A 288,358-nucleotide genomic window follows, 5' to 3' on the forward strand; every position below is an offset into this window, starting at 1 on the left:
TCCAAAGTCGATTTGCTCAGTCCTATTGCTGATGTGGTGGGCCTGGTGCCTATAGTATTAACTATAAAACCAAGATTATATTACAAGAAGGGGTCTAGAACGGACAGTGGTGCTAAGTGCAAATAGGAAATCTAATTAGCCCATGGCCAGCTCTGTGATAGATTCAATGGAGAAACTTAAAGTAGTACAACAGCTGAACCCAGTACTGAACTCTGAGACACCACCATGTAGTGATCCCCAAATAACCCCAGAGCCTGTGGTATTATGTCCAGAAATTGTCCATTGTAACGAAAGAAAAAGTATACATGGACGTGCCAGGTTTTAACTACCACTGCAAGTAGCTGGTGCCTACAAAAATGCCAGACTGATCATGGTAATGTAAATGGCTTGTAACTGATAGTTTTCATATTATTATTTTTTTCTTTATACAAATTCTTGAGTCGGTTTATTTTTCCACTGCGATTAAATCTACAGAAAAACGGTGCTCTGTATTTACATTAGCATTCTCAACCTGCAGATCAAACCCACGGTACCTTATCCACAACCATACACGCTATCCATCATTAAATTACACGCAGTCGACATGCCAAGCTGCTTTGGTTTCTTTGGGTTGTAAATTTCAGGAAAGAAACTGGAAAGTATGTTTTTTGGCCCAAGGATTAAAATGAGAAGGGATTGGTTTTCACATAGCACCTTTCATATAAACAATATCCAAAGGAAGGTCCCTTGCCATGACAACCCACAGAAGCAAGAGGAGAAATGAAATCCATATAGATTTCTGTCGAGTTATGTATATTTATATATGGCTGACATAAGGTTTCCTTCACATCCATTATGAAATGTAAAGATGTCCATGGTGATGTTAGGCAGCACAGCTCTGTGAAAAGCTAAACACGTTAGGAGAGATTTACATATTTTATCACACGTGTCTATATTGTTTCAGCTTACGGAAAGCTTTCTTTTGCAATAACTTTGCCAAAAGTTATTCAATATGATAATTATAAAGATGAATTTTATTTATTTGTGCTTAGGAAATGAACAAATGAAATGTCACAGTGAGGTTGAAAAAAGATAAGTCCATGTAATTTAACCTATTATGCTGCCATGTTGATCCAGAGGAAGGCAAAAATGCCAGGAAAAAGATGCCAATTTTCTTTATTTGAAGGCATTGTCCTGGGGATAGGTCATCAATATTTATTACCGAATAACCCCTTTAAGGAGAAACATTTCTTCCCAACATCACACACTAACGAGCAAAGGAGTAACAATGTTTTAAACTTTTGACTTTCAGGCTCCATATCTCACCATCCAATACAGCTTAAAATGTGAGGCTAGCATCATTTTATAGACATCATCTTGGCTATCTCATCCAAAAATTGGACTTGAAGCTATTTAGCATATTATTATTTATGCAGATTCTTGTCATGTAACTGCATTGTTACTGTTTTTCTCCTGGTGGTGGAACAATCTTTTTATTCTAGTATACTAGAAATTACAACCTGTTCTCACATTCACTAATAGATCAGTGTGTTATTAGGTCACTGGTTTGAATCCATAAGCAGCCATGAAGAAGATTTCCAAAGAAAAAACACATTTCATCATCTAGCTCATCGATAGCGGTATCTCGGCCAAGGAAATTGCCATACTGCATCATGGTAGTGCCATGACAGTTGGAAGAATATGAAATGAAGTCTATCCATCCATTCCAAAGCCAAGAGGCGGACGTCCAGTCAAAATATTGGCGTCGACAAGTCGGCTCATCACAAGGTCTATTAGTTCTGGCGCAACAAACACGACAGTGGAGGTGGCTCGTATGCTTCATAATAGTGAGATCACACAGATGTTTTCCATAGCAACTAATGAGAGGTCAGCTTTCATTTTCCAGAGTTCCTGTAGGAACTGAAAGCTGAGCTCTGATTGGTTGATATGGACAAACTAATACAGAGTTATTATTCAGTTTGATAAAAGTGGCCGATTGTGTCAGAAAGATGGTGTTCTCCCTGGAACAGCAAATAGTGATTGTGGAAGGCTATATGCGAAGCAGATTGATTAAGGAAACACAAAAGACCTTTGCCGACAAGTACCCAGGAACAAAACCACCAACCAAACGTTGTATTCAGAGTCTGATTCAGAAATGGCATCAAGCTGGCTCTGCTGCAAACGTGAAGAAACCGACGCCTCCAGCCATCAGGACGGCTGAAGTTGTGCATGAAATTCAGCAGCGGATTGCAAGTAGCCCCCAAAAATCAACTCGAAGACTGTCTCAGCAAGTTGGTGTATCCCAAACGATGTGTCAGCGTGTGCTGACATCTCTAAACCTGAAACCATACCGATCACCATGTGTGCAGGAACCAAAAGTGCCTGACAAATCTAATTGTTGGACTTGGTTGCTGATTATGATTCCTGACAGACATTTGGACTAGAGATTGCCTTGCGGTTTGCCCGGCGGTCGATTCGCAGCAAACTTTGCTTGTTTGCGATTCGCCGAACATATGGCGATATTCGCACGCGCCATATTTTTTTGCATAGTGCCAAACTTTTACCGATGACACATCCATCAGGTGGGACAGGCAGGCCAATTGAGACAGTTCAGCATATAGACACACCCCCAACCCTATAACAGAACCCGGCCTGGCAGCCATTTTACATTATGTGTTTTGCCAGTGTAGGGAGAGGTTGCATTTTGGAGCAGGGACAGTTAGGGACAGCAAACGCTAGCTAATAAGGCCACAAAAGTTCTTTTAAGGACTGGTATAGGTGTGCCATCGATAGGTGTGATATAGAGGGGGGTGAAATACTTATAATATTCTTTCTAACATAGAAATTATATTATAGTGTATTTGTATTGTGCAGCAGTTGTGTGCGTTTCTGCGATACCGCAGCTAGATAGAGGGACAAATGCTATTGGAGTGCGATATACCTGTTTCCCCCAAAAAAACTGCTTGAGGGCTGCGATATACCTTCTTCCACAAAATCCTGATTAAGGGGTGCTATATACCTGTTTCCGCCAAATACTGATTAAGGGGTGCTATATACCATCTTCCACTAAATACTGATTGAGGGGTGCTATTGCTATAAACCTTATTCCACTAAATACTGATTGAGGGCTGTGATACACCTGCTTCCACAAAATACTGATTGGGGGGTGCCATATACCTGTTTCTGCCAAATACTGATTGAGGGGTGCCATACACTTTCTTCCACTAAATACTGATTGAGGGGTGCTATTGCTATATACCTTCTTCCACTAAATACTGATTGAGGGTGGCGATACACCTGCTTTCACAAAATACTGATTGGGGTGCCATATACCTGTTTCCGCTAAATACTGATTGAGGGGTGCTATATACCTGTTTCCGCCAATTACTGATTGAGGGGTGCCATATACCTTTTTCCACAAAATACTGATTGAGGGGTGCTAATGCTATATACCTTCTTCCACCAAATACTGATTGAGGGCTGCGATACACCTGCTTCCACAAAATACTAATTGAGGGGTGCCATATACCTGTTTCCACCAAATACTAATTGAGGCGTGCTATATACCTGTTTCCGCCAAATACAGATTGAGGGGTGCCATATATACCTTCTTCCACAAAATACTGATTGAGGGGTGCTATTGCTATATATGTTTTTCCATCAAATACTGATTGAGGACTGCAATATACCTTCTTCCACAAATACTGCTCTTCTCTACGGACTTAGGCAGAGGGTCATTTAGAAAATGACAGGTAGAGGAAGAGGCAGACCATTCCGCAGGGATGGTAGGGGCCGGGCAGGTGCACCAGGCCAGAGCCTAAGTGGGAAGTTGGAGAAGGCACGTGCGATAACTTCAAAGGGCGCACCAGAGTTGGTTGAGTGGCTCACTCAGCCTTCCGCTTCTGCTCCCTCCTTATCCTCTGTATCTGCACCCTCCTCACTCTTTGCTGTGTGCACCCTCAAAGACACCACCACCACTATAGCCCCTCCACTCGAGTCAGAGGAATTATTTTTCCATCCATTCCCAGACCTTACCGATGCACAGCCATTCTTGGCATCGGATGAGGAAGAGGAGGTAGCAACGGCCGCCACCCAGCGGTCTGACGACAGTACCCAGATAAGCCCAAGGAGGGTAGTCCCAACTGTTGCTGCCTACTGCGAGATCTCTAATGTCAGTGGTGGTGAAGGTGACGATGATGATGGATGTCACGTGGGTGCCCACAAGAGAGGAAGAGGAGGGGAGTTCAAAAGGAGAGATGGAGCAGCAGATAGGGAGAAGGAGGAGAAGCAGGCAGAACTCACAGGGCACAGGAGGCAAAAAGCAGACTGCAAATGTATCTGGAGCGAGCCATCCACCATGCATGGTCACATCGTGCGCTCCCAGGACGCCGGCACATAGCTCCGCATCCGCAGTGTGGGCTTTTTTTAACGTGTCAGCTGCTGATAATAGTGTTGCTATCTGCAGCCTGTGCTCTCAACGCATAATTTACGGTAGGCCCAACACTCACCTAGGGATGACCGCCTTAAGAAGGCACCTGGCCTCCCATCACCGAGCCCAGTGGGAGCAACGCCGTCAGAACTGACAAAGCCACACTCCCGCCGCTCCACGTCCTGCCTCTTCTCCTCTCTCCTCCCATTTGTCCTCCACTCCACCTTCCACCGTGCTGTTGTCACGTTCATCTGGCACAAGGCAGGCTTCCGTGGCCCAAATGTTCGAGCTTAAAAAAATTTATGAAGCCGGATAATTCTCTTGCCCAACGGCTGACCGCTGGCTTGTCAGAACTGCTAGCCCGCCAACTACTGCCATCTAAATTAGTGGACTCGGAAGCCTTTAGAAAATTTGTGACCATTGGCACACAACAAAGGAAGGTCCTCAGAAGGAAATATTTCTCCCAGAAGGGCATCCCTGAACTATATGGCCACGTTCAGCGGCAAGTTGATATATCTCTGGCACACAGTGTCGGTGCCAAGATACATCTGACCACAGACACGTGGTCTAGCAAACACGGGTAGGGAAGGTACATAACTTTTACTGCCCACTGGGTGAACCTTCTGACAGCCGTCAAGCATGTAACCCGTGGCACCCGTGTGGATTTGGTGTTACCGCCACGGATTGCATGCAGGCCTGCCTCTTCTTCTCCTCCTCCTACTCCATCCTCCGTGTCCTCCTCGGCAGACTCCTCCTTTTCCACTGCTACCGCCTCTTCCGCTGCACCGCTCAAGCTCCCTAGAAACTACTCGACATGCCAGGTGAGACCTTGCCATGCTGTGCTGCGGCTGTTGTGCCTGTAAGCCAAGAGCCACACCAGTCCTGCACTCCTTTCACCTCTGCAGTCACAGGCCGATCAGTGGCTAACCCCGCTCAATTTGACAGTTGGTAAAGTGGTGTGCGACAATGGTGCCAATCTACTGAGCGCGCTGAAACAGGGAAAAATGACACACATGCCTTGCATGGCACACGTCCTGAACTTAGTCGTGCAGTGATTTGTTGCCAAATACCCAGGGGTCCAGGACATTTTGCGGCAGGCTAGGAAAATCTCTGTCCATTTTAGAAGATCATACACGGCCATGGCTTGCCTTGCTGACGTCCAGTGGCAACACCACTTGCCCGTCAGACGTCTGATTTGTGACTGACCGACACGCTGGGCCTCCACCTTGTATATGCTTGATAGGCTGCTCCAGCAGAAAAGTGCCGTTAACGACTACCTGTACAAACTCTGCGGCAGGACAGGTTCTGGGGAGCTTAGTTTCTTTTCGCCGATCCAGTGGCTGCTGATGTGCGACGCATGCAGACTTCTGCGGCCATTTGATGAGATTACCAAACTAGTCAATCGCAGCCAGGGCACCATCAGTGACATGGTAAATTACGTCTTCTTTCTGGAGTGTACATTGCATTGTGTCATTGATCAAGCCGTCGAGGAGCAGGAGCTGGAGGATGAGGAAATCGCAATGCTGAATGAATTCCCGGGGGGCTACTCCTGTCACGACCATGTTCATGGTCGTGACTCCTTAGGAGCCGCATGCAGTTGCCCGCGGTCTGGTGTTGTGTCAACCGCAGCTTGGGGCACTTAGTTGTTTGCCTCAAGTGCAGTTGCCGCGGACAACAGGTATGCGTGCGGTTGCCTTTGCTTATGTGGGTGTCTTTGTATGCACTTTGAATGTCTGGTGTGCACTGTGTTTTATGTTATGTGTGCACCCTGACATTTTCCCTTCGCCTGTGGCTGCCCGTGGCAACGTGTGGTGTTTTGTACATGTTGTGGCAGTGTCTCGGCCTTCTGCTCGGCTCCCAGGACACGTTTGCCATGCATGTCGTTGTCGACAGTAACAGCTGCAGTGAGAGTTTGTTTGTGTATTTCCCTTAATGTGGTTTCACTACCCTCCCTGGTTTAGGAAGGGTTAACTCCCTCAGTGTGTGTGCACTGGGTGTGTCTGAGTGTGGGTGTGCCTACTTTGGGCTATGAAGCCTCTGCTGGTTTCAGTTAGCTGAGGGGTTCTTCAGCCATGGTTGCTGGAGACAGCCTCCTGTTATTTACCATCTGCCAGTGGGGGCCACCCTTGTGGTCATAGATTTATGTCACATGATGTTATGAAGATGTTTGTTTGGTCTTTATTCTTTGCAGCTTATGGTCCTGTGTTCCTGTGTGATTGTGTGGTGTGTTCTGTGTCCGTTTGTGGTGTTGTGGTCAGCAGCACTTGCACATGGGTTCCAGGCTTTTTGTCTGTGACAGGTAGGTGTTGTATTTGTTACATTTACCTGCCATTGCCATAAGTTGTTCATGTCTCCCTTTTCTTTGTAGCTTGGCCACTTTAGACTCCTGTTTCTCCGCGTCCAGGAGGAACAGGTTGTCTACCCATCTCCTAGTCCACGGCCACCCTGAGGGCTAGCAGGGACTATTAGGTTCCGGCATATGAGCCCTCCTACCATCAGGGTTGGCTCATACGGTTAGGGTCAGATTAGGGACGCAATAGGAGGTGACCTGCTCCCTATTTCTGTTGTTCTGGCTGAGTACACATTAACATCTTCCGGCATCGCACGGCTGAGGGTTTTCCACATCCTCAGCCGTGATAACTCCATCTGAGACAAGTCAGTAGGAGTTTGAGGAGGATTCAGAGGATGGTCGCTGGGGGTGGTGGAGGAGGAGCAAGAAGAGCAGGGTTTCAACTTTTCTGGGATCCCTGGTGTTGTCCGTTGCTGGGGGGAGAAGACCGAGGATGACATTCTCCTGGGCGATGAGCAGGAGCCAGGGCGTCCAGTGTTTGAAGAGGGGCCCCCGTATAAAAAGCATAAAGGTCAAGGACCTGTACTGGGTGGCAACTTACTTAGACCCCAGGTACAAACACAAAATGGCGGACACGTTACCAGCATCACAGAGGGCTGTCAGAATGCAGCATTTCCAGGCCTTGCTGCGAGAGATGCTGCATTCTGCTGTTGTGGGCACTGGCAGAGGAATTTCCACCCACAGCAAAACAGGTGCGGGTACCAATCCAACAGCGCATGGAAGAAGAGGGCGGTTTGAAGATGTGTTAGTCACTTCGGATATGAGATCATTCTTGCAGCCTCCCTCCAGATCCAGCCTCAGGGAACGCCTAGACCGACAGGTGTCCGACTACATCGGGTTAACGGCCGATGTGGACGCTCTGAGAAGCGAGGAACCCCTTGACTACTGGCTTGATCTGTGGTCAGAGATGGCACAGTTTGCCACGGAACTTATTGCTTGCCCCTATGTTCAGCGCAGCAGGGGGGGTCGTGACCGATAAGCGCACTCGTCTAAAAATGAATGAGGCATGGATCTTGGAGGAATTCAACACCTGTGATGACCACATGTATTTGAATTTCCTCATGCCAGCCCACACATATCTGCCACCACCCAGAATAAAGAATGGTCCTTGCATTATGAATATACAGCGGCATAAAAGGCCTTTTATGTCAGATGAATGCCTAATTTTTGGGGCCTGTACTGGCCGACAGTTATATATTTATCCAGTGACCGCCTAATGCACCTTCAACCACAGAATCCAAAGTTCTGTGCTGTCAGGTGAATGCCTATTGGCAAATTTTTGGGGCTTGTACTGGCCGACAGTTACATTTTTATCCTGTGACCGCCTAATGTACCTCCAGCCACAGAATCCAAAGTTCTTTGCTGTCAGGTGAATGAACAGAAGCTAAAAATAACGGAGCTATATAGTCAGTTTTGATATGTGGCCCAGAGGAAAGGCAAAGAGCCCCCCCCCTCTCTACTCGTCCCCTCATCCAGTCCCACACTCTTCCTACCCCCTCCCGCCTGTCTCATTATTCCTTAATACTGTTCTATACATTCAACATTTCAGTATAACTGTACTGTTATATGTAATAAAGATATGGCACTTCATACGGGAATAATAACACCTGGAAACTGTATAATATAATATGTGCTGTACATGTTTGTCTTGCATTATGTTACTTTATACACCGAACCCTGATACTGCTTACTGCTTATCTAATAAAAAGAAATTTGAAAGAAAAAACAATCCGCTTTCTCATTTATCTTGTCATACTATAGCTGGAGGCAGGCTACTTTTTTGTAGGCCACCCTGTAGTAAAGGCCCCATTGTATCAGAATGAGGGTGAATGAGGTTAACCACGATGATTGGCCTGGATGTCCTTAGGGGCAACTTATCAATGATTGTCTGAACCAACAATTGGTACCCAAACTTATGGAAAGACACCTGCACAAAATGCAGCTACATTCCCTAGTTCATTGATTGGGTAGTGTTATTTTAGGCATTGTATATATATAGTAGTATCTATAGTAGAAAAATATAAGATCCATGATCTTGAAGGCATGGGGTATCAAGCATACACAGCTAGTGGTAGGGCTTTGCATAAAAAGCACTGAATTACAAGCCAGGCAGTACAGATCCAAACAAAAGATGCAGCTTGGGCATCATGTATAGGTATATGGCTGCTTTCACATCATTGCTTTTTATTTCCATTTTTCTGCTCCGTTATAGTAGCAGAAGAACAAAAATAACGGAAGTGCAGAATTTGCCACATAACTGTAGCAAACAGAGCCTAACAGCCCTCTTTGACTATAATGGGATCCGTTAGGTTTCCGTTCAGGAGAACGTTTTTTTTAGAGGAGAAAAAAGCCCTGCATGCTGGACTTTTCTCTCCGCTATTATTGACTAATTCTGTGACTGAAGCCCCGAACAAAGCTCCGACGCAGAAGTGAAAGCAGCCTTACTTGTGCTCTATATCATTGTATCATGAGGACACTATTACATTACACTATAACAGAGGGCATAAATAGATGATGCAGCACAGGGCACCATCCAACCTAACTCCAGTCCTGGTGTTTGTTATACTTAAAAGGGTATTGCTAGCCCAACCATTCATGGTTGATATTGAAATACCCGTCATATGTGTCAGTCAGAGGTGGGCAGGGTTATGGAAACAGCAGGCTGTGCTATATGGTATCAGTAATGCCCAAAGAGGGGAATGCAGCTCCAGAGCTTCTATTAAGTCCTATGGGAATTACGGTAGCAGAGAAGTCCAGCTTGCTCAGGTAACTCCGGCCACTTCTGGAAGCCACACAGGGCAGGTATTCTGATCTCAGCCTTGAATGGCTAAAATGGAAATGCAGTACCCCTATGATAATGGGAAAGGCCACATGTTCAGGCTTCCTGATGTGGTTTTGGAAGCCAATATATGGAGTGGACCATAAAAGAGAAAGTATAAAGGACGGTTACTTCTCCTTTTTTTTTTTTATTCACTCCCTATTTTGGCTTCCAAAACTGCATCAGGAAACTGACTATTTGGCCGTACTCTTAGAGGAATACCATTTTGAGCTGAATAATTAGCATTGTAAATACCCTGATCGCCTAATCACTCCCTAAGTAAACCAAGTATAAAAAAAAGGGCACCATAGCGCATTTCCAGAGTTTCATGGACTAAGTTCATGTACAGGAATTCGGCATTGTAGAGTATAATATATTGTACTTATGAGAGAACTCGGCTTGTAATACATATAAACACTTTTTGGCAATTTGTAAATGATTGTGGTTTGCACAATGAAAATGAAAAGGAAACAATAATTTCAAAATGAGGTGATTTTACAATAAAGATGTTTCTTCTCTTCCTATAAGCGTTGTTCCTTTTAATATACCAAACCACAAAATCAGTGGAGATATATTTGACGACTGCCAATTAATCTCCTCTGGTGCATTCCTGTGAATTGTCAAGTCTCAGTGCAGAGTTAATGACTCAGCTAAGCAAGAGGTGTCAAAAATGTTGTGGAGCCAAGGCAGAAAAATTGTCACTGGGAATATTTATTTTAATCAGTCTTTTAATTTTTAATTTGCTGCAGGGAGCACAAAAATAATTTTTACATCCTACTGGGACAGCCGACAACCAAAAGTAAGAAAGATATTTTTAGACAGGACAGAACAAGCAGGTTTATGCCGGAAGAATGGATGAGCTATGTAGTTTCCATAAGTTGTTCTTACAAATTGAGGAGGAAGAAATACACAGGAAGATTCAAGCAAATGAAACCACAGTAAACAGAATGTAATAATAATGTGTTCCCTTACCCAACTGACCAATAGCACATACAAGGGTACATACTGTACAGCTAGCAGATGGCAATTGTTTCACATCTAATCACATAAACTTAAATAGGTTTTGCGGTACATTACTATCGATGGCCTATCCTTAGGGTAGACCATCAATATGTGATCAGCAGGGGTTTGACACCACTGATGATCAGCTTTTATGTAGTAGTTGCAGTGTTTGAAGTCGGCTTTCAAACTAAACAGCTCCATCCATTATGTAGGCCACAGAGCTGGTAACTGCAGCACTGTTTCCATTCAATTCAGTGGGAGCAGTACTTCAGTAACTAGGTCCAGTCTAGTTACAGGGCTGGCTTCTGGTGATGACTGGTGCAGAACAGCTGATTGGCAGAGCTGAGCCAATCAGATGGACCATCAATATGACTGGGTGTGGTGTGCATGCACGGGTCTTCTACTGCAAAGTGTCTTCATCGCTAAGTGTCATGCAGGTAAACATAACGATAGCTGATCTTAGGGAGACAAGCTACAGAAAACACTGTGGATCCTCATTTAAGAGTCTCTACACAGCAATCCAAAGTGCAAAGCTCCCTGGGAAACAGTAATATTCAAAATAACCGTGGCGCCCCAGTTATGGGTCTTCAACACAGTGAAAGGCAGATATCCCTCAAAGGAAGTAAAACCTAGCAAAGGGGTGTCCCCATTACAGAGATCACCAAATCCACCATATTAAGTGGCCCCTATGTCAAGATCCCGCTCTTTTACAAGCTTTAAGGATGCGACGGGGAAGACCTAAGCCAGTTATCCATAGACAGACAGCTGTTTCAGGGCGTTGCCCCTCATCAGTGTGGAGTAGGATTCTGGCTAACGGGGAGCAATGCCTTGGAGACTACTCAAATAAAACTATAGCTGATCTTAGGGAGACCAGCTACAGAAAACACTGTGGAGCCTCATTTAGGAGGCTCGACAAGAGTCTCGATGCAGTTAAACATGGCAGTTAGACGGGGCAGGAGACAGGTGGGTTATCAGTACTACACATCCTCACGCTCTTCCTCAACTATGTGCCTTGTCTCTATGTCCCTTTTTATATGTGCTTTTTACCTCCACATTCACCGCCCTGTTCCTCCTCTATTACCTTCCATTCACATCTGTCCCTCTCTCCTCCTCTCCCCCATGTACACCTCCCATGCTTTTTTCACCTTCCTTAATCAATTGAAACCATCGTGTCAAAGGGTGCAGCACAACAAGGTGATGGATCATGTGATCAGCGCAGTGACGTCGCTAAAGGTCCTTTTCTACCAGCTCATCAAAGAAGAAGTAAGAAGAGAAGCCGGGCTGCGCGAACAAGTGGATGAGGTGAGTTTAATAATTTATTTTTTAACCCCTCCATTACTATTTTACTTAGCATTCTGTATTAAGAATGGTATTATTTTCCCTTATAACCATGTTATAAGGGAAAATAATAAAATATACACAACACCTAACCCAAACCCGAACTTCTGTGAAGAGGTCCGGGTTCGGGTACCAAACATACAGATTCTTCTCACGTGCGTGCAAAATGCATTAAAATGCTTTGCACTTGCGCTTAAAAATTGTGCATTTTCCTGCAACGCACCCGCATCCTATCCGGCCCTCACACGCGACACCCGTGTGAAAGAGGCCTTACAGACACTCTACATACATCATTGTCCCCAATCTCTTCCCTTTCCTGCCCCGATAAGGCTGTAAATCACTACAATGACACCCTAAGAAGCACCCTGGACAAAGTAGCGCCCCCTACCCTCAGAACATTCAAACACAGACCAAAGCAACCCTGGCTTACACCGCAAACTCGCTTCCTCCAGCGTTGCTCAAGGAGTGCTGAACGCCTATGGAGGAAAACTCGCACACCCAAGAATTTCCTCCATTACAAATTCATGCTACGGACCTATAACTCTGCCCTCAAGCTCGCTAAACAGACTTACTTCACCACTCTAATCTCCTCACTGTACTGTCCACTGTCCAACAACCCCAAAAAACCCAATCCCTCCTCAGTCCTAAAGTTCAGGCACCCACCACAGACCTCTTTGCTGAAAACTTAGCCGCCTACTTCACAGAGAAAATAGAACATATCCGTCATGAAATCAGCTGCCAGCCACTAAGTGCTATTCATCCCCCTCCCTCCCGCATCTCCTCTGGCTCACTGTCCACATTTGACCTAGTCACGGAAGAAGTCTCCAGGCTCCTCTCTTCTTCTCGTCCTACCACTTGCTACTCTGATCCCATTCCCTCACACCTACTCCAGCCTCTCTCTCCGGCTGTCACCACTCACCTAACATAAATCTTCAACCTCTCCTTCTCTTCTGGTATCTTCCCCTCCTCTTTCTAACACTATCATTACTCCATTAATAAAAAAAAAACATCTCTCGACCCATTCTGCACAAGTAACTACAGACCAGTCTCCAATGTTTCCTTCATCTCTAAACTCCTGGAGCATCTGGTCTACTCTTGCCTTACCCACTATCTCTCTGATCACTCTCTCCTCGATCCATTACAATCTGGTTTACGCTCCCTGCATTCGACCGAAACTGCCCTCACCAAAGTGACAAATTACCTCCTGACCGCAAAATGCAATGGTAACTACTCTCTGCTCATTCTCCTTGACCTCTCTGCAGCTTTTGACACTGTAGACCACATCTCCTACTCACCATGCTCCAATCCACCGGCCTAAAGGACACCGCCCTCTCCTGGTGTTCTTCCTATCTCTCTGGTCGCTCTTGCAGTATATCATTCTCTGGTTACACTTCCTTATCTCTCCCCCTCGCTGTTGGAGTTCCTCAGGGTTCAGTCCTAGGCCCTCTCCTCTTATCCCTGATCACAGCACTAATTGGACAGACCATAAGCAGATTTGGTTTCCAGTACCATCTCTATGCTGATGACACACAACTATACACTTCATTCCCTGACATCACGCCTGCTGTATTACAGAACACCAGTGACTGTCTCTCTGCCATCTCTAACATTATATCCTCTCTTTATCTGAAACTAAATCTTTCAAAAACTGAACTTCTTGTGTTCTCTCCATCTACTAATCTACCTAAACCTGATGTCTGCCTCTCGGTGTGCAACGCCGTCATCACTCCTAGGCAGCACGCCTGCTGTCTCAGGGTGAATTTTGACACTGATCTTTCTTTCGCCCCCTATATTTAATCTATCTCCCGCTCATGTCGCCAGCACCTCAAAAACATCTCTAGTATCCGCCCCTTTCTCACTATGGAAACAAAAACTCTCATTGTTGCCCTAATCCACTCCTGCCTTGATTACTGCAACTCACTATTAATTGGCCTCCCCCTCATCAGACTCTCCCCTCTCCAATCTATTCTTAATGCACCAGCCAGGGTCACCTATCTGTCCAACCGTTACTCTGATGCCTCCGCCCTGTGTCAGTCATTGCACTGGCTACCCATACACTATAGAATCCAATTCAAACTGCTCGTCCTCACCCACAAAGCCCTCCACAGTGCTGCACCACCCTACATCTCTTCCCTCATCTCTGTCTACCACCCTACCCGTGCTCTCCATTCAGCCAATGACTTACGACTGATTTCCACAAAAATCCGAACCTCTCTCTCCCGGCTCCAAGATTTCTCCCGAGCTGCATCGGTTCTCTGGAATGCCCTACCCCAAGAAATCAGGCTTAATCACAACATGCACAGTTTTAAGCGTTCGCTAAAAACACATATTTTCAGGGTGGCCTATCACCTCCCTTGATCTAACCTCCCATAGCCCATTTATCATTCCCTGAAGCAGAGTCTCCACTGCACCCAGAAGCACTTTGTATATTGGCTGCTGACCTGCTCATGTGGCTTTATATCTGCTCCCCTATTCTCCCAAGATGGCTGGACTATCGTACGTAACAAGCACTTCTACCTTTTGTGTCACCCCTATCCCCTCATAGATTGGAAGCTCTTGCGAGCAGGGCCCTCATTCCCTTGGTGTAACACCCGACGTGTCTGTTGCTATGTTATTTATGACTGTTTGTACATGAACCCCTGAATTGTAAGGCACTGCGGAATATGTTGGCGCTCATTTTCAGTGAAAAACTCATCAAAAAGCAAATTCCTGTTAACTGTATTACCTGCAGCTCTCATGAGGTAACTTTTACTGTCACATGTCACCCAAAGAGCTCTCCCCTATTTTTCCAGTCTACTCATGTTGTTAATTTGCTAACTATATATGGTACATAATTTCATAAATATAGTGTAGCTTTAAATGTGAAACTTGTATAAAAATATTGATACACCTCCTGAAATACATGTTTTCTATTATTCACATGTGAAATGTCTCTCCCCCATTTTGTAGTTGTACGGTTCCTGACTATCAATCACAGCTGAAGGATTCACCAGGTAGAAAAAATTGGGGATCTCTTCTGTCATTTGAGATGTAGTTCAAAGTTAACATCAATGAGGGAAGAAGCAGTTAGCTTTTCTCCTACTTCTATTAGAAATCGGTACACCTGGAGAAGCCATGAAAATAAAGGAAAAAAATAATTTTAAAGAAACACATGTACTCCCCGAGATATACAACTGAAACAGATTTTACTCAAATCTCTTGAAAAACACTTATTTCAATCTTGAGCTCGTTTTTACTGGTATGTAAGGGTACTTTCACATTTGCGGCAGAGGATTCTGGCAGGCGGATCCGTCTGACAAATGCATTGAAATACCGGATCCGCCTCATCCGGAAAAAATGGATCCGGTATTTTTTTTTTCCACAGATTTTAAAGGGAGACTGACAGGCCCTATAAACATATTTAGTTATTCCTATGTAGTCATAGATCTATTAAAGTGTATTCCAATGATATAAGAGTACCCCCTGTCCGCATTGTAAACCATGTAAAAACATCTTTATAATCATCTGTCAATCACATTTCTTTATGCCCAAGGGGCGTTTTTTCTCATACCTTTGTGCCCAGCCGCGCCCCAACTGTCGTTTCCTACCGCTGCCCAGCTCATTATTATTCACTGCGCTGGGCGGCTCTTACATTCCCCGGTCCTGTCAGTTCCCGCGCATGCCCGATAGATAATTATGGGCATTAGCCTCAATCGGACCATCTGCGCATGCGTCGGCACCCTCCCAAGCTTGTAATTGAATGCGCCTGCATCCGATCTCTCCTCCAAGGCACTCGTATCCAGCGCTTCAGAGTGCTGATGTCATCAGAAATTCAGATGGTTAATGCGCCTGCGCCGGCCAAGAAACTCTTCTCTTGGGTGACAGGATCGGAGAATGTAAGAGCGGCCCAGCGCAGTGAATAATAATGAGCTGGGCGGCGGTAGGAATCGACAGTTGGGGCGCGGCTGGGCACAAAGGTACGAGAAAAAACGCCCCTTGGACATAAAGAAATGTGATTGACAGATGATTATAAAGATGTTTTTACATGGTTTACAATGCGGACAGGGGGTACTCTTATATCATTGGAATACACTTTAATAGATCTATGACTGCATAGGAATAACTAAATATGTTTATAGGGCCTGTCAGTGTCACTTTAAGGTCTGCGTATGCGCGGACTGGAAGAACGGATCCAGCACTAATACATTTCAATGGAAATTAATTCCGGCAAGTGTTCAAGATTTTTGGCCGGAGAGAAAAATACAGCATGCTGCAGTATTTTCTCCAGCCAAAAAACTTAAGAGGGACTGAACTGATGCATCCTGAACGGATTGCTCTCCATCCAAAATGCATTAGGATAACACTGATCAGTTCTTTTCCGGTATTGAGCCCCTGAAAAGAAAAACGGTAGTGTTAAAGTACCCTAATCTGTCTGACTGTATTAGCTATTCCTACAAGTGATTTGACAGATTTTTTTTTTTTATAAACTCGACAGTTAAAATGTCTGCCCACAGAACTTCTTGTTTAGTTGACTATGATTCCAGTCTATTCACTTATTTTGATTTTGGCTTTTCTTTTAGTGTTTTCCTGGAAGTACATTTCAGTAGACATCTTGTTCTTTGACGCAAATTCTAAAAAAATGTAGTCATAGCCCTTACATAGGAATATCACAAATACCCTATAAGGCTACTTTCACACTAGCGTTGTTTGAATCCGGCGGGCAATTCCGTTGCCGGAACTGCCTGCCGGATCCAGAAAAATGGATTACATTTGAATCCTCCATTTATGAAAACACGGCGCCGGATCCAGCATTAATGCAAGTCAATGGGAAAAAATGCCGGATCCGGCGTTCAGTCAAAGTGTTCCGGATTTTTGGCCGGAGGTAAAAATACAACATGGTACGGTTTTCTGAAAAGCCTGATCAGTCAAAAAGACTGAACTAAAGACATCCTGATGCATCCTGAACGGATTGCTCGCCATTCAGAATGCATTAGGATAAAACTGATCAGTTCTTTTCCGGATTTGAGCCCCTAGAACGGAACTCTATGCCGGAAAAGAAAAACGCTAGTGTGAAAGCACCCTAATACATAATATTAAAAACTTGTGGCAGAGAATCTACAATACACTTCTTGTTGCTTCAGCAATTACATTTAATTACATACACACCTGTATCAGTAGAGTGCACAGTGCTGGGCAGCACACAATATAAGAAAAGCACACACAGCGACCAAAAGTAAAGGGCAGAAAAAAATCATCACATTGCCAAAGGTTCGGCTCAGAAGTTGTCTCATCTCAGACATAGGTGACATATCTGAGATATCCGCTGGGGGGAAGGGGGGGGGACAGCCTGCTGGATCTGTGCTAACGGTTAGTTCCTGATAATTGCCTGTGTATCAGCCCATGTAGATAAGGGCATTTAATTGAAACAGGTATTCAACGTTTGTCCTTTATTGTCAGGTTGCTATGTTACAGTACTTTCAGTATAATGTGCAATGGCTGCACTAGTCTACTCAGAAAGGAAGGAATCTTGATGGCCACATTATAAGTCGTAAGATAGATCAGTCTAGATACATAATATAAAAACGGGTTATGTTTTTGCAGAATTGTAATGCTCAAGGTGGATCCATCATACACTGCCCATAATTCAATTTTGTATCTTATACTGATATGGTGGTGGAAAAATCCACTTTTAGTCTGAAACCTTTATTGCAGAATATTACATTTACTTAGTTCCAGCAAGGCTTTTTTCTAGATTTTGAGCACATTGTAAAACCTTTTTGTTTTCAGAACAGCATTTCCCTAGATATAAAAGCGCAGTGTTTTCAAAGTTAACATTAATTTCATGTAGCATTGGGGAATTGAAACAGTCAAAATAAGTCAGACTTTTGATCATGTTACAGGTTATTTTCTTGACATAATTTCCCCCCAGGGAGTGCACTTGTCTGCACAGCGAATGCTGAAGCACAGGCGGTCAGAGGTCCAATCATGTTACTCAGCATAGCCGCCCGTGTTAGGGATGCGTTTACTTTTGGATAGAATAATTCAGTCTTATGTCAATGCTCCAATACAGTGAGTTAATTTAGAAGTCACTGTACATTACAGCTTGCTGGGTAGGTGCGGTATGAGGCTGCGTAGTTGCAGACCTTTCCGAGTTTCCATGTTGACCCCTATGCACTACCTAAAACACCTACAAAGGGCATGTGAGCAAAAGAACTGGACCGCAGAGGAATGAAAGAATATAACCTGGCGTGACGAATCATGTGGACAGCTGGGTGAATGTGTCACTTACCTGGAGAAGAGGTACGGTAGTATCAGGATGAACTATGGAAAGATGTCCACTTGGTGAGGCAGTGCAATGCTCTGGGCAATATTTTTTGTTCCCCACTTCCATCAATGAGCCTTAGGCACCAGTGTTTATGTTGCCAGTTCACAGCTTGGCCCACATTTGATAGGTATGACCCGGCATACTGGGGACACCGCAAAAGACCTGCTGTTTTGGAGATACTAAGATCCAGTCATGTCGTCTTCATAATTTCAAGTGTGAACTCAAGATCCTACTACAGCGTGAAAGAGCGCACTCCACATAGAGGTCTACAGAACCTCTTCTATTAAACGCCTATACAAGTAGAGCCCCCCGACAGAGTGGAGAGGGTGTCAGCAGTTTGTGTTGACGTCACTGATTATTTTGCCCTTCCTCTGATCCGTCAGAAAAAGAAATACAAAAAAAAGAAATATAACAATTCACAGCAAAACGGCTAATGGGACGTACGTATATTTACTTTTACACCACGTAAATGGCTGTAGTACAATGTAACTCAACTGCTGAACTGCAATTTAGGCTACTTTCACACTCGTGCTTTGTGCGGATCCGTCATGGACAAGCAAGGTTTGCTGGAATTAGTGATGTATCATATAGTACAGACAACCTAAAAGCAGCAGTATAACACCAATTTGGACTCCCAATAAGTGCAGCAAGGTGTAATAGAATTGCTCCTATTACCCAGGCCGTACACTCTCCTATTAAACCCCGTTCTCCTTTTAAAGCATGGATGAAGCATCCCTATCCTTTCCCTACACCTTGACTAATCTTTCCCTGAACTTGTAAATCATTTTTGCAGCACAATATTTATATCACTGTCCCTAGCGCCAGCTGACGTCTCTCCCTGCACTAAGTATGGCAGAATCCAAAATGGCTGAGGGTATTTATAGGGCTGTGACATCACAAGGGCTGGCTGGCTGCTGATTGGCTGCATGCATGGCATTGTGGGTGATCCCTCGTTCCCAGAGTTCTTTCCTCCATGTCCTAACACGTGCAGCAGCGATTTTAGGGAAAAAAAATAATCTAAAATTCTGATCGAATTCCACTTAGTCAACTTTGATTCGCTCATCTGCAAAGATAATCAATGTCAGGTCATTCACTTCTCCACACAGTGGTTACAATGTTGTGGATTATGGGTGGATGTGTATATATACACTCAATACTGAAATTGCAATATAATCAATTTTCAAGCACCTAGCTCGAATCTGTGGTGTATGGGAGGGACATACAAGGCAGAGAGAAAGCAAAGTTTTTTTTAGCCACCTGGAACCTAAAAAAGCAAGACAACATCAAAAAATTCCTTGGCTAGGTGGATCAGGATAGCACTCTCACTAGCATATATAGCTTCAGGTTGTTTTCCACCAAGTCGTTTTGCAGCTCAATCTCTGCTGAGAGTGATGCAAAAGGAGCCCAGAGGCCATTGTTATCTGATCATCTGCTTTCCTCGCAGCTGCAATCACAAGACTGCTGCTTAGGGAAAATATGAAGCCATATGCCGATAGTCTGTCTTTGGAAGAGATTCGAAGAAGCAGTCACTAAATGGATTGAAAAGGAGTTGCCTATTCTTGTCTATGGAACCTGTCAGAAATGACCGAGCACTGCCATAGACATGAATGCATGGGCAGTTGGACTTGCCTCTCTGTTAATTTCATGGGGCGCAGCAGTGTATGGGCAGTTTGTTCTCAGTGATAGGACTCCTACCCATATAATAGTCCTCCCTTTATACTGTGTATAGGGGCTAACTTAGGTGCAGAACTAGACCCGCTGTGCGGATTTAGAAATCTGCAGCATGTCAAATGCGTTTATCTTCTGTGAATTTCAACCTTTTCAATAGAAGGGTGAGGTCTGTGGAAAGTCTGCTTAAATTCTAGATTTTTTTGTGTGCAATTTAGGTGAAGATTCCAATGCGGATTTTCGGCACATAAATCGGTACCGTATATACCCACCCTTAAGTTTCCAACGTTAAACTTTCTTCAGTCATTAGGGCAACTTCAAAAGGAATGTCAGCTCCAAAACAAACCTCATACTAAAGTAAACGGTGTAAGTGGTGCCAAGTCCAATTATGTCATTATTTTCATACTCGCTTGCATTCCAACACCGTGCTCCCACAAACCAGCAGATAGATGCATTGAGAAGACTCCTCTGAGTCCTCTCCATTATGTGCGTGAGCACAGGAGTCCTCTCAGTGCATGTCACTGTAGATTCATCAGAGCACAGCATTGGAAACCAAATGAGTGTGAAGATAAAAATTACATAACCAGATTCGACATCACAAACTGTACATTACTTACTGTAGTTTGGGGGGTGTTTCAGAGCTGACAGATTCCCTTTAAGTTCCATATTATAACAACCTTTACACAGTAAGTATATCTGTAAGCGTAAATTCCTTATACTGATTTATGCTGATGTCCCAGGCATGAACCCAGTATGATTTGCGGAAGCTGTAAAAATAATATTCATATGGCATTCAAGAAACAGGGCTAAGTTAATAGAGTCAAGCTCTCTTATTTCCTCTTTGGTTAGATACATTATTACCACAATCTATGCCTCACTGATTGGACCTCCCAAAACAACACCCAAAGGAAGGCTTTGAAACCGACTTTGGGGGCACATGTTTTTATTATAGAAGGAGACCACCCAAGATTGTGAAGCAATGAATTAGCCCCTTAGGGAGATCTAGTCTTGACCTTTGTAATTTAACTATGATTCGCACCCTCATCCTTCTTTCTGTATTCTTTATTCTATCATTTTCGCTTTTTGAGAAAAAGTTTTATTTTTTAAAGGTAGTATTAACATTATTTACAGAATATCAGGGGGGAAACTGTACAAGTATTTGGTCTTATTCAGTCCAACTTCATAAAAAGATTTGCCCTCAATGAACAAGCATTCTAATGTTTTTTTTGTGATCAGATTATTTTCAGGCAAACATTAATAGATACTTTAAATATGAATATTTTATTTTTTGTCTCTGAATTGCCCCAAGTGCTTTTTTTTTATTTATTTATAACATTTACTGCTAGAAACTAAGAATCATTTTAAAGAATAAAATTCAAACAAGGTGCTATTTATTTATAAATACATAAATGTACAAGACGGTTCTGCTCTGACTGGTAGGTTTAAACTTATGCCTTAAATAAAACCTGTCACAGTTGACTTGTTACCAGGGCGTAGCTATAGGGGAACCGGCTGCTTTGGGGCCCGAACTTAGAAGGGGCCCATCGAGTAGGACTAAAAACACAAAACACTTTATTGACAGCACCCTCAACAGTATTATACAATGAATTTATATACAGGGACACTGTAGGAAACAGTGCCTCGTCTGAGAGATGTTGACTAGCCACTGACATGGTGGTTGGACAAGGAAAATGTATCCAGAGTTATCCATTGGAGACTGTCCAGTGCTGTAGTAGTTATTACAGATGCCATTTCCTCCAGTTGGGGCACCCATGTGTTAGGTCACTAACTTTTGCCTCAAACAGGAAAGGGCTACTAGCAGCCAAGTTAGCCTTAGAAGCTGCTCCTCCCATGTTAGGTAGTCACACATCAGGATTCTTTCGGACAGTCAGTAGTGGCATGCATCAACCATCAGGGAGGCAATAGGTCTGGTTCTATGATGTTGGAATTAAGCAGGATTATGAGGTTTGCAGAGGATCACATCAGTCACCTCTCAGCCCTGCACAGTGGCATAACTAGACACGACAGGAATTTTTTGAACGCCCCCCTCCATCCCATCAACTTCTTCTCAAGCCCCGGACCCCATGCAGCCCCCACTCCTGTGGCTAGTCAACATCTCTCTCAGACGAGGCCCAGCAGCTGCTCCGTCTGTTTCCTACAGTGTATCTGTATATAAATTGATTGTATAATACTGTTGAGGGGTGCTGACAAAGTGTTTTGTGTTTTTAGTCCTCCTCGATGGGCCCCTTCTGAGTTCGGGCCCCAAAGCAGCCGGTTCCCCTATAGCTACGCCCTGGTAACAAGTCAACTGCGACAGGTTTACTTTGAACCGACATGGCCTCTGCTTTTTTCCAGGCTGCTAAGATTTTCTACTGTAGTTTTGAATGCGGTGAGGCCCATTCTACTGATAGCATGCAAATTCGACACTGCTTTCCTTAGGCTACTTTTACATTAGCGTTTTTTTTTTGCAGATCAGTCATGGATCTGCAAAAACGCTTCCGTTACAATAATACAACCGCATGCATCCGTCATGAACGGATCCGGTTGTATTATGTCTTCTATAGCCATGACGGATCAGTCATGAACACCATTGAAAGTCAATTGGGGAGAGATCCATTTTCTCTCACATGACGGACAGAAAAACACTGCAGGCAGCGTTTTGGTGTCGGCCTCCAGAGCGGAATGGAGACTGAACGGAGGCAAACTGATGCATTTTGAGCGGATCCTTTCCATTCAGAATGCATTAGGACAAAACTGATCCGTTTTGGACCGCTTGCGAGAGCCCATCATGGATCTCACAAACTGAAAGCCAAAATGCCAGTGTGAAAGTAGCCTTACTGTTAACCTTGGGGTTGACTGTAATTCACTAATTTGAGACTGAACTTTCTGCACCTTCTCCTCTGGAGGAAACCACCTCTGTATTATATAGTCAAGACTCAGTCTCAAATGTAGGAGTTCTTGTTGGAGAAAAACTTGACTTTTTGATGTTTATAATCCAGCCTAGTTCCACAAGTATATGCCTCACCTTTTCCATTGCTCTCACACAATCTGGATGAGATCTTGACACTATTAAAAAAATAAATAAAAAATCATCTAGATTAAACAAAATATCACTTTCCCTTATGTGAGAAGCCATCTCTGAAACCACCTTGGTGCCATGGAAATACCAAATGGTAGTGACTGAAATTAAAGGCGATGAGTAGTATATCCTATCTGAACTGCCACTCTAAGAAATTTCTGATGAGCAGAGTGAATAGGGGTATGATAATGGGTGTCGCTGAGGTTTATGACAGCCATAAAACAATTGGCGTATAAAAGTTGAATTGCTGAATTCACAGTTTCCATCTTGAATACCTTTTCAGATCTTTTAGATTTATGATGGTTCTGAAAAAAACCAAACGGCTTAGAAAAAGTGTATAATGTGATGGAAAAATCTATCAAGCCACAATACATTAGTAAGTGTCTTGTATTAACTTTGCATGATAAATGCCATTTGCTGAAGTTAGACGACTCCTTTAAAGGGGTTGTCCGGGTTCAGAGCTGAACCCGGACATACCCTTATTTTCACCCCGGCAGCCCTCCTGAGCCTGGCATCGGAGCATCTCATGCTAGATCGCGCAGGGCACAGGCTCTTGTGTTTTCAATAACACACTGCCGGGCGGTAACTTCCGCCCAGCAGTGTGTTCGGTGATGTCACCGGCTCTGAGGGGCCGGCTTTAGCTCTGCCCTAGCCGTTTTACTGGCTAGGGCAGAGCCAAATCCCGCCCATCAGTGCCGGTGACGTCACCGGGCTGCCTGTCAGCCCCATAGAGAGCCCGGTATGTCACCGGAACGATTTAGCGCAGGGCAAAGGAGAGCATCGGAGCATGAACTGCTCCGATGCTCATGTCAGGGGGGCTGCCGGGGTGAAAATGGAGGGATGTCCAGGTTCAGCTCTGAACCTGGACAACCCCTTTAACTGTCCTTCCACCATTAACCTCGCGTCATTTCTGTAGTTTTTTTTTTAATTTTTGTTAGAATAGGATTCCCTGAAAAGGAACCCTTTGCTTCTAAATCCTGTAGATTTCCATCTGCCATCTCTATTTTTCCCTGGTTCCCTTATACCTGATCTGGAGGATGGACAAAGGGTCCTCTTAAACCTAGAGATAGAGGATGAAAATAATTCTGTCCCTGGAAACCTTTTCTTCCTATCAGAAGCCTTAACTAACAGACTATCCAGGGAAGGACCTAAAGGAAACTCCCTTTGACAAGGGATTCCGCATAATTTTTATGAACTAAAAAAAAAAAAAAGGCATTTTTCTTCTAGCTCTTCAATCAAAGCATCTTCAACTGACTGACTACTGACCTAGCTTCCCTAACTTCCTCTAAATTCATGAAAGGTTTAATCGCTCTCAACATTTTATCTTAGTCTGACAGGAACACAAGGACGACTTCCTGTTTCTCCATCTGATAAGGAACATTCAGAGCGAAAGCTCTCCAAAACTGAACCACTTTCTTCAGATGAATCACGCGACACATAATTAAACTCAGAAGGTGAATCCCACGGTTTCCTAGAAGATCTCATAGAACTCTTTGCTTCAGGTCTTATAAGTGACTTTAGATTTCTGTTAAACGAAGGGGTTTCCTCCGCCAGTTCTATCTATACAGGCTTTTCCCCCCCAAAACTATGTTTATTGTATCTATACAGGCTTGACATAAACTTTTATTAGAACAAGAAGATAAGGGACTGGTTAGGTTGTCACCTATCCTCCTTTCGCTTTTACACTGCTGTAATACATTATATTCTATAAATATAAAGAGTAACACAAAAGTATAAAACAAAACATCACACGAGTTGGGGGTTATAAATTTATTTTCTTGAAAATAACACGATTAGTTTAAAAAAAACTCCATTTTAATGGTCGTAATCCACATTTAATTAAAAAAAGTAAAAAAAAAAAAAAAAAAGTTTTTGACCCCCACCCCTGAATGAAATACAATCTGTATCTGTCCTACATTTACAGACAACTTGTCTCTCTCAAGGCACAACATAAAAATAACAAATACCAGGATGAAGGTAATCTGGCAAACACTGTTGTTTATGGATCGACACAAAAAAAAAATGAAGAATTCTGTAGAGGTTTATTGTGCATACAATGTATGTTCTGATTACTCTTGCAGTACCTTTGGGTGATCGCTAGAACATTCCCATGCCACACCCTGTCACATCAAACTATAATCAAAGAACAAGTCATAGAATTTAAACAAAACATAGTACATAAAGGGAAACACTCTATAAAATTATAAAAAGTTTCAATACCCATATGTGTTTTTATTAAAATGTGGGATTCCAAAATGACCCATATGACATAAAATGCTTTATAGTATTAACACCACAAAATTTATGAAAGGAAGTGGTTTACCAAATGTAGTGTGCAAAGCCCCAAAACCACCACTCAATAGTGACTTATTAGAAATCAATAGTTATTTTATTGCTGCGTTGCCTATGCCCATAAACGTATCTCTGTGCAGCAAAAGAAAAAAAAAAAAGATTTTTATATATATATTTAAAACAACAAAAAACACAACATTCCCTTTGTGTGCAAATAGTCACGCGGCAAGTTAATTATGAAAGCAGTCATTGGCGCGAGTGTCGTTGGTCTATAGACCGTACCATGCTTTCAGACCCTTAAGGTGCCACTAATGAAGAGCACTTGTCCAGGTGGAATGTCTCACTGAAGGTGTAGCTCCACGTGTAGAGCTTTAAGGCTTTATGTGTAAGGATGATTAACAACTTTTCTTATTTACAGTCCAAGCAAATTTACAGTACATGCAATTCCTAGCTCTCTGAAAACGTAACCCGGTTGCCCCTTTCTGGAACGGAGACATTATCACAGGGGAACATGTGATGTCCTTCATGAGTATGGTCACATAGGGTAACTTTAGGTTTCACAGTATAAAAGTGATGGATTTGCTGATGTGTGATATTCACCTTTGGTTATTGACAGGCAAGGAGAATGCGCATTAGGTACTGGCTAAGTGAACTGACTTAGCAGCTTGTATGAGACCAGAGAAGAAGGAGATGGATCTGCTGGTATAAATAAATGTAATAAAATACATCATTCATCTCCTCCTCCTTGGTTTGCATAGTCTTCCTGGGGATGAGTGCAAAGGAGAAGAAATTCTAACTACAAAGTCCACCCTGGTCCTTTCATCTGTTACAGTGAACTTGCTTCAATGTAAGCGTTCAGAGAATATTAAATAACAGAATAAAAAAAAGTCATCTACCAGTAATTGTAAAATGGTTCCCAGTTTCCAATGGCATCATTGAAATACATTATAATACTTAGAGGATGAATTGTTACTGTAAATCAGGCTATGATTGGTGATAAACTGTTTACATGGAAGAAGAGGAGAGAACGTGAAATTTCCACAGGAGACACTGTTAGGAGGCTGTAAAGTGCAGAAATATCAGATTATTATTATTACTATAGAGTATAGAAAATTCCTTCACAATAAAACCATTAAGTCATGCCCTCGAAGATCTGAGAGATTAATTCTTCATTCAGTACAGGTAAAATTTCAGTGCATACAATATACTTATACATAAAATACTAAAACATAAAACCATTAAACTTTTTTTTCTGCTATTGCATTTCGGTCCAGTCTACATAGTCAAACAAAACATATCCCACATTTGGTGTTCTGAACCACAAGTACTTGTGCGAACACGTTACTTTGGTCCGTGGTACCTTGACATTAAAGTGCTGATGGTATAAACAAAAAAATAATGCGTAGTTATGTCTGTCCACAGGTCAGCCGTGATGTTCTCTGCACTTCTGGTCAAGTTACCCCGCTGACTGCTACCAGCGACCGCTGACACTAGCAATGTCTGAGTGATACTGGCGTGGAAGCCTCCCGCTGGCTCCTCCCTCCAGGAACGAAGATCGGATACTGGTCGGCTCAAACAACTTTCTCCTGTTTTTATTCAGTTCTGAAAATAATGTAGATAAGTTAATTTAGAAATGATTATACTATAAAAGTAAGGTGATAAAAAAGGTATAGGCAAATTACAAACCCATAGTACATTATATTTGTATAAAAAAAAAAAAAGAGCATTACAATTTTGAGAGTTATAACCTCCCTTTTGATTCTCAGCCGTGTCATGTAACCATCACTCCGATTTCCAAATGACCCAGAAGAGGAAATCAGTTACTTCTCTATTCAAGGCAGAGTGTTGGTCACATGACACAGCTGAGAATCAAAAGGGAGGTAATAACTCCCAAATGCAGTCACAGGTAAGAAGATTACATTCACTACAGTTTAAATCATGCAGGTCATTACGTCTAACAGGTCAGAATAAAAATGTTTGTGGGAGTCCTTTTTTTAAAAGGGCATTTCGGTGGATAGGGGATAACAGATCGGTAGGAATTTTACCGCTGGGACTCCCAGTGATCACGAAAACGGGAGCCCCCTGAAATGGATGGAGCAGCTGGTTGGAAAAGGATATTGACAGACATACATGGAGTGCAGGCCTGATGCCCTCAATGGACCCCCAACTGCAGTGTATAGACACTGGCACTGCGCGATCTAATTTGCATCAGACTCTATTATTGACGAAGAAACCACTTAGATTCTGCGGTCACTATTGATAAGGCGGTTAAGCGGCTGGGATTGGCGACTCGGCCGATCTGGACCATTAGAACAGGCACCTGGCTGTTATAAGAGAGCTAAGCTCCTGCTCTTCGCTGTCTGTACTGTTGGTCACTAAGAGGTTAAGACTACTGCCAATGGGTCACTGGATTTGCCACGAATGGAGGTCAACATGAGAAAAGGCTACATGAAGTCCTTTTGTGCTGTGACTGCATAAAAAAAAAAAAAATATTGGAACAACTCTTGTGGATTTCAGCAGGGACTTGAAAAACTTGAATGTCATGCAATAAAATCTCTTCATGTAGCCCCAATTTTACATGGGTTTGTATAGCCCCTAGTAGTAACACAACACATAAATCATACTCGAAGAAAATATATTCATGATCTGCTATTTAACTAAACTGAAATAAAATACACAAAAAATACTGATGTTATCTTTTAGGTCACTTCTCTTCCATCACAACACTTCTTTCGATCTACTGTAGCTACCAAAGCCTACTGGTTTAAATGTGCCAAAAACCAGAGAGGCTTTAACATGATCAAGTGGGTACGTTAAGACATTGCTTGGACCCTCTGTCACAATGTGAGCAATACATATTCCACAGTCAGGATACAGTCAGTACAAGTGAATGGCATATTACCTGAGATTGCCAGCAGCATTTTCCTTCGTGCACCAAATGTCGTTATACCAAGCTCCTTTAAGTCCTGATCGGTCAATGTGAGGAATGTCTGTAGATCAATCTAGGGCAGCAAAAATGAGGTTTTGTGGTTACGGAACAGTATAAATCATTATGATACCGTAGTACCAGTAAGCGCTATAAAGATGGGCAGTAATCTCAGGAATTTGTTCAATACAGGCTGCCAGCATAAAAAAAAAAAAAAAAAAAACTTTAAAAAAAAGGGGCAATATCCTGAGAATGTTTCATTTGGTTCCCAGTCAGACCAGGCAACATGGATGAGCAAAACCAGAGCACATTTGGGTTTATATGACTTCCTGATAATGAAAACAATGACATTACTAAGTTCTCCTTTAGGTATGCATGCGTATAATCATATGGTTTACAGACACACCCGGTAAAGCTCTGGTCTTAGTGCAGCCAGGGAAATAATACGCACCCTGGTTAACACCGTAATTTCAAATCCAACAAAAGGTTTGAATGCATGAAACGTGTCATTTTCAAGTGAAACGGATTTCTACTTGGAAAGACCTATAATATTTGGTCAAATCAGCTCCATTAGGTTTAAGCCTGGAAGTATGAAGGCTGTGGTTTCCAAACCAAAAACAGACGCTCTTCTTATTTAAAAAAAATAAAAATAATATCCTTGATCTGCCTAAAATATTTTCCAGCTTAATTTCATAAAAAGCGATTGTACAGATCCAGGTATGACTTCTACCATGGAGCAGTTAAGGGCAATGCCAATTACCACCAATTCTTAAAGGGTTTGGTAAATATCACTCTTTCCTCTGGGGAGTTCCCTTGCCAATCACTGGACTATGGTCTGGCTTCAATGAAGAGGGTCTTTCTGAGTAAGGGTCAAACTTCTGACTAGGGATCGACCGATATAGATTTTTTAGAGCAGATACCGATAACCTGTGAACTTTCAGGCCGATAGCCGATAATTTATATCGATATTCTGTGCATTTGCATTTTTGAAAAAAAATAAAAAATAATGTTTCTGTTACGGCGTTCACCACATAGGAGATTTTTTAAATATTTTAATAGTTTGGACTTTTCAGACGTGGCAATATGTGATATGTTTATTTATTGTTTATATATTGTACATGTAAAATTGGGAAAGGGGGCGATTTATACTTAATATTTTGGTGTGTTTTTTTCCCTTTTTTTTTAATTTAATAACCATTTCCCCCCATAGGGGCTAGAAATTGGGATCTTTTATTCCCATGTCCTATTCACCCTAATAGAGATCTATTAGGGTGAATAGGACTTCACACTCTCCCTGCTGCCCTGTGCTTTGTGCACACAGCAGCAGGGAGATTACCATGGTAGCCAGGGCTTCAATAGTGTCCTGGCTGCCATGGTAACCGATCGGAGCCCCAGGATTACACTGCTAGGGCTCCGATGAGAAGCTGCCACTGTGCCACCAATGAAGAGGAGGGGAAGGGACACTGTGCGCCACCAATGATTTTAATACTAGGGGGTGGAAAGCAGGGCGCACTGCGCCACCAATGATAATTAACGTTTAATACAGGAGGAGGGTGTGTCGGTGCAGAATCACAGTCGGCACCCTGCCTCTGACAGGGAGGTGCGATTAGCGGCAGCAGTTAACCCCTCAGGTGCGGCACCTGAGGGGTTAACTGCCGCTGATCGTCGCTTCCTGTCATATAGGCTGGGCACCGCCTCCTGGATTTGTATTAGACGTTAATTATCATTGGTGGCGCAGTGCGCCTGCCCCTCCTCCTCCCGTCTCTCCTCATTGGCAGCGCAGCATAGGGGGAAGGATGCTGCTGAGGGAACATGAGCGCGCTGACAGCAGCGCGCTCATGTTCTGTGATAGCACGCTGGACGCATTATCGGCAAGGTTAGATGCAGATACTGATAACTTAAAAAAATCATGAATATCGGTAACTACGATAATCGGTCGATCCCTACTTCTGACCAATAAGGTAAAAATGTACATATCTGAAAGCGGACACAGTTATGGAACAGTAGTAATTATTGTTACGCTCTTTGATTATTATAAGTGTGTGGGGGGGTATATTATCCTCTATACACCTACAGAATGCAAGCTGTCCTATAGCCTGTGTTTATTAAATTCAGATTATGCTACCTTCTAAAACCGCGTGTCGGATCCCGACCGATCAGATGCTGATGATCTATCCAGAGGATAGATCAGTTTAAACAAACTGCAGAACCCCTTTAATATCAGACGATGGCAGTAGTTACCGTATGTTCATAAATAAGATTTCTTCTACTGAGGTCACAAAAAAAAAACCATATCCAGATAATCAATTGCCAGAAACTGGCTAAACATTTCACAGTGTGCTACAGTGAATAGAGCATACCTTCAAGAAGACCTCATTCCTCATGAACCGTGATGGAATTATTACACAAAGCAACCCCAGTGGGCTGAAGTGAGAGGTCATTATCATTACACTTGCATAATACAACATATCTGGAAACTCACTGACCTCTTGTTGCTGGAAGATGTCAGTATACTTCCCCAGTCCAAGCTTGCTGAACAGTTCAGGGAGATCAGAACCTTTGAAGGAACTATTCAGATTACATCCATTGCTTCCAGTTAGAGAGGAGATGCAGTCCATGTAATTGCTGCTGCTCAGATAGTGCTCTGCTGTGGAGTATGGCAGAGGGACAATGAGGTTTATATAGGTTCACTAAACATCCAGAATCAATACAAGTTATAACACTTTTCTTGCGCAGGGAGATGATAAATCTCATCCTATATTCCCTTTACCATGTTATAATAGTAACATGGTAAAGGGAATATAGGAGGAGATTTATCATCTCCCTGCAGGAAGAAAAGTGGCCTTAAGAAGTTGCAAACATGTGTTTGCAACTTAAAAAAAAATACAAAAAAGTTGCAAAAGGTAGTTTTATGCTGCCCTCGCCATTTTCCAAAAACAGGGTGTGGCAAGGGAGTGTGGACCACAGCAGCGGCAAATGTAACTTTATTTATGCCAATTTTCTGTTTAGGCGCACGGACTGCTGGAGGATGCGCCTACATTATGACCAGGCCTGCCCCTCATCATAAATTAGGAGCATCCACCAACAGCGCAGGGGATACCAATACCGGCGCCAAAAGCGCAAATCTTGGTAAATCTGCCCCTTAGTTTACATTTTGTGCACTTAAAGCCTATACATGTAAAGAAGTTCCCTGTAAGAAATGCACTGGAGATCCTGGCTAGAAGACCGCATATTATGAGCCCCCTGTATTCTTTCAATGCTGCTAGTAGTCGGACAGCACAACAATACTTTTTGTGCCATTTTGGCTACCAGTACCACGGACCTGTAGCTATAATATGCTGCCCTTATAAATATTAGGCGGACAGATCCACTTTAAGAAATAGACCATAAAACACAAGGAACAGATGAGTTAAAAACAATACCGGGCAAGTCAGCTAGGCCTCATGCACACAACCTTATTTTGAGGCCGCAAAATATGCGGACAGCACACAGATGCCATCCTGTGTTGCTACATCTTGCTACGATGCAAGGGCAGCCACAATTTGTCTGGACTGTGATGTTTTATTAGTCCTCTACTGTAATGTCCTCTTCCTGTGCTAGAGGGCAGCAGACAAGCCTTGTGGCACTGTTCACCTCAGTATGATTGCCATGTTCTGACATCAGAACATGCCGATTATACACATTATCTACAGACATGTCAATTAACACTTTCCAGGGATGTGCACTATAAACTATATTTTTACCTTATAAGACGCACCCCTTCCCCCCAAAAAGGGAAAATGTCAGTGTGTCTTGTAAGGCGAATACTAAAGAGTGCCTCCATTATGGAAGCGCTCATCAGTACAGCTGGATCGGGGAGCAGTGAATACAGCGCTCCTTGTGCTGGCTGTACTCGCCGCTCACTGGTTTTCTGCTAGCAATGCACGCTGTGCTACGACCTGCGCACTGTGTGATGGCCAGGTCTGATCATCACCGGGGGTCTGATCATCACCGGGGGAAACAGCTGACTACAGTAATCTGCTCATCTGTTGGAGTCTTTATATTTTATCATGTGCAAACCCCTAGAAAATATAATCCAGGCAGTGCCTGCAGGATACATGGTTCTTACCAGATTTATTCTGCTTCCTCTTGGGGCTTCCAATAGATGATGAGTAGTCGTTATGAGATGAGTCGATCCCATTCCTGTCCCTCCAGTTATCAGAGTCACTACTATTTCCAAGTTGTTCCCGACTGTTTGACCGAGAGAGAGACATGGAGGGGTCCTTAAAAAACAGAGAATTCAGCATGAATGTCACATATCTCATACAAGGATGACAGCACCACTAACATAAAGCAGGGACACAGTTACGATACAGCAGATTGATGAGACTACACGTGACCTCTTACATATGGGATATACAGAAATTCTTGCATTCTTTCTAGGCTAGGATTATGTTTTCCTCAGTTTTATGTGCACTGGATATAACTGAACACATTGTATAACACAATTGGAGAACATACGCTGTAATGATAATTTCCTGCTGATTGCACATAAAGCTGCACTTGATGTGAACCCAATATACATGCCTTACAATATATTTGATGCCCTCTTCCATATAATTATAGCTCTCAGGGTTAATACACAATTTAGTTATAATTCATAGCTGAGGAGAACAGAATCTTCAGCTCTATAATTCCTGGCTGTAAAAAGTTATGTTTGCGAAGCTTCACAGTAGCATTGGCTATACAATAAATAAATGTTTAATAGCTATACATGGTGCTTTTCTTGTTGGGCTTACAAAGTTGCTTTCTGGGAACCATCATCAAGCAGATCACCATTCAAGGTACAAAGGGGCACGATTCAGCAAGACTATGGGTCAGACAGAAATCATGGTCCTACACCAGGGTGACAACGCTAAGCAGCAGTTGGGGAGAGCTGGACAAATATACCTTTTGTGGAGATTTTATCATCAGGAGTAGTGTGAATATGAAGCTTGTTTCTACTAGTTCTACTCCTACAGGTGAACTGTGGCAGAGCTTTTCCGTGAAGAGCTCTCTGCAGTAAGATGCTTCCAACCCCTCCGCTCTCAACTGATTTTCTGGTTGGATGCTACAGCTGTCACTCACAGCAGAGGGGCCATGAGGCAGCTTAAAGGGGTATTCCCATCTTCATCATCATATTGATTCAATTGTAGACCCCCTAAGTGAACATTTTTCTAAAAATATAGCATTAAAAAAAAAAAACTGTTCTTTGTAAAATCGAATTCTCCAAATAAATTGTTTATCTTCGCTGCCCATGGATACGGCCACCGCTCACCGGCCGCATCCATGGGCCGCGCTTGCGCAGAAGAACTCCGGCATCCAGTAGCCGCCTCCATCGCAAGCGCGCGCAGATCTATATTCCTTTGTGCCGCGTCTGAAACAGAGCCGCATTCTAAACATGGCACAAATAATTATAGATTATCGCATCGGAGAATAGTGTAGAAGGAAGAGAAGGAGAGGAGCTGTCCGGTCTTTCAGAGTTCAGCCCAGATCTCCTCAGTGAATGGTAGGGAGATCGGGGTTGCGCTGCTGTGTATAACTGTGCCGCGCCCCACTCCCACTTCTTTTGATTTCAGAATGGCCAAGTGGAACCCACCATCGGGCGCAGCGCTGCTGTGTCAGCCCCGATGGTTACCATGGCAACCGGACGCCTTCACAGGCATCCGGCTTGCCATGGTATATCTAAGCCTGATCAGGCTCCTGGCAGGACGCTACTGGAGGGCTGATGGAGGCATATGGGGGGCTGATGGATGTAGCAGGCTGAATATGCTGATGTTCAGCCACAGTTCTAATGGGGAATGGAATAGACAAATGTAGCAGAGCTCTATATGTGGTGTGTTAGCATCAATGCTGATAGAAGAGAGAAACAGATGTAGCAGAGCTGTATATGAGACTGTTCAGCCACAGTGCTGGTTGAAGAGATAGACAGATGTAGCAGAGCTATATATGAAGCTTTTCAGACACAGTGCTAGTGGGGGAGTAGAATAAAGATGTAGCAGAGCTGTATAGGAAGCCATTCAGCCAAAGTGATGTTAGGGGACTGGTGTAGCCGAGATGTATATGCATCTATACAGATACATAGTGTAAGGTTTATACACAACTGGAGTACAGCTGTAATGGAAAAATATATGCATCAGTGCTGGTGGGTGGGGGATTGTCATATTTTGTGGGAGACAAAAGCAAAGATTATAAGTCTACTAGCTGACAAGCTTTTGAGCTAATGTATAATATGGAATTATATTTTTAGATTAAAAAAAAAATGGGTTTGTAAGAGATCAGACAGAGATTTTGTGTGTAAGGGTCCATTCACACGTCCGTGGTGTGTTGCGGACCTGCAAATTGCGGATCTGCAACACACCCGGCTTGCACCCCTATAGAAATGTGTATTCTTGTCCGCATCCATTCCGTTCCCATAGAGAATGAATGGGTCTGCACCTGTTCCGCAAAATTGCGGAACGGATGCGGACCCATTTGCGGACGTGTGAATGGACCCTAAAACTGTGCAGAACAGCCACATGTTACTGTACACTGAGCTCGCTTATCACAGCTCTCTGAGTGAAGATTCCCCAGCAGGGGGAGGGGCCTCAGACACTGGAGGCTGCCAGACTGATGAGTCATACTATTCACATGAACTAGCACGCAAGGACTGAGTTCTCAGTGTGATGTCATAAGTAGGTGTGGCCGGCCTTCACTCAAACTGCCTAAGCCTGCCCAGCCTTAGCAGCAGAAAACCAGGAAGTGACTTCTGCTGTAACTGCAGCTCAGGCTGATTTAGCAAGATGGGAATACCCCTTTAATGCAGAGAGCATGTCCCAGTGAAGCTCCACCTCCTGGGCACTTGAAGAAGCAGTACCTGGCAGAATAAAAGTTCACATTCAAACTACTCCTGATAATAAAAGATCCAGAAAACTTAAATTTGTCTCACTCTATCTAGCCCCTACCTAGTGCTACAAGTCATTCTGCATGGTCAAAAACACTGACAAACTCTCTTTAGAAGTTGGACAACCATGACACTAAATAAGGACAGTTGTCGATTAGTTAATAGACACGGGCCCAACTAGTGAAACTCTAGTGATCTGATCATTTTGGCAGAGGAATCTCTTAGAAGGGAATTTTAACATTACATGGTGCTGCTGTTTCCTCCTATGTGAACAATGGCATGTTAAAATCCAACAGCGGCTAGTCGGGAGGCTCCAATACAGATAAATGGAAAATCTCACAAAAATGTATGGGTTCGTCTGACTAATGTGTTATGGCCAGCTAAAAGGGGGCTTTCCAGGAGCAACATACTGATGACCTATCCATAGGTCATTAATATGAGATTGGCGGAGTTCTGACAATTGGCACCACATCAACAAGCTTTTACCGGCAGCTACAGATTCCAGAATGTAACAGTATACGGAGCCGGAACGCCACAACTCCATATTCAAGTGGATGGGAGCTGAGCTGTGGTACCCAAAAACAGCCACTACACAGTGTATGGCTTTATGGTGCTCCATCTCTGGCGGCAGCTGATCGTGGGGGAGCCCAGTGTCAGACCACGACCAATCTCATATTGGACATATGGATACGTCAGCAATATGTTAGTCCTGGAAACCCCTTTAATAGGCAGATGAAACAAAACTTCAATCTTAACAGAGGATGTTGTTTTCAACTAATTGAAGCCTATGACATGTAAAGAGACGTGCAAATCACACTACTTCTCTGCACAGTGTCACATATGAGATAAAACATACTTAACTTTATATCTCATTCTTTATGGACTATGTGCTAAAAAGAAGAAATACAGAAAGATGTCCTGGCTACCAAGGTTGATCGTTGAACATGTGGGAGCAGGAAGAACTTTATTACAGTTGGGATATTAGCATGACTTCGATTTTCCATGAGTACCATAGCAGAAACTACATCGACTCATGGCACGCTGAAAATGTCACCACTGAAGCCAAGACAATAAAAATGAAGTTTGGCAGGACGATGCTGAGAGTGCTAAACCCTGACTTGAATGAAATACCTCGTATGTCGTACTCATGGTCGGCTTGTATGACACATGGTTAGCTCTTCTTAATTCTTTAATGGTTTCTGCCGGCATAGATTTTGAGAAGCCCAGTCCACTCCAGGTGTTTGTTGGTGTCCTCACTTCTGTCACAACTGGTTTCTTCAACATAGCTGAAGTGGGAAAGGGAAAGAGGTTTTTCACCCTTTCAAAATCCAGCAAGCTCAAATACTTCGCTACATTCACAATAAATACAAATTAAGGCCTCATGCACGCGAACGTATCAGTTTTGTGGTCCGCAAATCACAGATCCGCAAAATACTAATGGGGTTTGTGTTGCATCAACAATATCTGCAGACCCTTTGTCTTCAATGGGTCCGTGGCCTGCATTTTCCAGACATGTATAGGACAGGTTCTCTCTTTCTGCATAATGGACACGCGGATGCAGAAAGCACGCGGCTCATCCGTGTGCTTTCCGCATTCATATGTCCGTTTCACAAAAAGACTACTGTATGTCTGCAAAATGCACACCATGGACCTATTAAAAACAATGGGTCTGCAAATAAAATGTGGACGGCACACAGACTGCATTCACAATTTGTGGACCACAAAATGGATATGGTCATGTATAGGCCTAACGCATAGGATACTAAGGTCATAAAAAACACCATTATTCAATAAACAGTGAAGTCAATAATGGTACCACTCAAATGGGTAGTCAAACTAGGACTGCATATTCTCATACAGCTGAAGATAAACAACCTACAACCGTATGTTCATAGACGGGGCTGGTTTTATGGGTGAGCGACCTGTGCAGTCACCAGGGTGGATCAATCATTTCCTTGCGGAAGTAGATATATAGTGTAAGAATATAGCATAATTTTTTTTTTTTTTTTTTTAGGAAACTGCATGGAAGTGTTCAATAATGTACAATACTGTTACTTTGAGACCACAGTGTATGACACAGATAATCAGAGACAGTATAATATGGATTTTTGCACACTCTAGACCGTACACATTAGGGTAAAAGGTGCCACATAGGACACCATCCAACGTAAGGCCAGCCCTGTCTCTGGATAAGAGAACATTATGTTGTACTGCTATGCAAGTATGATTTTATGTGTAAGAGATGTACATACATTTGTTTTGCTGCACTATTGTACCTAAAATGTACCGGTCATTAAAGGGGTTCTCCGGGAATTAACAAAATGAAAATAGTTAAATATTACTTTATTATAAATATATTCCCAAATACCTTTCATTAGTTATAATGGCTTATGTCTGGGGAGCAATCAGGGGAAACAAAATGGCCGCTGTTCTATTCAAACACACAAAACCTGTCCTAATCACACAGGTGGACAAGTAACTTCAGAACACTGAGCTAAAGAGCTGCATCATCCTCCCCCTCTGCTTGTCAGGGATTATGGTCCTGACTACAGCAGATCACTGGGGAATTTAGTACAGAGAGGAAGGACAAGACAGACTATGGCTGTGATAATAGAGACTGCATACAAATGCTGCTGCTCATTAGCCACACGCCACAATCCTCTGATGTCTCATCTCCATTCCCAAAGAAATAATCCCAGACAAGTAAAGCAAAGTGAAGGATGAGGCAGCTCTTTAGCTCAGTGTTCTGAGGTAACTTGTCGTCCTGTGTGATTAGGACAGGTTCTGTGTGTACTAATAGGACAGCAGCCATTTTATTTCTCCTAATGATTGCCCCATAGAGAAAACAAGCCATTATAACTCATGAAAAGTATTTGAGAATATGATTATAATAATAAAGTACCGTAGTATTTAAATATTTTCATTTTCTTAATTCCCGGAGAACCAAATCAAAGGGGGGAAAAAACATTGACGCTACATACCTTTTGTCGCTAACAACTTCTTTTGTTCATAATCATAAGCCTGTTGATAGAAGTACATATACAGAATTACAAAAGAAACAAAGAATATCAGAAAATGGTGACCCTTTACGTCCATTTAATTTTTTTATTTTTGTAGCAGTAGCAGTGGGCACTCCAGTAGATGGACTCAGTGCAGGGCTTTAACATATTGTCCTCTCTCTAATATATACACACATATACATACATACATACACAGAGCATTTAGACAGTCTTCAGACCCTTTCATTTTTTTTCACATTTTGTAATGTTGCAGCCTTATGCTTCAAGAAAACCTGTCACCTCTCCTGACATGCCTGTTTTAATAGCTACATGTATTCCCCATGTAATGACAATTCTGGAACATCTCTTCTTATGACTATGTTGTGATCATATATTATTCCTACTAGAAGTTATGCATAATATGCTAGCAGTCTGCAGTAAGGGTACAGAAGAGTGGTGGGGGGGGGGGGGGGGGGGGGTACCTGCACAGTCTGACAATGGCAGCAATGACTGGATGGAGTCCGACTGTGCAGGGCACCAACTTGTTACATCCCCTCTGTACCCTTACTGCAGACTGCTAGCAATTCATTCATAACTTGTAGTAGAAATAATAAAGAAATGGTACTTTGTAGAGTTATAAGAATAGATGCTCCAGAATTGTTATTACATGGAGGATGCAAGTCGTTATTAAAACAAATGTGTCAGCAGCGGTGACAGGTCCTCTTTAAATAAAAATGTTCACGTTTTTCCCCATCATTCTGCTCTCAATACCCCATAATGAGAAGAAATCTCTTGTTAATGTTAGAAATCTCTGCTAATTTATTGAAAAGGAAAAACAAATATTTGATTGATAGTATTCAGACCCTTTATTCAGGACTTGGTTGACGCATCTTTGGCAGCAATTAGAGTCTCCAGTCTTCTTGGGTATGATGCCACAAGGTTGCACACCTAGATTTGGGGATTTTCTGCCATTCTTCTCTGCAGGTCATCTAAATGTCTGTTAGGTTGGAAGGTCAAACAGCCGCCAATATCAGGTCTCTGGAGAGATGTTCAATTGTATTCAAGTCAGGGCTCTGGCTGGGCCACTCAAGGACGTTAACAGTTGTCCCCAAGTCACTTCTGTGTTGTCTTGGCTGTGTGCTTAGGGCCCACAAAGTCCAATATCTATTTAATCAGGTAAGGGAATCTTGTTTCTCACAGTCAGTGTCGTTCAAGTGCTTTTTTAGCAAACTTTCATGTGTCTTTTACTGAGGAGAAGCTTTTTTTCTGGCAACTCTGCCATAAAGTCCAGATTGGTGGAGTGCTGCAGTGATGGATGACCTTTTGGATGTTTCTCCGATCTGCACACAGGATATTTGGGGCTTAGCCAGAGTGACCATTGGCTTCCTGTTCACCCCTCTTACCAAGGCTTTCCCCCGCCCCCCATAAGAATTATGGAAGTTACTCTGCTCTTGGAAAATTTCAGTGCAGCAGACATTTATTTACCCTTCTCTAGATCGGTGCCTCCACACAATCATGTCTCTGATCTCTACAGGCAGTTCTTTCCTCGCCATGGCTTGGTGTTTGCTTTGATACGCATTTTCAGCTGTGAGACCCAATATAGACAGCAATTTGTCTTTCCAAATTATGTCCAATCAAGAGGATTTAACACGTGGACTTCAATCAAGGTGTAGAAACATCTCAAAGATGGGCAAGAAATAAGGACCCATAGAGCTAAATTTCAGGTGTCCTAGCAATGGGTCTGAATACTTATATCCATGCAAAATTTCAGTTTTTCTTTTTTTTTAAATTTGCTGACGTTTCGAAAATTCTGTTTTCCATATTTTTTTTTTTATTAAGGACTATTTAATACCATATATTAATGGCCACACTGGGGGAGATTTACTACATTTTAAAATGTGTCAAAATTGAGCCATAAATATTCGATGTATTGGATGAACGGTTAAGGGGACACGTTGAATGTGACAATGTAAATACTCCAGATGGTCCACAGCCTAATGTAAGGGTATATCCACACGTAACTCAAAATACAGTATAAAGGCCTGTGCAGATTTTACTGCTGATCCACGGCAAAAAATGCATGCATTACATGTGTTTTTTGCAGTGGAAATGGCTGTGGATTTCATGCACCCCAGGCCGCTCCACTCCTCTCTGGGACTGTTGGAGATAGTTATTACATTGCTCCATCAGGACAAGCACATGGGACCACTGCTCTCAGAAGAGGTGGGGGTTTCGGTGGTTGGACCCCCACAATCCCTCTATATTTTGTGGCTAGGGGATAACTTTAAAACTTAGCACAACCCCTTTAAAATGGTCACCCCTCTAGACAACCCTGCTCTGTATGTGCTCTCATAGACTATAAAAGTCACTTTCCCTTGAACTAGCTTTGCTTAATTTTTCCCACGCTGTGTTACCAAATATAAGAGACGCTTCCGATTTAATCATTACCTGCATACTGGTGTATGACGACTGTGAATTCAGTCGTACCCTCTCTGAATTCTGCTGTGCGGCTCGTTCGGCTGCTCGTTCACTTCCTGGGGCCTTCTTGTCAGTGACGGGACCTTCAGGAGAGCTCATCTCTGAATCAGACAGTAACCGCTCTGTACCACTATAACAGAAGGAGAAACATTTCTACAAACATGGTTCATGTATTTAGGGTCTTAGAAATATCCAAAGCACAAACTTACTGTAAGTGAGAGTTCTTTGTGCCTTGTAATAATTCCACCGTCTGCCTCTTCGTACAGGGGGCTTTGGCCGAGTTCAGCATTTGCTTGAGATCATTTGTGTTTGCTGAATGTGATGGACTTCTTGGCATTCCTACTTCCACAAAGGCATCATTACATCCTAGAAAACAATAAAAAATCAAGTATTTTCTACTGCGGCACAGTAGTGGCGTGACTGGTGTCTTATCTCTAGTTGGCTTCAGAAATCCTTTGCATTGTAAAGATTTTTCTGCAGCTAGGTCAAAGTAAAGACTTGCTAGTAGTAACATAATATATTATAAAAAACAATACAGAAGTTACAAACGGATAAGGAACGTGAAAGGAAGCTGTAACAAACTATGACCCCACCTTCTGACTTTGTGCTTGTTTGGTCGGGGGAGCTGCGGTTGTTTGACTGTCTAGATGATTCAGGTAGGTGCGAGTTCATCACTTTGTCTCCTAGAGATGATGCAGATATGGTGCCATATTTCATGTTTGTCGACTGCAACATTGAAGGTTGTATTAGAACAGTTCAGTGCACAAGTGTAGAAAGGTACACTTTTATTATCAAACACTAAATGCAGGAAAACAGTACAACACCCAAACCATTTATATCTACTGGAGCAGAAAGGGGTGACTACATTTTAGGGACATATGTCAACTTAAAGGGACTGTCCTGATGATCAGTGGATTGTCTAACCCCCTGCAATCAGGTGAAGCTGTATATTTCCCATGATTGCCAGAAAGTCAAAGGAATGTCTAACCATGTAATACATGGATGGGCCAAGTCAGCCAGAGTGAAGACCACCCTGGCCGATAGAGGCGACTCCTGAAAAGAGGTTGTGTTAAATTCCTTGAAATGAAAAACTTTAGATTCTCATTCTGCAATATCACTTTTTGTTTACGGCTAGTTTCTCATCTGTGGCGTGTATTCCGGCAGGATGTTCCGCCAGAGATATGCAAACTGAATGCCCGCCGGCCCGATTAACCCGGCAAAAAATGCAGAGAATAGGCTGTTCTCTGCTGGATCAGGCGGCCCGAGCTCTGTGCTGCAGATGTTAAACTAGCCCAAGCAGAATTCCATTAAGGCCTCTTGCACACGACCGTATGCCCTCCGAGATATACGGTCCATATGTCCAGAGCGGCATGGATTGTACACATGGGAGCACACAGATTACAATGATGCTGTGCACGGCGGGCCACCCGCGGGACAATTCTCCTGCACTCATATGATCTTATTAGTGCGCACGATCCATGCCGCCCTGGGACATATGGCCGTGTCCAAGAGGCCTAAGGCTGAGGCTACACACAGACATTTTGTACCATGATCTTTCAGTTTTAACTATTGAGCTACAGCTGCTGTCCAAAGGAACACATTGAGGGTAGGTTCACATTTGAGTTGTATATTCCGTTATAATAGGGCTATGATGGAATATAATGGAAATCAAGGACCGAATGCAAAACTGAACCTTTTAGAGGCATTCTGTTTTGATCTGTCCTAATAGAGTTCTATGGGCACAAATAACAGTTCTGACTTGTTCCGTTACGTAAGACGGGAAAAGAAAAGTTGTGTCGACAGGACTTTTTTTTTTTTTTCCGTTTTACATAATGGAACAAGACGGGAACCGTTATATGTGCCCATGGAATGGTATAACGGAATTTACAACGCATATGTGAACCCACCCCAAAGTTACATACAAATCAATCTACACCTGTGTACCGCAGCTATCCCTTAATAGTTGAACTCAATCAATCTGCGCATAGACTTAGCATCTTTTTGTAAAGACAGGTCTTTAAAAAGTCGCAAAATGGGCTCACTTTCCGCATTTTTGACCACTCACTCCAGTTTTCAAATATGGGTGGGAAAATGCCTGTGGTTCGCTATGAGTTTCACTCCAGATTTATTGAGTTATTTAAAAAGTTGCAAAAAAAAATATGACACACTCTCGCCAGTAGGAGGGTGGAGTAGGAAAACTAGGGGAGCTTTTCTAGACAAAAGTTTTAGGTTTAAGGATAAGACAAATTTATCAAACAGTCTCCAATATTTGACAAATGTGCATCAGCGCAGACTCCAGCAAAACTGACTTCAGATATTCCCCTCAATTATTGCCGGCAGCTCACCCCATTCATACAGGAAGATGTGCTGTTGAGCTGACGAAAGATAACTTTAGGTGTAGGCAATAGCTGTGATTATTGTCGCTTACACGAGACCATGATCAGGAACTTAGACTAAGATCAGATGAAGCAGCTCGGCTGCAGTTACGCATCATAACTGTTCCCCAAAGTGAAGAAAACAAGTTGAAGATTAGGGCTGGGTGATATGGCCTAAAATCTATATCGCAATATAATTTTAAGCATGTGCGATATAACGATATATCACGATCTATTATTTTCTTCTGTATGTATAAAAATTACATAGCCATCATTATCCATGTCCTCCAGCCAGCGCCATCAGCCCCATGCCATTGCCATCATCCATGTCCCCCAGCCAGCGCCATCAGCCCCATGCCATTTCCACCATCATCATGTCCCTCAGCCAGGGCCATCAGCCCCATGCCATTTCCACCATCATCATGTCCCTCAGCCAGAGCCATCAGCCCCATGCCATTTCCACCATCATCATCATGTCCCTCAGCCAGGGCCATCAGCCCCATGCCATTTCCACCATCATCATCATCATGTCCCTCAGCCAGGGCCATCAGCCCCATGCCATTTCCACCATCATCATCTCCCCCAGCCAGCACCATGCCATTTCCACCATCATCATGTCCCCCAGCCCCATGCCATTTCCACCATCATCATGTCCCCCAGCCCCATGCCATTTCGACCATCATCATGTCCCCCAGCCCCATGCCATTTCCACCATCATCATGTCCCCCAGCCCCATGCCATTTCCACCATCATCATGTCCCCCAGCCAGCGCCATCAGCCCCATGCCATTTCCACCATCATCATGTCCCCCAGCCCCATGCCATTTCCACCATCATCATGTCCCCCAGCCAGCACCATCAGCCCCATGCCATTTCCACCATCATGTCCCCCAGCCAGTGCCATCAGCCCCATGCCATAGCCAGTAGATTAGGGCCCTGCTCATATACTTAACTTTCCTGCAGGGTGCGCGGCTGGCTGATGGAGTCCGCAGGAGATGGACCGCAAATTCTTCCTAGCATGCACTGGGAGGGACCTGACGTCACACACAGTATCAGCAAGTGTGCTGACAATGTGTGCACGCAAAGACCTGGCCGGTGCAGAGTTGGGAGGCCACGGAGCGGTGAGTGAGAAGCTTCTTCAATTCACTACCGCTCCACCTATCGCAATATGGCAATATAGCTAAAATCTAGATCGTTGCCCGAATTTATGGCGATAATATCGTATATGGTTTATATCACCCACCTCTATTGCAGATACACATAATCCAGAGATAATGATGTCAATGCAATTAAAGACTACTACTGGCGTTCTCCTAGAAGTTAATATTTAGTGTGCACCTACCTTCACATGACCATTTAATGCAGATGCTACTTTCTTGCATTCTGAGTGCATTCCATTCATATGGACATCAACTGGGGTCAAGCCAGGTGGTGGAGATGGGGTATTCTGACCATAGTTGGGCACCCCAGATAAAAGAAAGCTAGTTAACGTGGCTTGTGCAGCAGATGGCACCATCATATGTGGTATGGCAGAAAATCCTAGAGAGAGAACAAAAATGATCAAATAATGATCAAGTGCTATCATCAAAGCATAGGAAAGTAAACATAACCCCTATTACATCACCATTAACACACGCCTGTGATAGGGCCTCCCTGCTCCTCGTCTGACTTTTCATGGGAAAATCGTTTTGCGATGTGCATATTCTTTTAGAAAAATATGAGAGAACATCTAAGAATAACTTTGATTTTGTGTCACTGTGTAGTAATGTTTGTAACTCTGCTGCCAGTTAAAAAAATTGGAAAGGATGACATTGAAAGAGGCAACAATGAACAGAAAGGAGAAAAATTAATGGATTTTTACATCTTCAGAATACAATTTTAGAAAATTAGGCTTTACCCCTTACTTCTAAATGAAAAGGCCAACAAGACGTGGACCTCTTTTTTCAAAGTTTACCAAGACCCCTATAATTAACCTTATATAAAGAAAGAAAAACTGAGCCGCCAAATGGAGCCACAGAATAACCAAGCCTCATCCTAATAAGAACAACTCATTCTGTTTCAGACACTATTCTCTTGTTTTCATAGTACATTAGAGTCCAAGCTTTTTTAGGCAATTATAGGCGATTTTCCATTCTAAAGACAATGTTGGTCAGAAAAAAATATTTCCCAGGATGGATTAGAACAGCAACCGGTGATTATGTCTAATGTGGCATTAGAGGCAGATCAGAACGGAAAGCACATAACTTTAGGAATCTGTCAGAAGTAACAAAAAGCAGGTCAAACCGTCTACCCGGATTAATCTGCTATTTATTTGGGTTAGAATTTGTGGGTTAAGTAAAGAGAACTTAAAAAGAAAATTTTAAACCTTGCCCGATATAATTTTACAATTTTGTTGGCAATAATGTCGTTTTTCTTAAGGTTTCAGATTTCAAGAATTCAGTAGGAGTGTAAAAAAAGACATTTTATGTGGAAGCAGTCAACTGATTGTATCTTAAATGTGTAACACTGCCCCAGTCATCGTATGGATTCTAGACCATACCGACCTAAAAGATGCAATCGGGCATTTTCTAAAATTACCCTTTTAAGGCTCTTTCTTTGGGAGGGATGAAATAAATCAATTATAAAAAGGTTAATAGTTATAGAACCCTCCAAAATACAAGAAAAACTGTGCAAGGATTCCACATTTCACAATTTTTGATTGTAGAGGCAATGTTAACTATGGTTCGGATCTTCTATTGCTGGCTGCACCACTACGTAACCTGTAGGTGTCGCTGTTGCAAGATCTTTAGCCTATGATGAAAATGGCCCACTACACAAGGTAAAATAATTGATCGGATGCGAGAACGTAATAATAATAATAATAATAATAATAATAATAAAAAAAAAAGATAAAAAAAAAAAAAAAAGTGCAAATAAATACGGCTCAACTGTATTCATAAATAATATTGCATTTCGAAAAACTAGTGATCCAGCATTTGTCTAATAAATGGCAGTTGTACAACTAGTAATATTTTTGTCAAACATTTTCATGACAAGTCTGAACCCGACAGTTACCTGCAGCGTTGGTGGTGTTCGCTAGTGAAGTTGCCCAAAGTGTTGGACTAGGTGCAGCAGAACTGGGGCTGTGAAGTGGACTGACCGAACTGTTCAGGGCGTTCAGCAGAGTATTTTGTGCCGTAGACGAATTAATAGAAAGGGCATTGGGGCCCAGGAGACCTGTAAAAGAAGTGAACATTGCATTAACAGTTACACTACTACATGACCTTCTGTAAGCTTTTCTGTTCAATGTGGAAATATTTCATCATTAATTAACCAGATATAAAAAAGGTTGTTTGGGATTCTATGACATTTATTGAAGAAAGCACAGCATGTTCTCCCAATCCCCTCAGAAAGCAAGCACTCGGAGGAATAAGGTTTCAACACAGCGAATATTAACAGACTTCTAAACGTACACTTGTAGTAGTCTTTCATTTGACACCTTTGGGGGCATTTTCTTGATTATTGTATTTGTACTAATTTTGGGCTAAAAATCATATTTTTTTTCAATTTGTGTTTATTAAAAAATTCAACAGGTTTTTTTTTTCCTACAGCTTTCGGTTTTTCTACATCTACAGACTACAGCTCTCTGCATCACACTGTAATGTGTTAGGGAGCAGCCCTAATGGTTGGCTCTATAGCCCTTGTCTCTGAACTCCTGGCAGCTCAAAAACAATAATTATACTTAAAGGAGTATATCTATCTGAGACAATGGGGGCATAGTGCTAGACCGAGTCTAACCTTTGGGCACCTCACCTACGGATGTAGCAGGGTTAACACACATGCTTTATGAGACCTGTTATCTAAACTAAATGCAACTAAATGCGTTAAGCAATTGCTTTTCAATGGCTTTTGTTTCAAGATAATGCGATAAGTTAAGAAATTTGAGTTAAGAGTGTGTGTGCGTCACCCCTGCTACATCTGTACATAGAGAATGAAGTGGAGAAAGAGGTGGCTGGAGGACCCCGGGTTTCTCTGGGTCCAGCCACCACCAAGCACTCTTCCCATAGAAGTAAAAGGGAGCGCACAGCGCTTGTGCGGCCACAGCTCCCACTTATTTCTATGGGGCTGACGGAAATAGATGAGCCAGTGCTCGGCTATTTTTAGTGGACCCATAGAAATGAATGGAGGGCAGCCACGCATTTGCCGGCTGCCTTCACTAGATAGCGATATGCCCCCATTGTCCGAGATGCGAATACCCCTTTTTGTGAAACTTAAACGAACATGACAAATGAGTTTTTGAGCTCCCAGGGGTTCAGAGATGAGGGCTACAGATAGAGCCGTAAGAACACCTCCTTGACAGATTCAGTATGAAGCAGAGAGTTGTAGTCTGTAGATGTAGTGAAACTGAAAAACTGTAGAGGAAAAGCAGATTTTAACCCAAATTGAGTAAAATGCCATGAAAAAAAATTGCTCCCAAAAAGGTATCCACAGCCTTTAAATAGACAAATTAGCATATGCTTCACCTGTATAGTAACAAACAAAAAAAACCATCTTGTAAAATTAAAGTTTTCATTTAGAGCTATTAATATGGATCACACAACCTACAGGCCTCTACAACAAGCCTAAACTGGCCATACACATAAACGTTATCCAAATCCATTGATTTCAGTAGTATGGACTGGCCATCTAACATACAGGGACCTCCAGACTCTCCCAAAAGTGGGAGACAGAAAAGTTCAGGTATGCTGAATGCTCCTCTGTTCCCAGGCAGTGGGGTCTCGCAGCAGCTTATTATTTTCTCTCTCTTGGCCAAGCATGCATGTTTATGATGGAATTGGTAACAAGTCGGTCGCTGTTGGTCAAACACGCTTTCTATACTGTGTGTTCATTGGTGCAGTAAGCAGGTTGTCCTGTCCTCTGAAAAGCATGTGCGGGCAGCACTTCTAGAGTGCACTTACCCAGACACGCCATTTTACTGCCCCACCTGTATTTACAATGCCCCTTTCTCCTGATAGTAGCATGTTACGTTTTGCATCTTTTAAAAGAAAATAATATAGGCTGATTCTTAACAAGATGTGAATTTGGAACATGTGAGAAAATGGCAGCTCCCACTCACCTAATCCAGTAAGTCCCAAACCTGCTGTAAGGATATCCAGTCCATGAAAAGGCATTGGACAGGATAATGTAGACTGGCTTGTAATGGCCACTCCACTGCTGTCAAGTCCAAGAAGGCACTTTCGGGCTTCGTACATATTTAAGGCATTTCGTTCAACGCTTTTTACAATCACTGACTGAAAGAGAACATTAAACAAACTGAGCAAGAATTACATTTAGAAACCTCTTCTGCAAACGTGAGGGAATCTGACGTCTATGTGACCACAACACGTCTAGGGAAAATTTAGATGGGTGTAGCACAAGTTGAAATTCTAAACCATTGATATTTAAAAAAAAAAATATAATGCAATTTCATCATCATTTCTGTTTATACAATCAATAACATACAAGAAATACATGCATTAAAGGAGTTGTCCGACCCCCCAGAGCAATCGTACTCATGGCCAGTGCTCAGCCTAAAGTAAAGCAAAAAGGCTTTCCAAACTTTTCGACACTCCATTCCTGCACCAACGGTCCCATTCCCGCTGGTTCCAGTCTCCTGGCACCACTACAGCCCTTCACTGGCCTCAGTGGTCAAATGCCCCTTGAGGACACGTTTCTGCTGAGGCCAGTGAATGACTGCAGCGGTGCAGAAGATGACAAATGGGATGTTGCATTTCCAGGTCCACAGGAGAAGTGGCCTTTATTTTATTTTAGGCTGAGCAATTTTGGGGCCATAAATCAAACTGCTGGGGGAGTCATACAACCCCTTTAATGCCCCACTACAACTATTAGGAGTTAAAGCACATCTCTCATGTCCTAATAATATCCCTACGCTCCCTTAAATTTACCAGCACTAGTTCTGAGTGCCAGATTATACAATCCAATACTAGAAATCACAGCCAACTCTCAAATGAAGGATGATCACCAGACAGGATTTTCATTTCTGCAAAAGATGATGGCTAAGAACGTATTCAGTATCTGCAAGTAACGATACCCTGATAAACTAAATAAATGGCAGCCATCCCAGACCAGCAATGGAAATGGAAGCTAAATATATTTAAAAACAGGTGCAAAATTTCTTTAAGTCATCATTTTATTACATGAAACTTACTTTACTTGGCTGCTTGGGCTTTGGTTTTATGCTGATGAATACATCTAACTGCTCCATGAGTTGAGTAATATACTGTGGCTCCACTTCAATCTCTTCTTTCATGTCAAACATCAGAACTAGTGGGAGACAACCCTGCGAAGGAAATAAAAAAAATAGAACATTTTAATAACACACACACACACACACATATATACATACATACATATATATATAACATGTACACACACACACACACACACACACACAGAGATATCAAGTTTGTGTGTATAGGTAATGGTCGCACCTCGGCAGGGGAATGGAAATCCTTACAGATACACTTACCATGAGATATTGTCTGGCCAGGCAGACTGACTCAATGGTGCCTTGGAGGTAGACTGTGGACTTCTTCAGGGGATTATTTGGATCTGGAAAGTGGATCTGAGCACCAGTTCGTTGCATTATGTGTTTGATGTTGCCACCGTTTCGGCCCATCATAAAGAGGTGATGCTGTGCAGCAATATCCAACTGTGTGCTGACAGGTATAGCATTGGCAAGGCTACCAGCAAGATGCTCCAGCAATAGTGCAGTGCCTTCCTATGAAAGACAACATCACAAATGCCATCAAGCTACCATATAAAATACCTTGGCACCAATATGCAAGGAAAAAAATATTTCCGGGAAATGTTTGGTAAAAGACAGACATTCGCTACCTAATGGAGGCATGGAAACCAGTTTAAGGGAGACATCAATGGACGGCCGCGCTACCGTTCATGTGGTCGTAGCCGATCGCTGCAGTCATGCCAAGAAAGGACATGTGTTTTGGCACAGACGAGATCATAAATTGTTGCCTCCTCAGGTAATTCAGCAGTCAAAAAACTGTGTGCATGGACTCTTTCATGGTAAGGTTTAAATGTCTTCATATTTGCAAGGATTTTTTTCTCATGGCTTTCTATGGTGAGCCTAATATCACCATAAAAGACTCCCCTTTACCAAAACGGTTTCTGTTTTTGTAGGAAGTCATTTTGCCCTGTCCTCTTCCGCAGCCTTACTTCAATTATTTTATCTACAATCAGTATACAGTATCTATAGGATTAATCAGTATACAGTAGTTAAGGTGTCCATACACATCTGATGAAAGTCAGGACTGGCTGACTACCTCATGTATAGTGATGTCCTCACTTTTTTATGACTGCAGATGTCAGACAATGTTTATTGTCCTCTTCCCATGGAAAATACAAGTATGCTCGCCCCCAGGCAAGCATGCATATACTGTATATGGTGGAGTTGGGAGGAATATCTTTTGACCATACAGCTATTTGGCCAACAGCTATCCAAGGACAGCTTTATTGGGGTTGTCTCATCTGGAGCATTGGTGACCTACTGTATCGCTAGGACATGCCACCAATGTCAGAAAGGTGCAGGTCCCACCTATGGGACCCTCAAGAACAAAACTCCCAAAGGAAACAAGAGCGCACCATGCATACACGGCTGGCCTCCGTTCATTTCTATGGGTGTACCGAAAACAGCGGAGCACAAAACTCAGCTATTTTTTGGTGTTCTCTTACAAAAGAACAGACGGTGGCTGTGCATGCCAGAGGTGGGACCCGCACCTATCAGACATTGGTGGCATATCCTAGCAATATGCCAACAATGCTCCAGGTGATACAACCCCTTTAAGTCCGTTAGACTAGATTTCGTGGTCACTGACACAAAGTGGTTCCATCTGTCAATCCTACGACTCCAAGAGGGCATCATTTGGAGGTGCACCTTACAGGTAAGTGACAGCTAGCACTTTTGTTATTGAAGGTTCTTTAACATCTCACAAGGTAAGAAAGCTATCTGCCATCTTATTTATGATGGTTTCAGGGACTCAGGCTATTCTTCCTCACAGCTTTACACTGCCGCACTGACTGCTCAGATTTAACCAGAACAATAAACCAATTTTAAAATTCACCAAAACAATACCCCCAAAAAATATTTGTGCGCATACAGTTTCTTTCCCGATACAGAAATGTTTACGATGGTTTACATTTTGGGGCTTTTAGAAATAAGATGCACTGTATAAACACCAAAGTTCAAAAATCAAACCCACAATTCAATCTGACAGGCCAAAGGAGCCCTTTAACATCTGTTACATCTTTAGATAATTGCATTGCTTGAGACCAGGTTGAAGCCCTCTGTAAACTATACAGTTTACATAGTATCTATGTTTTCACATAGTCCAAAGAACATAACTGCTGCATGTATTTATTGGAAGCGAAGGCATCAGAGCGTCTGAATTACTAACTTAGCTGGAAAAAAGTGCACATAATCCAATGTGAAAAATCACTGGAGACCTCCCAGGACTTCTAATGGAGGCCGAATATGAGTGAAGGGAAAATGAGTGAAGGAATTTCATGATGTAGAAGATGCATCTGCATCTGAAATATATACAAGGTGCATGGCTAAACTGGAAACACTCTGTAATACGGGCAAAATGAGACAAATATTAATACACATAGGCCAGATACTTGTCTCGTCAGCAGTACTCTACAAGTTCCCACATCATAAATAATACCGTTACTCCTGTGGACTGGAGACCGTCTAAAAAATGCCTGCATAAAACCTGCTATGGAGATGTGCATTCTGGGAAATATGGTCTTTATCACAGGCAATCTGATGTAGGAAAAAACTGTATCGCTACAATACGGGAGCTAAGTTGTTAGGGTCCACCGTTTCCAGCAGAATTGAGAATGCTGCTCTGGAGAATAAACAACAATCTCTAGGGCCAAGCGTATCAAGCTTGACCAATTACTCACAAAATGAAATGGCAATATGTACAGGTCCCCTAAAGGGGGACAAAGGGGTAAAACTTGGCATTTATTAGATAATAATATAAAATAGTGAAGCGCTAACCAGGATAAAACCTCCAAGACAATCAAACAATAGACAGCCCAGGTGGGCCTGGACAAACAGACACTGAATGGTAACAGTGGCAGGTTGCATGTAAAAGGAACGTTCTCACCCATCAGAAGCTGTAGAAGTGGATAGTGGAGTCACTTTCAATAATGCGGGCTTCCATGAGGTGAGCTGTGATACCATTCAGAAATGATGCCAACGTGTAGACCTCGGCGTAGATAGGAGTAGGGAGCAGAGAGTCCTTAAATCACCCTAAATGAGGGGCGGGGGCTAAATTACCCTACCTATCTTCACAATGTACTTGCCCCGCAAGGGGCATCCCCGTCCGGATACCTTTCCCTAATCCCAGGCGTTATCCCTAGTACACCCTATTAAAGGTAAACTCCCGACGTGTCACATTTCATTCAGCATGAACTCATCAGGGGAGATGTACATAAATAGTTGCAAGCAATAGATGAAGTTTGCATTAGAGAAAGGGTTAGAAACCAGCAAAATTTGGCAGTGGTTGGAGCTTGTATAAAAAAAAAAAAACTTCAAAAAGGGGAAGAGTGGGACCAAGGCCACCAGAAAAAGTACAAATAGCCTAGTCCAGGTGTGACCCAGGATTTGGATATTCTTCTACAGCTTCTGATGGGTGAGAACGTTAACATGACCGAGCATTTCAAGCCTTTTGAATGCAGGGAGATTCATTGTATTAATGCTCTGATGCCTTTTACATGCAACCTGCCACTGTTACCATTCAGTGTTTGTTTGTCCAGGCCCACCTGGGCTGCCTATTGTTTGATTGTCTTAGAGGTTTTATCCTGGTTAGCGCTTCACTATTTTATATGATATTAGTTTTACCCCTTTGTCCCCTAGGGGATTAGTACATATTGCTCTGGAGAATACACAAAAGTCATTAAATATAGCAACAAAAATCTATTTGAAATAGTATCATACATAGTATAACATAGAACGCATTCAAAGAAATCAACGTGAGTAAGGCTTATTACAGGGGTTTCCCAGGAATTACTTATTGATGTCCTATACTTAGCTATTTTCACAAGCGCCGAAGTCGGAAGTACAAAGCTACAAAGTGGTTATGCCTGGTAACTCACTTAAAAGGGAACAGAACTGCAGCAACCAGGCATGGCCAGCTGATTTTTGGAGTGCCAGGAGTTCGACCTCCGCTGATTCAATACTGATAACTAGAGATGAGTAAAGGTTTAAACAAATTCAATTTGGATGCTTTGCCGAATTTTTCCCCCAAAATGGCCTTGTTCTGAATTAGTCACAAAGAGCATTTAATCAGCAATATCTAAGCCTGTAGGGAGAGTATCTCGGTGGACATCACTGTGCAATGCAGCAACATGCATAGCTAGTGCTTTCTGGTAGTGAAACCGTTACTGTGACAGGCAGGTGAACACCCCAATAACAGTAAGATTAGACCGCTTATTCACCCCAATTTGAGATTCAAGGACTAATAGAATTACATAGGTACAAACAAGGAGGACACAGGTCAGTTAGATGCAGGTTCCAAGGAATCAGCACGTTAACATGACCGAGCATTTCAAGCCTTTTGAATGCAGGGAGATTCATTGTATTAATGCTCTGATGCCATGTGTAGGGTTTAAGCATTGGAAAAAGATCATGCATTGCTATATGACACTGAAATGAACTCTCCTATGGTTTTTGCAAATTCTTCTTTCAGGGTGAGCTGTTTCGCAGCTGGAAAAACATAAGCGTGATTGCAGAATCATCCTGGATGCTTATGAAGAGACCGGATTTATGGTAAAGCTTTCTAGCAAATGGGTTACCTTAACAGCGCTGGTGTTATTCTGGGACCCTCTTACAATCACAGTAGCACCGTACACTCTGGAGCGCTGCTTGAAAGAAACAGTTATGTTGTAGGTTTGGGAGATGTGCTGGATTGTGGGAGAGTTTGGGTCTGGAATTGGCTGCAGAATACCCGCGATGGGCAAGTCAAACATCAGCACCAATGGTAGCAGCTCCTGTGGGAGAGAAAAATCCTCAGTACAGTACAGACACAATACGTTCTTACAGTAGAAGCCACCCTGTTAGAGGTAGGGTCCCACTGTATTGAGAAAACATAGAGGAAGGTGCACTAGAACCAAGGTGCCAAGCTTATATTCACCAATACGTAATATAATAGTTCTGAATTTCATCACAACTGAGAATATGCAAGTTAAAGGGCAGTTGCAGAGAGAGCAGAGTCTCTAGGAGTAATGACAACGCCCCTGTTGCTCTTAGAAGCTCAATTGCATAGATTAAATCATCATTTTTCTTAGCATTGCAGGCACAAATGAACAGATGCCTTTAGCTGCCAAGTGCACATGTAACCGGTCAACCAGTGTCATAGGTACAAATCTGCTGACAGATGCCCTTTAAGATCACAGGGGCAGACATTTTTCTGGACTTCCTTCCACTTCCTTGCAGACGACAACAGACTGCATTCAATGTACAGCAAATGTAGGCAAGATAAACTCAAGAGAACAATTTCTCACCTACCCGTGAGATAGACTAGTATTAGATTGTGTAGGGTCTTGCTACGGTCTGTGAGGTTGATGGAAGGAACGTCTATTGCAATCTGAATGGAGCTGCAAGACGCATGCTTAAACCCGGTTTCATTCAGCTGTCGCCATATTGGTGTCATACAAGAGAAATGGGTGGCTCAGAACCCCTGATCTAGTAATAGATGGGAGATTTTTTGGGCAGACATATGTCTGAACGGAGTGGTAGTGCACATGTTGGTCCACCACTCCATTCACGTCTATGGGACAGAGATCTCTGTCTACGTCAGCCCCACAGAAATGAATGGAGCCGTGGACAGATATGCACACTACCCCTCCGTTCATAGAGGAGATCCCTCGTTCTCAGGTTCATGGGGGGGGTTGCAGATAGTGGACTGTAGTACTTTTGTAGTACACACAAGAAAAATAAAATTCCTGTTGATCAATATACTGGACAAGCACAATAATAAATTAACGAGGCTTTCCAAACCACGGGGCCAATCTTGAATAGGAATTCCAAGAATATCCATAGATGGCCATTACTTACAGTAAGCACCTCAGCCTTTGTCCGATTACAAATCTTACATTGACCGCCTATTCAAAGAATCAGCCAAAAATATGTATTTCTGTTTAATCCCATTTAAAATTCCCCCATGGCAGGTACTTTGTCAGGGGTCCTCATCGAACACTTACCTTCTTAGTCATCATTTTCAGTGTATAGTATTTAAGGAATTCCATATTAATAGAAATGTATTATTTGTATCTAAAATGTGCAAAAAGATGCTGCCTGCTACTGAAAGTTGTAGAGGTCCCATTAGAAGACACTTTTATTAATAGGACGATTAAAGGGAACTTTGGATCCAGAGGATATTAACCAGCAGAGCCGCAGTTTTTTCCATTAACGGTAATGAAATATATTTTAGGGCCGCTACTGTCTCTGTGCACAGCAATGAAGCTATATACTGTATACATCAAGTAACATAGGTAGTAAGAAGAATAGTGCAAATATACAAATCTGAAAACAGAGTATTGCTAACATGCCTAGTGCAAGCCGTAAAGTTATTTTTCTTGTTCCTTAATGACTATGTGAATGAGTGGTGCGGTGTACAAGACGTGTCCAAGGAATGTTAGATGGGACATAAATGCCAGATCTAAAGCAAATAATCTTTCAATACTTCTGCCTGTGTGTGTATTTTAGCAGTCATCAGGCGATCAGTAATAAATGATGAATGGAATAACGGCATGCAGAAAGGTGGTTTAGTCTGGACTATATAACGTCTCAAACACTGATGAGATGAAAACCACAAAGCAATGGAGGAAATCTGAAATATGTCACTTAAGCTGCCAAACCATTTGAGAAGAGTTTCTTTTCTTTTTTTCCAAAACAGCACAATGGTATTCAACCAGCCAAAAACCCCTCTGTAATCAGATGTTATAGGGCATCAGTGCAATAAACCAGGATGCTACAAATCCGACTATAGGAAAATCTAATAATCACTGTAAATGCCAGGAAAAAGCTATGGAAAAGCATGCAGATCTTAACCTTTTGTGGACTGCACATTGACTTATATACGTCCGGATTTGACCTAATATAGTCCCATTACAATCAGGTCCTGAAGTGCTGACCTTAGGGACTGAAGCTCTGGTAAGAGGGATACAACCTGTCCATATGCAATACATACTCCGAGATCTAATATGTAGTTTAGCAAAGAGTAACTGGGTATTACAAAGTTCCTGTTACCTGCAAGTTCCCTATATTTTAGAGTATCTTTAAAGGAGTTATGCACCTTTGTTTTGTTGTTTGTTTTTTTGCAAACTTCCCCCTTTTGAAACATTTACCTGCTTCCTGGCACGAGCTCCCTGTTCCTTCACTACCCTGCCTCGGGTGCTCTACTGCGCTCCGTATTGATGCTGTTGCAGCCAATCACTGGCCACAGAAGTGACCTGCTCCTCTTCAGTCGTGTCAAATGGTCACATGACACAAGGGGAGCAAGTCCCTGCTGCAGCCAAAACAGACGTTTACATCCTGGGAGTGCAGAGGAGCAGGAAGCTAGTGCTGGGAAGCTGGCAGGTATGCTCTTCTTTGCAGGTCTGCCCAAGAGGGGAAGTTCAGCATGCAACCGCATTCACGTGAGCACAGTCAGTCATCTCAGTACTCCTTAAGGTACCCATACACCTTCATTTGCTATTGGCTAAACACCTACTACTCGTGGGTCTCCATACAAGTTTAGTTTGGCTGAGCATGTATGTGTCTTAAAGGGCAAGAAAGGAGAAAGCCGCTGCCAGAAACCTGTGGTGGAAGCTTACTACTGCCAGAACAAAAGCAAAAACATACCTATGTCTTCTTTCCACCACTTTCCCCTTTCCACAATAAATAGTCAGTAATTGGGAATAGCTGATAACCTTATCTGTATGTGTCACCTATCCCCTAGATACAGTAGATGATAAATGTGATTTGTGGCAAAAAAAAACTTTTAGTCGTAAGGGAATGTGACAATTATTTTTGCACATCAACTGAAAAAAAAAAAAAAAAACTTACACGTATTCTTACTCTTGCAGATTCCACTCCAGCAGGTTGCCCAGCAATTGATACCTGCAATGAAACATTACGGTCAGGTAAAATATTTTATTATGTATATAGACAGCTGTTTCGGGGTGATTGCCCCTCATCAGTGCAGAGCAGAGAGTACTGCCTTGACCGGGTGAGAGGCCTAGGTCAGGATTCAGGGGATACTATATCTCCTTATGGAGAGCGCCTTAACAGCATGAGGAGTCTTCTAGGCCAGGAAATTCTCCTTTGAATTCTCTGCTCTGCACTGATGAGGGGCAATCACCCCAAAACTGTCTGCAGGTGAGATGCTGGCTTAATTATTACCCAAGTCGTGTCTCAAGGCCTGTTTAAAAGGTCGAACATTGACTTAGAGAGGATAGCTGCCTTACGTCTGGTGGCATTAGAGGCAGAGCTTGTTAAGAGCTCATTTGCATATCCTCTTCCCAGAATTTCAGGAGTGTTGCTTGGCCTATTAGACTCATCACACCGTTTGGGTGCTCTCCATAAAAGACATAGTATTCATTGCATCCTACAAGTTACAGATACAGTTATAACCCCAATTTACAATTTATGTTATCTGCTGGATCATGAATGAGTCCTAAATTGGTTAGGAATGTAAGTAACACACGTACATTGTGGGTTGAAACTGGGCTATGATCACATGCCCAATGTATGACATGTGATACAAGAAGTTGCCGCAACCTAATTAGACCAGGGTCCATACCGCTCTCCCAGTAGGGTAATGTTAATCATCATAAGTAAATACTTTTAATACACATCACGGGGGGGGGGGGGGGCAAGATGAGATTAAAAAAATTAAAATAAACTAGGACAGTGGTCAGCAACCTTCGGCACTCCAGATGTGGTGAAACTACAACTTCCCAGCATGCTCCATTCACTTCTATGGGAGTTCTGAAAACTGCTAAGCAAGTGTTCATGCTGGGAGTCATAATTTCACCATAACTGGAGTGCCAAAGGTTGCTGATCCCTGAACTAGGATAACCCCTTTTTCCAGGAAAAATATTCTTTTGCATCACAGATTATCAAATATGTTTAACATCAAATCAGCAAGCACAAAAATCTGATCAGATCTAATGTCCTGGGAACTGCTCTGTCTGGTCGTATGACGTCACTGCTGACTCACTGGTGTGTATTTATTCCAGTGGCGAGGACACAACCTCTATTTCTAAGAGCAGTCTGTGATGAGAAAGAAACAATGGGACCACACCTTGTTCAGAGTCTCATCTCACACATGGCATAAATTATTTTCGATATAACAAAAAAAAATAAAAAAATGTTATGTCTGCGATCAGTGGGAAATATCCTGTTTGATGTAATACAGTGTTAAAAAATCCCAGTCTGAATAAAAATGGTGTGTCGAGCTGTGCAATACAACTATTAATCTGTGGCTACACATACATGTTACAAATGTCTGTGGGTATGAAGCATGGTAAACTATAGTACAACCAAAAGACTACGGGCAAAATGTAACCACGACTGTGGAAAACATTCCTGAAATTCATCTGTCTGCAACATGAAATGTGGCTGCAAGAGACTTACAATTAAACTATTTACGAAACATTCTTAAAGATAACCGGTCAACTTTCTGTTTTTGTCTTGGAAATCTAAGGACAAAGGCCCTTATTTATCATACCTTCACGCCAGAATTCTGGCTTCAAAAAGTCACAAAATTTGTCGTGGTTAGATTTATCATTGAGACTTTTTTTTTTTAAAGTCGCAATCTCACTCCAGTAGGAGGGTGGAGTAGGAAAACTGAAGTAGCTTTACAAGACAAGTGTTAGGTTTAAGGACAAGGCAACTTTTTAAAACACGTGACATTTGATAAATGTGGTATAAAGTATATCAGCAGAGACTCCAGCAAAACCGATTTATTCCCCTCAAGATAAATTCCCCCCCATAATTTTTTTTATTTTTATGAAAAAAATAAAATAAAATCTGAGGACTAAACAAAAAAAAAAGTTATTAAAAGGAGATTTCCTATATTGTTATATAACTGTCAGTACAGACTGGAAGTACACTACAGAAGACTACCCAAGGTAAAAATGTTGTACAGTCCAGGAAGAGTTCCACAGCTGTCCATGGGGTGTGTCTGGTATCGTAGCTAGATTTCATAGAAGTGAATGGGGCTGAGCTGGAACAACACACAACTCATGGGCTGGTAGAGTGGCCCTTTTCGGTTATTAAAAACCACACATATCCTTGCTATTTCTGAGTTTCAAATTCTGCACTTTTCCCCCCAAAAGTGAGGGGAAAATGACAGTACGTCTCATAGTCCGAATACTACTGAATGCTTCCATTACGGAAGTGGTCATCAGCATGCGGGAGGCGAGGGAAGCACTGCGCTGGCTCTACTCACCCTCCCTGGTCTTCTTCCAAGCCCCGCTCTGCACTGTGTCCTGACTGCGTACAGCATCAGATGTAGTGCACGTAGGCGCACACTATGACCTGATGCTGTGCGACGTCAGGTCACAGCGCAGCGCAGCCTGGAAGACGACCAGGGAGCGGTGAGTGAGTGGCAACGCTGTCCGGCGCAAGCGAGGTAAGTTTATTTTTGTTTTAATGTATCATCTGAGGCAGACAGGTGTCCTATCTGAGGCTCGTGGCGCTGAGGGGTCTGAATAGAGGTCTGCTCTGAGGTCTAATGAAATTTTTTTCTTATTTTCCTACTCTTTCTCCTAGGTATGTCTTATAGTCTGGTGGCTCTTATAGTCTGAAAAATACCGTACTTCAGTCTGACCAGTTCATACCTCATGATTTATCTAGAGAAAGCATACAGCACTAAATACGTTAACCTGGTAGACACCCATTTAGTTCTAGCACAATGTGATCTATATATATTAATATTATGGATATAAATACATTATATAGATTGACTGTATCATCGGTGTGACTGTGTTGTATAGCATTAAAATTGTGGAAAGATTGACCTGAATTGCAGTAAACTTTCCTGCAGCAACACTTACCCTGATTAAAGGGAATCTATCATCTATCTTCACTATTATACCAGACACAGAGTCTAGTAGGGCTAGCTCAGTTGAATGTAATGATACCTTTTCATTAGAGATCTGTTACTTTATTCTGGAGAAAAAGTACATGTAATACCGTACATATGCAAATGAGCAGTTAAATTCCCAAGCCACTCTGTGCACCCTTGCTCCACCTGCCAGTCTCCCTTCTTCTAGATTCAAAGGCCCAGGCAAGAGGACTATGCAGGAACCTGGCGCTGTCAATCAGGACAGGCAGAGGAAGCAGGAGGAGCAAGGATGCTTAGCCCCGCCTTTCAGTGCACTTAACCGCTCATTAACGGCACATAAAGATTAAAAGTACATTTTTTCCCCTAGAATGATGCAACAGATAAGTTAGTATCATTACATTCATGGCTCTACAGGACACTACCTGTTAAAGAGACAGAGGGGGTTTAATGTCAATTATATGTGTATATCACAAGCCTTTCATGAATTATACCGCTGGCCCAGGAAAGAGATACAGTATATGTTTTATTAAAGGGGGGAAAAAAAAAGTACCTGGTTACTTTTCTCCGCTTGATTGTTTCGATTTGAATCGGGGAAATGTATGTGGCAACCAGTTTCCTCCATTACCTTCTTGATGTTGTTGCCCCCTTTACCGATGACATGAGAGTGCTCAGTATGGGAGACGTCCATTTTTAAAGTAACTCTGTTACTCTGTTAAAAAGACATAAAAACACCACAATAGAATCAAATACAAAAACATTACCTGTGTTTTGTAATCTGCACCGGCACATAGGTAGTCTAAAGCGAAGAGGGTTTAATGCAACTTAAATAGAGTTCCAGAATGACAATAGGGTAATTGTTATACTCACATCCATATTAAACAGTCTGTGCAGCCGTAAACCTGGATGATTTTCTGTACGGCAGTAAAGTCCATGTGTTATTCTAGGATATGGACCAAGCAACCGCTGGAGACAACTGTCTCCACTGGTCACCAGGTTCTCCACTGGTCACCAGGACACACAAGCAAAGATAGGACCTGTGGGTCTGTGCTGAAAGACGCGGAGGAGGGGGAGTGAATTGGTATGAAAATGACCCAGGGGCCTGGGCACCGGCCGTTGTAAGGCCGCCCCTGGGCACCTTCACAGCCTCATTTGCATACGGAATAAAAGTGTTTTTGTAACGAATGATGCTAGCAGAGAACTAACGGTAAGAACAGTTTTAATAGGGGGGATGCTGTGGACATAAGTGTGTTAATAGGTTAATAGGGTCAATCGGCGTGAAAGACTCCCTTGAAAAACAGTGGTGTGAATAGCACCACCTAGTCCTACGAGGGTGTGCGCTGTCTGCACTCTGCACAGGGATAAATCACACGGTCGTGAACATTCCTGTAGCACCAACTACTACTAGAGGAGTAGAATGTTCAGGGACTAACATCTAATATAAGTGGTGGATTAGGGTAGAGAAGTAGTTTATAGTATTATTTGAGGTGGTCTATTACAGTAACATAGTTAAAGGGGTTTCCCGAGATGTTTTAACCGATAACCTATCCTCAGTATAGGTCATTGGTATCTGATCGGTGGGAAATGTATGTATTCACAGATGACAACTGGCACAAATACAAAAATAAATCTCTCCCATGCAGCTGTAAAGGGAACCTGTCACCTCTACTATGCTACCCCCACTGAGCGTTTCTAAATGTTCATTGTTACCCTAAACATTTACATTTTTTATTATGCATTTTTGTACTTCCCGCCTTTTATGCAAATTAACATTACAAAGAGTCATATCTTACTTGTGTGACCAGAGAAGAGTCATATTTTCAAGCTCTGACTCATCGCAGGTTAATTTGCATATGTATCAAATTGTTTTTTTTACACAATAAAAGCACACAGAGCTATGGGGACTGGGTATTGCGGATGTGCTAGCGGCCATCTAGCAACCCATGTCCTCAGCTCTATACACAAAATCCCGGTGACAGGTTCCCTTTAATTAAATCCCTACATTACAAGGCTATCGGCAGCCACCACTAGGGGGAGCTCTCTTTGCACCAAGCTCCTCCTAGTGGCAGCTGCAGAAAAATGACACGGTTTTATTTTGGAAACAGGAGGAGCATTAGGCCCCTCCTCACCACAGACCCTACAGCAGTTTAGTGGTCTGCCTCCATGGTGAGAACTCCACTGTATATGGGTAATATAAATCCCTTGGGCGTGTAAGATGGAGAAGAGTACAATTCTGAGTTAATAGAGGGGGCTCATCTGTTCAGGATTCTCATTCCCTTGACTAAAGTGGAAAGAGGTTACAAGAAGCATCTCCTGTTCTGAAGGACCAGTCCTGCTTTACATCTGATTAATGTAAATTGATTAATTTTAATGGACTAATGAATTATTTTCCCATGTGGTGGTGTTGGAGGTACACGCAACACTTACGCCAGATTTCCTCGCAAATTAGAGCGAATCGCTGGGCGTCGCAGCAGGGGGGGATGGTAGAGACTGTACTTTAATACCCACTATGTGAGTGCATACGGAGTGCTGCCTTCAGGGGACCAAACCTGCTGACCTCAACATGAGCAGCTCTATCAAGGATACAAATAATATCTATAGCTACCACCCATCTATAGATAAAATGCAATAGCTCCAGATAATTGCATTGTAGGTCCATAATTTGTAATATTGTAAGTGCTGCTTCATTCATTTATGTTTACGTAACGATCCTGGAACTACATTTAAGAGGAGACTTGGCGAAAGCAGAAGATTTATCGAAAGTACGCAGTTGGAATACTTGGATGCAAAATGTTACACAGAACAAATCAACAATCCAGCCAATTTTTCCAGAAAAATATTATCAGACGTCCCTCAAAGCAGACTCCCATGCATGAAGATAATGGCTAGCTGAGGCAGTAATGCTCAAGTAATGTTCCTTGTATGCTATGAATTCAACTGCATTCCAGCAACCTATTAAAGACCTTTCCCCAAGAAATACGAAGGTATACAGAAAAACGGAGGCAAGGTATTACCATCAATCATCTTATGCACCCACCCGATCGCTCTAACAAAGTAGACGACACTATTCTATGGTGAGTAAGAAGGAAGGCAGTAGCATAAGTTGCCTAATAAAAAAAAATATTAAAAAGTTCCAGCCTTTCGTTGCAAGAAAACCAAAGAACATCCTGCTAATGTATACTTCCAAAGACAGGATCATATTTAATGTGAACAAAGTCTTACCTAATGTGTCACTGCCTACTCATTTTAGACTAAGCTTGTGTATGTTGTATAAAACCTATCAAGAATGGTATTGGTGTATCTACTGTACTATGCTTCAGTTGTACCCAGATAAAGGACACTCTCCAACGACAGGTATGCTGAAAATGATCCCTGATGAGATATGCAATTCGCTGGATGTAATTGCTTGATGGTCTGACAGTTAAAAGGATTGCCTAGGAATGTTTTCAACATGACCTCCAGCAACCAGTTCTAGAATGTGACTGACGTGTTGGCTCCACTTCCACAGATTCTTATATGGGGGGGGGGACTTGGATGCGTCCTCACCATACTGCTCTCAGGCACTTCAGTCCCTTCATACTGATGAGCTATGCTGCCAAACTTCTCGGCTTTACAGCACATCTCATGTATGATTGCTCCAATACTACTTATTGTAGAGCAGGAACTCTAGTCATGACGCGTTACTCTGTCAAGGCTGAGCAGCCCATCAAGACGAAGCATACAATTCTGCTCCTGATTCCGGATAGGCTGCTCAGCCATGACAGAGGATCGCATCATGAATTTCTACTGGAGTGATAATACATGATATGCTGTCAGGCTGAGCAGCCTGACAGCAATTCTCATCAGTCTGAAGTGACTGCAGCACCAAAACACAGTATAATGAGGCCCTATCCCTGTCTCTATCATCCTTCCTAAGAAGCTGTAGAAGTGGCGAAAACCTGTCCTAGTCACATTCTAGGAAGGGTTTCTGGAGACCATGCTGATTACGACTCCACAGAACTACTTTAAATCACCCATCTAGAATTTAGTGTCCACCTTCCGTACCATCTGACTACAATGAAAATGTCACTGCATTATCAATTGTCGCATGCAAACAGATAATTTCATTTTTAGTTTTTTCAAGGACCAGTAGAGAATAACACTGAACGAGAATCTGTTAATTCATATGTATCCTTTATACATGTATTTATATGATTCTCACAATATTCTCCATGCCTGCTACTTCCAAATTTTAAAAGTGTTGTCAAGATCTGCCCCAACCTTAGCAATACATAAACGCTCTCTGCACTAAATAATACTAGGGAATAAAGCTAAAGGCCGACCCTACAGTCAGTGTATTCCTATATTTTACCGGTGACTGTAGTTGTGAGTTACCCACTCCCTTCTGGTCCTCAGCTGTGTCATGTGACAAACACTGACTTTCCATCTGACCCGTGATCTTATGTGTGCACAGGAAGTCACTTTCTCTATTTGTTTTTCGGATCAGACAGATATCGAGACTCCCATAGGAGTGAATAGGGAAACTGACTTCCTGTCCACATAAATGATGCCGGGTCAGCTGGAGAGTCCGAGTGTTGGCCACATGAGAGGAAGACAGGTGAAAACCAAAAGAGAGGATAACTCATAAATACAGTAAAAATATTACCTTTTCTACAATTAACATTATGCACCATTCTAACAGGCCAGAGAATAAACATTTTTGGAGATGCTTCTAATCATTTGGGTTTCACTTGCCTCTTTAAAGTGGTGTGAATGGCCCCTCAGACAGTTTAAAAAAATCTCTCCCACTGGCTGGATTACAAGCCTTACAACTTCCACTATTCAAGCCAGTTATGTGCTGGTATATAGAATTTATAAACTTCAATCTGCAGTACGATATCACAGAACACATCAGCAGTCCAATTGTTTTAATGTAATTTACCTTCGTATCTAATACAGACATTATCCTTTCCTTGGCTTCCTTCACATTTTCTTTTTTCCCAGATACTTTTATATGTGGGTCTGTGGAGACATGATAAGTACATTAACAACAGCTATACACTTAGAAAAGGGGGAAAAAAGTCATGTAAAGGACATACAGCAAAGCACTGTATAAAAGGGAAAAACGTAAAAATAAAAAATAGACGAAATAGTAATAGACATTAACAGTACGTACGAGAAAAAAAAACAAAAAACAAAACACTCACATTTAAGCACACTATCCACAAAGAATCTACCCAAATTTACAGGGTTATGATAACTATATATTGTGATCTATGTACTATATTAAAGTAATCATCAGTTATGAAAAAAGGTAAATTATTCAAAACTCTTTCCGCTAGGTTCATAAAAATAACAAACGCTAGAAATGAGCCATGAAGAAAGGGATTTTTTGTAATTTAAAGTAACGTCACATTTTAAATGGTCTTGGCCAAGTATCAAAAATTAATTGCGGATCATTAAAAATAAATAACAGAACATTGAAAACAGGGTATAGTAATAAAGACTGTGTCCTTAGTGATTGATAGCCAGAGTGAGGACTAATCATCAAGTTTTGGTGTTTGTGTATGATCTCACTGAGATGATACAATACGCCATCATGACAAAAAGATGGTAATGTTGTATAGAACCATAAGGGAGATGCCACAGAGGTTCATTGGGCCGTACTGTACCTCTGTAAGCCTTAATACAGAGGGCTTTTTCCATCTGTATTCTGTAAAAAAATAAATTGACAGCAAATCATGACATGCTGAACAAATGGAGATATTCAACCGATACAGGATCATACAGTGGTACATAAAGTCCCTGTGGACTTAAAAGTGCCTATGCAGAATACTTACATGGGACTATAACAATGCAACGCGTACGCTAGAGAAGAAGCTGGACATGTACAGGTACTTCTTCACCACTTGTCCTGTGTTAACGTATTTAAATAGGCAATGCAGTGATTAACGTAACTAGTCGCTGTAATAGGCCACTATAAGTTATTTGTTTTCCTCAATGCTTGACTACTTTTTGCTCAGCTCCATTAGGTCAGAGCTGTGATCTATGACTACAGCGTAGCTACAGTGCCTACCGGGAGTCTGAGGTAGTCTAAATCACACTGCCTGTCTCATTTATTGGAGCAGTTTATAAAGTCTATCACAAGCTCTCTGGAAATCAGTGCACAGAGAATGGAATTCTATTACAGTAAAAGTAGGATGATGATAATCTACACATTACTAAACCATCAGGGAAATTTTTTTTTATCATCATGTGACTGTCAAACTTATGTTTGGGCCTTAGGCCCCTTTCAGACGAGCAAGTTGCACACTCCGGACTCGCAGTGTGAATATGCAGCAGCTCCCGTCCTGACTTCCCAGCACTGACGGGGTCGCGTAGCATAATATTGATTGTATGTAAACCTTACAGTTCCGGATTGTATTGGAAAACACTGACCGCTTTATATCAGTGCTATATAATATATTCCAGATCTCTAACATAGCATCATAAACTCAGTCAGTGCTGAGAGGTCAGGACGGGAGCTGCTGCACGCTCGCGCTGCGAGTCTGGAGTGTGGAACTCGCTTGTCTAAAAGGGGCCTTAGTGAGAGGAAGCAGGGATGATCACTTCCATTTATAACAACTGGAAGGTGACAAATTGTTTTGAAGGCTTAACTTTACCAAACTGACTACAGCTAAAAGTTTTCCAGGACCCTGAAACTATTTTGCAAACGCTGGGAATGTTAGAAAATAAACAAAGCATATTCATTTGCTTGATTATCCAATTTGCCAGCAGGGCCGCTTCCAGTTGTCTTGATTTTTGGTGCTGTAGTAATGATGTCACCAACTATTCTGCATAATCAATACTGACAATCACTGGCCTTGGTGGTCATATCAACATTGCATACAGCGATGACATACCCAACTTCCTCTAGTGCCCACCGAAGCCAATGATTGGCTGCAGCGATCACGTGGAGTAGACGGTGATGTCAACGCGGCAGTGAAAGAAACCAAGACAACCGGTAGCATCACAATGGCAGGGGAGTATTATTATTTTTTATTTAAAAACTTTCTCAGCATTTTGCTGGGGGGGGGGGGGGGGTCCGGGAAAATCCATTTAACATTTCTCCCCTATTTCACTAAAGGTTATACTCAAGTCCAGGTCCCAATTTCTGTGCATCAGTTCTATTACTTTAGTCACTATTTAGCTAGCTTCCCCCCCCCCACTAAGTGGTGGCTCTGCAAGTTTAAGGAGTCACAAGCATAGTTTAGTTGGTCAGAGAAAGAAGTGTTAACTACGGTACATTTCAGCACTAAAAACACAAACCGCACTTCAGATGGCGGCCATATGGACTCTGACAGTAGGATCTGGTTAACTGCAATGAGACCTGGATTTCCAGGCTTTGGGTGGAGATGGCCTTTCATTTTCTGGAAAATTAGATTTCTTGTATCCAGATGTAATGATCTAGCATGATGTCCACCCGACTGATGATTGATTATCCAAATTGAGCTATATGAAGCTTTACAAAAAGGTACCACTTTCTATGACTAACACAAAAAAAATAAAAATATTGCAAACCAGAAGTAATTTTCCCTTAATATACGAGCTAATTTAACAATGTTCCACTTTTGGTGTAATACCAACAGCCGACTTAATAGGAGTTGGGAGCCTTGTCTTCTGCTTTATGAAGGTGGGGCAACTTTGGAGCCAGCTAATGTGCAAAAGGTTCCGAGAAGCCTCGAAAAGCATAAAATAAATTAGTTCTGCATACCAACTACTCCTACTGCGCTGCGCTGAGCCGTAAAACGGCGTCAAGAGTAATAGGCCAGAAGGAAGCCTCCTTTCTCAAGACGTTCTGGTAATGAAAAGCAGAAGCGGAATTTTTCAATGGCAAGATCTTACAGTATGAATTATTCATAATGTGAGCTTAAAACACAGGTTTTAAAATTCCTTTGTGTATTCTTTACGTAGCTGGCCACTTGAAGTAATTTAGTCTAGTACGCATTGGGAACCTGTACAAAGCGACATGCTATTTCCACTTGATTTTCAAGTTCTTAGATCCCATTTGCCAGGCGACGCTTACAAGAATGTATAGACATTTCACACATGCCGGCAAGAGAATCAAAGCCTTGAATAAAGTTAAATCACTTTGACGTCCAAACACAAAAAAATATTTATAAGAACTTAGAAACTCGCCACATATGTTTCATTTCATACACACTGGATTTAGAGAGTTCAATGTCAGGTATCAGGTGCAGCAAAAAATAACACATCGGCTTCTGGACTGCTGGAGAGAAGCCAGCCAATATCTGTTTAATTGTCAAAGGAAACGTTCCCAAACTTTATATTATCATTGTGTGTCAATATGGAAGCCAGCTCCATCAGTTATCAAGCAAACGTTTAGCAAATTAAAAAAGGAGTACATATGCCAAAAATAGAGAGTAACCAACCTTTTAATTTAAAATCACGTTTTTTTTTTTTTTTTTTAATTACAAGCCACAAGAACAAACACAACAGGCTAACCCTTTGTGTTTTCTGCATTGTACTTGTAAGCTTTACTGTACAGATAGAGACAAGTAAAGCAGAGTCATCTCGTTATCAAAAGGTGGCTAAGTTAATGACAGCACTATTGTACTAGATAGGGCATGATAGTAGTACTATACACAGATAAAAGCTTTATGTGCATCTCTGTCACTTTTTGACCTCTGGGAAAGTACTTCATCACTTTATGGAGGGAGGAATAATCTATGAAATTTCTCTGTCAACTGACTCCCATTCATTGTAGCTGCCGTAATCAACGCACATACACACTATACAGACAACACAGGAAGGAAGGCAGTACATCTCCAATATGGCCATCTTTAAAAATTTTAAGTTTTAAAAATAAAGAAAATCAATAGCTAAAGCATAAAAATAAAAAATAAATCACATGCCATAGCTACACTCTTGCATTATACCCAGTTTTCCATCAGGATTTAGGGCATTTTTGGAAGACATTAGTCAGCCGCACTATTCCTTATGTCAAATATACCAGAAATCGACAGACCTTACTGTAGGTTAATGGGACAGTCAGAATTTGTTTAAAAACAGATCCTGATAGCTTTCATGGCCATAAAAGCATACTCACTTGACGAATTTTGGTAACTTTTGTAACATAGTACATAAGGCCGAAAAAAGACATTTGTCCATCCAGTTCGGCCTGTCATCCTGCAAGTTGATCCAGAGGAAGGCAAAAAAAAAAAAACCCTGTGAGGTAGAAGCCAATTTTCCCCACTTTAGGGGAATTAAAAATTCCTTCCCGACTCCAATCAGGCATCAGAATAACTCCCTGGATCAACGACCCCTCTCTAGTAGCTATAACCTGTAATATTATTACACTCCAGAAATACATCCAGGGCCCCTCTTGAATTCCTTTATTGTACTCACCATCACCACCTCCTCAGGCAGAGAGTTCCAGAGTCTCACTGCTCTTACCGTAAAGAATCCTCTTCTATGTTTGTGATTTTGTGAACATTGCCTATCGTTCGCTTGCACTCCTCACTATACTATGCATCTGGCTCTTATGGGAGCTCGCTGCCTGCCACCATTGAATCTAAAAAACATTTAACACACACGCACCCTGCGTCCTGACCTGTTTCGCTGGATAACCAGCGTCTTCAGGGGAAAAAAGCAGGTGCCCTTTTTTTCCCCCCTGAAGACGCTGGTTATCCAGCGAAACAGGTCGGGACGCAGGGTGCGTGTGTGTTAAATGTTTTTTAAATTCAATGGTGGCAGGCAGCGAGCTCCCATAAGAGCCAGATGCATAGTATAGTGAGGAGTGCAAGCGAACCATAGGCAATAACGCCCGGGTGGCAGTTAAGGACTTAACCATATAATCTCCAGCATCCAAAGGAGACCAATTAATATAAGAAATAGCTCTAAATCAGAGCAAATAAAATAATATACGGAGAGTCTGAATAGTAGCTACCAGCTGGAGCGTGTATACAGCCAAGGGTTCTATGCACATTAACCCTTAGCACACTGATGTTAAGGTAATATAAATAAATGAATCAACCTGCCAGCGCACCATTGAGTTTTTTTAAAAAAGTCTATAATGTCTGGATGCGTGTTTTAAGAAAAATAAATAAAAGTGAAGTTTTAATAAATATACAGCACATAAGAGACGTAATTGGGTCATAAGGACCATCTGTACTTCTTATCTCAGGGACAGGACTCATCTCAGGTTCATTTGCATATCTATCAAATTGTTTTATTTTTACACAATAAAAACACACAGAGCTATGGGGACTGGGTATTGCGGATGTGCTAGCAGCCATCTAGCAACCCATGTCCTCAGCTCTATACACAAAATCCCGGTGACAGGTTCCCTTTAAACACAAAGGCTATTTTTTCTGCGTAAAAATGTGGATGATACAGGTCTTAAACTCTAAAAATAATGAACACAGACAAGATATCATTAAGATAATACAGTTAACTTTGCTTAAAAAAGGGAAAATGCCTTTCTTTACAGAAGGAATGTCCAGACCACTAACCTACGGACTAATGACCTTTGGTTGACTAATGCTGATGGGAAATTTGCCAGGATTTTAATCAAGATATTAAAGACCATAATCCATTCTAACTTGCTTGCACTTTCCTTAAAGGCTGACAAAGTTTGGCAAAGAAACGGATTTAATTAAAGGACTTAAAAAGCAATAGTTAAAGCAAGGAACTCCTGGCATAATAGCACTACTGGCTAATACAATGGCTACTGCAACTCCAGTACCAAATTAATAGTGCAATTCACAAAGGAAATTAAAAATATGGTAAAGATAACATTTTCATTTTTATTGAAATATCCAAAACATCTCCATTCACACAGCCACAGAGTTATATATAAAAATAAGTATGTAGCCCCCACTATAAACAGTTTAGATGCTTACTATATATTATGTTATTATACAGTTCAATGTATTATTATAATTTTATGCACTTACATAGCGCTACTATATTCCGTGGCGCTTTACAGACATTAGCATCCAACGGTCCTCAATGGGGCTCACAATCTAAGTTCCCTATCATCTTTGGGGTGTGGGAGGAAACGGGAAAACCCGGAGGAAATCCAAGCAAAAACAGGGGGAACATACAAACTCCATGCAGATGTTGTCCTTGGTCGGATCCGAACCTAGGACCCCAGCATTGCAAGGCAACAATGCACTGAGCCCTATCTGTTGAATGCAGCGAGGCCTGCCCTTGTGGTAGCCAGAAATGTATCAGCTGATGGCTAACATTGTCCATCTGCCATATATATATCTATATACCTATCTATCTATCTATCTATATTATATATGCAGAACCCTTTTAAAGTGTAACTGTCATTCTTTTTTATTTTTGTAATGTATAGGGGCAGTGATACTGACAATTCTTGTAATATACTTTGATTACTGAAATCGTACATTTCTATTAGAACAATAGCTCTAAAGTGGCCCATTTTGAGCCTTAGCAACGCTCCTTTATCTTCTGTTTACATAACACAGTCCGTGTTAGGCTTTGTTCACATCACAGTTTAGCCTTTCCGTTCTCCTGCTCCGTTTAGGGTCAGGAGAACGGAAAGGACGGATAAGCACATAACTGACGCCAAACTGAGTCAAACAGAGCCCTTAGGACCCCATAGACTATAATGGGGTCCGTTATGTTTCCGCTCAGAAGATGATTTTTAAGCAGAGACAAAAGTCCTGCATGCACAACTTTTGTCTCCGCTTAAAAATAATCTTCTGAGCAGAAACATAACTGACCCCATTATAGTCTATGGGGTCCTAAGGGCTCAGTTTGACTCAGTTTGGCGTCAGTTATGTGCTTATCCGTCCTTTCCGTTCTCCTGTCCCTAAACGGAGCAGGAGAACGGAAAGGCTGAACGGTGATGTGAACGAAGCCTTAGCAGGTCTTGACTGTTATGTAAACAGAAGAGAAAGGAGCGTTGCTAAGGCTCAAAATGGGCCACTTTACAGCTATTTTTTTAATAGAAATGTACGATTTCAGTAATCAAAGTATATTACAAGAAATGTCAGTATCACTGCCCCTATACATTACAAAAATAAAAAAAAGAATGCCAATTACACTTTCAGTGGAAAAGTTTATGTTGAAGTTTTGGTGAGCTTAAGAGGTTTTATAGCACGTCTTGGCTCCCATTTACCATAGGGACACCAGCACTCTACACGTACTGTAGTGCTAACTCTATACTCAGCCTTGATGTCCAAATGTTGTTTTCATTTTCTCTCTTATTAAAGTCACTGTACTTTCACACAATTTACTAGAGAATGGTGTAACTAGCAAATTTCTAAATAATTTCATTAAAAAAAATATGTCTGTGTCCACCTAAAAAAGAAAAAGAAAAAAGGTGTAAAGTCACGGCCTCTAGGGGTCTCACGTGTACCTGTTGCAATCCACTGCCTGCCCCCAGACAAGATCCATCCCTGGTAACAGAGACTCAGAAGATGGCAGAGAGGAAGGGGGGTGTCAAGCTAGCTGAGGTCATGTGCCTGATAAAATAACTGCTTCTACACCGCTTCTGTACATCACAGGAGTCTTCCGTCTGTGAGTGCGATTTATCCCTCATTTGTTCATGTGAGCTCCGGAGCTTAAAACAAACAGCGGGAAGTAAAAAGGAAAGGATGTCACAGCAATACAGTGCTGGCAGACTTCCACAGATGTCCCCTGCTTCTGAGTGAAATGCATCTAGCTGTGAGGCAGAAGTTGGGAATAACATGGCAAAAAACAAACAAAAAAACAACAATTGACTGTTATGATTGTACAAAGAAGCACAGCCATTATGCAAACTTTTTTTGAAAACTCAGGTACGCTTCACATTTTTTAATATATAGTTCTGCCCATAAGCCCATTTCCAATGCTGCATTTGTTGTCTTCTCGACATGGGGGTAGGAACACTGTACTGGAGCTCCAACTAGATATCAGTTAAATGTAAATAAAAGATAACGAAACAAGTCAAAAGTGAGGCCAATGCCACTATCCAATGATTAGTAATAAAGTGCGTCATTATAGGCAGATAAATACATTGCCTCAATAACTGGAACATGAATGCGCATGCAGAGATAAAGGGGAGGAACAGCTTTTGTTGGCTAGAATACACAAATCTATAACGTTGCTGGAAGCGGCCCGTTCTCTTAGATATTCCAATTTACTCTGGAAGAGGTTTAGCAAAGCAAAGAAAACGGCATAATCCAAATGATAAAGTTGCTATTAAAAAACTATTACAAAATCTTTAAGAAAATGATGCATACCCCATCCCAAAGTTATGCCTACCTAATTCGTGCCAACATGGAGTCTTCTTGCACTCCACATTGGGCATAGGCAGTATAATGGGAATGTGTACAAGAAATAGCTGTCTGCATGTTTCCCTGTACAGGCTCCTTGGGTACCAAAAACAACTGCCCAGGTCCTGAGTGTCATAGCTGACTTAATGAAGGTAAAAGCTGGATTTTTAGTTTATGGTTAAGGCACACGTTCAGGTTTCTGCAGGCAGTTTTGGAAGCCAAAACCAGGAGTGAAGAAAGAAAAAAAAAAAAAAAAAAAAAAAAAAAAAAAAGGAGGAGGACAACAAGATGTTCTTTATACTTTCTCTCCTTTTTTGAATTCACTCCCGATTTTGGTTTCCAAAACAGCATGCAGAAACCTGACCGTGTGGCCGTACTCTTAGTATTCCACGTCTATTAAAGTAAAATGGGTTTACCTTTTAATTTAAGTGGCATAGCTTGTGACTGGGTGCATTGTTTTTTCACTTTACAGCTCATGCCAGAGCAGTATATATGGTATCCATGCAGCACTGCACAGATCCCTTGTGAGGGGCTGCACAGCCTCCATGTTCTTCCATGCAGGCTACATTTGGTGCCATACGTACAAAGATATTTGTCTCTAGAAGCAATGCTTCCAAGAGAAACTTGGAAGGATACCCATATCTATATAGAGGCATCGTATGGCGGTATGCGGGAGCCTTCACTGTTCTTTTGCAGTTCAGGCTATAGCTTAATTTGCACTAATGGAGTCAAGTAAACAAGTATACTTCAAGGCCTCTTGATTTGTTTAAGCATGTCATCTTGGTTTTTAGTGTCTAGGCCAACAGCACCAATCCAAATTGCTCTTCAGTTTTTAGCTTTGGCACATTAAACAAGTTACTCGCCATTTCGATAGTTCCTACATTCTTACACAAAGCATGGACACGCTGTCTCTTGAGGATATCAGGTCAGTTTCCCAATCCCACTTCAGGCCTAACCACAGCACGACTATTTAGACAAGCAAATGTAGAGCATGCTGACCACAGGCATCCTTGCCACCCACACAGCTTTTTTTAAGATCCTGTACGGAAATGAACGGCATAAGAATGGGAAAGAGGTGATGTACTGGTCACAATAGCTTTATACGCAAGTTACTAAAACACAGAGAGAACGAGGAGTTCAAGGTTCAACTCCCCAAAAGAACAAAAGGCAGACTGTGCAGCAATTGGAATTTTCTTATTTGGCGATTACACTAAACATGAGCAAACAACACATTCCACAACAGCGTTGCGCAAATTCATTGCTGTACTTTAACCATGACCTCACGCTGTACCCAACATAACACTAATATATACGACCATTACATCTAGCTCTGATCAGACAATAAACTTGAAATACCAAGTTTTCCAAATAAATAATTTGAAGACCAAATAAACAAAACTTTTGAAGACCACCAAACAGACCAAATTGCTTCCAAAAAGAAAAGTCAATTTGAGCAGTGTGGACACTGCTAGGTCATACTTTCTGATAAACACCACAAAGTTTTTCTAGAAAGCTAAGCGATTAAAAGTGCTGCTTATTAAAAGGGAGCCGGTCATCAATTTCATGTTGTCCGAACCATGGGCAGCATGAAATCCCAACAAGTTCCTCCATTACAGAGAGCTATGTTTGACTCAAAACTAATTTAAAAATGAGCCAGACACAAAGGAGAAGAGACCATCGCTATGCACATAGGTAGAGACCTGTCAATCAAGCCAAGCAGGGTGGGGAAAAAGCTGCACAGGGAGCACTACTCCTCCCATTGCCATGTAGTACTGCAGAGCTTCAGAGTAATGAGGAAGCATATTGGGATTTCATGCTGCCAGTCGATTGGGCAGCATTTTTTTACTTTATGCATGTGTATAACACTACTGTATTCCGCAGCGCTTTACAGACATCATCACTCTGTCCCCAATGGGGCTCACAATGTAACGTATGAAGGGCTACTTTTTCACCATATTGGCTTTCTTCGCATACTTATTAGTAGAGATGAGTGCATTTATTGTAAACAAGTAGAATCTGACCAGAATGTTAAAAAATAAAAAATAAATTAGGTCAATTCCAAATCCAAATTTTTGGCCATTTCGGTTTAGGCGAATTTCTCTTTTTCAGATCAGAAGACAGGAAAGCTGAAGGAAGAGGATCAAATGATGCTAGGCAGTACTCGTGTATACACACTGGGAGGCATTTCCCCACCAAAAGCAAACTTTTTTAGACCACTTTTTTAATAAATAAAAAAATCCTACAGTGCAGTTTGTTACCACCAGCAGCCATCCACTTACCCATATCGGTCACTGTCATATAACTAATGCTGGCTTGGTGTTAACAAGCTTACAATGAGTTGCATGCAATCCTAGGGGACCCCATAATGTCATCCGCAACTTTTCAGGGCAGACGGAGCACTTATGATTCAACTCGCTCATCACCACTTATTAACATTCCCATTTATTGGTCACCGTACTTGAAAGCCTAATATTGCATATTTTCTAAGTAGCATAGTTTTATACTATGGTGAGGGGAGGCAAAGACGGAGGCACAAAAGAATAAGATAATGTGACATTCCAAACATTATTAGCTATGGCTCATTGGTAAGAACCAAAAAGGTTCCAAACGGAGTTACGAACCATTCCATACAATCAGACTCACCACCATTTAGAAATGTATGCAATTGTACAACTCAATTTCAGGAAATAGTAGACTAGAATTAAAAAGAGTGGTAGAGAGGATTAAAGCTAATACATCCAGGATAAAGTGACATAACAGTTTTATTATCTTCTTTAGAGACAAATGGAAATGTGAAGTGCACCGACAGACTGCATGATGACACATCTCAGTTTCCGCAGATCAGCATCTATATATAAGACTGCTCCTAGGACTAACGTGAGTGACTCTGGTTTCCTTCAGTCCTGTATGTCTTCTGAAGGCTCCAGGAGGTCAGGAGTATGGTAGGCAATGGGGTATGGCATCCCCTGATTTTTACAACCAATTGTCTCAACACCTTGTTACTGGTTTATGTTCACATCTGCGTTCTAGCTCTCCGTTCCTGTAGTCCGTCCGGAAGTTGGAAAAATAAATAAAAATCGAAAAACGTATCTGTTCAACCTCCCATAGAAACTAATTGACGTATGTATGCATACGTTTGACTCAGTTAGTTGGTAATACATTTGGAATCAGTTTTTTCAGACGGAAAACAAAATCCTGCTTGCAGGATTTTTTTCTACGTTCAGAAAAGAGGATTCCTGACGGAGCGTCCATTCACGTTCATTGTAGTCAATGAGAAACGGATTGTTAAATTTTTCTTTCGCGGACATAACGTTCCTATAGTACGTTTTTTTTTGTTTCTGAACATGCGCAGAACAAACAGGAACTTCCAAACGAAGACAGGAAAACAAGGGAGTGTCATGTGACAGTCACGGGAGCGCTACTCCTCACCATTTTTGAAAGCTGATGTGCAAGTTGGAGAAAGTGTCAAGAAAAGGGTATGAATTTATGCAACTGAAAAGTATAAAGGGTCAAAAATACACCTCGTGTCATTCAGCATGATTTAATTAGATGTCACAATATAGCACCATTTTTATATAGCATACAGATAGGGGAGGGACAACCAATTATAAAAAAAAAAAAAAAAAAAAAAAAAAAAAGAGAAAACTGATCCGTTACCTGAGTAACTGAACGGATTGAACGGACATTTAAGGGACATTTTTAATCCGTTTATTAACGTATCCGTTAGATGGTATCCGTTTTAAAACGTAGCAAAATATGTCCGTTATGAATGAATACGTTTCAATTTTGAGACGGACGCAAGTCATAACGGGAAGCCGAACTAAACGCTGATGTGAACAGGCCCTTATTACTATTGAATGTAAAAATGTTAATAAAAAATGTTGCTTTGTTTGGCTTCTACAAGAGGCCCACACACACACTACAAAATCAGCTGCAGAAAACCTGCTGTGCTAAAAATTTTAACTGGCTTTCTGAGTGCCCAGGCTCCAGCTCCTCTCTGACCTCTCCTGAATGATCTAAGCGGATTTCTGTCCAAATCAAAGTTGGATCTTTGAGGTTTTCTTTAGTTAAGAAAGCAGTGAACTAGAGGGGACACATTAAACAAGTTGAAGAGTGCCCTCCTGGAAGGTGACCCTTCCAAACAAAAAAGGGTTTGTACAAGGAGGGAAAACCACTTTCACAATGTGTAGACATGGCCATTGAAAAATAAAGCTGTCATGTATCTCCTACTTCCTCCATTGAAGGCACGCCACTGTATGTGAAGACCATGCAACTGCTATGGGACCAAGCCCTGAACTCCTCCTCCCAAAGTCCAAAAACACTGCGTTTTCATCCAGCAACCACTCAGTCAATTATAACTGCATAAATTCCTATGCGCTGAGCTCCCCCTAGTGGCGACTGCAGGCAGAAAGTTTTATAGTATACACTGGGAGGGAAGCAGGAAATTTATCAGTGTATTTATGCTAGTTGTGTCGAATAAATTAATTGAAAAACATGCTGTACAGAACGTGAGCCATATTTATGAAGTGGGTGAGGAGGATGGTGAATTGTTTTAAACAAAATTTATCCTGTATATATATATTATATATATATATATATACAGGTCCTTCTAAAAAAATTAGCATATTGTGATAAAGTTCATTATTTTCTGTAATGTACTGATAAACATTAGACTTTCATATATTTTAGATTCATTACACACCAACTGAAATAGTTCAAGCCTTTTATTGTTTTAATATTGATGATTTTGGCATACAGCTCATGAAAACCCCAAATTCCTATTTAAAAAAATTAGCATATCATGAAAAGGTTCTCTAAACGAGCTATTAACCTAATCATTTGAATCAACTAATTTGCTCTAAACACTTGCAAAAGATTCCTGAGGCTTTTAAAAACTCCCAGCCTGGTTCATTACTCAAAACCGCAATCATGGGTAAGACTGCCGACCTGACTGCTGTCCAGAAGGCTATCATTGACACCCTAAAGCAAGAGGGTAAGACACAGAAAGAAATGTCTGACCGAATAGGCTGTTCCCAGAGTGCTGTATCAAGGCACCTCAGTGGGAAGTCTGTGGGAAGGAAAAAGTGTGGCAAAAAAAGGCTGCACAACGAGAAGAGGTGACCGGACCCTGAGGAAGATTGTGGAGAAGGACCGATTCCAGACCTTGGGGGACCTGCGGAAGCAGTGGACTGAGTCTGGAGTAGAAACATCCAGAGCCACCGTGTACAGGCGTGTGCAGGAAATGGGCTACAGGTGCCGCATTCCCCAGGTCAAGCCACTTTTGAACCAGAAACAGCGGCAGAAGCGCCTGACCTGGGCTACAGAGAAGCAGCACTGGACTGTTGCATGTCATTCGGAAATCAAGGTGCCAGAGTCTGGAGGAAGACTGGGGAGAGGGAAATGCCAAAATGCCTGAAGTCCAGTGTCAAGTACCCACAGTCAGTGATGGTCTGGGGTGCCATGTCAGCTGCTGGTGTTGGTCCACTGTGTTTTATCAAGGGCAGGGTCAATGCATATAGCTATCAGGAGATTTTGGAGCACTTCATGCTTCCATCTGCTGAAAAGCTTTATGGAGATGAAGATGTCATTTTTCAGCACGACCTGGCACCTGCTCACAGTGCCAAAACCACTGGTAAATGGTTTACTGACCATGGTATTATTGTGCTCAATTAGCCTGCCAACTCTCCTGACCTGAACCCCATAGAGAATCTGTGGGATATTGGGAAGAGAAAGTTGAGAGACGCAAGATCCAACACTCTGGATGAGCTTAAGGCCGCTATCGAAGCATCCTGGGCCTCCATAACACCTCAGCAGTGCCACAGGCTGATTGCCTCCATGCCATGCCGCATTGAAGCAGTGATTTCTGCAAAAGGATTCCCGACCAAGTATTGAGTGCAGAACTGAACATAATTATTTGAAGGTTGACTTTTTTTGTATTAAAAACACTTTTCTTTTATTGGTCGGATGAAATATGCTAATTTTTTGAGATAGGAAATTTGAGTTTTCATGAGCTGTATGCCAAAATCATCAATATTAAAATAATAAAAGGCTTGAACTACTTCAGTTGTGTGTAATGAATCTAAAGTTTATCAGTACATTACAGAAAATAATGAACTTTATCACAATATGCTAATTTTTTTTAGAAGGACCTATATATATATATATATATATATATATATATATATATATATATATATATATATATATATATTCATCAGAAATCTCAGGCGCTGTGTTAGGCCTCTTGCACACGACCGTATGTATTTTGCTGTCCGCAAAAAAAACGGATCCGCAAAAAATACAGATGACATCTGTGTGCATTCTGTATGATGCGGAAATTCATAGAACAGTACTATCCTTGTCCGTAATGCGGACAATAATAGGACATGTTCTATTCTAGAAATACAGACATACGGAAACAGAATGCACACAGAGTAACTTCCCTTTTTTTGCTGACCCATTGAGTGAATGGTTCCGCATACGGTCCGCAAAAAAAAAAAAAACGCAACAGGCACGGAAAGAAAATACATGTGCAAGAGACCTTATACACTCTGCATGGCCTGAGATGATTGACGCGCATGTACTGGAAGCTGGTTGTGTCAGAGGGGCTCATGCTAAGTTCTGCTATGGGGCCCTATTAGATCTGGGTATGCTCCTTCCCACATGGTGCATATATGTTTTTGTATTTCAAAATATTAGACTGAAAGCTCTTCTGTGGCAGATGATGACACTCATGTTAGTGACTCTCAACTTCCTGAAGTGCAAGGTTTAAAGTTCCCCTCTTGCTGACATAATATGTTTTGTTTGGATTTGCCAGATGGACTGAAATGCATGCAGCCATTGTAATGTGGGATACATCTGCTTTTCATTAAGCCCCACAAGTTATGTGCGTGGGCGCGATTGTCTCATTCCAAACATTTATTTACTTTTTTCAAGATTTGTTGTTTTGAGCAGATGTGATAAGGCCACAATGTACACTATAATTCTGGAAGAAAAGAAAAACAACTCATCTACAAAAAAAAAAAAAAAAAAAAAAAAAAAAAAAAAAAAAAGAGAAAAATGTTTTGTGTACAAGACAAACCCCCCCACCCCCCAAAAGTAACATTTCATTAAGCAAAATTAATTGTTCTACCAGAGCTTTTCTTGCAGTTCTCCAAGTAACAAAACGGTCACATTTCTGAGGTTTGACTTAAAAAGAAAACAAAAAACACTCAAACATCAGTTATCTTGGTCTATTAGAAACCGTAACACCACTATTACAAAGCTAGAGGTACTGTAGATGACAAAGAACCACTCAGCACGCCCACAGCGCTCTCTCGATGAAGTTAACAAGTCTTTTTTGACTGGGTTTACCTGTTTCAATATTTTTTATATATTTTTATCCAATTAGTACATGAAGCAGATAGGTAATCCATCCTTTTCATTTTCTGTTCTGCCTACAGTACCCAAAGAGCATGACCCAGCCTTCCATACACAGATCATGGCTGTAATGCTCCGATGCTCTTGTCAGGGGGACTGCCTGGGTAAAAATATAGGTGTGTCCGGGTTCAGCTCTGATTTAGATAATCACTTTCTAATGGCAATTAAAGGGGTTGTCTGGGCAGATATATTGATGACTTATCCTCAGGATAGGTCATCAATATCTGATAGTCTGTGGTCTGACAGCAAGTCCCCCTGCTGTTTGAATAGGAGGTGGAACGCCATGCGAACGCTGCACTTCTTCTCGGAAGTGCAGTGTAATGACGAGTGCTTGCGCCGTTCAAGTGAATGGGGTGAGTGCTTGTAATTACACTACACCGCCACTACACAGGAGAGGACGCATAGTTTAAAGACAAGGAAGCAGTGCTGGCATGGAGCGCCACCTATTCATCAAACAGCTGATCGGCGCCGGATGTTCAGGTATTCCTGATGATCAGGTATTGATGACCTATTCTGGCCAGACAACCCCTTGAAAGCAATACTCAGTAATTCCTAAAGATATCCAATTGCTTTAGAAACTGTATGAGCGCAAAACGTTGAACCTGCCTTTTTTGAGGGCCCTGCAGACCATCCAACATGTATGATGGTACCGCAATTCTACCTGATTGAAGATTACACCGCAAAAAAAAATTATATATATATATATATATATATATATATATATATATATATATATATATATATATATATATATATATTGGGCATGTTGGATTTCAACATGCCTGATCATCTTATTCTCAAGTGAGATAAACTGCCACCAGCGTCTTATTCCCTTCTCCTTATTGAGTTAAGTATGCATACTCGGCTAAGTTAGCATGTGTACTCAATAGGAAGAGAATAACAAGGTAGATGGGGGAATGGCGCCTAGAAAGTAATATTGGTCGGTGTAACAAGCATTAGCCAGAAAACGAAGGTCAACGCCCGACTCAAAGGTAATAATGATTTTTAATCAATTGCCCACATCCTGCCCCCCTGAAATAGAAGACTCATACTTACCGGCTCCACCCCGCTGTCTCCATCTTCTGGTCCCAGCACTGATTATATCCGGCTGGCTATAGACATGGTCACATGAACTGCTCCAGCCAATGACTGGCTTCAAAGGGGTCATGCTGCTTGTGGCCACACCACCCCTGAAGCCAGTCATTGGCTGGAGTGGTTCATGTGACCATGCCCATAGCCAGCCAGATTTAAACAGTGCTGGGACCAGAAGATGGAGACAGCGGGGGCTGTGCTGACCACCGGAGCAGCGAAGTATGAATCTTCTATTTCAGGGGCGGGCTTAAAAATCGATATTACTGGAAAACCCCTTTAAGGGCAGCGCGGATTGTACAAAAGTTCTCTATTGTGTACTAATCCAAGTCAACAAAGGAGACCTAGTGGTGTGACTATGGCAGGAACATACATAAGACCGAGAGCTTGTGTGTATAGAACAGGGATGACAATGCCAAAGCCAGTCCTCAGCAACCTCCATCATGTCTGCCATTAGTTATAAGTTCCCATCTTCACCAAACCGCGCTTCAAATAGAACGGTGCAAGAGCCTCATCAGATGCATCGGAATACCAAATTATTAGTAAGAACGAGAGGAGAAAATGAGGTCTCACATGAAATACTCACTTTAAACACCAGGGGGCACTAATCACATCTATCTGAATTTATGAACCATTGAAAGTCCAGCATTAAATAATTAAAGAAATTCACAGTAGTGTCAAATGCATGGTCAGGGATACAGTCATTCTGTGTAATTCTACAATAGGTCTCCGGCTCCCCGAGACATTAGCAATGATAGGAAACCTAGGCCTGGGCTCGGCAGTGATAACCTAAGCTGGACCAGGATTATTTAATCTTATGTCAACGTGGATCCCCAATATTCTAAAACCCCAAATTATAGACAATTTTCATCACCGCTTTCCAAGAGCCATAACGTCTTTACTTTTTTGTTCACACAGTCAGATAAGGGCACTTTCACACTAGCGTTTTTCTTTTCCGGCATAGAGTTCCGTCACAGGGGCTCTATACCGGAAAAGAACTGATCAGTTTTATCCCCATGCATTCTGAATGGAGAGTAATCCGTTCAGTTTGCATCAGGATGTTTTCAGTTCAGTCGTTTTGACTGATCAGGCAAAAGAGAAAACCGCAGCATGCTACGGTTTTATCTCCGGCGAAAAAAACTGAAGACTTGCCTGAATGCCGGATCCGGCATTTTTTCCCATAGGGATGCATTAGTGCCGGATCCGGCGTTCAGAATACCGGAATGCCGGATCAGTCGTTCCGTTATGCGCATGCGCAGACTGAAAAAAAAAAAAAGGGTGAAAAAAATAAATGCCGGATCCGTTTTGCCGGATGACGATGGATCCGGCATTTCAATGCATTTTTTCGACTGATCAGGCATTTTTAAGACTGATCAGGATCCTGATCAGTCTTACTAATGCCATCAGTTAGCATACATTTTGCCTGATCCGACAGGCAGTTCCGGCGACGGAACTGCTTGCCGGATCTCTATGCCGCAAGTGTGAAAGTAGCCCAAGAGCTTATTTTTTGCGGTACAAGTTTGTGTTGAAATGCTAACATCTAAGGCTACTTTCACACTGGCGTTTTGAATTCCGTTTGTGAGATCCGTTTCAGGGATCTCACAAACTGTTCAAAACAGATTAGTTCAGCCCCAATGCATTCTGAATGGATAAGGATCCACTCAGAATGCATCAGTTTGGCTCTGTTCCGTCTCCATTCCGCTCTGGAGGCGGACACTGCTTGCAGCATTTTGGTGTCCACCTGCCAATGCAGAGCCAAACGGATCCATTTTCACGGACATAATATGGTGCAACTGAAAACGGATCCGCCCCCATTGACTTTCAATGTAAGTCAGGATGGATCCGTTTGGACTTTGTTCTTCACAATGCAAACAGATCCGTTCTGAACGGATACAATCGTTTGCATTATAGGTGCGGATCCGTCTGTGCAGATACCAGACGGATCGCACCTAACGCAGGTGTGAAAGTAGCCTTACAATATCATGTATAAAAAAAAAAAATGGAGGAAAAAATAATTTCTAGGCTGAAACAAAAAAAAAATTCTGTTCTGTCACAGTTCTTGGGTTTTGGTTTTATAGTTTTCACTGTGCTCTAAAAATGACATGACTACTTTATTCTACGGGTCAGTACGATTACAGCGATACCAAATGTACGTTTTTATTACGGTAGGTTTTACTATTAAAACCTTTGCATTGCCATATTCTGACGTATATGTATAACTTTTTTATATTTCCGCCTACAGAGCTGTGTGAGAGCTTGTTTTTTGCAGTGGGAGCTGTAGTTTTTATTGGTACCATCTTAAGGTGCATACGACTTTTGGATCACTTTTTATTCAATTTTGGGTGGGGCCAGGTGATAAAAAAATAAAAACACAAGTCAGATATTTTTTTTTTACAGTGTCCAAATGCACATTCATGTAGCAGCACTTCTTCTGGGCAAAAAAGCATCCCTTTGCAGCTGCTTTATTTCACATTATTTCCAATGCCTAGCTACTATCAACACCTCTCGTTGCTGTTTGTGAATGGAAATATGATTTCATAGATTTTTTTTTTTTAATTGGTCCAGCACCAGGATCTGAATACTTTTGCAACTGCATGTAATTAAACATTTAGTATAGTCAGTGAGCTTTTTAATAAAATGTATCTGTATAGCGCCACCTGCTGTTTGCTCTTTTCCTTAATTTATGCCCCTCTCACTGAGCTGGTCGAACATGCTCCGTTTCAATCTTCAATCAACTGCCACCCGCCATATGTTCTGTTAGAAGCTGTGGCAGATACAGGGAGAGATCCGCAGCAGAAAGGACATGCTCCCTGAGCTGCCAGGCTGAGGATAATCTAGCAGGGCAAGGGAGCAGTGAATGTAGACATTTCTGCACCCATGCGAGTTACAGGGCTGGTTCTAGCTTTGTAAGAAAAGTATTGTCCTGTACTATATGATGTCCGATTTTCATTTTTTACATCAATCACGGCATAGCCCCTTTACCATACAGTAGACACATAGCCCCTTTACCATACAGTAGACATCATTTGACAACCTAGTTAAACGGATTATTCCATTAATACAAAAACAAAACACACAATCTAGTACATGACCATCTCTTTCGAACAAAGCTAGAACCAGCCCTGTACCTCACATGGATCCAGTGATCTCCCCATTCATCACTACAATTGCTTTGCTACAATTATTTGAAGCTTGCAGCTCATGGGGCATGTCCTTTCTCAGAGGGCATCTCCTGTGTGCTGCAGCTGGTGGCAGTTGAAGGATGGAACGGAGCCTGTGCTTCCGTCTCGGTGCGCAGGGCAGAGAAATTAGAAAAAAGAACAGCAGGTGGCGCCATACTGATAGATTTCAGTGAATAACTCAGTGGCCATGCTACATTTTTAATTACATGCCATTACAAAAGTATTCAGATCCAGGTCCTGGTTTGAAAACTGTAGAATATTTTTTGTGGGGTAACTCCTTGTAGAAGAGTATTTTCCGGTAATATTTTAGAAGACCTTCTCTTAATACCATAATTAACGTTCTGCATGTTGATCCCCTTAATGAAGAGTGGCAGGGCCAGGAGGCAGCAGCGCTATGAGCTGGTATGCTGTAATAGGCATTAGCCGCTTCTAATTAAAACAATGTTCAGGAGCTTGGACACGATTTCTTAAAGTAATCCATTGCTGGGTTTGTAAAGGAGGCCAAGCAGACAGACCAGCCGCTCGATAAAGGAATTTTTACTTCATAGTTAATCCTCCAACACGGAATATCTACACCGCTTGTTCTGTTGTCCTGGAAATCCCTGTAAAATAGTTAAATGCCAGACATTTTAAAGCCCTTGCTGTGTAGTAACAAAGTCAGGCCTACAATTTATACCTTGGGAACCAAAGACGGAGCAGCTTTATATGAGCGTGCAGACAAAAGGACATAGGCCTCAATAAACCTGACATCCCAAATTCCTCCGCCGCTAGCACGTTGGGCTCTGTTCAAGTAGCCGGGAGGTTCCCATGGACACACAAACACATGCACCAAGAATGCATATGATGGAGGCGGGTGATACGCCAGGATTGATGCCACTGCTCTTGTTTTCACAGCTGTACAACTTGTAGCTCCAGAGTTGTCATGATTGCAAGTTTGCAACCTATCGACGGGATATTCCAAAATTATCTGACAGGTGCGGGACCTACACCTCTCTCTAGAACAAAGGACCCTGACCCCCAAGCTCTCATTGTTGCCTCCATTTTCACAGGACTGTGGAAGAGCTTGGAGAACATCCTCATTAGTGCCTCTTTAGCAGGGCAGACACCAGTGCCCGTCACCCCTGCCATTTCCAATGAGCAGTTTAGAAATACTCGCATTAAGCTTGAAAAAGGAAATATTACGCAACCACCCGCTGTAAATAAATTAGGGTTAAATCCCAGTAACACAGAAGTATGAGCAGCGATAAAATATGTCCAACTTGAAATACTTTGAATTGTTTAATGGTTCTAGTTCAGTGCAGATTCTGCCAAATGCAGCCAGCCACGAAGACCCCTCATAGAGCTCCGTCCAGAAGAGTAAGGCGGTAACAGGGAAGCCATCAGACGGACCGCACTGCTCATCCATTACTTCCTACGCTGTAGTGTTTAATTATTAGAAGGCTCATTACTTATGACAGACATTAAGCTGTCACTTATACCTGAAGATCAAGGGCAGAGACTTCTTTTTAGAGGATAGATCTTGACAAGCGCTTGCTATGGTATGTTAGCATAGGGTGCATTTGCTATGGAAACATTTGCTTGAGGTTTTCTCAGACTTCTATACAAACAAAACATTTACTTAATGAGGCACCTTAATTATCGATGCAAAGGAATATTCTGATGACTTATGTTCATTTTCAAACCGCATTCTTTCTATATCCATTCGTAGGGATGAGCATATCGAAAGGCTCATCTGAACTAATTTACACTTTTGAGATTGCGTCCCCACAGGTCGGGGCACTCCCTGTTCCGGGAGATTAAGGCTACTTTCCCACTTAAATAGTTGTTAATTCTGGTATCCTCTGGCAGAGGATCTCAATACCGGAATTAAACTGATGCGTTTGTGTGAAATCAAAACGGAAAATAACAGATCCGTCACCAACACCAAGGTGTGTACCACTTGGAACTGAACCAGAGTTCGGTAAAAAGTTTTTTACAGTGGAAATTAAATTTTTGAAGTTATTGCCCGAAGTCTTGTGAGACTTCACGAAGTAATAACTTCGGCTCATCTGAGCCAAAACATTCTAATAAAGTTTTATGTGAATTGACTTCAGATGTTTCATCCGAAGATTATTCGCTCATCCCTAATTGAGATCCTCTACCAGATCTCAATACTGGAGAACAACAACGCAAGTGTGAAAGTAGCCTATAATGGGCACACATCTAGTGCTGCCTTAGTAATCTCGCGCATGCGTCACTACTGCGAGTTTTGGCGCATGCACAACGAATCAGAGAACCGTCTGTAGAGGGACGCTTCTTCACAGACGTAAAATTCGCTCAAATCAACAAACCAATTCGCTCATCCCTAATCTGTCACTTGCAATAAATCAACCAGCAGATTGTAGGTTTCCTTAAAGCAAGCGTGGAAATGTGCGGGGACTACTAGAATGTCCCCATGGAAAACACATGCTACAGGAGCTTAGTTGTCTCATGGATAAAGACAGGGGTTTCTCGATGGTTTCTCCATGGAAACAAATACACAAGCATCTACAGCTCTGCTTCAGAGGTCAGCTCTCAGGGGCCAAATTTTTGCAGAAGAGTCAACTGCACAGAAAACCATTTTTCATTTTATATACTTGAAGGTATGCAACTTAAAGGGGTTTTCCGGTTTGCAACAATATCCGTAATGGTGGGAGGGGCTATAAACTAGCTGGTTGTTAGGGGGCGGAGCTGTAGATGTAGTAGAGAAAGGAGAGGTGCATCACAGGTTTGGTTGATACAGCAACAGGAAGTGCTACATACAGGATGGCAATTAACCATAGGAATTTGTTTACATGGTGAAAAGGGGTCAGGAGAGGCCCAACTGAAAAAAACAGGGGGAATATGCACATAAGGCATAATTTGTATCTCTTATAAAAATCATACTCATCCTAGAAAACCCTTTTAAGAGCTTGTCCAGAGTTAGAAAAATGGGTCTAGCCAAAAGCCGCCCTGTACATGTTTCCAGTATGCCACACTAGAGCAATCAGTTGGGTTTTGGGGGGATTTATACAAGATTTTCACCTTGATAATGGACATTATGTATGAAAATAATAAGTGTGCTTTAAAAGGGTTGACCCAGGATCAAATTCATTTACAGACATTATGAAAAACACTTTTTTTCAATTGAAATAAAAATAAATGCTCCTGACTTGTTAGATTGATGCCTGGTGACATTCTTTTGGTTTCCCTATGTCCAGGACCAGAGGTCACACGTGCTCAGTAGCTACATCCCACCTCCTGTATTCTCTTGTACACAGACGGTAGAGCGATTCCTACTATTGGGGAGGCCTGCCAATAAGTATCAGTACAAGAGAAGTGGACACCAGGAGACACCACAAGAAGCACATCTAGAGTAGACAGCAGGTTTTTTCTTCTTTTTGATTCCAAATGATAAATTACATTTTGCATGATCTACTATAGCAGAGAAATGTAATGTTTGATTGCAAAAAAGCACCTTTCGTGTCCACAGTTCAGCGTAAATTAGTCTTTAAGTTCTCCGCCAGTTCACTTCTTACATCCTTACTGAGGCCAGCGCTGTTTTTCCTCATACAGAGCTCGGAATACCTGCCTAAACATGGAATTAAATTAAAATCTGGCTGCTTTCAACCACCACAAAGGAGAAGCTCGGAGCATACTGTACTATTGAGTATGATATATAAAGGTCATTTCACACGGGGCTGTTCTCGATCAGTTCCCCATGTAAACATGCTCGTCCATCAGCCGGCAAAAGGGCAGATTCTTGTGGTCGCATTTTTTATGCGGGCATAAAAATGACCATCTGTTGCCAGAACATCTCCCTGTGTAACAATCATTCATCCCTATTACTTTGCAGGCAGAAATGATTGCTCCTTTTCAATGTAGCTTAAACTAGTACCAATCAACAGGCTGTATCATCGATCTGCACTTAGCATGAGCAGAAAATCTGTCCATGTAAAAGGACTCATCTAGTGAGCGCCTCCTAGTGGTGGCTGCAGAAAGCCACAATTTGACTATATGGCTATGCATAGGATTTGGAATGCTCTATGAGAAAAATATTAATTTAAAACTACATAACTAAAGTAAAAGAAGTCAGATATCACATTTAGGCCTCATGCACACGGCCGTTGTTTGGGTCCGCATCCGAGCCGCCGTTTTGGCGGCTCGCATGCGGACCCGTTCATTTCAATGGAGCCGCAAAAGATGCGGACAGCACTCCGTGTGCTGTCCTCATCCGCGGCTCCGTTCCGCGGCACAGCAAAAAAAATATAACAGCGATTTGCGGACAAGAATAGGCATTTATATTGCCGGCGCCCGTTCCGTTAATTGCGGAAGGCAACACTTTGAGGATCCGCGGTTTACGGACCACAAAAAAACGGCACAGTCGTGTGCATGAGGCCGTACCCTGTTGGATTTCATTTGGACTTCTAACTTAAAGGTTGTACTTTTGCAGCGACTGCAGATTATTAGACTGGCATTTCTCCTCTTTGTAAGCCTACATTTATCAAGAACAGACAAGTAAATGAGCATTCCACTACAATACCTTTTGGGGGTTAGAAAATAAATTGCTCTGAAACGTGGCAAGCATTTCTGGAGCTGTAACCAAAAATAGCTGTATTTCTTTTCAGCAAGTGAGCTGCCAGAGTCAAGCCAGAACGCTGCCAAACGTGGAGGAAAATAAACACGACTCGTATAAATTGAAGCTGGAAAGATCTAGACCCTAACCAAGCTATTTCTCTTTGTCTGAAGGACAATATACAATGGGTTATCATCTGCATTTTTACACTTTCATCCAAACAAGGGAACATTTTATTACTAAAAGGCAGTAAAAAAAAAAAAAAAAAAAAAAAGTCCGTAATAAGACTTATGATAATAGTCAAAACTAGTATTTTAAATGGCATAATTCAAAACAGTGGTATATTTATTCCCATTTGGTATAATCCCACTACCCTTGGTTGAGTACCAAGAATCACCACAATTATTTTTTTCCCAGTTGGATTCTGCCATTAAAGGGTTTGTCCGACCATAATAACTTCTCTCCTTTCCACAGGATAGTGAGAGACTAATCACACTTGCGATGATGACCTGACCTGCTTCCGCTAGATTGCAGGAGTTTTAATCCCGCCCTGTACCTGTACGACGCTTGGTCATTATGGAGTTAATATTACTTCGGCCCCTCAAAGGGAGCCTTTTTTCCAGGACAGATCTGTAATATAATACGGAATTTTTCAAGACCACAATCAGAAAGGATCAATTAAGAAATCTAACCGATTAAAAAACTGTATGTTATGGGTGTTTGGGTAATCTTCCTGAAAAATATTTAATGTACCGTAATTTTGAAAATATGATAATCTGGTACTACTGATGCAAGAGTACAGGGAATCTGTCACCAAGTTTATGTTGCTCTTACTGAGGGCAGCATAAAGCAGTGAAAGACCCTGATCCCAATGCTGGGTACTATTCATTAAACCTCTATTTAAAGGAAATGTGTCACCAAAAATGATATCTGCCAGTAAAAACCAGATAAACGAACAGCTGTCACTCCACTATTCATGCGCGGTGCACGTGTCACGGTCGGCGTCCCGCAAATATACAAAGGAAAAGACCAGCACTAGCTAAAATAAATGCAATGCTTCTTTCTTTTTATTGCCACATGGAGAAACCAAGTAAGTGACGCGTTTCGACTCTGCAATCGAGTCTTTGTCAAACACTCGATTACAGAGTCGAAATGAGTCACTTACTTGGTTTCTCCATGTGGCAATAAAAAGAAAGAAGCATGTCAGCTATTTTAGCGAGTGTCAGTCTTTTCCTTTGCGAGTTAAAACCAGATAGTGATAACTTTTTTTCTAATTTGATTTTATTTTCTGATTGTAGATTTATTTATTATTTTTCCTGAACAGGATTATGAGGGAGGCCATCTACCCCGAGCCGTTCCTAACAGCATTTACAAAGCATTAAAAAAATTGCTTTATGGCAGCCCCATGGGCCATAGACACAATGGTCAGGAGAGGACCCCAGTGACTTCTATGGGAGAGTTTTCGAGACATGCTCTGTGCAGAGATCATTGTACAAGGAAAGGATAGATAATGTCGTGCCCTGGAGCAGGGGTAGGTACTGTAAAGTCTGGACATTTGCCTGTTTCCCCTATGCAAAGTTATAAAATTCTTACTTTATTTCATTTGAAAGAGTTAACTTAGGCTACTTTCACACTTGCGCTTGATCGGATCCGTTCTGAACGGATCCGATCATATTAATGCAGACGGAGGCTCCGTTCAGTACGGATCCGTCTGCATTAATAACTTAGAAAAAATTCTAAGTGTGAAAGCAGCCTGAGCGGATCCGTTCAGACCTTCAATGTAAAGTCAATGGGGGACGGATCCGCTTGAAGATTGAGCCATAGGGTGACATCTTCAAGCGGATCCGTTCCCATTGACTTACATTGTAAGTCTGAACGGATCCGCTAGCCTCCGCACGGCCAGGCGGACAGCTGAACGCTGCAGCGGAGGCTGAACGCCGCCAGACTGATGCAGTCTGAGCGGATCCGCATCCATTCAGACTGCATCAGGGCTGGACGGAGGCGTTTGGGTCCGCTCGTGAGCTCCTTCAAACGGAGCTCACGAACGGACCCATGAACGCTAGTGTGAAAGTAGCCTTACACTGTTTAACTGTATTTTATATGTATGTTGCGATATATATCCTGTTTATCTGCAAGGCTCTGTGGAAAGGGTTAATGAATACTGAGCGACTCATTGAAGCTCTAATGTAAGTCTGAGAGAGACGGGAAGTGTTACAATGTATCTGTTTGTGCGGAGCTTCTCCACCCCTCCCTTTAGAAGGTTCCAGTCTAGCTAGAAATGGTATATAAGGAGAGCAGTCAGAGCCCCTAATGTTCGGCAGTTCGGGACCAGTGCTTGGAGGGGGAGACTCATGCCAGTCTTCATGAGTCACCAGAAGACGACAGTGAGATGGGGATGCTGAGCCACAGACAATGGGTCACCAGCCCTGTGTTTATGTTTTTTTGTTTAAATATAGTTATTGAAATGGGAAATTAAAAATGACAAATCAAAAATAAAAATGTTAGACGTAAAAAAGTGATTTAAACAATAGGTCATTTTCTGATGGCACATTCCCTTTAATAACTGCAATGAGAGCAGAGTCATCTCAATGATGTGTGCACTGTTGATTCCCCTGCCATTTGACTGCTTTTTCCATATATTCAGTATATGTCAATCAGCGGTTAACCAGTTGCTCATGAATACGAGGACTGCACGCTTTATTAAAGTGCCGACATATGGTGGGGATCAGAATCTCTGTCACTATTTTATGCTGCCCTCAGATAGGTGATAGATTACCCTTAAAATAATTTCACTGCACTAAAGAAAAATACATTAAATCTAGTATAATTTAATATATGAAATAAAATTGGAAAGTGCTCCTCAATCAATTTCCAAAATCACAATTGCGATGATTCAATGTGAGGTCACTTCATAAAATAAATTAAGAAACTGAGTGAAACAATTTCCATATACTGATATAATAAAATACTGTTAATATGAAATTTTCCAAGAACTCTTGTATTCAGAACACAAAGCAAACAGATCACTTTCTGGAAGGTATACTGTCAAACACTAGGTTGAAAGACAAAAATTGTCTCTAAAACAATGGTTCCTTTCCAAAACCACAACAGGATCTAATTTCCACTAACCCAACTATTGGTTTTGGAAATATAGAGAACTTCCAAAATGTATAATATCCAGATGACAGCAATTATTAAGCGATTCATGATCAGTTAAATCTGCACTTCATTGGGCTCGTGCCACAAATCCCTTACATAAATAACAGTAAAAGTCCTAGGTGATCACTGCGGGGAACCTGCCTTGTGTCAAGAGTAATCTATTTATTCTCTCCATATTTAACAGCGACCATAAAGTACAATAAATAAACTGAAAGTCTTCCAAAAAGAGTCGAAATGTGAAGCGTTTGGGGCACAATGCAGCATTGTAATGCCAACAGTTTAATGCCATATACATGTCTCAGTTTCAGCCATTTTCTCCAATCCAATCAAATAGCTGAAAAATGTTGGATACGACTTCACACCGTCATGGTTTCCATTTATAACTGAGCCATGACAGCTGTAAAAGGGTCAGCTTTCGGAAGGATGCAAATGAAAGTGACGGGTCACAAAATGAGAGAAGCTTGACAGATACACCATTGGAACCTCATATTGCAGGTGCGAACAGAGTCTTATGTAAACCATATCTCGACTAGTGCTGGACAAACCCAAGTGTATAGAGGCACAGTGCCAAAGAGCAGATTTTGGGGAAAGAAGAATGGTGCATATAAGTGTTCAACATGCCTGATATATTTTTTCCAGCAGAAGATAAGCGGCTGTTAGAGACGTTTGGCAGCGGTTTATTCTCCATCTCGGGTCAAGTGTGCATTTTATGATGGTTGAACTAACTTTTGCATGTATATGGCCAGTTTCACATAGCCCAGAGGCAGAAACTGTACTACTACTTTAGGCTTCCACCTGTGAGCCATCTTCTATACTTGCATCTGATGCCATAAGTGGAGCTGACCTGCCCTATTCTACTCTAGCCCCATGGTTTAACTTTCTGTAACAGGAACAGTTAGGTCTAACAAAAGTGTACTAGAGATTAGTGAACTTCTTGAAATTAGTTTAGTCTCTGATTCGCCAAAATGTTTCAAAAAATTCTATTCAGGTCTGAATTGATTCTACCCGAATTAAATATGCCGTAAAAATTGGTATAACACATTATGGCCTCCTAGAAGATGAGAGAGAGAACCCCATCAGTAATACTTCTCTAGTTCTCCTTCCAAAATGGCAAGAGTGTTGAGTATATCAAGAGAAAATTGCCCTGGTTAGCTCAGTGAAAATTGGTATATTTGGTCTCCTAGGACTACTTTTTCCTTTCAAGTACCAGAGAAACATATAAGGCCTAGAAGATTAGAGATGGAGAAACCCATGAGTAATACTTCTCTTAGTCAGATGTGCAAGCCAATTCTCTTTCCAAAAGGACAAGAGCACTGAGTATGTCGAGAGAAAATTGCCCAGGATAGCTGACCAACCTCGGAGGAGATGTTCAGGGTGCTCCTTCTCATTAGGAAGACCACCTAGTATGCATGAGGAGCTCTGTGGTCAAGCCAACGCTTCTCTGTTTTTCTGAGAAACATATATACAAATTAGCATATCAATGGCTGCCATCAGGCACTATGGCAAACCGAGCAACCAGTTTTCTAAGGCTATGCTCGGTAGTGCAAGAAAAGCAGCTGAATTACCTAAAAAGAGATTTACTCCAGTTCTAAATTAGACTAAAAATGATGAGAATTTTTTTTCTGACACCAAAAGAGACCAACACAGGACCCAGATGGAAGGCCACGCATTTTGTCTGTGAACTTCTCTTCTTCACTCCTTTGCCTAACTTTTCTAGAGGCATAACTTAATAGCTTGTTCAGCACATTTAGTTTAGTAATAGCGTACAACTCCCATTCACTATTATAGAGAAGTATCATATATACAGTATATTTTCTGTGAAATTCCCAAGGCAAGAAACAACAGAGACAGCCCATTAAACGTTATAAAGGACACATTTGGTATTTTAAGAGCAGCACAAACAGCTTGTCAAATTGCAAGCCAATAAGACCAGGACAACATCCAGTTAGGCAGCATGAAGTCTGTTACTCCACTTGTCAAATACAGTGCCTTGGAAAAATAACATTTTGGAATTGAAACTCATTGCATGAATAGCACAGGCAAGGTGGACTAGTTACAAACTATTACAGAGAGAAAGGGCCTTGCCTTCCAATAAAAAGGACTTAAAGACATCTGGCTATAAAGTTCATGTTTTAATGAATAAAATAATATTTTCAGCAAGAAAATGTGTGATATTTGGAGATGGGAGAATATTTAACCCCTAGGATTATGATCACTTGGAAAATGCATGCCTTTCAAAGTTAATTTATGAGATAATTTTGTTGTATGTCTAGTGCCAATGAGACGGGGTACTGTAGATCTTAAAAATGACTTGTTACCGGTAATTTTCTGAATGATCTTTTGGGGAAAAAATGCCTAGAGAGTGCTTTGAGTGCATTGTGGAAAATAAAAAAAACACCAACGACAAAACGCAGCAAAAATGATAAAATGCAAATGCTGCGTAGAATACAAAGACTTAATAACATTTTGCTATAGACTTTAGAGTAAAAACTGACAGTTTTTAACTTTAAAAATAATGCGAAATGTGCCACAATGCTATGTTTGAGTGCAGCCTTAGGCTAGGGCTACATGACGACATGTAACGCGACAATTTTTATAATGATAGTGTATGTTGTCGCACTGCGACATGCTGCGACACGACAGTAGCAAAAAATCAATCCAAGATGGATTTTTCTGCGACTGTCGCGTCGCAGCGCGACACCATAGGTTCAGTGTTAAGTGTGGATGTAATAGAGAATCCCAGCAGACGTGACTTTAGTCTTCAAAAGAGTTTATTTTCACAAATCAAATATGTCCCATCATCAAGGACGCGTTTCGGCAACTGCCTTTTTCAACAGGTAAATTTACATGGTCAGGAGCACATATATATACAGGCATCAATGATTAAGGATAGGGAGTCTCCCAGTGTCATCACCGCCCATAAGGGGTGGTACATTTCAATTATGTATGCAAATCAAGGGTTAGTCACTCAAGTGGGCGGCACTGATATTAGAACACATACTGATGAATAGTAAATAATAAATACCAGTGTAGCTGAGAAATTCTTCAATAAGCAGATGTCTAGAAAAATGATAAATGACAAACAAAAAATGCATGAGTAAACAGAACCAGAAATTAAATATGCATAATTTCGTAATCTCTATTGAGACCCCTTGGATGAAGGGTATCTAGGGTGTGGATCCAGAAGGCCTCTCGACGTAGCAGCAGTTTTTTGATGTCACCTCCCCGTCTGGGCCTCATAACCTGTTCTATGACCTGAAATTTTAATTGGGCAATAGTATGATGATATTTCTCAAAATGGGAGGGGATGGGCAAAAGTAAGTTTTTGGTCCTAATAGTTGACTTATGTTTCCCAATCCGATCCCTAATGTTCTGTATTGTTTCACCAATATATAGCAACCCACACGGACATTTAATCAAGTATATAACATTAGCTGAGTCGCATGTAAAAAAGCCGTTCACAGGGTATGTGCGTCCAGTGTGTGGGTGATATATATTGGGCCCTTTAATTATATTAGAACATTGGAAGCAATGCAGGCACGGAAAGGTCCCCTTCCGCTGTGTGACCAGTACACTCTGTTTGAGGGCTCCACGAGTGCTCCCAATATCTGCACGTACCAGTTTATCCCTATAACTTTGATTCTTTTTATTACAGATGAGGGGCGGATTTTTAAACTCTCCAATCTGGGGATACGCTTTCTCTAGTAGATGCCAGTGTTTCCTTATAACATTATCCAATTTCTTATTAAACGGATGGTATTTATGGATCAATGCCACTCTTTGATTGTTAATTTGTTCTTTATCAGGGCTGGCAGGGGTTTCTAAACCGTCTAAGGTTTGTGTTAAGATTGAAGGTGGATACCCTCTTTCTTTGAATCTCGTGGTCATTTGTTGAATTCTGAGTTCCCGTATTGAGGGATCTGACACAATTCGTCTGACCCTCTGGTACTGGGATTTCGGAATGGCTCTTTTTAAAGAGGGTGGATGCGCACTGGTGAAATGCAGGATGCTGTTCCTATCTGTCTCTTTACGGTGTAAATCAATAGAGAGATTGCCTAAAGGATCCTTAATCACCCTAGTGTCCAAAAAACTGACAGTATGATCATCGCATGTAACCGTGAACTGTAGACCAATGCATGCCTGGTTCAGATGTAAGGTGAAGGATGTAAGGGCCTCCTGTGACCCCGCCCATATGCAAAAAACATCATCGATAAATCTTTTCCACAACAAAATGTGGTTGTGATACCATTGACTGTTGTATACGAATTCATCTTCAAATTTCAACATATATGCATTTGCATAGGGCGGGGCCACATTCGAACCCATCGCGGTCCCCCGTTTCTGTAAATATTGGTCTTCAAACATAAAATAATTTTCATACAGAACCAGGTGGAGAAGTTCTATAAAGAATTCTCGTTCAATAATGGAATAATCACTTTTTTCCAATCTAAATGTTTCTTAATGTCTTTATAGACCAGTTCTATATAAGTCTCCACCGGATGGTAGAATTTAGGAGGCATAAATTTACTTGGATTCTTTAAACCCAAATCATGCAGACGGAGGACACACGGTCCCTCACCATCGTCCGGACCAGCTGTCCTATTGCCTTGATCCTGAAAATGGACTTTCAATCGCAATTTGCGGAAAAAATGATTTAGATCAATGTCATATTGAAAGGTGTCAAAATGAGTGGAGGGGCTGAATGAAAGTCCCTTCTGTAATGCTGACATTTGTATGGGACTTAGAATCTGGGAGGAGAGGTTGATCAGCAGTGACTGATCCTTACCTGCGAGCGGGTTTGTACTGCTTGACTCAATCCCGGTCTTGCTGTGGTAGTTGCGGTGTTTGCGTCCTGCGCGCCTCCTCCTCCTCGTGGACGCCGGCTGCCCCTCCGAAAAAAAGAAGAAGAAGAAGTGTCTTGTGGACCAACGGATTCGCTTCCGGAGCTGGAGGTAAAAGATCCGGGTCTGGCGGGCCTTCTGTAATTTGGTTTTTGATACCATGTGGCATCCTGCCACTTGTATACCCGATTGAGATGATAATCTTCGTTATCACGCAAGAACTTTGACCTCTTCTTTTCCTCTGTTTCTTTCCGGTATGTAGAAATATAGTTGTCCACGGTCTCCTTCAGTTTGCTGAATTCTTCAGATGTGAGTGAGTCTCTGCATTTTACCAGTGCGCATCCACCCTCTTTAAAAAGAGCCATTCCGAAATCCCAGTACCAGAGGGTCAGACGAATTGTGTCAGATCCCTCAATACGGGAACTCAGAATTCAACAAATGACCACGAGATTCAAAGAAAGAGGGTATCCACCTTCAATCTTAACACAAACCTTAGACGGTTTAGAAACCCCTGCCAGCCCTGATAAAGAACAAATTAACAATCAAAGAGTGGCATTGATCCATAAATACCATCCGTTTAATAAGAAATTGGATAATGTTATAAGGAAACACTGGCATCTACTAGAGAAAGCGTATCCCCAGATTGGAGAGTTTAAAAATCCGCCCCTCATCTGTAATAAAAAGAATCAAAGTTATAGGGATAAACTGGTACGTGCAGATATTGGGAGCACTCGTGGAGCCCTCAAACAGAGTGTACTGGTCACACAGCGGAAGGGGACCTTTCCGTGCCTGCATTGCTTCCAATGTTCGAATATAATTAAAGGGCCCAATATATATCACCCACACACTGGACGCACATACCCTGTGAACGGCTTTTTTACATGCGACTCAGCTAATGTTATATACTTGATTAAATGTCCGTGTGGGTTGCTATATATTGGTGAAACAATACAGAACATTAGGGATCGGATTGGGAAACATAAGTCAACTATTAGGACCAAAAACTTACTTTTGCCCATCCCCTCCCATTTTGAGAAATATCATCATACTATTGCCCAATTAAAATTTCAGGTCATAGAACAGGTTATGAGGCCCAGACGGGGAGGTGACATCAAAAAACTGCTGCTACGTCGAGAGGCCTACTGGATCCACACCCTAGATACCCTTCATCCAAGGGGTCTCAATAGAGATTACGAAATTATGCATATTTAATTTCTGGTTCTGTTTACTCATGCATTTTTTGTTTGTCATTTATCATTTTTCTAGACATCTGCTTATTGAAGAATTTCTCAGCTACACTGGTATTTATTATTTACTATTCATCAGTATGTGTTCTAATATCAGTGCCGCCCACTTGAGTGACTAACCCTTGATTTGCATACATAATTGAAATGTACCACCCCTTATGGGCGGTGATGACACTGGGAGACTCCCTATCCTTAATCATTGATGCCTGTATATATATGTGCTCCTGACCATGTAAATTTACCTGTTGAAAAAGGCAGTTGCCGAAACGCGTCCTTGATGATGGGACATATTTGATTTGTGAAAATAAACTCTTTTGAAGACTAAAGTCACGTCTGCTGGGATTCTCTATTACATTGCACGTGGAACTGGTCCTATCCCGCGCGGCGTGCACCTCTGCGAGTGCTGGTCTACTCACTGCAATATTCATTAAGTGTGGATGTATCTTGGTTTCCATCCTACCCATACTGATTAGCCTCTGGAGAATCAATGCACACGTTACGAGGTGTCTGCAAGAAAGCGTTATTTTTTGCAGAACTGGCAAACAGGAACGTTATCCTGAAAAGAGATTATGTCCGTATCTATCGTGCTGGCCTACATAAGTACATTACAGAGCTGTATTAACTTTTACAATTCAAATACCTAAGAAAAAAAACAAAAAAAAAAAACTTAGATTTCAATTTAGGATTATTTTTTTTTCAATTATTCAATTTAACCATATAAACAAGCACATGTCCAATACAGATTGTCCTGGTCTATTCTAACTCGCAAAAATAAAGTATCACCTCATTAAATCGGTGTTCTCTGTGTTAGGGCATACAGGAAATATTTTGATCAGTTACTTCCAGAACACACAATAAAAACAGCCAAAATATTACCACCCCCATAAAATATCTGAACATAAGTACTACTTAAATCATTGTATCATGCTCAATAAGCAGTCAAAAGTCAAATAATCTGTGGTGAATAACTGAAATTCTTGAAGCTTGTACAAAATTTTATTGGGAGGTAGGGAGGGAGAACATTAGCCCCGAACAAAATCCCATCAACCTCTTTACGGAATTAGAACTATTCCACTAAAAAGAGTAAATACGAAAACTGTAGGACATTAGAAACAATTATGAAAGCAAGTAGAAAATGGCGACCACAACACCTCACAATATGAAACGCCCCCTAAACTTCCTTGCTGAGAGTGCCTTCAAGTGTCCTGGTGTCTAGGATTATACAGGTCCTTCTCAAAAAATTAGCATATTGTGATAAAGTTCATTATTTTCTGTAATGTACTGATAAACATTAGACTTTCATATATTTTAGATTCATTGCACACAACTGAAGTAGTTCAAGCCTTTTATTGTTTTAATATTGATGATTTTGGCATACAGCTCATGAAAACCCCAAATTCCTATCTCAAAAAATTAGCATATCATACAAAGGTTCTCTAAACAAGCTATTAACCTAATGATCTGAATCAACTAATTAACTCTAAACACCTGCAAAAGATTCCTGAGGCTTTTAAAAACTCCCAGCCTGGTTCATTACTCAAAACCGCAATCATGGGTAAGACTGCCGACCTGATTGCTGTCCAGAAGGCCATCATTGACACCCTCAAGCAAGAGGGTAAGACACAAAGAAATTTCTGAACGAATAGGCTGTTCCCAGAGTGCTGTATCAAGGCACCTCAGTGGGAAGTCTGTGGGAAGAAAAAAGTGTGGCAGAAAACGCTGCACAACGAGAAGAGGTTACCGGACCCTGAGGAAGATTGTGGAGAAGGACCGATTCCAGACCTTGGGGGACCTGCGGAAGCAGTGGACTGAGTCTGGAGTAGAAACATCCAGAGCCACCGTGTACAGGCGTGTGCAGGAAATGGGCTACAGGTGCCGCATTCCCCAGGTCAAGCCACTTTTGAACCAGAAACAGCGGCAGAAGCGCCTGACCTGGGCTACAGAGAAGCAGCACTGGACTGTTGCATGTCATTCGGAAATCAAGGTGCCAGAGTCTGGAGGAAGACTGGGGAGAGGGAAATGCCAAAATGCCTGAAGTCCAGTGTCAAGTACCCACAGTCAGTGATGGTCTGGGGTGCCATGTCAGCTGCTGGTGTTGGTCCACTGTGTTTTATCAAGGGCAGGGTCAATGCAGCTAGCTATCAGGAGATTTTGGAGCACTTCATGCTTCCATCTGCTGAAAAGCTTTATGGAGATGAAGATTTCATTTTTCAGCACGACCTGGCACCTGCTCACAGTGCCAAAACCACTGGTAAATGGTTTACTGACCATGGTATTACTGTGCTCAATTGGCCTGCCAACTCTCCTGACCTGAACCCCATAGAGAATCTGTGGGATATTGGGAAGAGAAAGTTGAGAGACGCAAGACCCAACACTCTGGATGAGCTTAAGGCCGCTATCGAAGCATCCTGGGCCTCCATAACACCTCAGCAGTGCCACAGGCTGATTGCCTCCATGCCACGCCGCATTGAAGCCGTCATTTCTGCAAAAGGATTCCCGACCAAGTATTGAGTGCATAACTGAACATAATTATTTGAAGGTTGACTTTTTTTTGTATTAAAAACACTTTTCTTTTATTGGTCGGATAAAATATGCTAATTTTTTGAGATAGGAAATTTGGGTTTTCATGAGCTGTATGCCAAAATCATCAATATTAAAACAATAAAAGGCTTGAACTACTTCAGTTGGTGTGTAATGAATCTAAAATATATGAAAGTTTAATGTTTATCAGTACATTACAGAAAATAATGAACTTTATCACAATATGCTAATTTTTTGAGAAGGACCTGTATATATAATGAGGGACGGACAAGTCTCCTTTAATAAAGCGTTTCATTTTAGAATAGAATAGATGCAAAAAAAAAAAAACACTTTTGTATAATTTGCTGCTGATTACTGCATAACTGTTTCATTTCTTGGAGGGTGTCTGGATAAGTTCATGTTTTTATACACTGCAGGGTTAATGTTTTCAAATTCAGCTATAAGTAAGGGGAGTAGACACCGAAAATGCAGAAGTATTTCTGTGGTTTTAACTTTATTCATGTTTGGATGCTGGAGTTCCCTTATTCTCAATGTTTGTCTGGACAAGATCACTGTGGACAACCTTTACAAAAGGTGGGTGAGCTTCAAAGCTTCCTTATATACCATATTTGTCAGACTATAAGATGCACTTTTCTTCCACTAAAATAGTGCGTCTTATAGTCCGAATGCCAATGACGACTTTCATTCTGGAAATGGTCATTAGTATGCAGGAGGCGCAGGGAGCGTGCTGGCTGTACTCATCCTCCCTGGTCTTATTCCAGGTCCCATTCTGCACAGTTTCCTGCCTGAGTACAGCATGAGGACGTAGTGCACATAGTCGCACTCTATGACCTGAGACTGTGTGACATTGCAGTGCGGGCTGGAAGATGATCAGGGAGTGGTGGGCGAGTGGCAGTGCTGTCCAGAGCAAGCGAGGCAAGTTTATTGTTTTAATGTCTGATCTGAAGTCTGGTCTGTGGCTGACGGATCTTGGGGTTCAGATGAGGGTCTAATCTGAGGGCTGATTAGAAATATATTTTTTCTTATTGTCCTCCTCCGAAGCCTAGTTGTGTCTGGTGCATCTTGGGTAGTTTTTTTGGGGGATAATTTCTGGTTTATTTATAAATAGATACGATGAGATTATTATTCGGAATACTTTAATACAGTCGATCTGAAAAATCTCTTCCAGCTCATCACGCCTAAAGTTCACAGATTTGGGGTTTATTAAAGAAAATAAAAAAATATATATTAGTAAAAACACACATATGAATGTGCGTGCATTTAAAGGAAATAAAGTGGAGGGTCTATTTCATTTCGGAAACAAAAAATAAAATATATATATTTTAAATTAATAAATCTACAAGCATTACCTTTCTTTGACTTTGCTCCTATCTTCAGTTTAGATGGCCACGCGATCTGTGTATTTGTTTCTTCCATAATCTGCAGAAAGAAAGTGAATGCGGTTTAAGTAATGTAATAGCTCCCTTTTGGTTTTAAGCAAAGATTCTCACCACCACATCTTGAGTTCACAGTCTGGTCAAGACACAGCTTTAATGAAAATGCATGATTAGACAAACAGCTCCGATCAGACAGACAGTGACCTTTATTTCTACATAAATATCCACTCACTACAAATCAGTAAAACTTGAGGTGAAGTGTCTTGTGTACTGCTCTACAAAAATATGAACCCATTTCCAAGAAGTAGGATGAGCTTTGTGGACCCATTTTTGATCTGGTCAATGGCTGTACTATAAACACAGCTGTAATTCTCATCTACCTCACAGTACGTTCTTAGGTTCTCATGATTCTAATGAGGATAAAATCAAAACTATCTGGATATAACAAGTATAAAATGGAAGCGGTAGGCCGTCCATTATAGGACAAGTGGTCAAACATCAAACACAGTTGGTGGCCAAGGCAATAACTAGGAATGCTAAAATACCCAATATACATTCCAAATCTTCATGAGCCAATGTTCCAGCAGGAATATAGGCTGCATGTTCAGCCAAGCATTTGGGCCAATTATTGCTTACATTTTTTTTAGACAAAAACATTTTGCCGTGGCTGAGGACCAAAATCTAATTGGTTGCTATGGGCCACTAAACCAGGTTTCCTTAAAGAGGACCTTTCACCGATTATGACACTGAACTAAGAATACAGACATGGACAGCGGCGCCTGGGGATCTCACTGCACTTACTATTATCCCTGGGCGCCGCTCCGTTCTCCTGCTATGCCCTCCGGTATCTCCGGTCACAAAGTTATGGTAGGCGGAGTCTGCCCTTGTTCTTCTGTAGCGCTGGCCAATCGCATTGCAGAGCTCACAGCCTGGGAGAAAATAACCTCCCAGGCTGTGAGCTCTACGCTGCGATTGGCCAGCGCTAGAGCAGAAGGGCAGACTCCGCCTACCATAACTTTGTGACCGGAGATACCGGAGGGAATAGCGGGAGAACGGAGTGGCGCCCAGGGATAATAGTAAGTGCGGTGAGATCCCCGGGCGCCGCGCTCCATGTCTGTATTCTTAGTTCACAGTGTCATAATCAGTGAAAGGTCCTCTTTAATATACTCTAACCATGTAGGGCACATTTTTGTGGAATTTATTTTTTTACCCTTGTTACTAAAATGTCAATTCAGACAAATGATGATTGGCAGGTTTGAACAAAGGGTCTGTACCTCCTGACAAAGCCTACGTGGCGAAACAAGTGTCGAGGTTAAGGCATTTGGGGATCCATTGACACCATTAGCAGCAGCAATATAGGTATGTAATGAGAGACTCAGTGTGGGTTGGACTGGCGGTATTAGTCATCAATTAGTCACCAGCTATATCATTATACAGCCGCAGTCCTACAGCTGCCTGGGTTTTATTGAGGAGGATGCCAGGATAGTTTGGACGGTCATGTTAAATGTTTGTGGGCATATGGTATTGTCATCACTACCCATTACTCATTCTATTATCATTCGACTTTTTAACACTTTTGCAACTGTGGCTGCTCAGGGTGCAAATCGTAGCGGGCGCATGCGCAATGCGATGCCCGCTCTTGGCAGGGCATCGCAATACCTATTGCGCATGCGCCGGCTAAACGGCGCGAAATCTGCAGGATTAGCCGGCGCATGCGCAATAGGTATTGCGGTGCCCTGCCAGGAGCTACGATTTGTAACGCACAGCTGCAGTGGAAAGGGACAGGGGAGAGGAGTAAACGGGCGGGCAGAGGCGCACGGAGGGCGGAGTTATCAGCCGTTAAGGAGGTGCCTGCCTGGGCTCCGAGGATTGAGAGACCGCCCTGGGCACTTGAGAGGGATCAGAAGATAATCTTATAAGTTCGTTTTCTGCAAATTAAAAAGTCCGTTTTCTACCACAAAGGTACCGTTTTTTATGTTCTGGCTGGATCACATAACCCTATTTTAACGGTCTAACATGCTAAAATGTGGTGACAGACTCCCTTTAAAAGGTAGACATTCTGAGGCGTCAACACAAATCGGTCAATTTCCCTTTCCAGATGTACAGTCTTCAGCCCCCAAGTATTTTGTTTGGCAGTGACAGGGGTTTGTCCTGCAGCTCCACACACATGCGTATTTGGTATAGCAAGTTAATCAGGGCGCTTTTTCACCAACCAATAACTGAAGGTCACAACAAATACTGAAGAATCAATTAACTCTCCCGAATCCAAAAGTAATGCTGCATAATAATAAGAACTACACCAGAAATGTAATCCTCAATTTGGATGCAGATAATTTTTAGATATTTCGTTGATGAAGCAAAAACTGCAATCTCACAAATCTCTAATGCCTCAGGATGAGAAGAAAAAAAAAAGTTGGCAAATTACACAATGGTATTACTGCAGATCACAATGAAGAAAACAAGCCAAGAGTCAGCTTCTCGGGAGTTACAAGTCTGAGAAATGTAGGGGGTGTAGTAAGCTGGTACTGAGAGAGCCTGTCAACCAGGCACTTCGAGGAACTACTGATAAAACCTGAGCCATCTCTCAGCATCTTAAAGTTAGGTACCATGCCAAACCATTTCACATACCAGTAATTGATAAAAAAGAGCAAAAACCTTGTTATCTGATAAGTTATTAAAACAAATTCACAAAGGAATGGATTCATATCAACCCCTTGATACACAACAGTGGATTTCACAATGGAATCCAGCACGATACTAGAGCATTCCATAACAACACTACACAACTGGCAGACAGAGCATCATTCGTTCAGATTCAGACATCTGTGGTAGGTTTTTAGATTTTAGTTATTTTTGCAAACAAAGCACCTACAGTAAGAGGTTTTGCAGAGGGAAGGGACTTCCTCTATAAGCCAATGAGCACCCGCGTGACTCAATAGCAAGGCGTCAATTAGTTGCCATGTGTGATACACAAGTACTGCCAGGTATTTTAGAAGCAATCAGAGGATCACACATTCAACTGCACTAAAGTGTGTAAAAAAAAAAAAAAAAAAAAAAAAAAAAAGGGATCCCATAAAATGAACAACTGTGAAGAGCAGAAAAGATGCCGATTTAGGCCAGGATGCGTTGCGAATGCGTTCAGTGAAAAATGTGCGATTTTGCAAGCAAGGGCATTAAGGGCTCTTTCACATCTGCGTTCTTTTCTTCCGGCATAGAGTTCCGTCGTCGGGGCTCTATGCCGGAAGAATCCTGATCAGTTTTATCCTAATGCATTCTGAATGGAGTGAAATCCGTTCAGGATGCATCAGAATGTCTTCAGTTCCAGGACGGAACGTTTTTTGGCCGGAGAAAATACTGCAGCATGCTGCGCTTTTTGCTCCGGCCAAAAATCCTGAAGACTTGCCGCAAGGCCGGATCCGGAATTAATGCCCATTGAAAGGCATTGATCCGGATCCAGCCTTAAGCTAAACGTCGTTTCGGCGCATTGCCGGATGCGACATTTAGCTTTTTCTCAATGGTTACCATGGCTGCCGGGACGCTAAAGTCCTGGCAGCCATGGTAAAGTGTAGCGGGGAGCAGTATACTTGCCATCCGTGCGACTCCCGGGGCGCTCCAGAGTGACGTCAGGGCGCCCCAAGCGCATGGATCACGTGATCGCATGGCACGTCATCCATGCGCATGGGGCGCTCTGACATCACTCTGGAGCGCCCCAGGAGCCGCACGGACTGTAAGTATACCGCTCCCCCGCTCCCTGCTCCAACTATGGCAACCAGGACTTTAATAGCGTCCTGGGTGCCATAGTAACACAGAAAGCATTTTGAAGACCGATCCGTCTTCAAATGCTTTCAGTACACTTGCGTTTTTCCGGATCCAGCGTGTAAATCCGGCAAGTGGAGTACACGCCGGATCCGGACAACGCAAGTGTGAAAGAGGCCTAAGTTTTGTATGCGATCGCATTTAGTTTTTATTGCGCAGGTTTTGCACACGTGTGATTAAAAATAAAAAAAAATCTGAAGGTATACAAGCAACATCTCTTAGCAACCATCCGTGAAAAACACATGCTCTATGGGGTGAATGGGTCCACGTGAAAATCGAATCACATCCGGAGGCAAGTGCGGATGTAATTTGATTTTCACACAGCCCCATTCACTTCACTTGCTAATGGAGATTTTATTCTGCAAAAGTAGTACAAAAAATTTAGACATTTGGTATCGCTGTAATTGTAAGTTACAATAAAGTTAACGTGTCTTTATTGTGAAATGTCACCATAGAACAGGAACTTCTGCTTTATTATTTTTTCAGGTTTTTGGGGGAGGTAAATGGGAAACCAAGTTGTCCAATACATACAGTCAGGTCCATAAATATTGGGACATCAACACAATTTTAACATTTTGGGCTCTTTACACCACCACAATGGATTTGAAATGAAACAAACAAGATGTGCTTTAACTGCAGACTGTCAGCTTTAATTTGAGGGTATTTACATCCAAATTAAGTGAACGGTGTAGGAAGTACATCTTGTTCGTTAATTTCAAATCCATTGTGGTGGTGTATAGAGCCAAAAAATTTAGAATTGTGTCGATGTCCCAATATTTATGGACCTGACTATGTAACCCAAAATGGTGTCATCACAAACAAATACAGCTTGTCTTGCAAAAAATAAATATATAAAAATAAAAAGCCCTCATACTATTCATGATCTATCCTCCAGATAGGCCATCAATAACCACAGATCAGCAGAGTAGCTCTGGAACTACACAGCTCTTTCCATGTTGCAGTGGATAGAGCTGGTTACTGCAGTTCTGCTCCCATTCACTTCAATAACTACAGTAACCAGCTTCATCCACCACACAATGGACAGAGCTGTGTAGTTCCAGCGCTACCCCAAAACAGCTAATTAGTTGGGGTGTAGGATGCCGGACTCCCACTAATGGGAAACTGATGGCCTATCCTGAGAATAGGCAATGGTAAGTAAAGGAGTAAACGACTGCTTTAAGGGGTTATTATGCATGAGTTAAAGAAAAAAAATAGTACATACAAGTGCGCACACATGCACAAATACACAATGGGTAATAATTATATAGTCCACAGAGTTCAGCACAAAGTCATTTTAGCTCTAAGCACAATTGTCTGCCAAGTCAAAGCTTAGACACAAATCCTAATACAAAGTGAGAAACCCCAACTTATTTAACAGTATAATATGTGGCAAATGAAGGGGATAAACAAATTAAATACTTCTAAACATTAGGGAACTCTTTCTTAGCTGCAAATGAGGAAAGGGGAGAAGCAAGGCAGTGAAACGTACAGACCAGCCATATGGGGATCTAATTAACAGATATCCTGGACACCTTACACATTATGACTTTCTTGAGGTTTTGCCCAGCAATACTTTATAACCCTAAAATATTCAATTATATAAATGGTAAAAAGTATCAATCTGAAGGTGTCGGCCCTCTGCAGAGGAGGAGTTGCAGAGAGCGACGAGGAGAAAGCAAAGCAATTAAATATTTTTTTCTCCACTGTATTCACTGAGGAAAATAAACTGTCAGATAAAAAGCAGAATGTAAAAGTTAATTCCCCCTTAAAAAAGTGTCCTGTCTGACCCAGGAAGAGGTACAACAGCAACTTAAAAAGATTAAAATAGACAAAATCGCCAGGACCAAATAGCATACACCCCCGTATGCTAAGAGAATTAAGTAATGTCATAGCCGGACCCTTATTTCTGATATTTACAAACTCTAAACTGACAGGGAGTGTTCCACAGGATTGGCGCATGGCAAATGTGGTGCCAATATTCAAAAAGGGTCCAAAAACAGAGCCTGGAAACTATAGGCCGGTAAGTTTAACATCTGTTGTGGGTAAACTGTTTAAAGGTGATGCTATCTTGGAGGATCTCCGTGAAAACAAGCAAATATCATCAGCATGGCTTCGTGAGGGATTGGCCATGTCAAACTAATTTAATCAGTTTCTATGAGGAGGTAAGTTCTAGACTCGATAGCAGCGAATCAATGGATGTTGTATATCTGGACTTCTCCAAAGCATTTGACACTGTACCACATAAAAGGTTAGTATATAAAATGAGAATGCTCGGACTGGGAGAAAATGTCTGTATGTGGGTAAGTAACTGACTCAATGATAGAAAACAGAGGGTGGTTATTAGTGGTACACACTCAGATTGGGCCACTGTCACTAGTGGGGTACCTCAGGGGTCAGTATTGGGCCATATTCTCTTCAATATATTTATTAATGATCTTGTAGAAGGCTTGCATAGTAAAGTATCAATTTTCGCAGATGACACTAAACTGTGTAAAGTAATTAACACTGAAGAGGACAGTATACTACTACAGAGGGATCTGGATAGATTGGAGGCTTGGGAAGAGAAGTGGCAGATGAGGTTTAACACTGACAAATGTAAGGTTATGCACATGGGAAGGAATAATGCAAATCATCCATGAACACAAATTGTAAAACACTCGGTAACACTGACATGGAAAAGGACCTAGGAATTTTAATAAACAGCAAACTAAGCAGTAAAAACCAGTGTCAGGCAGCTGCTGCCACGGCCAATAAGATAATGTGTTGCATCAAAAGGGGCATAGATGCCTGTGATGAGAACATAGTCCTACCACTTTACAAATCGCTACTCAGACCACACATGGAGTACTGTGTACAGTTCTGGGCTCCTGTGAACAAGGCAGACATAGCAGAGCTGGAGAGAGTTCAGAGGAGGGCAACTAAAGTAATAACCGTAATGGGGCAACTACAGTACCCTGAAAGATTATCAAAATTAGGGTTATTCACTTTAGAAAAAAGACAACTGAGGGGAGATCTAATTACTATGTATAAATATGTCAGGGGTCAGTATAGAGATCTCTCTCATCAGCTATATATCTCCAGGACTGTGACGAGGGGACATCCTCTGCGTCTGGAGGAAAGAAAGTTTGTACACAAACATAGAAAAGGATCTTTACGGTAAGAGCAGTGAGACTATGGAACTCTCTGCCTGAGGAGGTGGTGATGGTGAGTACAATAAAAGAATTCAAGAGGGATCTGGATGTATTTCTGGAGTGTAATAATATTACAGGCTATAGCTACTAGAGAGGGGTCGTTAATCCAGGGAATTATTCTGATTGCCTTATTTGAGTTGGGAAGGAAATTGTCTCCCCTTAAGAGCTTTTTTTTGCCTTCATCTGGATCAACTTGCAGAATAACAGGCCGAACTGGATGGACAGATGTCTTTTTTTGGCCTTATATACTATGTTACTAGCCATCTCTACCCAAAAGTGTTTTAGGTTTTGGGTGGAAAATTAGACAATTAAAAAAAATTCAATTACCAAAAGTCTAACAGGCTCCTGTATAACAAACCATACCAAAATAAAGGGGATGTCCAAGGCCATCACTGTGGGGTCCGACACCCTGCGATCAGCTGTTCTGCAGTAGCTCCAGTGCCAGAACTTGGCAGCGGTACTACACAGCTCCGTCCTCGGTTCAGTAGATGGCGCTGGTTACAGCGGCACGTCTCCCGTTCACTTCAGTGGGAGCAGCTCTGCAGTGATCTGTCCACTGTACAATCAACAGAGCCAGGGGCGGATTGGCCATAGACCATACAGGGAAATGTCCCGGAGGGCTGATGCCCAGCGGTCCACCTGGGCCCTCCTCATGGCCGGCAAGTGGAAGTTTTTGGGGATGTATTTTATGCTGTCGGCAGTATTTTGTGCTGGACTGCGGTATTTGGCTCTGGTGGGGTGGTATAATGTGCCACAATATGGTATTGCTGGCCATGCCTCTTATTAAAGGGAATCTGTCACCAGAATCATCACCATTAAACTACAACTATTGTCTTATAGCACTTACTACCCTTTCCAGATGTGCTTTTCCTTCCTTGCTGCTTGGTTTCCATCTTTAAAAATCCACCTTATTTCTTATGCAAATGAGATAGTAACTCTTCCGGTTCAACTGAGGGAATCGGCCTCAAATGTTTTACTGGGCATACACCGAGCCCAGTGACTGTTTCATCCTCTGCTGGAAGAGCGCGGCAAGATTTGAGGCAAGGGTGGGCGGGGTTCTATGCTGTTCATGATATAGTGGGGGGGCGGCACCGGCGCTGCTGGGGGCGTAGAGTATGAGCCAAGGAGAGGCATGCTTTGGCTCTGCTGGAGGGCGGGCCTGGGCACTCAATGGGGATGTTCCTGGGCACCTTTTTAACAAAAATAATGCCCCTCTAGGCACCTTACTGGCTCATTTGCATAAGAAATAAAGTGGATTGTTTCCAGATAGAAACCAAGCAGCAAGGAAAGGAGGTAGTAAGTGCTACAAGACAATCGTTTTAGTTTAATGGTGATGATTCTGGTGACAGATTCCTTTAATTTAGACCAGACTATAAAGTCTTTTAATATTTTTTCAAAGTCCACTTTAAGTTCTCAGTCCGCCCCTGGACAGAGCTGTGTAGTTCTAGTGCTGGAGCTACTGCTGATCATTGAAAGTGCTGGACCTCCAGGGATCACATAGCGATTGCGTATCCTAAGTATAGGCCATAACTTGCAAAGAGTTGGACAACCTCCTCAAAGATCATGCTTAAAGGGACACTGACAGGCCATAATTGGCTCTTTATATACCCCCCTAGGTCTTATAATAAGTTTCCAATTCATAAAAGTATTATCCCTGTGCGCATTGTAAAATGTTAAAAATAATCTTTATAATCACCTGTCCTTTCTGCCCAAGGGGCGTTCTTTGTGCCGCATTTGTGCCCAGCCGCGTCCCAACTGCCGGATCCTTAGACACGCCCATCTCATTAGTATTCACTTGGCGCAATGTGATCCCGGCAAGCGAGGGTGCCGGGCACATGCGCAGGATCTCCGAATGTTGGGGACAGGAAAATACCGCCCAGCGAAGTGAATACTGAGATGGGCGTGTCTAAGGATCCGGCAGTTGGGATGCGGCTGGGCACAAATGCGGCACAAAGAACGCCCCTTGGGCAGAAAGGACAGGTGATTATAAAGATTATTTTTAACGTTTTACAATGCGCACAGGGATACTACTTCTATGAATTGGAAACTTATTATAAGACCTAGGGGGGCATATAAAGAGCTAATTATGCTCAGAAGGCCTGTCAGTGTCCCTTTAAGTTTAACATGTACCTTCAGTTAATTCTGTCCTGTCCTAGGTCCATTACCATGCTACAAAAACAGTAGCTGCAACATCAATGGCTCCTTCTCCCCCTCATCCCTTACGAGATTGAAATCATTTGACAAATTTGACGTTATCCCTGAAGAATTGAGATAGAAACAGGGAGTATGGGTTTCATCAGATTTAGAATAATTGGTTACAGCTATCCCCATCTCGGGAGACTTGAATGGTCTCTGTTAGGGCTCATGCATACAGATGTGGAAAGCAAAGAATGCTGATGAGATGTGGATAAAACCAATGGTGATGCGAATGAGGCCTTAGGCTGTATTCACATTACGTTTTTCCAGTATGCATTTTCTGCATGCATCAGGAAATTTCCAGGGTCATATCCATGGGTCCTCCCATGTACCCAATGGAGGCCAAAAGTGTCTTTTCAGTCATCAATGGGCTGGTATACAACAGTAAAGTAATCCTTTTTTCAGATGTGTGGAAAAGTGCATCCATAAAAGGCATCCCGCAAATAAAAAAGGTATAGCACAGGGTAGGCCATACACTGATGCAGGATCCTTACTGTACATTCACGTACAGCAGAGGTGCTCCTCAGAGGATTGATCATGGGCTTTCCAGACCTCCTGAGCTATGTTTTCTACACTGAGATCAGAGCCACACACATTTGTTGCACCTTCGAGGCGTGCTGCTTTTTCATTTCTAAATTTTTTTTTTTTTAACCTAAATCTAAATTATTTTTTTTTAGGTTCTTTACCATTTTCATCTGAATCAATATGCTACAGTAGCTTTATATAATGTGGCACATGATTTGAATCTAATAATTGTAAGAGCGTTATAACCTGTGCATATGTTTCATATTTCTATTTTTCACCATACTGAGGTCCCATGCATAATACCTACTCCTTAGGTGGTTTGCTCATATTTTTCTTTCACAGTATATAAAAAAAACTATGGCTCTGGAATATGCCTAATTTTAAACAAACTTAAAGGAGGTTGTCCGGGTTCAGAACTCAACCTGGATATACCTACATTTTCACCCTGGCAGCCCCACTAATATGTGCATAAGAGCATTTGATGTTCCGATGCTTTCCTTTGCCCTGTGCTGAATTGCATAGGGGAATAGGCTTTTTATGGCAAACCAATGGCATGCCAGGCTCTCCATAGGGACTGCTAGGCAGATGCTTCTGTCCAGCAGTGAGTCCGGGGACATCACCGGCACTAATTGGCCGGCTGTAGCGCTGCCCTAGCCTGTAAAATGGCTAGGGAAGCACTAAAGTCTGCCTATTAGAGCTGGTGACCTCACCGAATACACTACTGGGCAGAAGCCTCTGCCTAGCAGTGTAACAACATAAAACAAAGAAGCCCTTGCCCTGCACGATGCAGCACAGGGCAAGGGAGAGCATCGGCGCATTCATATAACAGGACCTGCCTGGGTGAAAATGTGGGTATGTCTGAACCCAGACAACCCCTTTAATTGTTAAACTCACACAAAAAAATAAAAATAAAAATTACCACCAGTTATATGATGAATAATCAATCTACTGGCAAGAGTTGATGCAAGGAGACTGGGTGGTCCAGTGGCTGAGGCAACCATACCAATGGGTTATTGTGATAAAAGAACAGGAGCTTCTAGCAGCGCTGTGAGGAGAAACAATCGAATGGATGATTAAAAGAAGATTTTATTGGTGGAATTCAATGCATTTTGGCATCGTTCTGATCCCTTCGTCAGGTAAGACACACCATAGCATGCTATGTTCTCCACAAGGGTCTATTCAATCCAGCTTTGTAGGAGAGGTTTCCAGCTTGGCATGTTTCCCTCAGATCAGGAGCAGACTGACCATAGACCCTACAGGGAAATTTCCTGGTGGGCCAGAGGGCCACCCAAGTCCTCCTCTCTGATGCTGGCCAGGAACATAATCAGCTCTCTGCAGTAATTAAAGCTTTGAGAATCAGGTACTCATGTACCCAAGAGCAATCGCACATGCCCTCCTGAATTTAACTGCTGTGGCCCGCATCGCACCTCCTAAGCCCCCTGCTCCATAGACAACTGGAGGAGGAGGACAGAACTCATTGGACAGCGCTTACAGTGCAGATGGACCATGACCCAAAGCATACTGCAAAAAGCAACCAAAGAGTTTTTTAAGGGAAAGAAGTGGAATGTTATGCAATGGCCAAGTCAATCACCTGACCTGAATCTGATTGAGCATGAATTTCACTTGCTGAAGACAAAACTGAAGGGAAAATGCCCCAAGAACAAGCAGGAACTGAAGACCGTTGCACTAGAGGCCTGTCTGGTGATGTCTATGCGTTCCGGACTTCAGGCTGTAATTGACTACAAAGGATTTGCAACCAAGTGAAAGTTTGATTTATGAATATTACTCTGTCCCATTACTTTTGGGCCCTTAACAAGTTGGAGGCACATATGCAAACTGTTGTAATTCCTACACCGTTCACCTGATTTGGATGTAAATACCCTCAAATTTAAGCTGACAGTCTGCAGTTACAGGACATCTTTGTTAGTTTCATTTCAAATCCATTTTGGTGCTGTATAGAGCCAAAAATTTTAGAATTGTGTCGATGTCCCAAAATTCATGGATTTGGCTGTATGAGCAGCATCATCTGATCTTAAAACGTGATATGAAAAAAAAAAAAAGTTACGACAATACAAAATTTTCCTAATTGAACTTAGGACGTCGATAAAGATGTCTGAGCATTTGATCAACTGGTGTGAGCTTCTGTGACTCACCAGTCTCTAGCCTTTTTGCTGAAATGACACATGGGCCTAATCACCCCAAAACTAAACGAGAAACTACTCGAAAAAGAGGATTACTCATCATGACAATGACATACAGAAGTTGGCTGCTGAATTTACTGCAAATTTAAAGAAGCCCATTGTGGATATTTTCCTCCACCTCTGCACGAATTCTGTTTAGGAAGTTTTGATATTTGCAATCTTTTGGCATTTTAGCATACACAAGTTTTTTCCCCTCTACCATACCGTTTACTTCATTGGGGAACCTGGACATCACAGTGATCCAGAGCAGAGAGCGCCGATAACAAGTATGGTAACATGTAATACTACACCTCTCCTACAGAGGCCGCTATAGGAGGAATGATCAGCTATTACTTTTACATATGGTGTCTCAATGAATGCTTTTCTCAGCAAACCATTCTGGTCAGACACAGCATGTGGAAAGTGGAAAAAGTAATAATTATATTTCACAACAGATTCATGCTAAGGACTAGCATCAACTGACAGGAAATATTATAAAAAAAAAAATAATTACAGCATTCAAGATGGAGGAACATTGATAAACTAGTAAGAACAAGCTACGTCATGGCTTCTCCAACATATGCTTGATGTTGAAAATTACAGAACTAAAGAGTACTGAAAAGTGTCCATCAGGCTTAGACAGCGGGGATGGAAATCTCTGGACGATTGAAGCTGGAAAAAGTCGATCCATGTATAAACAATTACAGTATTTATAAGAGAGGAGCACAGAACACCACCACCGCTGCTCTCCAGATGTTCCACCAGTAAGACTTTGGGCTAGAGACCAACTTCTCTTCCAGAAAACTAATTGTTTGAAGCACTTATCTTTGCTCACCAACGACTGGCATTCCTGGAAGGGGATTTGCATGCCCAGAAACCTGCCAGCATGCCAATGTGTTTCTGATAGAACATGCTTATTATGTTACCAGCACATGTCCGATTTCATTTCTCATCCCTCATGGAATTTTACTAGTTTATTCTGCACAAGAAGACTATTAAATTGGAACTAATACAGCATTTATTAAAGGTTATTCCAATACAAATACTGAAAGGATCCCCTCAAGTAGCCATAAATCAAAACCAATATTGCTGGTGGTCTTAGGGGTTAACATTTTGAATGGTCTCAAATGCCAATGTAAGAAAAATTAAGAAAAACGTATTTGCACGCAAGACAAAAAGGTGAATGGACACAGATGCATAGATATCTTATCGTAGAACTGCATGCATTTTTTGAAAAAATAAAATAAAAAACTACTTGGGCGTAATTAAAAATGTTGCTTTGTTTGGCTTCTACGACTGGCATGTGAACACTACACAGCTAGCTGCAGAGTGCCATTCTGTGATAACACAGCTCACTCACCAGGCCCTGTCCGACCACTCCTGAACAAGCTTCGAAATATGAATTTTGATTTGTGAGTTAATTAGCTTAAAACATTTTTAGAAAAAAACATAATTATATATATACTGTCTAATACTTAGTGAAATTTAAAACAGTCTAATGCCTCATTTACACGTCAGTGATTTCCATCAGAAACCAGGTGCGGCTCTAAACACAGAACAGGTGCAGATCTTTCCCTTATGGCCTCATGCACACGGCCGTGTTCCGCGGCCGAGAGCAGACCGTGGAAACCCGGCCGGGATTCCTGCTGACAGCATGAGCGCACGGAGTCATTGGTTGCTATGACGCCGTGCGCTTCATGCAGCCGCTGCTGTACAGTAATACACTATACTAGTGTATTACTGTACAGCAGCGGCTGCATAAGCGAACGGCGTCATAGCAACCAATGACGCCGTGCGCTCATGCTGTCAGCAGGAATCCCGGCCGGGTTTCCACGGTCCGCTCTCGGCCGTGTGCATGAGGCCTATACCTTATGTCTGTGGAGGCTCCACTCCTGGTTCTGGCTCACAATCACTGATGAGAACACCGACGTGTGAATGAGGCTTAAAAATTTGCCCGATTTATCAATGTGCTTGATGCTGGCTTAGAGGCCTTTTTATGGTGGCCCAGTCTAAGCGTTGCACAGGCCTTCTGTGTAGTGGAGAGCCGGGCTCTTGCTGTAACAGGATCGGCAGAAGTGGCCATCCGGGCCACCTAATCCCCTCAATAGCAACAGAGGTACTTAAGTGGTTTAGAGAGAGGGAGCGCCCTGTCTCCCATCGACATGCTGCAAACTTCCAAGTTAAAAAAAATATCAATACTTCTTCAATGGAACAAAATTGCTAAAATAAAATATAGTACCCTCCACAGATTTGGCATCACCTTGTCTGGAATGACCCGCACTACACAATTATCATGTAATTTATCTCGTATAGTCAATGTTGTAAATAACAAAACAAAAAGTAAACAAAAAAATTCAGAATTCCTTTCTTGAAGATAGGTCATTAACCTCCCTGACTGTATTCAGAGCGTGACTCGGGGTTAATTTTCGCTGCCAGGAGCAGTAACCCAGAGTCACGCTCGGGGTAACATTGCAGAGTCCCTTCACCTTCTGCCAGCGATCCGGCAATGTCCTCCGCTGAGAGCGCAGGCTGGCATTTGACTTCCCGGTTCCGTTACCTGTGAGCAGCAGTTGCGCATGGGAGCGGAACTGGGCGGGAAATTAAAATACCGTATTTTTCGCCCTATAAGACGCACCGGCCCATAAGACGCACCTAGGTTTTTAAGGAAGAAAAAAAATAAAAAAAAATTTGAACCAAAAGGTGTGCCTAATGGTGTTATGTGGGATCTGGGGATGGCACTGTTATTGGGGGGGGGGGGGGGGGGGGGGTCGGTGGATGGCACTGTTATGGGGATCTGTGGATGGCACTGTTATGGGGGGTCCGTGGATGGCATTGTTATGGGGGTCTGTGGATGGCATTGTTATGGGGGTCTGTGGATGGCATTGTTATGGGGGGCACTGTGGATGGCACGGTTATGGGGGGCACTGTGGATGGCACGGTTATGGGGGGCACTGTGGATGGCACGGTTATGGGGGGCACTGTGGATGGCACTGTTATGGGGGGGCACTGTGGATGGCACTGTTATGGGGGGCACTGTGGATGGCACTGTTATGGGGGGCACTGTGGATGGCACTGTTATGGGGGGCACTGTGGATGGCACTGTTATGGGGGGCACTGTGGATGGCACTGTTATGGGGGGCACTGTGGATGGCACTGTTATGGGGGGCACTGTGGATGGCACTGTTATGGGGGGCACTGTGGATGGCACTGTTATGGGGGGCACTGTGGATGGCACTGTTATGGGGGGCACTGTGGATGGCACTGTTATGGGGGCACTGTGGATGGCACAGTTATGGGGGATCTGTTGATGACACATAAATAGCATTTTACGCTATGTGTCATCCACAGACCCCCATAACAGTGCCATCCACAAATCCCCATAACAGTGCTATCCATAGAATGACCCCCAATAGGGAGGAGGGGCCGGCATCTAGCTCTGTAATTACAGCGGGCCCGGTGCAGTCACTGTATTCTGCTACACCGGGCCCGCTCACTGTAGGAATCCTAACAGCAGACAATGCTGTATGCTGATTAAGGTACCGTAACAGTAGTCTTTTATGCAGCCTGTACTTACGATACTAACTTTCCGGCAGGCAGCAGGCTGAGCTGGCGGGCGCTGAAAACGTAACTCACTATGTCACGCGCCGGCTCTCCCTTCTTCATTCATAAAGTGGGCGGAGCCGGTGTGTGATAGTGAGTTACGTTGTCAGCGCCCGCCTGCCAGCTCAGCATCCTGCCTGCTGGCTGCCGGAAAGTTAGTATCGTAAGTACAGGCTGCATAAAAGACTACTGTTAGCATTGCCTGCAGTTAGGATTCCTACAGTGAGCGGGCCCGATGTAGCAGAATACAGTGACTGCACCGGGCCCGCTGTAGTTACAGAGCTGGATGCCGGCCCCTCCTCCCTCATTCATGCCTACTAATACACCCGCCACCGCGCTGCGCAGCATGCGGTCGGCGGTATACAAACTGAAGTATTCGCCACATAAGACGCACTGCCTTGGGGGGAGTGCGTCTTATAGGGCAAAAAATACGGTAAATCTCAACATAAAAAGTGACAAACACACGTAAAAGAGGTTATACATTGTAATCTGAGAGGATTACACTGTATGACCTCAGATCTGAAATTTGATGACTGTACAGTGCCCCTTGCCTGCTATTTTACTGTGATTTGTGCCCATAAAATATTTATAACATGGCATCAAAAAAGCGCAACTTTACTACAAAAGCGCTTTTGGACCAGTTGAGTGACGATACTGAGCGATAGTGAGTTGTGGAGAGATTTGTCGTCTGACACAGACACTGATGTGGCAATTGACAACGGCGATGATCCTGCACCTGACCTCAGCCATGTGCGCACTTGGTGCCCTATTGACTGCGATATGGACCAGGTAGCGCCCCCAAGATTCCTGTTCACTGGATCACCTGGGATGAAGGTAGATGTTGAGCGTGAGAACCCTCTGGCATACCTGCAATTATTCCTCACTGAGGAGGTAATTGAAAAAATTGTCACGGAGATAAATCGCTACCAAAAGCAGCAATCCGCTACGCTGCATGCCACGTTTTTCAGAAGCATAAAGTGGGAACCGGTGACCAAAGAGGACATGTGGCAGTTTCTGGGACTCATCATTGTTCAGGGGGTGATGGGGAAACCGCTCCAGAAATGGTACTGGACCACCAATAAGTTACTGGCCACTCAATTTCTTGGCACCGTGATGTCAGAATACCGGTTTTCCCTCATCATGAAGTATTTCCACTTCACGAACAATGAAGAATTTAATGAGTTCAAGCATCCTGCGCCCAAACCAAAAAAAATCTGGGAGGTATAGCAAATTATTGTGACCAATTTCCAGCAGACCTACGTGCCAGAAAGGGATGTCAGCGTAGATTAAAGTTTGATGGCCTACAAGGGACGCCTAAGCTGGATACAGTACATTGCATCCAAAAGAGCACGGTTTGGCATTAAATCCTACATGCTCTGCGAGTCATCCACTGGGAACATCTGGAATTCGGTCATTTACACCGGTAAAGGCACGAAGTTCAGCCCCAGGTACAGCGGCTATGGCCACATAATCTGTCCTTACACTGCTGGAGCCATTGCTGAACCAGGGATATTGTGTGACCACGGGCAATTTCTACACATCTCCGGAACTGTATGAGGTTTTGCTACAAAACAAGACTGATGCATATGGTACCGTTAGCCTAACCGACGTGACATGCCATCTATGTTTGGCAAGAAAAAACTCAAAACCGGAGAAATGGTTGCCTGGCAGAAGGGTAAGATGATGGCAATGCGATGGCGAGACAAGAAGGACGTGCGTCTCATGAGTACTGTGCACAATACCTCTACTGCCATGTAGATGTGCTGAAGCTGCAAGTCGTGATAGACTATAATAACACCATGGGAGGTGTCGACAGAGCCGATCAGGCAATGATATTTTATTCGGCTATGCGCAAACAGCAAAAAAATATTATAAGAAGATCTTCAGGCACCTTCTGGAACAATGCCTTTGGAATGCATATATCCTGCACAGAGCAAAGAGTGACAAGCCTCTTGTTCATTCTGAGTTTATATGGAAGGTGGTTGAGCAGACTTTTGTCAACCACCAGACGTCATCAGTAGCTGTGAACAGACCTGGACGTCGTGCTGTTGACGTTGTCAACCCAGAACGCCTAACTGGTCGTTACTTTATCGACTACATCCCGCCAACCACAAAAAAAGCAGCACCTACCAGGATGTGCGTGGTTTGCTGCTCAAAGAGAGATGGCAATGCAAAGAAAGTCAGAAAATAAACCAGGTTCCATTGTCCCGATTGTGACGTCGGACTTTGTGCAGTCCTATGTTTCTAAATTTATCACACTCAGGATGTTTATAGAATTTTCTGTGTTTGACAAATTTCATTATTTTATTACATTATTAAATAAAATTATATTATTTGATTATAATTCATGATTTTGTGTTTGAAACTTTATCACATCTGGGATGTCTACTAAAGTCTTGTTTGGTCAGGTTTAAGTAATTACTAAGAATTGCAAGCCTACAATACATGACACCAAATTGCATTAAAAAAAATTGTACCACTTTTGGTACCGCCAGGGAGGTTAATATAAAACAGGATGCACAACACCTTTAATAAAAGTTCATTAGTAAGTTATGTGTACTCCAAAAATGTGCCATAAAAAAACAACTTGTCCTGCAAATAAAAAGCCCTCACATGACTACGTTGATGAAAAAAAGTTACAGCTCTTTGAATACGACCATGAAAAAAAAAAAAAATGCTTGGTCCCTAAAGCCCAAACCAGGCTGGTCACTAAGACACACCCCTTTCCAGCAGGCCAATGTCTTTTTTTTATAATCAAGTAAAAAATCGGCTTTAACAGTAAATAAAACACTTAAAAGGCAGTGCCTGCTTTTTACTATTGATGACCTATCCTCAGGATAGGTCATCAGTATCAGATCGGCGGTGATCCGACAACTGGCACTACTGCTGATCAGCTGTTTGAAGAGAACGCTGCGCTTGTATGAGCACTGCCTTCTCTTCTCTGTTTACCTGCTCGCGGCAGCAATTACAGTGGTGAGCGGTGTAATTACAAGTATGGTGTCCCCGTTGACTTCTATGGGATGGCTCCCGTCTGTTCAAGTGAATAGGACGGATCCATCGCACTAAAAGTGAATGGAGACGCCATTTGTTTTAATTACACTGCTCACCACTGAAATTGCTGCGGCGATCAGGTAAACAGAGCAGAGAAGGCAGTGCTTATACAAGCGCAGCGCTCTCTTCAAACAGCTGATCGGCAGGAGTGCCAGTTGTCGGATCACCGCCGATCTGATACTGATGACCTATCCTGAGCATAGGTCATCAATATTAATAAGCAGACAAGCCATTTAAATATGGTGCATGGCATGTACACCAGTTTTTTGCTGCAAATTGATTTAGAAATCTGATGGACCTCCACAGGCCAACAAATTCAGCTGGCTCACGTTACACCTAAAAGGAGCTGATCTAGGTCTCATTATCTGGCACATGACGTCCTGAGGATGTAACAGAATTATTAAAGGGTTTCTGTCACTAGACTTTTCAGTATTAAACTGGCTGACATTAGCGATGTGCTAATATCAGCTGCACCTAACTCTGCTATTCCAATGATTATCCGTGCCCCCGTTACTGTAGAATTCTTACTTTTATAATATGCAAACGAGCCTCTAGGAGCAGGCGGGCGTTGCTCCTGCACCTACAGGCTCCCATCTCCCACCTCAAGTCACGCTTTCCAAGTGTTGATAGACAGGGCCAGGCATCGCTCGCTTCTTTCTTTCTGCCCTGGGGAAATATCGAGCCGTTCGGTACTCTGCGCAGCCGTGGTGAGGAAGCTGGCAGCCTGCGAGCGTCCCTCCCTCACCGCGCCTGCGCAGAATACCGAACGGCGCGAGATTTCCCCAGGGCACATTTCCATCCAAAATAGCATCCCCCCAATATTAAAGGGGTTATCCCATCTTAGACAATGGGGGTATATCGCTAGGATATGCCCCCTTTGTCTGACGGGTGCAGGTCCCACCTCTGGGACCCGCACCTACAAGGAGAACGGAGCAGGGTAGAGTTGTGGCTGGAGGACCCCGGGTTTACCGGGGTCAGTCCACCACCAGGCGCAGCTCCCCGCCTCTCCCATTGAAGCGAATGGGAGCGCACCACACATGTGCGGCCACCACTCCCATTCATTTCTATGGGGCCGACGGAACGAGCGCATGGCTATTTTCGGCGGCTCCATAGAAATGAATGGAGGGCGGCTGCGCATGCGCTCTTCTCAACTTTCTCCGCTCCATTCTCCTTGTAGGTGCAGGTCCCAGAGGTAGGACCCGCACCTGTCAGACAATGGGAGCATATCCTAGTGAAATGCCCCCATTGTCTAAGATGGGATAACCCCTTTAATGCAAAACACATTTTTGGGCAATTTTTCTTTTGCATTTCAGAAGTACTAGGCTATTGAAAATGAAATACAAAATGTTGTCCTTCTGTAGTAGTCATCCCCCACCCACAGAGATGGTCTGACAGAGTTAACTTTAGGGGACTATTGTTAACTAATGATCTATCCTCTGGATAGGCCATCAGCATCTGATAGGCGGGAGTCCGACACTAGGAAACCCACCAATCAGGTGTTTGAGACGGCCTGGCGCCAGAAAATGCCCCCTCATCCCATCACTCATTTCCCACCCTCTTTAAAACAATTGACAAAAAACAAAACAAGGATTAAACAACAATAAGACTGTGCAAGAGTAAATCTACAATCCACGTATAGCACTAGAGCAGTACACCGCTGCCTGTTTTCAGTTATGTTCCTGATGCACTTTCTTGTAATCATTTTGTTGGTTAAATCATATCCAGTTTATAGTTCGTTCAGAATGGACACCCTTCCCTTTAAGACGGTATAGAATTTAGCCACAAGTTTATTATTTCTGGTACTAATAGCTGTATGGTAGACGTCAATCTGTTGACATTTGCAAGGAATGTATAAATAAATCCATTTTGCTTTGCATCATCAGATTACTTTGGAGATGATCAAAGCTGCTTTTCCTTCAAGGCGTTGTCAGAGTAAAAAAAAAAAAAAACAGGGCATCATATGTAAAATATGTCAATCATATGTAAAATAAATCAACGTTCACCCCCTTTTCTCACCTGCTGCTTCCAGCGCTGCACTCCGGTCCTCCCTGACACTCAGGTAAACTTTCCTGGATGCAGTGGTGTCATCCATGAACACAACGTGCAGCCATTCACTGGCCTCAGCAGTACAAGGGACGTCACTACTGAGGCCAGTAATTGGCTTCAGTTGTTACCTGTGTGCACAGGACTTCACCACTGAAGCCAGGAAATCAACTCGTGTTGGGGAGGACCAGAGCAAAGTGCTGGAGGCAACAGGTGAACAAAGGGGCAAGTATGGATTATTCTGTCACTTTAGCACACGGACAGGAGCCATCTCAGTTTATATTTAACTCTTTATGGCTACATTTACACAAACGTGGTGTTTTGCAGTCCGCAATTTGCAGATCAATGTTTCCACATATTGTTTGTTAGAAGTTTCCGTTGTTCTTCAGCAATATGTCCGGGTTTTTCCGCAAAAAACAGACGTCGTGTTTCAGTATGTGTTCCATTTTTTTGCAGACCCATTGACTTGAATGGGGCCGCGGAACGTGTTTTGCAGACAACACTAGGACATGTTGTATTTGTTTTGAGAATCACTCATATGGAACAACGGATGCGGAACTACCATGGTGCACTGTCCGCATTTTCCACGTTCCCATTAAAAAGAACTGGTCCACATCTGAGCCACAAAATGTGTGGCTCGGATGCAGAAGAAAACAACGTTCGTGTGAATGTAGCCTAATGCTTACGGGCACAGCAGTATATGGAGTGCCTAGTTAGTTTTGCAGTTTTGCTACATACTCTTGTGTTATTAACTCATGGCTTTTAAGAAATTTACGAGAGGACAAAGGGGGGTGATGGGCACAGAGGTACATGGTTCATTAGAAGATAGTTATCAAAGGCTGAGCGTTCCACAGGGTGGTCAGGACATGGCAGCTGCAACCCCGTCCACCTGTGGCAGCCAATGACCAGGTAATATCTCAGTTAGTCCAAATGGCCGATTCGCCATTTTTGTTCGCTTCATTTTCTACAAAAAATGATAAATAAAAAAAGTGACCAAAATGTCAACCCAGAATGGTATCAATTGAAAGTTCAGATCGCCCTGCAGAAAATGAGCCCCCATAAGGCTCTGTACACATAATTACAAAAAAAGTTATAGGGGTCAAAATATGGCGACAAAAAAAACTAAAAACTGATTTTTCAAAACGCAAGAAAAACTATACATATAAAAAGGTATCGTCTGATTCATACTGACCTGTAGAATAAAAGTAACCGGTCTGTTTTATTGTACATCGAACGTCAATAAAAAAATAAAAAATAAAAATAAAAAAAACTTACAACTGTGGTGGAATTTTTTTATTTTTTTGGGCAATTTCACCTCATTTGGAATTTTTTTGCCGCTTCCCATTACATCACATGCAATATTAAATGGTGGCTTGGAAAGTACAACTTGTCCTGCAGAAATCAAGCCCTCATATGGCTATGTGAACCGAAAAAAAAAAAAAAGTTATGGCTCTTGGAAGGCAGGGAGTGCAAAAAAATTTTTAAATATTGAATTTTTTTTTTTAAATGGATGCGGCAAGCACAAGGATCATCTGTGTCCTCAAAATGTGGACAAGAGCAGATATTTGCCCATAGAGTAGCTGGTGAAGCACAGAAGAGGCACTTCTGAGAAGGTGTGTCATATACGGAAGGCCACAAAAGCACTATGGAGCACTTCCGTGGCATTTCAGTCCGTGTCTCCACACAGAAAACAACAGATCATGCTCTATTTTCTTGCGGTGCAGACAGATCGCGGACTTCCGCCAACACAGGCAACAGGTGCGGTGCCCGTGCATCGCGGACTACAATTTGTGTTCCTCAATGCACGGCACGGGTGGCAGGTGTTCTTGCTCATGAGCCCTTACCAACATTACTGACTCCCTTTCTACTTGGGTTCAGGAGACAAATTAAACTTCAAAATCAATATTATCAATATAATTTTAGAATTTTGGCATGAACTTCAAAAAAATCATGAAGCCCCAGCGAAAAACGATTGAGAAACCCATATTATGACAATTTTCAAATTGGGCTGAAATTGCACTATAAAGAGATTTGGAGCAATGCTGCCAGGTGTGTTCCATATTGTGACTTCTCCGCTGACAATGGTCAGTACAACATTTGACGGTAATAAAATGTGACCAGGGGAGAACAAGTCTTTTCCTTGTTTGAATAAAAACCCTGGAGTTTGCGTTCTGCGCCTGCAGCAAGTCACTCTGACTCTCGTGGAGGTCACGTCGGCTCGAAGCTTCTCAACAATAACATTAAGTCGCGGTTTTAATTACAGTTTGGCATTTCATAGCTCTGCCCTTTCCCGCGAGAGTACAGCACAGACCTCTGGGCTTAGGCCTGCATCTGCGACCAGTGTTTGTTTTGTAACTGGAATATACGGTTCTTACCGGCACTTTCTACCAGCGTAATGGACGCTTGCAGAAAGGCACCCTGGGAAGCGTTTGCTTAGTTTGCATCTTTTGCAAATTCTTTTGCAAACCCAAAAGGTGGCAAGTGGGGCTGCAGTAAACGATTATTTTAGTAATCGAGTATTCTATCGATTATTTTTTACGATTAATCGAGTAATCTAATAAGAAAAAAAAAATAAAGACTGTTTTCCTTTATAAAAACTCATCAGACCCCCTGCCAGAGTCCCCACTGTGCGATCAGCCCAAGTGCATCAGCTCTCCTTCACCCCAGTGCCATCAGCTCTGCCCCCATTGTGCCATCAGCTCTGCTGCCATGCTCCTCCTGACACCCGGATTGCACAGTGTCACTGGTTTCTATGACGCTGTGCACTCCAGGCGCCTGGCCTCAGTTGCGCCCCACCCCCTCGGTTTCACCAACTTACCTTTCCAGCAGGGGCTCTGCCGGCACTCCATTGTTCTGCACTGCTCTGCTCATGACGTCACACAGTGAGTCAGGTCACGGCGTGCGTACGTCAGAGCAGTGCGGGACCATGGACGTACTGTGGAGTGTCCGGAGGCCCCCTGCTGGAAAGGTGAGTATTCCAAGCGCAGCGGGAGACCACGGAGCGGGAGTAATAGCAAGCGCTTCACTCCCGCTCCGTGGTCACATGACACAAACAAATCTTTTTTTGTGTCGAATTACTCGATTTAATCGAGTAATCGTTTCAGCCCTAGTGGCAAGCAAAATAATAGGATGTCTTGGCCATAATATAGGTGCAGCAATGTGTCTGTATTACACTCACATGTGATTGGCCTTAGCATGAATTTAGCAAATCAATTTGCCGGGATTGACATTCCCTTTTAATGAACTTAAGGGAATGCGTCAACAGAAAATGAACTATTGTTTGAGTCACATTTTTAATTTTTGTTTATTTTTTGCTAATGTTTCGATGTCACTATATTCAAAAAATGTATACAATCCTGCAGTTTTCACACTGGCCACTAGGCCTAAAATATGTTAAAAATACTTTCCCCACTGGCGGCAGAGGATTCTGGCAGGCAGTTCCGTCGCCGGATCAGTCAAAATGTATGCCAAATGATGGCATTTTAAGACTGATCAGGATGCTGATCCATCTTAAAAATGCATTGAAATGCCGGATCAGTCTTTCCTGTGTCATTTGGAAAAACGGATCTGGAATTTATTTTTTTCACACCATTCCGGTATTTTGAATTTTAGCAAGTGTTCCGTTTTTTTGGCCGGAGATAAAACCGCAGCAAGCTGCAGTATTATCTGCGTCCTAATTAGTCAAAAAGACTGAACTGAAGACATCCTGATGCATCCTGAACGGATTACTCTCCATTCAGAATGCAGGAGGATATGCCTGATCAGTTCTTTTCTGGTATAGAGCCACTAGGACGGAACTCTATGCCGGAAAAGGAAAACGCAGGTGTGAAAGTACCCTAAGACTTCCTGTCTTTTGAGAACAGCCCCATGGGCCATAGACACAATGGTCAGTAGAGGACCTCATTGACTTCTATGGGAGAGTTTTCTAAGCATGCTCAGTGACCTGTGCAAAGGTCAGGAGGGAGTAGATAAGCTGTGATATCACCTATTGTGAATAGTGTATCCTGTGTTATCTATACAGAGCTGTTAATTGTTTTTGTATTCCTGCCTAAAGTGATAATAGCTACTGAAAAGTTACTTGTACAGAACATGAAATCATGACTTTTTAGACTTAGTGGCCAGTGCAAAAGATTATATACATTTTTTTTTTTTAAACTATAGTGACCTGGAAACTTAATCACTAAAAGTTCTAAAAATACTTGCTTATACCATCATATCTGAGGCAGCACTGGATAGAAGGGAATATACAAGGATCAGCCATAACATTGTAACCATATACCTAATATTGTATAGGGGACACCACTCCTCCCCTGTAACCCTTCAAGTCATGGGCACAGCAAGATACCTGAAGGTGCACTGTGGTATTTGCCCCTGAGATTAGCAGATCATCCCATGATTAATGTATCCCAGGATTCTGCAGATCCTCACATTGCTTCATCGGCTTGCCTTCCTCCCATTGTGACTCCTGCTGCCATGTCTCAGTTACGCACATGCGCCTGGCTGTCCATATGATGTAAAAGAAAACGTGATTTATCAGAACAGGCCAGGGTCTTCCAGTTCTGACGATCACATGCCTTGTAAGTTTTTTTTTTTTTTTGGTGGTTGACAGGTCAGAATGGGCACTCTGACCATCTACCACTATACAGTCCTCAGTTTCTCCAAGCTGAATGCACTGTGTGTTCTGACACCTAGACATTTTTGCTATAGTAGCTCTTATGTGGGATTGGAACAGATGGGTCAGACTACATGCCCCACACATCAAGTCTTGGGCACCCATAAACCTGCTCACTGGTTGTCCTCCCATGGATGAATTTTTGCAGGTACTAACCAGTGCATAACAAACACCACACAAGAGATGTAGTTTGGAGAGTTTCTTAATCCTCTATCACAATTTGGCACTTGTCAAAGTCACTCAGATCCTTACTTTTGCCCATTTCTCCTGCTCTTAAAACATCAACCTCAAGAATGGACTGTTCACTTGGTGACCAATGTCATATGCCTTCACAGGTGCCAATGTAAGAAGATAAATCAATGTTACTCACTTCACCCCACCTCCTTTATGACCAGCGCACATGTACAAATGGCACCTGCTCGCGAGAACAGCAGGCCCCATAGCTGCGGGGTTTCTGTCTTAAACCCCTCAGGTGCATTGGCTTTCCTGGGTAGTGCTGATCTCCTGGGCCACAAACAGCTTCCCTGCGCAGAGATTGGGAAAGTCATTTGTTGGTATTGATAGGCTGGAGCCTGTTTGAGACTACCAGGCCTATTACAGGTATATTCCTATAGAGGCCTGCAAGCGGCAGTGCTCCATAGGAATATGCAGAATTTCCCAAACACTACTGTATTAAATCTCAACCTTTTGTGACCGCACAAAAGGACTAAAATCTATGCCCTGGACCCAATCTCTGGCGTGCGCTAATCGGGTATGGCCACACGTAGCAGTTTGCATGCAGTAAAATTCTGCTGTGGATTTCATCCTATGCATTGCAAATTGATATTATGAGGATTTACATTCAGTACTGCACATCAAGTTACGCTGCAGACTTTTTCTAAACACGTGAATGTGATTTCTTAGAATCATATACATTTTTTATTTTTTTTGCTGGTGCTATAAAATACAGTGGCTTTGCCACACACCAATCCATGGTGGTAAGTCCGCAGCGTATACACTGTGTGTGAACATAACTCTACACTGCAACAACTGGTAGACAGATGAGATTATGAACATTGGCGAAAATTAAAGTGAACCTGTCACCTAAAAAACGCCTCCCAAACCGCCAGCATTACCTTAAAGTAGCCAGCAGTATGTTCCTAAAGATCCCTTTCTTCCTCCGGCCAGATGCACCAAAATCTTTAAAAACCAACTTTAATCCCCTGCACGCTCTATGTAACAGCAGAGTCAAGGGGGGAGCGGCCTCCTCGCTTCAAGTCAGGATAACCACGCCCCCTTTCCCCGCCCCTTCACTTTTGATTGACAGCCGATAGCTTTTGGCTGTTCAGCAAAGCCGGCCAAGTGTGAGTGCGCGTCAGACGTTCACGTGCGTGGCTGTCAGAGGTGAAGGGAAAGGGGGGCATGGTTATCCTGACTTGAAGCGAAGAGTCCGCTGCCCCCTTGACTTCAAACTCTGCTGTTACATAGCAAGTGCAGGGGATTAAATTTAGTTTTTTTAAGATTTTGGTGCATCTGGCCGGAAAAGGATCTTTAGGAACATACTGCTGGCTACTTTAACCGCCTCCGGACCGCCTAACGCAGGATTGCGTTCCGAAGGCGGCCGGTTTATTCCTCCTTGACGCTCCGGCGTGTCATCTCGCGAGATTTCCTGTGAACGCGCGCACACAGGAGCGCATGTTCACAGGATCGGGAGGTAAACGAGTGGATCTACAGCCTGCCAGCGGCGATTTTTTTTAACCCTTGAAAGGTATATCAGACGCTGTTTTGTTAACAGCGTCTCATATACCTGCTACCTGGTCCTCTGGTGGTCCCTTTTGCTTGGATCGACCACCAGAGGACACAGGTAGCTCTGTAAGTAGCACCAAACACCACTACACTACACCCCTCACCCCCTGTCACTTATTAACCCCATATAGACTTCCTGATCACCCCCCTGTCATTGATCACCCCCCTGTAAGGCTCCATTCAGACGTCCGTATGTGTTTTGCGGATCTACGGATCCGCAAAACAAGGACACCGGCAATGTGCTTTCCGCATTTTGCGGATCCGCACATTGCGGCCAAGAATAGGACATGTTCTATAGGCTCTACAAAAAAACGCAGTGTTCGTCCAATCAGGCCTGATCTTGTGCGCACACTTGCATTCAGTCCACCCCACCGCAGTGACAGAATTTTTTTTCCTGATCACTGCAAAAACACCGTAAAATCGCTGCGGCGCTATAAAAAGATCACTTTTGAGGGGCATGGCGAGTTCATAGAAGAATATTTATTTATTTTTTACACAAATTTGCAGATAGTTATATTTTTTTTTCCTTACAAAGTCTCATATTCCACTAACTTGTGACAAAAAATAAAATCTCACATGAACTCACCATACCCCTGACGGAATCCAAATGCGTAAACATTTTTAGACATTTATATTCCAGACTTCTTCTCACACTTTAGGGCCCCTAAAATGCCAGGGCAGTATAAACACCCCATAAATGACCCCATTTCGGAAAGTAGACACCCCAAGGTATTTGCTGAGGGGCATATTGAGTCCATGAAAGATTGAACTTTTTGTCACAAGTTAGCGGAAAGGGAGACTTTTTTTCTCTCACAAAAACACAATTTCCGCTAACTTGTGCCAAAAAACTTCTATGAACTCGCCATGCCCCTCGAGGAATACCTTGGGGTGTCTTCTTTCCAAAATGGGGTCACTTGTGGGGTATTTATACTGCCCTGGCATTTTAGGGGCCCTAAAGCGCGAGAAGAAGTCTGGAATCCAAATGTCTAAAAATGCCCTCCTAAAAGGAATTTGGGCCCCTTTACACACCTAGGCTGCAAAAAAGTGTCACACATGTGTCACAATTTATAATAGAAATGTAGTTTTATTTGAAAAAATTTACAACTGAAAGTGAAAAATGTCATTTTTTTGCAAAAATTTCTGTCAATTTCAATAACAAAAAATGTAAAAATGTCAGCAGCAATGAAATACCACCAAATGAAAGCTCTATTAGTGAGAAGAAAAGGAGGTAAAATTCATTTGGGTGGTAAGTTACATGACCGAGCAATAAACCGTGAAATTAGTGTAGTGCAGAAAAGTGTAAAAAGTGGTCTGGTCATTAAGGGGGTTTAAGCTAGGGGGTCTGAAGTGGTTAAGGGAATGCTGGTGGTTTGGGAGGTGTTTTTTAGGTGACAGGTTCCCTTTAAATTAGGCTTTACCGTCTCTTTCGCCCCATAAGACACATTTTTCTTCCTCCCAAAAGTGGGGGGAAAAGTCACTGCCTCTGCAGTGGCTGCGTACAGTATGAGGGCGCGCCAGTTCACAACACAGCCGCAGGAAGCATGAAGACAAGTGTGGGCGGTGAGGAGCGGCGGTGGCCAGGAGCGGGAGAGGTAAGTGGTTTATTTATTTTACCTGGCATGAGAGGCATAAGGGATCATTATAGCGGCTTATGAGAGGCCTTAGGGCTCATTAAGGGGGCTGATGAGAGGCATAAGGGCTGATATGGGGTCATTTACATTGGGGTCTGATCTGAGGTCTTATTGGGGTCTTATTAACATTTGGGGGTCTGATTGGTAGTCTGACCTGAGGTGCAATGAAAAATATGTTTTTCTTATTGTCCTGCTCTAAAACCTAGGTGCGAATTATGGGCCAGTGCGTCTTATAGGGTGAAAAATATGGTAATTACTTGGGACTGAAAAGCCAGCACTGTATAACTATTGTCATCAAGTTCATATAAACTCATTGCAGCCACAGGTCATTTATAGATTTCTTCCTCTTTCAACTAATTCAACACAAATAATGAAAAAGCCCTAAGGGTAACATATGTTAGATTGAGGATCTTAGATATTAATATAAGGGGTAAATATTTGCTATTCCTAAAATAGACGGCATCGCAGCCAACAATAATAATAAAATCTGCACATTGACAGAACATTTGCTTTATAGTCAATTTTGAAATAAAGTCTAAAATGTTTCAGCTGTGTTTTCTGAAGTTCGCTGTAGAAGGTCTCTCTGCCAAAAGTGAGTCATTCAATGGCAAATGTATGCACAGTAACGAATACAACTTCTAAAGAGAATTCGATTAAAAACTCCTGGAGATTGGGTGGTAACAGCATGGAGCAGTTCTCATCCTTTTATGACACAGATCTGAATCTTTACAGTCTAGGCAGGAAATAGAGAGAGTCACATTGCATAGCAGACTGATCTGACATAGCCCCCCACGGGCCAGACAGTGCCAAAATGAAACCTTTAGAACATTAAGCTATTAACGTTAAAAGGTCTCTCACCAAAATCCTCAACCTCTCAGTCAGGAAGAAAGTAGAACCAGGAATGCGCTCGTTAATGGTTTTTCAAATAGTTTCAAAAAGTTTAAAAAAAAAACACCTGATAAATTTGGTACTTGCCATTTAAAGATTTACTTTTCTTTAATATCACAATAATCCAATAAGAAGCCCGATACTGTGCTTGCATTTTAACGCTCTGCTCTCTCTGCAACTGCTGCGCCAGCTCAACTTTGACAGGGTCAGACGCGATGACATTTAATTACCTGTTTCTGTCAAAGTGCAGAGAATGAGGCAGTTGCAGAGAGAGAAGAGCCTCTAGGTGTAACGGCTACGCCCCCATTGCTCCTAGAGGCTCATTTGCATATATTAACACCTTTTTCTCAGCAATGCGGGCAGATATGAACATGGGACCAACACAGATGCCTTCAGCTACCAAGTGACCAGGTAACAGCTCAGCCAGGTTTATAGGTACACATCTGGTGACAGATGCCCTTTAAGGGGTTATCCATGATTATGGCCATTTTAATTAGTTTGTGTAGCATGTGGTACCTAACAAATAAATCACAATAACCTGACTCAGTGTCCTGATCTTCAGGTCGCCGGAGTGGTGGCGATGTGTATATCACTGCTTGGTCACATGCTCCACGCGGACATGTCATTGCGGAGGCCAGTTATTGGCCGCATCGGCACACAGCAGGGCAGATGAGCCATGGGGGGCCAATATTTAAGTGATGCATTTGAGACACGTAATCTAGGAAAAAAGAAGGTCACTGAGAACTGGTAAGTGTGTAAGGAGCATGGGTGGTTGGACTGTGGAATCCTGGCATGAAAGAGACATTTAAGGCTACTTTCACACTAGCGCTTGATCGGATCCGTTCTGAACGGATCCGATCATATTAATGCAGACGGAGGCTCCGTTCAGTGCGGATCCGTCTGCATTAATAACTTAGAAAAATTTCTAAGTGCGCAAGATGCCTGAGCGGATCCGTTCAGACTTTCAATGTAAAGTCAATGGGGGATGGATCCGCTTGAAGATTGAGCCATATGGTGTCATCTTCAAGTGGATCCATTCCCATTGACTTACATTGTAAGTCTGGACGGATCCGCACGCCTCCGCACGGCCAGGCGGACACCCGAACGCTGCAAGCAGCGTTCAGCTGTCCGCCTGGCCGTGCGGAGGCGAGCGGAGCGGAGGCTGAACGCCGCCAGACTGGTGCAGTCTGAGCGGATCCGCTCCATTCAGACTGCATCAGGGCTGGACGGAGGCGTTCGGGTCCGCTCGTGAGCTCCTTCAAACGGAGCTCACGAGCGGACCGACGAACGCTAGCGTGAAAGTAGCCTAAAAAAGTTGGTAAACTTCTGGTAAAAGTTGGTAAAAGTCTTTGCATGGGCAAAGAGGCATCTTTCAGAGAAAGAGAAGAATCTTGCTACCGTCCCCAACTGGAAGTGGGCTCCTTGAGACATTGTTCAACAAGCCTTGGAACGTGACAAGGGAAAATAGTCAAGCTGTATATCCTTAGGGAGCCACGTCCAACAGGTGGCACTCGTGAGACTGTTTTCTTTATCTGGGAAATATTGCTTTGCATACTATCTTACCATGGAGCATTGCCATTAAAGGACTTATGCAAAAAATTGTGTTCTCTGACCTGCTAGAAAGGTATATGATGTAATCTGTAGTGGATGTAACTTTCTTATAAGTGACTGTATTTGTAATGCTTCTCATCTGTGTCATGTTACCAGCAAATCAGACTCTCCAACTGACACAGCATCTTATGTGTGGACAGGAAGTAGGTTTCTCTCTGTATTCCTATGGGAGCCTCACTCACAGTCTCATAGGAATGAATAGAGAAGTAACGGAGTTGGAGATCAGAGAGCTGGTCACATGACACAGCTGAGGATCAGAAGGGAGGTTATAACTCACAAATACAGTCACTGATGAGAAGATTACATCGACTACAGATCACATCATGCACCTTTCTAACAGGTCAGAGAATATTTTCTTTTTACATGAGTTCTACTTTATGTTTTCAAAGGGTGCCAAATCTCCTTAATGAGAACCAGTGCCTCTTCTGCAAAAACTGCCTCTGTTGGTACAGAAAGCCACAATCCCACTAAATGAGTCAGTCAAAGGTAAGGAGGACTGGCGGAGCGCTTTCCTCACAAATACAGTTATAACTGGCCGTCGGCTCTATTCTTTGTCAGGTTCCACTAACCAAACCAATTTTTTTGTGCCTTTTGGGCTAATAGATAGACCCATTTCTGTAATATGTACTATAGAATATCAATGTTAGGCTACTTTCACACTTGCGTTTTGTGCAGATCGAAGCAGCGTTTTGGTGTCCGTCTCCAAAGCGGTATAGAGACTGATCGGAGGCAAACTGATGCATTCTGAGCGGATCCTTTTCCATTCAGAATGCATTAGGGCAAAACTGATCCGTTTTGGACCGCTTGTGAGAGCCCTGAACGATCTCACAAACGGAAAGCCAAAACGCGAGTGTGAAAGTAGCCTTTGACACATTTAGGCCACATAAAAATAAACCAAAAAAAAAAATAACTAGGCCTAAAAGCATTACATTCAACTGACATGCACATGTCCCATCAGATGGATTAATGCTGATAATCTGGCGACAGATGCCCGACAAAAAGCAAAACTTGTCGAGAAGGAGCCAGTGAATGACAGAACAAAGTGCTATTGTCTTCCATGTCAACCCGATAGCAGGTTCCATTCTAACACTTTTCAGACATAAGGTGGATTCTGATGGATTACTTGGTTCCATAATTGCTGTTGATTTCTGTCAGTTTGTGGAAAAAAAAGTTTTCTTAAATATACTTTAATTACAGCTTTTCCAAAGATGGATTAAACCTGACAAGCAGGTAAATCAATCCCATGCATCAGTACAGCTCTGAAACCAGAAACGCGTGGGTCTATAGTATGGAAGTACAGTATACTTTGAATAAAAAAATAATAAAAAAAATGCATTTTTAGCCCAGGGGAGTCTACTGGCAGTTTACAATGTCCTCTCCACATCTGTAAATGGAACATTTTTCCTTTACTTCTGTTACAAAGATGAATAAACAGAACATGGAAAATCTGTCACATTCCAAAATCATCAATTCTTGCTCTGGAAATTACACTAATATATTCCAAACTATGCGATCTTCTTTTAAACATAATATGGTTTAGCCCAGAGAACGAATAGGACATTTAGGCCTCAACGCCTGAGGAAACGTAACACCCGAGCTGAAAATGAGAAACATTCGAACGTAATGTACAATACGTTAAACACAAAGTCAGGTAACATGACCTTGAATGTGTACGGAACATGAATTACTTTATAACGAGCTAGAGTCAAAGAATAACATCCTGGATGATGGCGTCTCCGCGGACTGGGTTTGTACTACAGTTATGTAAGAATCAAGATGCTCATCTCACAAGATTATGTAAAACAAAACAAAAAAAAACAAAAAATGTGATAAGCCATAAAAAACAATAAAAGGTCTAGAAAAAATCCCACAACAGGGTTGGCCATTAAAATAAAAGCCTATGATGTACTGTGTGAAGGCACAACAAATAAAAGTCTAAGAGTGCACCCCAGGTTTATATACCTGCAACTACTACGTTTCCAGAAGGCAGACACTGTAAACATGGACGGATCCCACTGAATAGAGATCAAGCTTAAGCCCCCAGGTGAGGAAGAAGCCACGAGGAACAGAGGGAACAGAACAAGAGCACTCAACACTAGAGATTGAGAAATGGCACTTAAAAGAATAAAAATTATTATTAGAAAAAGCTTCTTAAAGAAGGTTGTCCCACAAAAAAAAAAGAATGAAATCTATCAGTATAGCGCCACCTGCTGTTCTTTTTCTAATTTCTCTGTCCTGCTCACAGAGATGGAAGCACAGGCTCAGTTCCGTCCTTCAACTGCCACCAGCTGCAGCACACAGGAGATGCCCTCTGAGAAAGGACATGCCCCATGAGCTGCCAGCTTCAAATAAATCTAGCAGAGCAATTGGAGCAATGAATGGGGAGATCTCAGGATCCATGTGAGGTACAGGGCTGGTTCTAGCCGTGTTAGGGCTCATGCCCACGAACGTAAGGGTTCCGTGGCCACGCTGTGGACCGCAAATTGAGGTCCACAATGCATGGGCACCAACCGTGGGGCAGCTGCATGTGGATCACGGACCTATTCACTTAAATGGGGTCCGCGATCCGCATCCTACAGTCCGCACCGCAAAAAAGTAGTACATGCATTACTTTTTCGCGCTGCGGAGGCACGTACAGTAAACCCACGGAAGCACTCTGGTGTGCTTCCGATCCGTGCCGCATCTCCCGGATTGCGGACCCATTGAAGTGCCCATGTATTGTGGACCAGCCGTATGCAGGCCGCAATACAGCCAACGGCCGTGTGCATGAGCCCTTAGATAGATTGTGTATGATTTTCAGTTTTTATATTATTCATGGTGGTAACACACAGTACGGGTTAGTTCAGCAGATACTGATGGTAATCTCATTACATCCATACATTCTACCAATTGCACAGTGACCATTTCACAGTCTCTGAACTCAAATGGTGACCACCAATATGGCTGCACTTTGCTGTCACCAATAAAAAAAATAAAAAATCCAGAAAGCTCTAAGTAAACCATAATCACTGGCGACAAATTCTCTTTATTAATATACGCACTTTTTATATTTTAGGAGGCACTTTGAAGCGGAGCTTCACTTCAAGCTGGCTATTCTACCTCTGGCCTTAAAAGACCTAGGTAATATGAGGATCGGGCTATGTGCAGCCACTGATCAGAAAGGCTTAGCTCCTTGCTGTACATGGGAGCATCTCTTCTCTCACTGCAGGGTCTCAGGACGGGCGTATACTGCCATCACCGGCTTTATCCCATTACTGTATAGCGAGTACGGTGGCTTCCCTTCTACTGTATTTGCTTACATTGGTCCTTAAATAAGCGTAGAGTATACTCAGCGCACTTAACCGTGAAATAAAAACACAATGTGTAGCGTTCAATGTAAACTATTTGTCTATTTGCCACTTCAGCACATGGAGCGGTTTGAGATATTAACGGGGAGAAAGTCACTTATGGCTTTTGAATGGTTTGTGTACAATTTGCAGCCAGATGTCTGGACCAACAGGAAGCCAAAATCAGAAACCTTACAGCCTGTGACATAATGAGCGTCATCCAATCTGAAGGAAACATTGCACAAATGGGATCCCCCTTAAAGGGGTTGTCCTAGATATTGATGACCTATCCTCAGGATAGGTCATCGACATCAGATTGGTGGGGTTCAGACATCACCCGCCGAGCAGCTGGTTGAAGAGAAGGCCACGTTCCGGGCCAGCGCATCCTCCCCATCATTGTTTACCTGCTCTTCGCTCCAACAGAAGCGGTGAGGAGGTAATTACAAGCCGTCCCATTCACTTCTATGGGACGGCTCATTCCTATACACTTGTCCCAAGTAAATGGGACGGCTTGTAATTTCACCGTCCGACAGCTGTGAGCAGGTAAACAATGAAGAGAAGGGTGAACTGGCACGGCACATTTTTTAGCGGATCCATTGTAACAATGCTCATCCTTGCCCACAAAACGGATAAGAATAGGACACGTTCTATCTTTTTTGCGGTGCTACAGAACTGACATACGGATTCGGATAGCGGATAGCACACGGATCCGTATCCCATCTGCAAAAAAATGCGGATGGGATGCGGACCAAAAATAAGGTTGTTCGAATGGGGCCTAAGGCAAAGGATTTGCTGGGAGAGGCAAACTACTGTGTCCAGTCACCGGCAGTATGAAAACGTCAGATCAATGCAGCGTGGGACAAAGATGACTTCTAGCAGGAAAAAGGAGACGATCTAAAGAGTATCTAGTGACGAAAGAATATAAAGGGTTAAATGGATTTAAAAATCCCGCTACGATCTGCAAAGGATGAAACTAATTCTGTCTGATTCTCCATCACTCTAAAACTTGCAGAAGAATTAAGATGAACGTTGAGACATGCATTTTGCTGGCGTTTCCCTTTAAATAAAAACGGGTTAACCATTCTTCCTAAAAGGAGCCCGACACGGGTGGGGATAGCGGTCCCAATCACTGCTCAGTCCTTGTACAGCAAGGCTGTACATTAGGAGTACATCTCCATGAAACATTGTTCTGCTGCAGATGTTTATACAGCGGAGCAGAGAATATTTCATCTACTCCCCATCTCTGCCAGATGACAAAAAAAGTGTTACATAAGCAACAACCACAGAAAGATTAGCATAAAGTACCAGGGAAAAGTGCAGAAAACGTCTGTCTTGCTTCACATATAGAGGAGCAGAGTATTACATTAACATTTCCTTTTGTTTTGTGCTAGTTTCTATAGAGACCAGGACTACATAGGTTTGATGCACCGCAGGCCTAGAGTATAGGCAACTCTATTAATCATTACGTCCATTGTAAACACATAGAACGGACGGAATATTGGTTGTCTAGATGAAAGCGGGACAGAGAGATTTATTATTTTATTTTTACTTTACACCGATGAACGCAAATTATCTGCAAACATTGTGTCTTTGGAATCTACTCCCAAAAAAGCACAGAGGCGACCATGTATTAGGAGTAAAGATGAGCAAACTGGTTTGTAGGAATCAATATGTCTCATCGAGCAGACTTGGTGTCGTGGCGCTAAGGACTTGATTGACATGGCACTTCTCGGACAGTCTCGACAATATTGCGCCTGTGCCAAGCAATGGCACAAGCTCAAAGGCTGTTACCAATACCGGAGCAGCGGCTGAGAATGCACCAAGTGTGGCGGTACATGCACAGTCACTGCTACAGAAGAGGAACAGAACCTCTTCACTTGGGCCGATACTCAGCAGTGGCGTGGGCGCAGGACTGTCATAGCCGGGTGATATGTCTTGTCCAGTCTATCAAGCAGTTGGGGGGGGCGGGGGGGTTCTTCAGCAGCGAGGACAGCCCTTTGCAGGTGAAGAACGCTTGTTGATAACACAAATCCATTTGCTCATCACTAGTACCTTTAGTGTTCCTCAGGAGTCTACCAACCATAGCACCAGAGGGAAAAAAAAAAAAGACTTTTTAAAACTCAGTTTTAAAGGGAATGTGTCATCAGAAAATTACCTATTTACGTGTTTATGTTTAACATATTTTAATTGTTATTTTTCGCACTGGCCACTAAGCCTAATAAAAGGCACCAGTTCTTGGTTTGTACAGATCAGGTTACTGCAGTTATCTGCTTATGTCATTCTAATCCTGCCTGTAATGATATCACATCTGTATACAGATGGACAGGATCCACCATTCACAATAGGCGATGGTCAGAGCTTATCTATTCTTTCCTTGTACAATGACCTCTGCACAGAGCATGGCACAAAACAGGGCACAGAGCAGGTCTACAAAACTCTCCCATAGAAGTCAAGGATGTCCCCTCCTGACCAGTGTGTCTATGACCCATGGAGCTGCCATAGGGCCGAAACGATTACTCGATTGAGTCGACTAATTTGACACCAACAAATCTCAATGCACATTTTTTGCATCAAGGATTCGTTTGTGTCATGTGACCATGAAGCGGGAGCGAAGTGCTTGCCATTACTTATCGCTCCGTGGTCACCCACCAGCCCGCACCGCGCTGCACTTTCAGCCCTGACACATCGTCAGGATATAGTGCACATATGCGTATACTATGACCCGATGCTGTGTGATGTCAGGACTACACTGCAGCGCGGGGAGAAGACGACAGAGGAGCTGTGGAGCAGCGCCCCTACAGGAAAGGTAAGTACTGGCACTTAGGGGGCAAGCTGATGGAACAGGTGGAGTGGCACTGGGGTGGAGAAGACCTGAGGGCGCCGGGGGACAGTGGAGCTGATGGCGCCGGGGGACTGTGGAGCTGATGGCGCCGGGGGACTGTGGAGCTGATGGCGCCGGGGGACTGTGGAGCTGATAGCACTTGGGGGAACTGATGCACTTGGGCTGATTGCACAGGGGGGTACGAAGGGTGTTGGGGACTGATGGCAGGGGTCTGATGAGTTTTTATAAAGGAAAACAGTCTATTAATGTATTTTTTCTTATTAGAGTACTCGATTAATCATAAAAAAAAATAAAAAAAAATAGGTAGAATACTCGATTACTAAAATAACTGTTTACTGCAGGCCTAGGCTGCCGTAAATCAATTTTCTTAATGCTTTCTAAATGCTGTTAACAGCTCAGGCAAGATGACCACCCCCATAATCATGTTCAGGAAAAAGAATAAAAATTCTGTAATCAGAGATAAAAACTGATTAGAAAAAAAAATAAAAAAAAGGGATGCGTGTCGCTATCTGGCTGCAGTAACTGCTAAATACAAACTGAGAAGGAGATTGCCCTTAGCACTAGTTTAGAGCAATACAACATTCTTATTCTGAAAAAAACTCAATATAAAAATCGGAGTTTTTCAATAAGCAAGGAGCGATTCATCTCAGATCCAACTGCATCTGAAAGAAATATACTTTTATTCGCCTAATGAAGCCGTTCTCTTGGTCGATGATTTTCTTTCCTGGCCACCTAGTGGGTAGTTTTAGTATTACATCTGTACACATCATGAATTAGAAACATCTGTGGACTATTGTACAAAGCTTAGGAATCATTTCAAAATAAGTAGAGTTAAAAAAAGAAAAGTGATGAATGTTTGTAGCCAGGCTTTATTATTTGTGGGACAGAGGAACACTGAGGTTATTTGGCTTGTTAAGTATGAGTCTGAGATGCACCGTTTAGGAAGCCGATGTTATCGGAGAAAACGTGAAAATAATACAGCCTGTGTCTGCCACCCATGGTAATAAAGGAGAGGTCTCGGGAACGCACAGCAAGAGACTGGAAGTCAAACGGTCATGAATTTTCAACAGCAGCACTTTACTGCAATAAAAACACTGCAGCAAAACAAGGGGCACAGTCTGAAAGCCAGGAGGAAGGATAAAAAGGCAACATTTGTAGTAAGTGTATTAAAACCTCACCTTCTGAAAGAAATCTTCACCGCTCTTGCCCTTTCCTTCTGCCGCTGCTGTAACAAAGAAGAGAACAGTAGTGTAAGTAGAACATACACCTCAGGGGTCAAGCAATTAGGCGCGCTGCAGCGAAGAGGCCCGACTCCTTGTAGGTTCCACTGGATGCACTGGAGTCATGATGTGACCCATAAATAAGTACCCCTTAAATTAAATAATCTGGAATATAGCAGAGGGAGCAATTCTTTATAGCGGACTCCACATTTTATGGTGAACCCTGACATATCCCCATCTTCACCCTCCGGCCCCTTTTAAATGAGCATCGGAGCATTTCATGAGGCATTTTTAGGAGATCCGGTGACGTACCGGGCTCCGATGCTCATATCTGAGGGGTGAAGATGGGGATATGTCCTGGTTAAGGTCTGAACCCATTTAAATGGCGTAAACAGACAGGCTGTCTAGACCTGCACCAGATTTATCATGGTGACCCAGACTGGAAGATAAATCTGGTTCACAGACACACACTTTTGTTTAGCTCTATACACATTATTGGATTGAGACTGAATTTTATGCCAAATTGTGGCAGAATTTTGGTGCAGAATGTTCCATCTCAGGCAGTGCCCAGATTCGCCATGAAGATCCACCCCTTCTGAATAACCCCCTCCTTGTCACCAAGTCGACAGAAAATCAAAGCATAGGGACCCTAGTTGCTAGTTGCGCAAAATTGTTCCACTTTTTAGGCAGATTTTAGGCATAGACACATTAGTAAATCTGGGTCTATGAATCCATTATGGAAGGTGATGAACATACGAGACTCTGAAGAAAGCAGACAGGGAACCTGATAAATCTCCGTCTCAGAGAAAGCCGACTGCTGCCCCCTCCATTCCCAGAGGCGGTGAATAAAGGGGTGGTCATTCGCATGAGACTTGGGGGTGGCCACAGGAATTTGACATTTATCACCTACACTGGATAGGGGATCATGTTCCTAGTGGTCTCTTTAAGAAACCATTTTGTACAAAGCCCTAATACAGGGATGGCCAACCCGAGGCCCTCAAGCTGTTGCAAAACCACAACTCCCAGCATGCTTAGACTGACTACAGCCATCAGCCTACATCAGGGCATGGTGGGAGTTGTAGTATTACAACAGCTGGAGATCCTCAGGTTGGCCATGCCTGCCCTAATAGATCACCAGTATGTAGTGTATCTCCATATGTATCCAGATGTTTTTCTGCTGTATTCTATACAGACCTAAGAGAAGACACAATTCCGGCATGTTCCATAGGACAGATCTATTCTCCCCTAGAAACAATGGTGCCCACATACAGAACCTGTACAGGAGTGCCCAGACCGAGCTGTGTATGAGGTCTAAACCAAAGATCACAGACAAAACTTTACAAATACTGAGAAAATAATCCGAGACTTTACAAGTGATATATGGCTACAGGTCAGATACAAATAGAACACATTAGCAGAATTTGTGTTTTCTAAAGTGCCGTTAATTAAAGGGGTTGTCCCCCAAAATATATTCCATATATTTTTCAAACTAGCACCTGAACCTGAATACTTTTGTAATTGCATGCGATTAAAAATGTTGTATAGTTACTGAGTTATTTAATAGAATATATCTGTATTCCCCCACCTGCTGTTTACTCTTTTTCTAATTTCTCTGTCCACCTCTCACCTCAGTAACAACTGAGGTGGTCGCACATGCTCAGTTCCATCCTTCAACTGTCACCAGCTGTATATCAACTGTTAGAAGCTGTGACCCTTAGGCCCCTTCCACGCAAATGAGTTTTCTGCGCGGGTGCAATGTGTGATGTGAACGCCTAGCACCCGCACTGAATCCTGACCCATTCTTTTCAATAGGTCTGTGTAAATGAGTTTTTTTTATGCATCAGTTGTGCGTTGCGTGAAAAACGCAGCATGTTCTATATTTTACATTTTTCACGCAGCCCAGGCCCCATAGAAGTGAAGCAAGTCCGGATGCAATGCGTTTTTCACTAATGGTTGCCAAGAGATGTTGTTTGTAAACCTTCCGTTTTTTTAATCACGCACGTGAAAAACGCATCAAAACGCATTGCACCCGTGCGGAAAAAAACTGAACTGAATGCAATCGCAGACAAAACTGACTGAACGTGCTTGAAAATAGTGCAAGTTTCACTGCACGCACCCGGAGCCAATCCGTATGGTTTGTATGAAAGAGGTCTTAGGCTGCTTTCACATCTGCATTCTCCGTTATAGGGGCAGAAGAACGGAAAGGACAGATTAAGCAACAAACTGAGCCGAACGGAGCCTACTGGCCCCATTGACTACAATGGGGTATGTTTAGGTTTCTGTTCAGGGGAGGACTTTTGTCTTTGTTACAAAATCAATCCTGTGAATAGAAACCTAATGGACCCCATTATAGTCTATGGGGCCCGTGGGCTCAGTTTGGCTCAGTTATGTGCTGAATCCGTCCTTTCCGTTCTTCTGCTCCTATAACGGAGTAGAAGAATAGAAAGGAGAACATAGATGGGAAAGCAGCCTTACAGTTAGAGAGCTGCAGCAGAAAGGACACTTCCCTGAGCTGTGACCAGGAGAGAGTAGCAGCAGAAGGGACATGCCCCCTGAGCTGCCAGCTTAAAATACATCCAGCAGAGCAATTGGAACAGTGAATGGGGAGAGCTCTGGATCCACTTTAGCTACAGGATCGGTTCTAGCTTTGCTAGATCTAGAAAGAGATTCTCATGTACCATATGATGTTGGATTTTAGTTTTTTTTACAATCATGGGATAACTCCTTTAAAATTACAATAACCTGCAATAAGCTAATCGTACTTGAAAAAATAAAATAAGAAAATAAAATAAGAAAAAACAGACAACTCTGCCAGCTTGTTGTCAGCGATAGCGATTCTCAATATAAGAGAGCAGTAGATGAGAGGAGATTAAGAGATTCACAACACAATACAGGACCTTATAAAGCCGTTCACCTACCTTATTACTGCTAATTAGTGTAACTTATACACTAGAATAAGATTCTTAAAATTATTTCATTTTAAAACCCCAAAACCCTTGACTTTCTTTTATATATCTGAACTGCCATAAAATCATCAGTGTAAGGCCTTACTCGCACAGTCAGTGATTTCCACCAAGAATGGATCCCCCACCAAGATAACGTATAAAGGAAGGATTTGTACCTGTTGCGAGTTTTTGACCCAGACCAGCTTTTGGCTCACAATCACTGATGGAAACCACTGACTAAATCACCGACGTGTGAATAAGGCCCGACAATGTAAGTCTAAGCAGGAACAAATCAAATTGACATCACTAGATGACGGTGTTAGAGCATCTCCACAACAGGGATTGCAAGGTGTTCCTGTTAGTTCCTTCCAAATGGTCCAAGGAAGGACAACCAGTGAACCGGCGCCAGGATCATGGCCACCCATGGCTCTAGTTGGACCTCTTCTGTAGCACAAGCTTCTGAAAAAGCAAATGCTGGACACCTTCAAAGGTCTTGTGGAGTACATGCCTCGTCAGTTGTTTTGGCATCATGCGGGGGGAGCTATTCATTATTAAGCATACGGTTTAAATGCTATGGCTGATCGGTAGATGCGGCAATTAAATATGTTATCCCACGAACATCATACCCCTCTGAATGGAGCAGCAGGTCAGTCCACATGCAACATTCGCTTTAATGAAATTGACTTCTGCGGGCTCTTTCACAGGAGCGCGTGCAGTCCGGAAATCACACTCCGTGTGCGAGCGTGAACCTCCTTTCTGAACACTGCTCGTCTTGCAGGAGCGCATGGCATTATACTTGACCTTTCTTCAATAGGATCATACTGACATAAAGCAATTGCTAAGATTCTGTAGGTGTAGGGTAGTGCAGAGGCACATAGCATTATAAATCCGTATAATGCAGTGCGCTCCTGCAAGATGAGCACCATCCAGAACGGAGGATCGTGCTCGCACACGGATCGGATTTCCAGACTGCACATGCTTCTGTGAAAGAGTCCTAAGTGAAAGGAGTGGTGAACAGACAATTGCACTACAGCTCCATTTCGACAGGGTACCCCCATTCTGGGGATCTCTGGGGGTCACAGCAGTCAGACCCTTACGCTGGGTTCACACCTGAGCGTTTTACAGCGCGTTCCTACGCGCTGTAAAACGCACAACAGGCAAGAACCAATGATTCCCTATGGGAAGGGTTCACACCTGGGCGTTTTACAGCGCGTACGATCGCGCTGTAAAACGCCCGACGCTCAAACAAGTACAGGAGCCTTTTTTGGCGCGTTTGACGTGCGTTTGGGCCATAGACTCTTTGGACAACACTGCTGTCAATCACCCAAACGCGCGTTCACTATTAAAAAACCGTGCATAAAACGCGCGACAAAAACGCGCATAGAAACGCGCGTTTGAGAAACGCCTAGGTGTGAACCCAGCATAAGCGTTTTGACTTTCATCCCCTATGCTGTGGTTAAGGGTACTTTCACACTAGCGTTTTTGTTTTCCGGCATAGAGTTCCGTCCTAGGGGCACAATACCAGAAAAAAAAAAAAGTTTTACCCTAATGCATTCTGAATGGAGAGCATTCCGTTCAGGATGCATCAGTTCAATCCCTCTTACGTTTTGTGGATGGAGAAAATACCGCAGCATGCCGGAATGCCGAATCATTTAGGCTGGGTTCACACCTGAGCGTTTTACAGCGCGTTCCTACGCGCTGTAAAACGCTCAACAAGGAGAAACCAATGATTCCCTATGGGAATGGTTCACACTTGGGCGTTTTACAGCGCGTACGATCGCGCTGTAAAACGCCCGACGCTCCAAAAAGTACATGAGCGACTTTTGGGGCGTTTGTGGCCATAGGACACTGTAGTGAATCACACAAACGCGCGTCAAACGCGCGTTTACTATTACAAAAACGCGCATAAAAATGCGCGTCAAAAACGCGCGTTTGCGCAACGCTCAAGTGTGAACCCAGCCTCACATTGAAGTGTATTAGTGCCGGATCCGGCTTTCCGGTCTGCGCATGCGCAGACCTTTAAAAATTCTAGGAAAATAAAAATATTGGATCCATTTTTCCATATGACAACGGAGAGACTGATCCGGTATTTCAATGCATTTGTCAGAAAATTCTCTGAATACATTAAAGGGGTTCTCTCACTTCAGCAGATAGCATTTATTATGTAGAGGAAGTTAATATAAGGCACTTACTAATGTATTGTGATTGTCCATATCTCTTCCTTTGCTGACTGGATTCATTTTTCCATCAGGTTACATACTGCTCGTTTCCATGGTTATGACCCTGCAATCCACCAGTGGTGGTCGTGGTTGCATACTAAGGAAAAGCACCAGCCTCTCATGGTGGCCAGGACCGTAGGAGAGCACATAGGCTGGTGCTTTTTCCTATAGTGTGCAAGCACGGCCACCACTGCTAATATTTGCTGAAGTGAGACAATCCCTTCAAGTACATTAGAAGAAATGCACAAAAAAAAATAAAATAATAATAATGGTTGTTTGGCAGGTAAGCAATCCTAAACCATACCACCCTTCGGACATTAATTGGCTCTTAGTAAGTCCTTAATGGTAAATAATAAAACAAGAATACATTTTGTTTTATTAGAATTTTCATCCAAATATTCCTTTAATAGTATGTCCTATATGGTTTCCATTTCATCCATTTCCATTTCATGCATTGAACTATTGAATTACGTATGAAAGCGCCAATGAAAACATCTACTGGTTTTAACAGGTGTTAACCATTAACATGCTCCTCAAAATGACTTTCTTAATTACAAAAAAAGCATGTGGAGAGGTGGATTTCATCAAATAGACTAGAAAAAGGGACTTTTTAGACAATATATAAAAAAAAATCTTAATATCGTAAAAGAAAATAAATAAGTTTTCTTGTACTGAACAGAACCCTAAACAAACCTATAGAATGCTTAGGCCACATAGTACAGCACGTATAGTAAGGGGGCCTTCCCATGGGGCACTGAACACTGCTCCTGTGACACAAACTCTCAGCATGGTAATGATTTATAATGTTGTGTGTTCCTGCCCACCCCGGCTGTACAGAATTGCACTGATGGCATTACATGAGCACAATTTAGTACAGCCGAGGTCAGCAGTAACACACAGATTATAAATCACTGTACCTCTATGAGTTCATGAAAAAAAAATAGCTGCACTCACGTTGTCCCACTTAATGGAGGCACAGACCATAAACCCCGACCAGACAAGACTAAGGTCCCAAAAAAATGAAAAAAGCGTTGCATCTTTATTCTTCAAAAATCATGAATGATAAAATCCAAGTGTGACATCGCACAGACAGGACAGTGTTATAGTCTGCGCTTTTCAGATACCAAAGTATGATCCTTACCCATGACCAAGGATCATGAGGTCATGAGTATGGATAGAGCACTGAGACTAGGCCCAAACCACTCTGTGCACCCTTGTTCCTCCAGGTTCCTTTCCTTCTTGACAGGTCCAAGTTCCTGCATAGTCCTCTTGCCTGGTCCTGTCAATCAAGGAGAGGGAGGGGCTGGCAGAGGAAGAAGGAAGAGCAAGGGTGCACCGAGTGGCTTGGGCCTGGCCTTGTTGCACTTAACGCTCATTTGCATATGGATCAAAAGTAGTTTTCTCTGAAATTAAATAACCTATGGCTAAGTGAAAGGTATCATTACATTAAGCAAAGCTAGTCCTACAAGACACTGGACCACATTTACTAAGCTGTAGACCTGCACCAGGAATTATATAAAGTGGCTCAGGCTGGATGATTAATCTGACAGACATTTTGTCTACCTGTACATCAAATAGAATTGTGACAGGTTTCCTGTGAAGCCGCTGCTAAGCATCACACAGTTTCAAGCAAGTTGGAAAAAAGTATGGAAGCCCTCGTTGACCCCAAATTGTGCCAATTTGCACCACTTATTAGGCAGATTTCAGGCACAAAATTATTAACTCTGGGCCATTGTGTTTGGTTTAGTTAATTTTGCTGGTGAATTGAATGAATTTGCTGGTAACAGGAGTGGATTGAGGTTTAGAAAATCCATTGTCACTTTCTTGAAGAAACACCACCACTCATCACTTGAATGGGGCTGACCAAGCAATACCAGAAGAACACATGGACAAGAGGTGCTGTTTTTGAAAGAAAGTAGCCATGTTTTTAGCTTTTAAGCTAATAAGGCTACAAAGCCACAAATGGTATAAGGAATACCTGCTATGGTATGTCAGACACATGAGACAAGGTCCTCTACATCTGCAGAAGATTATATGAGAGAGGTGAATCAGGCTCTGTAATCACGTTCTAACATTACTTATGCTACACGGTGAAGTCATGAAGGACTAGCTCTTCGCATGTAACACACTGGTCAGAAGCTGGAAGAAGACATTTGCTGTTCACATAGTTTAGCACGTTAATGGTTAGCAGTCCAAGTTACTCATTGATTGTGGCCAAGTTTCTGGGGGACCTTAAATGATTAGATCACCCATTAACCTCAATGTCTGAGAGTAATGAAAACTGACTAAGTAACATTTTTCAAATATTTCAACCTTTTTAGGTCCATGTAAAGTAGTCAATCTAGAATCTACATACGCTGGAATCATTGGTATGAAGGATTAAAACTGTGGAAAATTAAATTCTTTTGTCGCATATATGGTGTGTACTGCGCAGCAGCTTTAAAATACCTTGGGCGCAGTCAGACCTGAAACAAGGCTAGGGCCCATTTACACCACCGTATTTTTCTGTTTGCATCCATTCCGCAATTTTGCGGATCAGATGCGGACCCATTCATTTCAAGGGGGCTGCAAAACACGCAGACAGCACACATCTCTCGTTGGCTTAGATTTTCACATGCCTTGCAGTAGTGAGAAAGGAAAGGATGGTAGTAGAGCCGACTACTGGCAGCTGACAACCATAGAGCAAGCCAGGGCAAGAAAGTGAAAGGTTTACACACTTTAAAGAGGTTTTCCGGGATTACTATTATTTTTAACCTATATGCACATGTAGTTGCTAACCTCATGTACATCTTCCTCATGCTTCTTCTTTTTTTCAATTTGGACTTTCCTGACCCGTTTTTACCATGTAAACATAGAACTCTGGTTTCTTTCCTTCATGTTTATAACACTTCCTGTTGCTGTATCCAACCAAACCCATGATGCACTTCTTCCTCAGCCACCTTTTCAGCTCTGCCCCCAACAACACCCAGCTAGTTTATAGCTCCTCCCACCCAGCTAGTCACATAGACACCCCCCTATCATTGCTCCACCCATGGACATATCACAAGAAATAAGAAAGAGCTCCATGGACATGGTCATGTGACCAGTCCAGAACAGAGGGTAAGAGCAATAAAGATGAAAAACAATACATTACAAAATTATAGCTACCTTCATGAATGATCATTTTTAAAGCATAATAATGAAAACCGGAAAGTACATTACTATCGGGAAGGTTTGAGAGTTTAATTCTTAACATAGCTCACATTCAATTTAATTTGAAACTAATGATGTTCTAAAAGGCCAAGAAAACAGAAATGTGTGCTACAACCTAACAAAAACCTAAAAAACACATGCTCCAGTTTCCCTCGAGGCTTTGATAATTAAAAACTAATGACGTCCAATATGAACAGAATGCCATCTCCCCGCTAATTACTTAGGAGCAGCACTCAAAACCGTTCCAGAGGCTGCAAAGCGGTGAACCAACGCCAACAATAACACACCATCTACAATGCTGTACTGGATCACAGAAGACTTAAGTTTCACGTTAATCTTCATACACACCTTCATCTCCACTTAACCCCAAATCAAGACTCGCTTACAATGAAGGCTATCCAGACGTAGGTCATTCACTGGATAAATATACAGGCGGCTCAAGTGTGAGCACCATTATCTCAGGCGTATGAACTCTGCAGACAATACGCCTGTGTCGGCACACCATACCCTCCTACCAAGACCCGCTACCCATTTAGTGTTTCCAGGAAAGTACGCAGGAAGTTCCACAGCTGTGGTGCGGATCGGTAAAATAACAGCACTGGAATCCCCGTCCTTACCACTAATACAATGCAAAGCCATTCCAAGAGAAATAGCGAGCGCGGCGTTTATTATACTGAAGACAGACATGAAAGTAATCGTATTATATGGCTGGTAACCCTTTCACGTATGCCAGCTTCCACGGCCTCCTGTGCATTACCTTTGCATTCTGGATTCAATATCTGGTGAATGAATAAAAAAAAAAAAAAAAAAAAAAAAAAAGGTATCAACCACTGAGGAATACATTTTTTTTTTTTAGCTTCCTAATAAAATAAAAAAAAAGGTAAAAAACAAAATGTACATGGCTGCTGGCTGTTAGCTTTTAACTTCACACGTCAGACGAGCCTGCTATACTGCTCATGCCTAGTGTTGGACGAGGGGGCGGTGCATGACACGTGGCTCATCTCTTTGGATCCGTGCATCACACCCTTTCCAGAGATCCGGCATTAAACATCACATAGATTATCAGTTTTGCCTTTGTAATTCGGTTAAAGGGAACCTGTCACCGGGATTTTGTGTATAGAGCTGAGAACATGGGTTGCTAGATGGCCGCTAGCACATCCGCAATACCCAGTCCCCATAGCTCTGTGTGCTTTTATTGTGTAAAAAAAACGATTGGATATATATGCAAATTACCCCGAGATGTGTCCTTTCCCTGACTCATCTCACGTACAGGACTCATCTCAGGGTAATTTGCATATGTATCAAATCGGGTTTTTTACACAATAAAAGCACACAGAGCTATGGGGACTGGGTATTGCGGATGTGCTAGCGGCCATCTAGCATACCATGTCCTCAGCTCTATACACAAAATATCGGTGACAGGTTCCCTTTAAGTCTATATGGCGATTTTTGTTGTGCCAGATGTTTTGTGACCAAACGTCGCAGTTTAGTGGGGCTGCAGTGTGACTCACTTGTTTGGTGCAACGTGTAAACTGCAATTTGCGTATCGCGGTCACAGAAAACATGCGAGTCGCACTGCCCACCCCATTTATTCCTGGGGCAGCCCTCTACATTGTAATAGTTGGGACAAGTCATGGCCAAAATCAATGTGTAGCTGTGTCCTTAAACTTCTTGTTGTTTTCACCGGTGATATGTTCTAAAAGAATTGGCTACATGGCTCCCGAGACTTGTCTCCAGCTGTGCTTGAACCTGATCTTATGACAAGACTGAGAATATCCACGTGATGCAGGCCTCTAATGCACTGACTATATTAACATTGTGCTCAGTCCTAATAAACAACACATACATCATCTATTAGGAATGCAATAAGAAACAAAAAGGCTACTTTGAAAAGTTGCAGTAACACACAACTCACATTCCATGACGCTATGCCTGACAAACATCAACCACTGAAAGGAACACTACAGGCGACATTACACAGGCAATATGCACTATAGTCAATTGTACAGCAAGATTCACGACCAGAAAGGAGCAAATGACCGCACAAATTTGTCACCACAAATAAAATAGAAAGAATATTTAATCTATTTTCTTAGAGGGGTTTTGCCACCATAGAAACGTATTTCTTATTGATAGGACATGATCAACGATGAGTCCCAACTGCCGAGGCCTCCATGAGTATCAGAATGAAACTATTCCCTTACATTAGTGCTCCAAGCCACCCGCTGTGCAGATAACTCCGCTCTTACAGGGGACCTAGAGGTCAGGCTTCCCCGATCTAATGTTATGGTGTATTCACTATGGCATGTCGTAGAATTCTGAAGATTGAAAGAACGTCTCTGAATTCATACAAATCTTATAGTAGAGTAATTAATTCACTTCTACAAAAGTAAACTAGGCAAATGGTTTCTCTATGTAAAGCAAAGCAACAGCTTAAATCAGAATGGAGACCATGGAGGGAATTTATTATAAGGATAACATCTGAAGTCACTCAGTCTCCTTTGGTGTATTTTGTGCTAAATACATAAAAATATTGCCTGTTTGATAGCTTTGCTGCATCTTTAATCCTTCAACTTTTGTCTGGAGAGGTTACTCCACTTCGTTTTTTATAACACTTTGCTACATGGAGTGCGTTTTTCAACTTTTTGTGACTTTTTAAGTCTCAGTTGATAGATCTGGAGTGAAACTTTAAAAAGTCACAAGTTACCCCAAAAAAGTCGGAGCCCTATTTTGAGACTTTTATAAGCCAAAATCCTGGAGTGCTGGGCAGGATCACACTCCCCTTAACTATAATAGAATCAGTAAGGTTTCTGTTAGAAAACCAGACACTTTACCACCATTTTGTGCTCTTTTGTCCGGCATTTGTCTCAATTTGATGGAATCTGCGATGGTGGACAAAACCTAAAAGTGCCATACACATAAGAGCAATGTTGGATAAAACTACAGATTTCAATATGACCAGTTGACTTTCCCATGTGTGTGCCAACTCTCAACAGAGGACGTTGGGAAAAGTAAAATCACTGCCATCCGAGGAGACTGGCAGTGGCTCGTTACCCCTCTTCCAAAGAAAACACATGCATGCACGGTGGAGTGGAAAGGATAAATAGCTGTTGGCTGCACAACTACTGAGGGTAGTCTGATATTGATGGGTATCCTGAGGAGATCTTAGCGCTGCACAACTACTGAGGGTAGTCTGATATTGATGGGTATCCTGAGGAGATCTTAGCGCTGCACAACCCATTTAAGGCTTGATACAACCGTGACAGGTTGGGTTGGTAGAACATTTATCGTGATTAGGTGTGTATGGCCTCCATTCTATTTTTGCTGTTATACAGGGCCTTTCCCACATTACAGCCGCTATACTGATCCAGATTATATTTTGCAAATTTTCCACATAAAGCTGTATAACCCGAAAGATGCTGCCAAAGACTGTCCTAATCAAGGTGACAAGGAAACTCCTCCCCGCCAGCAGCAATGACCGTAATCCCACAGATACTCTTCCATCAGGCTTCCAAACCCTTGATCGTTTTTTGGTGGCCTCAAAGATGACAGCAAGGGGGCCTTTTGGCTTAGTTTTGCCATGTGTCCCTCTTTACAATGAATTTTTTCACATTGGATTTGTATAATGATGTTCGACACTCCAGATTTCATACATGGATGCTGATTTTCATAGATCTCAATGAAAACAAACATTTACCTGGAATCTACCTAAACATCATTAAAGTCGACATTTTTCCTAAAAGAGAAATGCTGACCGTTGTTACATCCCATTGGGATTCTGTATATTTACACCAAGTTCAAGAGTTCAGAATTCCTAGAATTACACTCTAGTGAGTCATTACAAAAAGTTCCTAACAAGCAAAAAGAGCCGACATTTCTAATCGTTTTATTAATTACGGATCCTCATGAACGACCAAATATGTATGTAAGCAATAACTTGTTGAAAACGTTCAATAAAAATGTGCTAAGTCAGCAGTTTTTCTTCATTTCTTTTTTGGATGAATGTGTTAAAAGCAGCACTGGACATCTGGAAGTAGTCAGACCTCGAGCTCTAAAATAATTCACCTTTTCTAACAGATGTCCCAAAAGAATGCTGCGTTCTGTTACCCAAAGCAACACAGATTTTCTCGCTGGATCTGATACAAGAAGTCTAAAAATAGGGAATTGTCTCTGCAGCACAACAAGCACTTCCCTGGCGGGCCATCCAGGACAACATCAAGATTCCCGTTAACCCAATTTTAAGGATCTGGCTATACCTGTGCACCAATAGTCCAACTAATGACAAAGGCCTGGCATTTCACCGCAGCAATGCTGAGCAGGGTTATTTCTTTTTGTATGTGGCCAAAATGGCCTCAAACAGAAGTAACCGGTTCATGTCATGTGTATGTTCTGCATACTCCGGCGACTGTGCAGCTTTGAATAATTTAGAACTTTTCAGGTTTCTGAAATAACATTTTGGAAAGTTTCAAGTACTAGATTGTCCCGGTAATATACGGCAACTTACATACGGTACTGCTTTTCTAATGAAGTAAGCCGAAAAGGCCAATATATGGAGTAAAACAAACACTGTGGGAGTCATTTATTATAATACCTACATCAGTTTTTAGCATAAAAAAATAAAAAAAATTGCAAGACCCCTTTTTGCGACTTTTTAAATGCCTATAAAAACAACATTTTGTAGCACTGGCGGTTTTTACGCTGCCCTCGCTACCAGATAGTGGCAGGGGCCGGCCCCCAGAAATGTTACTAACTTTTATACCTGGAAACAAGCAGATAAAAAAAAAAAAGTCGGGGGATGGCGTAGATTTCACTCTAGGCACACCAGTGCGCTAGAGGTGCGCCTAATTTATGAGGAGACCTGCACCCTATGATAAAGTAGGCGCTTCCTCCGCAGGTAGGTGGTAAATATGCAGAGGCATAGAGTGCACAGTCCACATTCTGATTAATAGGACTCATGAACTATACTCATTGGACATCATATAGTTGCCCCCTTGTATCTCTTCACATCCAATGTCAGATCAGCGAGAGTGGATTCCTGGAGGTACACTTTCTAGCAATCCTCCAGTTCGCAGTAACAAATATTACTGTACTTGCAGAATGTATAATTAAAGGGGTTGTCCCATTAAGACAGCCAATCCCTTGACCACAGGAAAGGAGATAAGTACCTGTTTGGTGGGACTCTGACCACCGATCACAAGAATGGGGGTCATGCTCCCCCCGCTCCACTCGGCTATCTCTGGCAGCCCCATGGAGTTGAATGGAGCAGCAGTGGTATAGGTGACAACCACTGCAATCAAACAGGTGAGCACGGTCCCCCATTTTTGTGACTGCCAGGGTCTCCAGCAGTCCTCCATCTTGTGGATAAGGCTATAGTCACACTACTGTATGTACTCTGCAATACTCAGATTTGCAAAATACAGATATTTTCCGTGTTCTGTCTGCATTTTTTTGTGGACCCATCGACTTCAATGGGTATGCATTTTGAAGACCAGAACAGGACACGTTCTGTCTTTTGCAGAACTGACATACAGATGCAGACCTCACTCCGTGCCAGTGCCAATTCCTCTTCAAGATTACTTGTGTGGTCTCCTTTGTAGGGGCAGTATAGTGTAAGTTAATGGGATGGACTGTTGTAATTACACTGCACAGCCGCTGCAAAGGAGACAATGCACAGGTAATCTTGAAGAGGAAGTAGCACTCACACAAACGCCGCTACATCTTCAAACAGCTGAGGTGTAGGGAGTGAGATCCCTGTCAATCTGATATTGATGACTTAACCTGAAGATAGATCATCAGTATTAAGTCTCTGCATAACCCCTTGAGCATAGAAGGTGCTGTGCCATGGCCTCCATGTTCGTAGGGTCTCTTGGGTTCAGACATCTAACAATGACAAAAGGTTGGGCCATTAATATGTTTCCTGGAAATCCCCCCTTTAATTGATCAACTTACCTCTTCACTTACCAATACTACCGTAAGTTCCCACCTCAATGACTGTGGTAAATGTAGATTGTAGTCCAGGCAAACAGATTTTACAACCTACTAGTCATGGTATTCTTTTATGGTATAGTCTGGTATTCTCACCGGCTATGTAAAAGATATTAGTAGATATTACTATGCTACCAGCCGATTGCCTTAAGGTACTTTCAAACTAGAGTTATTATTTTCCGGTATTGAATTCCTTGGGGCTCAATACCGGAAAAAAACTGATCAGTTTTATCCTAATGCAGTCTGAATAGAGAGCAATCCGGTCAGTATGCATCAGGATGTCTTCAGTTCAGTCACTCTTATGGTATTTGGCCGGAGAAAATACTGCAGCATGCTGCGGTATTTTCTACGTCTAAAATTCCAAAACGCTTGCCGCAATGCCTGATCCGTCATTTTTTCCATTGAAATGCATTAATGCCGGATCTGGCACCAAGTGTTCCGGCAAAACGGATCCGGTTTGCGCAGACAAACCTTTAAAAATGGAAAAAATAAATACCGGATACATTTTTCCAGATGACACCGAAGAGACGGATCCAGTGTTTCAATGCATTTGTTAGACAGATCCGGATCAGTCTACAAATGCTATCCGTCTGCACACAGGATTCCTGGATCCGGCAGGCAGTTCCGGCGATGGAACTGCCTGCCGGATCTTCACAATGCAAGTGTGAAAGTACCCTTGTCCTGCTATATAATTATTATTTTTTATTATTATATATTATCGTATAAATAGGTAATCAATATCTGATCGGGTGGGGGGGGGGGGTCTGAAACCAACTATCAGCTGTTTGAAGAGTAGGTGATGCTCCATGCGAGCGCCACTTTCTGCTCATTACACTGCACATAGTCTCAGAAGTGCAGTGCAATGACAAGTACTCACTCCATTAACTTGAATGGAGCGAGTACTTACACCGCGGCTCTACAGGAGACGACGCGCAGTGGAAAGACCAGGAAGTGGAATGGGTCATCAACATATATGGAGGAACAACTCCTTTAGGCAATGACGTTTATAACGACATGGTTCAAAAGCTCAAATATTATCTCACTTGTTCCAGTAAGGTAAAAAGACTATAAAGATGAATGGTTTTACGATTATATAATCACATATCAATGTCTTCAAAGAGTGGCGCAGTAATTACTTGCTCAATAGTAGAAGCTAATGGGCAAGAAAATGGAGCTTTGGTTTTTATAGTTTCCAGAACAAGAAAGAAAAAAAAAAAAACTATGAAATGGAAACCACCACGACTAGGTAAGGTAATTGACAAAGTAGCATTAGATGATTCAGATTTCTTCCTCTTAAAGGACTTGATGCTCAAAAACAGAAATGAAATCATTGTTTAGGTAATGAGAACAAAAAGCACAAGAAGTGCCGACCATACTGGAAAGACTTCGTAAAAGCTACCAGCTGAAAAAATACTCTTTTCAGAGAACCTCTGAAAAACAGTCTATGATTTTAGAATTTCAATGGTTAATATGACACAGTTTATACAACTTTATAGTAAACGTCAAGTGAAGAGCACGCACTGAAAATAAAGAGCCAACATTAACACCCGTATAAACCACAAAATGATCCTCATTTTTACATCTTCCTGAATGCATGACAAGGTAAAATGCTGGGATCATAGCGTTCGGTTAACTATAGAAGATCTGTATTCACACAAACTAATTCAGGAGTAAAAAATAAAATATTTGGGATAACAGAGATTACAATTACTGTCATGGCGACGTTCCCTGCCCTGACCTCTGAATGTTTCATGGATTGACAGTACTTTGCCTGTCCTGACCTCTGTCTGTTTCCTGACTACATGTATTCCCTGGTGACATACAAAAATACACATAACTAGATGCGTTAAATAAACTAGTTGTGTATAGCAGACACCTTCAATGGTCTTTCACTGGCAGTTGTTGCAGGACATCACGACGAGTTAAGAAATTTGAGTTAGGAGTTAGAGTGTTAATACACACACACACATAGTAACAGAGTAGTAACAAATGCATTATAAACTGTAGCTGGGAAGGGGGCTAAGGGCCCCTTATGCTCGGTAAAGGTAGATGTCCTGCAAGATGAATGCCCACTAATCATACTTATCAAGTCGAAAAATTTTAGAACACCCACTTATGGGTGCTGCTAGATGGGCATCAGATATGCAATCACTTTGAAGTACAGATCCACTATACTCTATAAGCTCATAAGAAAGGGATTGTTTATTTAGTGTTTATGCAGTGTTCAACCGGCAAAAATATGCATCACAACCGCCCGCCAAAACTAAATGGGTAAAAAACACAGAAAGGGCACACATCTTTCCATTAAACGTCTTCTGAGCGGACTTCATTCCTGGTTTTGGCTTATAAATACTAATGGAAGTTAGGGCTCATGCACACGACCGTATGCTCTCCGAGACATACGGTCAGTGAGCGGGCCATATGTCCCGGTGCAGCATACATCGTGCGTGCGGGAGCGCACAGCATCATAGGTTACTATGATGCTGTGCGCATCGGGCCGCCCATGGAACTCATATGATCTATGAGTGCGGGACAATAGCCCCGCGGGCGGCCTGATGTGCACAGCATCATAGTAACCTATGATGCTGCGCGCTCCCTTGCGCACGAGCTATGCCGCTACGGGACATATGGCCCACTTACTGACCGTATGTCTCGGAGGGCATACGGTCGTGTGCATGAGCCCTTATTGCCCAGATACAGATTGTGCGAGAGTGGCCTAAAGGAGTCTAAAAGGGGTTGTCCAGGACTATAAAAAACAAGGCTGTTTTCCACTAGAAATAGCACCACACCATTTCATGGGTTGCGTGTGGAACGTAAGGTTATAACTGAAGCCATGATAAAAGAGGGGTAAAGGGAAACGCACACAAACGTTTTTCGCGGATTAGTCATGGATCTGCAAAAACGCTTCAGTTACAATAATACAACCGCATGCATCAGTCGTGAATGGATCCGGTTGTATTATGTCTTCTATAGCCATGACGGATCCATCATGAACACCATTGAAAATCAATGGGGGACGACAGTTTTCCATTGTGTCAGAGAAAACAGACTGTTCCCCATTGACTTACATTGTGTGTCCGTCTTGCTCCACACCACATCATGGACAGAAAACCGCTGCTTGCAGCATTATTCTGTCCGCTATAGGGACACAACCAAACGGAACAGAATGCATTCTGGTACACTCCGTTTCGTTCAGTTCAGATTTGTCCCTATTGACAATGAATGGGGACAAAACTGAAGCACTTTCTGCCACTATTGAGATCCTATGACGGATCTTAATAGCGGAATTGAAAACGCAGGTGTGAAAGTAGCCTTACCGAAAAAGTTCTACATGGATCAATTTTGGTTTGCATTTAAGCCTTATTGGTCACAAGCAACTGTGTCCATGAAGCAGAGGATCTCTATCCACCTTCATCAAGGAAACCTCTGAATGAGCAGCTAAAACTGTTCCATTTAACCTCCCCTCCCATTGTGCTTTGGGCATCTGTGTAATATGAAGAGGTGCAGTTTCTAGTGGGAGAGAGAATGAGCCAGAAAACACAAATGTAAATCTGGCTCGAGCGTGAGGAACCGAATAAGAAGTGAATCTTGCTGGATAGAGTTACACTACAAACAGGTCAATCACTTCTGATGTGTTTGTAAGGCCGCAAGGGATCAGTCTTCTGTTTGCCACAGACACCGCTCCGCCAGCTCGCGTCACATGGTCAGCTTGGTCACTGGCATACTTCAGTTTACATACAAAATATAGACAACATCTATGGAAAAAGAAATTCCAGGCTAGCGAGCACCTAAAAGATTAACACATCTTCAGATATATTCCTGGCATCCTTATTAAATGGAAAATAAATCCATTTTCACTCCTGTACAAAATGCACAATCATAGTCTATTGCTAATTTCCACAAGAAAATATAATGTGATCTGTAACACTGAGATAATACAATATAGCAATTCTTGATTATTCTGCTACTTCCCATCATATAAAAAAAAACGTTTTATGTATTTCAATAGTAGTGCTTTGTATTGTTCAGACTTTCTATAAAAGTTTACATTAGGGACAATATTCTGATGCTCATTAAAATCATCTTCAAATGAAGACACAGAGGTCCCTTCATATCTGGCTGAAGCAACCAGTAGGAGAAGGATCCTGCTGTAGGGAGGTGTCTCCCAGCATATACAAGATCTAAGACACCCTTAGAAAATAGATTTTTTCACCCTTGAGGTTAGGGTTCATATACCATGGAAAATGTACGGTACATTTTATACTGCAGGAAGATGCATGAAATCAAGTGTGAATGAAAGTGATAATATATAGACAATATTGCATATTACAGCGACAAAAGGAAAAAAATGGCAGGACATGTCATTTCCTTCTGCTAAGCACCTAGAAATGGTTCTGGCACAGACAGGGGTGTGTAATTAAGGTGCCACCAGTGTCTGGATAGTGGACAGTGAAACGGTGAGCTGCTTGTGCATGTCGGCAGATCAAACGATCCTTTCTACTGGTGGTCTTTCGGAGCTGTCGGGAGCCTGCTCGTGTGTGTGCCCACATGTAACCACTGCTCCCAACACCTAGATGGCCAGCAATTCGTTGAAATTACCATCCTGCTTCTCTCAGTCCAATGATTGGCCACCTCTCAAAGTCTGTAAACTGGGAAAAATTTATTTTATTGCGTGGTAGATGCTTGTCTAATAGTCAATGATCTCTCATCAAGAGGTATTCTACTCAAAAGTAGCCTCTGAGAACCTTTTTATAGGGCAATGGGGGAAGCATTTTTTTTTTTAACTACCCGCAAGACCCAGTGTTTAATCAGACCACACTGTAATCATTTACATATCCACCTGAGTGTACGGTATATGTAGCATGCTGATTTTAGTTGAGGGTGTGGCCTCCCTGACACATGGGGCGTGTTACAGCCGAACTGATTGTGACTTGACTGACCCCAACTCATTGCAGCAGTAATCTACGATTCTCTGTGTTCCAGCCCGAGCGCAACTCTACTGTCCCATACTCACAGCATCAGCTGTCACATGGGCTGAATAGTCTGAAACCAGCCTCACTGCGGGGAGATCATAGATTTATTGTCTTGTACTATATATCTCAAAATATAATAAAAGACAAACAGCAGGTTATCAAAAAGTAAACTGACCAGCACTAAGCCGACGGCTGACAGCAAAACACCTAAAACCAGCAATTTATTCTGATATTTATGGCTCCAGTGTAAATCACTCCTGGACGTATACTACCCAGACATTCACTAAATTGGAAACAGCAGTGAAAAGAGATCTACTATCAACACATTCTGCAATGCTGAATGTCTGCCTGCGTAACCTGTACGTGAAAAGAATTATTTTTTGGGGGATTCATCAAAGTAGCCCAAGCTTGTTCCCTATAGAGCTCTGCACTGTAGGCGTAGAAAGCAGCTGGGTATTTTTCTGTCCAATACATAACAATAAAAATGCATTCACTTCCCGGATTTCGCTTTATGCAAAGTGCTTATTAAGACTTTCCACTGAGGAGATTCATTGTAAACAGATGAAAATACGCTCCGAGAACAGAGGATTTTTTTTATTTGATAAATTCCACTAACTGATAACATACAAGTTACATTCCTATCCTGTGTGTGGCATGTACATTCTCATTGACAGAATAGCCCATTCATACTGGGAAACATTCGCCTATAGAGACCAATGGTGTTCAAAGGACAGGTCCTACTGAAGACCTCCGAAGAAGTCGATGGGGTCCTACTGCACGTCTGCGCCCCCACTTATTGCACATGGAGACAAACAGATGTTTTGAATACAGATTCCAACAGAATAAGAAACAATCATGGTATGCTCCATCTGACCCCGAATTACCAAGCTATTCTAACACAGTAGCCTACAGGGCATCATACACTGAGCACACAGAATGCCCACAGCACCACAGTGCGGAGCCACTGGGGCTCTGCGTGCGCTGCCCTACAAGCTTACCATGGCTGCTTTCTTCCAAAAACAGCAAGTAGTGAGCGGTATTGCAGCTCTGCCTCATTGACACCAACAGAGCTGGAATACCAGAAACAACCAATGGACAGGGGCGGTGCCGTTTCTGGAAGAAAGCAGCCATGTTTTTCTAAAGCCAGACAAACCCCTTCAAATTTTTTAGGCTGGATTCACAAATGGCATTTTCATTGGCATTTTTAACAGGTAGTTTTTATAGTGTTTATTAGCCAGATGGCTCAATGGGTTCAAAATGCAAAAGCAGCATTACTCACCCTCAGGGATCACCTGCTGTTGCATTTCTGAAGCTTACTAGTCCCTACTAGAGATGGTCTCTGTTTTCTGGTCCCAGCTCAATACACAGGAAAAGCCTGGAGAGGTCTGCTCAGGTAATCGCTGACCAGTCTCAGTCTGCCATTGGCCAAGCAGGATTTTCATAGCATTTTTTGAGTCAAGCGAGCACCAGACAGTAGAGACTCATCAGTTTAGCAGTGGGGCGGGTTTTGGCCAGGGTTAATATGGCTTTTTAGAGCTTTTCGCACATGCGCAGTTTGTTCCCTGAGGCTGCTGCCAGCACAGGGAAGGAACACTATGCCGACACTGCGTATGCGTCAGCTTGCGCATCGTGAGAGTACGGCGCTCTAGCTTTGTGACGTCGGGGAGCAAGGAGGAGATTCACAGTATGCGGGGCGGTGCTGGGCTCCTTCACTGTGGGCGTGGATGGGCTCCAGAAACGTTAGTAGCCTCATTTACAGACACACACACACACACACACATACTCGTTTTTTTATACACAATAAAAGCACACAGAGCTATGGGGACTGGATATTGCGGATGTGCTAGCGGACATCTAGCAACCCATGTCCTCAGCTCTATACCAAAAATCCAGGTGACAGGTTCCCTTTAAGATAAGAACACCAATATCTGATAAACATTTGAGAAACATTTTAGCATCCAAAATTAACAATTTCCAGCCTGAAAAACTTCATACATATTCATAGTGGTAACCTAGCACTCACGAAAGAGAAGACGTGTGCTTTAAAAAATATGGTCAAGAGGAGAATTCTTTTCATGGACTCCTGTTCGAAGCTCGGAGCCAACTGACCTTTCAAAGCTAAGTTGGGAATAAGAAGAATGGAAACCAAGCCCGGTTCAAATATTTATTAAGGCTTTTATATTTCGACCAGGATAAAGGCCAATTAATTAACTGTAATCACACCACATCTCACACAACGGAACGCTTCCTGACAATGTATCCTCTGAAGACATTCTGGCAAACCCATTTTATTATTGTGAAAACTGGGCAGGCCAACACTTCCTCTACACAGAGTTATAGCTCTTTTGTACTATTTTTCCCCAGTTTCAGAAAGAAAAAAAAGTTGCATATTTCACAGTGAATCCAAGCAATTTCACAATCTGCCTTTTTAACCGGATAGCGGACTTTCCAAACATTACAGATCTAATGCACAGTAAACCGAAACCAGCTGGACAGAGGCATCAGCTTCGGCTCCAGTTTAATTCAGAGTGTTCCATGTATGTGTCCCAATCATTCATAAAGGACTCGTTCCTTGAATCGCTGTATCCGATATATTCCCTAATAATACAAAGGCATGCAAATGCTATCCTACTTCTTACAGCTCAGCCATCTAGCAGATCAAGTAACTACAAAGAAAAACGGTGTCGAGGAAATTCTAGTGGTCACAAAACGTGGCACCTGACTTCAGATGCTACCTGTCCTGGTTTAATACATTTAGGAGATAAACTTGTAAATGCCTATGAAGTTTGACACTCATGTACTTTCCATGTAAAGGGACACACAGAGTCCCTGTGGTTACAGTACTGTATATACTAGAAAGCTGCAGTCACCAGACACACGTAGTGTGGCGCCGTATGGCGTTTTACATGGCACTTTGTTACGGAATCATACAAAGTCTTTATGTCTGATTGTGAGAGCCATGCAGAGGTACAATAGGACCCCTAGAAGTTCATGGGTGCTATTCCATACAGTCGGTTGTATAGAGCGATAATGAGTTCAGAAGCATAAGAATCTGGTCATTGTGTTGTCTGAACTTTACAAAAGCAACCATATCCATAATAGGACACGTCTTATTTTTGGCTTTTTGACGACCAGATAGACCCTGTTGAAATCAATGGGGATTTGATGTTTGTTTTGACTCGCGTTCCTGTCTACCAGCTGTTAAAGATGGGGGCATCATGTCCTGTTGCCTCCAGTGTGGAATGAGTGAGGCGAGTATTTTTATATATATATTTTTTTTTATTTGTTCGTGCTACCCCTACTTGGGGCACTGAGGATACTTTCACACCTGCGCTTTTCATTTCCGGTAGGATCTCGATACCGGAGGAAAACACTTCAGTTTTGTCCCCATTCATTGTCAATACATTCCGTTCTGTTTGGTTGTGGAGAGAAAAACACTCCGTTTCCGAGTGTGTCATGGGATGCGGAGCAAGACAGATTGACATGAAACAAAATGGTGTCCATTTTCTCGGAAACAAAAGAAAACTGATCCGTCCCCCATTGCCTTACAATGGTTTTAGAGACTGATCCGTCATGGCTATTTTAGGGATAATACAACTGGATCCGTTCACAGCGCATGCAGCCTGTTGTATTATCCTAATGAAAGCGTTTTTGCTGATCCATGACAGATCAAGCAAAAATGCGGATATGAAGGTAGCCCGAGGGATATTTTTTTCACTGGAGAACAAATGGGGATTATTATAGATCGGGATCAGGTAATTTCATATTTTGAAATTAGTTTTCGCTTTGTGTTGTGGTATTTACTGAATTGCGTTATGGATTCCGTTACCACGGACCATAACGCAATTCCATGATGGAATGCATAAGGGAATGCCTTTAGAGGCATTCAGTCATAATAGAAACGGGACGGATCCGTTATGCAGCCCATAGACATCTATTATGATGGAATAAATAACGGAATGCCTCTAAAGGCATTCTCTTAAGCATTCCATCATGGAATTGCGTTTTGGTCCGTGGTAACGGACTCCATAACGCAATTCAGTAAATACCACAACACAAAGCCAAAATATGAAATTCGCTCATCCCCAATTATAGATACTGGGGGCACCATAGAAGCCATTATAAAAATACTGAGGGGCATCATCTATACTGAGGTACTGCAGGGATTGGAGCTTCAAACAAAAGCCAATGAAATGCATGCAAAACTAATGCAATAAGAACATTCAAAACAGATAAATGGATGCACAAACTAATGCAAAATGGCCATGAAAATCTGGACTTTTTTCCACTAGAATTCTTCTTCCCAATGACTGCGCTGATTGTCGGTGTAAAGCTCATTTGAATAAAACTGGCATTAACTTTTAAACCATTTATTTTTCCAATTTTCAAAGTAACTGAGACACCATTGCTTCTTTTGCTTCTCAATGTTAGGGCTGATTCAGACTGCTGCAATTGCGGAACGGGTGCGGACACATTCATTTCAACAGGGCCGCAAAAGATGCAGACAGCACACCGTGTGCTGTCCGCATCCGTGGTTCCACTCCGCGGAAAAGATGGAGCTTGTCCTATTATGGACAAAAATAGGCATTTTCATTATGGTTGCGGCCATGTGCGGTACGCAAATGTGTGTTTTGCGGATCAGTAAAGCACTACGGCAGTCTAAATGAGCCCTTATGCTCATTTCCAACAGAACGTTTTACCGGATCGGTTTTTCCTGAATACTTGGGGCCGGATCCGGAATTCATGCATTTCAAAAGGAAAATAATGCGGGCAAGTGTTCCACAATTTTGGACGGAGAAAATACCGCAGCATGCAGTGACTGAACTGAAGACATCCTGATGCATCCTGAACAGATTGCTCTCCATTCAAAATGCATGGGGATAAAACTGATCAGTTCTTTTCCGGTATAGAGCCCCTAGGACGGAACTCAATACCGGAAAAGTTTAACCCAAGTGTGAAAGTACCCTTAGAGATCAGCTCCCCTTGTACTCAATTAGCCTGGGATAGCCCTGTGTTTATACACCTCTGCCGATCTGAAGAGGCGGAGTGAAAGCAGCAGCCTGAACCAATGATGAGACAGGAGGCGTGTCCCAGACTTACAGTAGACACCGAATAAAATGTAGTCACAGATCACATCTTCTGGAACTGTGCTAAAAAGGAGCTCAGCAGCAAGAGCTGAGAAAATTAAACAGCAGGTAATCATTGCCTGTGGGTACCGACTTGCATATCAATATTAAGCTTCTGACTGAACAGTCACTTTAACTTCAAGGGTTACTTCATGTCAAGTAGGCTCCATGTGGTATAGTACAATCAGGGGGGGGGATTTATAAACTAGTCTGGAAAAAAAGAAGGCAAGTGTAATGCCATCTCAGATATAAGAAAGCTGGCAAGAACAGTCCAGGAAAGTAATCATCAAAAGCTATAGAATGGCACGTATGCTTTTTATCCTTCACGTGCTTTAATTGTGCTGCCGTCTCACGCCAAAAAATGAAACTGGGAAAGATTCCATGCGACAAAACATTGTAGCACAAAATGAAATAAAAGCAAGGTTTCTCTCAACATCAGCAGAAATCATTTTCCAAATTAGCAAACGTTGCTTCTCCATTTATCATTCCTTTGGCAACCTATAGCTGGCCTCAGCCACGGCTCTATCTTTTCATTTTCTTCTTCCCCCAAAAAAATAATGTGTCAAAATCACATAATCTACCTAAAAAAGTTCCAAAAAATGCACAGTGACTGAGAGAAACTCGCGATGTATCTGCCGCAAGAACAATCCTTACCGCTCTGGACCATTTATGGATCACTTGAAATATCTCTTAATCTGTTGCAGCAAAATGTATGCCTGTATGCCCGATTGTATCTATACCCATTATTAGCCCTAATAAATTATTTATTGTTTTTTGTTAGTAACGTTCTGTCAGGCTGTGAATTGAGCAAAATGATCAATTCAAACTAAATCAGGTAGAACACAAACTTTTTTTTCAGTCGGTAGCAACATCCGAAGTCGATTGGCTTAAAACTTTGTTTGAATACTGTACGGAGTGAGCGCTCCGTACAGTATTAGAGTGTATTGGTAAGTGATACCTTGGAACCAAACCAGAGAGTTCGGGAAATAGTTTTTTACAATCAAAATTAATTTATGAAGTTATTATGCAAAGTCTCGCGAGATCTCACGAAGTAATAACTTCATTTTGAATGTATTGGCTCCTATCATCTGAAGTTTTATGCGAATCGACTTCGGATGTTTAATCCCTAATCCCTAGTAGCAATAAACCACAATTATCACCACTGAAAAAAATGTATACAAACAATCATAGAAAGTATCTTCATAATTTGTGTGTCCCCTTAAAGTCCATCTGTCAGCAGATTTGTACCTATGACACTGGCTGACCTGTTACATGTGCACTTGGCAGCTGAAGGCATCTGTGTTGGTCCCATGTTTATATGTGCTCATATTGCTAAGAAAAATGAAGTTTTAGTATATGCAAATTAGCCTCTAGGAGCAATGGGGGCGTTGCTATTACACCTAGAGGCTCAGCTCTCTCTACAACTGCAGTGTCCTCTGCACTTTGATTGACAGGGCCAGGAAAAATTACTTTCACTGCCTGATCCTTTCAAAGTGGAGAGGGTGTGGCAGTTGTAGACAAAGTAAAGCCTCTAGGTGTAATGGCAACGCCCCCATTGCTCCTGGAGGCTTATTTGCATATAGTAAAACATCATTTTTCTCAGCAATGCGGGCAGATATGAAAAAGGGACCAACACAGAGTCCTTCAGCTGCTAATCGCACATGTAACAGGTCAGCCATTGTCATAGGTACAAATCTGCTGACAAAAAAAAAACACAACTTCATCTTTCCTGTTCTGCATAATGAAGGCACTTTATGGTATTTTATTGTAAATCGTAGCTTAATGTGGCACTTACAAATAAAGTACTGCGCACACAAACAACTGTTAATCACGAATAAGACCACCAATTGGACTCCTAAACTGAAAAAAATAACGGAATCAAACTGAGTACCGGTAATTTACACGTTTTGCTGAATCTCTTCCCACAATGCTAGATATCCATCCGCTCCGCTCCTCCTGTTCTGTAATACACTGCTCACAGGCTCCACTGCATTTTCATGGTGTCAGGTGTGGTACCTGCTATTTTCAAAAGCACTTTTTGGTGTGTTTTTTTTTCTACTCCAAAAATTGGAAAAATGTGCACAACGAAAAAAAATGCACCAATTGTAGTTCATTTTATGACTCCCTATTAAAATGTTGGAAAATAAATGTGGTGTGAAATCACAATTCTTTATCAGCATGTCTAGATTCAAGAATCTTTCTATAGAAATCAGCGTTATCCGTGCCATAATCTGCACAAGCCTTAAGACCACAAAATAATTACACAGACTTAAAAATGTCTGAAGGCCACCGACTCCATAGAGCATTATCACATATCAATATAAATAAACGGAACGGCCCACTACCCACAAAGAGTTAAGGAAGAAAGAAGGAAAATACACAGAGCAGCAGCTTTTCGGCATTGCCAGGTTCCAAAACACACATACTTCTGATTCAACAATTTTCTTTTTTTCTTCCCGTTTATATTCTATCAAAACTCCGGAAAATAAATTTTACATGTGCGCTTTCAGGTTTTGTTTTATCAAGCCCTGAAGTATTCAAAAATCTTGCCCAGGACAGCACTTTCTGCACACGGAACCCCTGATTGAAAACAGATTTTCATTCTTCATGACTAAATTAACAAATAACGGGCAAAAAAAAAGGGGCTTACTCAAACCTGTTAGACCTTAACAAATTTAGCAGAAGGAGCAGTTCATGCATCGACTAAGATTCTCACAAACATTGGAGAATGATGAAGAACCTGTTTTCAAGCTAAATTTATGTAATTACATTTGAAGAAAAAAAATTAATGGGTTGTACAGAATTCTAAAAAAAAAAAACAAGGCTATAAAAGTAACAAATAAAAAAAGTTCTATTATTCACCTCGAACGATCCCCTGCTGACCTAAAGCTGCTCTGGTCCCTGCTGCTCTCCACTTCCTGTCCTGGCTTGACATGCCAAAAATCACAGGAAAAACTTAATCACTGACCAAGGGATTTAATTTTTTTTTATTTATTTAAATTTGCCTCCATGGAAAAACCCTTTAAAATTAGAAAATTCTGCTTACTCACATTGAAGAGCAACATAATATACTTATGAGTTCAAGGCAAAGAATACACTGCACTAGAGTTTCAACCCCTTTTCTAACTAAGGCGACTTTCACACTCGCATTTTGGCTTTCCGTTTGAGAGATCCGTTCAGGGCTCTCACAAGCGGTCCAAAATGGATCACTTTTGCCCTAATGCATTCTGAATGGAAAAGGATCCGCTCAGAATGCATCAGTTTGCCTCCGTTCAGTCTCCTATGCGCTCTGTGGGCAAACACAAAAACACTGCTTGCAGCGTTCTGCTGTCCGCTTGACGAAACTGAGCCAAAACGGATCCGTCCTGGCACACAATGTAAATCAATGGACACAGATCTGTTTTCTCTGACACAATAGAAAACGGATCAGTCTCCGATTGACTTTCAATGGAGTCCATGACTGATCAGTCTTGGCTAGGTTACAGATAATACAAATGGATCCGTTCACGACAGATGCATGCGGTTGTATTATTGTAACGGATCAGTTTTTGCAGATCCATGACGGATCTGCCCAAAACACGAGTGTTAAAGTAGCCTAATTGCAAGGAGCGGTTATCACTGAGAGAATCCATGTCTGCCTATAAATGAATAGCTACAGTAACTATGTAATGCATGGACAGGTCGGCCAGATTAGTGTTCTGCTCTGGCTCTAATGTGGTCCTGATCATGCCCCGCTATGGCATCCATATGCACTAACAGGACACTTGGACAGGGTGATTGTTGTGGAGGCTGGGAGTGAGTCGTACACTGGGATGGCACAGGTGCTACCGACGCCAAGGATTGCAGGCCCCAATTCCATCAGGGTTTCTGCCACCACCTACGTTAGTGGCTCCCACCCCCACTTCTACTCCTTCTCCACTTCCACCTGCAAATTATCCGTGTGCAGCAGCAGTCTGTCATCAGTCGGTAGCTGGAAGCAGTGTAGCACTGCAGTGGGGAAGAGGCAACAGGTCGTGCAGAAGCTGATCTGCTTAGGGGACTAACAGCACACCATCTCACAGCTGTGGCAGAGGATAAGAGACCAGACTGTTGTGTGGCTCTCACCACTAAACCTAGAACCAGGCATGGTTGTGTCTGATGATGGGTGTAACTTGGTAGCGGCTTTGGAGCTCGGGAAGCTCACACGCATGCCATGCCTAGCCCACGTCTTAAACTTAGTGGTTCAGAGGTTTTTCAAAACCTACCCCAATTTGCCTGAGCTACTGGTGAAGGTGCGCCACGTGTGTGCACATTTCTGAAAGTCATCGACAGCTTCAGCCGGTCTGTCACAGTTGCAGCAGCTCTTGAAATTGCCAGCTCACAGGCTGTTGTGCGACATGAGCGCACACTGGAACTCCACGTTCCACATGTTGGCCAGGCTTTGTGAGCAGCAGAGGGCAGTAGTGGAATACCAGCTGCAACATGTTCGTCGCCTTTCCAGTCAGCTTCCACTCTTCACAAGCGAGAAGTGGGCATGGATGTCTGACCTCTGAGGTTTTAAGAAACTTTGAGGAATCAACAGAGATGGTGAGCGGCAATAACACTTTTATCAGCCTAACCACCCCACTTCTATGTCTACTCAAACGCTCGCTGCTCACAATTAAGGATGACGCTTAGCATGTGGAAGAGGTGGAAACGGGGGAAGACATTACAAAGGGCGATAGCCAGACCACCCTCAGTTCGTCTTCTCAGCGCAAATTGGACGATGAAATGGAGGAGGAGCAGGAGACTGTTACCTCCGCTACAGAGGGTAGTACCTATGGAAGTTTAATTCCACCTGTTCTGCGTGGGTGGGCAGAAGAGGATGAGGAGATTGAGAGTGATCCTCCTGATGACGACAGCAAAGTCTTGCCCGTTGGTACTCTGGCACACATGGCCAACTCCATGTTAGGCTGCGACCCGTGCGTTATACACATTTTAAACAGCACAGATTACTGGTTGCGCACCCTTCTTAACCCGCACTACAAAGAGAACTTCTAATCTCTCATTCCTCTGGTGGAGAGGACGAGCAAAACGGTGCAATACCAGAAAATCCTTGTTGAAAAAAAATGCTCAGAAAATTTCCATCCAACAACGCTGGCGGCAGAGTCCGTAGTTCCTTGGGCAACTGAGGAGGGGAGACCAGGGGAACACACAGCAGTTCCAACAGAGGCAGGGCAACACTTTCCAAAGCCTGGGACAGTTACATGACACCACCCTCACCCTGATGCGCGGCCTAGTGTCACAAGGAGGGAAACATTTTGGAAGATGGTGAAGGAGTACATAGCAGACCGTGTCAGCGTCCTCAATGCCTTACAACTACTGGGTGTCCAAGCTGGACATGTGGCACGAACTGGTGCTCTACACCTTGGAGGTGCTGGCCTACCCTGCCGCCAGCGCTTTGTCCGAGAGGATATTTAGTGCTGCTGGTGGCATTATAACAGATAAGCGTATCAGCCTGTCAACTGAAAATGCTGACAGCTTGACTGTAAGGCTGGTTCACACCTGAGCGTTTTAAGGCGCGTTCCTACGCGCTGTAAAACGCTCAACAGGCAAAAACCAATGCTTCCCTATGGGCATGGTTCTCACCTGAGCGTTTTACAGCGCGTATGAATGCGCTGTAAAACGCCCTACGCCCCAAGAAGTACAGGAGCTTCTTTGGGGCTCATTGTCGCACGTTCCCGCACATAGACCTAGCGGGAATAGGCGTTTGCTTGTTTCCTCGGCAAGTATGTAAAAGCTCGATAAGCACGATTGTAAACAGCGCTTTTCGGGTACACTTGTGTGTGAACCCGGCTTTATAAGAATGAATGCCTGGATTTACCAGGACTTTGACTCCACCAGAGAAGAGCTTATGAACAAAGGCACTTTAAATGTGTTGTTTTTAATGTACTGAATACACTGTATTCCCATGCACCCTTTCCACCACAAACAAGGGTATATGGTTGAATCTTCCTTTTCTCATCCTCCTCCTCTTTCATCACATCAACATGCCTATTCGTCGCATATAATCTTTTACAGGGTCAGCTCACCAGCAGGCCCTCCTCTACAATCTTTTACAAGGTCTGCTCGCCAGCAGTCTCGCACCTAAAATCTTTCACAGGGTCAGCTCACCTGCAGGCCCGCACCCAATTATACCCAATAGGTAATTTGCGCACATGCTGCCTTGTTTGGATGTGGTAGCCATAGCCGTTTCTCAGGCTCCCTCTCCGGAATCGAACCCCGATTCCCCGTTATCCGCGGTCACCATGGTTTGCGCTGAAAACAACATCAAAAGTTGATAGGGCAGACATCCGATTAGATCGTTACGGGACGTACGATCTGCCCCAGGTTATCTAGAGTCACTAAAGCGGCGGCAGGCCCTCGCCCATAATGTTTTAGATGGTCAGATCATAATTTTTCAAGGCTGTGTATGATGCCTCGTGTAACAAAAGGAGTATTGGAGTGCCGGTTCCTTGTAATTTTTGGCAGCCCTTTCACTTAGTGCATAGGCTTTAAGAGTGTAGGCGTCCCACTACCTGAACAATTGTACCACAATGTGAATGAGGCCCTTCTTTATGTGATATACAGGTTGTATCGGAGTGCATCTTCTGAGTAATTTTTGGCAGCACTTGCACTTTATATACAAGTTAATATACAGGAAAGAATGTTTCCTAACAATTTTTCCTCTAAAATCGATTTCATCTTCAGTTTTGTGCGTATTATTGTCAGTCTGAAAAAGTGGCGTTCTACTCAGACAACATGGTTCCCAGCAGCGACCTGGGAGTCCAAGATGCATGCAGACATCCTCCCCATGCTGTTCCCGAACCATTTCAGTGGTGTTTCCATCAATTTCTGACCTTTTCCTATGAACCAGACACCCTCCCCTCTTCAGAGCAGGAGGTGCCTGGTTTAATGTTCGGGTTCTCCCATTGACTTCCATTATACTAGGGTGCTCGGTAGAAACCTTAGGCCAGGTTCACATCTCTGTCAAGAAGTTCCAGCTGCCACATCCAGCACAAATGGCGGATGTCGGCCAAACCAAAAACCACTGAAACTAACTGTTTTTGTCCAGCTGGATCACATTATAGTCAATAGGGATCCAGCGGTGATCTGTTGAAACCAGCACTGCCGGATCCAGTGCGCTCCGGCAGACTGTTCTCGGCCAGAAATGTTCACTGAAGATGTGAAAGGGGCCTTATGTAAAACAAATGAAAATTCTAAGTTTTGTATCAGTATTTCTGTTCCTATGCTATTCATATACCGTAGATATAGTTTCAATATGGACATTCTGGACAGCAGTGAGTCACTTTTCTCAAGTTGTGCTTCTCATTACTGAAGTTTTGTCTACAAAGAGTTGAATACAAATAAAACCTTCTGGGACATCTGTGAGAGCATATTTTCAATAAAAAGTGAGCACTAAAGACAAGTTTCAATACCGCTGCTTTCCACAAAATTAGTCATTTGGCAACCAACGTATCCTTCAACAAACATCTCATCCATCTCAACCAAGGTAATATGGATTCAGTGGGAATACGTTTGGCTAGCTCATGATGCACACGTTGCCTTCAGTTGGGGATTCTCTCATAAATCGTGGTCTTTTGTCGAAAAACAAACACAATACAGCTAAAAGCGGCAAGCGCATGCCTTACCCATTAAAGATGACCTTAAATCCCCATCCCATAGTGTGCTTCTGCTTATATCGTCCAAGTTTAGTACATAACAAAGGGTGGAGGCAACTCAGGAATTGTCTCCAAAAATTTATAGTTCTGAGGTCGATTTTTCCAAATTTATACACAATTAAATAATACCATGGATGGTAAGGGTACTTTCACACTAGCGTTTTTCTTTTCCGGCATAGAGTTCCATCCTAGGGGCTCTATACCGGAAAAGAACTGATCAGCTTTATCCTAATGCATTATGAATGGAGAGCAATCCGTTCAGGATGCATCAGGATGTCTTCAGTTCAGTCTTTTTGACTTTTCAGGACGGAGATAATACCGCAGCATGCTGCAGTTTTATCTCTGTCCCAGAAAAACGAACACTTGCCTATTTAATAATATAAAAAAAAATTAAAAAAAATACCGGATCAGTTTTGCCGGATGACACCGTAAAAACAGATCCGGTATTGCAATGCATTTTTCTGACTGATCAGGATCCTGATCAGTCAGAAAAAATTACATGCATTTGCATACAGTTTGCCTGATCAGGCAGGCAGTTCAAGCAACGGAACTGTCTGCCAGAATCAAGCAACGCAAGTGTGAAAGTACCCTAATGAGTAGATACGCATGAGCAGAAAGGTTGTCTGATCAAGGCAAGCCTACTTTTGCTAACATACAGTCAGTAAGCTAACAGAAGGTGAGGCACAGATGGAAGGGAGTGCAAAATCAGACTACACAGATTATTTGATTGTAGTCTGTTACCATGGTGATGCACAGGTCTGCAAAGGAGTTGTAGAAACAAAATGCATTGAAAATAAGAAAAAAAAATATCATACTCTTCTTACAGATCCTCTGCCACACCCTTGTCAATGGCCCCTGGGTCCCCCTCCATACAGGAAATGTAACCGCAGCAGTTTTTGCCCAGCCGATCTCGGCATATTAGCCGGGTTGCGGCTGGATTTCAGTCGGCCCTTATTATAGTCAACTCTGCCAGACAGCGATGTTGAAGCTTCTGGCAAAACTGGAATGCAGAGAGATCCGGCAGGCTGTTCCCTGCCAGAACAGCCTGCTGGCTACTAAGGGCTTGTGTAAAACTAGCCTAAATAGCCCACTGGATATTGGCGTCATGTCAAAATAGCAAACTGAAGAGTTGTGAGATCATGGCCTATGGTCAAATTATGTAATCGTATTATAGCGGGAAGCCAGAATGGTTGAGCCATTAGAATTCATCTTTCCCGTATAGTTTTCATTGAAATCTGTCCGAAAATGTTAAAGGAAACCTGTCACTAGGATTTTGCGCATAGAGCTGGGGACATGGGCTGCTAGATGGCCACTAGCACATCCGCAGTACCCAGGTCCCATAGCTCTCTGCACTTTTATTGTGTTAAAAAACCGTTTTGATTGATATGCAAATGACCTGATATGAGTCCTGTAGCCGGAGATGAGTCAAGCGGAAAGGAGCCCAGCACCGCCCGATGAGCGAGCTAGCGCATGCGTAGTTCGTTCCCTGTGCTGATGCCAGCACAGGGAATAAACATGATGCCGACACTGCGCATGCGCTAGCTCGCTCATCGCGAGATTTCGGCGCTCCAGCTCTGTGACGTCAGCCAGCAAGGAGGAGATTTGGAGGACGCGGGGCGGTGCTGGGCTCCTTTCCGCCTGACTCATCTCCGGCTACAAACAGTTTACACTTTTTCCAATTAGGTCTCCTATTTAACTTCATTATCTCATGCTTAAATGGTGACTGGGAAGGAAAACCCCTTTACAAAAGGTTACAATGCCATCAATGCGCTCGATAAAAACTGTTCCAATTCTGGAACAATATGGCTTTGTTCACATTGCACAACTATGGAGGAACTGTTACCAAACAGGATTTAACCTATTAGGCTTTCTGCATGTTTAAAAAGGGCATCTGTCGGTACCTATGAAACTTGATGAGAAAAATTATGTTTTAATATATACAAATGAGACTGTTTGGGGCAAAGGGGGGCGTTGCGTTACACCTAGAGGCTCTGCTCTCTTTGCAACTTCAGCTCCCCCTCTCCACAGGGCCAGCAGTAAAAACAAAACAAAAAAAAAAAAAAAAAAACAAAAAAACAATCACGTCTGGCCCCGTCAGAGTGCTGGAGGCACGGCTGTTGGAGAGAGCAGAGCCTCTACCATTTTTGGTGCCATAATGGCCTCCATTAAATCCAGGGAACACAGGTACCAACTACCAACATGCACGCTGAGCCCACTCTATACCTCTCCTGGTGCCAAAAGCCTTCATTTTGTCACTATTGTACTTTATTTGGTTTGCAGAGTGTTGTTGCATTGTACTTTAATTATTATTTTTTTCTTCATGAAATATATACTTTGCACATCCGTCTGATTAGGCCCCAAAAACATCCTAGCGTCAGGCACTACATGGAATATATAGGATGGTAACTGGTAACAGCAATCACCTTTTCTTCTATATCATTGTTTGAGAAGCCTGAAGTCCTCTAGATTTATAAAGATCTCAGAACAAGAAGCCAAGTCCTGGAAGCCCCTGGGCTCTCTCTGGTGCACACCTTTCTGAAGCAGGAACGTTTTAAACCCTCAGTGTGCCACCTTGTGACAGTCACTGGATATGCACCATTAGAATTACCAGTTTTGGAAAAAGTATACTTGCAAATTAGACAAAGACGATGTCGCAGATGCTGTACGTGAAATCTATAATTTGCTCGTCTGCTATCCACATGACTGTGTGTAGGCCTAAACATAACACAGCTGTGGTGCCCATAGATTTCACGGGTCCAAATACCTCTCCCGATGACGTAATACACTCTACAATAAAAACAGAGACAGACATAGAATAGTAATACTTTGTATTGATTTGCATTTTCATCCTCATTTTCCAACGTTTTTTTTTTTTTGCACAAAGCTCTGGCACAGATCCACCAGCTGGATTTGATAAGGTTCATATTCTCACCACTCTGCTGTACGGCTGTATTAGGATGCTAAAATATTTTCACTAGGATATAAGAGGCAGCAGAGGCAACCTACCCATGATTCAGAAAACACATGTACACTGCAGCGTTTTGCCTCAAAGCACTGACCCAAAGAAGCAAATAATACAGATATACGTTAGAAAGCAGGACACTACAAGAGGCCAATCGGGTCAGGAAATATAGGACAGAAATACCCTATTACTTCCCATTCCCAGCCGATTTATACTGAGTAGCAACCTATTACAACACCCACAGAATATTGCCCTCCATGGCACTATTAGATTTTCTTGGGCACAACATATACAGTGGGTATAAAAAGTCTACACACCCCTGTTAAAAGATAAATCATTTCAGAACTTTTTCCACCTATAATGTGACCTATAAACTGTACAACTCAATTAAAAAACAAACTGAAATCTTTTAGGTGGAGGGAAGAAAACATGTGGTTGCATATATATATATATATTATAACTGTGGCTGTAGCTGTGTTCAGAATTAAAGGGAACCTGTCGCCAGGATTTTGGGTATAGAGCTGAGGACATGTGTTGCTAGATGGCCACTAGCACATCCGCAATACCCAGTCCCCATATCTCTGTGTGCTTTTATTGTGTCAAAAAAACAATTTGATACATATGCAAATTTACCTGAGATGAGTCCTGTCCCTGAGATGAGTCACATACAGGACTCATCTTGGGGTAATTTGCATATGTATCAAATAGTTTTTTTGACACAATCAAAGCACACAGAGCTATGGGGACTGGGTATTGCGGATGTGCTGGCGGCCATCTAGCAACCCATGTACTCAGCTCTATACCCAAAATCCCGGTGACCGGTTCCCTTTAAGCAATCACATTCAAAATCATGTTAAATAGGGGTCAGCATACACCTGCCATCATTTAAAGTGCCTTTGATTAACCCCAAATAAAAAGGTCAGCTGCTCTAGTTGGTCTTTCCTGAAATTTTCTTAGTCGCATCCCACAGCAAAAGCCATGGTCCACAGAGAGCTTCCAAAGCATCAGAGGGATCTCATTGTTAAAAGGTGTCAGTCAGGAGAAGGGTACAAAAGAATTTCCAATGCATTAGATATACCATGGAACACAGTAAAGACAGTCATCATCAAGTGGAGAAAATATGGCACAACAGTGACATTACCAAGAACTGGACGTCCCTCCAAAATTGATGAAAAGACTAGAAGAAAACTGGTCTGGGAGGCTACCAGAGGCCTACAGCAACATTAAAGGAGCTGCAGGAATATCTGGCAAGTACTGTCTGTGTGGTACAGGTGACAACAATCTCCCATATTCTTCATATGTCTGTGCTATGGGGTAGAGTGGCAAGACTAAAGCCTTTTCTTACGAACATCCAAGCCAGGCTACATTTTGTAAAAAGACATCTGAAGTCTCCCAAAAGCATGTGGGAAGAGGTGTTATGGTCTGATGAAACCAAGGTTGAAACTTTTGGCCATAATTCCAAAAGATATGTTTGGTGCAAAAACAACACTGCACATCACCAAAAGAACACCATACCCATAGTGAAGCATGGTGGTGGCAGCATCTTGCTTTGGGGCTGTTTTTCTTCAGTGGAACTGGGCCTTAGTTGGGCTACAGGGAATTATGAACAGTTCCAAATACCAGTCAATATTGGCACAAAACCTTCAGGCTTCTGCTAGAAAGCTGAACATGAAGATGAACTTCATCTTTCATCATGACAACGACCCAAAGCATACATCCAAATCAACAAAGGAATGGCTTCACCAGAAGATTAAAGTTTTGGAATGGCCCAGCCAGAGCCCAGACCTGAATCCGATTGAAAATCTGTGGGGTGATCTGAAGAGGGCTGTGCACAGGAGATGCCCTCGCAATCTGACAGATTTGGAGTGTTTTTGCAAAGAGTGGGCAAATGTGTGCCAGTCTAAAAGTGTGCCATGCTGATAGACTCATACCCAAAAAGACTGAGTGCTGTAATAAAATCAAAAGGTGCTTCAACAAAGTATTAGTTTAAGGGTGTGCACACTTATGCAACCATATTTTATTTTTATATTTTTTCTTCCCTCTACCTAAAAGATTTCAGTCTTTTTTTTTCCAATTGAGCTGTACAGTTTATAGGTCACATTAAAAGGTGGAAAAAGTTCTGAAATGATTTATCTTTGTCTCATTTTTTACATCACAGAAACCTGACATTTTAACAGGGGTGTGTAGACTTTTTATATCCACTGTACATCATATCAGGGCTTTATACAGGTGCAAAATATATTGAAAGTTTAGTTTCATAGAGCATACTACTATCATAATGCCATTCACTGGCAAGGGTACTCGCATAATACAGGTTGCGGGGCTACAGAGAATTCCACGGCTGTCCTACATTTCAATTGTAAAAACTGTGCCGTCAATAAGTGCGGTGGATCTGGCAAAAATTTGCAATGGTGTAAATTTTGATGTTAAAATTACTGTGGATGTGCTGCCAGATTGGAGCAGATTTTACACTATGCACTGCAAAGGGTAAACTCTGAGGCAGATGTCCACCACAGTGACATGCCGAGTCATTTAAAGTGGTTTTCCAGGATTTACGTAGATGGCCTAACCTTAGGATAGATCATAAATATCAGATCCCAGGAGTCAAACCCCTGCTGATCAGCTGTAAGAAGAGGCCGCGGTGCTCCGTGAATGCTTAGGCTTCTTCCTAGGCCATGTAACATCACATGTATCAGTCTAGATGAAGCTGCAATATCAAGCACAGCCGCTATGACATGGAAAGCGCTGTGCTTGGTGAGCTGCGGCTTCCTCCAACAGTGGATCAGTGGGGGTGCCAGGAGTCGGACAATGGCCTATCCTGAGGGTAGGGCGTCAGTATGTAAATACCCTCTGCAGCTTGGATGAGATTTGTTCAAACTCACGCACTTTTCTGCTTTTGTAGATGTTGCTTACAGACAATCTGCAGCTCCACAGCATTTACTCAGCATGGCCGTACCCTTAAAGAGAACCTGTCCTTGTGACCTATCTTGTGCACATGGGCAGGTTATGGCTACATATAGCACCTACAGGACATATATGGCCTCTATACACGCTAGCCCTGAGCACAATCTTATACTTTATACTACTGATACTAGTGAGTACAATGGAACTTATTAAACCTCTTCTCCAATTGGGCTAAAATAAAGCACTTCCCGATTCTGGGGAATCGCACGGTGTACCACATGACCCCTCTGAGCCATTCATCAGCTCGGAAAAGCATCACGTGATGTCACCTGTGACTGCTCAGAACCAGGAAGTGCTTTCCTTTTAGCAAACGTTTTACACTTTCGGGGGGCAGTTTAGTAGATGCCATTACACTCACATATAGTTATATGAGGGTTAGCAATGATTCGATAAGCCTATCATGGTGACCGGTTCTCTTATCACAACCCTTTCTTTGCATTGTGACATTAACTGGACTTTTAAAAGGGCATCCATCAGCAGATTTGCACCTATGACACTGGTTGACCAGTTACATATGCACTTGGCAGCTGAAGGCATCTGTGTCGATCCCATGTTCTTATGTGTCCGCATTGCTCAGAAAAAAATGATGTTTTGAGAAATGTAAATGAGCCTCTAGGAGCAACGGGGGCGTTGACATTACACCTAGAGGCTCAGCTCTCTCTGCAACTGCTGTGCCTTCTGCAGGCCCAGGCAGTGAAAACATCACCACACCGGGCACTAACTTCCCCCAAAGTCTCACTCTGCAGAGGGTCCAGCAATTTCAGAGAGCTGAGCCTGTAGGGGTAACGGCCCCCGTTGCTCCTAGAGGCTCATTTGCATATATTAAAACACAATTTCTCTCAGCAATGTGGGACATATGAATATGGGACCAACACAGATGCCTTCAGCTGCCAACCCAAGCGCACATGTAACAGGTCAGCCTGGGACATAGGGACAAATCTGCTGACAGATGCCCTTTAACGACATCCCCATTATGAGTAAATGTAATTGCAAAATTACCAAACTATTTATGTAAATTTATGTGAAAGCCTCTGAATATAAAAATGTCATTTTAAAATATCTATCAAAAGTCCTCTGTAATAACAAAGGTGGCTACAACCCAGAAGCCAGTAGCACCTGTATACTGCAGTCCGTGCAGCGAGCACCTGTTACAGGACAACATCTGTGAACACTCGGGATCATTTCGCCTTTCAATGCTGATAATCTAAATAAGAAGCCTATTTTATTGCCCCTATATGGCCTTCATCTTCACATTCGAATGTACTGATCATAACAGAACAAGTCAATTCCGGAGGGTCGATAAATGCCACCTGTCCAAGTTTACCGACATGGATAAAACAAGGCCTCCGTATCAGTTCGGAAATTAAGCAAATTGATATTTTAAAATGCAAATATTTTAAAAAGAGTGTGAACATATGGAGGAGCAGATGCTTATTAGCTGGGTTATATAATATACTAATCGAGAGGCCAATCTCTGGTCTTTACACAGAACATAAGCTGACAATATTGCCAACCAACACTACACCCTGTGCCACTCCAGGGTTTACTGAACGACCGCAGTGACAGATCCTCCATGGGAAGTAAAGCCAACACCCCAGCTGCCAAAATCACATTATCAGACAAGATAGAGTTTCAATTAGAAAACTTAATGCTATTTCACATTTATCACCTTTGGAAGCTTTTTCCGTAGTCGCAGCCATAGAGATTCCATAGGCGGGCTCCATGGAGTAGGAACAGTATGTCCATAGGGTATGTGGAAGCTTAGGATCTTCTGAAGACCTTTAGGGCTCATGCGCACGAACATATTTTCTTTCTGCGTCTGTTCAGTTTCGTTTGCAGACCCAATGAAAAAGAAATGGTTCCACATAAAAACGTAAGTTACTCCGTGTGAATTCCGTTTGCGTATGTCCATTCCACAACGTGATAGAACATGTCCTATAATTGTCCACATTACGGACAAGGATAGGACTGTTTTATTAGGGACCAGCTGTTCCGTTCCGCAAAATACGGAATGCACGAGCACGTTATCCGTATTTTTTGCGGACCGCAAAATACATACGGCCGTGTGCACGAGCCCTTATTCTGCTCATATTTCCAGGTCACTATCGGCAGCAGTAACGTATCTTGTGTGTTCAGTCGGGGCCATCTCCCCAAAAGTTTATCAAGGCCTAGAGGAGTCGCACTGAGATCCTGTAGTTGTGAAAACTCTCAATAAAATCAATTTTCTTTAGAGGTTTCTTGGACAGGTCTCCCATGGAATTCAGCAAGAATCGGTGCTTTTATATCATGAAGTGAAAGCTTTTCCTAATATAATTGGATCTTTACATACAGTCTACAAGACATCTCAAAAACGTAAGCTGTAACCTAAAGCAGATGTACTGCAGCACGCGGGCCAAGGAGGATGCACATTAATGTATGACTCAGAATCGTGGTTCCATCTGCTCCATATTTTGTATTTAGCTTTCGGCTCATGTTTTGGCATTAATGTTAATGAAACCTCATTCTTTCTTTAAAAATCAGTTCTGACATGTTCACAAACCCCTGGAAAATGACTGCATTATGAAACTTCGAAAAGTTACTCGACTTTAGTGCAAATCCCAAAAACATTCTCCTTCACTTCAGTTTATAAACTAGTCTAGATCTGCTTGAAGCGCGGTTATCAGAAAATATAGGGGAATGTATTCATTTTCTAAAGTGCAGAAAAATTTTGGGCAAGTGATGCGTTGAGACTGTCATTTTCCGTCACATTCTCCGCTTTCAGCAAAAACTGGGTGAGGCAGTAGGGAGCGTGACCTCCTCAGCCCTACATATCCAACAATATGTGCAGCAGAATACTGGTGCACAATCCACCAAAAATCTACCCCAGCTCCCTTGCAGGGATCAATTTCTTTTTCTGGTTCACAGAGGTTGCGCAAAAATGATTAAAGGGGTTTTCTCAGAGTTTTTTTTTTTTTTTAACTGATGACCTATCCTATAAACAGATATCTGATCAGTGGGGGTCCGACACCTCAGACCTATGTTGATCAGCTGTTTAAGAATGCACAGGAGCTCGCAGTAGCGCCGCTGCCTTCTCGCCACTCACCAAGCACAGCGCTGTGCTTAAAGGGAACCTGTCACCGGGATTTTGTGCATAGAGCTGAGGACATGGGTTTCTAGATGGCCGCTAGCACACTATGCGCACATTATATGATAGGTGCCGGTCCCAACTCTGGGACCTGGACCTACGGCACGAATGGAGCGGGGAAAGCTGTGGCTGGAGGACCCCAAGTTTCCCGAGGTCCGGCCACCACCAAGAATTATCCCCATACAAGTGAATAGCAGCGCTCCGTGCTTGCGCGGCCACCAGTCCCATTAATTTCTATAAGGCCGACTGAACAAGCCGAGCTAGCGCTCAGCTATTTTTGCCGGACCCATAGAAATGAATGGAGGTTAGCTGCGCATGGGCAGTGCACCCTCCACTACTTTCCAGATTCCGTTCTCAGTGTACAGTAGATGCTGGTCCCAGCGGTGGGACCAACACCTATCAGACAACGAGGGCGTATCCTAGCGATATACCCCCATTGTCTGTGATAAGAATACCAGCGAAGTGAATATTGATGAGCTGGGCGGGGCTTCAGAACGGCAGTTGGGAGCGGCTGGCTGGGCGCATTTTCAGATGAAACGCCGCCCCTTGGGCAGATTGGAGACCGGACAAGCAGGTTATAAAACTTTATATTTCCGTATTTATAAGGTGGGCAGGGGGGATACTTACATGATTCTAATACACTTTATATGACCTGTACTGTGATCTATATAACTCAATATGCTAATTGGGCCTGTCAGTGTCCCTTTAATTCTCTTTCCATACTTTTCGTTTAAAATATCACTGAAGCATTCTAGACCTGGAACCAACGTATAAAGAACCCCAATTATATAATACACGTTGTAATGTCTGGGAACACGTGTATACAGCCAAGTTCTTAGTAATTGAAGGGCTTTTTCTAGCTGACGCTCTGCATAAACTACTGTCCCAGATGCTGAAGACTGGAGGTAAGGCAGCCATGGGCAGTACAGATTATACAAAGTTTGCTAGAACTGATATCATTGTCTGTGTCTTTTTCTGCACATGATGAAGGAAAATCCCTTTAATCTGGTTCTGAGAAAGAGGCCAAGTATATGAACAAATCCCCGAAAATTCCACATCATTTGTTATCTAGACCAGTGTTCCTCAATTCCAGCCCTCAGGGCCCACCTGCTGGTCAGGTTTTCTGGATTATCTTAGTATTGAGCAGGTGATAAATATGTACATCAGGATTTACCAAAGGTACTCAATTTGTGGGATATTCTCAAACCACGTCCGGCAGGTGGGCTCTGAGCACTGGAGTTGAGGAACACGGATCTAGAGAATAGCATGTAAATTATAAACTCAGAGTGAGAATGCCAAGAAACAAGTTTAGCTATTTTCACATCTGCGGCAGCCATTCTGGATGCAAACGCAATGTCCGCCAGCCGCATTAAGCATAATGGGGTCCGTCAGAGAACCGGCCACATTCCGGCAAAAATGCTGAGAATCAGCTAGACACAAACTGCTGCACGCTTCGGTTTGTGTCCAGCCGATTCTCGCCATTTTTGCAAGATCTGGCGGCCAAATGTAAAAGTAGGCTTAGGGTACTTTCACACTTGCGTTTTTCTTTTCCGGCATAGAGTTCCGTCACAGGGGCTCTATACCGTTCCGTCTCAGTTTTATCCCCATGCATTCTGAATGGAGAGTAATCCGTTCAGTTTGCATCAGGATGTCTTCAGTTCAGTCGTTTTGACTGATCAGGCAAAAGAGAAAACCGCAGCATGCTACGGTTTTATCTCCGGCGAAAAAAACGGAAGACTTGCCTGAACGCCGGATCCGGCATTTTTTCCCATAGGGATGTATTAGTGCCGGATGCGGCGTTCAGAATACCGGATCCGTCGTTCCGTTATGCGCAGACTGAAAAAAAAGGTGAAAAAAAATAAATGCCGGATCCGTTTTGCCGGATGACGCCGGAACGACGGATCCGGCATTTCAATGCATTTTTTCAACTGATCAGGCATTTTTAAGACTGATCAGGATCCTGATCAGTCTTACTAATGCCATCAGTTAGCATACATTTTGCCTGATCCGGCAGGCAGTTCCAGCGAAGGAACTGCTTGCCGGATCTCTCTGCCGCAAGTGTGAAAGTAGCCTTACAAGGTAAAAAATATTGCAAAATACAACCCTGCTACACCTGAGTATCCTAATCCGTTCACAAATTTCTCTTAAGTTCATTATAAGCACAAAGCCGGAACAATGCAAATGAGTTCTTTCCAATAAAAAGCAAGAAAAGCTTTGTCTCTAGTGCCAGCAGTTAGCAATCGTATAAGTCAATATTTCACCTTTTAAAACATTCCTTGAGACATATTTTAGGATTATAGCCAAGCCAGTGCCTCATCTGCAGACAGCTGTTTCAGGGTGATTGCCCATCAGTGCATAGCAGAGAGAACTGGCTTAGCAGGGTGAGAGATCTTTGTCAGGATCTGGAGGGTACCATTTTTCCTTCTGGTGAGTGCCTAGTTGGTATATGGAGTCTTAAACGCCATGAAAATGCTCCACTGGGAAAATATATACAAATTAGCTCTTTCTAAACTCTCCACAAGGAGAAATAGCACCCCCAGATACCCGACAAAGGCCTCTCACCCTGCTAAGAAAGTCCTCTGTTCTACACCGAGGACCATGAACATCTGTCTGTAGATGAGGTACTGGCTTGGCTTTTATGCTCATTTTACATCTCAAGGAATATTTAAAAGACCGAACACTGACTTATAGGTTAGCTTCCTTCCAAGTAGTGGCATCAGAAGCCCAGCTTTCACACCTTTCACACCTTTTCCCAGAGGAGCTTGCATGGCCTATAAGACTCCTTACACATACATGTCGCTCTCCACAAATAGAAATATTACTACTGGATCCCCATGGTACATTGGTAAAATATGCCAGCAGCTATTATCTTGGTATTAAAAGGGGTTTTCCAAGATATGCATGATTAGTCACAGAACATGGAGCAGTGCAGAATTGAAAAAAAATAAAAATACACTTTAAAAATGTCCCACTCCAACCCCTGCCTATATTATCTCTACTGGGCCTGCCATGGCCACATGCCATTCATCATTCTCTGAATGTGACCTCTGAGGGCAGGGAATGGCTGTAGAGACGGTAAGGAAACTACGTGGGACATCACACTGTAAAGGTAAGCCTTTAAGACACCATTGATCTTCAGTTTTTCCTGTCACAGTTCCACCTCACCCCATCATTCACTGTGCTGGAAAACGCAACACATCCCCTCCCACATGGAGATTTTCCTGCAAAAAGCGTGGACGTGATCTGTCCTCTATCTCCAGCACTCCATGCACTGTATTGCTCCATACACACAGGGGACACGGCAACCCCGTTCTTGTGAACATTGGGTAATCACACATGCACACTACTGCTCCATTCACTCAAGTAACAACGTGTCACTCTACCGTATTAATGAACATTGGTATGACCATTCCTCTGAATGTTCTCTCTGCATCTGTGAACATATAAACTTCAAGTCACCCACCTTTAAATTTAATCCAGCTCTGCTATATCTTTGCAATATAGAACCCAAAACGGAATTTCATATGCTCCATGTGGTCTCACAAGGGATATAGAGATAGATATATATAATATATATATATATATATATATATATATATATATATATATATATATATCTATATTTCTATATTATTATTTTATTTTTTAAAGGGTCACTCAGTTTTCGTGAAACTTTTGATGTCCCTAGAGAGACTGCAGGACAGGAAGCGATGGAAGCAATGGATTTGAAATGAAATTAAAAAAGATGTGCTTTAACTACACAGACTGTCAGCTTTAATTTGAGGGCATTTACATCCAAATCAGATGAACGGTGTAGGAATTATATGCATATGTGCCTCCCACTTGTTAAGGGACCAAAAGTAATGGGACCCTTCACAACAGTTGGCCAGATCAAGAACACTCTCCAGAAGGTAGGGGTATGTGTGTCAAAGTCAACAATCAAGAGAAGACTTCACCAGAGTGAATACAGAGGGTTCACCACAAGATGTAAACCATTGGTGAGCCTCAAAAACAGGAAGGCCAGATTAGAGTTTACCAAACGACATCTGAAAAAGCCTTCACAGTTCTGTAACAACATCCTATGGACAGATGAGACCAAGATCAACTTGTACCAGAGTGATGGGAAGAAAAATGTATGGAGAAGGAAAGGAACTGCTCATGATCCTATGCATACCACCTCATCAGTGAAGCATGGTGGTGGTAGTAGTGTCATGGAGTGGGCATGTATGGCTGCCAATGGAACTGGTTCTCTTGTATTTATTGATGATGTGACTGCTGACAAAAGCAGCAGGGTGAATTCTGAAGTGTTTCGGGCAATATTATCTGCTCATATTCAACCAAATGCTTCAGAACTCATTGGACGGCGCTTCCAAGGCAGATGGACAATGACCCAAAGCATACTGCGAAAGCAACTAAAGAGTTTTTTTTGGGGAAAGAAGTGTAATGTTATGCAATGGCCAAGTCAATCACCTGACCTGAATCCGATTGAGCATGCATTTCACTTGCTGAAGACAAAACTGAAGGGAAAATGCCCCAAGAACAAGCAGGAACTAAAGACAGTTGCAGTAGAGGCCTGGCAGAGCATCACCAGGGATGAAACCCAGCGTCTGGTGATGTCTATGCGTTCCAGACTTCAGGCTGTAATTGATTGCAAAGGATTTGCAACCAAGTATTAAAGTGAAAGTTTGATTTATGATTATTATTCTGTCCCATTACTTTTGGTCCCTTAACAAGTGGGAGGCACATATGCAAACTGTTGTAATTTCTACACAGTTCACCTGAGGCTACTTTCACACTAGCGTTCGATCGGATCCGTTCTGAACGGATCCGATCATAATAATGCAGACGGAGGCTCCGTTCAGAACGGATCCGTCTGCATTATTTTAGCATATAACAGCTAAGTGTGAAAATAGCCTCGTACGGATCCGTCCAGACTTTCAATGTAAAGTCAATGGGGGACGGATCCGCCTGAAGATTGAGCCAAATTGTGGCATCTTCAAACGGATCCATCCCCATTGACTTACATTGTAAGTCTGGACGGATCCGCACGCCTCCGCACGGCCAGGCGGACACCCGAACGCTGCAAGCAGCGTTCAGCTGTCCGCCTGTCCGTGCGGAGGCGAGCGGAGCGGAGGCTGAACGCCGCCAGACTGATGCAGTCTGAGCGGATCCGCTCCATTCAGACTGCATCAGGGCTGGACGGCTGCGTTCGGGTCCGCTCGTGAGCCCCTTCAAACGGAGCTCACGAGCGGACCGACGAACGCTAGTGTGAAAGTAGCCTGATTTGGATGTAAATACCCTCAAATTAAAGCTGACAGTCCGTGGTAGCGGAATCCATAATGGAACTCTTAGATCACCCGAACCTTGTATGCCAAACTTGAAACCACAAGTTCGCTCAACACTACTCATATCTCATTTAATGTGTATGCAGTGAGAAATTTTACTGCCTTCAAAGCTCAATAAAATGTATTTTTGTCCCGAAGAAGCCATGTCAGACAGGAAAAAAAAAAAAAGGAGTACTGAAAGAAGTCTAGAAGGATGTCCACCTCATCCCCTCCGCACATAGCAAGCTTTTAGGCCACTTTCATCATGTAGTATCTTGCATCAGTAGTAGGTCAAAGCCAGGAATGGATCCAAAGCACAGAACGGACGCAAATCTTTCCATTCTATTTTTTCGGTAGGGTCCATTCCTGGTTCTGGCTGCCATACTGATGCAAAACTGACCAGAACGCAATGCGACAGCGGCCTAGTTTTAATAAGCTCTGTACTTTAGGTCTACTGGTTTTCCACAACCAGTCCAGACTGGACCTCTACAGTACACATTTCAATACTGGAGCAGAACTTAAAATGAAACCTCCACAATTTATCATAGCATTCTGTGGAACAAGCTGCTTTAATCGTGGTTGGAAACTCTCCAGTTAAATAAAGAATAAGTATTATATGACCAAACCATCCGCGGATGAAATTAATATTACTGAATGGAAAAACTAAAAGCAGGAACAGATGAGCCGGGCCCTCGAACTGAGCCTAGATTAGGACACAGACTGGTAAATGTTTAAGACACTAACCAGGAGAAGAAAATCTTCAGGGTGAGTAAAGAAGGGGACTAGAATTGTATAAGGGGGGATGTGTTTTAGCTTTTAGTACAGTGAAACCAATGGTGCTCATGGATTGCAAAAACATGCTTCAAGGTTAGGCTTCTGACTTGGAAACTAACATCTTTTCTGGCAATCTCCTGCTTATGCCATTAAATATTTACAGATCTGAACTTTAAGGTCTTGTACGTAGCTGCGTGAAAACAAAATAAATTAAAATAAAATAAGTATTTTTACATAAAATCTATTTTGGTTAAGCGGTACTGGCTAAGGCCTCATGCCGTTAGGCGGCCGTGGCCATATTGCGGCCCACAAACAGCGGGTCTGCAATCCACGGCCGCCAGCCGTGTGCACCACGCATGCAGACCCATTCACTTGAATGGGTCCGAAATTCCGGAGATGCGGAACTGAGTCACGGAAAGGAACACTGGAAGCACTATGGAGTGCTTCCGTGGTGTTTCTTTCCGTTGTTCCGCACCTCAAATAAATAGGACATGTCATATTTTTTTGAGGTGTGGACAGACCACGGACCCATTCAAGTTGAATGGGTCCAGCCCGCTGCACAGATGTTGCCCGTGCATTGGCATTGGGGACCGCAACTGCGGTCCCCAATGCACAGGACAGCCGCACAACGGTCGTGTGCATGAGGCCTAATTCTCTTAATACAAACAATTTTAGTTGCATGATACAACAGTATCTGAAGTGATCTCTTTCATCACATTGGCGTCATGACTTCAGTTCCTAACCGATCCCAAAGAGTTCTGATGGAATGTCCGTTTTTACTTAATTTTTTGGGCACTAGTCTGATCAGAGATTCAGTTATATCAGAAAAAATACAAATGCCACTTATTAAACTCAAGAGACACTGGGGGACATTTACCAAGCATGTTGCACCAAAATTATGGCGGAAAATGGTTTGATTTGCGCCAAATATATCAAATCGTTTTCTCCTGAATTTTCACCATAAAGAATGCATCATGCCAGAAAATGTCAAAGTGGGAGGGGCTATCAAATTGGTGCTTATTACACCTCATTTATCATCGTATTGGCAGAAATGGCTCAAATTGTTGTGGACAGTTAAGTCGGCCTATGTGGTGGCGTTTTGTGTAAAAAGTTGCATTTATGAAAAGAAAAGCTTGTCGTGGAAATAAGTGAGAAGTATTAAAACAGGATGCATTTATTTGTATCTAATATAAATGAGCTAAATAACAGGGTTTTGTCAGGAAATTGACATTCAACAAAAATAATAATAAATAAATAAATAAATAAATAAACAAACAAACAAACAAACACATTTTTCCAGAGTTGAAGACAAAAGTTGCAATTTACTAGTGGAAATGTAACAAATATTCTTCAAAAGTCGCAAGTGTGGTCTGGCAGGGTTGGCTGAAATGGCGCATTTCTGTTTTAAAAAGTCGGATTTTTGTGCTATTAGCATAAAAATGTTGCAAGTCAAGAGAAATAGGCCAATAATCAAGTTCATATTTTAAAAATTTACGTTTTAAAAGTGGCGTTCACTTTTTGATATATGAGGCGAAACAAATCACTTGATTTGCAATGTTAGTATATTTTGGGAGCAAATTATGCCATTATTGATAAATGTCCCCCACTGTATACTCCCAGGGTGCTACATACGGGATTTTGAGGCTTTATACAGTGATGGAACAGTGGTATTTTAAATGGTACTTTAATGAGGACCTCTCTTAGTAACTAATGACATTCCCTGTGCAATAACTCCTCTGGAGCACGTTTTCTTGTAACTATGTTGTGCCCTTCCTTAATTATTTCTGCTAGAAGGTTTATGAATAATGGTACACCTGGGTGTTACCAGGGGGACGGCTGCCCCTGCACAGTCCGACGCGGTCCAATCAACGCTGCCCCTGTCAGACTGTGCAGGGACGCCCCACTTCCCCACAATGGTAACACTCAGTTGTACCTTTCTTTATAAAAACTCATAGCAGGAAAAAACAGAGGAAAGGCACAACTTATTCTAATGATTCTAAGGCCCCTTTCACACGGGCGAGTTTTCCGTGCGGGTGCGATCCGTGCGGCGAACGTATGGCACCCGCACTAAATCCTGACCCATTCATTTCTATGGGGCTGTGCACATGAGCGATGTTTTTAACGCATCACTTGTGCGTTCAGTTGAAATCGCAGCATACTCTATATTTTCCGATTTTGACGTGACGCAGGCCCCATAGAAGTGAATGGGGTGTGTGAAAATCGGATGGCATCCGCAAGCAAGTACGGTTGCCGTGCGATTTGCACGCATGGTTGCTAGGAGACCATCGGGATGGAGACCCGATCATTATTATTTTCCCTTATAACATGGTTATAAGGGAAAATAATAGCATTCTGAATACAGAATGCATAGTAAACCAGCGCTAGAGGGGTTAAAAAATAAAAAATTTAACTCACCTTAGTCCACTTGCTCGCGAAGCCGGCATCTCCTTGTGTCTCCGCTGCTGATGAACAGGACCTGGGGTGAGCTACTCCATTAAATAGAGCTTAAGGACCTTCGATGACGTCACTCCGGTCATCACATGATCTTTTACCATGGTGAATCACCATGGTAAAAGATCATGTGACGTACCATGTGATGACCGGAGTGACGTCATCGAAGGTCCTTAACCTGTATTTAATGGAGCAGCTCACCCCAGGTCCTGTTCATCAGCAGCGGAGACACAAGGAGATGCCGGGCTTCGCGAGCAAGTGGACTAAGGTGAGTTAAATTATTTTTTAACCCCTCTAGCGCTGGTTTACTATGCATTCTGTATTCAGAATGCTATTATTTTCCCTTATAACCATGTTATAAGGGAAAATAATACAATCTTCAGAACATCAATCCCAAGCCCGAACTTCTATGAAGAAGTTCGGGTTTGGGTACCAAACATGCGCGATTTTTCTCACGCGAGTGCAACGCATGACAATGTTTTGCACTTGCGCAGAAAAAAATTGCGCATTTTCCCGCAACGCACCCGGCTCTTATCCGGGCAAAAAAACTCACGCCCGTGTGAAAGAGGCCTAAGTCAGAATTGTCATTTCAGGTGGAACATTATCTACAGGAGCGATGACAGGTCCTCTTTAAATCCTGTCCATTTTACATGCAGCCATTGCAGGATGCCACTGCAAAGGTCAGCTCTGGAAGAATCGGGCTAACAACGTATTAAATGCACCACATACTTCTCCTGCAGAACCCACAGCTTATCACCAGGATTCTCAGCTATGATTCAGAGGACAGGTTCTCAAGCTAAGATTCTTTAACTCCTGATCAACCAATTTAAACATCTCCCTGATCAAGTAGCAAACAAGCTCATTTATTGGCTAATTGGATCTTTTATGTGGGCTTCAAAAATGATAGTCTGTGGGTAACACATCGCCTTGGGAATGTGCTGTTAACAATAATGAAGATGAAGGAGCAATTGTAAGTAGTGATTGTTACGGAGAGGCGTACAGACAGTTTTTGTGGAGTCTCTGTGCCATGTAACCAGTTTGACGTTGGGCGTCATTCTGACACCTGCTCGGTAGTTACCCATTTACAGGTTTATTTTGCTAGGTTCTAACATTTCCAGTGCATATCAATGAGTCCTGATATTCATGAGCTTTTTGGCTTTTTCTGACCCCCAACCACTGATCGACAGTTCTTTCCAACTGAATTAGCAGCAGGAGAAAATCAGGAGCTCATGAATATTTAGGACTCCCCGGCATGCGCTGGAGCTGTTCAATATTAGATTTTAGAAAAACGACTAAGTCAAAGTAAGTGACCCAGCATTTTGCATCGGTCACTAGTTCAGGTTGCCCTTAGGACACCATAACACTGGTGACCGATTCCCGTTAAATGCCTCAATTAGCGATGAGTGAAGCGAGCTTCGGATCCTATATCCGAAGTCGCTTTGCTCGAAACTTCCCATTAATGCGGTACGGAGATCCGTCTCCGTACAGCATAAAAATGTACGGCCTCCGATGAAGCAAAGCGAGTTATTCGCAAAGTCTTGCGAAACTTCATTGAATAACTTCGGTAGTTGATTTTTAAAGTGGAAAAACCATTTCAAAACTTGGAACTGAACTCTGCTTTGCTTCCAAGGTACCAGTCGGAACTGAAGCAGAGTTCAGATCCAAATTTTAAAGTGGTTTTCCTCTTTAAAAATCCAATATCGAAGTGATACAACAAAGTCTCGTGAGACTTCGAGAATAACTGATTTTGCCCCATTGGCAGCCGTACGCCGAAGTTTTGAGCGAATTGACTTCAGATCTGAAGCTCGCTTCGCTCATCACTAGCTTCAACCTCTAAAGCTACAGCATCATACTATAAATTTCTTTCCATAAACACCCAAGTACAAAAACATAGGTCAATTTCCACTGGGATCAAATATATGTAAAAGTCATCATGAAGACCACATACGCAGCTTGCATTGGAAACAGAAGTCTTTCCCCAAGACAAATCTGCCGTCACTTTTTAGCATGAGGACTCTGGCAATGTGTTTATTTTACCTATCATTATCATAAAAGCAGGCCACTATTTCTAAAGTTATGTAGGCACATTTCAAGGATTTTTGTGGTTTGAAAGAAAGCATGGATTGCTAAGCTAGGGACCTGCCCATGTGCACAGAGGTCAGAGCATATACAGGACCCTACTTCCCAATACAAGAAAGACATGTCATAATCCAATGAAAAACACAAATTATTTTGTTTTAGTGCTACGCCATCATGGAGGACACAACCAGACTGACCCAGACACATGTACAACAGTGGTGTACTTTCCACTGGAGGAAAGGATTACAATGTAACCAAGTGGAATGTGCTGAGCAGCAATATTTAACCTGGATGCTGGGGCCAAACCATGATAGCACAGTGCAGTTATTTCTTCCCTGAAACTCAAGGAAGTGTGATTATTGACAATTGTTGTGCAAGGATAAAGGCAAAAATGTAGGATTTTACTTAACCTTCAATCTTATAAAGCCACTTAACATTTTTCTGTGACTGCTGACTCAGCACATTAGGGATTTAAAGTTATTAAATATATAGAAACATCAAAACCTTTGGGCGTGCAAAAAATAAAAAATAATGCCGACAAAAGGAACGTAGGTAGAGCAGACATGAAATATGAAAGTTAAACAAAAAGATTTTTAGTGAGTACCAAAAATAAGTTAGGGCTACGCTGCAGGTATAAAAGAAAACAATTACAGTATACACTACTCACACAAAGTTAGGGATATTTGGCTTGTGGGTGAAATTTCAGAATGCTCTCTAATCTTTACAGATGAACTTAATGTGACCTTCTCAAAAATTTTGAATCCACATGTCCAACTGTTTAATGTTTCTGTATTTTTTTTTTTTTTAACAATTTTCTGTTCTCCAACAAGGAGCTTAACGGCAAAATTCACAACCAATAAATTTACTGGTTCCCATAGAATTGGTATTTAAAGGGGTTATCCGATTTCTCAAAAAGCATACCCCCCCCCCCCCCATGTGCAGGAGGGCCCCTCACAGGTAATATACTTACCCCGCTCCGCTTCTGGTCCCCACACCGCCGATGTCAGAGGAGGAGCAGCCAATGGCAGACGGGGACGAGCCTCCCTAGCAGCCTCCGTCTGCCATTTCATCAATGTGCAGGGAGAAGCAGCAGCGGCGGTGCCGGAACCAGGAGCGGCGCGGAGAGTGTGGTAAGTATATTACCTGTGAAGGACCTGGCACATGGGGGGCTGTTTGAAAAATTGTATAACCCCTTTAACCACTTCTAGACAAGGCCATTTACCCCCTTCCTGAGCAGGCCTAATTTTGCAAATCTGACATGTGTCAGTTTATGTTGTAATAACTTTGGAACGCTTTTACTTATCCAAGTCTATCAGAGATGGTTTTCTCGTCACACATTGTACTTCATGTTAATGGTAAATTTGAGTTAATATGTTTTACCTTAATTTATAAATAAAAAAAGTTAACGAAAATGTGAACAAATTCACTGTTTTCTAATCTCTCTGCTTTTAAGACATAGTGATGCCTCAAAATATTTATTAACTAACATTCTCCATATGTCTACTTTATGTTGGCATCATTTTAGTAATGTAATTTTATCTTTTTAGGACGCTAAAAGGTTTAGAATTTTACATTTCCAAAGTCAACTTTTTGAAGGACTACTTCAGTTCTGAAGTCACCTTGTGGGGCTTACATAATTATAACCAACCTATAAATGACCCCATTTTAGAAAGGACACCCCTCAAACTATTCAAAACTGGTTTTAGAAATATTGTTAACCCTTTAGGTATTCCACAGGAATTAACGCAAAATAGAGGTGAAATTTCAAGGGTTTAAAAAACAAAACCTCAATATTTATTACCTTGATTCTGTAGTTTGCAGAAATACCCCATATGTGGTTGTATACCGCTGTTTGGGCACACAAATGCAAGGAGCGCCATATGGTTTTTGGAGGGCAAATATTGCTGGAATGGTCTTGGTAACCCCACAGTGAAAACCCCGAAAAAGTGACCACATTTTGTAAACTACACCACCAAAGGAATTTTTAAGGGATGTAGCAAGCACTTCACTCAACAACTTATTCATAGAATTTTTAATACTTGGGTGTGAAAATTAAAAATGACATTTTATTTTTATTTTTTACAAGAAAATGGTGCTTTAGGCCCAAACTTTTTTTCTCACTAAAAGAGAATAATCACCCCAATTTGCTACCTACTTTTTCTCCTGAATACAGTAACACTCCAATTGTGGTCGTAAACTGTTATTTGGGGATACGCCTGGGCTTATAAGGGAAGGAGCGGCATCTGGATTTTCTAACATGAAATTTTCTGTCATGGTTTTTAAGAGCAATAATGTTTTTATATTTTTGCTGAATGGGCTGCGTGTGTTATTTTCATAGAGCCATATTTTTTTAATTTTTCTGGCTATGGTCTTGTGTGTGGGCTCATTGTTTGCGGGATAAGGACGTTTTTATTGCTACCATTTTCGGGTACATAAGAATTTTTAGATTGACTATGTATTTTGGGAGGTAAGCTCACTAAAAAAAAAAATCTGTTTTGGTGCAATGTCATTTTTTTTTTACGGCGTTCACCTGATGGGGTAGATCATATGATATTATTATAGAGCCGGACGCGGTACTACCAAATATGTCCATTTTATTTTTAGAAGGCAGATCAATACAGTACATTGTCATTGCAAGGCTTCAAGCAGGATATTCTCAGACGGAAGTGGCCACTGAGCTTAGAGTGTCACAGAGTGTCATCAGCAGGTTGCAACAGAGATACAGAGAGACACAGAAAGCTGAGAAATGGACATCATTTGCCACATCCCACACTGATGACCGCTTTATTGGGAACAATGCCCTGTGGAACTGGATGATTAATGTCACAACTCCAGACACCTTTAAGGGAGGTGAGAGGCACCCAAGTGTCACGTCAGACCATTCAAAACAGTTTACATCAGAGTGGTCTGCGTGCTAGATGACCTGCAAGGGTCCCTGACCACAGGCGTCATCGTCTTGCATCAGCCAGGGAGCATCTACGCTGGACCAGGGACCAGTGGGACTATGGGCTGGTCACTGATAAAAGTCAATTCACACTGAGCAGAAATGATGGCCGTCAACAACGGAGACGTCAAGGAGAGCACTATGCATCAGACACCGTTGTCACCAGAGCCACTGGTGGTGGTGTTCCATTGTGGGCACGGTGTGTCTAGTCAATACAGAACTGCCCTACACTTTGTGAATGGTACAGTGACAAGCCCATACTACTTGAATAACATCATCATTAATCCAGTCATTGTGCCTCTGCATTAAAACAGGCCAAATTCCATCTTCAGGGCTGACAATGTGCCAGCTCATCGAGGTGGCATCATTAGGGACTGGCTGCTGGAGACTGGGGAACCTCAAATGGAGTGACCTGCACTTTCTCAAGACCTAAATCTCATTGAAAATCAGCTGAGTTGCCGTGTAGAGCCTCGTAACTATGTACCCCTGAACCTCAATGGCCTGAGGGCCGCTCTTCAAGAACAGTGAGATGCCATACCTTAGCAGACAATAAGCTGACTTGTAAAAAGCATGAGACGTAGCTGTCAAGCTGTAATTGATGCTCAAGGCCACATGACAAGTTATTGAGACATTGACATATATGTGGGGGTGTACCCACCACTGGTGTTGACTTTTGTTTCAATAAATTGTTTGAGATGAGGAAATCACCATTGCTGCTTCTACCTAAATGCCCTACTTTCATGATATTATATCACTGTAGCGTGAAATTTTTATGCTTTCCATAAATATCACCCAAAAGCCAAATATCCCGAACTTTTTGTGAGTAGTGTAGAACCAAAATCCCAAGGGTCTGACATAGCAACCATTTGGGTGGAGATTGTGACAAAGGAGATCAAGGGAGGCCTGGTAGCAATGTCAGAGGAAATAGTCTCCATGGAGGGCGCAGTCATCTGACGACTCTACTGATCTCCAGAGTGAGACAGAAAAAGTAACACAAGTACATTAGTAAGTTGCAGGGCCTGTCAGGGGAAGCACAGGGAAAAAGAAAAAGTTTAGATGAGGATAACCCCTTTAACTTAATCACAAAAACCACAATTCTACTGCTTTTCAGCCCTGCCACGAAATGACCTGCTTACATCACTTCAGTGATCTTCTCATTAGCTCAGGAGAAAGTGTTAAGAAGGAGAAGGCTGCTGGTCGTTATGTCATGTTGATTGACTGGAAGAGCAGACCAGCTGCCTTAAAAAGCAGGTGGTACATGAAATCATTGTCTTCTTCTCTTAACCATGATTACCCCCAAGGAAACATGTGCTGTTGTCATTGCTTTGCATCGAAAGGGCTTCACAGGCAAGGGCATTGCTGCTTGTAAGATTTCCCCTAAATCAACCATTTATTGGATCATCAAGAACGTCAATTGCTGTCAAAAAAGCTTCAGGGCATCCAGGAAGTCCAGCAGGACCCTTTCCCTAAAGAGGATCAGGTCTCCACCAATGCGAAGCTTGCTCAGGAATGGCTACAGACAGGTACAAGTGCATCTGCATGCACAGTGAGCGTTTCAAGAGGGGCAGCCAGTTCCCTCCAAGAAGAACATCAAGAACAGACTGACATTCTGCACGAAGTACAGGGACTGAACTGCAGAGGCCTGGGGTAAAGTTATTTCCTCGGATGAAGACCACTTTAGACTGTTTGGGACATCTGAAAAAAAGATTGGCCAGAAAAGAAAAGGAGAGTGCTACCATGCATCATGCCAACAGAGAAGCATTCAGAGACCATTCATGTGTGGGGTTGCTTCTGGAACACTGCCATGAAGAATGGTATCAAAGCATCCTTCAAGAGCAATTTCCCTTTCTCTCCTTACCAGAAAAAACATTAGGGGATGTGCAAATAATAGTGTCACAATATTTTAGGAGAAACATCTAAACATATCTAACCTACAGAATGCACACTTGAGGGCAAGTTTAGACAGAACTGGGAAGCATCTTCCTTGGTCTCTCCCTTGCGCCTGCAGACTCCAGAGATGTAAATACGGTACTGTTTGCAACCACTGTAACCTTACAAGATGCAAGTTTTTTGTTCAGTTTTTTTTTTTTAAGGAAAGCATGTCAGTGTATGGGATGCTGCAGTGTGTATGCAGCTCTGGAACATACAACAGGGTAAGGCTGACAGCATCAGCACTTGTTAAATGCAAGACACGCTAGGAATGCAAGGCGAGAAAGCAATTACGTTCAAGACTGTCAACTTCTTCTAGAGGAAAAACAGAACCCATCACTGGAAGGTAAGGCTTTTTATTTCAGAGGCAGAGCACAGTCACCACTCACACCTCAAGTAGTTAATTTGGTCTAATGAAATACTACTTTTATCAAAAATGTTGTGCTTTGCCATGATAAAAAGTGCGCACTACACCATTAAAGGTGTATTGTGGCTCATCAATACGCCATGGCATTGTGATCATTGAAGGGCTAATGATGTCTAGAGCTCCAGCTGACTCGCATTTGTGCTTCTATAAACACCAATAAAATAACCAATTCAAATAAAAATAAAAAAATTAAAAAAGTTTGCCATCAGCAGATAAACTCTAGCCACAAAGGGTTATTACTACCTGGTTCCTGGGATTTGTTCAGGGATGCAGAATAACTGCAGGATCAGCCCACAGAAAAAGGTGCACATGCAGTTGGAACCATCAACCAGATGAACATAAGTCTGCATGGAAAAGGCACAAAACCATGCGATTTTGAACTTTTTTTAGTTCTATTGAAGCAAAACAAAAAAATATATATAAAAAGTTAAAAGGCCTGGTTACTGATAAGTGCTCATTCAGGCTGCCATAGTGTTTTGCAGTCTGCAAATTGCAGAACCGCAAAACACGGATACCAGCCGTGTGCGTTCCGCAATTTGCGGACCACACATGGCCGGCACAAACAGAAATGCCGGGCCATGGAATGGAACTACAGATTCGGACAGCACACTGTGTGCTCTCTGCATCTTTTGTGGCCCCATTGAAATGAACGTGTCCACACCCGTTCTACAATGCTGTATAGTGGTCATTAGACACCACAATCTGCCAGATTTGGATCGCCCAATAATTGATCGTTTGCTTGTTCATCGGGCAATGAGCGGCACTATTACACTACAAGATGAACACTAACCAGCGTGCACACGAACGCTTGTAAGCGATCATCTGCTGAAAAATCGGCAGATGCAAAAGCTTTAGGGTAGTCCATTATTTACTTTTAAAGACGACCCATCATGTCCTCACAGAACGGCAGCTGACTGCACTCCTTCACTGACTGCAGCACTTTTATCCCTTTTCTTCTAGCCTCAGTCGTTTACCCACAATTGGTGCCGTTAATTTCAGTGCCCGACACTAGCGATTTGTCAGGCTGGTGGTCTACACCGTCCGGTATCAATGGTTAAGGTGACATTCCATGTCACGATTCTGGGCAAATTGGGGAGAATAGAAAAAGAAAAAAAAAGCACCCGAGCCTGTGGAAATGCAGCCACGTACAGTTCGGTTTTAGGTCCTCTTCACGACGATGTGACATGTCATTCTGGGAAATGGATATGTGAACCATTATACAGAACAAAGCCAACCTGGGAAAACCTGATTAAATTCATACAGGAATAACTAGCGGTTCATTGCAGCTATTAATCATGAATTTATTTCTAAGCCTATAGATGCAGCTAGTCACGATTACCCCCAAGAAGAAATAATGCTAAAAAACAAACAAAAAAGTTTCCGGCTCCTAACTGCTCTTGTTGTTTGCTTGGACTAATGGTGAACCTGTAAACTGGGCCCAGCCTCTATATATTGTCCCATTTTTAGATGAAAGTACAAGTTACTCCTAAGGCTACTTTCACACTGGCGTTTTGGCTTTCTGCTTCTGAGATCCATTCAGGGCTCTCACTAGCGGTCCAAAACGGGTCAGTTTTGCCTTATTGCATTCTGAATGGAAAAGGATCCGCTCAAAATGCATCAGTTTGCCTCCGTTCATTCTCCATTCCGCTTTGGAGGCGGACACCAAAACGCTGCCTGCAGCGTTTTGCTGTCCGCTTGACAAAACTAAGCCAAACGGATCCGTCCTGACATAAAATGTAAGTCAATGGGGACGGATCCGTTTTCTCTAACACAATAGAAAACCGATCCATCCTCCATTGACTTTCAATGGTGTTCAAGATGGATCCACCTTGGCTATGTTAAAGATAATACAAACAGATCCGCTCGGATGCAGACGTTTGTATTATCTGAACGGATCCATCTGTGCAGATCAATGACGGATAGTAGCCTAAGTGGATGGAGTATAATTTCTGACTGGTGTAATTTCTGACTGGTCGCCATGCACTACACGTTGTCCGTTTAAATTTTTATAATAGATTTTTCTGACATCTACTGCTACACTGTTCTTTTTTTCAACCATAGGGTACTTTCACACTAGCGTTTTTCTTTTCCAGTATTGAGTTCTGTCACAGGGGCTCAATACTGGAAAAAAAAAACTGATCAATTTCCTCCTAATGCTTTCTAAATGGAGAGCATTCTGTTCAGTAACCCTTACGTCTTTTGGCCGGAGAAAATACCGCAGCATGCTGCACTTTTCTCTCTGGCCAAAAATCCTGAACACTTGCTGGAATGGCAGATCCGGCATAAAAATTTCCGCATTGACGGACACATTCTTCCGGTCTGCACATACCTTTAAATCTGAAAAAAAAAAAATATATATATATATATATATATATATATATATATATATATATATATATATATATATATAAATACCGCACCCGTTTTTGCTGATGACAACCGTAAAGACGGATTCGGTATTGTAATGCATTTCTCAAACTGATCCGCATCCGGATCAGTCTAACAAATGCATCTGTTTGCGTGCAGATGGAACTGCCTCCCGGAATCCTCTGCCGCAAGTGTAAAAGTACCCTTAGGGTGTCTTCACACAGTGCAGATTTTTTTTTGCTAAATTTTTCACGACTGAAAATCTGTTACCTTCATTTGAATGGGGCGGGCAAGCCCATTGATTTTTGAAAGCCTCATTCTAGTGAATGGCACTGATTTTCTGTCGTGGAAAATACTGCAACAAACTCCGAAACATGTGAAGACACCCTGACTCTGGAGGCAAATCTCTCCTGAGAACAAAAAATTGTGAATGTTGACATTAAGGCCTCTTTCACACGGGCGGCAGTTTTTTTGCCCGGATAAGAGGCGGGTGCGTTTCGGGAAAATGCGCAATTTTTCCGCGCGAGTGCAAAACATTGTCATGCGTTGCACTCACGCGAGAAAAATCGTGCATGTTTGGTACCCAAACCCGAACTTCTTCACAGAAGTTCGGGCTTGATGTTCTGAAGATTGTATTATTTTCCCTTATAACATGGTTATAAGGGAAAATAATAGCATTCTGAATACAGAATGCATAGTAAAACAGCGCTAGTGGGGTTAATTTTTTTTTTTTAACTCACCTTAGTCCACTTGATCGCGAAGCCGGCATCTCCTTGTGTCTCCTCTGCTGAACAGGACCTGGGGTGAGCTGCTGCATTAAATAGAGGTTAAGGACCTTTGATGACGTCACTCCGGTCATCACATGGTACGTCACATGATCTTTTACCATGGTGATTCACCATGGTAAAAGACCATGTGATGACCGGAGTGACGTCATCAAAGGTCCTTAACCTCTATTTAATGCAGCAGCTCACCCCAGGTCCTGTTCAGCAGAGGAGACACAAGGAGATGCCGGCTTCGCGATCAAGTGGACTAAGGCAAGTTAAAAAAAAAAAATTTAACCCCACTAGCGCTGTTTTACTATGCATTCTGTATTCAGAATGCTATTATTTTCCCTTATAACCATGTTATAAGGGAAAATAATAATGATCGGGTCTCCATCCCGATCGTCTCCTAGCAACCGTGCATCCGTACTTGCTTGCGGATGCTATGCGATTTTCACGCTTCCCATTCACTTCTATGGGGCCTGCGTCGCGTAAAAAAAAAAATCGGACAATATAGAGCATGCTGCGATTTTCACTCAACGCACAAGTGATGCGTGAAAATCACCGCTCATGTGCACAGCCCCATAGAAATGAATGGGTCAGGATTCAGTGCGGGTGCAATGCGTTCACCGCACGCATCACACCCGCACGGAAAACTCGCCCGTGTGAAAGGGGCCTAACAACCCAATCCTTCTTTCTAACTGACATCTGCCACTATGGGACAGTCAAGACCCCACCGTAAAATATGAGGAGAGGGTTCAATCTCTGGGACCCCCATCAATCACAATTATTCCCTATAAGTGAGCCACCTCTTCCCATACCTTTATCCTGGAGAATAATTGAGGATTCCAAATCTGAACCCGCATCAGATCTATCCTTAAGAAAATCAAGTAGAAATGTTTATTTCCTCCTACAAATGTGTGCAAGAAATGGAAGCTAGATGCACCCATCATGTGTTACGACTTTGTCCATGCATAAAATACTTATTTTCTTATACAAATTCAACAGTAAATGACTGAAACAGAAACAAAGAAACAAATCTAGGGATCGTAAAAATGGCTTGTAATAGTAATTTTGCAGAAAAGTGGAAAATAGCTGAGCCAGTTATATAAATACACTGAAAAATGTCCATATCCTAGCATCAATCACTGTGTTACTGGCACACATCCAATGATAGTAAGGCGTGCGCAGTCCGGGCGCCCACCAGCGCACAACCTCTTCTATCTACAAGGCTAGACCAGCTTTATAAATGACAAAATATTACCGAAAGTTTGCTTCCAGTCTTTGAGGAACCTGGATGTATATGGAGTGTTTTAAAGATAATAATAATTGTTGTTTAAAAAAGGAATGCAAGTCATTTCCTTACAACAGCACTCGGTCTGGAACTACCAGTCTTTCCCAACCAGTGTCAAATGATCTGATGGAAATCAAAATGAGTCCAAAATTCAGTGCTATTTGGAACAAACCGGCTTCCTGTCACACCACCTTAGAGCTAATGATACATGATGTGTGTATGCAGGTTTCTCAGCCAGAAGTGCACGGTCAAACACGCAGAGCACGGCATTATTGTGGTGAAGCCTCTCCAAGGTGTCAGCCACAACCCTGTTCCTAGGCTGCATCGTCCCGTCTTACCAGGAAGCTCCAGTAAGCCAAGGACACGGAGAGATGCCTCAGTGCTATTCTCGTGGCTTCTGATGGAGGAAAGAGAACATAGGAGCCATCAACTAACACCTCATCTGTTCTCTACACAGAGGAGTGCTACGGTTCAATCAGGGAGCTCTGTGCCAAAACCAATTGCCTTCCAATGAGGCCAGGGCTACAAGATGGGCATCAGTGACATACAGAGCATCTTCTTAAAGGGAATCTGTTGCCAGGTATCTGTACCCAAAACCAGCCGCATGTCAACATAGCGTAATGCCCTTTCTCCCATCCTTATTTGTAGCCCCAATTCAAGGGAAATAAGGATTTTAATTTTATGCCAATTAACATTTTTTCAGACTATAAGAAGCACTTCCTTCCCCCAAAAGCGATCATTAGCGTGAAGGAGGTGCTGGGAGCGGTGAGTGAAGTGCTGCGCTGGCTGTAGTCCCTCTCCCTGCTCTTCTTCCAGGCCCCGTTCTGCACAGAGGCCTGACTGCGTACAAAGTCGGGGCGTAGTACACGTAGGCACGCACTATGACCTGACGATGGGCAACGTCACATCACAGGGCGCGGAAGAACAGCAGGAAGCGGTGAGTGAATGAAGAGAGTGCAGTCCACAGCAGGAGGGGCAAGTTAATTATTTTATTTTTTTGTCTAATGTACTTTGCGAGTCTCATCTGAGGAGGATGCATACAGAGTCTCATACAAAGGTGTGCTCCGAGGTCTAATGGAGCTTGGGGGTCTGAGTATATCCTAGGTGCATCTTATAGTCAGATAAATACAGTAGCGTTTTGGTGCAACGAACGCTATGCAATTGCATACGAGACTTTACAACACTTTGACTGACCGTGCCAGGCAGTGTAGACGTACTCCTGTCTGGCCCTGAAGTCTTGCGGGAGTGTGTTCAATCACACTGTACATAGATGGAGACTTCAGTGCCAGTCAAAGCGGTGGGGGAACAGACATCAAGGCAAGTGAGCGGAGCCTCAGGTGGCACGGCACCACCCTTGTTGAACACAGAGGCTTGTTAGCAAAAATTTAGCATTGTTTCTGATTTGGGGCCACAGAGACAGGCATTACACTATGTTGACAATTGGTATGGTACCGGGTGACACATTCCCTTTAAGTACAATTCTATCTGCCTGTAGGAGGAGGTAGACTGAAAATGGTTTAAAATCATAACTAAATAGATTCGTCTTCCATAAGTTCTCTCTACTGGTTGCTTCAGAAAGTCAGAATGTGATCATTAAAGGGGTTGTTAGGATTTTTTAAAAAGTTAGCCAACAGCAGCAAATGTGATATATAAAAAAAATAAAATAAAATACCGGTAATGAAACACAAGTCACCTTTTAAATCCTTCGCAGCTCCGGGGGTCTCCACCGGTCTGTGTTTATTTCCTCGCAGTGATGACGTGCTGTAGGTGCATGTGACCATGGCAGCCAATCACTGGACTCAGTGGAGCTACCACATACAGAGGCCAGGGAATGGCTGCATCAGTCACATGCATCTACAGCAAGACAACTGAATACAGACTGGGCATTTAAAATGGGAGTTATGTCTATTTTTATTTTAACACATTTGCTGCTCTTAAGAACCTTTTGACATAAGTAGGACGCCTCTAAAGAAAAAAAATAAATATGCACATTTTTTAACCTATGTAAATAAAAAAGGAAAAATAACACTAAAAAGATATAATTTCGATTGAAAAGTGTTCTCATAATTCCTGTACATTTGGACAGATTCATATATACAGTAGCATAAAAATGACACTGTTCACCCATCAGAAATCTGCACCAAAAACAGCAGGCGAATACAATTTATAGAAACAGTGAGGCTTTCAAACAGGGGCTGCCTTAAAGGCTGTGCACACCTTTGGGGGCATTATTTTTTTTAAATATTGCATTGTACTCATTTTAAAAATGGATTCTGACATTGCACATTAAATGGGTGATCGTCCAGCCATTACTTATCGTAGGGGGCCAAACTTAAAGGGCCGGTTGGTCCACAGTTTTTTTCAGACCCATCGCCCAAATACATGACTGACTAACACCACACACGGTACTTTTCGGTGTAGTGGTTGCGTCGCATGTGATTTCATCAAGTTAGGACGCACCTTTACCGGCACTAATACTTCCAAATTGTGCAATATCAGATGTTTTGTGAACTGCCGGACTTCTGGTCTAGTGTATCTGGGTACCTGCATCTGCGGTTTACAAATTTAGCCGCAGAATTGGCGAACATCTGAATGATGTTAGGAAGAAAGCAGATACACCAATCGCTAGGCATGTCAATATGTAACGCTCTGGGGATGTGCGCTCTATCCTGTTCCAAGGAATTGAGGTGGTGCGACCGTCTTCTAGGGGAGGGGATTTTGATCAACGGGATGCCTTCAAAAAGAGGCTCAGTGGACTTTCAGACTTGGTACGGTCCGTCCTTTTGGACTAAACGATATTTACTATGCCCGTTTTATTGAAAAAAAAAAATTCCATATTGTTTCTTCCCTCCCTATTTATTCCCAATGCTTATTATTTCCAATGCCTATTTTGTTCAATCATACACCATTTCATATTTTGTTTAATTTAGGTGTATAGGTATTAGTCTTTTAATTATCATCCAGTCCAAATTATTCCTCATCACTTTTCATTATCCCTTTTTAGCAATAGCTCAATTTATCCTGCCCATTTTATTATACCTTGCCAGCGTCTTGGAATTCCAATGCCCCTCTTCATTATACATGTGGGCAGGCAACACACCATGGTCTCCGCCCCCCCGGTGCTCCCATTCGCTGCACGTCAGCCCTGCCCAGCTGGGGGTGTGTCCCTTACCCTATATATACCGGTGTTCTGGGCAGCTGTGTTACAGCCCCCCTAGCGCCGGACGCGCTGTCACACACCATCAGTGTGGCAGCTTCTATATTGTGTTCTTCCACGTGTGTACACTAAGCCCCTGATGATTTATATAAGGAAACATGTCGAGCTGTATTGAGACGCTACTAGTGGGAGTTTTAGCTAGGTCTGGGGTTATGGTTAGGGCTCGATGGTTAGTTATTTAGGGCTGATAATAGGCGTTAATATTCCTAAGTCCCTATATTCAAACTAGGCGTTATCACAGCCGTATGTGGACACTCGCCATACTAAACCAACACCCCCCCCCCCATTACAAACATGGAGCCCTTTTTTTCTGCACAGGGCTGAGATGCTCTACTAGAGGGATCAGAATTTTCTCTGCTCAGTCGGCCTGCTAATCTGAAGGGCTCCTTATCTCTGCTCTCTCATATTACAAACACTCATTGTAGCTCAGTTCTTATTTTACTGATAAGAATGTGGCTTAAAAAAAGTGTTTATGACCTCTTAGTAAATTAGAGATATGGTTTATTAGAGGACACAAATTGAAAGAAAAAAGTACTATCCACACAGCTAGAAAAAACTGTTAACCCTTTGTGACAGAACAGCTCAATATTTTTAAAATGCAATCATAAAAAAAAAAAAAAATTAAATGCTGAAGGTGTACATATCTTTTAACACATCCCCTTGAGTTATAGAGATTGTTTGGGGTTTTTACACATTCAGTATCAGAGTGATGTGCAAACAAAGCATGAGCTCTGGCAAGGCCGGAGTAACTTTACGAAATGATACTAGTAATCTCCATAACACTCTGATTGTTTGGAGCTATAAAGACAATGTTTCCAGTACTAATATTGTCCATTTACTCCAGAAACACATTCCGCAGAACGCTTACTGGATCACGATCCATCTCCCACTCACTTTCTGCTAAGATAATCAGTCCCGAAAGTTTTCTATCCAATACTCCAATCAGCATTTTTGATGTGGGAGACAAATGCGGTGTAAAAGGCAAGACTATCTGTTAAAAACAGCTTTGTGTTAGCATATTTCTTTTCCCAAAGCTAATGATGTAAAAATTCCACGAGGACACTCATTTTTCATTTTATCTGTCAATTTGCACATTTCCTTGGTTTGCGGCCATCTTGGAACAAGCGCTGCGTGAGATAAGAACCTGATGTTGCCTAAGTAGTTAGCTAAATGTGCAACGTGCAGTGCGGTGTGCCAAAAGGGTTAACTTAAGTGGACGGCATGCCTAGATTCATAGGCAGGCAATTATGTTGTATACATTTTCTCCATGCATGCACTGCTCTGCTTAAAGCAAATGCAATCACCCAAATAATTATGCATACACATCAATATTAAATCGATTGCACATGTAATCCCCATCGCCAACTACAGCTTACTTGTACACTTCACCACCACTGATCAGCCATGACAGGTGAAGAGGCTTGTCTTTTGGCAATGGCAACTGTCTAGGGTGGGATATCTTAGACAGCAAGTGATGAGGTGGAAGCAGGAAGAAAAAGAGAGGAAAATGCAAGGCAAGAACCATACTGTGAAGGCTAGACAACTGGGTCACAGCATCTCCAAAACGGCATGTCTTGTGGGCTGTTCCCAATGTACAGGGGGTCAGTATGGTCTAAGGCAGAAGAAAGCAGTAATCAGGCCATGGCCGCCCAAGGCTCACTGATGAGAGTATGGAGAGAAGGCTAGCTTATTTACTTTGATGCCACATGTTACCTGGACAAGAGAGGGCACCAAAATGCACTATGGAAAGAAGACCAGCCAGAGACGGCAGTGTGAAACTGTATTCTAAAAACCTGCATTCAAGTGGAGGTTATTTTGACTCGTACCACCTACTGAAAACTTGTTGCAGTAATCCCTTATATCAGAGTACCTTTTCAGCAGGATAATGTGCCCTGCTATACTGCAAAAATATTAGGACTAGACTTTAATACCTTTGCTGGTCACCAGAAACCTTAAAGCTCAGGCACCCACTGCATAGAGAGAGCGCCTTAAGTACCCAGGGACCCCTAGCTATTGGTTAGGGAAGGATTTGGAAGCGTCCTAAGGGGACAGGGGCTGGTGTACTAGGCATAAGCATGGCGTCCATGCCCACGGGGTCGGCAGCCTTGGGCAGCTGTCCTAACATCATTAAAGATTATTTCTTTTAAAATGTCATGTATTTCATCAGAATTCAGCCTAAATGGGCATTCAGGATAGGAGAGATTAGCTTTCAGAGAGCCCTTCTGAACTGACTGAACAACTCTGAGGGTCTTTCTTTGTATTGCAAATGCAAAACAGTAAAAATTAAATAAAAAATTGTAACTACCAACAGCAAAGTTGGTTTTATTACATAATAGATGCAATTAAATAACAGTATATACAAGAGTTATCAAACTGGTGTAAAGTAGAACTGGCTTAAGCTACTTTCACACTAGCGTTAATATTTTCCGGTATTGAGATCCGTCATAAGGTCTTAATACCGGAAAAAAACGCTTCCGTTTTGTCCCTATTCATTGTCAATGGGGACAAAGCGTAACTGAACAGAACGGCATGCTCCGAAATGCATTCCGTTCCATTTGGTTGCGTTCTCATACCGGAGAGCAAACCGCAACATGTTGTATTTTGCTTTCCGTCCTGGGATGCGCAGCAAGACGGATCCGTCATGACCCACAATGCAAGTCAATGGGGATGGATCAGTTTTCTCTGACACAATAGAAAACGGATCCGTCCCCCACTGACTTTCAATGGAGTTCATGACTGATCGGTCTTGGGTATGTTACAGATAATACAACCGGATCCGTTCATAATGGATGCAGATGGTTGTATTATCATTAACGGAAGTGTAAAATTAGCCTTAGTTGCCCATAGCAACCAGATTCCACCTTTAATTTTCAAAAAGGAGCTGTGAAAAATGGAAGGGGGAATCTGATTGGTTGCTATGGGAAACTAAGCCAGTTCTACTTTACACCAGTTTGATAAGTCTCCCCCAAGAGGTCTATAGTATTTAGCATTTTCTATATAGTACTACAACTCAAAAGTTCTAGAATAGTTTAGAAAGTGGAAAGCTTCAAGATTTCTGTCTAAAATCAGACCTTAAAAGAGGTTATCCTGCCGTTTATATTGATGACTTATTGTCATGATAGGTCATCAATATCTGATCGGCGGGGGTCCGACACCCGGCGATCAACTGTTTGAAGAGGATGCGGCGCTGCATGCACTCCATCTGAGACTAAGTGCAGTGAACAGGAAGCTGAATAAATGGCTGGACAACCTCTTTAAAGGGATTCTGTCACCATATGCCTGCAAATGAAGCCAACCCAGTCTGTACAGGTGTGCTTGCCTGCTGAATATAGTCCCAACCTCCTAGGTGGCCCCAATCCAAAGAAAATAAAATAAAAAGTTTATTAAATGCTAATGAGCCACTTGGTGCAACATGGCCAATGCCATTGCACCCCCCCCCCCCACCCCCACCCCGCCCCCCGCTGTAAGTCACTGGGTCAGGCACCATAGAGGTTATTGCACCTGGCCCTGAAATACTGCAGCTGCGCATTAAGCATAGCTGCAGTACAGGCCTCACATCGGCGATCTCCAGCCCTGTACCGAGTGTGCGCCAAATGTGCAGCCTCGAGATTTCAGTGCCAGGCATGATTACATGTACACTGTCTAGCCATGTCACTCAGAGCTGTGGGAGCACGGCTAGCACACGCAGCGAACGCGGCGTAACGAAAAAATGCCCTAGTCGCAACGAGGGGCTCATTAACATACCATAGAAACGCTTTTTTTCCCATCTGGATAGGGGGCACTGATGAGGGTGGGAGAAAGTCCATTATATTCGACAGGCAGGCGCACATATATTGAGTGGGTTGGCTTCATTTGCAGGTATGTGGCGAGATTCCCTTTAAACTGATGATCTCTACCCACCATACTTTAAAGTATAACTGTCATATATTTTTTGGGGGGGGGGGGGGGGAGAGTATCGGATTGTGGTGATTAATATCTCCATGGTGGCCCTATTTCAACTGTTCACTGTGTATTCAATTACCCCTTAATTCTACCGTTTTGTTCCCTGTACTGCCTACTTTTACCTGTGCTTAAAATCAGGTTGCTATGCAGGTCCGTCTATGTGTTGAAGGACGGAGGACGCAGAAGCACGCGTGCAAGGTCAGATTACTGACAGCCAGGGACTGTAAGTAAATGATTAGAGCCAGGTCCTCCCCAGCAGCTGATAACAGTGCCTGGGCTGTGTGCACTTCTCCCTGTCCCTGCGCTTGGCAGACGCTCCCTCACTCAGCAGAACTGGAGAATGCAGAGTCGAAGCAGCGCAGACCAGGGAAGGGAGATCTGCCGTCTGCTCAGTGTATAAATGAAAGCAACATGTGGTAAGAAGAGGACCCCTTTGTGCTGCAGGAGATTAACCCTTTAGGGGGAGGACTCTGGTTACTGACACCTTTAGGGGGCTATTGTTCCTGGCTAGTAAGGGCAGGCTGGATTAGCCTCAGGGTGAGGGCAGTGGCGGCCATCTTAACGGAATAGTGAGATTGCAGTTTTATGCAGACTGGTTGCTAAGGGCTGAATCTTATTAAATATGGGGTATGTCAGTCTAATAGTAACTGATTCTGGAATATCATGTTATTAGTAACTACATATATGAAAATTGAAATTAGGGTCCAAGTGTGACAGTTATCCTTTAAAAACAGTCAAACTTTCAAAGTGAATAAACATTGCCTCAATGCCACAAAAAAACCAAAAAAAAATAATAAAACTCTTTGGCAAGAACTCACAGACCAGTAAAACCTCTGGGGCATAAAAGAAACATTTTCCCTGATATAAATCGTTTGAGGAACAGCTAAACACATAAAGGGTTGGTTCGCTTCCGGAAGGAAATTTAAAAAGAGAGATACAAAAAAATGTAAAAAAGAAAATGCCACTTCATTTATTTATTTAGGGTTAAACATCTGCCAGAAAAGTCTAGACTTTCATTGAGATCACTGACAAACTACTCCAAGCTGGAAAACACAGAATCATTTGCAGACTTACGAACTACAGTACTAGGGGTAGAGACCCCCCTCCGGAATCTAGGGTCATGATTAGGGAACATCTAACGACCAAGACAAAAAAAAAAAAATGGAGAACCCTCAGTGGAGGCTTGACCCAAAAATGGAAAGATGTTGGAGCCAAGCAGGCTTCCGAAAACAAATCTCACATACAGAATGCCCCTGTAGGTAACTTTGTCATGAATTTCATGCTATTCTGAACAACAATCCACTAGAATTATTCAACTTCTCTGTGACTTCGAATATTAGAAAAAAAGTTATTTACAAATAATAAAGTTGTTTAAAAGTTTAGTTCTCTTTAACCGCCTAACGCAGGATTGCGGTCCGGAGGCAGTAGATTTCTTCCTCCTTGACGCGCCGGCGCGTAATCTCGCGAGACCCGAGATTTCCTGTGAACTCGTGCACACAGGAGCACAAATTCACATTTTTGCACCATAGTTTGTAAACGCTATAACTTTTAACCCAAACCAATAAATATACACTTATTGCATTTTTTTTTTATCAAAGACATGTAGAACAATAAGCTTAGAGAAAAATGTATATAGAAATGTAGTTTTAATTGAAAAATTTTACAACCGAAAGTGAAAAAAAAAAAATCTTTTTTTTGCAAAGATTTGGGTCAATTTCGATTAATATCAAAAAAAGTAAAAATGTCAGCAGCAATGAAATACCACCAAATGAAAGCTCTATTAGTGAGAAGAAAAGGAGGTAAAATTCATTTGGGTGGTAAGTTGCATGACCGAGCAATAAACCGTGAAAGTAGTGTAGTGCAGAAGTGTAAAAAGTGGTCTGGTCATTAAGGGGGTTTAAGCTAGGGGGGCTGAGGTGGTTAAAAGGGTATTCCAAGTCAGATTACTGTGCTGGTTGAGCGAATCGGATTGCTGTATCCAAACCAGATTCTTTTAAAAACTTTGTTAAGACTATCGGCTCTGTCAAACTGTAAAATGTATGGCCTCTGCGGAGGTCTTTCCAAAGCTTCAGCAAGTATCGCAAAACTTACTTTGTCTCGCCTCGGTCACGTCTCACTGTCTATTCGCATGAATTAATCTCACAAAATACGGCTTTGAGCCTCGATAACTTAGCAGAGCTCAGCGTCTGATATGATAATTTATGCGAATAAACAAAGTGACACGTGATGGAGGCGAGACGAAGTAAGGGCTCTTTCACATCTGCGTTCTTTTCTTCCGGCATAGAGTTCCGTCGTCGGGGCTCTATGCCGGAAGAATACTGATCAGGATTATCCGAATGCATTCTGAATGGACAGTCCGTCCTTCAGGATGTCTTCAGTTCCGGAACGGAACGTTTTTTGGCCGCAGCAAATAGCGCAGCATGCTGCGCTTTTTGCTCCGGCCAAAAAGCCGGAACACTTGCCGCAAGGCCGGATCCGGAATGAATGCCCATTGAAAGGCATTGATCCGGATCCGGCCTTAAGCTAAACGTCGTTTCGGCGCATTGCCGGATACGACGTTTAGCTTTCTCTCAATGGTTACCATGGCTGCCCGGACGCTAAAGTCCTGGCAGCCATGGTAAAGTGTAGCAGGGAGCGGGGAGCAGCATACTTACCATCCGTGCGGCTCCCGGGGCGCTCCAGAGTGACGTCAGGGCGCCCCAAGCGCATGGATGACGTGATCGCATGGATAACATGATCCATGCGCATGGGGCGCTCCGACGTCATTCTGGAGCGCCCCGGGAGCCGCGCTGACTGTAAGTATACCGCTCCCCCGCTCCTACTATGGCAACCAGGACTTTAATAGCGTCCTGGGTGCCATAGTAACACTGAAAGCATTTTGAAGACGGATCCGTCTTCAAATGCTTTCAGTACACTTGCGTTTTTCCGGATCCGGCGTGTAATTCCAGCAAGTGGAGTACACGCCGGATCCGGACAACGCAAGTGTGAAAGAGGCCTTAGTCTCACGATAGTTACTGAAACTTCAGAAAGATCTCCGCAGAGGAAATACATTTTACAGTAGGATGGAGCCCATATTCTTAACATAGTATTTAAAATAATCGGGTTCGTATAGAGCAATCCGAACCAGATTCGCTCAATGTTCTCTGCTACCCTTTTACCCACGGCGCTGCAGGTCACGTGATACATGGTCATGATTTTATATTTATGCTAATTACCTGTGAAAAGAGGCCAAGGGGCTGCCCTAACGATTAGTGGAGCCCAGCACCTCCTCTCATCTTGAAGTCCCCTCCCAGCTCCTCTGATGTCAAGCAGACGCTGCACTGTAATATCGCGCAGGCGCAATAAAATGGCACTTGAGCCTTGCACACAGGTATATTTCTAACATACTCAGGGAGACCTCAGTGAGCCTGTTGCTAGCTTAAAGGGAACCTGTCACCGGGATTTTGGGTATAGAGCTGAGGACATGGGTTGCTAGATAGCCGCTAGCACATCCGCAATACCCAATCCCCATAGCTCTGTGTGCTTTTATTGTGTAAAAAAAAAAAAAAAAGATTTGATACATATGCAAATTAACCTGAGATGAGTCCTGTCTGTGAGTGAGTCAGGGACAGGACACATCTCAGGTTAATTTGCATATGTATCAAATCGGGTTTTTTTACACAATAAAAGCACACAGAGCTATGGGGACTGGATATTGCGGATGTGCTAGCGGTCATCTAGCAACCCATGTCCTCAGCTCTATACCCAAAATCCCGGTGACAGGTTCCCTTTAATATGAAAAATCGTGCTGACAGAATGACTTTAAGGGCTCATGCACACGACCATACGCCCTCCAAGACATACGGTCCGTGAGTGGGCCATATGTCCGCATATGATCTTATGAGTGCAGGACAATAGCCCCACGGGCGGCCCGATGTGCACAGCATCATAGTAACCTATGATGCTGTGCGCTCCGGGACATATGGCAGGCTCACGGACCATATGTCTCAGAGGGCATACGGTCGTGTGCATGAGCCCTAAGGCTGGGTTCACACGTAACCGTAACCGATTTGCCATTGCGGAAAATCTGCAGTGTTGTACAGTACCAGCAAAGTGAATGAGCTTTTAGTAATTCTCAGTCACACGTGGCAAAAAATAAATAAAAATCTGTAGCAGAAACTGACATGTGGTGCGGATCTTAAATCTGCAGCATGTAAATTTATACAGCGGATTTCACCCTTTCCAATGCAAAGACTGACAACTGTGTCTAATCTGCAGCTTTACTGCAACAAAATCCACAGTGTGTGAACTCTTTGTGCTTTTTTTTTTTTTTTCCTGCTGCAGAAAATCCGCAGCTGCCCAGCACAGGTTTTCAGTAGTATTTTATGCACTTTCAGTTTTAGTGGCATTTATTTCACCTGCAGTTTTCGGTGCATTTTCAGAATAAATACACCCGCTATAAAACGAAACACAGGACATATTTTTGCCACAGGCTATTCTGCTAATCGGGTGTGCATTTTTGTGTTTTTTTTTTTTATTATTATTATTTTTATATATATATATTTTTTTTTTGTTTTTTTTTTTATAGCACTTGAATTTCCTCTACATGAGGGGGGAAAAAAAGCCAGAATAAAAGACGTGATTCACAAAGTTGTGTATAAAAAGTACTTTCACACTAGCGTTTTTCTTTTCCGGCACCGAGTTCCGTCAAAGGGCTCAATGCCGGAAAAGAACTGATCAGTTTTATCCCCATGCATTCTGAATGGAGAGAAATCCGTTCGCAACTGGCCGCCCGATCCGCCGATCTGCCGCTGACTGAAAGCATTTGAGAGACTGATCCGGATGCGGATCCGTCTCACAAATGCATTGCAAGGACGGATCCGTCTCTCCGCTTGTCATGCGACCGACGGATCCGTCTTGTACATATTTTCTCATTTTTACCGATCTGCGCATACGCATGCCGGAACGACGGATCCGGTATTCTGGCGCGAATACATTTCTATGGGAAAATATACTGGATCCGGCGTTCAGGCAAGTCTTCAGTTTTTTTCGCCGGAGAGAAAACCGTAGCATGCTGCGGTTTTCTCTTTTGCCTGATCAGTCAAAACGACTGAACTGAAGACATCCTGATGCAAACTGAACGGATTTCTCTCCATTCAGAATGCATGGGGATAAAACTGATCAGTTCTTTACCGGTATAGAGCCCCTGTGACGGAACTCTATGCCGGAAAATAAAAACGCAAGTGTGAAAGTACCCTTACCGGATCACTCTGCCGCAAGTCTGAATGTAGCCTTACAAATACAATATAAAAAACGCATGTGGCAGAGGAAAGTGTGAGCAAACTTCTCAAGTTTTCAATTTTCCATGCGGTTTTCATGTTTGTGTTTTAGTGGTGGAGAAATGGCAGAACAATTTCATGTGCGTAGACTACTTGCAGGTAGATTTGCAGAGATTTCTGTGTGTTCAAAAACCACAAACAAATGGTGTGTGGCCTTGTTGTTACTTTACCGTCCAAGTGCGCTAGCTGGGAGTGAATGGCAGAAGAAAAAAATTATATTAAAAGACCTAAAGATGGAGCAAATAAAGTCAAAGAAGCCGTTTCACAGAATCCACAGCCCTAAATAATCAGAAAAGTAAAAATCCTGCAGCCAGCGAAAATACAAAGCTATTAACGATTAACTCACCCCCAGCAGACTGCTCATTTCAGGCAAATTCCACAGCCCTAATCACCAGGCAATGCATACCGTGCGAGTATGTGCGGCATGTGGATTCATTCTGAGGACTTATTCACACGGCCGCGTCCCATCCACATAATTTTGCGGACCATAAGCGGATGTCATGCATCTGCTGTCCGCGTCCATGTGGCCGTTCTACAAATTACTGAACATGTCCTTTTCTTGTCCGTTTTGCAGATACGAATAAGCAGCTCTAGTAAAAGGAATGAGAAAATTGCGGCATGCACACGGCCAGTATCTGCATTTTGCAGATTCACAGTTTGCAGTCCCCAAAATGAATACGGTCGTGTGTATGAGGCCTCAAGAAGAAGAGGGGGAAAAAAAAGGAAATTCCAACTATTTCTAAACAAAAACAGTGTTCCGACAGCACAAACACATCATCACGTCAGCCGATAATACAACTGAGGATTTGCTGCAAGTAACTCTATTGAGATCGTAGTCACAGATCCATATGTCGGCAATGATGTCATTTCTAAGCATTTTTGATGCCCATGGCCGAGGAGGATGTAACTATGTAAAGTTTCTGCAGCATGCTTTCAAACTTGCTCTTGTGTGTGATTTGTGAAAGGGATTTAAAGAAATCACATGCAGTACACAAGTGTCATAAATCTGTCCTTCATACCTCAAACTAATAATGCCTCATTCACACATCAGTGTTTGGTCAGTGATTGCAAGCCCAAACCAGGTTTGGAGCCTCCACAGACATCAGGTATAAGGGAAAGATCTGCACCTGTTCTGCGCCTGGTTTTGGCTCAAAATAACTGATGGAAAAATCACTGACCGAACACTGATGTGTGAATAAGGGCTCGTTCACACAAGAGTGTGAAGCCCGTGCTGTGGACCGCAAATTGCAATGCACTGGCACCGTCCGTGGGGCAGGCGCATGGGGACCTTGAATGGGTCTGCGATCCTTCCGTTCTGCAAAAAGAGAGCGCAAGTTCTATCTTTTTGTGATGCCGGAGCATGGAACAGAACCCCAGAAAACACTCCGTAGTGCTTCCGTTCTTGCGGATTTGCTAGTGATGCAGATCTGACACAGGCAGAGAACTTATTCCTCCCTCCTTTTCTTTTATTTATGCATGAAAAATATAAACTACAAATATTAAAAAAACATAAGTCTTACACATCTCAGGAAACCAAACAGTGTGGGGGGTGGGGGGACTTTATGGATTCAAAACCTACATGGGGAAAATGGGCCCGGTCTTGAACTAGTTTTGGGGCACTCAGAAGAAACCTTTGGGCCGGGGACAGCGACTACAGTCTGTATATTGATAAAGGTTACTACTACTCTGTGCTCGGCTAGGGATTCACTATTTATGTACTGTATTAGCATTTGCACTTTGTTATGTATTGACACTGGTTATATGTCGCCGCCTTGGTGTATGTTAGTTTTCCGTATCATACTTTTTGTTTTAAAGTGTATTAGGCTACTAGTGTTAATATTGTCCGGTATTGAGATCCGTCATAGGGTCTCAATACTGGAAAAAAAAACGCTTCTATTCATTGTCAATGGGGACAAATCATAACCATGTGGTGCAAGACGGATCAGTCAGGACCCTCAATGCAAGTCAATGGGGACGGATCAGTTTTCTCTGACAAAACATAAAACGGATCCGTCCCACATTGACTATCAATGGAGTTCATGACGGATCCGCCATGTTACAGATAATACAATCGGATCTGTTCACAACGGATGCAGCTGATTGTATTATCAGTAACGGAAGTGTTTTTGCTGAGCCCTGCCGGATCAAAGTAGCCTTCGTTGTGTAACTTAATAAAGTTGTTACCGATTTACATTAAATGCGTGACGTGCCATTGTGTATAGGAGCTGAATATCGGCATTTCATCCAAAATCTGGAGTAGAAAGTAAATCAGAGAAAAAGTACGACTGAAAGATGTGGAGCTCTAATGTGTTCTATCTGCTCCTGGTTTGAGAGCAGAGCCTCTAGGTGTAATGGCAACGCCCTCATTGCTCCTAGAGGCTCATTTGCATATATTAAAACTAAAAAATTTCTCAGAAATGTGGGCACATATGAACATGGGACCTACACAAATGCCTTCAGCTGCCAAATCCACATGTAAGAGGGCAGCCAGTGTCATAGGTACAAATCTGCTGACAGATGCCCTCATTGCATTTTACTCATTTTAGGCTAAAAATAAAATAAAAAATTAACTGTTCCTTCATAAAAATTTGAAACAGATTTTGTTCTACAGGCTTCCCTTTCAGTGTAACTGCAGACCAGTTTTTTTCGGTTCTTTCCTGACAGCTCATAAACATGTAGCATAGATAAATTCCCATTGGTTTGATCATAACATGGCATAAATGAGTGGTCAGGAGTTCAGTGTGATGATAAAAAAAAATAAAAAAAATAAAGTGGCCAAAGGTTTCCATAGCCTTTAAATGTAAATCTGTCAAGAAAATAACTTTTCACACGTGGCCGATTTGCTGTAGTAATTTCTATGTCTGAAAACTGGCTGCACCCATCTGAAAGGGGTTGTTTCTGCAGCGAGTATATAGATTTCTACAAGCCCCAAACAGATGAATGGGACATGCAACAAATCTGACACCCGTGAATCCCCCCTGAACAGTTTAGAACACGAGTTACCGGTGTAAATATAATGTTCTAATAATAGATATTATTACTGTAGGAAAAGCTCAATGAATCACTTAGGTTTGTTGTCAGACAAAAAGCGAATGCTAACGGCTCCGCTTTATACAGATCTGCGTTTCCAGAGAAACTCCCAGCACAATGTTTCTGAATCCCATAGAGTACTATGGTGACGTCGATCATCCCATCAATTCAAGAGCAGCCGCTCCATCCTCCTGGATTCCTCCACATCCCATGAATAGCCAAGACAATAGCAAGACCACCTAACCTAACACAAAGGACGCAAGGAGACCGCTTCAACCCATTAGTACACAGCACAACAAAAGGACTATAAAAAGGACGCTGCTCGGGGTCACAAAACAGATGACAGATTAATCACGGTCTCACAGTAAAAGTGGCGCAAGAGGGTCCAAAAAGCGTGAGGCTACTTTCACACTAGCGTTTTTTGCTGGATCTGGCAGGGCTCAGCAAAAACACTTCCGTTACTGATAATACAACCAGCTTCATCCGTTATAAACTGACCCGATTGTATTATCTGTAACATACCCAAGACAGATCCGTCATGAACTCCATTGAAAGTCAGTGGGTGACAGATCCGTTTTCTATTGTGCCAGAGAAAACAGATTTGTCCCCATTGACTTGCATTGCGGGTCATGACTGATCCGTCTTGCTCCACATCCCAGGACGGAAAGAAAACTGCTGCATGCTGCGGTTTGCCCTCTGGTATGAGAACGCAACCAAATGAAACGGAATGCATTTTGAAGCACTCTGTTCTGTTCAGTTACATTTTGTCCCCATTGACAATGAATGGGGACAAAACAGATGCTTTTTTTCTCCGGAATTAAGATCCTATGACGGCTCTCAATACCGGAAAATAGAAACGCTAGTGTGAAAGTAGCCTAACTTGTGCCACAATATACAACTTATAAGTCCAGCTCACCTCATGTCCTCGGTGCGTGGAACGAGGCAAGGCAAACTCAGGCATGCATAGAAATCAAGGCAGAAAGTGATCCAGCAGCGGAGAATTCTGTCGCTGCAACGTCTTTATTTTTCACATGCACATGGAACAATACATACGATAGACATCTCCTCCCTCCTACTCCAGTTCGGTATGTTTTTCGAACACTACGGTTCTTAATCATGTCATTTTAATCAGTCTATCGTATGTATTGCTCCATGTGCATGTGAAAAATAAAGACGTTGCAACGACAGAATTCTCCGCTGCTGGATCACTTTCTTCCTTGATTTCTAACTTCTGCCACAACTACCAGACAGCTGACATTTTTATTTTATGTCACTGCCCGCTGGGTGCACAAGAAATGCAAGACAACTGGAATGTCACAAGTATACCAAAAAAGAGCTACGTGTTTCGAGAATGGACCACACTCTTCCTCAGACACAGTATACCAAAAAGTCACAATGGCATGGAAACCTATTCCCGCTGTTAGGCTACTTTCACACTAGCGTTCGGGCGGATCCGTTCTGAACGGATCCGCCCATAATAATGCAGACGGAGGCTCCGTTCAGAACGGATCCGTCTGCATTATATTAGCTAAAAAAAGCTAAGTGTGAAAATAGCCTGGGACGGATCCGTCCAGACTTTCAATGTAAAGTCAATGGGGGACGGATCCGCTTGAAGATTGAGCCACATTGTGGCATCTTCAAACGGATCCGTCCCCATTGACTTACATTGTAAGTCTGGACGGATCCGCACGCCTCCGCACGGCCAGGCGGACACCCGAACGCTGCAAGCAGCGTTCAGCTGTCCGCCTGTCCGTGCGGAGGCGAGCGGAGCGGAGGCTGAACGCCGCCAGACTGATGCAGTCTGAGCGGATCCGCCTCCATTCAGACTGCATCAGGGCTGGACGGCTGCGTTCGGGTCCGCTCGTGAGCCCCTTCAAACGGAGCTCACGAACGGAAACCCGAACGCTAGTGTGAAAGCAGCCTTACCTTTATGGTGCTGCCAGCAGTTTTGAGGGCTGAGTGAAAGGCTCCCTGTAAATGATCATACAATGCAGACACATGCAGTTGCATTATGTCGCACTTGCTGGAAATTATATATAATTTTATATATTTTTTTGTAGGTCTTATTCTTGTCTGTTTTGCGGACAAGAATAAGCATTATTACAACGAGATGGATGCAGCATGGAAGTCATCTGTATTTTTTGTGGACCCACATTCCACAGACCACAAAATACGTACTGTTGAGTGAATGCACCCTAATAAATATGAAACCAAATGTATTAAACAACCTGTGACGTTAGATAAATGTGAGAAAGTACGCCAACAAAGACTCGAGCAAAACTGACTTAAATATTCCCCTCGCGATAAATTCCTCCCAATGAGTTTATGTACATGGGTGTTTTTATTTTTTTGCACACACAATTGCTCTATGTGAGGAAAAAATGCTACAGTTTTATCTCCGGCGAAAAAAACTGAACACTTGCCTGAATGCCGGATTTTTCCATAGGGATGTGTTAGTGCCATTCAAATTGCCGCATTGACGGATCCAGTATTCCGGTCTGTGCATGCTCAGACCTTTACAAATGTGAAAGAAAAAAATACCGGATCCGTTTTGCCCGATGACACCAGAAAAACGGATCCAGTATGGCAATGTATTTTTCTGACCGATCGGGCATTTTTCTGACTGATCAGGATCCTGATCAGTCTGAAAAATGCCTGATCAGTCTGAAAAATGGAACTGCCTGCCGGAATCAAACAACGCAAGTGTGAAAGTACCCTAATGTAAAACTGAGGGACGTTAAAGAGGATCTTTCATGGGTCCAAAGAATATGAACCAGGTAGCAGGCTGAGCGGCGCCCAGGGATCTAAGTGCACTTACTATTATTCCTGGGCGCCGCTCTATTCTCCTGCTGTGTCCTCCGGTATCTTAGCTGAATTGGTTCTACTAGGCGGAGTCTGCCCTGTTTCACCCTGGGCGTTCCTTCTCCCAGGCTGGATCACTGTCCAATCGCAGCGCAGAGCTCACAGCATGGGAGGAAGAAAAAAAATAAAAAAAATCCCTGGCTCTGAGCTGCGATTGGACAGCTCTGCTGTCAGGGAGAAGGAGAGACACTGGCGTCTCCTCCTACTTGGACCGAATGCTGAGAAATTACCGGGGGCCACAGCGGGCGAACGGAGCGGTGCCCAGGAATAATAGTAAGTGCACTTAGATCCCTGGGCGCCGCTCTATGCAGCCTAGGGGTGGGCGGTATAGGCGATATAGGCGATATGCGATATGAATTTGGGCCACGATATGGATTTTCGCCATATCGCCTATATCGCCAGACCGCGATATGATCATTTTCTCCTGAGCCGGCACAGCGGAGGGAGGAGGAGGAGGAGGAGGAGGAGGAGGAGGGAGTCCCTCCCTCCCCACTGTGCGCGGCTGCCGCTGAAAACCAATGAGGACAGAGTAGGAGGGGAGGGACTGTGGCCACTGCGCTACCAATGAATGTGCCGGCCATATCCCACAGGGTCCCCCTCCTCCCCCCCATCATTGGTGGCAGTTTGCCGTTCCGATCGGCTCCGATCGGTTACCATGGCAGCCAGGAGTCACGCTGCTGAAGTCCTGGCTGCCATGGTATGTTAGTGAGCAGAGAGCAGCGCATTATACTCACGTGCGCTGTGGCCGCCGGTCGCTGCTTCTTCTGTCTGTGCGGCGGATTGCTAATGCTTACAGCATTAGCAATGCGCCGCACAGACCTATGAGAAGGAGCGACCGGCGGCCACAGCGCACGTGAGTATAATGCGCTGCTCTCTGCTCACTAACATACCATGGCAGCCAGGACTTCAGCAGCGTGACTCCTGGCTGCCATGGTAACCGATCGGAGCCCCAGCATTACACTGCTGGGGCTCCGATCGGAACGGCAAACTGCAACCAATGATGGGGGGGGAGGAGGGGGACCCTGTGGCCACTGCCACCAATGATTAATACGTTGCGTTGCGTTACCAGAGGGGACATATCAGAGGCTGGGGAAGGGGGACATATCAGAGGCTGGGGAAGGGGGACATATCAGAGGCTGGGGAAGGGGGACATATCAGAGGCTGGGGAAGGGGGACATATCAGAGGCTGGGGAAGGGGGACATATCAGAGGCTGGGGGGGGCAGATCAGAGGCTGGGGGGGGGGGGGCAGATAAGAGGCTGGCGCCATGGTCAGCTCCCTGCTGTTGTGTGTACTATGCACAGGGCAGCAGGGAGAGTGTAAAGTCCTATTCACCCTAATAGAGCTCTATTAGGGTGAATGTGACAAGGGTTCTAGCCCTTAATGAGGCCAATAGTTAATAAATAAAAAGTAAAAAAAAAAAATATTTAAACACCCCCCCCCCCAATATAGAAAACAATATATCGCAATATATATCGCATATCGCACATGCTTAAAATTATATCGCAATATAGATTTTAGGCCATATCGCCCACCCCTAATGCAGCCTGCTACTAAGTTCATATTCTTTGGACCCATGAAAGGTCCTCTTTAAAATCATTCATGTGCACTGGCCCTAAATTCCTAATTACTTCACAGATAAGCAGGGTGAAGGTTTTATGGCCTCTAAATTGATGTTAGTTCAGAGACCTGATGCCCCCACTAGATCTGCAGCAGATTCCTTACACGTTGTAAGGACATAAATAGGACAAATACAGTCCTGGGATTAAAGACTACAGTAAATTTATAACCGTTTTTAATAAATAAACTTTCACGCGTTTTATGTTGTGTCATGGTCTTTGTTTAGGTGTCTGTCTTTAAAGGGAATAAGGGATGCAGATGAACTCTTAACAAGCTCAGCCTCTGATGCCACCAGACCCTTAAATAGGCCTTCAGCCATTCCCTGAATCCTGACCTAGGCCTCTTACCCAGTTAAGTGTTACTTTCACACTGGCGTTTCTAGGTTCGCTTGTAGGATGCGTTTCAGGGTTCTCACAAGCGGCCCAAAACGGATCAGTTCAGCCCCAATGCATTCTGAATGGATAAGGATCCGTTCAGAATGCATCACTTTGGCTGCGTTTGGTCTCCGCTGCGTTTTCTTAGACGATCACTAAAACGCAGCTTGCAGCGTTTTGGTGACCGCCTGACAATGCATGCGGAGCTTAAAGGGAACCTGTCACCGGGATTTTGTGTATAGAGCTGAGGACATGGGTTGCTAGATGGCTGCTAGCACATCCGCAATACCCAGTCCCCATAGCTCTGTGTGCTTTTATTGTGTAAACAAACCGATTTGATACATATGCAAATTAACCTGAGATGAGTCCTGTACATGAGATGAGTCAGGGACAGGACTCATCTCAGGTTAATTTGCATATGTATCAAATCATTTTTTTTACACAATAAAAGCACACAGAGCTATGGGGACTGGGTATTGCAGATGTGCTAGGGGTGATCTAGCAGCCCATGTCCTCAGCTCTATACCCCAAATCCAGGTGACAGGTTCCCTTTAACGGATCAGTCTACACTTACAATGTAAGTCAATGGGGACGGATCAATTTTTCACCGACACAATATGGTGCAATTGAAAATGGATCCGTCCCCTATTGACTTTCAATGTAAGTCAAGACAGATCCGTTTTGACTCAGACTTTTTATTTTATTTTTTATGAATAATGCAAACGGATCCGTTATTAATGGATACAAGCGTTTGCATTATTCGTGCGGACCGGTCTGTGCAGATACAAGACGGATCCGCACAAAATGCGAGTGTGAAAGTAGCCTAAGCCAGTACTCTCCACTCTGCACTGATGAGGGGCAATCACCCAGAAACAGCTGTCTGCAGATGTGGTGCCGGCTTATTTATTATCCAAGTCATGTCTCAAGGGTTAAACATTGACTCGCTGGTTTACATCTGGGGGGCATTAGAGGCAGAGCTTGTTAAGAGCTCATTTGCATCTCCTTCTTCCCAGAATTCCAGAGGAGCATTTATGGCCTATACGTCTCCTCACGCTGATGAAGGAGCTCACTTTTTCTTTTTTTTTTTTTCCTCAAAGAGAAGAAGTTCTATAAAACCCCTTTGAATGACCAGACCCATCCCTGGAAGAGAACTGAAGGATCTGCCCAACGCTGTACAACTCTAGTAAGGTTAAATGGCAAAGGTGAATATAATCTTACAGACTCAGTGCCAAGACAAGATGCCAAAAACCCAGCTCTGTTAGTAACACCGGTCAACAGTACGACTTTTAGGCTTATGTTACATTTTATTAAATTTGCAATTAAAACACATATTTCTGAAATGTACTCAGCAAACAGAGGGATCAGCTTGTCCGACACCATGTCCTTACACAAACATGGAGACATCTGCACAGGGCAGACAGTATCCTCTTGTTATACTGCCTGACCCCCGGTCATGTAAACAGCGGACGTAAATGGTTACCCCGAGGTTACAAGAAATACTATCATCAGGACGATACAGATGAGCTGCTGCAAACTCGATAAAGTAATGATTATTCTTTTAAACATTTTTATGGCATCTGCGTCATTAGGCGCTGGTGTCGCACATGGGTCTTCTGATGGCATTTTGAGGGGTTCTAAGTTTTTCTGGGTCAATTTTTAGGCAAAAAAAGTCCAGCTCCAGAAATCTATGGGAAAGATCACACACGGGACACTTTTTTGTAGTGGTGCATTTTTTAGCTCAATGCTTTGGGTCTGGCGTTTTTCTCCCATAGACATTTTTTTGCAGATTCACAAAAAAACATGTGTAATGTGCGTTTGCATCTTTTATGCTACTTTCACACTCGCGTTTGGTGCGGATCTGTCATGGATCTGCACAGACAGATCCGTTCAGATAATACAACCAAGTTGTAAGCAAGCAGCGTTTTGGTGTCGGCCTCCAAAGCGGAATGGAGACGGAACGGAGGCAAACTGATGCATTCTGAGCGGATCCTTTTCCCTTCAGAATGCATTAGGGCAAAACTGATCCGTTTTTGACCGCTTCTGAGAGCCCTGAACGGATCTCACAAACTGAAAGCCAAAACGCCAGTGTGAAAGTAGCCTTAATGCCATGTTTGAATGTTTTTTGTTTTTTTTTGCCAAAACAGTTCTACAATGAAAAATGCTAGGCATGCAAAAATGGCAGGTGCAAAAAGCAAAAACCTTCAAAAACACTGGTAAGGTCTCAAAAAAAAGCCAGTAATAAAATGTTTATGAAGGAAAATTACAGGCTATATTACACTGGCCAATATTTTGGCCGATAATCGATAACGTGAGTGCTGTCCGCATCTTTTGCGGCCCCATTGAAGTGAATGCGTCCGCATCCAAGCCCCCGTGTGCATGAGGCCTTACGCTGGGTCCAGACCTGAGCGTTTTACAGCGCGTTCCTACGCGCTGTAAAACGCTCAACGGGCAAGAACCAATGATTCCCTATGGGAATGGTTCTCACCTGAGCATTTTACAGCGCGTACGATCTCGCTGTAAAATGCCCAACGCCCCAAGAAGTACATGAGCTTCTTTGGGGCGTCTTGAAGCGTTCCCGTACATAGACTTCAGCGGGAACGCGCGACAATGGGCGATCACTTGTCTCTGTATGCGTGATTGCAAACGCCCGTACAATCGCGCATACAGAGCGTACGTTCAAGTACGCTCAGGTCTGAACCCAGCGTTAGGGTACAAGTACACGGTGTGTGCATCCCTCCTTTTGAATCAGTTTTTTTTGACTGGTTTCACTTCTGTCTAAACGCCCATTAAACACGGGCCGCTGATTTCAATGGCGTCCATCTGGCCATCAAAATGACCAAAAATAAGTCGCCCTATTTTTGGACGTCCATTATTCACTGGCCGATAATTTATTTTTTTTTTTAAATGGCCATGTAGATAGCCCCATAGGCTGCAATGGTTCTGAAAATGGCTGTGTGACAGCTTCTTTTTTGGGGACTATTTACTAGTAATTCAGAATTTTCTAGGTTATATGGAAATGTGTTTTTTTTTTTTTCCTAAACCAGTCAACTACTTTAAATTCTAAAAGTAGTCCAAAAACAGAAAGAAGTGGGCATTAAAGATGCAGTGCGGGTAGAAAGCAGCAAATTGCTAGCATATAATATTTAAACGGTCTAGACCAGGCATGCTCAACCTGCGGCGCTCCAGCCGTTGCAAAACTACAACTCCCAGCATGCCTGAACAGCCTACAGCAGGGCATTGTGGGAGTTGTAGTTTTACAACAGCTGGAGGACCGCAGGTTGAGCATGCCTGGTCTAGACTAAGGGAATACACAACAGCCCCCTGGTACCAGAAAGTTAGCATGCCGGGGTGAGAGTTGAGGTGCCCATACACATTAGATGAACATTGACATTGAGCTCAGTAATTTCAGCTGGACCAGCCAACCAACTAAGGCTACTTTCACACTTGCGCTTGATCGGATCCGTTCTGAACGGATCCGATCATATTAATGCAGACGGAGGCTCCGTTCAGTACGGATCCGTCTGCATTAATAACTTTAAAAAAATTCGCAAGTGCGCAAGTAGCCTGCGCGGATCCGTTCAGACTTTCAATGTAAAGTCAATGGGGGACGGATCCGCTTGAAGATTGAGCCATATGGTGACATCTTCAAGCGGATCCGTTCCCATTGACTTACATTGTAAGTCTGAACGGATCCGCACGCCTCCGCACGGCCAGGCGGACACCCGAACGCTGCAAGCAGCGTTCAGCTGTCCGCCTGTCCGTGCGGAGGCGAGCGGAGCAGAGGCTGAACGCCGCCAGACTGATGCAGTCTGAGCGGATCCGCATCCATTCAGACTGCATCAGGGCTGGACGGAGGCGTTCGGGTCCGCTCGTGAGCTCCTTCAAACAGAGCTCACGAGCGGACCGACGAACGCTAGTGTGAAAGTAGCCTAACACGCATTTTGTGCCTTAGGCCTCATGCACACGGCCATGACCCTATGTCAGTCTGCGAACAAAGAACCTGCAAAATACAGATACCTTTCCTATGCATTCTGCATTTTTCTCACTCCCATCAATAGAAAGTACTATTCTCATCCGCAATATGGAAAAAAATAGGACATGTTCTATACAAGCAAACAGATGTGTGCATGGCAGCATGGAAGAGAATGGGTCAATGTGCAATCTGCAAAAACTGGATGACAAATATGGTTGTAAGCATGAGGCATTAAAGGGGTCGTCTCACTTCAGCAAGTGGCATTTATCTAGTAGAGAAAGTTAATACAAGGCACTTACTAATGTATTGTGGTTGTCCATATTGCTTCCATTGCTGGCTGGATTCATTTTTCCATCACATCATACACTGCTCGTTTCCATGGTTACAACCACCGTGCAATCCATCAGTGGTGGTTGTGCTTGCACGCTATAGGAAAAAGCATCAGCCTATCTGGTGGCTAGGACCGTGGGAGCCCACATAACCTGGTGCTTTTTCCTATAGTGTTCGAGCACGGCCACCACTGATGGATTGCAGGGTGTTCGTAACCATGGAAACGAGCAATGTATAATGTGATAGAAAAATGAATCCAGCCAGCAAAAGAGACAATATGGACACTCACAATACATTAGTAAGTGGCTTGTATTAACTTTCTCTTCTTACATGAAAAATTCCACTTACTGAAGTGAGACAACTCCTTTAACCTCTGAAACGCATTACTGCGACTTTTAATAAATATCCTCATCCGTCACCAGTCCATGGTCTGCGGATTTCTTAGCCAACAAGGGAAATATAATATATTTTGTACATGTAAATAAAAATAAGTGAGCCCCAAAACAGACTCTCAAAGTATTAGGTAGGGATGAGCAAATCGACTTTTACAGTATAAATCAATTTCTCAAGTTATTATGCAAATCTCATGAGACTTTGCAAAGTAATAACTTCGGCTCATCAGAGCCAATACATTCTAATACTGTACGGAGGGCTCGCTCCTTACAGTATTGAAACTAAGTTTTATGAGAATCGACTTTGGATGTTTCATCCCAAGTCGATTCGCTCATCTGTAGTAATAAGCCCTCGGTCTTCATCAAAAACCGATTTCTCTTTAGAACACATCTGGCGTATCAGACATTCCTATTCCGTTTTCCAGTCCAACTGTTATCCAACAATCCACAGATGTCGGGTTTACAGCTATTCAGAACCATTACATTAAAAGGCGGACTAAATATATACAATAGTAATTGCTGTATACACATGGCAATCTCACAAATATCGTAGCGGTTGCTTACAGTTCAGCAACTATAATTCAATAAACTGTCCATTAAAAAGAAAGTGTAGAACTGAACCAAGTAAGAAATACCAATTGTTCTTTAGAAAAAGTCTTAAAGGGGTAATTACACGTTATTCCCTATCCTGAGAAGGTGGGCCCCGTGCCCCCATCCTAAGGGTTCATTCACACGTCTGTAGTGTATTGCGGATCCACAAATTGCGGATGCGCAATACACCGGGCCGGCACCCGGACAAGAATAGGATATGTTCTATTATTTTGTGGAGCCGCGGCCCGGAAGTTCGGGGAAGCGCTCCGGAAATGCGGATGTGGAGAGCACATAGTGTGCTCTCCGCATCGGTTCCGGCCCCATAGAGAATGAATGGGTCCGCACCGGTTCCTGATATTACGGAACGGATGCGGACCCATTTGCAGATGTGTGAATGGACCCTAATGAAGTGTCAGGTCAACCATGCGCCCTGTCGCTCCATTCATTCTCCATGGGACTGGCAGAGAGAGTACAGCACTTGACTATCTCTTGCAGTCCCAAAGAGAATGAATGGAGCGACAGGGCGCATGGTTGACCTGACACTCCATTAGGATGGGGGTACGGGACCCCTGTTTTTAGGATCATGGGGGTCCCAGCGGTTGGACAGGGGATAACTTATCAAAATAAGCTAATCTGTTGGAAAATGAAAGGTGGAATCTGATTGATTGCTATGGGCAACTAAGCCAGTTTTCCTTTACACCAGTTTTGATAATCCCCCCCTACTATTGTTTTCAGACGCACTAATGATTCAGCTCTGCGGGGTAACACCATCATGTCAGTGCCTGCTCTCCTACAGCGGCCTGTACCCCGGGCACACAGGGACTGTAAGGAGGTACACACAGCTAAAGGCTACAAAGAACATAAACAGCAGTCAAATGACACATTGTGAACGGTAGGTAAAGGATCTAGTCGAGCAGAATAAGAGTTTACAGACTTGACACTTCAGCCGCTCTCCATTGTCTCAGGACACACAATAAATCTCCGCTGCTGCAGCTGGAACCCGACTCAGATGCTTCTCCACCCAAGACTGACACCTAGACAACTGACAAAAACACAGGGCGACACAGAGGGCGTTTGCGTACCCCATATAGTTATTAGAAACCAGCTGGAGCATGCAAACTCTTAAAAGGAACCTGTCACTATGAAAATGCAATGTAAGGCGATAATTCCGTGCGGTTGCAATGCGTAAGGCGAACGCATTGCACCCGCACTGAGCCCGGACCCATTCACTTCAATGGGGCTGTTCAGATGAGCGGTGATTTTCACGCATCACCTGTGCGTTGCGTGAAAATCGCGGCATGTTCTATATTCTGCATTTTTCACGCAACGCAGGCCCCATAGAAATGAATGGGTCCGCATGAAAATCGTGAGCATCCGCAAGCAAGTGCGGATGCGGTGCGATTTTGACGCATGGTTGCTAGGAGATAATGTAAATAAATTCATAAAAGTCAATTTATTGTATTATTTTCCCTTATAACATGGTTATAAAAGAGAAAAATAAAAGCATTCTTAATACAGAATGCTTACTAAAATGTGGCTTTAGGGGTTAAAAAAAATTAAAAAAAGATTAACTCACCTCATCCTGTTCGCGCAGCCGGCGTCACCATCTTTTAGGACCTGCAAAAGAACCTTTGATGATGTAATCGCGCTCACCACGTGGTGACGTCAGTGCAGGTCTTGCTGAATGAAGATAGAAATCTTCTATCTTCATTCAGCAGATAGGATGCGTGAAAAACAGGATGAGGCGAGTTAATTATTATTATTTTCAACCCCTAAAGCCACATTTTAAAAAGGCATTTTGTATTAAAGAATGCTATTATTTTCCCTTATAACCATGTTATAAGGGAAAATAATAAAATATACAGAACACCGATCCCAAACCTGAACTCCAGTGAAGAAGTCCGGGTTCGGGTACATGTGTGCAAAACGCATTGCACCTGCACGATAAAAACTGAACATCGGAACGCAATCGCAGTCAAAACTGACTGCAATTGTGTACCTACTCGCACGATTTTCCCTGATCGCAAACGCAACGCATCCGGACCTAATTCGGACACACTCATCTGCAAGGGGCCTAAGCTGCAGGTTATAGAGCAGGAGGAGCTGAGCAGATTGATATATGCTTTTATCGGAAACGCTTCAGTATAAGGACTCATTCACTCCACCATATGGTCACCATGGGCTTCGTGTCCGTGCCTCCACATTGCAAAAGATAGGACATGTCCCATCTTTTGCCGTATCTTGTGGATCGGGAATCTATTCAAGTCAAAGGGAGCACGGAGGTCACATGAAAGGTGCCCGTGTTTTGCGGACCACTATTTGAGGTACGCAACATGGCCACAGCGACCATGCTGTTGTGTGAATGACCCCTAACCTGTATTTCATTACTTTAAATTCCTTTCAAGTCCAGGAGGCGGTCCTATCAGTGATCGACAGCTATCTTGGTATACACAGTCATAGAGGGAAGGCTGTCAATCACTGATAGGACCGCCTCCTGGACTTCACAGCCTAGAATGAGCGAGAACTTAAATGAATAAAATACAAGTTTTACAGAATCTCTTCCCCCAAAAAACTATAATTGAGATAATAGTGAATGGGGCCGGAGCGGACCTCCAGCGGCACGGTGCACTAGCGGAAAAGCCTGCCTGCCGGAAAAGGCTACCGCAAGTGTGAAAGTAGCCCTAATGTGACCACAGCACAACCTCAGAAGTTCCTGCATGTGAAGCACTGCCATTATGATCTGACTTTAGTTCTTTGGGAAACAAAGTTGAGAAAAGGTCAGAGTATTCCCTAATTTTACCACCTCCAGATTGCATAGTAAAGAGATCAGTATAAAACCTTATAATGATCCACATTTGGTTCCGCCTGAATTTACCCTTGTCTCTTATACTGCACATGGAAGAAATGGCTTACAAAACTGGCAGCGCACCAGAAATGTCTTATGCTCAAGGAGCCCGAGTATGTTGGTCAATAAAATCTACAGGCCCATACTGTACGGTAGGATTTTTCTCAAAAATGGTCCACAGCATTACATATCAAACGTATCACAGAAGCCAAGATTCTACAGAAACATAAAATGCATCATAAAGGCACCGAGCGGTGGCACAGATTCATATTGCTATAGTCCTTACGCCTGGTATTAAAGCCTGGTCATTCAGAGCTCCAAAACTTGTTATAATGTTCATCATGAATAGTAGCTTTTTTTTTTTTTTTCTTCATAAAACTACTAAAAAGAAAAAAAAAAAAAAACACATCAGTATCTGATCAGTGGGGTCCAACACCGGGCACCTGAACTGAAAAGTTGTTTGAAGAGGAGATGGAAGCGCTGCTTCCTCTTCGTAAGGGCTCATACACAATAGCATGTGTGCCGCGTGCTACAGACCGCAAACAGCGGTCAGTCCGCAATGCATAAGCACCGTCTTTGTGCACACCGTTTGCGGATGTGAAACCACTGACTTGAACGGGTCCGCACCACAAAAAAAAAAAAAAAATAAAAAAAAATAGGACATGTTCTATATATTTTTTGCATTGCGGAGGTATACAACGAAATCCCATGGAAGCGCTTCATAGTGCTTCCGATAGGTGCCCCCACTCAGCATCTTGAGGATTGTGGACCCAATCAAGTCAATGGGTCCACTTCCGTGCACACGGCTGGTGCCCGTATATTGTGGTCCGCAATACGGACACGGAGCACACACGCTTAGGTGCACGAGTCCTAAGAGTTCTTCCCAGAATGTTCCTTTTAATTCCAGGCACAGCTCCGTTCCTATACATTGGCTATTGTCATTCAAGTGTTTCAAGCCAAGCTAAAATACCAGACACAGCGGGCCACATTTATCATGACAAGTGCCACATTTGTGGCTTGGAAAAGTTATAAACTGGGTATTTGCAACTCTTTCAACGTCACGTGCCCAAAAATTGTTGCACAAGTGGCGTTTCTCCACCAGCCTTGCCACTTCCTTGAGAAGGGGGCGGGGGTGGCAGCCCCTCCACATTCATCATCTTCTATGCCAGTTTTGTGGCATAGAAGACAGATCTACACCAGCCAGGGTCTGGCATAGATGTCAGTTCACGCGCACAGACTGATTTATGACGAGGTGTATGTCATCGGGCTACGGTAAATCTGGGCCGGTGTACTGACCAGAACTGAGGAGTTTCTGTGAAAAAGCAGACCATTTTGGTATTTAGTTTCCCTGCAGGAGAAATAAACCATTACAGGTCACTCAGTTTATAGATCAGAGTTGTGGTGAGCACCTGTGTCAACTTTATTAAAATGGCGCGCAGTAATAATAAACTTTGAGATTGTGCCGCAATCTGCGACTTCTCCCCGCTCACGTCAGGTCTATAAAAGTGGGCATGCCGTGGGCCCGTCTCATTTACCATTTGCTATGCCTGTTTGAGACATAGAAAATGGTCTATATGTAAAAACAGCAAGGAAGCCGTCTTACATTTAGAAGTGGCCGGCGCCTCTTATAACCCGCCAGGTATAGGACTTCTAAAAATGCCGGTCTAAATAAGGGTGTCCCATACTTTATAAACGTGTTCTATTTGCAAACTATGACCAAATTCTCACTTCACTCCTGGAAGTTACGAGGAACTCAAAAAGTTGCAAATTTATACACAAACGCGTGATTGAGGATTCTGGGTGATAAACAGGTCCTATCTTCCCGAGCAGGAGATGGTCTTTGTAACCATTTTTCTCCCTGGCTAGTGAGGGTCCTAAATATGTGAGCCCCTCTAAGAACTCCAAATGAAGAGGATTTTCTAAAACCAGAAAACCATGGAAATAATACAACTGGTTAAAAAGCTATTAAGAAAATTTTGCAGCAAAAATGTGGAAATCAGCGGCGGCTACATCCGCACAACGCTGCCTGAACTAAAATGCAACTTGGATCGGAGTCGAGGAGGTCGCAATACAGGAAGTTCTTTGCTTTGAAACGAGGAGATTTTCCTTCCAGACTCTGGCGGCTCAGAGGAAGATTATTCATCCCTTTTCCAGCCTCAAATCACATACTAGGAGGCAGGCAAAATGATTCACTCGGCTCCCAGCAAGCCTCCGTCTTCCTGACAGTGGTAACACTTAAGATCTGCCTTTGTTACGTCTCCCGCCACCCCCACAACTTGCACTTTTATAGAAATACTCACATTTTAGCCAGCCTCCTTGGTAATATAAGTCACTTTCTTCTGAGCTCTGAAACGGGCCACATTCTTTCCTTCGGAAGCTCCAAGCTCCTAACTTGAAAGCAGATGTTCTTCATTTTGTGAATGACGTTACTGTGCGTAGCTTTCTTGGGTCCCCAAAACTACAATCTTTCAAATACATTTTTTCTTCCCAACCTTTCTCTTCTTTACTATAACTGAAGAGGCTGCTGTAGGCACCAAATAGATCCCCAGCAACATAAAGGAGAGCAGACATTGGGGACTGAGGACTGGTGAGGTCTGCACCTGGGACCAGAACTTCTGCATAAAACATTAAAATATCAACGTAACCCCTAAAAATGAACGGGTCCGCATTCGATCCGCAGACGCGGACTGAACCTACCAGAGTGCGTGAGAGCCTTACACAAAGCCATTTCTCAGCATTACAAGTTCCCTTCAACTAATATAAATTGGTCCTATTCTTTGCCTACAATGAGGTTTACATCTGCATAGTCCTAGGACTGGGACGGAGATCATTTCTATGGATAACACAGTGAACTCATCAGGAGTCAATGGTTTCAAACATTCCTTACAAAACTAATGCTGAAAAGACGTAGCAAAGGTCTACTAATTCCAGGTTAAAAGGTTTCTTGCAGACCAAGATCCTTCGACTCCTTAGGGGAAAGCAGAGTAAACAAGCTGGACCGCGGATCGGCAGTCTCCAGATGTTCTGAAACTACAACTCCCAGAATTTTCCTCTCACTTCCCTGGTTGTTACAAGAACAGCCGAGCGTGTGTGCATGCTGGGAGTTGTAGTCTCAGAGCAGCTGGGGTGCTGAAGGCTGCTGACCCCTGAGATAGAGTCTTTCTGGAAAAACCACAAAACCTAAAATATAAAGAAATCTGGTTTGGATTGTAACTAATATTAATAGATTTAAAGGGGTTGCTCCATCTCTTGTACGTTATTCTACGCGGTACACATAGTCCCTAAAGCTATCTTTACACTAGCGCTATTCATCCGGCAGGGGACAGGCTACCGGATCTCTTTGCATTCCGGCACTGTCGGCAGTTTCTAAGTCTCCATCCGGTTCCATTAACTATTACTGGTCGCTACTTGGCAAATATGCGGAGAATTGTCCGGAACAAAATCGCTACCGTAATAGCCTGTCGGATGTCAAACGCTACTGTGAAACTAAAAGGGGTTATCCCACAGGCAATCCCTTTACTACAAGAGCAGATCTAGCGATCAGGTGATCATCTCAGGGTGCAAGAAGTGTTGCGCGACCAAGGATCGCCGTGTTGCACTGCAGTCATAGAAATGAATGGTGCTGCAGCACATCCTCTATGTTTGCCACCACCAAGACAACAGAACGGCAAAGCTCCAGCGTTACACTGCAATTCTTGGTTGTGCGACAGTTGTGACAACCCAAGATCGCCATTTAGCCCTGGCCCAAGTCTCAAAACCCCCAGCAAACAGCTAATCTTGCCAGGAGACTTCAATTCCTGGCTCAACTTTCTTGCAGCGCCCTCTGCAGGACAGCTGTAGTGATGCATGCAGCCCCTTAAATGACCTAGGAGAGCCTTTAGACAGAGGTTGTCCTAATGTATAAAATGGAACCACTTTGAAAGGAGATGTCCCAAACTGGACTCCCCTGCCGTTGGGCCATGTTCATATGCAGCATGTGGTTTTAGTTACCATTAGTGGACACTTTCAGCAATGCAAAGTCCATTCTATGGCAGGTACCTACGGCCATAAAGCAGGATTCAAACTGATGTCAGGTTAAGGTACTTTGACACTAGCGTTAGTGTGATCCGGCAGGCAGTTCCGTAGTCTGATCTGCCTGCAGGATGCGCTGATCAGTGTGACAACTGACAGCGGGTGCGGATCCGTCTACAAATGCATTGCAAGAACGGATCCGTCTCTCCGCTTGTCATGTGGATGGACGGATCCGTCTTGCAGTCTTTTTCAGTTTTCCCGGTCTGCGCATGTGCAGACCGGAAGGACGGATCCGGCACTAATGCAAATCAATAGGAATTAATGCCAGATCTGGCGACTGATCAGGCATTTTGATACGGACATAATACCGCAGCATGCTGCGGTATTATGTCCGGCCAAAATGCCTGACAGTGACTGAACGGAAGGCATACTGATGAAAACTGAACGGATTGCTCCATTCAGAATGCACGGGGATATAGCTGATCAGTTCTTTACTGGCATAGAACCCTTTTAACGGAAGAGAATACCACTAGTGTGAAAGTACCCTGACTAATCTATACAAATCTACAAAGTCAAAGAATAGTAAAAGTCATGGGATCATGCTATAGGTCTCCAATCTGTCTATTTGGGGCAGAACTACAACCCTCAGCATTCTAGGGTATGCTAGCAGTTGTAGTTCAGCTGGAAACCACTGCTATATACAGATTATGTCCAAGGACCTGACAATTTTGGGGCTTATAGCACCAAGTAAAGGTATGATAACAGCTCAGCGTCTATCAGCTGCTCCACGGCCATATAAATGTACGGTGCAGCGAGGACTGGGGCCTATTTAGAGCAAATACCTGCCATATAGCTGGATGTGTAGATGGGGGGGGGGGGGGGGGGGGTTTGACCACTGAACTGTGTTTCCATTATGGGGGCCAAACAGAGGACCCTCTATAGCAATGCATCATGTACCGAGAAACCCCAGAGACCATAGCTGAGGACTCCATCATATAATTTAGTGGATGTTATAAAGTAACATGTGGGATACAGGGAACACACGATAACTCTGTGCAAACAATGATGAGGATCCTATAAAATAACATGGCGGATGCTGTGGACCCTCTATAATATCCTAGAGCGAATTGTTGGGATCCCATAAGTAATAGTGAATTTATATAGGGTGAAGGTGGGAATCCCATATAGCAGGGATGGCTAACCTGCGGCTCTCCAGCTGTTGTAAAACTACAATTTCCACCATGCCCTGCTGTAGGCAGTCTTTGCATGCTGGGAGTTGTAGTTTTGCAACAGCTGGAGAGCCACAGGTTGGCCATCCCTGCCATATAGTAATGGTGAATGTTTGAGTTTCCATATAGCGAATGGTGAGGGTCCCATGATACCAGTGGGTGCAGGGGTCCCATATAGCAAGCTGTGATGTTTCTATATAGTCAACAGTATGATACCAGTGGGTGCTGGGGTCCACAGAGTACTGAGCTCTCTCTAGAGAGTGAGTGCTGGGTACATATCGTGAGCTCTCTCTAGAGAGTGAGTGCTGGGTACATATCGTGAGCTCTCTCTAGAGAGTGAGTGCTGGGTACATATCGTGAGCTCTCTCTAGAGAGTGAGTGCTGGGTACATATCGTGAGCTCTCTCTAGAGAGTGAGTGCTGGGTACATATCGTGAGCTCTCTCTAGAGAGTGAGTGCTGGGTACATATCGTGAGCTCTCTCTAGAGAGTGAGTGCTGGGTACATATCGTGAGCTCTCTCTAGAGAGTGAGTGCTGGGTACATATCGTGAGCTCTCTCTAGAGAGTGAGTGCTGGGTACATATCGTGAGCTCTCTCTAGAGAGTGAGTGCTGGGTACATATCGTGAGCTCTCTATAGTGAGCGCTAGGTACATATAGAGAGCTCTCTCTATAGTGAGCGCTAGGTACATATAGAGAGCTCTCTATAGTGAGCGCTAGGCACATATAGAGAGCTCTCTATAGTGAGCGCTAGGTACATATAGAGAGCTCTCTATAGTGAGCGCTAGGTACATATAGTGACCTCTCTCTATATAGTGAGCTCTCTCTATAGTGAGTGCTGGGTACATAAAGTGACCTCTCTCTATACAGTTAGCTCTCTCTCCGGGTACATATAGTAAGCTCTCTATACAGTGTGCACTCTGTCCAGGTACATATAGTGAGCTCTCTCTATAGTGAGTGCTTGGGACATATAGCGAGCGCTCTCTATAGTGAGTGCTGGTACATATAGTGAGCTCTCTCTATAGTGAGTGCTTGGTATATATAGTGACCTCTCTCTATAGTGAGTGCTTGGTACATATAGTAAGCTCTCTCTATAGTGAGCTCTCTCTCCGTGTACATATAGTGAGCTCTCTCTATAGTGAGTGCTGGTACATATAGTGACCTCTCTCTATAGTGAGTGCTTGGTATATATAGTGACCTCTCTCTATAGTGAGTGCTTGGTACATATAGTAAGCTCTCTCTATAGTGAGCTCTCTCTCCGTGTACATATAGTGAGCTCTCTCTATAGTGAGTGCTGGTACATATAGTGACCTCTCTCTATACAGTGACCTCTCTCTACAGTGAGCTCTCTCTATAGGGAGTGCTGGTACATATAGTGACCTCTCTCTATAGTGAGTGCTAGTACATATAGTGACCTCTCTATACAGTGAGCTCTCTCTCCGGGTACATATAGTGACCTCTCTCTATAGTGAGTGCTAGTACATAGTGACCTCTCTCTATAGTGAGTGCTAGTACATATAGTGACCTCTCTCTATACAGTGAGCTCTCTCTCCGGGTACATATAGTGAGCTCTCTCTCCGGGTACATATAGTGACCTCTCTCTATAGTGAGCTCTCTCTCCGGGTACATATAGTGACCTCTCTCTCCGGGTACATATAGTGACCTCTCTCTATAGTGAGCTCTCTCTCCGGGTACATATAGTGACCTCTCTCTATAGTGAGCTCTCTCTCCGGGTACATATAGTGACCTCTCTATAGTGAGCTCTCTCTCCGGGTACATATAGTGACCTCTCTCTATACAGTGAGCTCTCTCTCCGGGTACATATAGTGACCTCTCTCTATACAGTGAGCTCTCTCTCCGGGTACATATAGTGACCTCTCTCTATACAGTGAGCTCTCTCTCCGGGTACATATAGTGACCTCTCTCTATACAGTGAGCTCTCTCTCCGGGTACATATAGTGACCTCTCTCTATACAGTGAGCTCTCTCTCCGGGTACATATAGTGACCTCTCTCTATAGTGAGTGCTGGTACATATAGTGACCTCTCTCTATACAGTGAGCTCTCTCTCCGGGTACATATAGTGACCTCTCTCTATAGTGAGTGCTGGGTACATATCGTGAGCTCTCTCTATAGTGAGTGCTAGGTACATATCATGAGCTCTCTCTATAGTGAGTGCTGGGTACATAAAGTGTCCTCTCTCTATACAGTGAGCTCTCTCTCCGGGTACATATAGTGAGCTCTCTCTCCGGGTACATATAGTGACCTCTCTCTATAGTGAGTGCTTGGTACATATAGTAAGCTCTCTCTATAGTGAGTGCTAGGTACATATCATGAGCTCTCTCTATAGTGAGTGCTGGGTACATATAGTGACCTCTCTCTATACAGTGAGCTCTCTCTCCGGGTACATATAGTGAGCTCTCTCTATAGTGAGTGCTGGTACATATAGTGACCTCTCTCTATACAGTGAGCTCTCTCTCCGGGTACATATAGTGACCTCTCTCTATAGTGAGTGCTGGGTACATATCGTGAGCTCTCTCTATAGTGAGTGCTAGGTACATATCATGAGCTCTCTCTATAGTGAGTGCTGGGTACATAAAGTGGCCTCTCTCTATACAGTGAGCTCTCTCTCCGGGTACATATAGTGAGCTCTCTCTCCGGGTACATATAGTGACCTCTCTCTATAGTGAGTGCTTGGTACATATAGTAAGCTCTCTCTATAGTGAGTGCTAGGTACATATCATGAGCTCTCTCTATAGTGAGTGCTGGGTACATATAGTGACCTCTCTCTATACAGTGAGCTCTCTCTCCGGGTACATATAGTGAGCTCTCTCTATAGTGAGTGCTGGTACATATAGTGACCTCTCTCTATACAGTGAGCTCTCTCTCCGGGTACATATAGTGACCTCTCTCTATAGTGAGTGCTGGGTACATATCGTGAGCTCTCTCTATAGTGAGTGCTAGGTACATATCATGAGCTCTCTCTATAGTGAGTGCTGGGTACATAAAGTGGCCTCTCTCTATACAGTGAGCTCTCTCTCCGGGTACATATAGTGAGCTCTCTCTCCGGGTACATATAGTGACCTCTCTCTATAGTGAGTGCTTGGTACATATAGTAAGCTCTCTCTATAGTGAGCTCTCTCTCTCTCCGTGTACATATAGTGAGCTCTCTCTATAGTGAGTGCTGGGTACATATAGTGACCTCTCTCTATACAGTGAGCTCTCTCTCTCCGGGTACATATAATGACCTCTCTCTATACAGTGAGCTCTCTCTCCGGGTACATATAGTGACCTCTCTCTCTCCGGGTACATATAGTGACCCCTCTCTATACAGTGAGCTCTCTCTCCAGGTACATATAGTGACCCCTCTCTATACAGTGAGCTCTCTCTCCGGGTACATACAGTGACCTCTCTATACAGTGAGCTCTCTCTCCGGGTACATACAGTGACCTCTCTATACAGTGAGCTCTCTCTCCGGGTACATACAGTGACCTCTCTATACAGTGAGCTCTCTCTCTCCGGGTACATATAGTGACCTCTCTCTCTCCGGGTACATATAGTGACCCCTCTCTATACAGTGAGCTCTCTCTCCGGGTACATATAGTGACCTCTCTCTATACAGTGAGCTCTCTCTCCGGGTACATATAGTGACCTCTCTCTATACAGTGAGCTCTCTCTCCGGGTACATACAGTGACCTCTCTCTATAGTGAGCTCTCTCTCCGGGTACATATAGTGACCTCTCTCTATAGTGAGCTCTCTCTCCGGGTACACGGTGCAGTCGCAGTCGGGATAGCCGGGCTCCGGGCTGCATTGTGCGGCGCAGTTCCCGTTACCTTGTAGCATGGTCTCCAGCTTCTTCCTATCCACCCGGAATCTCTCTTCTCCCCACTCCGGGTCGTGGAGGGCGGGAGAGTCGTCCTCGGAGCCGGGGAGCGGGGAGTCGGTGCTTCTCTCGCTGTTGGAGCCGGGGTCTGACTGGATCATGTATCCGCTCAAGGAGTCGCACTGAGCTGCCATGGTGCCGCAGGAGAAACGCACCGAAGTCAGCGCTTCCAGCGCGCGACCGTACACACACACTGCGGCGGGGAGAGCGCCCGGGATCCGCTAGCTGCAGACGGGGAGAGGCGCTGAGTGAGTGAGCTCCCTCTCTGGCTGCCTGACACACTCACATACTAGTCCACAACTTCCCGGTGACGTCACCAGCCACACTTCAGGGAGCGCGGAGTGAGGGGGGACATACATGTGCGCTCACCCCGCGGCTGATGTCATGTATGTAGCGTGCAGTGCTGCTGATGCAGGCAGGGTTTCCACAAGGGACTGTCTGAAACGGGCTTTTCAATGACACATGAGGCAACCTGCGCCATCACTCATTCGTCACAACTACAGGGGGCGCCACTGGCCCTAATGACCTGGGCACAAGAAGCTTGCACCCCCAGTACCTCACCTGATGCCCAGGTTTATGGAAAGCCACAGGATTGAGCCACATTCCCTGCATGGTGTATAGGGCAGTGTTATTTTGGAACCTTAGGGCAGTATTATTTTGAGGGTATGGCTGTTGTGCATTGCATTTGGGCGCTATATGGTGCACTGTAAGGGGAGGGGGTCAATAGGCGGTGCTGCCGGAGGCACAATGCATCCTCAGACTGGCGGGTCAGTATATTGATGGCTTATGGTCAGGATAGGCCGTCTTTATCAGACTGGCGGGTCAGTATATTGATGGCTTATGGTCAGGATAGGCCGTCTTTATCAGACAGGGGGGGTCAGTATATTGATGGCTTATGGTCAGGATAGGCCGTCTTTATCAGACTGGGGGGTCAGTATATGGATGGCTTATGGTCAGGATAGGCCGTCTTCATCAGACTGGGGGGTCAGTATATGGATGGTTTATGGTCAGGATAGGCCGTCTTCATCAGACTGGGGGGTCAGTATAGTGATGGCTTATGGTCAGGATAGGCCGTCTTTATCAGACTGGGGGGTCAGTATATGGATGGCTTATGGTCAGGATAGGCCGTCTTTATCAGACTGAGGGGTCAGTATATGGATGGCTTATGGTCAGGATAGGCTGTCTTTATTAGACTGGGGGGTCAGAGAATGGTTTATGTTCAGGATAGGCCATCTTTATCAGACTGGGGGGTCAGTATATGGATGGCTTATGGTCAGGATAGGCCGTCTTTATCAGACTGAGGGGTCAGTATATGGATGGCTTATGGTCAGGATAGGCTGTCTTTATTAGACTGGGGGGTCAGAGAATGGTTTATGTTCAGGATAGGCCATCTTTATCAGACTGGGGGGTCAGTATATGGATGGCTTATGGTCAGGATAGGCCGTCTTTATCAGACTGGGGGGTCAGTATATGGATGGCTTATGGTCAGGATAGGCCGTCTTTATCAGACTGGGGGGTCAGTATATGGATGCTTATGGTCAGGATAGGCCGTCTTTATCAGACTGGTGGAGGTCCACCCAATATCAGCGCTCATAGCTTACTTTAGCTTGTCTGCCTGCATGCTGTCTATAATGTAGTAGTGGAGGTGCAGGATATAGCAGCATAGTTCTATTACAAGGCGGTAATACCTGCACTGCAGACCCCCATGTAGGTAATGAAGAGGTCTCAGTGCTCACACAAGCTCTGCAGCCCCTTTAAACAGTGGATCGGTGGTGGTGCCAAGAGTCGGGCTCCCACTGATATGATATAGTTAGCCTATCCTGAGGATAGATCATCAGTACTCTAAACCTTGAAGCCCCCTTACACATGACCGTTTCCATTTTGTGGACCACAGATCTGCAAAATACGGATACCGGCCGTGTGCCTGCTGCATCGCGGTGCAGACCCATTGACTTCAACGGGTCAGCAATCCAGAAGATGTGACAAAGAATATGTCTTATCTTTAGCGGTGCAGCCGCATTGACCCGGAAGCCTGCGGAAATCAATGGGTCTGCACCGTGATGCGGAGTGCACACAGCCAGTTTTGCGGATCCACGCTTTGCGGTCTGCAAAAAGGACACGGTTGTGTGAATGGACACTAAATCAGATTCTATATTTGGGGATAATGACTAAAAGGAACCTGTCGCCTGGTTTGGGGCCATTAAATCATCACATGTCCTTCTGTAGCTGAGGTTTAGGGCTCATGTCCTTATCAAACCCGTCCATCCCTATAGTAGATGAAGATGTAAAGGAGTCCAGGACTCGCCTCCAGTGGCACTGGGCACCTGTTACGCCAGTGAGGCTGAGGGCAGTAAGCCTTCACTGCGAATGCTCTCGATGTAAAGGGCATGTGCGGTGAAGGGAGGTGTACCACTCTCAGCTTCACCGGCAAAATGCGTACCCGCCTAATGCCGCTGGCAATGAGTCCTGGACTCCTGTCCTGGAAAGTGACATCATTTACTATACTCTGCAAGGATGAATGGGTTTGATAAGAGCAGGCCTGGGAACCTAAACCCCAGCTACATAAGGGCATGCTGGTGGCTTGGGGACCCCCAAAGCAAGTGGCAGGTTCACTTTAAATGGTGCAGCTTCACATCTGCAGGACTCTCATCTACTAGGCCTCATTCACACTTCCGTGTCCGTTTGACATCCGTGAATATATGCGTGTAGGACCAGTGTTTAGTCCGTGTTTCCGATAGAGATGAGCGAAGCGACTTCGGATGCTACATCTGAAGTCGCTTTGCTAAAAAAAATTGTTATAATACTGTACGGAAATTCATTTCCGTACAGTATTAGAATGTATGGGTTGTGATGAGCCGAAGTAAGTAAGTAACTTCGGTAATTGATTATTAATGAAAACCCTTTGAACCGAACTCGCCTTCAGTTCCAAGGTACCACTCGGAAACCGAAGCCGAGTTCCGTTCCAAGTTTTGAAGTGAGTTTTCACTGTAACTGAAGTTATTCAGCAAAGCCTCGTGCGACTTCGTGATTAACTTACTTCAGTTCATTGGAGCCCATACATTCTAATACTGTACGGTAGACAACGTTTTTAGCGAAGCGGCTTCAGATGTAGCATCCGAAGCTCGCGACGCTCCTCTCTAGTGTCCGTTCTTTGTTTTCCGTGTGTCATCGGTATTCCATGGACACTGCTCAGCTGAAAATCCTTTTAAAAAGCATCTCCAATCAGTGGTCAGTGAAAAACGGATGCAACACAAATGCCATCACGTGACTTTCACAGACCCATAGACTTCAATGGATGTGTTTGGCCCGCATCATGGACAAAAGTAGTGCATGTCTCCGTGATTGTTTCACTGACCCATGGTCAGTAAAAAAATACTGATGTGTGAACAGTCAAATTAAAATAAGGGGTACGTGTGCTGTCCGTGGAAAATGCGGAGAGCACACGTCTGAGGTACCAGTGAAATTTAATTTTAAATAAGAAAAGCAGTAGACAGCCTTGTTGGGCAAAAAGGGCAACTCACGGCCTCCACTAGATAAAATCTCTAGCCTTTCCTGTAGGCCTCATGCACACAACTGTAGAAGGTCCGTGTCCATATTGCAGCCCACAAACAGCAGGTCCGCAATATACAAGCATGGCCCGTGTGTGCACTTGAATGGGTCCGCAATCCGAAAGATACAGTGCGGCGCAGAACGGAGTCAAGGATCTAAAACCCATGGAAGCACTGCGAAGTGCTTCTGTGCTTTTTCTGTCCTTGCCTCCGCACCGCAAAAAAGTAGTGCATGTACTACTTTTTTGCGGTGTGGATTGTGGACCCCATTCAAGTGAATGGGTCCGCAGGTGGAAGGCACCCGTTCGGTGCCCATGCTGTGGACCACCGCAAATTGCTGCACGGGCATGGCTTAAGGCCTTAAGTTGTTGACCAACATGAGAGTGTTGCTGAGGAGGGGGCCCCAACCAAATCTTTGCCCAGAGGCCTCATCCATGCTTGATCCGATCCGACCCTTGCAGTTTGGTGTCCATGTGTGAAGGGGGAATTGAGTGGAATGTAAAATTAAGAAGAACACTACGATATTATGTATATCGTAGTGGAGTGATTTTTCCTGTTTGGTCAGTGGCGTAGGCATTTGCGCCAAAATTTTTCCAAATTTTCCCAATTTTTTAATGGTTTGCTCCATGCCAAGCAGTTCACATTCACTAAGTGGTGGCCAGATGTTTTGTGTGGGCAGAGCTACATTTTTATCCAGATTTATCATTGCCACTTTTTGCAAAAGTTGCAAGTGTACTCCGAGTGAAATCTGGTTTAAAGCCAAGCAGACAGTAAAAAAAAGGAAAAGATCAAAAAGCCATATATTGATATATTACCCCCTAGAAATTGGTGAATAAAGAGGGCAAAGGCATGGGGGGGGATTTATTACGCCTGGCATCCCAAAAATTGGGGTTTTGAGACTTTTTGGGTCCCTTGAACAAAAATTTGCACAAAGCCCTATTTTTCAACTTTTTGAAGCCAGAATAATGGTGTGGCCAGGCGTGATAAATTCCCCCTCAAAGTGCATTGTTTGAGAAATTTGGTGCAAAAGTAAACCAACCCAAATTTCATGTACACTTTGCTTTTTTTGACCTGCCGTGGGTTTTGAAATCCAGAGCATGTCAATTGTTTGTGCGGTTCTTTTGTGCGGATTTCACCCTTTTCCATGCAAGGGTGAGATCTGCAGTAAAACCACGTCAAATCCACGCCAAAAACCACAAGTAGCATGTGCAGTTTTTGGTGCGGAAAGCGCAAAAATCTGCACGGAAATCCATGAGGAATTTCTGCAAGTCAGCCCGTATCCATGTGCAGGTCTGTGAATGTGACCGTGTGCATGAGCCCTAACCAGTGCGTGTTCCTCTAAAATAATTAACATACTGTGCCATGTCATGACTGTAGACTAAAGAGTTAATTATTTGCAAATTTCAGTTGTTTCTGGTGACTACTGTGCACCTGCCCCCAGGTATCCTCCATGCCTCACCGGGTGAAGAGTGTACGGTGTGCTACATAAAGATGGAGCTCAGAAACTAATCAGTGCAGCGGAATATCTAATATCTCATTGGTTTCTGATATTTCACAACTTTCATTATTTCTTTGCAAAAATATGTATTCATATAAAGAACGAGCATCTGACGGCAAGACAATCACCGCCAGTGTATGCAGCCGGTTCACATCTCCTGTACAGACGTTGTATTCAAGGTTATGATTGCATAATTTCGATTTAACCCCTTAAATGGAACCTGCAACCAGAACAGCGGTGACGGTGTGAAATAACACTGCAATTCCACTTTTTTTTTTGTTTCCAGTTGATTTGTTTTGCGTCCTGCGGTCCTTCCTTCCCCTCCCCCATGTGCGGTGCTGCGATTAGTTACTGACAGCCGGATCCCTGCTGCATTCACCAGCATCGGTGATAATGCAGATGCCGGTGGATTAACCCATCATTTGCTGTGGTCAGCGCTGACTGCGGCATATGGGAGGTTTGCGCTCCCTCTCCTCATACTTTGGGTACCCACGCTGCGGTGGCGGGGACCTGATGTTTACCATGGCAGCTCCAAGCCATTCAAAGGCCTTAGGGCCCAGCTTGTATGGCGGCCTATGAGGCCCAGCCCCCAGGCTGGGTCTCATAGGCAAACTATCAGTGTATTACACTGTGTAATACACTGATAGTCAAGGCAGTACATACAGTATTGTGCTGCATTGAAACAGGGATCAAACTCTGTAATGTTGAAGTCGCATAGTGGGACAAAAATGTAAAAGTAATAAAATTGGAAAAAAATTGTTTTTTTTAACAATAAACATCTTTTTTTTTTTCAAAAATGCTTTTATTATTTAAAACCAAAATATATATAAAAAAACTGACATATTAGGTATACAGACAAAATAAGCATATCATTAGCATCAGAATATTTTCCATTACTATGACATTATAGTACTTTATTTGGTTTGCAGAGTGCTGTTGCATAGTTTTTTTCTTTCAGAAAAAGGAGACACAAAAACATGATTTATTTAAAAAATGCTTTATTATGTAAAACTGTAACAAAAGAAAAATAAAGTAGACATACTGTAGATGGTTAATTCACAGATGATGGGTCGCACTACTGTATGGGGAAACCTGGATGGGTGCTCTCAGCCCGCAGATTCACCCAATCTAACAAGCAAAAAATTATACAAAAGAAAGGACTGGGCACTCACTATATCTAGTAGCCGTGGTACTTTATTAAATAAAATCAATTCTTATATTATTAAAAACACATATTCTAACACACATTCATACACATCGATTATAATGACTAAAATATATAATTACTGTAACACAATGGTAAAAGGACCTATTTGATATATATAAAAAAATCGGATGTGACCAATAATTTGCATATATGGAGGATGAGAGCAATCCAAAACTATCCAAATGTTCAGTCCAATATCAGAAGTGTGCCATATACAAAAAGGACGGATGAAATAGTCGATCGGATATCCTAGGGTCTTTTGCAGAGACTAATAGTCCTGAATTCAAATATGTTCGCACAGTTCAAAGTAACAGCGTTAATTTCCAAATAGATTATTTGTCAGTTGTATTATAGTCTACTCACATAATAAATGTACTTAGGCGGCTCAGATCAGCAATCCGCGGCGTCCCGCGTAATGGTCAGGGTATGATCTCCGCTTGTACGTGTGAGCCTCAACTTCACAATGAAATAGTCTTTGATAACTTCCTAGTAGATTTCACAGAAAGTTTTCAACAAGCTGTTTTTCAATTGAACAATCAAAGTTCCTCACTTACTGGCGCCAGTAGTATCTTTATAGTCCACAGCTCTGCAGGTATACGTTCCACCTTCAGTGTGTTTTCTCTAAGAAGGGTCGAAGCTGCAAGAGTTAGTGGTCCTTAAGTCCAATCGGGGGGTCCAGTACCAGACGCGTTTCGGGGCTTTTAGTGGCCCCTTCCTCAGTACCACTGAGGAAGGGGCCACTAAGAGCCCCGAAACGCGTCTGGTACTGGACCCCCCGATTGGACTTAAGGACCACTAACTCTTGCAGCTTCGACCCTTCTTAGAGAAAACACACTGAAGGTGGAACGTATACCTGCAGAGCTGTGGACTATAAAGATACTACTGGCGCCAGTAAGTGAGGAACTTTGATTGTTCAATTGAAAAACAGCTTGTTGAAAACTTTCTGTGAAATCTACTAGGAAGTTATCAAAGACTATTTCATTGTGAAGTTGAGGCTCACACGTACAAGCGGAGATCATACCCTGACCATTACGCGGGACGCCGCGGATTGCTGATCTGAGCCGCCTAAGTACATTTATTATGTGAGTAGACTATAATACAACTGACAAATAATCTATTTGGAAATTAACGCTGTTACTTTGAACTGTGCGAACATATTTGAATTCAGGACTATTAGTCTCTGCAAAAGACCCTAGGATATCCGATCGACTATTTCATCCGTCCTTTTTGTATATGGCACACTTCTGATATTGGACTGAACATTTGGATAGTTTTGGATTGCTCTCATCCTCCATATATGCAAATTATTGGTCACATCCGATTTTTTTATATATATCAAATAGGTCCTTTTACCATTGTGTTACAGTGATTATATATTTTAGTCATTATAATCGATGTGTATGAATGTGTGTTAGAATATGTGTTTTTAATAATATAAGAATTGATTTTATTTAATAAAGTACCACGGCTACTAGATATAGTGAGTGCCCAGTCCTTTCTTTTGTATACTGTAGATGGTATTGTTGTGTCCATAACAACCTGCTCTATAAAAATAGCACATGATCTAACCTGTCAGGTGAACACCGTAAAAAACAAAAAATAAAAACTGTGCTAGAACAGCCATTTATTTGTTACCTTGCCTCACAAAAAGCGTAATATAGAGCAATCAAAAGTCATGTATACCTCAAAATAGTACCAATAAAAGTGTCACCTTATCCTTTAATTTCCAAAATGGGGTCACTTTTTTGTAGTTTCTACTCTAGCAGTGCATCAGGTGGTCTTTAAATGTCTAATGTCAAATTATCCCAGTGAAATCTGCAGTCCAAAAACCATATGACGCTCCTTTCCTTATGCGCCCTGCCGTTTGCCCGTACAACAGTTTACAACCAAATGTGGGGTGTTTCTGTAAACTGCAGAATCAGGGTAATAGATATTGAGTTTTATTTGGCTGTTAAGCCTTGATGTGTTACATGAAAAAATGAATTAAAATGAAAACTTTAATTCTCGTGGAACACCTAAATGGTTAACAAGGTTTGTAAAAATCAGTTTTGAATAACTTGACGGGTGTAGTTTCTACAATGGGGTCATTTATGGGTGGTTTCCACTATGTAACCCCCACAAAGTGACTTTATTTTCAAATGTTTTTATTTCAGGTTGACATAGTAAAGGAGTACATACAGTGTGATATGATGAGTAGTACTTTACAGCATCATTTACACCAAGTCTTCGGTAAAAGTCTCAATATAGACAATCAGAGTAATATATAGGAGCTATTATGTCAACCTTCTGACATCAGTCGGTTTTTAGAAGGGGAGTGAGGGGGAAGGGGAAAGGATGAATTATGGGAGATTAGTAGTACAGAAACCATAACTTGACTCCCTGAAAACCGCAAGGTGAATAGAGCATAGCAGTAACCCAACATGTTCTCCTCCGCAGTTAGTGGAGTTAGAATCCAAGCAAGCACGCAGCGCGCAGGGACCCCCGCTGAGCCCTCAAGTAGTATCATATCTCTGAGATTGGCGGATCATTTAATAAGACTGATACCAGGAAGTGAGTTGAAAACATTCCTGGATGCATCTTCTAACCTAGAGGGGCAGTATATCTATAAAGCGCTCCCAGCATGCAAAGAATTGCTTCACATGGATCTCCTTCCTGGAAGATGCCTCTACCCAGTCCATCTTCATTAAGAAGGAGACTTTCTCGAGAAATAGCTTAAACTGAGGTGCGGGATCGATCCATGTGTGAAGGATAGTCTTAATTCCTGCTGCTGCTATCAGACATAGCCATTTCCTACTACCAGGGGTGCAACGTGTACCCAAAGATGGCACATATAGGATCTAGAGGTGCTGCTGTTGTCAAATGGGTGGTGGTAAACGTGTGGCCTTTATGCCAGAAAGATTGTATCACTGGGCACAGCCACAAACAATGGAAAATGTCTGCTCCTGTCTCTTTACATAGGAAGCAGTTGTGAAAATCAAAGACGCCCATACGGTGGCTCCGAACTGGAAAGATATATGCCCGGTGATAAATCTGTAGGGTCATCTCCCTGTAGCGGCTGGATGGCAAATAACGAATATTGATTTCCAGAGCCTGATATAGGGTAGACATCGTTAACTGTGGGATGTCTTTGAGCCATTTAGCTATTGCCCATTGACCCTTACCATAGTCCAGAGGGGTGTGTAGAAATTTATAGTAGCTAGTGTATGTCCCCTTAGAGTAGGGGTATGTTTGAGGGAGACCTGTAAAGCTGGGCTCTATTCTCGAGGGGTTAAGTTGGGCAGTCATTTCTGGAGGTAACTGCTGACTTGTCGATAGGGAAAGATTTTTACACTAATGTTGGGGTATTTAGATTTAAGATCTTCAAATGGCAGAATCTTGTGTGTGGTGTGGTCCACCAAGTGACTAATCAGAGTTATTCCTCCCTTATGCCAATCATAAAATTCCCTATGGGGGGACCCTGCTTGGAAATGTAGGTTTGCCAGGAGGGCCATTTGTAATGAGCTATGAAGCTGTACGTTTTTAAGAAGCCTCATCTTTTGCCAAGCCCGCCAGGTCGACATTAGTTGGATGTTCTCTCTGGCCCGCTCTGGAATCTCACCATATGGGGTATGGAGTAAGTTGGTCAGAGCCAGTCTGGGTATAAAGGCCTGTTCCTGACATCTGTTCGAGAACATGGATGTATGATGTATCCAGTCTATTGCTATTCTGGTGATCTGTACCCCCAGGTATGATATAGAGTGCGAACGCCATTGAAAGGGGAAGGGGGCAGTCCTTCTCGGTCCTATGGGCCCTTTAAGGAGCAGAGCTTCGGATTTATCCAGGTTAAGGGTGTAACCCAAAAGCTGTCCGATATCCATAAGGTCTATATACACCCTATATACACTCCCTGATCACCCCCCTGTAAGGCTCTATTCAGACGTCCGTATGTGTTTTGCAGATCCGATCCATGGATCCGCGGATCCGCAAAACACGGACACCGCGGATCCGCAAAACACATACAGACGTCTGAATGGAGCATGACAGGGTGGTGATCACCCCATATAGACTCCCTGATCACCCCCATGTCATTGATCACCCCCCTGTAAGGCTCCATTTATACATTTTTTTGGCACAAGTTAGCGGAAATTGATTTTTCTTTTCTTTAGTTTTTTTGTTTTTTCTTACAAAGTCTTATATTCCACTAACTTGTGTCAAAAAATAAAATCTCACATGAACTCACCAGTACCCCTCACGGAATCCAAATGCGTAAAATGTTTTAGACATTTATATTCCAGACTTCTTCTCACGCTTTAGGGCCCCTAAAAAGCCAGGGCAGTATAAATACCCCCACATGAGACCCCATTTCGGAAAGAAGACACCCCAAGGAATTCGCTGAGGGGCAGATTGAGTCCATGAAAGATTGAACTTTTTGTCCCAAGTTAGCGGAAAGGGAGACTTTGAGAAAAAACAAAAAAAAATCAATTTCCGCTAACTTGTGCCAAAAAAAATCTTCTATGAACTCGCCATGCCCCTCATTGAATACCTTAGGGTGTCTACTTTCCGAAATGGGGTCATTTGTGGGTGTTTTCTACTGTCTGGGCATTGTAGAACCTCAGGAAACATGACAGGTGCTCAGAAAGTCAGAGCTGCTTCAAAAAGCGGAAATTCACATTTTTGTACCATAGTTTGTAAACGCTATAACTTTTACCCAAACCATTTTTTTTTTTTACCCAAACATTTTTTTTTTTATCAAAGACATGTAGAACAATACATTTAGAGAATTTTTTTTATATATATAGATGTCGTTGTTTTAAAAAAAAATTACAACTCAAAGTGAAAAATGTCATTTTTGGCAAAAATGTCATTTTTTGGCAAAAATGTCGGTAAATTTCGATTACTAACAAAAAAAGTAAAAATTTCAGCAGCAATGAAATACCACCAAATGAACGCTCTATTAGTGAGAAGAAAAGGAGGTAAAATTCATTCGGGTGGTAAGTTGTATGACCGAGCGATAAACGGTGAAAGTAGTGTAGTGCAAAATTGTAAAAAGTGCTCTGGTTATTAAGAGGGTTTAAGCTACGGGAGCTGAGGTGGTTAAGTGCCCTGATAGGCATACTGTAATTCACCTGACAGCCTCCCTTAAGGAGAAGGCACAGAGGATGGAGTACAGTGAGAGTAAATGGGGTAATGACCCCGGTGCCTCCACTATTTCAATTTTATCAATCAAAACTCTTTAATAACTTGCAATATAATACTGCTGAAATATTATGCATTCATTTTGCAGGTATGTGCCCATGGGACACAGAGCACAACGGAAATTCCTCTACGGATTTTGCAGCGGATCTGTGGAAAAATCTGCATGAGTTACATGTGGATTTTGTCCCAGATTTGATGCAGGTTCACGTTCTGGATTGCAAAGCTTGAAATCTACAAAGTAAGGGTCCATTCACCGTATGAATGGGCCCACATCCGTTCCACAATTTTGCCGAACTGATGTGGACACATTCATTTTAACGGGGCCTCAAAAGATGCAGATAGCACACCGTGTTCTGTACCCATCTGTAGTTCTGTTCCGCGGCCCTCAAAAATATAGAGCATCACGGACAACAATGGGCATTTTCCATATAGTGACGCTTGTACGGTCCGCAAAATGTATCCATGTTTTGTGGATCAGCAATTTGCGGACCGCGAAACACTTACAGTCGTGTGAATGTAGCCTAAATCCTCAGAATAAATTCACATGCTGCTGCTTTCTTTCCTAATGTTTGGATGAGATTTCATAAAATCTCCTCCATATTGCTGGCACCATAAAATGCTGCGGTTTGCCTCCCATAAATCTGAAATGGCGAATCTGAAGACTATTTATCCCATGTGGATGTGCCATTAGGGTACTTGCGCCCATAATAACTTTACTGCTTCAGCATTCATTCCCAGACACTGAGAAAGCTCCCATACACTTGACATAGATTTAACTTTTTATAGAGAGTTTCAGCTACTGGAGAGAGACACTTCCTCGCCTGGTACAAGGTTAAACAAAATGGAAATGATAAATATATTCTAGATGCTGGTGGAATGCAACTTGTAAAACAGTCCGAGTTGCAACATAAAAGATCTAATTTATGTCTGTCTCTGAATGAACATAAAGGATGGAAAGTGATCGTATTTCTTTAAATGCTGTGTGTGTTTTACAGGTGGTTTTTAAGAAGAAAAAAAGATATTTGCAGAATTTAAAAATAAAGTGTGGGAGGCACCTGGTTACTGAGTAGGACATGCTGAATATGTGATATGGTCACTAGGAAACTGTACCAGGTAAATGTCTCTCATCTAGAAATTCAAGTGCAAGAACTGGAGTAAGTGGCTATACATCAGAGCCGTAGCTAGAAGTCTGGTAAAGGTGGGAGGGGGGAGAGACTAAATAATCCCCTGTCTGCTGGCACAGGGGAGGGGGATCACTTAAAATGAGGGGGATCAGAGGGGGGAATCAAAATGGCACACGAGAATCAGAGGGGGGATTACCATTTTAGTACCCCCTCCTTATCCTCCTGTGTAATTTTGATTCCCCCCTCTGATCCCCCTCATTTTAAGTGATCCCCCTCCCCTGTGCCAGCAGACAGGGGATTATTTAGTCTCCCCCCCCCCTCCCACCTTTACCAGACATCCCCACTTTATCATACGTTCCCCCCCCCCCACCTCAGTCACCCCTGTGTGTCCGTGCCGGCCAGATTCCACACAATGTGCCCGACTCCTGCCCTGCGCGACTCACTCACTGTCTAATTGTGAGTCCGGCAGCTTGGCGGCGGCGCGGGCTCTCTGATTTAGGGTCCATTCACACGTCCGTTGTTTCTTTTCTGATCTGTTCCGTTTTTTGCGGAACAGATCTGGACCCATTCATTTTCAATGGGTCCTGAAAAAAATCGGACAGCACAATGTCTGATTTTTTTTCAGGACCCATTAAAAATGAATGGGTCAAGATCTGTTCCGCAAAAAACAGAACAGATCAGGAAAGAAACAACGGACGTGTGAATGGACCCTTAAAGAGACCTCGCACTGCCTGAACAGCTCTGGCTGCGCTGCGGCCAAACAGTGAGCTGTGTGGCAGCGCCCACCGCTACGGTCCAGAGGAGTCAGACACCTTACAGTAGCTTCGGGGGCCTTATTATCGGGGAGGTCTTATTTTTGGGGGGATGCCTTATATTACAGCGAGAGGCAAAACTGGAAGTAGGTCTTATTTTCGGGGAAACACGGTAGGTCACTAATAGCCTACTCCTAGAAAACCTCTTTCATTATTTAATACAGGATTGGGCAACAAGCTGAATCTTTGTCCTGGATGAAGCGAAGTCAATCTTTGACTTTTTTATTTTATTGTTTGATAAAACATGGAGGTCCTTGAATTTTTATGTCAATTGGTGAAGAATATCTGTATTTTAGTGGTGGCCCATGGCTCCCGCCGCTCTGTTCACCTCCTCCAGCACTCCTGGGTTGCAGCAGCTCGGATCTGTCGGCCTCTTTCTTCTCCTTCCTGGAGTGGCCTTTCCCTGCCGATAGCGTGCATAAAAGGGTCGGCATCCACCCTATTCTTACCCAGCTAATGGCTGGCTACTCTAGGGTATATAAGGCACCTTATGGGTTCTAGTCTACTGCTGTCCTGCAAAGGGGTGCTGTTATACATTTATCTGCCAGTGTACCAACTTTGATTGGACCCTTTGCTATCTGACCTGAATTCTGTCTGTTCTCCATTCTGACCCAGAGCTACCCTCCCTGTCCTTAGTCTGTTTATTGAATTGCACAAACTCTAAGCACCCTAACCTGTCCCTGACTATGGTTTTGCTTAATCCCTTGGTGCTCTGCAATGGTGTCTCTTGACACCTGTGGGTCAGCTGTCACTTGAAAAGTGTCACGGATGATGTTGCAGATAGCTGGAACTTATGAATAAATGTCTGACTGGCTTGATCCCAAACTTAGGAGCATATAGATGAGCCCTATAAAACCCTAAGAGCTCTCCCTGACTGCTATGCCCATGCAAGGGTCTCAATGGTAGACGATTGCATGCCCACGTACCTAAGACTGTGTGACACCTGAAAACCCTATAATAGTGAGGGGACACGACCACCGGCTCCTTGCACGTAATACGGACGGAGTCAGGGTCACCTAGAATCAAGCCAGCAAGGAAACACAATACCTGAAAAGACTTATCTGAGTAAACAGCAGCAGCAGCCTCCAGCAGTGAACACTTCATCCAGGAAGTAGTATAAACCGCAAAGTGAGGCAGTATGGGAGGGAATATAAAGGGAGACGATTAGTCTAAATAGGTGACTCCTGGGAGAAGGAAAGGAGATGACAAAGTGAAACCAAACCAAAGAACATTATGCAAGAGGTAGAGAAGGACGTCTGCCAGACCTTCTCACAGAACTGGCAGTGACAAACAGACTTCTCCAAGAGGTAGCAGCTTGGAGGTTCCCCTGCAGCAAAGTCAAGATCACTGTACAGGGGTTAAAGAGTGAAGACCAAGGGGGCCATTAGGTAACACTCTTATAAGTAGCCTTAAGCCAAATTTTCTTAAAGGGAGTCTATCACCACATTTGAGCATATTAGACTGATTAAATAGCGTTATATGTGCCACCGAGAACTTAAAAACGGTACCTTTGTTGTATCTAATGGAGTTTTCTTTCAGCCAAAAATGAACTTTTAGGATTCTGTGAATGCGCCCTCTCAAGTGCCCAGGGCGGCGTCTCAATCGTCCGAGCCCCAGGCAGCACCTCCTCAACGGCTCATAACCCCGCCCTCCGTGTGCCTCTGCCTGCCCACTCTCCTCCTCTCTCCTTTTCCACTGCGCCCGCTACGAGTTTGACCGCGCAGCCGCAGTGGAAAAGGAGAGAGGAGGAGAGTAAACGGGCGGGCAGAGGCACACGGAGGGCGGGGTTATGAGCCGTTTAGGAGGTGCTGCCTGGGGCTCGGACGATTGAGACGCCGCCCTGGGCACTTGAGAGGGCGCATTCACAGAATCCTAAAAGTTCATTTTTGGCTGAAAGAAAACTCCATTAGATACAACAAAGGTACCGTTTTTAAGTTCTCGGTGGCACATATAACGCTATTTGATCAGTCTAATATGCTCAAATGTGGTGACAGACTCCCTTTAAGTGACACAGCTGATGCAGATCTGTTTCATAACAGTCTGGAATATTTTCTATATCATTATGGTTTCATTCTAATTATATTTTCCTTTAAAAATGTTATGGACAGTTGGTGTGGAACCACTGTGTCACCTAACAGATTTGACTTAGGGCTAAACCTAAGGACATTATCCTGGTGATCCCCTGGTTTCCACCCTTTAGCTGCAGGTCAGAGACACCAATGCATAGCACCAAAGTATCAGGCAAAGTCGCAGTCAGGGTCAGGTTAAGGTCAGAGCAGGCGAAGTTTATGCAGTAAAGTTAGAAATGCCTTCTGTTCAGATGGGGCCAGGACTCCAGCCCCAGCAAATTTACTAACATTTACACCAGGAAACAGGGGCTGGCATAGGTTTTCTGCCAGGCACAGGGACTGCCATAGATGTGCTTAATTTGATGATTCTTAGAGGCAGCGCAAGGGGGAAACTAAGACCGGCGTACAAGCCATTGAATTAGCTTGTGTCAATTAATAAAAGTAAAAAAATAATAAAGTAAAACAACAATCGTAATTTATTTATTTTTTAAGTCGCCGCAGAAAGAGCAATATGGGCACAGATTTACTAAACATATAGATGGTGTAAACTTAGGCTGCCTAGACCTGCACTAAATTTATCATGGAAGCTCAGGCTGGATGATAAATCAGGTGCTATCTGTTGGCTTACTATGAGACAGAATTTAACTCCAGAATTGTGACACAATTTTGACACAAAACATGGCATCTTAGGCCTTGACCCTTTTAGGCCTCATGCACAAGGCCGTTGTTTTGGTCCACATCCGAGCCGCAGTTTTGGTGGCTCGGATGCGGACCCATTCACTTTGCGGACAAGAATAGGCAGTTATATTAATGGCTGTCCGTGCCGTTCCTCAAATTGTGGAATGCACACGGACGCCATCCGTGTTTTGCGGATCCACGATTTGCGGACCGCAAAACACACAACAGTCGTGTGCATGTAGCCTTACTCTGGTCCCATTCCAGTAAGCCATGCCCTTTTTCAGAATAGGCATCATAGCAGGTGACTATGTATGGAACATATAGACATGAAATAAAAAATTGTGGCTGACGTCTTGTGTAATAAGTTCTGTATTACGTATAACAGAATCTGTGTATGCAGGATGCTGCCCACCATCAGAAAGTAGGCTTTTGATTACAATTAGGCTTGAAGAATATGAGGGACTGATATGCTATACTTCCAGGAGTCAGAGATCCATTGGGGGTCAGTGTTGCTTTGGAACAGTAGAAAAGAGAAACAAATGGTGGAGTCATCAATGGCGCTGTCACCTCTGGTATATTAGGGTCTTCAGATAAAATATTTAATTAACCACTTTTTTAGAGTTTTCATTTTTCGCCCCACCTACCTAAAGCCATAACTTTTTTATTTTTCTGTTCACTGACCTGTTACCTTCATTCTCTAGGTCAGTACACTTAAGGCGACATGACATTTATATAATGTTTCTTGTGTTTTAATAACTTATAAATATAAAAACTTTGGAAAAAATCGTTCTTTTATTGCATCACCCCAGACCCCATTATAGTCAGTGGGTTCTGGTTCTGGTGGTAGTATTCGGCAATGCCATATTTCAGGCATGGCCAACCTGAGGCTCTCCAGCTGTTGTAAAACTACAACTCCCACCATACCCTGCTGTAGGTAGCCTAGGCATGCTGGGAGTTGTAGTTTTGCAACAGCTGGAGAGCCTCAGGTTGGCCATCCCTGCCATATTTAGAGAACTCTAGCCTGCTGGAGACCTCTGCCGCAGATGTAAAACTAGCCTAAGTAATCATTCTTTCTTTATTGCAGGCAGATTCTGGTTTCTAGACAACACTTGGGACCTGTTTACAATAAAGAACCCCTCTAATTAAAACTTTGATCCGAAAACTCAGATATTCCAGAGGTGACAGAGCCATTTCAAGGCTCCACCACTTGTCTGTTTAAAAAATAAGAGTATATTCCAAAAAACAGCTCCCCATATCTCAGGTTCCTGGACCTCTATGACCGGGCTGGAGTGGGACCATACTGTTAACTGCTAGGACATCTGTATTTCCAGGATTTGACTAGGGTTGTAGTGTTGATCTGGGGTGCTAGCTTGAGTAGGACTGTTTGCATTGTCGCCAGTAACAACCAGTTTCGTTCAGCACGCATATATGGTACCACAGTGTAAAGGAGAGAAGGTTGTCAGTTTAGTTGATGGAACTTTACTCAACTACAGGCATTAATGAGGAACACCTCGTTTACACAGTTGTTTAACCTACCTCTGACAGTCCCAATGCCATGCACCTTCATATGCTAATGGGATTCCTGCAGGTACTAGAGACACATACCATGTGGTAAGGTAATAACCATGCTAAACAGTTCATTAGCTAGTTTCAGCTAAATTACATGGTATCACTTCAAAAAGTAGAAGAGGAAACCTTAACAGGTGCAGTGTATTGCCTGGGCATTTCATTTAGTTTTTTATTTTGAAGGACAGCAAGCCCTAATAGGTAGGAGTTCAGATTTTAGCTACATTGATTTCCAATAAAGGGATCACTGTTGTGCGATCATACAGAGGACTTTGCTCTAGTGAGCAACATTTCTGCTATTCTGATATCACAGTCTCTGATACGGATGCAGATTTATTCATTTTCATTTGGGTTACTGCTTGGTTGCTGCAGGAATTGATTAAGGTTTGCAGATCCCTTCAAAGTTATCCTCTGGCATATCAAAATGATGTTGTATACTGATTTTTTTTATATATATATAGGGATATTTATTACACCCTGCAGGATAATACAGCTGGCAACCACAAGCAATGACATGGGCCCAGCTCCTGAACCCGCGCCATCACTGTGAATTACAGCACTCGCCATTAACTGACTGCACTCAGTGATCTAATAGTACATTGCACAGCATGAAGGGGTTAAAGCAAAGACTTCTATGGCATCCAAACAGCAACTAGAAGAGAAGATCCTGGTCCACACTCAACACCAGAGGCGAGGTTCAGACGATACGCCCCTGATTCATAGGTATGCATCCTGTATAGTTTAGGCTGTTTGAGTTCCATGCAAAAAATAAACTCGGTCTGCATATTTTTAGATTCGATATTTGATAAATTCTGTCTAATATTTTTCTGAAATAAAAGGCTCTTTATATTTTGCGGAATGACTGTGTAAATTGGTGGATAATTATATTGAACCATTTGTTCCGGGTTAGTAGACAAGGACATTCCTAGATCTGCTAAGATAAGTGCAATGTGCAGTGGGGGCCCTAGTGAAACTTTGCTAATTCAGACATGAAACATGAACAAATGCTTAAGAATTACACCGTTCCTTTACTGAAATCTCCTTCCAAAAGAAATTGACAGCAGTCTTTTCAAGGACCAAAGTCAAACTATGCAATCATGCTCTCAGTCTTAAAGGGGTTGTCCGGGTTCAGAGCTGAACCCGGACATACCTTCATGTTCACCCAGGCAGCCCCCCTGACTTGAGCATCGGAGCAGTTAGTGCGCCGATGCTCTCCTTTGCCCTGCGCTAAATCGCGCAGGGCAAAGGCATTTTCAGGAGTTCTGGTGATGAACTGGGCTCTCCATGGGGCTGCCAGGAAGCCTGGTGACGTCACCGGTACTGATGGGCGGGCTTTAGCACTGCCCTAGCCAGTTAAACGGCTAGGGCAGCGCTAAAGCACACCCATCAGAGCTGGTGACGACACCGAACACATTGCCGGACAGTGTGTTGTTGTAAACAAAAAAGCCAGTGCCCTGCGCGATGCAGCTCAAGGAAAGGGAGCGCATCAGCTCCAATGCTAACATCAGGGGGCTGCCTGGGTGAAAATATGGGTATGTCCGGGTTCAGCTCTGAACCCAGACAACCCCTTTAATCTACAAACCCAACATGTCTGATACATTTTGGGGTAGTTTTATGATGATACCCCACTAAAACTTAAAACATTTTACAAAATAGGCAAACCTTAATGTACAGACTGTAGATTAGCAAGAATTTTGGGGGCAGATAAAAGGGAGTAGAACTGCAGAATCAGACTAGACAGTGTTTGTTTGTGGTCTGTAACCATGGAGATGGGAGATTTTTAATCAAGACTGCTTACAGATTTGCTTGTTTTTTAGTTTTTTATATGTATTAAAGGGCTATTCTCATCTCAGGCATTGGTGGCATATCGCTAGGATATGCCATCAATATCAGATGGGTACAGGTTCCACCTAAGTATGGGTCCCCCAAAGTGAAGGAAAGAGCACAGCGCAAGCATGGCCTCCTTCCGTTCACCGCTATGAGTGCTCCAAAAATAGCCAAACGCTGGCTTGGCTATTTCTGGCAGTCCCATTGCGGTGAATGGACAGATGGCCGTGCATGCGTGTTGCCCTGCTTGCTTAGCTGTTTTCAGAACTCCCGTAACAGTGAATGGAGAGCATGCCATGCATGCGTGGTCCGTTCTCCTTCATTTCGGGGGCTCTGTTATGGAGATATGAAATGGGTGCCAGAGGTGCTGAACCCATCAGACATTAATGGCATATCCCAGGCATCCTCAAACTGCGGCCCTCAAGCTGTTGCAAAACTACAACTCCCAGCCTGCCCAAACAGCCGACAGGTATCAGCCTACAGCAGGGCATTGTAGGAGTTGTAGTTTTACCACAGCTGGAGGGCCGCAGTTTGAGGACGCCTGGCATATCCTATGTCTGAGATGGTCAAACCCCTTTAAAGCAATACATAAAAAAAGACCCAGTCTAGTAACTTGAGTTGGGAACAGCATCAAGCTTGGCTCTCAGCTGTTTAGTACCATCGATGTCCATTAAAATCTATAAATGCTATGTACATAAAGGTGTCCTAAATGAAAATATAACTTCTACTGTAAGTAGTGACTACCCTATTATAGTAGCCCACCACAGGATAGGTGATAAGAATTGAATTGGTGGGCATTCTACCGCTGGGAACCCAACAGATCACAAGAACAAGGTTGACTCAGCTAGCTATCTCTGGCAGTTCCATTGAAAATGAGTGGACAACCAATGCTGGACCGATTGATGCTACATTACTCTGAGAAGCCTTTCACATAATTGGTGGGGCTCTCAATGATCAGATACTTATTACCTATCGTGTGGGAGTTTGGTGGGACAACCCCTATAATAGAAAGATTCACCTGATCCCACCACGTTAGCAATGCCAATGTCAACCAATCCGATTGCAGCGTGCAGGTTGCATTTTAAAAAAGGACCTCTATAAAATTACAGCCAGGGGTCTATTGATTTTTATCAACAATTGCTCTTCTTTTTTTTCCTCCCCCTTGTGTGTTACTAGGACTAATTTCTACATTTCCCACATTGTTATTTATTTCTTAGTCCATTTAGCTATATACTTACCTTACACTGTATACTGGTGGTATGCCTCCCTTACTATTTAGGCTGCTTTCACTTTGGCGCTATTATTTCCACACTTCTGCTCTGTTATAGGAGCGGAAGAACAAAAATAAGGGAAGCGCCAGCACATAACTGACAGTAACAGAGCCTCACAGATCTCATTCACAATAATGGGACCCATTAGGTTTCCGTTTAGGAGCGTCCATGCTTATCTCTCCAGTATTTTTGACAAACTCTGTGATGGACACCCTAAAAGGATCGCCCGTCATAGATGTGAATGTAGCCTTACATGATGATTTTCATGTATTTTTTCTCATAATAACAGCACAAATTAAGTGATTTGCCCACTTTCCAACAGTTCCTAATGGGCAAACATTACTTTCTGAGAACTGCACTTGAAGGAATGCTGAAGCATTGTGCTCAGCCTCCATATAAGCGACATAGCGGCCGCTCTTTTCAGTGTTTTAATGAACGCTATAAAAGACTTCTTTCTCTTAAAATGTATTTAGTCAACACAGTTGTGTGAGCGCTGTGATTTCTTCCAAGCAGCATTCACTATGTGCACTGTGTCCTGGTGCCATTTTGAAGATGTAAATCACTCCAAATGACTTGCTTAATGTTGTTCTCTTTTTTCCGGAGAGCTTTGTATGTGCACACTGTCGTACAGTTTGGTAGCCAGCAATTTAGTTTGATGAAATGTATGATTGGTGGTTACTATGAGTCAATTAGTTATTCGTTGTAACTATTTGCAGTGAGTTTGCAACCAAAATCTGAAATGGACTTTCAATGAAACCAGAAAGGGGCAAACAATAAATAACCTGGCCAAGGCAGAGAGGATATTTGGTACCCGGCAGCCAACAGAAATGCCTCAACAGTCTTCCTCTATCTATACCCCTAAATCCTCATCTCCAAACCTAATTCATCCACCCCTGAATAAGACCTAAAGAAAAATGTATTATCAGTGGATAAGTGCTGCAATATACACGATTATGGCGGCAGCTTGGGCTGCCTTGTTCAATAATGAGGGAGCCAATCCCAAGTTCCCATACCCAATCTCAGCATTGAGGGAGTGAATACTTTGCTGAATACTTTTGGTTTGGCATGCCAACAATTGGGAAATTTAAATTGTGAGCATGAAAAGCAAGATGTTCATGATTACATTGATGTATGAGGCAAATCCCTCAAGTTCATGGCATACAGATGCCAAAATGTATTAAGTGTTGGCACTTTTTGTATCTTTGATGAGAAATTAAATGTGCCTTTGTTTGGCAAAAAAATAATAGTAGTAGTGTCTATGCCTGCTAACAATGAAATGGCATAAATAAATGAGTCGAACAAATCTAGTGAGTTGTGCCAAAAAGCATGCCATAGGTGCCACATTTGGCACAGTTTGTTCAGTTTCACAGACAGGTATATGTATGCATGCTATGACACTATTGACACCCCCTGCATTTAGTGTAAAGTGCTGCAGTATACGTCAGTGCCACATCAATGATGCATTTTAGGACTATTCCTCCTTCTACCCATTACAGTTTTTATTAGAATGGGAAAATGTGTCTACTTTCTTCTAGAAATAGTGGCACTCATGTCCATAGCTAATCTTCTATGGTACTGCAGTTCAGCCCCAGTCACTTTACCAGGGTCAAGCTCCAATATCACACACAGTCCATAGACAAGAGCAGCACTGTTTCCGGAAGAAGGAAGACATGTTTTAGATTTAAAGGGGTTTCCCAGCAATAACTAATTGTCCCAGCACTTGGACCCCAAGTGATCACAAAAACAGATGTCCTGGAGGTCCTATGAGAACAGAGTGTTAGTACATGGGTGATCGCAATTCTATGGGATTGCTGAGTACAGAGGCAGCCCCATAGACCAGTGATCATACATGTGCAGTAAATCACTGCTTTGTTTTCATAGGGATCTTCTGGATTTCTGTTTTCGTGATTTCTGGGGGTCTCAGCAGGCAAACCATAAGCAACTGGCCCCTAATGTTTTACCTGTGGATAGGGGATGAGTGATAATAGTGGGAAACCACCTTTTATCCATTCATGAAAATACAATACAAGATAATGTAATAGCAAATCTCCCCAAATATTTGGCAGATCATGACAACAGCAATCACATACAACTACAACAAATGTTACATATGAAATACTACATGAGAAAACAGAAATGCAAATCTGCTACATAGAAATGATAGAAGGTGTGGGGCTTTCTTTCAGCATAACAGCTCTAATAATCCTAAGACCTCTTTCACACTGGCGTCATGTTTTTTGCCCGGATAAGATGCGGGTGCGTTGCGGGAAAATGCAAGATTGCAGTGCAAAACATTGTAATGCGTTTTGCGCGCACGTGAGAAAAACCGGCATATTTGGTACCCAAACCCGAACTCCTTCACAGAAGTTCGGGTTTGGGATCGGTGTTCTGTAGATTGTATTATTTTACCTTATAACATGGTTATAAGGGAAAATAATAGCATTCTTAATACAGAATGCATAGTAAAATAGGGCTGGAGGGGTAAAAAAAAAATTTTGGAATAATTTAACTCACCTTAACCCCTTAAGGACCAGGCTCATTTTCACCTTAAGGACCAGGCCATTTTTTGCAAATCTGACCAGTGTCACTTTAAGTGCTCATAACTTTAAAACGCTTCGACTTACCCAGGCCGTTCTGAGATAGTTTTTTCGTCACATATTGTACTTCATGACACTGCTAAAATTGGGTCAAAAAAGTTAATTTTTTTGCATAAAAAAATACATTTTTTACCAAAAATTTTGAAAAATTAGCAAATTTCAAAGTTTCAGTTTCTCTACTTCTGTAATACATAGTAATACCCCCAAAAATTGTGATGACTTTACATTCCCCATATGTCTACTTCATGTTTGTAGCATTTTGGGAATGATATTTTATTTTTTGGGGATGTTACAATGCTTAGAAGTTTAGAAGCAAATTTTGAAATTTTTGAGAAATCTTCAAAATCCCACTTTTTATGGACCAGTTCAGGTTTGCAGTCATATTGTGAGGCTTAGATAATAGAAACCTCCCAAAAATGACCCCATTCTAGAAACTACACCCCTCAAGGTATTCAAAACTGTTTTTTCAAACTTTATTAACCCTTTAGGTCTTCCACAAGAGTTGATGGCAGATGGAGAAACAATTTTGAAATTTCTATTTTTTGGAAAATTTTCCAATATAATCAATTTTTTCCAGGAGTAAAACAAGGGTTAACTGCCAAACAACACTCAAAATGGGTTGCCCTGATTCTGTAGTTTGTAGAAACACCCCATATGTGGTCGTAAACTACTGTTTGGCCGAACGGTAGCACATAGAAGGAGGGGAACACCATATGGGTTTTGGAAGGCAGATTTTGCAGGACTGGTTTTGTTTATACCATGTCCCATTTGAAGCCCCCTGTTGCACCCCTAGAATAGAAATTTCAAAAAAGTGACTCCATCTAAGAAAGTACACCCCTCAAGGTATTCAAAACTGGGTTTACAAACTTTGTTAACCCTTTAGGTGTTCCACAAGAGTTAATGGCAGATGGAGAAACAATTTAGAAATTTCAATTTTTTGGAAAATTTTCCAATATAATCAATTTTTTCCAGGAGTAAAACAAGGGTTAACTGCCAAACAACACTCAAAATGGGTTTCCCTGATTCTGTAGTTTGCAAAAACACCCCATATGTGGTCGTAAACTACTGTTTGGCCGAACGGTAGCACATAGAAGGAGGGGAACACCATATGAGTTTTGGAAGGCAGATTTTGCAGGACTGGTTTTGTTTATACCAAGTCCCATTTGAATCCCCCTGTTGCACCCCTAGAATAGAAATTTCAAAAAAGTGACTCCATCTAAGAAAGTACACCCCTCAAGGTATTCAAAACTGGGTTTACAAACTTTGTTAACCCTTTAGGTGTTCCACAAGAGTTAATGGCAGATGGAGAAACAATTTAGAAATTTCTATTTTTTGGAAAATTTTCCAATATAATCAGTTTTTTCCAGGAGTAAAACAAGGGTTAACTGCCAAACAAAACTCAAAATGGGTTGCCCTGATTCTGTAGTTTGCAAAAACACCCCAAATGTGGTCGTAAACTACTGTTTGGCTAAACGGCAGGACATAGAAGAAGGGGAACGCCATACGGTTTTTGGAAGGCAGATTTTGCTGGACTGGTTTATTTACACCATGTACCCTTTCAAGCCCCCTGATGCACCCCTAGAGTAGAAACTCCATAAAAGTGACCCCATCTAGGAAACTACGGGATAAGGTGGTTGTTGTTTTGGGACAATTTTTGGGGTAAATTAGATTTTTGGTTGCTCTATATTACTCTTTTTTGAGGCAATGTAACAAAAAAATTTAATTCTAAAATTGTTTCTACATTCGCTATTTAGTTTTGTGGAACACCTAAAGGGTTAACATAGTTTGTAAAGTAATTTTTGAATACCTTGAGGGGTGTAGTTTCTTAGATGGGGTCACTTTTTTGGAGTTTCTAGTCTAGGCTACATCAGGGGGGGCTTCTAATGGGACATGGTGTAAAAAAAAAAAACTGTCCATCAAAATCTGCCTTCCAGAAACCGTATGGAGTTCCCTTCGTTCTATGCCCTGCCGTGCGGCTATATAGCCATTTACGACCACATATGGGGTGTTTCTGCAAACTACAGAATTGGGGCAATAAATGTTTAGTTTTGTTTGGCTGTTAACCCTTGCTTTATTACCGGCAAAATGGATTTAAATTTAAATTTTGCCCAAAAATAGGTGTTTTGGCACCGTTTTTATTTTATATTTTTAACACCGTTCATCCGAGGCGTTTGGTAAAAAGTTATTTTTATAGCGACGACTTTTACGCACGCGACGATGCCCAATATGTATGGCTCTCAGACTTTGGAGACACTAAGCAGGCATCCTAAAACTGCTGGCCCTCCAGATGTTGTAAAACTACAATTCCCACCATGCCCTGATGATGGCTGTAGGTTGTCTGGGCATGCTGGGAGTTATAGTTTTACAACATCTGGAGGGCCGCAGTTTGAGGATGCCTGCACTAAAACTAATATTTTTTGGGGAAAGAAAAATTGTTTTCGTGTCTCCAAAGTCTGAGAGCCATAGTGTTTTATGTTCTCTAGTGAACTGTTGGGGATTATAAAAATTTAGTACTCCATGGAAGTGTGATACTCCCTGAAGCAATCGATAATGCAGAGGCCCGGATGATCGGGGCACGTGTCACATTGAGTTGTGGTGTCCTTCCGTATCCCCCTCTTGTGACACACTCTGCACTTTTTTTGGGTTCGTCCCTTCTTTCCAGTATGGGGGACCACACCTGGAAAGTGTTGGCCAGGGACGATCCGGGCGCCTCCAGTTCCCGAGGTACTCCGGCCTGCTCTTTCCCGGTCCGAAAAGATCAGGTCTTTGAGGACTGCCTCATAGAATTGGAGGAATGTCCCTGTGCTGCCAGCGCTTCGGGATAGTACAAAAGAGTTGTACATGGCAACCTGCACCATGTAGACCGCAACTTTTTTGTACCATGCCCGGGTTTTGCGCATGGCGTTATATGGCGTGAGGACTTGATCAGAGAGATCAACTCCTCCCATATACCGATTGTAGTCGACGATACAATCGGGCTTGAGGACCGTTGCCGCGGTACCTCGCACAGGGACTGGGGTGGTGCTGTTACCGTGGATTGTGGACAGCATAAGGACATCCCTCTTGTCCTTATACCTGACCAGCAACAGGTTTCCACTGGTAAGTGCACGGGTCTCACCCCTGGGGATAGGTACCTGGAGGGGGTAGGCAGGGAGGCCGCGTTGATTTTTCCGCACGGTCCCACAAGCGAACGTGGATCTGGCGGCAAGGGACCTGAACAAGGGAATGCTGGTATAAAAGTTGTCCACGTACAAGTGGTAACCCTTATCCAGCAGTGGGTACATAAGGTCCCACACGAGTTTCCCGGTAACACCCAGAGTGGGGGGACATTCTGGTGGTTGAATCCGGGAATCTCGCCCCTCGTACACACGAAATTTGTAAGTGTACCCTGAGGTACTCTCACAAATTTTGTATAGCTTCACGCCATACCTCGCCCGCTTTGTGGGAATGTATTGGCGGAAACTGAGTCTCCCCTTGAACGCAACGAGAGACTCATCAACCGCGACCTCCCTTCCAGGTACGTAGGCCTGCTGAAATGTGGCCCCAAAGTGATCGATGACCGGCCGTATCTTGTACAGCCGGTCATAGGCAGGATCACCTCGGGGTGGACATGCTGCATTATCGGAATAATGCAGACATTTCCGGATGGCCTCAAACCGGTGACGTGTCATGACCATACTGTACAGTGGGGTCTGGTACAGGACGTCCCCACTCCAGTATTGCCTGACACTGGGTTTTTGGACTAGACCCATATGCAGCACGAGGCCCCAAAATGTCCTCATCTCGGCTGCACTGACCGGCGTCCAGCCACCGGGTCTAGCCAAAACTGAGCCTGGGTTTTGAGCGACGAACTGTTGGGCGTACAGATTCGTCTGCTCCACCATCAAATTCACCAGTGGGTTACTGAAAAAAAAACTAAAAAAGTCTATTTCAGTAAACCCCACTGTGGGAATCTGGATTCCAGGATTGCCAGCGAAATCCGGAATCTCAGGCTCAAAGTCCACTGGGGGACACCAGCTAAGTTCATCGGCAGGGGGCTCCGGTGAACTTATTTGGTGGGCCGGGAAACCAGTACGAACCCCAGGGCGGCTCGTACTAGGGTGGGCCACAGGATCCCTAGCATGTGTGGCCCCTGGCTCCGCCTGGCGGCGTCTCCGCTGCCTTGGTGGCTCATCGTCATCCGATGATGATGAGGAGGATGCGGATGACAAAAGGAACGTGGGGTCATCCTCATCCTCACTGGGGCTCTCAGAGTCGGAGGCAATCTGGGCATATGCCTCCTCGGCTGAGAACACCCGGCGGGCCATGGGTGTGTGTGTGTGCGTGTGTATGTGCGTGCGTGTAAACCTTTATTCTATGTGCGTGTGTGTGGGGGCACGGGTGTTCACGTACTAAAAAGTCCAGGCAAAAAAAATGGGCAAGTGTTAGGAAAAAAAAAAAAAAAAAAAGTTCAAACTTGCTGATCTGCGGTTCAACGCTGATCAGCGGTCGGTGGGGTGGTGGGCGGGCGGGCGATGCGCTAACAGTGGACGGACGCTAAAAAGTGCCGGCCAGTCAGCGCACGCAGAAAAAAAAAAATGTGGTGGTGGGGGAAGGGTCTGGTGGTGGGGGGAGGGGGTTGGTGGGTGGGGGGGGGCTGGTGGTGGGGGGGATGCGGGGGGGGGCAAGTGGCAGGGGGGGTCTGGGGTCTGAAAGTTGAAAAAAAAAAGTTTGGAATAAATGTGCTTTTTTTTTTTTTTTTTTTTTTCTAACTTTTCCCTTCTTTCCCTGCCTAACGGTGCCTCTCCCTCACTGACCCTAACCTACCTGGGTGGCGATGGGTGCAGGAGGGTGATGGATGCCGATTTAGGGGGACACAGGAGCTGGTGCTGGACGATGCTGCACGGTCAGGGTGCTGGACAGGAAGAGGAGGGGAGAGAGGAGCGCAGGAAGTTTGAATCTCGCGCCTCTCTCCCCTGCACCAATCAGCACCCTGGACAGCGGCGTTCAGCACCAGGGCCAGCTCCGCCTCTGCAAATCCTCGGACTGCGATTGGTGGTGTAAAATTACGCCACCGATCGCAGTCTTTTTCCGGTTCATCGGGTCACAGGACACCCGAATGGACCGGAAACGCAGAAAACCGCAGGTCTGAATTGACCTGCGGTTTTCTGCGATCGCCGATACGGGGGGGTCCAATGACCCCCCCCTGCGTTGTTACGGGATGCCGGCTGAATGATTTCAGCCGGCGTCCCGTTCCGATTAACCCCTGCGGCGCCGGAATGCAGATTTTAAGTCAGGACGTACCGGTACGTCCTCGGTCCTTAAGGACTCGGGAAATAGGGCGTACCGGTACGTCCTCGGTCCTTAAGGGGTTAATCCACTTGATCGCGCAGCCCGGCATCTCTTCTGTCTTCTTCTTTGCTTTGCACAGGAAAAGGACCTTTGATGACGTCACTGTGCTCATCACATGGCCCAATCACAAGGTTCATCACCATGGTGAGACCATGTGATTGGATCATGTGATGTGACGTCACCACAGGTCCTTAGCCGGCAGCTCAACATTACAGAAGAAGACAGAGATCCGCAACTACGCGATCAAGTGGACTCGGTGAGTAATTTTTTTATTTTTTTAATTTTATTTTTTTTAACCCCTCCATCACTATTGTACTATGCATTCTGTATTCAGAATGCTATTATCTTCCCTTATAACCATGTTATTAAGGAAAATAATAATGATCGGGTCTCCATCCCGATCGTCACCTATTCAGAATTCAGAATTAGCTTGATGACTTTAACTGAGGCTTCCTCCGATCTGCACTCGTTAAAGTCATCAAGTTCACTGATGACACCACACTTGTGGGCCTGATTAGCGACAGCGATGAGCAGGCCTACCGTAAGGAAATTGACAGGATCAGCAACTGGTGCGGCGTGCACAACCTGGTCCTAAACGCCACAATGACGGTTGAGCTGGTCGTCGACTTCAGGAAGGGAAGGGTAGTCCCTCCCCCGACCCATATAGACGCATATGAAGTCGCTAGGGTACCCAGTGCCCGCCTCCTAGGCACGACAATCTCTGAAGACCTATCCTGGCGTCCCAAAATCTCGTCCATCATTAAGCAACCATGTCTGAAAATCGCACTGCATCCGCACTTGCTTGGTCAGGATTCAGTGCGGGTGCAATGCGTTCAACTCACGCATTGCACCCGCGCGGAATACTCGCCCGTGTGAAAGGGGCCTAATGGTTTTTAATACATTGGCCAATAATTCCATGAGGACGTTTTCCTTAAAACTTAAATAATTTTTAGATTTATCTTTTATAATTGTGAACAGATGGCTATTAAAGACATCCATTAGAGTCCTACTTAACATTGGATTCTCACCAAAATGTCATTCATAACCACTGGTGTAAGATAAAAATTTTATTGAATTATAGGTGTATTTGTCTTTAGAGTGAAATCTCTGGATAAGACAGAGTTTGGATAATACTGGCAAAGCGTGGAATATAACGTCAGGAATAAAGGGTGAACTACGGTAACTTGCAATAACATTTTGGAACCTAATACAACTAATGCAATGCACTCTAGTTTGTGTTTCTTTCTAATTACATTACTTTAAGATGGGTAGATAGAGTTCTTAATGATTCATTCTTCACATCATGTCTTGCTGCCTGTATCTTTCAATCAGATTACATTTCTTCTTGTCTCGGAGGCCTACAAATAGGAGACGGAGAGAACAAGACCAAGGGGATCCACTCACAAAGCCACTAGTAGTTATGGAAGGTGGGAGCATAAACTAGATGATCGAATGCAGAAAAATAGAAATAGAATGAGGTAATGTGCATAGAACTAGGCGTATTATTATACTAAAGGTTGTTTTAGGGAAAATACACTTTAAATGCGTTGTCACAGATTTTGATATTAATGTCCTATCCTCAGGACAAGTCATCAATATCTGATTGGTGTGGGTCCGACTCCCAGTACCCCTGCCCATCAGTTGCCTAAGAAGGCCATGCTGCTCTGGTGAGCAATGCAGCCTCCTCACAGCTCACCAAGCACACTGCAGTACATTGTATAGCTGCTGTGCGTGGGTTGCAGCTCAGGCCCATTCACTTGAATAGGATTGAGCTGTGCGAAGGCCATGTGATGGATGAATGTGATACCACTGACCTAGGTCAGCTGATTGGTAGGGTTGCTGATATTGATCACCGATCCTGAGGATAGGACATTAATATCAAAATCTTGGACAAGCTGTTTAAGGGTGGAATCAAACTTGCAATTTTTGTTGCATATTCCAAAGCCAGGAGTACAGATGTAGCAGGGTTAGGCTTCATTCACATCACCGTTCAGCCTTTCCATTCTCCTGCTCCGTTTAGGGGCAGGAGAACGGAAAGGACGGATAAGCACATAACTGATGCCAAACTGAGTCAAACGGAGCCCTTAGGACCCCATAGACTATAATGGGGTCCGTTATGTTTCCGCTCAGAAGATGATTTTTAAGCTGAGACAAAAGTCCTGCATGCACAACTTTTGTCTCCGCTTAAAAATCATTTTCTGAGCGGAAACATAACGGACCCCATTATAGTCTATGGGGTCCTAAGGGCTCAGTTTGGCGTCAGTTATGTGTTAATCCGTCCTTTCCGCTCTCCTGCCCCTAAACGCTGAGTGCTGTGGATTTTTACACCCATGGTCAAGAATTTAACACAGGCACCCGCCGCAACATAGAAGGAGTGCTGCCCCTCTTCCATGTTTATATATATATATATATATATATATATATATATATTATTTATTTATTTTTTACACATTTTTTACAATTACTAAAATAAATATAAAATATATAAAATACATTTAGCCTCTAATTATGAAATCTTTCTGGCGGGATTTGAACTCCCTTTGAACAGCCTTTTAGATTACAGCCAAGAACCTTAACCACTACACTATAGAGCTGCATGGCAAGTTACAAAAAATAATAATAATAATAATGTGAGACTTCTGCTGTATAGGAATACTTACTACTAGTAAGTACTACTAGTTACTACTAGTAAGTATTCCTATACAACAGAAGTCTCATATTTATTAATTTTTTTGTAACTGGCCATGCAGCTCTATAGTGTAGTGGTTTACATTATTGGCTGTAATGTAGAAGATTGTGAGTTCAAATCCTGCCAGAAACTTTTCAGAAATACAGGCTAAATTAGATTTAAATACACTGACTCGAGCACACGCGATATTCGGCCGAGCATAGCGATGCTCAAGCCGAACTGGTGTTCGGCCAAGCATGCTCGTCCAACACTAATAAATACACCATATACATGGTACACATACATAAATACACCATATATATACTGCACACATACCACCCAACTAAGGAGCTAAACTATCAGCGGTGCGCAAAGCAATGGAAGCGAACACCTCCAGCTGCCCTGCCGACGCCAGAGCACCTGATCGGGACTTGGCCAGTAACACAGTTCTCCGATCCAGTTGTAATTTTAACAACCGGATCTGGAGAACTGGAGGGAACTGGCTGAATCCCATGCCTGAGGGTAAACCCAAAACATGAACATACCATTACAGACCTATTATTTTTTCACAGTTGTATCTAGTGTACAATAAACACATTTTTATGTTATACAAATGTTATAAACCACCAGCAACCCATGAATAAGTGCAAACTGAAAACCATGAAATCCTCACCTCCTGTCACACCACTTGTGGTCCATTTAAGAAAGTGCTAGTAACCTTGATAAACCACTATGCATAGGGTAACAAGGCCAGAGAAAGTCTTGCAAAAATAGTAATAACTAGGTTGGTTTTACATAATCCTATTGGTTATCAATGGTGCTATGAGCCATTACCAACTCTGGCTGCCGGAGGATTACCAGGTCCTCTTTTCTAGGGATATCTGTTCTTGAGATGTGACTTGCATGTGTGCTCGAGCAGCTTTGTGGCTTGTGGGCTACTTTAACAGGGAACCTGTCACCGGGATTTTGTGTATAGAGCTGAGGACATGGGTTGCCAGATGGCCGCTAGCACGTCCGCAATATCCAGTCCCCATAGCTCTGTGTTCTATTAAAAAAAAACTATTTGATACATATGCAAATTAACTTGAGATGAGTCCTGTACGTGAGATGAGTCAGGGACAGGACTCATCTCAGGTTAATTTGCATATGTATCAAATAATTTTTTACACAATCAAAGCACACAGAGCTATGGGGACTGGGTATTGCGGATGTGCTAGCGGCCATCTAGCAACCCATGTCCTCAACTCTATACACAAAATCCCGGTGACAGGTTCCCTTTAAGCTCTGTTTGCCACCAGCTGCTCTGGTATTCGACTGGTTCGGACACTCTGCTGATGATACTCCCCACTGGAGCAGCAAGGCCATAAGTCCTCGTCACGTGGCTTCTATTCAGCATTTTGACTGCTTTGACTGATTGAGTTACACAAAGGTACACACACTGGAGCAGTGTTCCCTGCCGATTTCCTGTTTGGGCTAGATTTCCTTCCCTGGCCGAGGATCTGGCACCCTCTGCTGGAATTATATGTTACAACAGCATCTCTGTGTGTTACAAAAGTGCATTTTAAACACAGTGTAGTTTTACTATATTTACATCTTTCAATGAACTGCATTTTTTTTATAGGACGCTTTTTTTTATAGTACACAAAATTAGGACAGCCTTATTACTCCTGTTAGTATACGTTTTTGTGGCCCCTAAAGCAATGCATTGGAAGGTGTACGAAAATTATAATCAACAAGAAAGTGAAAATTTAAAAAAATTCTACTAAGCGTCGTTGTTTCTTATTGTTATGTTTAACTCTGTTCACTGCACACTGCTGCCACCTAGAGGTTGGTATTTACCACCATTCGGACTTGGCTGCCTTACTGTCCATAGCTGGTCATACATACCACTTATCTAAACAAACTCTACTACAGCTGCATCTGGGATTCATTTTTGATAGAAAAGATATATTTTAATGGACCGGCAGTATGGAAAAATAATGAAGGGGAATTTAGATCTACAAAAAGTAGATACTTGAGGTAGAGTTTAGAAGAATGCTAATGCTGGTGAGGAAACAAGTATGCCTTCAGCTTGTTTCAGACTTGTGTTAGGGAGGGAGACTCTTGTCGCAGCTCGAAGGAAAGTTTTTTTTAAATTTATTTATTTTTTATTTCCAGGATATTTTAAAAGGCAAAGGGGAAAAAAGCCTTACAATATTTAATATTTTAAATACTTTTATAGTGATCAGAGGTCATATCCATTCTATAGCCATAGATATAAAAGATAATGGATATAGCAGCAGTCATAAGGGGAAGCTTCCTGCTGTAAAACATTGAACTCATAAGATAGTATGCAGTAAGGAAAAATAAATGTGGTACGCCCACTGTAAACCCTGGATAAAAGATGTATGGTCACCACACTTGAGGAAACAACTCTCATGGGTCAGGCAAAGGCAAACTTGCAGGTTTGTAGAAATGGGAAACTCTCCAGCCCTCGATTCAGCGCTAGACTCTAGTGGATGTCTGGAATGTATTTAAAGATAATTCATAAAGAATATGGATTTTAATCGAGTGCTGGAGAGTTTCCCATTTCTACAAAACTGCAAGTATGCAGTAAGCTCTCAGGCTCCCTCTAGTGGCAGTATGCTACTGTTTAAATCTAAGGGGTACATTTACAAAAGTTGTACACCAGTTCCTGGTGTAGCAAATAGCTCATTTTTGTGCAAACAAGATTTTTACCAAATAATTATTACTTTTCTACGATTCTCCACTGGTTTTGACAATTTTTAAGAAAGTGGGGGGAGTTTGGCAGAGGGGAAAATTGGTATAAATTCTAGATGAAATGTTTACCAGGCCATAACTGGTATAGACACATGGACACCACAAGATGCACCAGATTTACTAAGGGGAGTTTGGAGCTTGGTATCAGTAAACTAGAGCTCCAACTACTATAAAGTGACATAACACTTATTTTTTGACCCGGTTTATCTGACTTTCCCCTTACCCAGTTTAGGTCCAGTGCACTTACTTACCTCCCAACCATCCCAGATTCAGCGGGACAGTCCTGGATTTCGGTGGCTGTTCCATGGTCCTGGAACAGCTGAGTATGTCCCGCTCTCTGCTGTATCTGTGTCCTTAGGAAGCAGATACAGCTGATTGTAATGGCGAACCAGGGAGCCATCCGCTCCCCGCTTCACCATGCAGCTCAGCCGCCAGCGCTCTCCAGCACCATAATGCCCTGTCACATGATATTGATTGTCTGTGTAGGAGGAGCCAGGATCAGCCTCTGTGCTCCTGTGCTGCTGGGGAGCGCCGGCATTTGAGCTGTGAGCTAGGAACTAGGTGAATATTTACAGTTATTTTACTTCTTCTAAAGGAGGCACATATCTGGCATAACCACTGTGAGAGGGCAAATATATGGCCATAACTACCATGAAGGGGGCATATCTGGGCATAGACACTGTGAAAGGGGCACATCTGGTCATAACCAGTGTGGCGGGGGCACATATCTGTCCATAACTATGATGAAGGGAGCATATCTGGGCATAGCCACTGTGAAAGGGGCACATCTGTCCATAACTACTGCGAGAGGGCACATATCTGGGCATAACTACTGTGAGGGGCACATTCTGTATCAGGCCTAAGCGCTATAAAGTGGGCACATCTGGGCATAACTACTGTGAGGGGCACAATGTGGGTATAACTACTGTGATGGGCACAATGTGAGCATTACACTGTGAAGGGGTCACATCTGAGCTTAACTACTGTGAGGGGCACAATGTGTGCATTAAAACTGTGAAGGGGGCACAATATGGGCATTACTACTGTTAGCTGGCACAAAGAGGAAAAAATTACTATGTGGGGGCATTAAGGGGACTCGATGTGCACATATTACCCCTCTTTCTGTTTTTCAAAAGCTGGGAGGTATCCAGAGGTTACCTCCCAACTTTTAGATGGCCTAATCTGTAAACCCTATGAATGTATCTTCCTGACCGTTTATTTGTGGTTTATTTACTGTTTATTATAGATTAACTATGCCTGATACTTGACTGTACATATTCATGTATCAATTTATAGACAAATCTCTTTGTAATTTTTTTGCCTCATTATAGTGTTTAAAAAAAGGTCAGAATTGACCGAAACGTCACACTTTCACCTTGAGTTGCCTTGCACCACTATAGTCATTGGAGTGCTAAAGATTCAGTACACTGTCAGCAGTGATCTCAGTACACTGTCAGCAGTGATCTCAGTACACTGTCAGCAGTGATATCAGTACACTGTCAGCAGTGATATCAGTACACTGTCAGCAGTGATATCAGTACACTGTCAGCTGTGATATCAGTACACTGTCAGCAGTGATATCAGTACACTGTCAGCAGTGATATCAGTACACTGTCAGCAGTGATATCAGTACACTGCCAGCTGTGATATCAGTACACTGTCAGCTGTGATATCAGTACACTGTCAGCAGTGATATCAGTACACTGTCAGCAGTGATATCAGTACACTGTCAGCTGTTTGAAGAGGCTGCAATGCTCTAGTGAGCACTGCTGCTTTTTCTTAGGCCAGTGATGTCATATTCATTGGTCACAGGCCTATGTGCAGCTCAGTCCTATTCAAGGGAATAGGTCTGGGCTGCAATACCAAGCACTGCCACTGTGCGTGATATCAATAAGGAACTGATATGATAGAGCGATTCCTTTACACACACAGGAAACTAACAACCGGTTATAGTTACCGTGCATATTACAATCTAAATGATAATGAAAATATTCAATATTGTCCAGAAGAATTATGGATATAGTTATTGCTTTTAATCAACTATAAACCTCATCTACTGCAAATCAATGGATTTTTTTTTTTTAAAGATTGAAAGTTTGTATGCATTTACATGAGGTATCACCTCACACTGTACTACCCCAAAGATATAACCTCTCTTTACACTTGACACTTTGCCCTCATGTTTTGAACAGATGAGTACCTGATCTGACATTCCCTTATTTGGAGGTATTTGGATTTATATGTGACAAACTGTTTTTCTATAACTTGAATTAATCAGCTCGGTAAGCTCATTTGATCTTGTATAGTCACACCTTAGATTATTTTCGGAGGACATAATATATACAGTTGTGTTCAAAATAATAGCAGTGTGTTTAAAAAAGTGAATAAACAAATGCATTGGGAACACTACACATTCTATTCCAAATCAAAACATAAAGAAAAATATATCAAATTTGTGTTGTTCCTCTAAAAAAAATTGAAGAAAAGTGAATATTAGACTGTTCAAAAAAAAAAAAAATAGCATTGTTTGTATTCTTCTTTACAAACTCAAACATTCACTATATAAACTGAAAAATGTTTGGAGATTTTGCTTTCCTTTGAATCACTTCACTAATATTTAGTTGTATAACCGCTGTTTCTGAGAACTGCTGTACATCTGTGTTGTGTGGAGTCAACCAACTTCTGGCCCCTGTGAACAGGTATTCCAGCCCAGGATGATTGGACTACATTCCACAGTTCTTCTCTATTTCTTGGTTTTGCCTCAGAAACTGCATTTTTGATGTCACCCCACAAGTTTTCTATTGGATTAAGATCCGGGGATTCTGCTGACCACTCCATAACGTCAATCCTGTTGGTCTGGAACCAAGATGTTGCACGTTTACTGGTGTGTTTGGGGTCGTTGTCTTGTCGGAACACCCATTTCAAGGGCATTTCCTCTTCAGTATAAGGCAGCATGACCTCTTCAAGTATTCTGATGTATTCAAACTGATCCATGATCCCTGGTATGCGATAAATAGGCCGAGAGCGGTCCCTGGTATGCCGGGCTGGATTTCTGCTGACAGCTCTTGGCCACGGAACACGGCCGTGTGCATTCGGCCTTAGTATGAGAAACATCCCTATATCATGATGCTTGCGCCACCATGCTTCACTGTCTTCACAGTGTACTTTCACAGTTTACTGTGGCTTGAATTCAGTGTTTGGGGGTCATCTGACAAACTGTCTCTGGCCACCAGACCAAAAAAGAACAATCTTACTTTCATCAGTTGGCTGATTGTTGGCCTTGCCATTGCCATTTTGTCTATCCTTCTACCCATTCGAATGGTATTTTTTTGCTTTCTTCCATGTCTTTCAGGTTTTGGTTGCCATTTTAAAGCATTTGCGATCAGTTTAGCTAAGAAGCCTATAATTTTCTGCACTTCTTTATATGTTTTCCCCTCTCCAATCAACTTTTTAATCAAGATACGCTGTTCTTCTGAACAATGTCTGGAACAACCAATTTTCTTCAGAATTTCAGAGAGAAATGCACTGTAACCAGCATGTACAGCATTTGCTGCCTTTCTTCCCTAAAAAAGGGCAATAATTGCCACCTTCATTTCAAAGAATGAATGACCTCACTAATTGAACTTTACAATGCTATTATTTTGAACATGCCCCTTTCAATTAGTGATTCAATTGCACAAAATCAGCAGCTGACAATCAGCAGACTGTTGGGTCTGTTGGATTTCTATTACTCTACTGCACCTGCTAGTAAATTATTTGCCATGTAGAAATATATTTTCTACCAAAAACAGTGATCAGGTTAGTGATGTCTGACTGCTGTTATTGTGAACACAACTGTATATCTTCCATATCGTAGGGAGCAGAGTTTTTTAAATCTCAGTCCTGCAATTAATACAAATCATAAATATTCAATCAGGTTATTGAGAAAGTACTAGATGTAGATTCCTGGTTGAATGTACATCAATTTGATCTGTACATCTAATCAGTTTTTAATCAGCTTAACGAATGTGCAACTAACTAGTTTACACAAAGAATTTGATCTAGAAATGTATTCAGCACGTATATAAACCTAGATATGTACTCAGCATGTACCCAGTTTATATAGTTTCAAAGTTTGGATATCTGGGGCAAAAGTAACCATACTAGGCTTGTGTTGAATTTGTGTTGTGACACTGATTGTGATGTGTAGCCTTACTGTCCCCTGAGGAGCGCAAGATTGAACAGGGCGAAACGCGTTGGAACTTGGGACCATATATTACGAGAATTGTGTATTGGAATAAACTATAACCATATAATTGTACCAACAACCATTATAACGATAGATGGAAGAACAACTCAGATTCGGTTATATAATTGTAGCCTGAGTTGTGGTACTCTTTATATATACTAATTGTTGTTTCATTCTTCATTTTTTACATTGGGACATAATTGTTTATAATTTTTTGTATGTATGTTAGTTGGGGTTACTAATTAGTGACAGGTCACCACCACAATAGGACTATCCCGAATTAGGGCCTTCTTAGGGATCTCAGGAGGTTCCTGATACAGGATCGCCCTTATCAGGGCGGCTATTCCGTTGTTGTAGGCAGGGCGTATAGTTTGTAGGGTCAGTCCTAGTCACAGAGCCTGAGATTTATATCAATTTCACCCTACCTACAGGACCGTGGACCACAATATAATTGACCTCGATAAACTGTCTAGTTGTTATTTTTGTGTTGGTAATCCCTTTGTTTTTTTTAATTTATGTTGATCATAATAAAACTTATGTTTTATAAGGGATAATCTGTGAATCCTGAATATTATATTACCTCAATAATCATACTTTTTGACGGGTAATTGTTCTGGCTGTGATCTCAAAAAAAAAAAATCAAGCCTGTAGTAGTCAACTGCCGCTCACCCACAAGCATTTCACCAGTGTTGAAAACCAATTTACTAGACGAAAGTACAAACAGAATTACATGGTAGATCAGATTATCAAGCGCTAGAGTTCTCCTAGGGACACTGGCTTATTAACTTGTGTTTTTGGGTTGGTGTTGAAGTAGAATATGATAGGATAATAGCAGGATTTGGGCGATTTATCGCTCAAACATGTGTCAGTAATCATGTAACAATCTACCACTCATCTACTGTGGCACAAATCCACCAACCAGTCCTGTTATTTAACACAGTGGTGAAAGATAAATTTTCTTTTTTTTGTCATTTTTTATGGTTTTTATTTAGCACTGTGGCCAAACATGTACATTTTTCAGAATGAAAGCATTTGGCAAGAATTGTTATGTTTTGAGGTTTTCTTATTTGCTGTAATACTTTGTTCTCTTGTAATACTGTAATTAACAACAACACACAGGATAGGTGATAGATGGCTGGGGGTCTGACTGCTAGACCACCATGCATAACCACTGTCCCATTCATTGGCTCAGATTTACTAATGCTATAAATGGCGTAAACTTAGGAAGACTTTCTAGACCTGCACTGGATTTATCACAGGCTGGATGATAAACATGGTGCAGGAATAGATCGTTTTGTCCAGCTCTATACCAACTATTTGTTAGTTTACCATGAGACAGAATTTTACACCAGAATTGTGAAGCAAATCATAAAAAGTGTAGAAACCCTAGTTGCCCAAAATAGCAACAAAATTGTGCTGATTTGTGCCACTTTTTAGACAGATTCTAGGCACAGACACATTAGTAAATCTGGACCACTGTGGGACTGACTGAGAGGCCATACTTGGCTATGTCTCTGTTATTCCCAAATAGTACAGGATGGAAAGGGGGTTAAGTGCAGTTAGCAGTAGCAAAAAATTATTCTGTCACTGCAACAAAACTTTCCTATAAATGACCACTTGTAAGCTTTGCATAGGATGCCCTGCAGGGGCATTGCTAGGGTCTGAAAACATCCAGGGCACAAGCCCACTGTACCACACCCCCATGAAGCCACGCCCCCATCGTCACCGGGGAGGCCTTCACAGTAGTTATTAACCCCTTTCAGGAGTCCCCCCTTCACAGTAGTTATTAACCCCTTTCAGCAGTCCCCCTTCAGTGAATGGAGGACTGCTGAAAGGTGTTAATAACTACTGTGAAGAGCCTAACCATCTGGGCAACCCCACAGATCATCTCCCCCACCCCCCTTGTACTTGTTCCGCTGATCCTCTACTTGCAGGCTGCGTGGGCATGAGTTCAGTCACTTCGGTGTGCAATCCCATCCTGCGGCGCGTGATCCCATGAGACCTGTGACCTACAGCGATGGGTCTCGCAGGATCACGCACCGCAGGATGGGATTGCGCACCATAATGACTGAACTCATGCCCGCGCAGCCCGCAAGTACCGGAACAAGTACAAGGGGTGTGGGGAATAGCCAAATTTTTTTTTAAAATGCTACCAGGCTAGCATAACATTCAGGGCACTGGACAAATCGTCCGGGGCTCAAGCCCCGAATGTTTTGACCTAACAATGCCCCTGACACCCCGCTATGCAAATCTTACAAGTAGTCCTATGTAGTTAAGACCTTGTTATCAGCTTAAAAGGAAACCCTTTTATTGGAAGTTCCATAGTGTATTTGTATTTACAAGTAACATATTAATATAAACTTCCCTCATGGCTTATATAGTTCTATCTGTCCAGATAGGCTATAACCGTTATGAAACAGGTTCTCTACTAGATTTCTAGACTTGATACATTTAACATTAGGCTGAACAAGTCATTTTCTTGTAGCAAAAATTGTGGTACATTAAAAGAAGCACATGCCTACTGAACTACTGACTCGGTATAGTAACTATAGAGATCTTTGTAAGTCATGAGAGTGTTACTATTTTATACTCCTCTGAATTCATGTGCCACTACTACTGTCAAAAGAACATCTATCAACCATTTATAAGTAAGCAAAGATCAATCACTTCAAAATGTTACTGGCTTCACTGAGCAGGATCTTCATCTAATCGGACAGCTGCTTGGATACTACATGTCCTGTTGGTTCCGAGGCAGAATTAGTTTAGTCATCCAAGCATCTCCTCATTTATCAATGCCACTTGTTGCCAAGAGCAGCTGAACCCAACCTCTAACTTACTGTCTGTCTATATAATAATGGAAAAAACACACAAGCCCCTTTTGTACAGACTACATATTGCATTTATACAGTGAGACCTCATTGAGTACACCACTTAAAAGAGATGGCCAATATATATATAGGATACAAGAGCATAGAAATATCTGGGAGAAATCTCAGAGATGGGAGTGAGAGGTTCGGATTATGGTGGATGTTAGTCGTAAGTCATTGGCTGAAAGGAGAGCACGGGTAGGATGGTAGACAGAAATGAGGGAGGAGATAAAAGGGGTACAACACTGTGGAGAGCTTTGTGGGTAAGAATGAGCAGTTTAAACGGTATCTTATACTGTATCAGCAACGAGCAGGAGTCATTGGAGTAGAGGTTACACAGATAGATGAGCCAAGCTGCTGCATTCAGGATAGATTGGATAGGGAGGAGTTTAGTGAGGGGGAGACTGATTACTAATAAGTTACAGTAATCAAGACAAGAATGGATCAGGGCAACAATGAGATTTTTGTTTGATGAACTACTTTGCCTATTCTACACCTTAGTAAAGAGACTTATTTATTTGGATAAATTGACCTGGTCACTGACTTCAGCACCTTCACCCGCCATTGCACCTGCATTTACATTCTTGCCTCGCACCCTGCCAAACACCTAACATCAAGAGCACCCCAATCACCATCAGACATGAACCCCAACATCAGGGTGTGCTCCGAGAGAAGAAAGGTGCACCCTACTAGAGGATATCACTGCTATTACCACTCCCATCCTCCGCTCAATCCATCCGGGCTGCCGTTGCAGATATTATTTATAGGATCTTTTTTGTATTTTGACCTGAAAAAGCATAAACATGTTGAAAGGCCTCAAAGAAACTTCAACCTTTCAAGCCCATTAATCAAGCTTGCCATAGTGATTGTTTTGCCATTTTACCGAAAGTGTGTTTCTATGAGTTTATCATGGCTGAAGCTAGAGTTGGTCGACGGCCGAGAGCGCACATTTCCTGCTCAAAGTACATCTCGTACAGTGAGACTAAATTCTCTGGATATAGTATGTAAATGTTCTTCAAACTTTATTTACAGTTTAATTTGTCCGAGGTTCTTGTTATTGCAGGCAGTTTTCTCCTTGGTGTCTTGAAATTGTTCTTGACTGGAACTTATAAGAAGTAATTGAACAGCTCTGCCAGTTTTCTTGTTGGTAATCTGAAACTTTGGGATTGAGAAAAATAACTAAACAAATTCCCTTGACTCACGTGTCATAGGAAATTCTTGGAAGAGTACATTTTTTTTATTTGGAAGCAAAATTGAAATTATCTGTATTAGTTTCCTCATAGTTTAGCCAAATTTTTAAAGGAAAAGGAAGCTACCAGTTTTAAATAGAGGAGTTTTTAATTAACACACAGATTACGGTTATTATATTTAATACATTGTTATGTGTCTTGTATTGATTGACCCAAATTGTATATTAGACAGTTAATGCCATGACATCTTTGCAAATGACTGCATCATCCTTCATGTACATGAGTAGTGTGAACCTGTTTAAGGTACTGCTCACTATAATGCAAGCTTTAGCAATTTTTCCCACGCCTGTCTAAAACTTGTGCACAGTACTGTATACACATATATACATTTTTTATAGTCATTTATAATTGTTATATACTGTAAAAAGAATACAAAAATAACAGTTTCATTGGCATTGCTTTTTTCTGCATTGTCCAAAATAAAAATATTATGAATTAAATGCTAATGTATAACAAAAAATGCCACCTACATAAAGTACAACTTGCCCCACAAAAAACAAAGCCTCATACATGATCACTGCAGGTCACAAGCAGATCCATCCACACATTTTTCCTCCAACAGCCACAGGGCTTATCCTGCCCATTATGAATGATTTTTGTTGAAATACAGTATGGATGGTCATTTAGGTAGTGTTCAGCATCTTAAAGGGGTTTTCTGCGACTTAAATACTGATGAGACTTAATATTCTCTGGATAGGTCATCAGTACCTGATTGGTGGGGATCCTACACCCGAGACCCCTGCCAATCAGCTGTTTAGGAAGGCAACGGGATACTGCCTTCTCTCAGGTTTTCCTAGGCCAAGTGACGAGACGTTCATCGGTCACATGTCCTAGGCACAGCTCAGCCCCATAGAAGTGAATGTGGCTGACCTGTGATACAATGTACGGCGTTGTGCTTGGTGAGCAGGGAGAAGGCCTCACAGGGGCGTCGTGCCGTCTCAAACAGCTGATTGTGGGGGACCTGGATGTTGAACTGCCAACTGATCAGATACTGATTACCTGTCCAGAGGTTGGGTCATCAATAGAGAAGGGGCGAATCAAAGCTGACGAAGTTGACAAATATTTTTGACTGGCACATGATGGGACATAGGGGGGCCTCTTGTTACTGGGACATGATGGGGGGCCCTCTTGTTACTGACACATGATGGGTCATAAGGCGGGGGCCTCTTGTTACTGGCACATGATGGGGCATGGGGGGCCTCTTGATACTGGCACATGGTAGGGGGGCCCTCTTGTTACTGGCACATGATGGGGGGCTCCTGTTACTGGCACACGATGGAGGGGGGGCCATCTTGTTACTGGCACATGATTGGGGGGCCCTCTTGTTTCTGGCACATGATTGGGGGCCTGGGGGGTGCTCTTGTTCCTGGCACATGATTGTAGGGGGCTCTTGTTACTGGTACATGATTGGGGGGTGCTCTTGTTACTGGCACATGATGGGGGGGTGCTCTTGTTACTGGCACATGATTGGGGGTGCTCTTTTTCCTGGCACATGATTGGAAGGGTGTCATGGTCTTACCTTCTTGCTGTTCTCCTTCGTTTGACATGTGCTGGCGGCCATCTTGGTTTCTGGGTTTCTTGTAGCCTCCCACCCTGCGGCTTCTCCTTCCCACTGGGAGGAGCTGGATGCCTAGCCCATATATATAGGAGGTCTGTGGCTTCAGTTCCTTGCTTGGTCCTCCTGTGTTCACATGCTTCTAAGACTGCTGCTGCTTCTGGTTCCTGATCCTGGCTTCGTCTGACTACCCTGCTGGTTCCTGATCCAGGCTTCGTCTGACTACCCTGCTGGTTCCTGATCCAGGCTTCGTCTGACTACCCTGCTGGTTCCTGACCTCTGGCTTCGCAAGACCCTGCTTCGGTTTAGCCATCCGCTTGGACTTTTGCCTTACAGCTTTATTTTCAATAAAGCCTTCTTATTTACACTTATCTCTTGTTGTACGTCTGGTTCATGGTTCCATGACATTAGGACCAAGCCATGAATTCTGACGGTACAGGGCCATCCTCGCTACCTACGCTGGTTGCCAGACTTGATCAGCAGGATCACCTGTTGGGTCGGTTCGCTGTGGCGTTGCAAACCCTGCTTGAACGCACGGCTCATTTAGCTTCCGTTACCGATGGGTCGGTTGTCGCTCCTGGGCCCGCTCCTACTGCCGCTCCGGTTGTTGCGCCAGAGTCTACCCCGACACCTGTTGCTGCGCCTGCGGTGTTTCGGGGTATGACCGGTTCTGCCCCCCTTCCACAGCGCTTTGGGGGAGAGCCAACTCAGTGCCAAGGTTTCCTTAACCAGGTGGGCATTTATTTCGAGTTGCTGCCACATGCCTTTCCTACTGAGAGATCAAAGGTGGGCTTCTTGATCTCGCTGCTCTCGGACAAGGCCTTGGCCGGGGCCAGCCCTTTATGGGAGAACAACAATCCGGTGGTTGCCGAGTTTTCCGGTTTTGTTGCTTCTCTTCGGAAGGTATTCGATGTGCCGGCTCGTGCTGCCTCTGCTGCGAAGCTCCTTATGTCCATCAGACAGGGTTCACGATCCGTAGCTGAATACGCCATTGAGTTTCGTACCCTGGCAGCAGAGGTGGGCTGGAATAATGAGGCTCTGGTCGCTGCTTTCTCTCATGGTCTCTCGGATGCCTTGAAGGATGAGGTTGCAGCTAAGGACCTACCAGTGGAGCTCGAGTCTCTTATTTCTTTCCTGATTTTGATTGACACCAGACTCAGGGAGAGACCTTCCTTTAAGGAGAGCCTGCGGAGGCCTTCTAACAGATTGGCGCCTACGTTTGCTGTCCCACCCGTGCCTCCCTCTCCTCCCACGCCTCCTGGGGATGACTTGTCTGGGGGTGAACCCATGCAGCTGGGGTTTGCTCGCCTGTCCGAGGGGGAGAGGGCACTCCGGAGACGCGAGGGCCGATGCATGTACTGTGGTCTCGGTGGGCATTTTCGGTTGGCATGCCCGAACCGTCCGGGAAACGCTCGCACCTGAGATCCTGTCGGGGGCAGATCTTGGGTGGAGTCTCCTCGTCCCCGGTTTCCCGTGTTGACAAACCACTGATTACTGTTGTCCTCTCCTGGGTCGGGGGCTCGGTGACGACCCAGGCGTTGGTGGACTCTGGTGCTGGTGGTTTGTTCATTGATAGTGTGTTCGCTGCTGCCAATTCCATTCCTCTGCAGCCTCGAGGTTCCCCACTGGCTCTTGAGGCGATAGACGGCAGACCCCTTCTGCCGCCACACGTGACTCATGAGACCCTTCCAGTGGGGATGGCCATTGGTGCCGTTCACAGAGAGTCGGTCTGTCTCCAGGTTATTTCGTCTCCACACTACTCGGTGGTCTTGGGGTACCCCTGGCTCCAGAAGCATAATCCGACTTTCGATTGGAGATCGGCCGAGATCCTCTCGTGGTCACCGCAGTGTGGGGCTAGTTGCATCCATGGGTCTGTCAAGTTGCTGTGTACTTCCTCGGACTCTCTGTTGCCTCCTGAATACGAGGAGTACCGGGATGTATTCGATAAGGTGCGTGCGGTTGCCCTACCTCCGCACCACCCATACGATTGTGCCATAGAGTTACAATCTGGTGCCGTTCCTCCTCGTGGCAAAGTCTATCCACTGTCGGTAGCGGAGAATGAGGCCATGGAGGAGTACGTGAGGGAGGCGCTTTCACGCGGACACATTCGCAAATCCTCGTCCCCGGCAGGGGCTGGATTTTTCTTTGTGAAAAAGAAGGGCGGTGAGTTGAGGCCTTGCATCGATTACAGGGGTCTCAATCGCATCACGATCAAGAACGCTTACCCGATACCCTTGATTTCCGAGCTGTTCGATCGCCTCAAAGGGGCCACGGTCTTTACCAAACTCGACCTGAGGGCGGCATATAACCTGGTAAGGATCAAGGCGGGCGATGAGTGGAAGACCGCGTTTAACACCAGGACCGGTCATTATGAATCCTTGGTTATGCCCTTTGGGTTGTGCAATGCGCCCGCAGTCTTCCAGGAATTCATCAACGATGTTTTCCGTGACCTGTTGCAGCAGTGTGTGGTGGTCTATTTGGATGACATCTTGGTATATTCTGAATCCATGGAGGCCCACATTCTGGATGTCAGACGAGTTTTGCAACGGTTACGAGAGAACAAGCTGTTCGGTAAGCTTGAGAAATGCGAATTTCACCGATCCCAGGTAACCTTCTTAGGTTACATCATTTCCGCTGAGGGGTTCTCCATGGATCCTGAGAAGGTTTCGGCTGTCTTACAGTGGCCCCAGCCCAGTGGTCTTCGTGCCCTGCAGCGCTTTTTGGGCTTCGCCAATTATTATCGGAAGTTCATCAGGGACTTTTCCATGCTAGCCAAGCCTCTCACGGATCTGACCAGGAAGGGCAGTAATCCCCAGGTCTGGCCGCTCGAGTCCATCCGAGCTTTTGAGGCTCTAAAGTCCGCCTTTGTGTCGGCTCCGATTCTGTCGCATCCCAACCCTGGGTTGCCTTTTGTCCTCGAGGTGGACGCGTCTGAGACGGGAGTAGGCGCCCTTCTGTCTCAGCGTAGAACACCAGAGGGTCCTCTGCTTCCTTGTGGGTTTTACTCCCGGAAACTGTCTTCCGCGGAGTGCAACTATCAGATTGGTGACAGGGAGTTATTGGCCATCGTGCAGGCCCTTAAAGAATGGAGGCACTTGCTCGAGGGCTCGGTGGTTCCGGTTCTCATCCTGACGGACCACAAGAATCTGACCTACCTCTCTGAGGCCAAGAGATTGACACCACGTCAGGCCAGATGGGCTCTGTTCTTGTCACGTTTTAATTACGTGGTCTCCTACCTACCCGGTTCCAAGAACATCAGAGCGGATGCCTTATCACGGCAGTACTCCGAGCTGTCCGGGGAGGAGTCGATTCCGACTTCGGTCATACCTCCGAATCAGATCCTGGCCGCCATTCGCACCAGCCTGACCTCTCCCCTGGGTGAGCAGATTTTGGCGGCTCAATCTGGTGCTCCCTCTGGGAGACCCAACGGCAGATGTTTTGTGCCTGAGGAGTTGCGCACTCGGTTGTTGCGAACCTACCATAACTCCAAGGCCGCGGGGCATCCTGGAAAGAATCAGCTGTCCTGGGCTGTTTCACGTCTGTTCTGGTGGCCTTCTCTACGTTCCGACATCGCCGCATATGTAGCGGCATGCTCCGTTTGTGCCCAGAGTAAATCCCCTCGGCACCGTCCGTTGGACCTTTTGCAACCCATAGCCACCGGGGAGCGTCCATGGTCACACCTGGGGATGGATTTCATTGTGGACCTCCCTGCATCCCGAGGCCATACGGTCATTCTCATGATTGTGGATCGGTTTTCCAAAATGTGCCACTGTGTTCCTCTCAAGAAGTTACCCTCTGCACAAGAGTTGGCCACGATTTTTGCCAGGGAGGTCTTCCGGTTGCACGGTTTGCCCAAGGAGATTG

General features: G+C 43.2%; 1 protein-coding gene across 2 annotated transcripts; it reads right to left on the reverse strand.

The window, feature by feature from the left end:
* Nucleotides 1–24,734: 24,734 nt before the first annotated feature.
* On the reverse strand, nucleotides 24,735–240,787 carry BICC1 (BicC family RNA binding protein 1). Of its 2 annotated transcripts, none has more exons than XM_044296755.1 (21): nucleotides 240,414–240,787; nucleotides 141,288–141,334; nucleotides 102,726–102,795; nucleotides 64,976–65,055; nucleotides 60,608–60,766; nucleotides 57,051–57,104; nucleotides 53,798–53,992; nucleotides 49,446–49,697; nucleotides 49,125–49,256; nucleotides 48,033–48,207; nucleotides 45,992–46,153; nucleotides 44,280–44,476; nucleotides 41,157–41,289; nucleotides 40,773–40,929; nucleotides 40,534–40,693; nucleotides 38,068–38,107; nucleotides 36,218–36,372; nucleotides 32,294–32,447; nucleotides 30,672–30,829; nucleotides 28,162–28,261; nucleotides 24,735–26,861 (listed from the first exon to the last, which is right to left on the reverse strand). In XM_044296755.1, exons 1-21 carry the CDS (start codon nucleotides 240,595–240,597, stop codon nucleotides 26,731–26,733), a joined length of 2,895 nt encoding a protein of 964 aa, XP_044152690.1. In that variant the 5' UTR covers nucleotides 240,598–240,787; the 3' UTR covers nucleotides 24,735–26,730. The 2 variants fall into 2 exon arrangements, with proteins under 2 accessions (XP_044152690.1, XP_044152689.1); XM_044296754.1 differs by having other exon boundaries at nucleotides 30,672–30,832; nucleotides 240,414–240,783.
* Nucleotides 240,788–288,358: the final 47,571 nt, after the last annotated feature.

The sequence above is a fragment of the Bufo gargarizans genome, chromosome 6 (assembly GCF_014858855.1).
Source record: "Bufo gargarizans isolate SCDJY-AF-19 chromosome 6, ASM1485885v1, whole genome shotgun sequence".
NCBI classification, from domain to species: domain Eukaryota; kingdom Metazoa; phylum Chordata; class Amphibia; order Anura; family Bufonidae; genus Bufo; species Bufo gargarizans.

Bases quoted from the DNA above. Each gene is read 5' to 3' on its own strand.
- BICC1 (XM_044296754.1), bottom strand. From the start codon at position 240,597: ATGGCAGCTCAGTGCGACTCCTTGAGCGGATACATGATCCAGTCAGAC. The intron at 57,105-60,607 runs GTACTTTTTTTT...GTTTCATTGCAG, and splicing joins AAGCGGAGAAAAGTAACCAG to GTATCAATTGCTGGGCAACC. The intron at 49,698-53,797 runs GTAACCCATTTG...TGTCTTTCATAG, and splicing joins ATAACACCAGCGCTGTTAAG to GAAGGCACTGCACTATTGCT.